This window comes from Podarcis muralis, chromosome 2 (genome assembly GCF_964188315.1).
Source record: "Podarcis muralis chromosome 2, rPodMur119.hap1.1, whole genome shotgun sequence".
NCBI classification, from domain to species: domain Eukaryota; kingdom Metazoa; phylum Chordata; class Lepidosauria; order Squamata; family Lacertidae; genus Podarcis; species Podarcis muralis.
The window spans coordinates 56,337,914-56,618,611 of NC_135656.1; the positions used below are offsets into that span (position 1 = coordinate 56,337,914).

At 40.9% G+C, this 280,698-nt stretch overlaps 1 protein-coding gene across 7 annotated transcripts; it reads left to right on the forward strand.

The window, feature by feature from the left end:
- Window positions 1–24,877: 24,877 nt before the first annotated feature.
- Window positions 24,878–164,865, forward strand: RAPGEF6 (Rap guanine nucleotide exchange factor 6). 7 transcript variants are annotated; one of them, XM_077924517.1, is made up of 31 exons: window positions 24,879–26,511; window positions 46,019–46,089; window positions 46,562–46,618; window positions 48,592–48,675; window positions 60,047–60,116; window positions 65,489–65,632; window positions 102,396–102,527; window positions 108,678–108,858; window positions 110,474–110,610; window positions 111,389–111,547; window positions 111,987–112,139; window positions 112,360–112,524; window positions 114,220–114,327; window positions 114,894–115,097; window positions 115,626–115,734; window positions 118,568–118,811; window positions 122,501–122,658; window positions 124,101–124,115; window positions 126,115–126,355; window positions 127,553–127,936; window positions 128,507–128,718; window positions 130,876–130,999; window positions 131,772–131,795; window positions 137,088–137,308; window positions 140,170–140,361; window positions 141,183–141,317; window positions 142,859–142,972; window positions 147,965–148,193; window positions 149,835–150,346; window positions 156,933–157,244; window positions 159,378–164,865. In XM_077924517.1, the coding sequence occupies exons 1-31, from the start codon at window positions 26,443–26,445 to the stop codon at window positions 159,401–159,403; spliced, it is 4,986 nt and encodes a 1,661-aa protein (XP_077780643.1). In that variant the 5' UTR covers window positions 24,879–26,442; the 3' UTR covers window positions 159,404–164,865. The 7 variants fall into 7 exon arrangements, with proteins under 7 accessions (XP_077780647.1, XP_077780643.1, XP_077780645.1 ...); XM_077924521.1 differs by lacking the exon at window positions 156,933–157,244 and having other exon boundaries at window positions 24,878–26,511; XM_077924519.1 differs by lacking the exon at window positions 131,772–131,795.
- Window positions 164,866–280,698: the final 115,833 nt, after the last annotated feature.

Here is a 280,698-nt window from a genome sequence, read left to right on the forward strand (position 1 = left end):
TGCCCCGGTTTGCCCCACCCCCACGGTGGCTGGCCCCGCCCCCGGGCACCATCCCAGGTGCCCGATCGGCTTGCCCCACCGCTGCTTCTCCTACCCGTATTACAAAACTCAGTGCAACTTCTCCGAAGTGATTGCCATAAAGCAGGGAGCACTGCTGTTGAAGCCCAAAGCACTTCTACCACCTGGGTTTGGTCATGCTTGTAGTTCTTTAAATTTTGTACTGTGGTGCCCATGTTGAACGTGAGGTACCTGCAGTGCTGTGCACATCCACCCAATTCACCCACCCTCTTCTCATGTGATGGTGTAGGTTCCCCATGCAATTTAGAACATAGATTGCACAAAGTTTAAAATCGCTTGGGGATTCTGCTAGCTTACAGCCAACTTCTGTCCTTCTGCTACAATGACTGAAAAGCAGGGTCTCTGGCTAGCAGGAGACATGACAGTGAGGGCAAGTGTGACTCTGTTGTCCCCCCCCCCCCATACAGTGGTAATGAGAAGAATGAGAGGAATAGTACTAAGGATTCGAGGCCCAGTCTGCTCCAGATGCTCCACCACCATGAACATACGTTTGCATCTTCCAATACAACGGAAGGATGGAATAGTTATTTTTACCACCTGCACAGTCATGACGTAGCTGTAACATGAATCTATCTGAATGGAGACATTCTTTCTTTTTGAAAATATGAGCATTAGTAAATGCTATCTTCTGCAATGAAACCTTGGGTGTATACTTTTGCCATTCAGTTTACAGTACCCTGGCTGCAGTCTCGAAAAAGTGCAGATGTGTGCTATTTTTGCCATTCAGGTTACAGTACCTGCTTCATGAGCTCAGGCACATGGGGTTGGGTGAGGTTGTTGCTGTTGGTTTTTTTACATCTTTATTTTAGATCTTGTGATTGATGAGGAAATTGTTTAGTTAGATTGTTTTTTTAATGTTTTTTATTGTTTATGACTTATGTTGTAGTTATGTGTTTTTTTTCTTGTGAGCTGCCTCGAGCGTGATTCAAACAGTGGGAAGGCGACATACAAATAAAATTATATTGGGGTGGGGGAATGAACGAATTCCTATGCCCCACAAATAACCCAGAGATGCATTTTAAATAAAAGCACACATTTCACTCATGTAAAACCACCAGGCAGACCCCACAAATGCATTTTTTTTAAAAAGGACACATTCTACTTATGTAAAAAGATGCTGATTCCTGGACCGTCCGCGGGCCAGATTTAGAAGGCAATTGGGCCGGATTCAGCCCCCAAGCCTTAGTTGGCCTACCCATGGTCTAACTGTTTCAGCAGTGCTGGCGGTGTTTTGTTTTTTCAGATTTCTATTGAAGGCCCTACTGGATACTTTCCCTGAAACTGTATTGAGGAAGCAGCTGCAAGCAGATAAAGCTGCCGACTTTTGACTGAACATGTTTCATTTTTGAGAAACGGTTGCTCATGGGTGCGACAGGTGCATTCTGAGCACTCAGAACTTTTCTGGAGCAAGGCAAGGCTGATAACCTAAGTGTCTGAATCTGCCACGAATCAGGTTTCTCTGCTTTCTCTCCCTCATCCCCCCCCCCCGATTGTTTTTTTCTGTGCAGCATTGCATTGCTTGTTCTTCAAGTAACACTCCCTTTTTCACTTGCTTTTTGTCCTCAGTCAGATCGTTGGCCCATCAAGCTCAGTACTATCTACACCAGGCATGGCCAAACTTGGCCCTCCAGCTGTTTTGGGACTACAACTCCCATCATCCCTAGCTAACAGGACCAGTGGTCAGGGATGATGGGAATTGTAGTCCCAAAACAGCTGGAGGGCCAAGTTTGGCCACGCCTGGTCTACACTGACTGGCAGCAGCTCTCTATAGAGTTTCAGATAGGTCATCTGAGTCCTTCCAGGAGATGCCAGAGATTGAATCCAGGAGCTTTGCATGCAATGGATTTGCTTGACCGCTGGACCATGGCCCTCCAGATGTTATTGGATTCAAACCATCAAGCAAAGCTGGATACTCAGTGGTCAGGAAAGATGGGAGTTGCAGTTGCACAGGTTCCTTCATCCTTGCGCCATAGGATGCTTGATTTTCTAACGGCCTTATAAAAAGGGATGGTTGCTAGGTATTCACAACCCTATATGTTTTGTTATTTGCATGGCATATTCATCTGATGAGCAGTGCCTGTGGCATAGAGTGGAGGCATTCCGGACTTGGTCAAGTCATTTGCAACATGTAAAAGTGGAGCAGGATTAGAATAGCAACTGCCCCATATCCCATCATGGAAACTATGGATGAGAAAGTGATGTCATCATCAAGTTTCTGAATGGCCTCATGTGAGCCACCTCCTGCTTGTTGCACAGTAAAGGTAAAGGTAAAGGTACCCCTGCCCGTACGGGCCAGTCTTGACAGACTCTGGGGTTGTGCGCCCATCTCACTCAAGAGGCCAGGGGCCAGCGCTGTCCGCAGACACTTCCGGGTCACGTGGCCAGCGTGACAAGCTGCATCTGGCGAGCCAGCGCAGCACACGGAACGCCGTTTACCTTCCCGCTGGTAAGCGGTCCCTATTTATCTACTTGCACCCGGGGGTGCTTTTGAACTGCTAGGTTGGCAGGCGCTGGGACCGAGCAGCGGGAGCGCACCCCGCCGCGGGGATTCGAACCGCCGACCTTTCGATCAGCAAGCCCTAGGTGCTGAGGCTTTTACCCACAGCGCCACCCGCGTCCCTTGTTGCACAGTAGCTGCTTTTAAATATATGTGTATATATTAAAATCACATTATTAAAGTATTTGATTTATGAATACAAAACAGCACATGTTAATCTTGCTCTGCAGAATGGAGATTTTCAACTTCAAAGCATTTCTCCCACCGTTCACTGTCCATCATGCTTGGAAGAGAAAGCTGAAGAAGTGGGGAGACTTTGAAGAATTAGAGGCTTTAAATAATCAGTGGTTAAAAAAATTATTTTTAAAAATTCCTTGTTTTTACATGCTGATAGCTAGAGTTTGTGCTTCATTCTCTACTACCTGAGAAGATTTGAGGTGGGTAGGATGATATCTGTTGCTTTACAATTGTTTTCTTTTGAATATCTCAAATTTATATTTGAATATTTCAAAATTATGAGGGAGACCTATATATATGAGATATTCTACCTTGCTTTCTTAATGGAAACAGTGTCACCACAGTCCAGGAAATTAGCCAGCTGAGCAGCTGTCTCCTGTTGGACATGTACAGGACTCCTTTCACTATGCATATTTTCCAGTAGCTTTTGTGGAAATAGCAATAGTTTCCCCAATATTGTGCACAGCGTTGCCCTGAAATCTTGTCCCGAACCCCTGGCCTATCCGGCGGCAAGTCAGTATGTCAAGTCCAATGTTCAAAGTCTGGGGGTCAGTCCACGTAAGCAAAGTCCAGGAAACACAGTCCAGAGTCAGTCCAAGCAAGCCAAGTCTGAAACCCTGCAGTCAGAATACAGTCCGGAGTCTGGAAAGCACAGCCCCATAGAGGTCCAAGGAACATCCAAGCCAAAGTCCATCGACATGGGCAGTTGAGCAGACACAGCACCTCAGCTCTGCTTCCCTTTTGTACTTTGCATGCTGATTGCAGCACCTGGGCTTGATGAGGCAAGTGAGCCTCACCTGTTCTGAGCCTACTCCAGCTGAGGAATCACATGCCTCCCCTCAGAGCTAGTGAGCCCCACCTGACCAGCTAGGGAGCTGGGCTGTGGGCCTTGCCTGCCTCAGCCTCCTGGAGTGTCCTGCCTGCTGCTCCCTACAGATCAAATTGGCCTGCTGTGTTTGCGGAGACAGGGGCCCCTCTGGCCCTGGAGATGGGTCCTGCTCCTCTGGTTCCTGTGCACTGACCACCATTCAGACGCCTCCTAAAAGTGCTGTGCAGTAGGCCAGCATGAGCTTATTGAAGAGAAGGGCCATAGCTCAGTGGCAGAGCCACCTGCTTTGTACGCCAAAGGTCCCAGGTTCAAATCTCAGCATCTTCAGGTAGGTCTGGGGGGGGGGGGAATCTGAAACTCTGTAATAGAGCCATTACCATTACCGAGCAAGGTGGACCAGTTATATAAGGGAGCTTCCTTCTATGTCAATCTATACTCCCATTAGGAGGATTCTCGGCCCTGCTCAAATGCTAAATCGGTTTTCTGAACTGGATTAACAAGTAAAACTGCTTCTTTAACTTTAACTTTAGAGTCGGGAGCAAATGATCACAGTAAGTTCTTCTGGACACTGAAGGGAAGTGCTTGGCTAATCGCTCCTGTGGCGCCTCTTTGGGGGTATGTGGCAAGAGTTTGTCTTGCTGGGAGGCCATTTAGCAAATGATTTTATGGCAGCAGCAGAAAGGCACACGTGTCTCTCATCAGCCCTTCCCTCAGCACCTCTGCAGGGATACAACTTTTTTATTTTATTTTCCCCTCCCTGGCCCCAAAGCCTTCTTTCTGAATGCTGAATGAGATACCCATAGGTATCATTTTTATAATTTCTACTTCTGGTCATTCAGAACACATCCAGCTCAATGTTACCTGCAGCAAATTAACAAGGGTTTGCCTGGTAATCTGCAAGCCCAGGCACCATTTAACATGGGAAAGCCTGACCACTTGCTGTGGCCCCTAAACTTTACACTCGTTAGACAATGTGGCAGGGGGGAAAATGGCACAGCACACTTTCATTAATAGAAATGACCAGGCAGAACCATGGCAGAAAAACTAGCAACCTGGAATTCTGTAATGGCCCATAGTCACCAAATGCACATATCATGCATCACCAGATTTGAAAGACCCATTAAACTGACATTTATATATTATGAGGCACCCTGCTTGAATTGAGTTTTCCCTTATAAATCAGTCACTAACGCTAGTGCATTTACAATGTTTCTGAATTGTAGTTCTCCAATCTGTAGTGCCCTTGTCCATTTTTTATTTTTTTGCACAGGTCTCAGCATTAAATAATGCGCAAGGTACGGCAAATTTCGGATTATGAGACAGCATGAAACTACATTAATTAAGCTTGCAGTTTGCCCTAGAATAGTGTACAGATTACTCAAGTCTTATTTACCATCAGGTTTGTTGGTAACAGGTTTGTTGTTGTTGCTAGTCGTTTAGTCGTGTCCGACTCTCCTTTCTTCCACTGCCTCCCGCAGTTTGGTCAAACTCATGCTGGTACCTTCGAGAACACTGTCCAACCATCTCGTCCTCTGCCGTCCCCTTCTCCTTGTGCCCTCCATCTTTCCCAACATCAGGGTCTTTTCCAGGGAGTATATATTAAATTTAAGGTAACAGGTTTACCTTAAATTTAATACACACAGTTCTTAGAGCCCTGGTGCCTGTTCTTCCAAGGGAATCCACAAACAGGTGCATTTACATAGGTGGGCAGCATAAGCTAACCTTAAGATGAGCATTTATTTTAGTGCATACCCCTACGTTGACACACCCGCAATTGTTTCAGAACTGTTTGCTTGCTTTTCATTAGGCTAAGGAAGCAATGATGGCTGGTGCCATTAGTTTGGACAGCTCCATCCCTGTAGAATTAACCTTGCTCCCCTTTGCTACAGGGATTGACTTACTGCTGTTATGCAAAGGGAATGGTAAGAAATGCATTTAAAAAGTCTCCTCTCCCCCCCCCCCCATTTTCCAACAGAAGGATCCACAATATGCAGCTTAGGGATTTGCATAGGTATTGAATGACAAACTGTGTGCAAGGCTTATGACAGAGAGCTGGAACTTCCTTCCGTACTGGATCTTCTCACGCTGATGGGGGTGCAGAACACGTGTGAAGTAGAACACATTAGGAAAGTGTAGCTTCCCGGGAGTGTGATCAAAAGGGGAACCAATATTGTTTTGTGGGTAGGGAAGGGCTGCTGTGTAAGACCTGGATATAAGAACATCAGAGCTCAGAACAGTCATTAAAGATCCTGACAACTAGAAATGGTATGGATAGAGGCATTTTCCTTCATCGGTGGTAGCTCATTTACTTTGCATAAAGACTGTCCAGGTTTAACCCTCAGCATCCTTAGGGAGAGCTGGGAGAGAACCCTATCTTTTTATTTATTTATTTAAGCATATTTTATTAAAGATTTCTTGGTTTACAAAAGTATGTGCAATGTCCCTTTTTTCAAGTTACATTTTCTGCAGATCAGTTTCATTTGTTGAGACATTAGTGTTACATTAGGAAGCAAAGGGGGAAGAGGTGGAGGGGGCCATGGTGAGTAGGGGTGGGGTGGGGTGGCGATATTTCTATTTTACTTAATCTATGTGTGGGGTTTTGTGTCAGCGTCGCTTGTGCAGGTTTACTTTGCTTTTCGCTTGTGTTCCTTTGGTGGTGTGAAAGGTTGGGGTTGTTCTAGGGTGTGGTTGTTTGTGATTGGTTGTGGTGAATTTTGTTTTCCTGTGTGAGGGGTGGGTGGGTGTTTTTGAATCAGCTTAGCCATATTGATTTGTATGCTGTTGGTGGATTCTTGTCGTTGTCTTGTTGGGCTGTGTATGTGATAAAGGGGAGACATACCGGGGTGAAGGCATCTTCTTCTATTTGTCCCTGTGTCAGTTTCAGTTTCTTGGTCAATTTTTCTAATAAGGCTGTTTCCCATACTATTTGGTACCATTGGTCCATGCTTACTCCTGACAGGTCTGGGAGAGAACCCTATCTGAGATCCTGGAGAGCTGCTGCCAGTCGGTTTAGAGCAGGGGTAGGCAACCTAAGGCCCAGGGGCCGGATGTGGCCCAATCGCCTTCTCAATCTGGCCCACAGACTGTCTGGGAATCAGTGTGTTTTTACATAAGTAGAATGTGTCCTTTTATTTAAAATGCATCTGCGGGTTATTTGTGGGGGCTGCCTGGTGTTTTTACATGAGTAGAATGTGTCCTTTTATTTAAAATGCATCTGCGGGTTATTTGTGGGGCATAGGAATTCGTTCATATTTTTTTCCAAAATATAGTCTGGCCCCCCACAAGGTCTGAGGAACAGTGGACTGGCCCACGGCTGAAAAAGGTTGCTGACCCCTGGTGTAGACAGTGGATGGACCAAAGGTCTGGCTCAGAAATTAAAAAACAGATTCTAGTGTTCCGAATGGCCCACACCATCTCTCGATGTGTGGTTCTGTGATGCCACATTTTTTGAAATCTATCAACTCTCTTAATAAGCATAAAATTTTAGGAAAGGTCAGTCAGGGTATTTATTTATGCAAAGGGATTCTTTGCATAAATAAAGGGGTTTTTTATTTCAGTTGTTTAAAAATGCGACCGCTGCAGCAGCAGCAAGATAACTCTACACTGCACTTCCACCTCCCTCCACCCCCACCCCCCAGCTGCTTGATCACTTCTGGCCAGTTGCACTACATTCCTCTGGGTTGGGTTGATATGCAGGGACATCAAATAGTATCACTTTCAAATAGATGGTGGAAAATACTTTGGCTTGCTGTACACTTGCCACTTTTTAAATGTGATCTCTCATTATCTGATGGCAGCCTTGCAATCCCTAAAAAAACGTAATGCAAGAAATTCAAGATTCATAGCAAAACCCAAACTAGAATAAATAGCAGTCAGGAGTAGATCTAAGCCCCAAAGGTGCTCAAAGAAGGAAGATGAAAGATAATTCTGCTTGTATCTGAAAAAGGTCGGGCAGGATAAAGCAATACTCAAAAGATGTGCTCTATGTCTATACGATGCAGTTTCATACTTTATATTTATAAGCCTGGTTATTACAAAATATGGTGGAGTGAACTGTGCTTCCTTCTTCCACATCCAGTTAAACAAAAACCCCTCTTGTGACTGTTCTTTGTACTTCCTTTAATACCCCCACTTCCCTAGAATGGTCACTTCTGTTTAATTCTCTTTGTTACAGTAACAATAAGCAGAAATTAATTGTAACCACCAGGGGTCAGAATCTGCATCTATGGTGAGCAATTGTGTTCTTAGCCAATCCAGGACTCGCTTGGTTATGCAATGTGATTTGTTTCCTCAATCTGAAGCCAGCTTTGTGCATGAGCAGACAGAATGACTGGCAAGCCTTTTGGTCTTTTTCTGAGCTCCGGAAACCATAGTAAATAAGGAACTTTAGATAACCACAGTCATATTTGTCCATTCTTCTCCTGCTCCCCGGTTTAAATTCATGTGGCCTGAGGCGGCTTGGCTGTTTGCAATGTGTTCCACGTTTCTGTTCTTTTAAAACTTTAGCTCCTCGTTCGCCGCCTAGGGCAATAGCTGAGCAAACTGCTAAGCTGTGCACTCCCATAAAAATGAAGTTTGCTACTTGGAAACATTTTAAGAACATAATACACTTAAGAGATCCAGCTGGATCAGGCCAAAGGTCCATCTAGTCCAGCATCCTGTTCTCACAGTGGCCAGCCAGAAGCCTGTGGGAAGCCTGCAAGCTGCACATCAACACAACAGCACTCTGTGATTCCCAACTGGTATTCAGAGGCAGCGCACAGACATCGTGATCTGTCTTATTTAGACTTATAGCCTTATTTGCCATGAATATGCATTACTGTCAGCACTCAAATGGCATAAAACACAATAAAACTATAATAAGAAAACTTAAAGGCATTTACAAGCAGATAACCAGCAAATAATGGAAGTTTCCAAGCACAATTCAAAGTGTTGGTGCTGACCTTTAAAGCCCTAAACAGCCTTGGCCCAGGAGGGTCTTTACCCCCATCATCCAGCCCGAATACTCAGGTCCAGCTCCAAGGTCCTTCTGGCAGTTTTGACACTGTGGGAAGTGAAGTTACAGGGAACCAGGCAGAGGACCTTCTTAGTAGGCCTCTGAAGTAGAGCTTCATGGCCGAGTGAGATTTGAACCCTGGTCTCTCAGGTCCTAGTCCAACACTCTAACCACAACACCACGCCAATTCCAGTGGAACTCTGCATACATTTAGATGTGAAGCACTGTAAAAGCTTGCTCCCATTTTTTTTTCAGTACTGCAGTCTTCTAGCTGGAACACTTCAATTTAAGCTGTTTTAGTTTAGACTAACTAGTTATTTCAGTTGACAGGGTGGATGAAGATAAAGGTAAAGGGACCCCTGACCATTAGGTCCAGTCGTGACTGACTCTGGGGTTGCGGCGCTCATCTCACTTTATTGTCTGAGGGAGCCGGCGCACAGCTTCCAGGTCATGTGGCCAGCATGACTAAGCCGCTTCTGGCGAACCAGAGCAGCGCACGGAAACGCCGTTTACCTTCCCGCCAGAGCGGTACCTATTTATCTACTTGCACTTTGACATGCTTTTGAACTGCTAGGTTGGCAGGAGCAGGGACCGAGCAACGGGAGCTCACCCCGTTGCGGGGATTCGACCTGCCGACCTTCTGATTGGCAAGTCCTAGGCTCTGTTACAAGACATTGGTTACAAATAATCCGGGGTTCCAGAGCATTGTAATTCTAGCTGCAATACTGTTGGACACAGTTCAGGATTGAGGTTTTTTGTTTTTAACTGTTCTTATCATCATCACCATTATTATTTAGCAGAGGAAAGGCTTGAGTGCGTCATAAGAACCCCTCATCTACTAGTACTACCCATTTATTTTAATGGAGGGAGCACATCTCTGCAAGCATTATTTGCACAATGGATGGAACAGATCTGTGCTCACATTACTTTGCACACGTGGATTTTTATCTGTACTGAAGTTAAAGGGGTACCCTGGGTACATTAAAAGGCATATACCATCCCAATTCATCTGCACCATGTGTGAGTAAAGTTGGCTAGCTGAATGATGGCCTAATATGAACATGGGTACTGTATGCTGGGGCTGAATTGTGCCTGTCATCCGATTGGGAAAGAGGGGCTGCATTCAGCTCCCCATGAACAGATGATCTCTGCTCCTCACAAACAGATGCTTGGCTATTGGCCATGGCTATATACATGAAGACTGGGATCATGGTGCCTGCTGTTGATATGACCAATTTATGTAAAAATAGCACCAAATGTTTTGTTTGCGGAGATTGCGTTCCCTTTCACAGCAATGCATCCAGTAATGTGTAAGCAAAACCTCTATTCTCTCAAAGTCACACTCGCCCATCGAGAAACAACAATATCCTTGAGAGAACATGAGACCCACTGAACCTTACAAAATTAACTAGCACATCTTGAAGCAGCAGGCTTATTAACAGCAGCTGAAGCTGGAAATCTTGCACAAGGCCAATCACTTGCAGATGAGCACAGCAGAGAAATAAATGCTCCTTTTCTGCATAGATTAAACATCTGACAGATGAATTTTTCAGGGACATGTTCAGAGGGAGCATGATAATTGCAGCTGTATAGCTTATGCAGCAATAATTAATGGCTGCGCTCCCTTCATTTCAATGTTCCATTTTTCTAAAATAGTGCAAATGGTTCAAACAAAGGTCTTAATCTTTGTCGTTTCAAATGGCATCGCTCTGAAAGTTAGTATTCTATAGAAAGTCAATGGACTGGAGGCAAACTATATTTTCAACATGGAATAAAAATGTGTTAATTGCTCCTGAAATTAGAGGTTAGTGAAGAGGAAGAACGTTTTTCTCATTTGCACAAATCTGATACTGCTTTGTAGGTCCTAAATATTTAAGACTTAACTGATCTGTTGCAAAGTGGAGCTGCTTTCCAATGATTGCTCTTTCCCTGTACCGTGTGAAGCACCAGCTCAATTGGCATAAAATGTTATGAAAAGGTTAGTATTTATGAAGCAGGACTTTGTGTAACTTAATCCTTTTAAGATCCCCGTGTGTATTTAGCGTGAGGCAATGGGGAATAATAATTTGCAGTAGGTAACCATCCCAAAATGATCATAATGAACATTGGACCGCACGGTCTAACTACTTTTGTGGCTTCATACCATCCTATGAGGGAGGCAGGTGGCGCTGTGTGTTAAACCACAGAGCCTAGGACTTGCCGATCAGAAGGTCAGTGGTTCAAATCCCCGTGACGGGGTGAGCTCCCGTTGCTCGGTCCCTGCTCCTGCCAACCTAGCAGTTCGAAAGCATGTCAAAGTGCAAGTAGATAAATAGGTACCGCTCTGGTGGGAAGGTAAACAGCCTGCGCTGCTCTGGTTCGCCAGAAGTGGTTTAGTCATGCTGGCCACATGACCTGGAAGCTGTCTGCAGACAAACGCCGGCTCCCTCAGACAATAAAGCGAGATGAGCGCCGCAACCCCAGAGTTGGCCACGACTAGACCTAATGGTCAGGGATCCCTTTACCTTTACCATCCTATGAAGTACTCACAATCTTATTTTATTCCCAGAAGTTAGCATTTTTTCTTCACATTTTTGCTGTGATGCTTAACCATGTTCTTGGCAGCAAACATTAATTTCATTGCTTTGCAAGGAGCTATGGGTGAGCTTAAGACGGCATGGGGAATTTTTTTCAGCCCAATTGTCACATTCTCTTATCGCGGCCAAATTTCCAGTGGTGGGTGTGGCCAATGCAAAGCAGATGGGCTAGACTTGGCACTGGATGGGGCAGCCCTCGAGGTGACTTTTCGTTTTTATTGGGGGGGGGGATAGATATGGCCCTGTGTCACCTCTAGTCTCATCCTCCTAGGAAGCTTGAGTTGTTCGCATTCCAAACTCTGAATAGCCCCCCCCAAAAAGTGCTCTTGTAGTTTAATAAAAATAATGTAGTTTAATAAAAATAAAAGTTACATATCACATCCAATCTCCAGAATTATCTTACATTTCTTTAAGTGGGAAGCTCTGTTTGTACAATAAACTATGTAAGCTACTTGAGATGAAGTGTGGCAAGGGGGAGAGAGAACTGAACGGAAACAGAATCAGGAGCAACTAGTTTTGCCTAGAGCACAATTTTTTATTATTAGAATGAGTAACTTTTGAAAATATATGTAGCCTTTATATGGCTCTGGTCTGTCTGGGTGGAGCACAGAACAATGCCTTTGATAGCTTGCATCAGAATGTGACTCATTTGGTCATATGATCTGCTTCCTATTTTTCTTTCTTTCTGCATGCACTTCCAGTGCTCTGCTCTATCTGTGGAAATGACTACATCGACTCCTCTCGTGATATTTTATATATGGCATGCACATAAAGGGCTGCTTCCTTTGGTCTAGGACTCTAGGAGGACCTACACGGCAGGCTGAATTGGTTTATTAGCACTGTGCATAAAATCTGAATCCTATGTCTTTTTACATTGGAATGGGCTCAGTTGAACTCAGTAGGAGTTAGGATGCAGGAATTCTAGGAGTAGTTCCCATTGCAGCTGAAATACCAGTTTAAGTGCTGTCCTGCACCTTTTCCTTCTGATTACCTTTCTGTGTGTGTTTTTGCATACAGAAGAACCCAATTTCAACTGCAAGCATCTCCAAGCAGGACTGGGAGAGACATTTGTCTGGAAACCTGTTAGCCATATATTTAAATATGATCCTAATGCTTGTCTATGCATCAGAATTGGCACTTGACTTCGCTGTCTATAAATGGTATTTTATTTAAGATATGTGTGTGTGTGTGTGTGTGTGTGTGTGTGTGTTTAAAAAGACTGTCAAAAAATTGGTGAATATTGACATCCACGGAATGGATGTTGACCATTGTGTAATTGCTCGTCAACAGACACCAGTATATTTACAAAATATGGGAGGAATATATGTGAGCATAAATGCTCACATTTTGGACATTTACTGTAATATTCATCCACACCTAGGTGAGTGTGGTATGTGCCCCCTTGTAAGTGTGTGGTACACAATTTGCAGGAAGTTTGTGCTGGGTATATGAGTGAAGGGCAGTCTCTGAGATCTGATTGGTTGCTTCACATCTACCACACGTTGCATTTAAAGCATTAAAGTGTTCAACTTTAATCCTGGGAACTGAAGTTCTCCCCTCGCAGAGCTGTAATTCACAGTGCCTTTATCAAACTGAAACTCCCAGGAATTTTTGGGAGAAGCAATGTGTGTTGGCAGTGCTTTAAAGCTATGGTGTGGATCTGCCCCAGCATCTGGAGGATTATAACACAAGCCAGAAGAGCAGTCAGCTGTATGTGTATTTTTAGAACTGAAAATAATAAGATTTTATGTACATGCTGAAAAGTAATTTGTTTTGTCATGCTACGGCTATCATGTGATTATCCGGTACGTTTCAGCACCTCGGGACTGGAACTCAGTCTCACAAAAACAGGAATCTTTGAAAACTCCCTGGGGTTGATATTTTAATAGTCTGACTGTTTCTTTTCTGATGCTAGTGCCGGGTAAAATAACTCTCCAGTAAATTGCGTTATTTCTGCAACAGCTCTAGGAAATGAAATATATAGGCACAGGGATTGCCATATAGAATAATGAGGCTGGGTGAAAGCAAAGGGAAGGAAAAACCTAACCAAACCTGAAAATCACTAACAATCCTAGGAGGGGTTCGGTGCATAGCTGTCAACTTTTCCCTTTTCTTGCGAGGAATCCTATTCAGAATAAGGGAATTCCCCTTAAAAAGGGGGAAACGTTGACAGCTGTGGTTCGGTTGGGTCCTGATGGAAGTACGAAGGGGCCCAGCATCAAAAATGACAGCTACCTGCAACTGATTGTAATCAGTGGAAGATGCAAATGTTAAGAACTTTATCACCAGTGTTTAACTCTCCACCCACCCCACCAAGTTAGAATCTGCTTTTGCAAATACTGCACATGGAATTGAGGTCCATTACTTAGATGACTGTATTTTTTTTTTGATTTTTTTTTTTAACAAAAGAAAAAGAAAAAACATTGGACTTCCCCGCACCTTCCAAATCTGCGTTCTTTGTAATAACAATATCAGCAATTTGTTACCTTATTTCAAACCTTGTTACCACTTTCAATTATTATGCCTCCGTATTCAATATATTGTATCTCAATTTTGATATCTTTAAAATAAACATAATATGTTTGGTTCACTTATCTTCTTTTCTCATTTGTCACTTATTTTACCATTTGCTTAATCATATTTGCTAAAGCATAACATTTCCAATAACATGCACTATCTTAAAATTCATACAACTTATAATATTTTTGCAAATAGTCTTTAAATTTTTTCCAGTCCCCCTCTACTGATTCTTCATCCAAATCTCGGATTCTGCCGGTCATTTCAGCTAGTTCCATGTAGTCCATCAACTGCGTCTGCCATTCCTCCAACGTGGGTAAATCTTGTGTCTTCCAGTTCTTTGCAATGAGTATTCTTGCTGCTGTGCTAGCATACATAAACAAAGTTCTATCTTTCTTTGACACTTTCTGGTCTACCATGCCCAGCAGGAAGGCCTCTGGTTTCTTAGGGAAGGTATACCTAAATACCTTTTTCAATTCATTATAAATCATTTCCCAGAAGGCCTTCACTTTTGGACAGGTCCACCAGAAATGAAAAAATGTCCCTTCTGCCTCCTTACATTTCCAGCATTTATTATCAGACAGGTGAAATATCTTAGCTAGCTTGACTGGGGTCATGTACCACCGGTATATCATTTTCATAATATTTTCTTTCAGGGCAGTACATGCCGTGAATTTTATTCCGGTGTTCCATAACCTTTCCCAGTCTTCAAACATAATGTTATGTCCCACATCTTGTGCCCATTTTATCATGGCAGATTTAACTGTCTCATCCTGTGTGTTCCACTTAAGCAGCAAGTTATACATTCTCGATAATATCTTAGTTTTTGGTTCTAGTAGTTCTGTCTCCAATTTCGATTTTTCCACTTGGAAACCAACTTTTTTATCCATCTTAAAAACCTCTTGAATTTGAGCATAATGTAACCAATCTCGCACCTTATTTTTTAGTTTGTCTTGGCTCTGCAGCTTCCAATTGTCTCCAATTTTTTCAATTATTTCCCAATATTTCGGCCATTGGGCCTCCATATTGGGCCTTTTTCGAGCCTTGGCCTCCATCGGTGATAGCCACCTCGGGGTTTTACTCTCTAATAAGTCTTTGTATTTCATCCAGACTGCAAAAATTGCTTTTCTCACAATATGGTTTTTAAACAATTTATGAACTTTAACCTTGTCGTACATCCAGTTTAAAAACAATCCAATGAGAGAGAGTAAACATAAAACAGTTCCCAGGCCTTTATATTTCCAAAATCCTCTAGGGGGAGTGCCACCAAATTTCAGAAAGAAGAAGGTAACTTTTCCGCCATTAAAGTCCCTGTTATGTTTAAAAAAAAAAAACAAAACACAATAGTCCCAGAACAGTAATAAAAAAAAAGGTCCTGCAGAGTGTTTTTAACTTTTAACAAAGTTTCAGAAAAGTGCCTGTAACTTGTATCCAATCCGACTTGTTTAAGCTCAAAAGTATCACTTACATCTCTAAAAGTTTGTAACAGTTCCGCAGTTAAACAGTTTCCCCTCCGGCAGCCCGACGATTTGGAATTTAACTTTCAATAGCCCCCAACCGAGGGGGGTCACTCCAATTTTTCTTTTAAAAGTTTACTCACAAGAAAGTCTGTCTTTGCTCTTTAGCAGTCACTTCTGAAAGTGCATGAAAGTCCCTCTTTAGCGCTTCCCTTTTCAGCTGCTTTCCGCTTCTCAGGTCCTTTGCTTTGATCTTATAAGCAGTACCGGAAGGCGGACTTCCTTTTTATCGTCTCCCGGTTTCAGCCAATTTAAAGAAAAATTTGTTCCCCACATTTAGTGTCCTTACTCACGGGTTTGTTGTTCCAGCCAGATCTTTTAAGGAAGAAAGGTCGACGCTCGTCTGTGACAGCCGCGCGGCTTCGCTTCCGCAGAAAGAGCGATGAACTCACAGCACCGCTACCCCTCCTTCACTCCGGAGCCCCTTACGGGGTTCCTTCCGTGATTTCGGGGTCGCTCCAGGTGCCCGCCGAGTCCCACGGCCACGGGCTCACTCTGCCCGTGGTTTTTCTTAGTGGGTCGTCGCTGTGCCGTAGCGAAACGACCCTTTCCTGCGGAGCCCCTCTTCAGAGATCGAAGAGGACCGCCATCACAGTTTCGCGCCGCCTCCGGAATCTGTACTTAGATGACTGTATTATCCAGCATGTCTATGAAGTTTAGTGACATGTTTCTGTGTCTGCAGGTAAACTGATGCTGATGCTAAATAGAGCTGTAAGAAAGTGAAACATACAAAGGTGATATGAAACACACATGCCCATTACAATATAATGTGTGCAGTACCTACCAGGATGCAGCCTGTGATCCTCGTGCACAGATCGGCTTTTGTTTGATCATCGTATCTGAGTTCCTGTTTTCTTTGTAATATAAGCGGGATGCAAAGAGGACTGACAAGAGTAGAACAGGGAATTATTACCCTGCATGTTATGAAAAATGCCCGGTTCCTTCCACTCTTCAATTTAATTTAAAAACAATTTAGGCTGCATTCCCAACCCTCTTACTTGGGATTAAGCCCCTTTGAATTAAACAGGACTTACTTCTGAGTGGACATGGTTAGGATTGCGCCATTAGACAGATTTCTGTTTCTAAAGTAGAAGTAGGACTGATGTTTGTTCATAAATAAAAACAGTAAGAGGTGATGGCACAATTAAATGGCACAATGTATTAATTTTGTAGCATATTTATGGCCAAAACAAAGGTATTCATTCAGTTAGCAACTCTGCAAATAGTTTTTAAGAAGCAAATTGCAGAAACAGGGAGCTTGATCTGGATCCAAAAGAAGCCAAAATGCAAAAAGCAACAGGTGTGAGGCCTCCAATTTGGATTGTGACTCAGCAGAGAGCAAAAGGCTAAAGACCCTGTAAGCACCATGCCAGGATTCCAGTCTGGATCAGACTCTGCATGCCTGCAATTTACATTTTTTTTTAAAGCCATTCAAAATTTTTTTCATTGTATCCAGCTTGCCTGTCCTTGACACAGGAGGGGAGAGAAAGTACAGTGGTGCCCCGCAAGACGAATGCCTCGCAAGACGGAAAACCCGCTAGACGAAAGGGTTTTCCGTTTTTGAGCTGCTTCGCAAGACGAATTTCCCTATGGGCTTGCTTTGCAAGACGAAAACGTCTTGCGAGTCTTGCGATTTTTTTCGCTCCCCCCCTTTTTCTAAGCCGCTAAGCCGCTAATAGCATTTTAGCCGCTAAGCCTTTAATAGCCGCTAAGCCGCTAAACCGCTAATAGCGCTAATCCGCTAAGCCGCTAATAGGGTTGCTTCGCAAGACGAAAAAACCGCTAGACGAAGAGACTCGCGGAACGGATTATTTTCGTCTTGCAAGGCACCACTGTAGCAGGTAAATGGTATCATGTCCAAAATGGTGTTACCTTAAGGTTACCAGATTTTTTTTCAATGTATCCGGGGACACTTTTCAACTTCCTACTAAATAGATGGATTTTGTCAGGGGACTGAATTGCAAATCCGGGGACTGTCCCCGGGAAACGGGGACGTCTGGTAACCTTATGTTACCTAGAGTTTGGCCATTATTAACACAGAGCAGGGAGGAAATGGAGAATGGTATGAGGGATGTCTTTTGATGCCCCTTCATGGCTGAGTGGGGATTTGAATCCTGGTCTCCCAGGCCCTAGTCTGCTTTTTGGTCCCAAGGGACCCCAAAGCAGTGTACAAGGAAAGAAAATGCACATTTAACAACACCAAGACAAAGTTAAGCACAAGACGACAAAAGAAAAACAAAAGCAACCACCTCGGGGCCAAAGAGCTACCTAGGAGGAGGGAGCAAATCAATTGGTATCCATCAGCCTTTCATCAACTTCCTCAAGTTCAGCAGGTGAGGGGCAAGAGAGGCCTCTCATGGGAGGGAATGCTGAAGCTAAGAAGGTTTGCATGCTCACTAACAGCACTGCAATTAGAGCCTTACAGAGATTAATGGATGGGCAAGATGGGGGGGGGGGAGATAGCTCTTAGGAATAATCAGTCAATTTCAGGCTATAGCAAGTTGCTAGGAGGAGGGAGGGATGCGGGTGGCGCTGTGGGTTAAACCACAGAGCCTAGGACTTGCCGATCGGAAGGTCGGCTGTTCGAATCCCCGCGACAGGGTGAACTCTCTGCTCCTGCCAACCTAGCAGTTCGAAAGCACATCAAAGTGCAAGTAGATAAATAGGTATTTTGGCGGGAAGGTAAACGGCATTTCCATGCGCTGCTCTGGTTCGCCAGAAGCGGCTTAGTCATGCTGGCCACATGACCCGGAAGCTGTACGCCGGCTCCCTCGGCCAATAAAGTGAGATGAGCGTTACAACCCCAGAGTCAGTCACGACTGGACCTAATGGTCAGAGGTCCCTTTACCTTTTTAGGAGGAAGGAGAAAGCTTACTGAAACCAGATCAGCCAAACCAGAACCAGGTTAGATGGGGAAGGAATGTAGCTTCACTTCCAAAAGGTCCCAAGTTCAACCTGGCATCTCCATGTAAGAAAGACTGTTGTTGTTGTTGTTTAGTCGTTTAGTCGTGTCCGACTCTTTGTGACCCCGTGGACCAGAGCACGCCAGGCACCTCTGTCCTCCACTACCTCCCGCAGTTTGGTCAAACTCATGCTGGTAACCTCAAAAACACTATCCAACCATCTCGTCCTCTGTCGCCCCTGGTATTTTCAGAAAGACTGTACCAGTGTTGAAAATACTGAGCTGGATGGACCAATGGTTTTAGACAGCTTTCTATATGTTCCTATTGGAAAAGTGGGTGTTCTGCTGACTTGGATGGCTACTCAGCTTCATATGATGATGGATGACAGGCATTTGACCATATGCCTGCTCTCAAAATGTCAAGAGAAAGGCAGCTGGAGCTTTGTAATGCTGCAGAGGAAACACAAACCGTTAGCTTGAAAGATCAAAACAGATGCAGGATGTCTTTCATAATGAGGAATGCTTGCAAGGCATAGTTAAGAATACGACATATCTTTCCATACCATTGATTGTAGAACAATGCAAGGAGAAGGAAGGAGGCCATCTGCAAGGCAACAATGGGATGCCTGCTCATAGAATGAAATGAGGAGAGGAATACATGAGGTCCAGTGCTATGATATGCTTACCATAACTGCAAATCTAGCCCTGGAAAGAAGGAGACATGCATAAACAGGGCTGTGCTATCTTACAACTGAATGCCTAGAATTTGTCTTGGGTGAGCAATTTAGTATACACAGGATCACAGCATACATTTATAGAGAGAAGTTTCTAGCCGTCAGGATTGTGAAGACTGACTTGAAACTAAAGCATGCTAGTAACACTTGGCAAATTCTCAGAAGTGGGAGGAAAGGAAAGAGGGAAGGAAGTGGTTGTGGGGGCCGCATAGCTCTTTCCATTTCCCCCAAATTAGCAAAAGCAAAGCATACTATATAAAATAAGTGAATGTGCTGATTTATAATTAATTAACACAGGCTCCAGAATCTAGCATTTCTTTATCAGGGATTTTTGTTAAGCCGGGGTATTTAGAGGCCTGCATTAGAAGCTTGAGTTTTGTGTCCAATCCACCCAGCCATTCCTCCTTCTGCAGAAGTGCTTCTATGGTCTCCATTATGAAATGGAGCTTCCTTGCTGAACTTTTTCTACATTCATCGGCATTTGCCATCCTGTCACTTGACAAGGTCGTGTAGAAGAGGGAAGCCTTGTCAGTTTTACTGACACCCGACCATCCTTTCCCCGCTCTGACAATGGTTAAAGATCAGCAACTTTTAATGCATCTGTGATATTGAGATGGCTCTTCCTTTTTCCTTTTTTTCTTTTTGTTTCACCAAAAAAACAAAACAAAAACCCCCTTAACCATTTCATTGGAGACTGAAGAGTAAAAATATGAAGGAAATGGTGGTGGAATGCAGGAAGGAAGGTTGCATGCTCTTAAACTGTCACCAACCACATCATGATGGGATTGCATCCAATAATACTTGCAGGGTATTATTGGCCAGCATCCAAAGTAACCAGGTGTGAGATTTACTCTCCAAACTTGAAGGTGTTTGGTGAAGCGGGAAAAGTGCAAGTTGCTAATGATAGTAATATATGTTAATGTGGGTGGGGGAAGATTCCCAAATGATAAATTTTATGTGCTTGGAATTGCACGTGCAGTTTTGAATTTAGTTAGGTCCCAGCTTCTGGGTGTGGCTTTTTATAGCTTGAAGTGTTCCTACACAGCACCCACTTGCTCACGTGCTTGTGGTTACTTGTCCAGTTGGGGCTATGCATGTTAAAGCCTGCTTTTGCAAATACATACTGCAGACTGGATTGAGGCGTATATGTTTTCAGTGTCTCCACCTGTCCACGAACCAGTTTGCCTTGCAGATACATCATAAACTACTTTGAATTGCAAATAGCTGGGCAGAAGTCGTGAAAACAATAGACACCTTTTGCCAGAAAAAAAATTAGTTCATTCGTTCTTTAAGTAAGTAGCTTGCAATTTGCAGCTCCCATTTACTTCAATGTAAATGCAGCCTTTTACATGTTTAACCCTCACTGTAGTCACTGAATGGTCAAACCTTAGGAGCCAGCACTTCAGAGACAATTCAGAATGGATGACAGAGAACAGCACCATTTCAAAAGTAAAATATAGTATCTGAATTGTCCTGTATTATTGTTTCAGAGTTAGAGTTACAGAGTTTAGGTCTGATGGTGTTTTTTTTTACAGGCAGTAGAGAATAGAAATGATCTGCTGATATTCTGAATAGCGGACACTTGGCAAAAAGAAAGGAAAAAAGTTATTTCTAGGTAAATCTGCATATAGTAACTGGGAGAAAAACACATTGAAATTCAGTGGCGCTTCCTTCTTAATTGACATGTATAGATTTCACAGAAAATGATTTATTTCCATTTATAAAAATGCACTGCAAAGTTATAATTTTAGTCAGAGAACCAAATATTATTTGTTACTATTATGGAACTAAAATAGTTGGAACATGCGTTCCTGGGGCTCCTTCAACATTCTTAGTCTCATTGCCATCTCTGTCAAGTTCTGGTTGATATGATAGTGATCAAACGTTTTGTGGAAATCTGTGCTTACAGCTTACAGTACTTCCTGACATGTCCAAATTGGCAAAATGTCTGGGAAAACCCAGATGTATGGTTGTATGGTTTCAAAAATAAAATAACAATTCAACATCTTGGGTGTGTTTCCTGAAAAATGCTCAGGAATGTTACTTTTTGAAATATGGCAACTGCAACAGCGTGACTATGTGCAGTGCAGTGTGCAGGCATTTCATGCAAGATTCATGCCCATATCTAGGATTTTCACCCTAAATTTTCCTAGTAATGTCATGTGAAATGCTAATGGGAGTTTGCTTCTATTCAGGACTGTAGCCTTCTTGTCATGTTTCAAGTTGCCCTAGTTGTTGCTCTTGTTGTGATTACTTTCTTAAATGATGAATCACATTTCATACGGTGTAGCACTATTTTACCATTCATGACCTTTCTGTCCATTAACAGTTGGTGAACATTCCAGAGTTGTCAATGGAACGCCACATCAGACCACCCAACAAAAACAAAGGGGGAAAGAGTTGAATCAGCTGCTGTCTGTAAATAGATTTGTAACAAAAGGAATGTTTAGTAATACAGGGATAGTTCTATGATACTCTTTCACCACCTTTTCATTCATCACTAAGAAATTTTGGCACTCCAACTTTGAAAGTGCAGCAAATTGATTTTATAAATAGTTATTCCAGTCATTGTCCAGACTTTCAGGGTTCTGTTCCAACTCTTATTTCCCCCAGAATTTCTGCCATTCATATAATTGTGCTCTAGGAAGAAGATAAGATAGGTAAGAAAATAAGGAAGATAGGTAAGAAAAAATTGCTTTTGGTTACACAACTGATAGCAGTTTCTGACTTGTACAGCTGGGTTACATATCCAGCTTTCTAGATTTTAGAGTTAAATCCCACAATTAAAAGTCATAAATTTCCATCATGTCACCCTCTTCCCAACTCAGTGTCAATTTGAAAGAAAGAAAAAACGTTTTATGTATCTTGCATTAGCAATTGGTCACTGAAAATAGTTGTATGAAATACGATGCCATGTTCTGGATCTTCATGTTTATGTGTATAAAAGACCTATAGCTCACTTGTATTAAGGAAAACACATGTATAATCTTATAGGCTACAATCCTATACCCTGTTCACACTTACCCGAGCTTAAGGCCCATCAAACTCAATATGACATACTTCTGAGTAGGCATTGCATTGTTATTCCTCAGAAATATTAGAGGGCATGACTGAAAGAGGCTTTTGTTGCTAGAACCCATACTACAGAGCTGCTGCTAATGAGGCTGATGTTAGAAAGATGGACCACTGACAAATAAATGCATCAGAAAGTATCAGTAAAAATATTTTACTGCCACTTATTTTTCTGTGATTGCAGAGCCCTCTCCATACATAGAGGCCATAGTTTATGCTATACTAGCTAGGGTCAGATCAGTGTTCTACCTATATCCCAAACAGCCCCCCCCCCCTTTAACAATGGCCCTGTCAGGGTGATTCAGAGGAAATATGCAGGAAGCAGAGGCATTAAGGAGTGATTCATTTACCTCCTGGTATTCACTCCCACATTCCAGTATTTTGTGAATTGTAGACACCCTGCTTATGAGGATGAGCAGTTTGTAAATGTATTGGCTAGAGACAATAATGCACCTTACATAAGCCTGGCAAATGTGTGTATGTGTGTACATCTGTGTGTTTTAATCTAAGTATAATACAGTGGTACCTCAGGTTACAGATGCTTCAGGTTACAGACACTTCAGGTTACAGACTCCGCTAACCCAGAAATAGTACCTGGGGCTAAGAACTTTGCTTCAGGATGAGAACAGAAATCGCACGGCGGCGGTGCAGTGGCAGCGGGAGGCCCCATTAGCTAAAGTGGTACCTCAGGTTAAGAATAGTTTCAGGTTAAGAACGGACCTCTAGAACGAATTAAGTTCTTAACCTGAGGTACACTGTATACTTATTCAAAAATATGTTTTACAGGTTAAGTGTCCTTAATATACAGTGGTATTTTGCTTTTCAAACATAATCCGTTCCGGAAGACAGTTCGAGTTCTGAAACGTTCAAAAACTGAAAACTCAATAGCTGACAGCTGGCCCTCAGGATCTTGCACTCAGCAGATGCCGCGTGGCATGCTTGACTTCTGAGGCGTGTTTGAAAACCGAAGCATTTACTTCCAGGTTTACAGCGTTCAAAAACTGAAATGTTTGTCAATGAAGATATACAACAACCGAGGTACCATTGTATTACAGAGGATGCTTACTTTTCAGTCTGTAAGAAATTATTCTGGTATGGTGTTCCTTAATTCCAGAATAAGCAAGTAGCACTCGTATTTCTTTTTATCAAGCAATCTTTCCCAAATGTCTTTTCTTTGCTTGGAACTACTTGTATAATGATATAACCTCTTAAAAACTCAGGAACTGAACTAATGTTCCTCAGCCGTGCTAACAACCTATTTTTAGGAGCCTGGTCAATCTATTACCAGCCTTCAAAAATACACTCCACACTGGTGAGTTGGCCAGTGTGGGCTGCTGATCATGATGCTACCATGTTCCATACGTGCAGGGCTCTTTTTCAGTCGGAACTCAGTTCCAGCATGTCTCAGGTGGGTGGGTGCCATTGCCATTATAAGAGAACCTAGACAGACTACAACAATAGTTTGACAACCAGATTTCGTCATTACTTTTAGCACCAATAGTTGCTCTGTAAATGCTTTCTGCTTCACAAGAAGAATAAGCTTTAAAATATCCTTGCCTTCTTGGAGATGGGCAAGCAGGGTGGTGGAGGCTGCGGCTGAGAGTAGTTTATGACAACAAACTTTCATTGTAGTCCACTGTTCATATTTCCACAACACTGTCATGCTATTATTCGAACATTTCAGAGGTTGAGGAGTAAGTTTATCACTGTTCACATCTCCACATCCCAGCAATGCCATTGTTCCTACGCTACGTTTTTGGGGTAGGGATGGTGCTGAAAAAAGGCTACTTACAAGAACCCTGCAATGTGTCCCCACATTTTGATAGTGGTTTGCAACAACTCTGCCGCACAGCCACTGTTAATAGCCCCATATTGCTGCTGTTGTTAGCATCCGTCTGTTTCGGGGGTGGGGGGAATGGAGGAGTGTGCCTTCAGGAGTGGTTGGAGAGTTACAGTGCTTTTTTCTGGGGGGACACAGGGGTACGCATACCCCTAAACATTTTGTGAATCTTTGTACTTTTGTCCATTTATTTATTTTCTCCAATTTGAACTATACAGTGGTTCATTTCTTGAGTAAAAATGAGAGTATCCCTAATTTTTTTTTTTTTAGAAAAAAAGCACTGGTTACAGTGCCTACTGTGGCTGTAGAGACCAATCTGTCTCCAGGCATTGCAATAATTTTTAAGGGATTCCCGTATTGCAGACAGGAGGACTAAGGGAGCAAGGTAGTGGCTTACAGCAACCCTGCTAGATAGCCTTAAGCAGGCATGGCTAAACTTGGCCCTCCAGCTGTTTTGGGACTACAGTTCCCATCATCCCTGACCACTGATCCTGTTAGCTAGGGATGATGGGAGTTGTAGTCCCAAAACAGCTGGCGGGCCAAGTTTGGCCACGCCTGCCTTAGGGGGTATCTCCATATTGCACTTTGAGGTGGGTGTTTTGTATTATGACGATATGCATTTTTAAAAAAAATACTACAACAACAACAACAATAATAATGGTATTTCAAGTGTACTAAATTCTGCCAACGGTGTTGCTATGAATGCGTTATCAACGCTCCGCAGCAAGAGTGATCCTGGTTAACTGTCACCGCCACCGCTCCCTCAGTCAAAAGCTGCGGTCAACCAAGTGCAGGCACGGCTGTGCTCCGCTCGCTTCCACGCAGACATATTACGCGGCTACCACATTCTAAATGGAACCGGAAGCCAGGGTGTGTGTGTGTGTGTGTGTGTGTGTAACGTCCCAACTCTATGGTGTTACTCTAGCCTTTCAGTTTCTATGATTCTCCATTCCACGAAGGAGCAATGGTTGTGGGCGGGGTCTAGATCATGCCCCGCCTTTCCCACCAGCCCATTCTGGAGTCGAAAGTCTTATACTCCTCCTCCTCCCCCTCCTCCCTCCGCTAATTGATACTCCGTGTAAGGCGCCCGCCTTCGCGGCTTCTGAAAAACTCCCTGGCTCGGGTGCGTTTTTTGTGGCGAGTGTGAGAAGGGATGCCTTTATCCCCAATTTTTATCTCGGCGAATGGCGGTGGGTTATCTCTCATTTTGTTTCTCTAGAAGGAGAAGCAGCGGAGGAAGTTTTGAGTCGCCGGTTGAACTTGTGCGCCTCATCCCCCGCCCGCGCGAAGGATGAGCAGTGTGTGAGAGGACGAGAACCGCGAAGCCAGCCACGTCCCTGCGAATGAGCGAGAGGCAGCGGGCGGGCCGAAGAAAGTCCGGAGACTTTGGCCGGTAACTTCTAACCCAGCAAGTATCCCGCCCGCTCCCGAGCCGAAGGAGGAGGAGGAGAACGAGGGAAAGGACGAGCGGACTCCCTCCGCCTGGGGAGGATGAAGCAGCCGCCGCCTGCGCCGCGCGCCCGTCGGGCAGCCGCGGGAGAAGCCTGGAGGAGCCCCGGGCGGGCACCGCGCCGCTGAGGGGAGGAAGGGAGCGAACAGGGACCCAGCCCGGGACCCCCCGGCCGGACGACGTGCCTGCGCGCCCCACGGAGAGCGGTTTGTGTCGCTTCAACGCCCTCAACGGACACTTTCTCTCCCCCCCCCCGTTGCCCTGCTGACACGGGAGTTCCTTGCTCCGCGTGACAGAATTACACACACACACGGGTCAGTCAGCCAGCGTCTCTCCTCCCCACATCTTTTTTTCTTCTCTCTCTCTCCCCCCCCCCCATTTCACTCTCCGCCCCAAATTAGCAAGCCGCAGCGAAGCTTCCGTTTCTACGAGCGGAGTCCCAGCCACAACCCCTTTTCCCCTCCTCCCATTCCTTCTCCTAAAATTTCACCATCGGATTTAACACCCCCCCCTTCATCCCCGCCCTCCATATTTCTGGAATCCGTTGGCTCGCCTTCCCCGCTCCGTCCCTCCCTCTTCCCCATGGCTGAGCCACCCCCTCCCCTCCCAACACCTGGATTCGGCCATGCCTCCCCCCCCCACTGACCCTCTCGCCAGGTTTCCCGAGCCCTCCATGTGCTTAATCTGACCCCCCCCCCCCGGCGGCTCTCCCTTGGCGCGGATTCTGGAGGAGAATTTGGCCACCCGACTTCCAAACATTTTTTTCCTTCCAGAAACCACAAACACTCCCCTCTTTCTCTTTTCCAAAACATTTTCCTCCTTTGAACCTTGTGGCGTTATGAGGTCTTTTCTTGGATCCCGCTCCCAAGATCCCTGCTGGAAGAGAAGAAGCGGTGTGGCTACTGTTTTCATTCCTTGATCGTGCTGTAAAAAGTTTCTAAACCTTGGAAGGAGATGAAACTCTGGATGTTTTCTTCCCTGCTGGACCTCTCTGGGGATGCGGAATATGTATTGGAGGTGCTGAGATCTTCGTGAAACCTTTCAGTTCCTCAGATTTGCCCGTTGTCTGGAATTACTTTAAAAAAGCCACCACAACCTCTTCAGACCAATATTGTTGTAACAAGGGGGTTTGGCTGGACTTGGGGGAGGGGGGAAACCTTTTGTGAACTAAGACAACTGGATAACAAGAGTAATAGGATGACATCTCTTGTGGATCCCAGGATTAAACAAGCACTGCGGAAAAAGCCATCAGAAAGAACTCAAGAGGTATGTTATTCTGTAAACTTTTCACTTGGTATCTTTATGCCTAAATGTTGGAGCTGCTTCACATAAGCACTCTTTTGCTTCCATCTAGGACTGCTCACTGACTTTGGGATTGTATCATCACAGGTGACAAAGCACGCATGTTTGTTTTGCAGTGTGGGATACACTGGTAGAAATGCCTATTGGTTGTTCTTTCATGAATTGTGACATAACTATGGGTGAAATACATGTCTATATGTACATTCCTAAGAAGTGACAAACAACATATTTCTTTCACATGAATACAGTTCATGTAGGAAATAGTTTTGTGTTAAATCATTCCTTATACATACAAATGCAGTGACACACTTTGGGTAATTTTGCAAGATTTGTAGAAAGGAGAGTTGAATACCCTCCTTTTCACTTTAAAGTCCTTCTGTAGCCTTTTGTGAACTTTAAAGAGTAACAGTGCTTAAGACCATAATCTCTTAGTCTCAGGAACACAGTAATTTAGGCTGCATGATGTTGATGTGTCTCAGTAAAAGTTGAATGATACCTATTTTTCAAATATAGTTCTTCAAGATTAAAATGGGTATCTAGACACCTAGTTTAAATTCCTTTTTGTATCCCCATATAAATTGTTCACAAAGCATGTGTGTAGAAATTAGCAAATCTAATGTGTAGTTGTACACATGTCTGCTCAGAAGTGTCCCATTGAGTTTAATGGGAGTTATTCCTAGGGTAGCGGATATTGGGTTGCAGTGTAGTTATGCTTTAGCACTGATGTGGTAATTAAAACTCTTAACCTGTAACCAGTAATACTTGGTTTAATGTAAATTATGTAAGGCCATTGTTGTTAGGCTGTTGTATTTTATTCTCAGCCTGGGAATGTTTTTGTTAAAAGTTCTGAATGGAGTCTTTTGAATCATACTTGCTGTGATTATATGTGGTTGAGAGAGGGGGGCACTATGGGAAGATAACCATGCTACAGTTGGCTCTTTTTGAGACAGGGAAGCATCTGTTCTCTGTTGCTACTTCGGTTAGCAAAGAATCCTGGAACAAGAACCTTCTAGAAAATGTGTTGAAATAGGACATAGAAAATAGTCGTTGCCAGTAATCTTAATCAATCTCATGTGCATTTCTCACTATTTTGTCTTTCTATAATACTTTGACATTCAGATCTAATAAACTAGGCTTCACACTACTTCATTTTATGTTTCCTGAACTGGCTTTTTTGGAGACCATACTTGGAAGAATCATTGATTGTAGGGTAGACTGGTTGTTGTTTTTTAAATTGTTCTGGTTTTTAATTTTGTCCTTATCCCTGGTTTGCCATCCTTCAGTTGTATCCACTTCCTGATAAATGCACTTGGATCCCAGTGGATATTTAACTAATTGATGGGAAATGCTTCTTTCCCAATTCAGTTGAAGGATAGTCAGGGTTGAGAAGAATAATCTTTAATTTCTATCCAGTATGTGTATATGAGGTTCTGAGCATGTTTCTTTACTGTTTCTTGTTACTTTTAAAGGGATGAGATGGAAATTGAGCTAACCATATTTGGATAGTAGCAACAGATGCAACTGGATTCTTATTAATCCAGTACTTCTGATGCTAGTGTTGTTTAGTTTCTTGCTGAATATTTGAGCATTCAGCAGTCAAGTTACAGAGATTGCCATTCAATCCCCAACTTCTTTTTTTTTTAAAAAAAGAAAGTTTATAACCAAAACAGAAAACCCAAAGGCTGTATCTGTCTAAAATGGTGTTAGCTAACTGAAGAGACCTGCTAGAAATCAAAAAGCTTGCACTGTTCCATAAAAGATAAGCAAAAGATGTTTGCAGATATCTGGGGGGTGAATATGAACCTTGGGGTCACTAACTACTTTTGGGTAGTTTGTGAAACACATGCATTGTTAAATCAAAACTTAGATCACTAAAACTCTGTATTTAAGTAAGTGGTAACTTGAAGCTAGAAACAGTTCAGGTACTTAAGTGCTAAAAGGTAGTGGTGGTATAAAATGATAAATCTATATATTCTTCCGTTCACGTCTGTGTTGGAATAATTAAAGTAATTCCAATGCAAAGTGATAACTTCACATATGTAAACTTGTTGGTGATAATCAAAATTCAGGCTTGACCATTTTTCAGTCATTTCTTCCTCCTTGCTGATTGACCTGAAAGGAATTTCAGGCTTGGTTTTATGTAGGTTGATAACAAGAACTGTTGTATTTGCTGCTTTTAGACAAATAAAACCAATGGTGTACTGCCAAATGTAGTCAAAAGATTTAATAAATAAAAGTTCCTTCAGCATCTTCTGTTCAAGTTTCCTTATTCAATATCTCCCTCAACTAGGCAATAAGCTACCACATACCTGTGAAAATGAAAATATGCTACATATATAGTAGTGACTCTTCTCTTATAGAGCTTTCCTTTTGTGAATATAGAAGTACACCAGTGGGGTGAGTATCAAAATAGTGAATATCTAAATAGAGCCTAACATCTGACAGAGAGAAATACTTGGTCTCTTATCTCTTCCAAAATGGTGCCATCCAGATGTTGTGGACTATAATTTGGTCCCAGCCAGTAGACAGAGATGATGGGATTGTAGTCGAACAATATCTGGAGGACACAATATTGACTCATGCTGGTTTAGGGGAACAAGCCAGGATTGTAAACCATGACTTGAAGTTGGCTTGCTCTATTATTGTGTTATATATACATATATATATGTGTGTATGTATGTGTGTGTAAATACAGCATGGTTTAGGTCAGGCATACCCAAACTTGGCCCTCCAGCTGTTTGGGACTGCAATTCCCAACATCGCTGACCACTGATCCTGTTAGCTAGGGATGATGGGAGTTGTAGTCCCAAAACAGCTGGAGGGCCGAGTTTGGGGATGCCTGGTTTAGGGTGTTTATAGTTTCTCCAGGTCCAGTCATAATAATTAACTTTCTTAAAATAGAAGCAAAAGTTTTCTATCTCATATTGCAGCAACAATTAAACAAGCTTTGAAAAGAAAGTGGAAGCAAAATCTTCTGAACTCCTCCTAGTTGAATGGGAAGGGTCTGGGGAATGTGTGAGCCCAAAGCTCACTGCAACTCCTCCTAGCTTGTTTGTGTTGCACTTGGTTTAGTGTGATGTGGAAATGATTTAGTGTTGGATGAATGAGCTTCTGGCTCATGGATTATGGTATTTCCTTTTTTCTCTCTGTTATGACTGCAGTGATGCAATGGGCAGCTTTTACTTCCATTTTAAACTTCTTGCAGTTACTTGTTACATCTAAACCCCAACAAGCCATAGTTGGTCTTAACCATGGCTTATTCAAACAAGCCAACTTTAAACTGTGTCCTATGATTCTGGTTGTTTCTGTAAACCATAGTTAAATATTAGCCACAGATACAGCAATAAACCACAGTTAATTGAAGACTGCAGCTACACTGAGGGAAGAGAAGGAAAACATACGTATTTAATGTTATGCAAAGGCCCATAAGCTTTTATTATATGGGCTACATATGAGTGGCTTAGTTCCAAATAAACACATAGGCAGTTTTCTACTCCTAAGAAGGTTTGGGCTTGTGTTTCTCAAATAGAAGTCCTCATGGAAAACCTCTTTTGAAACTGATGAAAAAAAGGAAATGGGAGTCTGCCATTCAAATAAAAAAAGGAAGATTCTTTGGGGTGTGCTCAGTTCCTTAGTTTGAAGTTTGGTCTTTGAATCTTGGCCAGTACACAGACCTTAGAGCTATCATGCAAAACGGAAGCAAATCATTTCTTTATTTTCTTTAGAAAATAAGCATTCTTACAGTAAGCATTCTTAGCAATAAAATTGGATATTTAGTTAAAACTATGACCTCTTTGATGATATATTGTAATTCTGTGTATAGTTTGCCTGGAGTAAGAGAACTGAATTGGTAGTGCATGCTTCTGAGGTCAAACTAACATTAATATTTGAAAGATGGTTAGCTGGCTTTCAACAGTTACATTTAACAAGATGGGTATGGCACTGCGCTTTGACATGTAACAAGCCTTTCTCCCAACTTTGAAGCTGTAAAGGTGGGTAAGGGTTGTCTTGACAGCTTTGTTGTGATCTGTGTCCCTTCACCAGCTCTGAGGTTGGGTGGAAGAGTGTGTTGATTTGGCAGCTATTTGGTCACTGGCCTGGCCCAGCATGGCTCTTCTCATGTTTCTCTTATGATTGGAGTTGGAGTCCAGCAACTTTGGGAGGACACTATGTGAGCTACCTCTGCCCTTCAGCATTATGTGGTTGATAGGTGGGAAACTGGCACATTAAAAAACAAACAAGCCAGATAAATAGGTAGATACCTTGGCAAGTTTTACCACTGTTTTAACTTCAAATAATAACAGATTGTGTATTAATAGGAATAATATCTGTGACATTTCAGTTATCCCTTTTGTAATTATGTAGTTAGGAATTTTATTTGTAATAACTGTCATAAAATCTATTGGGTAAATTAAACACATTCATGCATAGGTCTCTACCCAAATTAAGGTGATAATTATCAGTGATAGATGCATTACTAGTAGAAGCACTGCTGTTGGTATAAGTTAACCTTGCTTTAACCTATTAAAATAGAAACTATTATGATTGTTTAGTCTACTTTAGGGTTTAATGTGTGATACTAAAATTCATCTAGGTGTTACATATTATTATTTTTTCTTCAGGAGTAAGTTCTTGTTTTTCTGGTAGAGTTCCAATTCTTAACTGTGCAATATGCAAAACATATATGCTAACATGTTGGCTCATGTTTAAAGAGATGGAAAACTTCATGAATGTGTGTGAAATTACCGCAAGAGTGATATTTATCTGTAAAATATCATTGTAGCATTTTTGGGGGGATGGGGGTAATAGTAGATAAGTTCTTAAACTAATGAAGGCCTATATGTCCCTATACTGAAGTGCTTTGAAGTGCCTACCTTGTAATCTCGGCAAATTTTTGGGCTACTTAAGACAATGTTTTATTGCTTGAGGCCAATTTTGTAGAAAATCTTTTGAAATATTTTTATTCATAAAGTACACTGGCAGCATGGAAAGCAGGGCCTGAAATTACCTGCAACTTCACTGTATTTCACTAAAATATGAAAACAGGTCTAATGGCAGGTAACATTGGGGCTATTTTTGGCTCAGTTTTATTCAAATAATACACAGTTTAATATAATGATTGATAACATATTTTTTACAATACAAATATATTAACAGTATTCAAAATGCTGTAGGAGATTTATTTATTCTGTGAGGGCAGAGGATCAGGTTGTGATCCTCTACAAGCTTACCCTGGAGTTAGTCCTATTAAACTTAATATGGCTTATATCTGTGGATGAATAGACTTGTGCTGTAAGAGACATGGACAGCAATCCTAACTATGCTTATTAGGGAGTGAGTTCTGTATACCTCAGAGTAAATATGGCTAGTATTGCACTGTTAGATTCCCCTGTCTGCAGGGTACACCAAATGTAGATGTAGAGGAGAGGCTCTTTCATCACTGTTGGCATTGATAATGCTGATCATATAATACTAACTGTGAGGAAGAACTAGAATCTAGACCCCCTCCGTACACACAATCTGCATTTTACACTTTTTCATTAATTTGTATTACAGTAGAGTGCCTTCTACCCTTGTTGACAAGATATGTGCTACTACTTGAGCATGGTGAAGTTGTAAAAGTAGTACTTAATTTGGCACTGGGACTGATTGAATGAAAATTAACAAAAAATGCATGCACATTTACAATTAACTTTGGTGTATTATGACTAATGTTTATTAAGAAGGTGTCCAGAAAAAAATAGAATGTTAAGAAGTATTTATTGATCATCCTTATTTTCCTTCGCAACAGAAAAGCATCAGTGGGTATTCGCTTCTTCAATTTTGTAGTGATTAGTTCCGAGGTTTGGATTTTCTGATACAGAACTCTGGAAAAGTAATGGGATGCATTTCTCTTTATTTACAACAAACCAAATTGAAAACAAACACGGGGCTGTATTCAGCTAAACAGTTGTGCCAGCAGGAGCCAGTGCAACAAATCCTGCTAGTGCAATGAGGCTTCCTCCTGTGTGTTCCCCACACTTCCCAATTCAGATCTGAGGGGTTGGGACAGCCCCCCCCCAAATAACACGCAGGGGGAGGAGAGGGGAGATGGAGAGGACTATCCGAATAGTGCAACACTGAATTCTTCCCACTGTTTGCTACTTTTTTCTAAAATAATGCAATTTTATTTTACTATTTCAAATAATACTGTATACAGTAGATGATAATGGGAAACATAAATACATGTCAGCTAGGCTTTCTCTTTTAGTTGCACACTGTCTTTGAAATTACTTTTCTGTTGCAAAAAAGCAGAGTTACAGCTTTTCTGATTTTTTGGAAATTATTTTGTCGCATCCTGTTAAAATACCTTTTTGGTGGATTATTGCATGGTTCTTTCTTTTGAAGGACTAATCCCTCTTTCTGCCATTATTTAAAATCATGGAAGACTACTAACAAAGTTGCTCTGGTTGCAACTGTTGTTTTCTGTTTATGCCATTATTATGAATTCTCCTTTAATATACAAAGTGTACCACGCACCCAGATTCCCTAGTGATGAACACTGTAAAAAAGGCTGTAATAAAATTCTTGCTGACAGCATAACAAAAGGCCTGTTGTGCTGTTGCACAGCTGAGCCAAACAGAGGAAAACATCTGCTTCTTGTTTCCAGAAATAACTGGTATTTTGAAATAGAGGGTTTTTTTTTCATGGGTCCAATAACTTCCATGCTTAAATCTTTTAGGTGCACTAAGGAGTTAGTCTTAGCTAATTGTTTCCCTCCATGACCTATATTAATTAAGCAACTTTTATAATTTACTTTTAAAATAAATCATCTGTTATTTCCAGAAAAACCTATCTCCCCAAATAGTTTTGAGCATTTACAAATGTGTGATTAAAAATCAACGTGAAAATGTGTTCAGTTGAATTTTGGCTTCCTTTAATATAAAGGTTTTTTTCTTCTCAATTGTGAGGTAGGGATGATGGTATATTTTATCACTTGCATCCTGTTTTGTTTGTGACAAATCCTGTGTTAGGGCTTCCTGTTCTAGAGGTCATAAAAGTCAGCTGGCAAATTTGAGCCAGTGAGTCAGGATGTCCTGAATTATAGGGCACATCCCTTGGAAGACTTTCCTTTGCATAACTGTATGACGGATGTTTTGGGTTCTATATGTATTTGTACATTTCAGTAGCTATCGTGAACCTATTTTCTATATGGAATATGTGCTTATAATGGAGCTTTGCTATCCTTCATCCCATATGTCATGAAAAAGAAAGCTTTAAAATTAAAGATGCTTTAATGATTACACTTCCCTGTGTTATGAAGGTAATAGTCTTGATGGAGCTATTTGATACCTGTCTACATAGTTAAAGCAATCTTTAGGATGCATCATTGCTCAGTAGGTTAGCCAATGACTAATGGGGAGTGAGGTGTTGACCAGTTATAGCATAGCTTAGTGACAAACATTGTCATCGTATTATGACAATAAAAGGTAAAGGTAAAGGTACCCCTGCCCGTACGGGCCAGTCTTGACAGACTCTGGGGTTGTGCGCCCATCTCACTCAAGAGGCCGGGGGCCAGCGCTGTCCGGAGACACTTCCGGGTCACGTGGCCAGCGGGACAAAGCTGCATCTGGCAAGCCAGCGCAGCACATGGAACGCCGTTTACCTTCCCGTTGGTAAGCGGTCCCTATTTATCTACTTGCACCCGTGGGTGCTTTAGAACTGCTAGGTTGGCAGGCGCTGGGACCGAGCGACGGGAGCGCACCCCGCCGCGGGGATTCGAACCGCCAACCTTTCGATCGGCAAGTCCTAGGCGCTGAGGCTTTTACCCACAGCGCCACCCGCGTCCCCCATTATGACAATGTGATTGTTAAAGTAAGAGAAGCTTTGCTTCTGCCTATAATACTGTATATTGAATAACTGACTCAAAGGCACTGTATACTTCCCAGAGAAACAGGGACTTCATAACAAGTAGAACTGATTCTCACCCCACCCCGTACTGAAATAATTAGACTGTGGGCTGGTAGTTGTCTATAAGCACATAGTTTTGTGCTTAGTGTGGTGGGAACTGTCAGATGGTCCACTTCTGAAATTCTCAGCTTTTGGTTTAAAAGAAATATAACTTTGGTTTTGAAAGCACATTTTAGTCCTCATTATTGTGTTCAATTGTGTCTCCAATTTGGTAGTATTTACATAAGGGTTTGGTATTCAAGGCTGAAATTTGTTGACTTCTATTTATCCCTTCATTTGTGAAGAGTGCCCTGCTACATTATTGTAATAAATAAAAGCCATCATGTATAGATTTTTGGTCACTCTCTCTTTTGTGGGCAGATAGCTTTGAGTATACTATGTGTATGCTCACCCATGCCAACTGAGGGTGACTTCTTAGGATCAGAAGGAGGGGTTTCCTGGTGGCTCATTTTCTGCACATCACAGCATAGGACTGGACTTAGGCCTCCTTCTGACATTACTTTTGTGAGAGAACAGCAAAAGCTCTTTCAATTCAAAAGTAATTAGCAGGGTTTTCTTAGCTGTGGCAGTGGTACTGTAGAACGTTTACCCAAGCTGGTAGTCATTTATTCTGATAGCCCTGTGGGGATTGACGGTGTAATATGATTTTAGTTTTGTGATTGATTTTTTAAAAAATAATTTAGAATTCTAACGTTTACGATTTTACATTTATTTATTTTTACTAACTGTACTTGAATGAGCGCTTATTATCCATATCTGTAGGAAAGAGAGATAAAGATTAAATGTAGAAGATGTTGAACACTGCATTTGCCTTCTTACAGCACAGTTAAAAAAATACTTTAATTCCATATTTCTTAATATCCCACTGTCTTTTTCTCAGGCAATTTATTAAATTAGGTATCTCTTGCTATGAGGCTGATAGGTAGGGTAGGTTTGTAGTTCAGAGTCTTTAACTGGAAAAAGTAACTTGTGTTCCAGTCCAAACCTGATTAGTGGGAATTGAGTATCTTTAGAGAAGCTTTTAGAATTATCCATCAGGATTTTTTTTTAAGGATGTAAGGGATGAAAATAAAATCATTTTTCTTACTCTTTTATGGAAGGTTTTGTGAATCTGTGCTATAAACAAAATAGCTGTTTTCAAATATCTGTTGGTGAAGGTTAGGTGGTTTTTAATAAACAATATTCCACTTTTATATGTAGGGAACACAACACAGTACTACAACTGATAATTGGAGCTGGGCTCATTTTACGTATACATCCTTGTACCTAAAAACTAGTCACTTTTTGCAAGAACCAGCTTGTTAGGCTGGTTAGACCCATCAGCACTTCTGAAAAAGTCATGAGAGAGTTCTTATTACAGTGAAACAGCATTACCAGTTTAGAAAAAGAAATAATAGATTTTGGTGGTCTGTAGAAAATCACATATAAACTGGGATAGATTTTAGTCCTTTTATGAGGGAATCTGCCAGTTCTGTGCTAACCAGCTGCCTAAATCTAAGGTGGTACTGGGGAAACACTTGTGAGCTGCCCTGTCAAAGCTGTTTTGTCCTTAAAGTGAAAGTAGTAGTAGGCTGTTGAGAATGAAAATAGTTTAGGGCATCGGTAGGCAAACTAAGGCCCGGGGGCCGGATCTGGCCCAATCACCTTCTAAATCCAGCCTGCTGATGGTCCATGAATCAGTGTGTTTTTATATGAGTAGAATGTGTTCTTTTATTTAAAATGCCTCTCTGGGTTATTTGTGGGGCATAGGAATTCGTTCATTTTTCTTCACAAGGTTTGAGGGACAGTGGACCGGCCCCCTGCTGAAAAAGTTTGGTGAACCCTGGTTTAGGGTTTAATTCTACGGAACAGACTGGATTAATACCAGAATCTCAGCCAGAAAGTATACATGTGCCTCTCATCATAGGTTTCAGTTTAAAATTCTCTGGATAGGGTTCTGAACAAAATGCTTTCTTCCAATTAAGGTGATCAATTTAAAGCACTAAATCTGCTTAAGACATGCAAAATACTTGGAACTTCTGTAGTACATAACACATAATTAGTAAACGATTTAGCTTGTCTCAGACCTTTTCGGAAATCAAGAACAGGTTGTATGAAAAAACTGCCACCAGTGCCCCACTTTAAACATTTGTTGCCAAGTGGTTCTTCTGTTTGTTCTCAATGTTTGCATTGTAAAGATATTGTTTTTTATTGTTGTTACTATGGTTTGGTTAGATACCATAATTTTTGGTCCAAAGGTCCCAAAGAGATTCAGACCTCTTGTAGATTGCCATGTCAACATGACAAACTACACACACGTTACAAAAGTCATGAAGAAAATGTCACATTTGGTAATGGCCCGAACTCATATTGGGAAATTGGAGGCATTATGTTATGCCAAATTGATTAAAACAGAATTGGTAATAGGATGGATGGGCGAGGCCCACCAAGAGGTATTACTGTGACAACCGGTGAGACTGATTACTCTGCCGTGGCACCCTGCCTAAGGAACACCCCCCCCCCGAGATATATGAATGACATTGACTCAGAGTTTGGCATCAGTTGAAAACTCTCTTAGTCCAGCAGCCTTTTATTGGGACTTAATCACAGTAGTGTTTTTTTTTAATAAAAACATTACTGATGTGGCTTTTACCTGCATCCTGCATCCTGACTCCAAAAGATGGATGCAACTGCAGTAGATAAGGCCTAGTGCAATCCCAAGCTTATTGCTTAAAGGAAGCAAGTTTTCAGCATGTCTTTAGGTTTCTGTTTCTTGTTATCAACTACTGGGTTTTTTAAAAGCAAAATTAAAGCAGAATTTTGTGCCTGTTTTATATTCCTTAATAAATTGCTTGTCTAAATCTGATTTCTAAGTGAAAAACATTTTGCAGGTTTCTCTGGATGACTTTAATCATGTAATCAATGAATATTAAATATTTTGTACAACCAAGGGGCTTACTAGGAGCCCTTTGCAACTATGCAGAACTTGTGGTAGTACAAGAAGAGCAGTTTGCTTTCTTAGAGTAGTTATGACCAGGGTCCTGAAGTGCTGAAGTAAACTTATTTTCATAGCCTTCAATGTGTTTACTACATTTCCAGCAAAAAAAAATATTAAGAACTATTTTTAGAAGTGGGCCTCAGCAGGAAGTAAAGGAAATCAGATAGGTTCCAGCCTCTGCAAATTAAGCAAAGGGGAAGTAAACACTTAAAAACATTATATTCTTTCTGATTTTCCATACAGTCCAAAAATATTTTTTGCCTCTAAATCGTGTTGAATTGCTTTGGAACGTACATGCTCTTTTATCTAGTTGAAATGATACGTCAGCATCATTTAGATTGCTAATAGATTAGAGCCACACACCCCACCTTCTATAACCAGAAATTCCCTCTTCCTCCACCTGAGGACTGTAGTGCTGGCATCCTCCCAGTCTTGCTGATGCCAGTGTGCTAGTAAACATTGGAAACAGATGTCCTTCCACTTTTAACACCTGCAAATGGTCTTGGCAAGCAGCCTCTCCCTTCCAATCCTCTTCCTCTGGTTTACCTTTAGTTGAAGGTTTCCCACAGCTGCCTGGCTTGAGTGGAAGTTACCTCCAAAATGGGTTGAATGCCCTTTTGGAATCTTGTTTCCTTTCATTGTTTGTAGCCTAAGAGTATTTTGATAAAGGTTCCTTTTGGATATAACCTGGGTATATAGCATCTTCAAATTTTCTGAAGGACAGACTGGGTAAGTTATGTCCATTTTCGAGAATCACACTAGTTCTTCTGAGCCCAAAGGTCTATAATGACCAGGGACAATCAAAGCAGGGTCTTTAAGCCATATCAACCCTCCCAAGGCTTTTATTCTCGAAAAACCTTATCCTGGGCTTCTGTTCTTAAAAAATTATGCTAGGTAAATTCCCACACAGCACCATAGGCTGAAGGCCATGGACAAAACCTAGGGCTGGATATGCCCTATATTTTACACCTGGTATATAGTAGCAACAGCATGTAATTATACTGTACAGTATCTGTAAAACCTGCTAGTGGGAGATGCCAAAGGCTATACAGTACCGTGTTTCTGTAGGCATGTTTAGGATTAAATACTGTAAGATCTTAACAATTACTATTTTACAGTATATTTAAATGTTCAGTAGTTTGCTGAGAAGTTTTCTGTCATTAAGTTTTAGCTAAGACTCAAATCATCCTGTCAGAATAAGGGCTGCAATTAGTGAAAAGAGAGAGAATCTTCTCTTTGTGACGATTCAGATGCAGTATCAATTCATGGTGTGCAGTGTACGTGAACAAGTAGTGAGAAACATCTGATCTTTCCCTCTACCCTCCATTCCATATGATCTCGGTTGAGAAAAGACAACATTTTGTCATTTTGTCAAACCATGGTTTGCATACAACTGGAACAATTGCAAATGATAGAAGTAAATACTCAAAGGACTGCTTGGCGTTCTTCAGGAAGAAGCTGGGCAGTCGGTTTTTGTGGATATGCTAGCTCTGGATTTCCTGCATTGGAAGTGTCATTGCTTCCTCAGTCTTCATGCTTCTGTGAAAGGGGAGGAATTGTGGATGAAAGAAATGAGGAAGCATTTTAGCCTGAGGTTCCTCACTTGTTATATATGCATATATGTTTATGTATAATATGTGTGAATGCATTTTTATTGTGTACTACAATGTGCTTTCGTATGTTAAAACTAGTCATAGAAGTTGGCACTTACATATAGCTGAGATCCAAATGTGGAGATGCTCAGCAATTTGGAGGCTTTTGATTAATATTTATGTAAGAATCCATGTGTTGAATTTGTGTATAGTGAATTAACTAATTTATTCATTTTACCTTTTTGACTTTTCCCCTTCCCCCTGATCTCTTGGCTCAGGCAAAGTTCAGCATCCCTCATTAGTACACAAGAAAGATGAGTTTAACAAGCTCCAGTGTGGAGCCTTAATTCTTTTAAAATTCAGCAGACCATATTTGATTTCAGAGTGGGATATCTCATAACCCTTACAGAGCAATATAGAAGATTTGTCACCTATGAACTTTGAAACTGAAAACACAGCACATAACTGGGTAAGGTGGAAGGAGCTGTTGGAGCTTATCTTTACAAGATAAGAATGGGATGCATTATTACTATTAATAAAGTGTTATCAATGTTCATGATAAAAGTTTATCAATGTATCTGGCAAAAAATCAGGAGTATAGGCAGGGCATGGAATCTAGTGGCAAGTGTGCCTCCTGAAGCTGAATCCCAAGAAGATGGAAGTTCTGTGGGTTGGTGGTTCTAGGGTGTGAGAATTAAGCAGATGCCGTGTTGTGGATGGGGTTATACTTCCATTGAAAGAGCAGGTTCCTAAAATATATTATTGCAGAGGAAAACATCCCAGGCAATAAACTAGGAAGTACAGAATCCTCCTGCGATAAATCTCAAAAGAAATAAAGGAAAAACTCAATCTGCAGGACTGTGTAATACCATAAAGACTTCTAGTTATCTAGAACATATGAGATATCTCAAGAACTAATAGAAATGCTTGCTGCTAACTGTCAAAAATGTGGATATGATGCAACAAAGAGATAAGGATGCAGTTGAGAATTTTGCCACACAGACTGTACTAAAATATTCTGGAGGCTTGCAGATGTACACCGTAGCATGCAAAGGGAGAGCTGTGTCAGACGCCAGCAGTAGGAAAAATATGCATGAATTGCCACAAAGTAAATCAATTTTCATGAGCTTGCTGTCTAAATTGACAAAGGAGCAGAGGAAGTACAGTGAACATATGCAAGACAACAACAACAAAAAAGATTTCACAATAATGATACAAGAATGTTCTCAGCCTTCAATTCATGGGAAAGAATGGGGGCCTGTGTTACATAGGGACTTAAGGAAACACCAATAAAATTCATGATTGACATTGAAGCACAACTGCATCCATGAGAGAGAATACAGGAGTTACAGCTTAGGGCACAAACTGATATGTGAATCTACAAAAACTAGTACAGTAGAATGAAAGTGGGGGTGGGGATAGCACCCTTTTTGGAGTGCAGTGTTTAGTGCTGATAACAATGAAAAATGGCAAAATCCAGTTTTTAACATGGTAAAGTTCCAACAGTCACTAAACCTAATAATAACCACAATGACTGTACAATCTACAGGAACTCAAAAGGGAATCTTCAGCTAACTTGAGGGCATGGGATGTACACCAGGATGCTACAGGGTCAAGCTAGTTGCAAATGCTGTGCTCGTTGTGAATGTCACATACAACTGGTACCAAGCCAAAAGTCAGTATGAGCTTCTGTGTATGGAGATGGTTGAAGAATCTTCAGAATGAGTTTGTTTTGTGGTTGCAGTAGACCCTGCACCCTGCAGTACAAAATAGAAATCTTGAGATTCGAACAAATAATGCAAAAACAAACCTGCCTGTACTGCTCAATGGGTCGGATTCAGAGCTTGCTCTTGCTGGCAGTAGCATTCCTTTAGTGAAGTTCCAGTTAGCATGCCCCATTGACAGAAAGGTGGCAGGGGAGGTGATTTTATGCCAACTTTCCTATGCCTCTCAAACACCTGGAGGAGGGTGTTATAAGAAACTGCAGTGGAGGAGGGAAGACAAAACAGGATTCTTCTGCTGGATTATAAGGGGTCCTTCTGTTCATGTAAGGCAGAGTCTGGATCCAGTCCTATGCCAGTGGAAGCTTCAAAAGAAGTTGAAAGCTGTGTTGTAGAGAATGAGCTTTGTCCCTTCCATCTTTTCTTGCCTTCTAACACATTTCCCCCATTTCCCCCTCTGGCTCTTAATCCTTGTACTGAGAGCAGAACTAAGTATGGTTAGCCTGGATATGGTTGCCGTAATAAAGTACCTCAGAGCTACCCTCAGCAGCTTGAATCACTTAATTTTCTTTTCATTGTTTTACTTTTTTTTCCAGTATGGCTTTGAGATTAATGGGTGGTTCATGCAATATTCCCTCCTTCAGTATCATGTGACAGTTCCTGCACTGCTGTGGAAAAAAACACAAAACGTAAAAACGGCAATTTATTATTTTGTTTTGTTTGCAATAGTTTGTAAAGGAGTTCAGGGTGTTGTATATAGCATTATCTCAAACCCCATGAGGATTGTTAGACTGAGACAAAAAAATAGTGGTATGGTTCATACAAAGCGGGCCACAAAAGTACTATGATACAGAACTCATGGGCCGCACATTACCTTGTGTGTGTGGGTGGGGGGAAGCAAGGCCAAAATGTAATGCTCCCTTAGCCCTTGCTTCCTACCCAAAGCTGGCTAAGAAAGGGTTCAAGAGCCTCCCCCATTTCCTTTTCAAAGCTAGGAAAGTACTAACTAGGCTTTGGGAAGGAGGCAGAAGGACTCTAGGATTCTGTCAAAGCCCTCATGCCTCCTTCCCATAGCACTGGGCTTTGGAAAGGCGGCTGGGAAGGATGTCAAATGTTGAGGGCTGCCAAAAAAGGCATTGTGGGCTGCTTGTGGCTTTCAGGCCATGTGTTGGACCACCCTGGTTTAGACATTTACTGTATGACTGTGTTCTTTGCGACAATTGTATGTATGACCTGAATGGAACCTGGCAGAAAAGCCTTCAGTGATACTTACTCCAAAGTATGCATGCATAGGATTGCAGTCTCAACAAGACTTGCCCAAGACACAGAAAGCTTCATGGCCAGAGCGGCCATTTGAACAGATGTAATTTCCTGTGATCCACAGTGGTGGACTGGTAGGACTGAATGGTGACCAGCATGGATGGGGAGAAGGATTTATCAAAGGGGGGAAATCTGTACTGTATATTGTATGTGTTGATGCTCCTTTTTCAGTGGTTTTTATCCAACTCTCTCACAGTTCTTATTCCCAAGCATAACTGATTGACACCATTCTATTATGTTTAATGGAGGCATTCCCTTAAAAAGTGCTCTTTAAGGGTTTCATTTTGTCAAGTGTCAATGTTGAATGAAGTTGCTTGGTCTTCCCACTAGGTGGCTCACACAAGCTACAATTCATCTTGTACTTCAAATGTATAGAATTGTCATATTTTAGAACTAGTTTTTAAAACAATCTGAGAAATTATGGGCAACAGTCATCAGATCCTAAAGTGATGTAGAACAATACTGTGGTAATAAGCAGATGCTGCTTAAATAGCACAAAATTTAAAATTTGTTTGAAGCAGTACATTAATGTCTAATAAACTTGTGTATGGAGTACGAACAGCAGTTGCTGACCATGGCTTGTTAAGGAGAAGCAAGCTATGATCCAGGTTCAGATGTAATGCCAAGCAAAGCTTCGTGGCTTATTTATTGCTTCTGCTTGCAGTGATTAGAAGCAAAAAGCGACTGACTGGGCAGAGTGCCTGAGTCATCTGTTCATTCATTGGAAGCAACTAACTAACGATGACTTAGCATGATCTATAAACTAGAGCAGAGGTTTGATTCAAAGCATAGCTCAGTTTCTTAGCTGCTTTGCAACATCAACTCTTGTAGCATAACTATTTGCAGTACAGTTCCAGTGCATAAAATTTGGTGCCCTGGAATAGGGAACACTTTTTTGGGCTGATCCTAAACATGTTTAACTAGAATAGAATTCTTCTGAAACCAGTGATACTTGTTTGTATGTATATGAATTTGTTTTAGGTATACTATGCATTAACTAGGAAAGATGTTAGGAAATAACAGGTGTTAGGCGATCCCTCCCGCTTAGGCCTGGGTGGAAGTGCCTGCTGCTGAGCCACTGCCACCTGATTGGCTGAGCCTAGGCAGGTCAGTGTGTGACTGATTCTTCCTTCTCAAACTCTGGTCTTTCTTCTCTTTGTGCCCCATCCTATTCAGGCTTCCTTCTCTCAGTAGCAGGGGTGGGAGGGTGCTGAAGACTTTATTCCCTACCCCACCATAACCAAGTAAAGGAAGCCTGTGGGTTTGTCTGTGCCTCCCCTCCTCACCACTGGCACTGAGAGAAGGAAGCCCGTTCTCTTAGTGATGTCTAGGGGCATGAAGTGGGGCAAGACTTCTGGGTGGTGATGGCGCAGATGATGGTGAAGGGGAGAAAGCATTTCTGTCCTGCCCATACCTGTGGCAGCAGCAACAGGGGAAGTGTGGAGATGAAGAGGGTTATCTCAAGCCACGGGGCAGGGAGGTTGGGTGAGATCTGCCATCATGCTTTTCTCCTCTCTTCCATGCTGCACCCCTGCTTGCCACCCCCAATCTGCTGCTCAGGGCATGCGCCCTGTTAGATGCAGGGCTGCAGCAGACTGCAGAAGAGGAATGTGAGGTGAGGAGGGAAGGTTGAGCAAGAGGAAAAGGGCAGAGAGCATAGGGAGAGGAGACTAGATTTTAACCACAGCATGGGCCTGGGAGCTTGCAGAGACAGATTTTTCAGTTCTTAAGATGAGAAAGCTCTATAACAGGGGTCAGAACCTTTTTCAGCCATGGGCCGGTCTACCATCCCTCAGACCTTGGGGGGGGGGGCAGACTATATTTTGAAAGAAAAAAATGAACAAATTCCTTTGCCCCACAAATAACCCAGAGATGCATTTTAAATAAAAGCACACATTGTACTCATGTCAAAACACCAGGCAGGCCCCACAAATAACCCAGAGATGCATTTTAAAGAAAAGGACACATTCTACTCTTGTAAAAACACGCTGATTCCCGGACCGTCCGCGGGCTGGATTGAGAAGGCAATTGGGCCGCATCCGGCCTCTGGGCCTTAGGTTGTCTACCCCTGCTCTATAAGCTGTGTTTTGGGGTGAGGGAAATAATGCAATATGGATATAGGTAATGAGAAAAAAGTGTTGAAAGGAAGTGGGACCCACTGAGTGGTTTGAAAAGATGAGAAAAGTAGTAGATGCAGTGAAAGGAATACAAAGCGAAAGTTAGACTGGGTCCAAACTGCACACAGGACTTGTTGAGACAGTTAAGTCAGTGCATTGTTGGCAGGAGGAAGTGGCCAGGCAGTCTGGGGTTTCTGTATCTACAAAGCAGACAGTTCCAGGATTTTTGCAAGTTGTGGCTTCTGCTGTCACTGCAGTGTTGCTTCCTGGCAACACTAAGAGGATTGTGGTAGAATGAATTTCACTCTCAAATTTTGAATTAAGCATCCAGTACTTTGTCTGAGAAATTCTAGGATGGAAGATGTAACTAAGAAAAATGTCATTTAGAACATCAGGTCCCAAATGAAAAAATAAATAATTTTTTTTGCATATTTATAGATTGTGAGCTTGTGGCACTTGACAGTGGCACTGCTATGGGGGAAAAATGTTTCTGTTTACTGAAGTCAAATTTTATACCACATTTTCCACAAAAAGCATCCACAAAAAGTGAATAATCATCAATATTTTGAAAGACAAAACCAACAGATTGTCGGTCCATCAGACAGAGACAGTTTGGTAAATTATAATCAGAAATTTATACCAGGTAAATTAGAATTTAAACAGCTAAATGAAATACTTGTTAGAATGAAAAAGCATTGAGGAGTCCACAAAAATGTAATACGGAGTAATACGGAGGGCAGGCAGATCTATCGGGACAGTGAATTCAACAAACTGGGCCAATCTTAAAAGACAGACACATCGTATGGCAGGAGACAGTCCTTGGGTATCCTGGCCCTAAATTGCTGTCTGTCTTTTGGAGCTGGCCATATAAATTTTCATAGTTTCTATGACAGGGCATGGATGCTTACAATTTTGCTAGATTTGAAGTCCCAGGTTCCCATTAAAAGTGTGACAAATTATCTTCATGCACTAGTTGCAGAGAAGACTTGCTAATTGCAGTATATTTAAAAACATAAGTGAATAAATCTTTCTGTGACAGCAGTATTTCTAGGTAGGAAAAACAAGTTGACAAAGAGATTCTGAAAAGGACTAACCCGTGAGATTTAGGTGTTTAGCCATTCACCACTGGAGCTCTAAATCACATTTTGACTAATAAGCTCCCTGACAAGTTGCTAACACCAACAGAAGATAAATGGCATTTTAAGCAGTAACTTTTCCTTGGTGATCTGAGCATGACTTTGTTTTATGAGTGGTGAAGTATTCTTGTGTTTGTTACATCCTTTGTATTCCTGTCTGCCATGTACTGTAACTAAAAGTTATTAAGCCAATGTTGATGCCACTGAATACATTTTTAAATTTAAAAAAATGAATTATATCCTTTAGAAAAAATTATTATAAGGTGGTTTACAATAATATGTAAATTAAACAAATTTCTGATGATATACCATTATGGCTTATCAGTGGCACACCCTGCCCACATTTTAATCACCTTTTTCCATCATTTGTAAACTTATCTTTCCCTTCATTCCTATAAACAGAGCCCTGTAGTAGAAGAGACCTTCAGGTACACAAAAACACTAAAAAATTTAGTCCAATATGTTTTGAACAGAAGTCTTTCTCAAAGGCACTCTTGAACAACCAGTTTCAATCTGGTGTCTGCATACTGTTGATAAAATTTTAGGTTTTCCTTCCCTCTTTATCCCTAGACTGGCACCCTGTCCATTACACTGTACTAACTAATGTACTACTCAAAATTCTGTGGCTGAATATAACATTTTATTTTATTATTTTCAGGAATTAAATACTATCTACTACTATCTTCATGGAATGGACATACTGTCTCATCTCAGGGAGCATCAGTTAAGGTAAGAGCAGCTGGGCTAATGCAAAAGTGATTTTGGCTATGCTGGTGAGAGCATTCTTTGCATTCAGGCTTGCAATACTTGACTGTTTTGAGGTAAGATTAATCTTTCTGATTTTGTAAGTAAGAAAGCATGTATGCTCTGTTTTCTGCATGGAACCTTTTGTATGATGCATTATGAAATATAGTCTGACATGTTGTTAAAGTAAAAGACTACAAATCGTAATGTGAAAATGATAATCACAATTTGTCCAGGGGTTCTAAATATTGTATTCATTCTTGGGGGATCTGGGTTTAAATCTCAGCACACCGAATTCTCTTAGCTTTAATTCCTCAATGATAAAGCAGGAATATTAATTTATTACCTCCTTGAGCACTGGTATTGCATAGAGGAGAACTGTATACAATTAATAGTGCACAATTATCCAAAATATGATAAGCATGCTTCATAATGATACTGAATTTCTTTTTCTCAGAATTATGACTTCCAGTGCACGTTACAAAAGGTACGATGGAAATCAAGTTTTGTTTTGGTAAGTGCACTTCACCATTACCTAAACTGAAAATTTAATACATCTAGGACAGTTCAACATTTATTTAATTTCCTTAACACAGCTCATAAAACACATTCTTGTGCAATAGTCCCATATTTTTGCTGTGTACTCTATATGGTTTTGGCGTAAGTCATATGAAAACATTTCAGTACATCACATGTGCAGAGTTAGGGCATGAGATTTCAAGAGATTGCAATTGGCTCAATGGAGCCCTGTCTTTTCCTCTCCATTTATCTCTGACCATGGATGTGTACACAGACAAAGCCATTAAAGGAAAAAGGAGGTGTGAGAGCACCTTGCGTTTCGACTCTACTCCTTTCTGCTTCATGCTTAGATAAAAGCAAGGTGGGTAGAAATCTGTCTAGGGCTATGCTTCCTAGTAACACATACTTGCTAATAACACATATGTTCCCTTCTGCTGGTGCTGGTGGTGGGGTGGGATGTGGTAGGGAAAAACAGGAGTGTACTGAGTTTATGGAATTCTTCACACAGATGCTGTGCCTTCAGTCGACTGGACCATGTCCTATTTGATAGTCATTTAGTAAATTATAAATAGTAATACTCAACATTTATGTAGCACTTTCAAGTTTACATATACAGTGGTACAGTTGGCCTTGGTGAAGATTTGACATTTTCATCCCCAAAAAGTTTTTGATTTGAGTTTCCACTGAAATCGTAGAATCATAGAATCATAGAGTTGGAATAGTCCACAAGGGCCATCGAGTCCAACCCCCTGCCAAGCAGGAAACACCATCAGAGCACTCCTGACATATGGTTGTCAAGCCTCTGCTTAAAGACCTCCAAAGAAGGAGACTCCACCACACTCCTTGGCAGCAAATTCCACTGTCGAACAGCTCTTACTGTCAGGAAGTTCTTCCTAATGTTTAGGTGGAATCTTCTTTCTTGTAGTTTGGATCCATTGCTCCATGTCCGCTTCTCTGGAGCAGCAGAAAACAACCTTTCTCCCTCCTCTATAATGAGGCTGCATTTTAATGTTGTACTTTAATCTTGTTTCTAAGTTGTATTTTAATCAATTGTTTTTATACTTTTTGTTAGCCGCCCTGAGCCCGGTCTTGGCTGGGGAGGGCAGGGTATAAATAAAATTTATTATTATTATTACTATTATTATTATTACTATTATTACCTCAGGTTACAGACACTTTAGGTTACAAACTCTGCTAACCCAGAAATTGTACCTTGAGTTAAGAACTTTGCTTCAGGATGAGAACAGAAATCGCGTGGCAACGGTGTGGCAGCAGCGGGAGGCCCCATTAGCTAAAGTGGTGCTTCAGGTTAAGAACAGTTTCAGGTTAAGAACGGACCTCCAGAACGAATTAAGTTCTTAACCTGAGGTACCACTGTACTTTCAATGCATTATAATCCTTACAACAAACCTGTAAGCTAAATCAGAAGTGTTATCCCCCATATTTCAAATTCTGAGGCCTAGCGGCTTAGAGGGAGTGGCTTGTCTAATGCTGCCTATTGATTTTATAGCAGATACAACATCTGAACCAGACACTTCTGATTCATACTTGGTTTTGTAGCCACTTTGCTACACCACCTTTCTACCCTTTCTTTAAGAGCTGCCCGGAAGACCCAACTGTTACCTTAGCTGTCACCAGAAGGTTCAGAACCAAATCCTTTTTATTTGTATACTGTTTCTTTGGCTCAAGCAAGTTACGAATTCAAAGGAATTACACTACTCTCAAAATTATTTACCTTCTGTGACTTGTCCCCAAAAAGAAACTGACACCTTGGGACAGAGCTCCCCTGTTTAAAGAGCTTCACCACTTGGTATATATTTGAGAGGCTCTCCTTTTCATGTTTGAAATTTGCCCTGATAGGGCAGTGAATGGTGAAAGACATGCTTTTAAAGCTTTGATTATATGTTTTAGATATATAGTGCACTTCACACTGATAGGATGTAGCTAATACTTGTTCCTTTTCTTTAGCTCAGACACTATTGCAAGATGCTGGTATATTCTTCTTTCTGGATCTGTGCTTATGAAGGACTCCATGTTTTTGCCACCTTGCAGGTATGTAAGAAGTTAGCATCTTCTTTAGTACGGGGGGGAAAACCCATAAAACTGGATGCCTAGTTAAATACATACTTTATAACACTAGATTTTCAAGTATGTAGTACCTAATTTTGATAAGCTATATGGTAAATCTTTCATTCTCCTGTTCAGATATTGTTTCTGAACTTGGATAATTGGCATAAACTCTATATTTTCCTCCAGTTTCTCTTCCTGCTTGGTCCATCCATCTTTAAATTTTCCCCAAGGATAACTGCCAAGAGTACTCATTGTTAACTCCTTTTCTGCCTTTAAAGTCAGACATGGGGAGTCTGAATGGGAGCTAGTGTTTGTTACCAGCAAGCTCTGTGCATGGCTCCCTGTTTCCTTTGTGTTAAAGGTAAGCATAAATCCCTTGCATAGTTTGACATGTTAGCCGCCATTCATGCCTTTTTCTCTTGAGCAGTGTATATGGCACTTACTCTGCCTGAGTAGAAAATGTAAAGCAGGGCTCCTAGTTTATAGCCCACCCACCCCCCAGTCCTATAATGTCTTAGACAAGATGAATGAATACACATTCAAAATAATTGATTTAGGTTTCCTTGATAGCATTAATCTTTGGAAGTGATAATTGTGTTTGCTTATGAACATTCAAGTAAATGATTATTAAAGGTAAAGGTAAAGGTACCCCTGCCCGTACGGGCCAGTCGTGTCCGACTCTGGGGTTGCGCGCCCATCTCGCTTAAGAGGCCGGGGGCCAGCGCTGTCGGAGGCGCTGTCCGAAGACACTTCCGGGTCACGTGGCCAGCGTGACAAGCTGCATCTGGCGAGCCAGCGCAGCACACGGAAACGCCGTTTACCTTCCCGCTAGTAAGCAGCGGTCCCTATTTATCTACTTGCACCTGGGGGTGCTTTCGAACTGCTAGGTTGGCAGGCACTGGGACCGAGCAATGGGAGCGCACCCCGCCGTGGGGATTCGAACCGCTGACCTGACGATTGGCAAGTCCTAGGTGCTGAGGTTTTACCCACAGCGCCACCCGCATCCTAAATGATTATTAGCTTCTGCCTATTAGGGAATATGAATTTATCTTGTCTATATAGCATGAATTGCACCACATTTTTTATCCTTTATCACAAGGCAGATAGTAGTAGAGCTGTTCTGATGCAGTAGCACCCAGGCTGTGTTGAACTGTCCACAAGAGTTTTTCAGGTAGCTGCTTTTTGTAGCAATTAAATTATTGCATAAAAATTCATTGAGTCAGCAAACCAGGTTGCATCATCTTAAAATTCTAAATAGAGTGAACAAAAACACAGTATAGCATGTGCCTCAAACTGGGTTATACCTCCCAGTTTGCGGCTGCCTTTTTGCTCCCCAGCTGTTCTAGATGGGGCATTACAAAAAGAGGTGCCCCTTCAGGTAACAGTTTCCCAAGCTCTTTAAGGCTTTATATTAAACTAACACCTTGAAATTTGGCTCAGTGATGTACTGACAGATCTTTAAAAGCTAGTGGCACATGATTGTGTGCACAAAAGCCTATCAACACTCTGGTTGCTGCATTTTGTCCCTGGTGCACTTTTTGAACAGTCTTCAAGAGCAGACCCAGGCAGAGTGAATTGCAGTAGTCTAGCCATGAGATTATTAGAGCACGGATAACCATGACTTGGCTTGGTCCAGGAATGGTGGTAGATAGCAAACCATCTGTTGCTGAAAAAAGGCTCTCCACATCATCCATGCCACTTTGGCCTTAAGTGACAGTAGAATACAGTACCACATTCTGTATACTTTGACCCACTGTCTCTCAGAAACTAGCCCTGTAGATAGGAGTGAAACCACCAAAATCACGCCCTCAACCCCTAAACCACAGGGCCTGCCCATATCATAGCTGATGAAATGAAAAGCTGCCAAGGAAGCAAGGAGAAGCAAAAGGGTTGCACATAGGTAAATGAAAGCAATTACAGTACTAAAATAAGGCCTGAAGCCCAATTCAAACGGGTCAAGATAATCAGCTTCCACCAAGCACTCTTAATTGCATGGCCACCACTCTCTGAAGTTCTCTGTAATTATTATTCTCTGTAATAATTGTGAGGGTCCTCTTACTGGCCAGTCTTCTGGGTCCAGCATGTCCTTCAATGTAGCTGATACCACTTCCTCCCACAGTGAAGAATTAACTCTCCCTGGACTCACCCAGTCAGTCTTCTGCTAGATGCACAAACCAAGAAGGGCAAGGGGTTGAGATCACAGGTGAACGCTTTCAGGCATTTTGTCTACATTTTGGTGCCTCTGCTCACCCAAAAGAGGCCAGATAAGAACATAAGAACAGTCTGCTGGATCAGGCCAGTGGCTCATCCAGTTCAGCATCCTGTTCTCACAGTGGCCAACCCTCCAGACTGAGCAGGATTCAATGCAGAGCTGCGGTTCAATGCAGAGCTGCGGTTGGAAAGGAAAATGAGAAAAACTCACTGTACCGTAAGTTATTTCCAGTTTTATATAGGGCTCTTTGGATCCTGGCATTTGCTTCTGTAGCAAATAATAGATATTGCGGCTCCTAGACCTAGAGTGAAACTTGCCTTACATTTAATGGGTGACTGTACTGAGGAAGGTTATTCTTTGAAGAAACCCAGTAAAGATACCTAACAGATGGTTCTTGGAATTGCGGTGTGAAAAGGAAGTGGGTCGGTTCATTTTCAACCAGACTGTACTTGAACATAATAGTTTTAAGGAGCTATCCTGGCAAGGGCAGCACTGTATACTCAAACAAAGGTTGTTCATTGATACCTAAAATTCTTAGTATCCTGGATTTGTTGAATTTGTTCTGTGGTGTTTGTATTGTTCTTTCTTTTGACACATCTATCTGAACATAAAATAAGTGTGTTCATACAAACCTAGCTTGTGGTGGAATAGTGTTTACTTTTAACACTTCAGTATACTGTGTGGCAAGCATTGAAGAATTTATTCATAGTATGTTCATGTAAGCCCATTTTCTACTTTATTATGCTAAATAGCCAACACTACCAACACTGCTGCTGTTGCCATTTGTTGCCAGCATGACAGCTTCACCCATAATTGTGGGAGCATTTCAGATATATCCTATGTATTCTTTTCTGCACTCGTTCTTTTCCTGTAAAGGAGTTGCATAAGTATCTTCCCACTTTATCTGGAAGCTTTTAGTGAAGCATAATTTCCCCCCACGTGTGTAGGTGTTCACTTTCAGGCAAATGTACCTTAGAGCCTGGATTTTTGCTAAAGTGGAGGATACCCATTTTCTTGTGTTCTTTTCTTTAATAGCACTTTCCCCCATTTCATTTTGAATATTGTTTACAGACTTTCTAGTTCTGTAAATAATGTGATGCTTTTATCTCACTGATTGTCACTAAATGTGGAGAAATAAAAGTTTTTATATTTCACTCCAGGGACACCACATGTGAAGTATGCCGCTAACCTATGGATTATGTGGTTCTGATATCCCTTTATAATTCCACTATCACTATAAAACTTAAATAAAACTTTTCTCTTGATGTTCTAGTAGAGTAGCAGGGCAGGATATTGGGCTTCAGGCATTGGATAAACAGGCAGATCCATATTTAAAAGATAAAAAACAAATTTATTAATATTAGATTTGATATATGGCTATGTTCCAACAGTTAGTTTACATTAAATGTGTACTGTAACTTTAAGGATGTTAGGTCCATAACTAAGGCTGCAGTCCAAAACCTTGGCCAGCAATGATGGCATTTGCAGCAAACAGGGTGTGGGGTGCAGAGGGGAAAAAATGGTCTTTGCTGTAGGCAGGGACAGAGTTCTCTGCAATATTCACTGGACAGCTTAGAAGATTTCAGACAGGTTTAGTCCAGTGCCATAGCATGGGGGGCTTGGGGAGCCATGGCCCATGGCACGTATTTTTGAGGGGGTGTGATCAGGTGCCCCTACAATGGGCTCACTCATCGGAGCCTGGTCCTGGCGTACAAGGGAGCTGCAGGGACAATTTTCTCATGCAACAGTCCAACGCCACCAGCTGCAGCTCCACTCCCAGGTCAAGCCTGACCCAGGGGCAGAGAGAGGCTGCGGAGCACGAGGCACCTGGCTGTGGCAGCCCCATCCTTCTTGAGGGTGTGCCCCATGCACCCGCCTTGGGCACCGCTAGCTTACTCCCTGCCACCGGTTCAGACTCGATGAAGGCTTGGCAATTCCCTAAGGAGGATTTGGAGCACCTTTCCTCCCCAATGCTGTCCCTAGCTATTTTAGTTAAGGTCACTCGTAAGTGGTGCAACACCCTCCTCCAGTGGATCAGAGCCTACCCCCGAGTTGGGAGCTCTGTTATTTGATCCTCGGATCTGCACTTTTTTAACCAGGATAAAATAGTGCTTAGAACTGATGCATCATTCTTGCTCAAGGTAAACTTGGTTTTTTGCAAAAGGAGGTATGTGTGCACAAATGGAGGGCACTCCATATTTTTATTTGGATAGGGTTGTGTCTGTAAGGAATTTGGATGCTTGCTTTATATGATTTTGGGAGAAGATCTTTAGTGAGAAGGTGACAGCATCTACACTGTTTTAGTGGTTGAGGCGGTATGTAGTTCTTGTGTATCAGTCTCTTGAAAATCTCCTTGGGCCCATTTGGGGGTAGCATTGGTTTTTATATACAAAGGTCTTGGAATGTTCTCTGGGAGCCACAGGAAAAAGGGATGTTCCAATCGGCAGGCGTGAAAAAGCCATTGCACACAGTTGCTTTTCAACTTCAATTTCTCTCTGTCTTATAATGAGTTTCCTTATTGGTCCAAAAATTCTGAGGTAGTAATTCTTTCCATGTGTGTTTGTTCTTCAAATAGAACAGAGATGCTTGGTTTTTTTTCTTGTGAATCTCTCTTTCAGTAGTAAATTAAATATTTAGTATTTCATATTTACTATAAATAGTCACGTCTTCTTCTTCTTCTTCTTCTTCTTCTTCTTCTTCTTCTTCTTCTTCTTCTTCTTCTTTTACACACCCAGCCGCCTCACAAATGGTAATTGTTGAAATGAGGGAGCAAGGAATTATTAGTTGGAAATGTCTGGTTTGCTTGAAGAGTGCGTTTTCATTTTTTGAGGAAAGTTATGATATCTAATGTATATCTTGTGGATTTCACATTTTCATATGGGAATGCAGGCATTAGTCTGGGAGTTAGGAAATCATATGCAGGAATGCTTCCTTGTGGCATTCACAGTCCTACTGAAAATACTGCACCCAGCAGAATCACATTCATAAGGGAAAGCTGAATGTGGGAAAATGTAGGATTAGCAGTCTGAGACCTGCCAAAGGTGCTTATCAGTTTTATTTCCCAATCCATTAATCAGCTAAGTTAGAATGCTGTGTTCTGAATTTATTTGCTTATTCCAGTTTATACGGTTTGTGAAATTGGCTGGGAATCGTTTCTATTGTATATTGTTTTACTATTGGAGTAGCAGATTATAAATGAAAAATGATGTGGTTTTATTAAATTATGTAGTTCAGAAGGACTTCCTGATCGTTTTCTATTGTAGCTTGGCATTTTTTTAAAAAAAACAACCTTGAGTTTTGTAATTCTGGCATCAGTACTTGTATTCTGGGATATACAAATATAGAAGGAATAGCTGTTGCATAACAATGCATGGCAGGAACTGGAGTTTTAGTGAGAAGATGGATGTAATCTGAGTAATAAACATTTTGTGAATTCCTTCTCAATGATTTAACTGCATGTGGTGCATTCAATTGTTCTCTGGTGCTTTTTTCTTGTTTTTATCTGTTATTTAAAGCAAATTTAATGTTGTTTAATTGAAATAAATTACAGCTTTTATTATTTTGTTCCAGGCAACCGCTAAGTCAAAAGATAAAACTTTAGTTGTTAATAGAATTGCTGAGCATTACTCTGTGCTCGTAGCTTAGAAGTCCACAGAACTCCCAACCTGCTGTTTGAGACCTTCTAAGTTCACAGAGATTGTGATGAAGCACAGACCAGTTTTTCCCTTTAAAAATGAGTCCTACAGACAAAAGTTTCTTTTTATATACTGTACTGGTTTGAATTGTCCGGCCATGCCATTGGATTCAGGTATCTTGTAGTATTTTAAGAGTCCAATATAATCCTTCTGTGCTGGTTGTGACAAGAAATATGCTTTTGAAAACCAATCTTGTCAAAAGAACTGGAGTGCCTCTTTTGTTTGTTAATATTATTTATACTGTATAGCAACAACAAAAAACCGATTGGCTCTCTAAGTCAAAATAAACAAAATTAAAAACATACAAACAACAAAAACTGCCATAAGATGAAATGCGTCATTAAAACAGAATAATATAAGATCAGGAATGAACAGAGAATCTAAAATTAAGAATTGATGAAACTAAAGCAGTTATGTTTAGCAATATTTTAAAGGCTGCTTCAGACTGTTCAGTCTCTGTAGAGCCTCACCACATGTTTCATGCTCCACACTCAACTTGTAGCTGCTTGACTTCATGGAGGCTCACTGAGAGTGGACTGCTTCAGCTAAGTTCCTTCCCTTGCCTCTTTTACCCTCGCATTGAGATACATTGTCATTTTTTGCCACCATTTACCACACTTCCTGGGACGCGGGTGGCGCTGTGGGTAAAAGCCTCAGTGCCTAGGACTTGCCGATCGAAAGGTCGGCGGTTCGAATCCCCTCGGCAGGGTGCGTTCCCGTTGCTTGGTCCCAGCGCCCGCCAACCTAGCAGTTCGAAAGCACCCCTGGGTGCAAGTAGATAAATAGGGACAGCTTACTGGCGGGAAGGTAAACGGCGTTTCCGTGTGCTGCGCTGGCTCGCCAGATGCAGCTTGTCATGCTGGCTATGTGACCCGGAAGTGTCTCCGGACAGCGCTGGCCCCCGGCCTCTTAAGTGCGATGGGCGCACAACCCTAGAGTCTGTTAAGACTGGCCCGTACGGGCAGGGGTACCTTTACCTTTACCTTACCACACTTCCTAAGACTACCTTCCTGTGAAAGGTAGTTCAGGCACAGAAAGCTGCCTTATATAGTGAAGACAGATGCAAATAATTCATTTTCTGCAATCTCGTTTTGACTTCCTTGCCATCCAGTGGTCCTGTTGACTCTCTTAGTTGATTTCCCAAACCTAGATCTACATGGAAATGTAGGATGTGATCTACTAAGTGCTGATTTTATGGAACTTCCTTATGGGCATTACTTGTAGATCTCCTATAGTTGTCACTTATGTGAAGCCTAAGCCTTTTGAAGGCGTAAATAATGGAATATGGAGGCTTTTGTCTTTTGCTTCTTGTGGGAACTGTAAAATGTTTGCGCTATAGATACTGCAGTTTTTCTTCAAGGTCATAAAAATTATAATAACTCTCAGGTATGAAACCTTTTCTGCAATCTAATAATGAAAGGCCTAAAAAAAGAGAGATTTCTTAAGATGTATGTAGCACCACAGAGACTGGGGATAAGAAAAAGATTTCCTCAAGCACAAGAAAAGGAACTTTTAAGTTGGCAGGGCATGGAGGGCAGCAGGGAAAGAAAAAATGTTTAAGCTGAACAAATACATCCTGCTTAGTGTGTCAGCATGCATGCAATATTTTTTCTTCCACATACATATGCGTGAGCATTTCTCTTGAAGTAGAAGAAAGGTTAAAGCGTCAGGGGAACAGAGCACAATAATGCACTGAAGCAAGAGCATGTACTAATTGAAAAAGGTTCTATGATAATAGAAAGCTTTGCTCATGTTAGTATAGTAACTTTTTGATGCCTTAGCAGATTGCTCCCAATGATCATTTTTTTAATTGCAAACACCAGACTGAGCTGTAATATTCAAACAAGAAGGCACTGGTATTTTTTTGAAGGTTGAAGTTGTTCAGTAGAGCTGAGGATGCTGTCTCTGGGTCAGTATTGTCTACACTGACTGACAGGGACCTTCAGTGGGTTCAGTTGAGGTTTTTGTCATCCATACTGCAGTTAGATGATTGTTGGAGTATTTCCAATGAAATTAATGGACTCAAGTTACTTGTCCACTGATGTCATTGGGTCTACTCAGAGTATGACTATCATTGAACATTCTATATGTACCAGCCCTCGTTGCAACACTTTTAATGCAAACCCCTCACAAGTAGATGATAAAATGTTTTAATAACCGTTAATGTCATATATATTACTATTTCTGATAATTTCAGAAAATATGCTTCTAGAATATATATCCTATTATTTGATTCATTAAATCTGTACATTATCCAATTTGAAACATATTTCTTGTTTAGTCCAGTATGATACAAAGCTTTAACAAGGCTGCCTTTTCAGTGGTAGCCCCTGAGCTATGGCACCCCCCCCCCCCCCGCAATATTATATAGGTTTTAACAGCAAGTCAAGACTCTTTGCACTGGTTTTTGGTGAGATGGGGCATTTTTACTTATCCCACTTGTTGCTGCTTATGTGTGCTGCTGCTTTGCTATATTTTACTGTGGTTTTTAAGTATTGCATTTTATATACTGCAAAATTTTTGCAAACCTGAATTGTTCAGTAGAAGCTTGTTAATGGAAGTTTTGCAATACATGTTTCGTTAGAAGTAAGTTTCAGAGTTCAGAGTAGCTTGATCCCAAGAATTGCCAGGTGGGGGATGCTGAACTTTTTCCATTCCTGCCTGCTCCGTTCTGTAACCCTTGCCTTGGCAACAAGAGTAGTGTATGGTACAGTATAACCTGGGTACTGCCTACTTGTCTCTGTAATCCACATCCTTGCCACCCAAGCTGGTTTTCTACTTCTATCTCCTAGCCAGACACCAACACTAGAAGAAATCTGGAAAAACAGGGTGGAGTTATCCTTCTGCAGAGATTAATTTGTGTTTGTAAAAAGGATTAAGTACACTACTGCCCCTGCATATGAGTAATCCAGAAGGCATTGAGTTTTGCTAGTATAAAATGTAGTTCTGTGTCCTGTCACCATTTCAGCTTTTGGAGATCCCCACTCTGACCCGCTTATTTCAATATAAATCTCACTTCCTGTGCTTTGTTACAAAGAGGTGCATTTAGTCATATTTATAAGTTTCGTACAGTTAACACATTTGAGGGCTCTGTGTTCTGTGATAGATTATTAAAAAGAGATTTGACAGTTCTAATTACGATGCTCTTGCCTCCTACTGATCATGATCATAATTCTTTATCACTATGACTCTTAGTATTAAAACTTATCATTTTGAAAGAACTGAGGCATTCTTAGAATAACTTCAGGAAACATCTGTTCTTGATGAATCACATCTGTATTTTCTGGCAATTTTTTAAAATAAAAAATTATTCTGGAGTTTAAACTGTTTCCCTGCATGGAGACTTGATCACACCCATTTTCATACTATCTGAGTATATATGTTGTGTGTTGGCTACACAACACCATTTTAAAGAAAAAAGGCCTGAATAAGAGATCTTAGTTGAAATATTTAGGAACTAATAAGATTTTCTTAATAACTCACAAAGTTCTGTAATACGCATAATAATCAAACAATTATGCATTCTCACTACCGTAATATTGAAACGTCAAATGATTAATTGGGTATTTTCAATTAAATAAATAATGAAAATTTCAAGAAAAGGAAGGGAATTACAGCAAACAAAATATTGAAATCTTCGCTGTTTAACTTAGGTCTCTGACGCTTACCTGGTTTCCTTGTGCTGTATTTCACACATTTTTGGACATGTGGTTAAATGTTTGCTCTCAATTTCATCATCAATAAGGAGACCAAATCTAGTTCCATGTGATTCAAGCGATCACACAGAGCAAGCTGTTGATTGTGGTATTTTGATTATTGTAGATGAAAGCCAGTTTGACAAATCCATGCAAATAATTACTTGTGTTTTATGAGAAGAAAATAAACATTGTATCAGCAGGGATCATAAAGAGAAACATAATATGCCAGGAAACCTTCATACATTCAAATGTAGCTTTAAGTCTTTCACACCTCCCTCATCTGGGGGATAACTAACAAAATTTCCTAAGGACACTTCTGTTTTTTCTGTCCAACTAGAGAATTTCCCCTTGCTCTAAGATGTTCTGCTGTGTTTAGTAGTGACCACAGGGTTTATCATACCATATAGGCAGTTATTCCAGTTCTTTGGCTCCTTGCATGCACTGGAGCTGTACTCCATAAACAGCTTGTTGTTGTTGTTGTTGTCACAGTCGTGTCGTGTCTTGTGTGGGTTTTAGGTTCTAGTGGTGATGATGGGGAGCAGTTAGTGCATAAAGCCAAAATTGTGTCAAAAACCACTCCAAGGAACAGCTACTGTGCGAACAATCTTACTTTTTGGCACAAGGGTTTCCCAGAACAGTAAGCAAGGCAGAGAGCTAAAAAGTGTTTTCCGTTGCAGGAAAACCTGGTGTGCAAAGAACTGTTTAGCTCTCTGCCTTGCATTTGTGTGATATCAGCTGGTTTGCCACCAAGCGCAGAAAGCTGTGACCCTACAAGTTAAATGCGCAGCAGCTGCGATCCTACTGTGTTTCCATGTACAGTGGTACCTCGGGTTAAGTACTTAATTTGTTCCGGAGGTCCGTTCTTAACCTGAGACTGTTCTTAACCCAAAGCACCACTTTAGCTAATGGGGCCCCCTCTGCTGCTGCGCTGCCGGAGTATGATTTCTGTTCTCATCCTGAAGCAAAGTTCTTAACCCGAGGTACTATTTCTGGGTTAGCGGAGTCTGTAACCTGAAGCGTATGTAACCTGAAGTATATGTAACCCGAGGTACCATTGTATGGACCACTTGGTAGCTTTAGATCTTGAAGTGGGTTACAGTAGCTACACTTGCATAATATATACCCACAATAAGAGCAATAAAAACAATGTAAAATTATTTACATTAAAAATACATGAACAGTATCCATAATAACCATATCAGGAAAGTTGCAAAGCATTACAAGGCAGAAAAATGTAGACTCCCTAACCAACATAAAACACACTGTTCATGTAGCCACTCATCCAACCACACTCTCACTATCTGTTCCCATAACCACTATGACCATTCACTCCTTCATATGGTACCTCTAGCAAGCAGCCACTCATGGGCAAACCACTCCCTCTCAACATAATTACAACCCACATACCAAGGATTGCTGCCAAGCATATACATATAAGAGTGTCTTTCCATCACTGAAGAACTAATGGACTTATGCCCCACAGGATCATCAATACTCTTCTCACATCTTTCACTTGGGAGTGGCTCAGTTCTATGCCACAACAATCTCTGATGGTTGAACAAGCTGCATAATGTGATGGTGCATCAAAAACACATATTGCCCCTTTAATAGGCATGTGAAATACAATCAAAGGCACTGTTTCACAGTGTGCTGTTACTAGTATTCCTATAATTCATCCCTACTCTGTTTGATTTTGTGGTTTACTATTAATGTGTAATAATACTTTCCTTCTTCTTTTTTCTTCTCAGCTTTGGCAAGCAGTCTGGAGGAAAACGAGGTTGCGAGTGTATTGTATTGGAGCCTTCTGAAATGATTGTGGTAAGGATAGACTTTTAAAAACCAGTGTGCATAGTCCCCCTTGAAATAGTCATGTTCACTTTGGCTGCAGTTCTAGAGAATTCTATCACAAATCTTACCATGGCTACCATCAATGAGTGGTGTGCTAGTGCATATTGCTGAAGCACTCCTGTCTTGCTCTGCATTTTCCGGAAACAGGAGCAACAAACCCGGAAACAGGAGCAACAAACCCATGAGTCTTGACTTACTCTGTGGGGTGTTCCTCTCCTGACTATGGTAATAAACCAAGGTTTGTTCTTGGCTTACTGGTGGCAGCTTGTTTGGCAGAAACAAACTAGGAGTGCTAGTTTGTTGCTGCCAGCACCAAGAAGGAGAAAGTGAAATGGGAGTAATTTAATAGTGTGCACTTAGCACACTGCTCATTCATGGTAACCCAAGATTTATGGCTTACTGTGACGTATGATCTGAGTGACTGTTATCTTCTTAATGAATGCTTCCCTATCATTATGGATACCATGCTCAATATGTCTCAGCTAAACTGTTTGTGTGTTTGCTGCAATATGGCACTACTGGCCCACAATCCTGTTATGTTCTACAGGTATTCTGATATCTTTTCTCCTTTCTCTAAACCATGGGTAGGCAAACTAAGGCCCAGGGGGCAGATTAGGCCCAATCACCTTCTAAATCCGGCCCGCGGACGGTTCAGGAATCAGCATGTTTTTTTCATTAGAATGTGTCCTTTTATTTAAAATGCATCTCTGGGTTATTTGTGGGGCCTGCCTGGTGTTTTTACATGAATAGAGTGTATGCTTTTATTTAAAATGCATCTCTGGGTTATTTGTGGGGCCTGCCTGGTGTTTTTACATGAATAGAGTGTATGCTTTTATTTAAAATGCATCTCTGGGTTATTTGTGAGGCCATAGGAATTTGTTCAAACCGCCCCCCCCCCAAGGTCTGAAGGACAGTGGACTGGCCCCTGGCTGAAAACGTTTGCTGACCCCTGCGAGTCTAAACAGATAACTAATGTTCCTCTGCTTTAGCTAACTTCTGATGTTATTTAATTTTATTCTGTTTTTGTTATTCATTAGTACATGTATGTTAGCCGCCCCGAAACTGATGCCCTCCAGCCAGAGTCAGCATGGTTAATGGTCAGAGATGACCTCAAGGTCAAGGGTACCAGGCTGGTGGAGGCTGACACACCTAGCGCTTCATAACTTCTATTTGCTTTGGAACTTGTAAAATGTCATATATCTTTGTGTAGCCTGAGAGATGTGTGTGCTTATGTATGCATGCGTACACTTGGGAATTGAAGCAAGACATCTTGACCACTTTGAAATATTTAAAAAGATACTGAAATGGAATTCTACAGCACATTCACTGAGTGTGGGCAGGAACTTCCCATCTGCAGTACTGTATAGAAAAATGGATTAAGCTGCTAAACTGTAAGAGCAGTTCAGAAATAAAATACCCTCCTTTCTCTGGATCTTAACCTCTATTTTATAAAGAGCTTTGCTTAAAAAAAAAAAAAGCCTTTCATTTTTAAAAACCTAAGATATGGCTTATGAAACCTGAGCTTTTGAAGTTGTTCTAATGCTTACTGCCCAGTGCTGATGCTTTGATATATACCTATGACCTATTATTTTCTTTTTTTTTTTGTCTCCTTTTGTGTATTGCCAGAAAGTTTAGGTTAAAGCTGGATCATGTAAGATGTTACTGAAAATATCAACCGCCTTATTTTTTCTGTGGCTGTATTGTTAGCGACATTTACATGGAATATTGCCTTTGTATGGGTCACTTTAAGCCATTGCTTCCTTGAACTCAAATCTGTTACAGCAGTCACCATATTTTTTTGGTCGTTTGTGGGGTTTTTTTGGTATTACTCTTTGATCCAGCCTTTTGATTCTTGGATATGTTTCTTGTCTGCATCTGTAACGGAGAGGAATGAGCCCATAAATTTTGATGTTGTCTCTTGGAAATGTGCTCCTTTTTGTTCTGAAAGTAATTGTGCACAGTGGGAAGATAGGAGGCATTTCTTATATTGGGTTTTTATTTCTATCACTTTTTAATACCAACATATTAAAAGTCATGGTGGCTTTCCTTTGGCAACCTGGCGTTCTGATTACTCCTCGCAGATGGCTTCTGCTACCGTCATACGCAAACACTTCTTTGTTTCTTTGGAGGAGCGACTTGTAGTTGCTCTGTTTGCAGCACTGAAGGATGCAAAATGCAGACTGCTATCCTCCTGACCCCCCAGCCCTCAGAAGGCAGGGAAAGTAGCACAGAAGGTGGCCCTAACTGTTGTGCTCAGGGAACAGTATTCATGTCTTGGTTTAATTGATTGTATTGCAAGCCAGTCTGAGAGCCTTTTTTGGCTGAAGTATGGGGTACAAATGCACTAAACAAATAAAATATTTCTTTTGCTCTCTGTATGCATTCTGGCCTTAAAAGTAAGAGGAATGGGAAGTAATACTGGGTGACACATTGGGCTCACTACTGTCCTATCAGACTGAATGCATGGCTCTTTCAGACTTTGATTCAAGCAGGGTGGGGTTGGAGAGGGGAACTTTTTTCTCTCAAGGACTGCATTTAGGCTGGGTGGCAGGGTTCCATGCCATTGGTGGGCAGGGCCCAAGCCAAGTTGTTTTCTTTTCTCCCTGCCACCTCTCCCCTCCTTTTTTTTTACTTGCTTGTCACCTGCATGAAATTAGACCTAGCACCACAGGCTGCCCACCCTTGGCTTAAACAATGGAGCTTTGCCATCTAGGCTTACAACTTTGCATAGCACATTTTGCCACCTGGATGCCTATTGAGGCAACTAGTGCAATTGAATACATTTACCCTTGATTTTGGTTGCCATTGCTAATGGCCCATTTTTAGAATTGTTGCGGCTACTGCTATGTCCTTTGCTGTCTTTGTTTTTAGAAATGTTATACTGTTGCTTTATTCTGCTGTATGATTTCAGCTTTCTTGTATGGAATGTTTTATTGGTTAGTTTTTGTTAAATTTGGAAGTTACTCTGCCTAAGAAGCATTGTAGTATAGAAAGCAAGAGAAATTGTCAACAAAAGCTGTTTTTTATAGAGATTTCTCAGTTCCTTTGACTGTATTTTTCAACTGCATAGTACTGGCAATATCTGAAGGAAGCAGGTGGGCGTAGTTACTATAGTTCCTGCTAGCAGTTCATTGTATTTGCCTTTTGGGTAACAAACATACTTAACCTTTTGCTTTCATAGTATTCAGCCTGTGTTGTGTATAAAAAAAAACCTTGTTTCAACTGGAAAACTGCTTTGCATAGGTCCATAATTTCCTAAAAAACTATGATATATTTCCACTTGTGAACAGAATAATAGTGCTTGATTGTGAAGGTACTGAGAGTCCACAGTTCTCACTGAAAAACCTATGAGCTTAAGATATTTTTAGTCTTTCAAAGGGTTTGGGCTACATGGCAATGACATTTTCTATTCAGATAGTAAAGTACTAGAAGTGGTTTTGGGGATTCTAGATTTGGTGAACTACAGAGTGAGCTTGGAGAAAATGTTTTGATATATATTGGTGGTTGCCAAGCTTTTTAGCTGTCAGGGACATATGCAAATAAGAGACGCTGTCTTGGGCACATCCACCCCCAAATAACCTACCATACACCACAGCCTATTATTTTAGCTACAATAGAATTCTTCTCTCAAGCCTATTTTCAGCAGGGGATTAAGAACCTGCAGGTGCCAGGGAAGGCCTCTGTAGCACCTCTACTATATACAAACAATGAACTCATTTCACAAGTGCCAGTCTTTGTGCTTTATATCGCATCATAAGCACAAAAAAGGAACATACCAGCAGGCTTGAAGAATAATAGACTTGAAAAAGTGTGTGTGTGTTGTAATGTGTATGATCCATGAAGTGTAGTAACCTGTACTTTGTAATCTCTTACATACTTAAAAAAAAACTTTGTACTCAGTCGTCACTACCAGAACAGCTTCTGGCATGAGATAATGACATCATCATACTGCGCAAAATCACATCTAAAGTATTTATAAATATGAAGACAGTCAAGTGCCTTTGCTTACTCGGTGCACAAACGGCTGAAAAAGATAAGAATCAGAAGAAAACAAATAAGAATCATGTCAGTGACTAGGGATGAATATAATTTTTGTAATCATTTTCTACATTCCATGTAGAAATATTCTCATAACTACATAAACACATCTAAAACAACAATAATTTTATTATTTATACCCCACCCATCTGGCTGGGTTTCCCTAGCCACTCTGGGCGGCTACATTTCTTCAGATATATTGTTCCTCAAATAACTATTATAAATATTTTTTGGTACAGCCTACCCATACTTTAAGGTCCATTGATTTCAGTGAGAGAAATTTAAGTAGCTGCTTTAATCTCCTTTGAAATCCATTGAAATTTATTGTGCACAACCTTGATAGGCTTCTACCCTTGCTGAATGATCTAATTCTTTCAAATATTGATACCTGTATGAGTTGTGTGTTTTTCAGTGCAGTGGATCACTTGCGTTGGTAGACGAGGATCGTAAGACCTTTTTCCAGTTTGAAAATGAACCTTCTATAAGTGTTTTAAGTGCAAATGTCCCTCGCTAATTTCTCAGTTCTTTTTACATGCCAGCCAGTTGCAGTGATAAACTAATTCCTTCCCTTGGTACACACTTACATGTAATATACAGTTGAAATACTGAATAGACACTGTTGCCACTTGTTTCTTGTATATATGTGTCTGTCTGTGTTGTTTCCTGCTGAGATTTCAAAAGGAAATGTGAAGATAGGACTTGCTTTTTATAGACTAAATGATCATGAAGGGCAGTAAGCTTTCAGCCTGAACTACTGTAATATGGTTCAAAATGTTGTTTCAAAAAGTTAGCCTTGTCACATTATAGCTGCAGCTAAGGTTTTAACAATCTGATCCATGGAGCATCAGGACTTTTTTAAAAAAAGTGTTTTGCTGCATGCTTTTGAGGCATTGGGACATTGGTGAGTGGAAGAGAGCAAATTGTGTATGTTGAGGTTGTAGTTTAATATGTAACTATCAAACTGACAACTTTTACCCTGTGACTATGCAACTGTTTTAATTTTAAAAAGTCTGAGTTCAATGAATAGTTTTTTTATTGCTGGTAAGGTAGTCTTGCTTAGTTTAGAGGGGGGGGGGGAGCTCTTTCCGGGAAGGAAATTGTGGCCTTCCAACTCATTGTAATAACACTGCTGAAGACGTGTAGCTCTAGTTTCAGGATCTTGCAGTAGGCTGCCTTCAGATAAACTTCCCCAGACGTTACTAGCTCACGTTGAGCTTTTTCTCATGAGTTTTTTAAGATTACACAGACTTTCAATGATATGGAAGAATTGGATGTTTAATCAGGATCCTGAACATGTGTTCCAGGTGGATAACTCGAAAGAGAATGAAGACAACATCCTGCAAAGGGAAGTGCCCCTCCGACAATCTCGACGGAGGTTTAGGAAGATTAACCAGAGGGGAGAACGTCAGACCATCACAGATAACGTGGATGTTAGCAGCTATCTTTCGGTGAGTGTACTTATTTCCATGTTCCAACCTGTTTGGCTGAGGCTTGCTCTTTCTGTGGGAAATATTGATGAAGTCAGAGATGAAGAAGTCGATAAAATTTACAAAGGTGATTTTGTTGGACTTAGAGTTGTAGATGGCTATTTAGGAGTTGACTGTAATGCAGCTGTAGCCTTTACAGAATCATGCTAATGTACTATCCATTGGTGAAGACTACTCCAGACCAAATCACTCTGTGGTCGCATTTAGTAAGTTTAGACTGAGACTGAGTTGTGTTCAGATGCATTTTCTGGTAGCCCAGCTGCTACCAAAACTCCAGATATTTAGTATGATTAATTATTTGTTGGACTCTATTATGCATCATCTCAGTTTTTTCTAGGTGTTTAGCAATCTCCATTACAAAAGGTTTAGGGCTGCTAACCAAAGCACACGCATGTATAAACTTTGATTTAAAGTATAATTTGATTAGGTTCTCATCCACTTTTTGTCAGCCTAACTCTGAATACCAAAAGATTGATCACAGACAACTGTTCAGAAAGTTTAAGCTTCAATTTTGGATTTATTTATTTTTTAAAAGAAGACATGGACATATTTGCATCCTCTTCCCTATTTCGTTCAGGCTGTAAATGAAGGGGATCTGTAGGGAACAAGCCTCAGGCTGCTGCTTGGTGTGCCTATAGGGTAGAATCAGCCCAAATCAGGAAGAGCTGTCTTGTGCAAGTGGATGCCTCCCTTGGGGATTCCTTGCCTCACACTGTAGCCTCACTGTTACAGAGCAATCCTAAACTCTGGACAGTGTTTTGGGGCTGAGTACAGGACAGAGAAGGGAGAGAACACTATTGGTTGATACCATTTGCTTGAAACCACAGGAGGGGAGAGTTCTCCTGACCAAGGGACCTGCTTGCAAGCTTACCACAGGCATTGGTTGGCCACTGTGAGAACAGGATGCTGGATTTAGATGGTCCATTTGCCTGATCCAGCAGGCTCTTCTTATATTCATGTGCTGTGTTCTGCTCGGACAACCATGGGAAAAAAGCATGCACACCCATAATAATTGATCCCACCTTTAGGCAGAGTTTTATCTTTGTTACAATTCTGATAAGGGTAAGATCAAAAATGTTCTCAGAGTGCAATCCTATTCTTTCTGGGAGTAAATTCCATGGAACTCTTATGAGTAGACATATAGAGATTTACTCCATACTTGCATGCTGACATAAAATTATTTGATATCAGTGGTAAAAATTATTACAATAAGTAATTGTAATTATTAAAGTAAGTAACTCAGATGATAACATAATGAATTGTGACTGGTAGGGAGAATTTGTTGCTTGTTTTGAGAGTTCCAGGGCAAGACTTTTTTGTTTAAAATGTATAATCCTTGAAAAAGATTGGTGTAGTGAATACAGTACTGTGGTAATTTTAAATGAATTGAAGTGCATATTTCAGGCATATTTTCACTGAAAAAGGAAAAAAAGGTTTTCATATTTGCCTTTAATATAAAATATATAGTAATTAACTTCAGAATATTGGCCGTATGCTCTTGTACAAGAGTTACTGTAAAAGCAGGAAAAGATGATAATTGTGATACTAATTAGGAATTGTCTGCGATACTTGCATTATTTTTGATAGTGAATGTATGAATATCCTTAAACACATCCTTCAATCAGATTGATATGTTCTTGCACTTGGGATGTATTTAATGTTTACAGGCTGTGTATTCATTTTCCCAGTATGTAAAGTAATAGCTGTTTCAGATCTTTTCCCTCTTTTATTTATCAGTCAGTCTTGTATTGTATCTTTCTATCAAGGGGCACAGGATAATTTACCTGTTTGTTTAAAAAAATGTCAGCATAAGAAGTCAGTGAAGCATAAGGCTATGGGAATTTGAATTTTGGATTAATGTAATCAAGGCAGAAAGATGAGATTTCCCTTTTTGCAGTAATTGAGGGTATATTGCAGTTTTGGTCAAGTTGAGGCTCTTCTGTATATTCTACCTGAGACTATTCCATTTTATGTTGGGCAGTTATTTAGCCCAGTGGTGATGGGGAAAGATTCCCCCTTCCCGGTAAATAGCTCCCCACTGTTGCAGACATCTGAGAGACCAAACAACCAGCAGATGATTCTTTTCCTGTTACTAAGGAACTAACTCTAGTTTTGTGTGGGATGCATTTAACCAGGATGTGAATTTTTCTTTTATTAATTTAAAATTGATTTAGCAAGGACTTGCTATTGGAAAATGCTAATCATTCCACAACAAGGACTTATCTGGTTTCAGTTCCCATATTAAATACATTGTAAATTGTCCTGCTGGGAAGCCAGCAAGATGTCCTTTATGCTCAAGTACTGTTTAGACCAGTAGCTTTTATATACCAGAATTTTAATTTCTCGTAAGTTTACTTCCATCTTTTTAATGCATTCATCTCCTATTAAATTGATATATTATTGTGAGCTTCACCCAACCCTAACAAAATATATCCAAGAATAGGATAGGGAATCTCAGACTCAGGGGTCTAATGGCTGGCTCTCAAGCACCAGTCACTGCAATTTTTAGTCTTACATCTCCCATTGACCCCACTCCTCAAATGGTTTGACTTGGCTGGAATGGTACTGTGAAAAAGCCTCTTGCTTGCCTAGATGGTTTCTCTTGCTGAAAGGCAGCCTACAATGCAAAACATATTTTGCCTTTGGTTGCACCCACTAGTTGAAAGGTTCCCCATGAGGGAATGCAGACCCAATGAAAAAAAAAAAAGGTTTTCCCCACTCCTACTGTGAACCATACCTTCAAGTAGTTTGTTATGATATCATGAAATACTGTAGTAATTCAGTAACTGCTCTCTGATTTTCCCATCCCTGAAGTTTCGGACAGTTTGTTTCAATCTGCCTAGAATGTCTTGCTCTCAGTTTAACCGCTTGAAAAGAGCTGGTATCTCACTTCTCATCTGTGTGAGATGAAGACTTGGGTAAAGCAAAATAGCTCTTCGTCTCCTTTTTAAAGGAGCTCTCCAAAGTCCCTTTCATCCATCTTACTCTTTGTTATCTGATGTTCTTTGCTCATGAATGTACCTGGGCTCAAACATGTAATCAGAAAGGACTTCAGTGGATACTGGTTAGTTCAGCAGTCAATCTTCCGTTCTTATTTTGTTTTTTTGGTAGGGGAGCTAAGCAAATATGTCTGACAGTTGTTTGGTCTCTTATTTTGTGGTTTGTATTAATGCTTCAGTCAGATGATTGTTAACCTTGTTAGCAGAAAGAAGCTGTGACTGTGGTGAATTAATTTCCTGAATAGTCTAGATACAGTAGTAAGCTACTTCTGTATGCCATCTATGAACATGTAATTTACTGCTTCATTTGCTACCTTGGTACTTGCAGGAAAAAGATGTTTGTCTGGAGCTTATACAGAGAATTGCAATGTATTATACAGGAATGCTGCAAAATTCTGTGATGGGGTTTTTTTTTTGGTGGGGGAATTCCTTGAACTTTAGTCAGGCTCATTTAGCAAGATGTGTGGAAGACTGATAGTCATATCTGTCATAGAGTGCTGTTAAGCGATGTTGTCAACTGTTACAGGAAGCTGCTTCTCTGGCTGAATGCCTGGTTAGTAACTCAAAGGGAGCATAACAGGCTTAAGATGGCATCCAAAAGAACAGCATGAAGAACCAGGCAAACTAAACTCCCTGGTGAGGTGACAAGGAATTGTCTCTTCTGATTTGTTCTAGTTTTATATCTAAAGGAAGCAAGCATCATCAAATTATTTTGATGCAGCTTTGATTTATTATGATCTTTCATTTCTGTCTCTAAAGTATCATAGTGCACACCTTTTCCTCTTAGAAACTAACATGATATTTTCAATTTTAAAATGTGGCTAATGTTACTCAATGTATATTCTTAATTTAGTGGGCCACTTGGCATGAAATGCTAAGATAGACTATAGCTTAGCATGATCAAACACATGTGGGTTTCTGGAGAGAAGATAGTTGTGTTGCTGCTGTTGTGCTCCTTATTGTTTAGCTCAGTGTTGTCTCTGAACACAGCCTTGTGATTTGTCTTCCCCAGCTCTTGGTTTCAGCTCATGGAATGAGACAAACCATGATCTGAGCTCTGACTAACACTAAGTCAAACCATGGCTTAGCCCAGGTAGTGTAATGGCAACAGTACTAAGGGAGTTATGCAGTGGCTGAAATTTTAAATGAGTGTTCTGTTGTATATAGTAAACAAAACACTGAACTTTGGGGTATTATGCATATATTTATTGGCTTATCTAAAAATTTGAAAAATATAGCAACTAAGTTGCTCCCAGGAAGAATGTCAGTATATTACACTTTGTACTGTTCTAGCCAGTGCAGTTGAACTTTTAATGGTAATTTAGAAAATGTAGGAATGTAGAAAATGGCTCAGTTCTCATGAATATATGGGTTCCTGAAGAGACTATCTCTGTGTTGTCAATGCTAGTTGGGCTTCGTAGAGCATTACTAGTGATGCTGTAATAAATATATTAAATAATTAAAATGTCCTGTGAGACTCTGGACGTGCTTCCTTCCAGTCAGCCTCCTACAAGGGCATCCGATTCTACTGTGTCTTTTCATTTAGGAGTGACTGATCTCCCATGACAGAGAAGTGTCAGAATTCTGTGGCCTCAGAGAAGGTCATCTGCTGCATCTGGGCATAAGTGTTAGAGTGAAATGCTTCTTAATTTTTAATTTAGAAAAAGTATGTGGCTTGGTTATTGGAGACATTGTAAGAGAATGTTAGAATAGGGAAATTATGGCCCGTCTTTTAAAAAAGTATTAAACAGATACTGCTGGAGCCCGTCCATTCTATTAAGTGGCTGTGTCTAGTTTTTGCCATCTCTTTTGTTGTTTGGTCTCTACACACTGCTTACATTACTTGTGGAGAAAGGAAGATGGAAGGACCAGTCCATGATTGTCTGCTCCTGAAATGTGATCAATAGTTGCAAATCATTCAACTTCTTAAGAGCAAGCATGCCAGGACTGCATATTGAGTGCAGAGTACTGCTTCTATAACTAATTGGAACAAAAGATTTATTTGATTCCGGCCAAAGTATGTATCACAATTGGAATGCAGCCAGAATTCTTGGTTTAATGTTCATCCATTCTCAGCACAGAAAGAGTTAGCAATATATTTGTTTTTAAAAATATCTTCTTTGGTGATTGTCTTCACAAGCATCCTAATGCTTATAGCCATTTCGCTACCTATTTTGAAAATATTTGTATTATAAGTTTATATTGTTAACGCTTGACTTTGGAAACACTGTGGCGTTCAGTTGCTTTGTAACCCTTATTCAAATCCAGTTGGATCCTAGGTTCCATGAGCACGAGCGGAATATATTGCCATCTGTATATGGTGTATGCAAATTTCCCTTTTGGCTGCATTTTTAGCACTTAAAATTTCAGAAGGCAAGTGCAATTTGTAGGAAGAAATGCTCATTTATTGTATGACCGTTTTGTGCATCCAGCTGCTCCTGGAAACCAGCAGGTTTGTAGCTCTTATAAGTGTTGAGATGAGCCTATAAGAATGGAGTCAATGGAAATTGTGGCTGGACAGGTAAAGATGCAGGTACTGGCTGATGGATGTCAGCATCATGGCTTTGATTGTATGAGACCCCTGATTAAGAGCCTCGATGTAAGAATCTGCTCTTAGCATCAGTGTTCAGGGGCCAAGAGCAGGGCTGAACAACTGAAAAAGTAATTCCTTGGTTATTACATAAGGTCCAGGAAGCCAGGTTCTAGTTGTCTCTTGGTCTATTTTTCTCAGATTGTCTTCTGTCAAGTGTTCCCACTGGGCAATGTTTTTAAATCAACAGTACTTGTATCAACTTACAATCATATCTTGGTTTAATAAGTTGAGATAGGAACAAGTGTTTTGGCCATGTGTGCAGCCCCTTTGCTGCTCCTTTCCTGGCAGAAGCAAACAAGCTAGGGTGTCTTCCAATACACTGTCTTCTTCTGAACTGGGAAATTCTGGTTAGCAGGTTTGGAAAAACCAGAATACAGTATATAAGTCAGCTTCAAACAATGGCTTAGCAGCTTCAGAACATGCATGAATATTAACTGCTTTCCTGGTTGGGACAAACTGGGAAAGTAATGTTAATAGAAGACTTCCTTGTTTGCTTGCACAAAGGAAAGCATGAGAGGGTTTTGTGCACACCCAACATCTCCATTCATCTTGGCTTATGAACATGACTGCTGTGAAGTTCCACCAACTGAAATGCTCTTGCCTTAGGTGTTTGAAATGGTATGCTGATTGGTTCACTTACTTGAGCCATCTCTAAAATGATTTACTGAATAATTTTATCAAGGCACTTTTGGTGTAATTTATTTCTGAACCTTTTAAAGAGGTTTATCACAGGCATGAAATTCAACACAGATTCTTCATGTTAGGAAAAGCTTTCTCTACTCGATTTGTGTCATGAAAGTCTTTCCGTCTCCATAAGATAGATCCACTTTTACAAGACAGGCCAGGAAAGCTTTTTGTTCCCTATATAGAATATAGAAACTGTAATTTAAATATATCTATATCTATATCTATATCACACAGATGAAACAGAATAGTTTGCCTCGAATAAACACATCTCAGTTTAACTAGCAGAGATGTAAATGGACCTTTTGCCCACACATGTGAGCTGTTATTAAAGTAGGAAATATCTAATAAACTATAGTGTTCTGTTTCATCCAAACTGGGAATCCATGGCTATTGGCAATGGAAAAAGTCAGAATCTTAAACCATCTTCAAACTGTAGCTTAAGATCCTGACTTGTATGCAGCCTGGTAACCATAGTTTTCTGGTACTGATGAAATGGAAAACTATGATTAATTGGAGACTGTCTGGTTTAATCACTGCTTGTATGAAGGGAAAAGTGAAGGCACTGCTTATGCAGGAAACATTTGTTGTTGTTGTTTAGTTGTTTAGTCGTGTCCGACTCTTCGTGACCCCATGGACCAGAGCACGCCAGGCACTCCTGTCTTCCACTGCCTCCCGCATTTTGGTCAAACTCATGCTGGTAGCTTCGAGAACATTGTTCAACCATCTTGTCCTCTGTCGTCCCCTTCTCCTTGTGCCCTCCATCTTTCCCAACATCAGGGTCTTTTCCAGGGAGTCTTCTCTTCTCATGAGGTGGCCAAAGTATTGGAGCCTCAGCTTCACGATCTGTCCTTCAAGTGAGCACTCAGGGCTGATTTCCTTCAGAATGGATAGGATGCAGGAAACATTAATACTTTGGCTTGTTAAACAAAGATACGATTGTCTGAAGTTTAAATATCTGTTTTCAAGCTGATATTGTTTTCTGAAGCTGATAGAATTACATCTGAAAAGTAGGACATGTTCAGACCAGACATCCTGTGATCTCCCTGTGTGTAACAGGTTAAGGTCTTCCATATTGATGCTTTACACACTCCTGGTGTTCAGGGACGCCAGCATTTCATAGGGACCTGTGTTTGGTGGAAGTTTAACTCCAATCTCTAATTTTGTGGTGCTCCAGTATGTATGCAGAAGTTAGCATTAGCAAATAAATGTGGTGCAATAAATGTGGACGCCTATGTTTTTGCAGAGCTCTGTTTGTGTGCATGCCCGGACACCTGCATCATCAGAGTAGCTGTGCTTTGATGGATTGCACTTGGTCATACTAGTCTAGCTGCTACAGCATCCTTACAGAATTTCTTAATATAGGTGTACAATCCTTTTAAGAAAAATGAATTGTGTTTCCCAAGCAGTAGTGCTTGGGGAATTATGTCTGCTATGATTTGAGAAAACTTATTCCTCCTAATAGCAGCAGTTGTAATAACCATGTTTGAAGAGAACTGTTTATGCAGGCACATGAAGTTTGTGTATGCCAGTCTAGTCAGTGTGACTGCCTAAGGATGCACCAAAAGGCATTGGCCGATCTATATGTAACCTTTATCATGCAGAGACTGCTTGAATTAACTTCTGCATATGTCTGCTTCCCATCATCAGTATAACATAGTATTGCTGATTATGTCAGTTTTCCATATCACATGGACAGGTAGCTGCTGAAATGGAAAGCAGTACAATAGAAACTCTACACTTGAAGGTAGTAACAACATCACAAGGAGGCAGTTTGAAATGATTGCCTATGCATTGCAAAATAATGTGTATGTCTGCCTATAGATTCACTTGTGGTTTGTTTCCTAAGCCAAACATTTGAGACAGCATCTCTGATTTTGTGAAAGAGATAGAGCTTTGGATTGAGAAAATGTGATTTGGGTCTATGCTATCAGTCACCCCTCTACCAATTCCCCAAATAATAACTGATTCCCTTTATGCAGTTCACACGCCATGCCTAATAGTTCTCTTGCTTGTGTTGCATTCTGTTGAGGCAGTCCTTCCGCACTGAGATTTAATATTTTAACATTAATTAACAGATTGATTGTAATCGTCAATGAAACTCTAAATACAAATATGTGTGTTGTCTTTGCAGAGTTACACAGGGATGGACTTGTCATGTTGATCATGTATACACATGGGTACAGTTAACATTTGAAATAGACATGAAACAACAATTAAGCCATTCATATAAATTTCTTATTAGTTTTATTAAAAATATAAATGTCAAAGCTCTAAATGGGAGATGACCTTTTCATGTATATCACATTATCTTAGAGAAGAAAAGTAGCTACAAAGCCTATAGGGAAATTGAATCTGTGGTGCCTTTTTATTGTTCCCTCTGTATCGCTGATTCTAATTTTAGAAGCTTACATCATTTTAGTTCTAGTGACAGCCTCTCTCTTACATTCTCTCCCCCTCCCCTCCCCTCTCCTCTGCTTTCCCCCCTCCCTCCTAGGATGGCTTACATTTTCATACTGCTGTTGAATCTTTCTGTGCCTTTTGATAGGATTTTAGCTGCAATGAAAACTATTGTACACTTGCTGTTTAATGTCAGAGCATAATGTCACTATGGAAGAGGAAATGTGGGGAGTTCATAGGGGCTGTTTTTAATGTCTCACCTGTGCAAAGACTGAAGAATAAAATCATCTTTAAAAATCAAAGTATAGATCTAACCTTGCTTGAAAATATTTATGAAAGATTTTAAGTGCAGTGTGTGTGTGTGTGTGTGTGTGTGTGTGTGTGTGTGTGTGTGTGTGTGATCTGCCAGCAGTATAAAGTCACTCAAGGCTTGCTAGTGCAGCATGAAGATTCTCTCAGATTCTTTTCCATCTGCCAATATTCATTTCCATCATTGGTCCTTTCTGTTTTGGAACACTAAAATGTTGGGAGGACCCATCACTATTCATTCATATTCTCTCCCTCCCTCTTTCTCCATGTATAATATAGGTTAAAATACTGCTGATTAACATTGCCTTTTGCTGCCAATTACCAAGGTATTTTCAAGTTATCAACTCCTGAGTGCAGTGGGTTACCGAAGCCGGGCTACTACTTTACACTGCATTGGAAATAACCTGCTAGCTACTGTCCTGGCATTTCCCCTATCACTTGCTTTTTCATGTAGAGGTGCACCGGGGAATTAATTCAAACATTCATCTTCAGGGCACAAATAATGAATTAGGAGAGTTGACATTTTTTGGACATCTGGAATGAAAAGTAGCTGCTTGGCTAGAAGTCCTGTGATGGGCATACATTCACTTGATGGTGGGTTTGCATAATTATTGATTAAAATATATCTTCTAAAAAAAGAACAGGCCTCTAGTCCTGTTGAAAAAATGTCCAAAAATAAAACTCCAAACAGTATTCAGATTACAAAAATACAGTGTTCTTTCCATCATATTCACATCACCCTGTTGGGTTTTCTCTCCTACTTCAGTATGTAGATGGATTATTTTAAAGTGTTTAATAAAAGAAAAAAGTCACTTTATTTCATTTATAGCCCTTTTTTAAAAAAATGAAATAAATAATTTACAGACAAATACATATTTAATATAGCCTTAGCTCTGATTGCATTCATTTTAAAATCCTACTTGGTTATTTTCCTCTGTTGCAGATAATGAATTTTGATCATTTGACATTTGTCTTCAACAGATAATTTATTAAGGAATTTATGTAAGAGTGGCATAAAGACACTTCGTTTTTTAAAAGGGTGCCAGCGTAGAATTAGGTCAGTTTTTCACCCTGCACATAGCTGTTAGGCTGGCAGGATTGCATGTAGGGGCTGAGATACATTCCCCAGGGTGTTGCAGTAGCTGCAGTCTGATTCGTAGGAAAAGGAAAAGGATGATGTCATCTTCACTTAAAGGGGAAACTAGAAAGGAAGGGGAGAAAATCCCCTTATTAAGCTTATGTTTACAGTAGTTGTGAAATATTGCACTCACTTAAAAATCTTTGGTGGAGTAAATTCATGCACAATGCAGCAATTTCAAAAGGCAGTTCTGAAACTAACACACATAGTTCAACTGAACAACAGAATATGTTTGTTGTTAATCAGGCATCTTTTCTTAAAATAAAAATAAACTGCATGTCTCTTAATATGATACAGCCTGTTTTAGTATAGTTACATGGCATCACTGAACAATTATTTTTAAGTTGAACTCTTTGGAAACCTAGTTTCTTACTTGGGGTTTATACATGTTCACTTTTGAGCAGTATTAACATGAATCATTTAAAAAGATGTAGGTACAGTAGTGGGGCTGCTCATCTGCTGCCTTATTGTGAACAAAAAAAAATGTTTAAATGCTGAATACTTTCTCATTTTTCAAGCAGTACTGAATATATATTCAAAATAAATAAACATACAAAAAGGAAAATTATTTCAATAAAGCATACTCTAGGTACACATCAGTTTTATCCAGTGCTGTTCTTCTGTTCATGGAAGGCTCTTTGAGACCCAGAGGAGGCTTTGTAGAGCAAAAGGAAGGCAATTTCCTCTTTCTCCTCCCGTGCCCTTATTCTACGCTGTGCTGGTGGGTTCCCTAATACTCTGGATTAAATCTGGGATCCAGTTAAAGGGGCTACAGAGGGCAAGATGATTAGTGAAAAATCACCTCCTCTCTCCTCCCATATAGGGAAGCCTCCACTGGATCAAACAGGGTCTCCTGTGAATGGAAGGATGCTGATGGATACAACCCTATGTTTTAAAAGTTATTTTCAAGTTGCTGCCTTTGAATATAGAATTCAGTTTCTACATAAGATCTCAATTGCATGTATATCTTTCTGTTTCTCCATTTCTGGCCAGTTCAAGCTTTGATGAGTTCTGCTCTTAACTAATATATTTTGGGAAGATACAAATCAAATGTAACTTGCAGGTTAATGTAAACTTGTGGGTGAATGACACCCATTTTCAACCACAAAGTGTTTCGCTTTGGTCATAAAAGCAAATTTGGTCTGCCTTTTGTAGTATACCTACTGTAAGATGGTCACCCTGACTAGTGATTAAAATTATCTTTCAACATTATGGGAGAAAGTTTAGTCTCTTCAATAAAATTCCTTGCTATGAGAGGGTGTGGATAGGCAGAATCTGTAGGGAGATAATAAGCAGCAGGTCATAATGAAGGAATTGTCAGTGCCAAATTTTATCACAATGATAAGAAATATGCTTTGTCCATAATGCTACTTAGAAAAAAATGTGAGCTGATACACACATTTCAAGAGTAAGTGCTAAAAAAAAACACCACCCAAAGGAATTGTGTGCACAGTCAGATCAGCAGAGTGATATGAAATGTAACATAGAGTATGTTTTGCTGAATTGTTGTTGTACAGAGGTGTGTTTATACTAGGTCAATAAAGATGCTCTGGCTGCATCTGCAGATACAGTAGCCAATTGATCTAATGCAGTTTCTAAAGGCTTTCTATACAGGTGATGTCATCCTTTTAGCTCCATTCCCCTCCCACTCTCTCCCCTCCTTATTAGATATTTCATCTTGCTGCGGAGCATCCAATCGATGAGAGCTTCTCCTGAGGGAGCTGCTGAGAAACGAGCAAAGATAGTAGGAATTAGGACTCGAGCGTTCAGTCTTGCTGTGGATGTTGCCTTTTGCAATGTATTAGAAATGTTTTAATTGGTAAATGCTGGGTTTGGATTAACCATGTATCTGGCTGTGCATTAGAATTCTAAGCTATACTGCAGCATTTTTAAACTCTGCATTGGAGGGGGTTGGGAGGGAAATGGCTTTGATCGCAGAGGCTTTGAGCAATTCTGTAGTGCAAACCTGTTAAGAGTACTGTATATATTTATATATCTGGAAGATGCTAGCTGAGAATTTACTCTTGTCATGGTGGGCAAGAGTATAAAGAAGGAACTTTAATATGAAGGATTCCACAGTCATCCAAGATCTGCTTTAACAAGAATCTTTGCAAAACTATACCTGCATTATAAAATGTGAAGATGAGGAAATGGGACTCTGAAGACTAACCAGCTTTAACCTGTGCCTTGCAATGGGAAAATACTTAAAAGGATTTCAGCTTTCAGCTTTCCAGAGACTGTTGCATTTAACTTGTAAACCTTTCTAGAATTTATTCTAGCTGTTTCAGGTATATTTCCTGCCTGGGGAAATCTATTGACCTTTGTATTTGAATAAGAAGCAGCACTGAAAATTTTGAATGTGCAGTTATGTACTTGTCGAAATTGGACTGTTTTTGCAGTAATTTTTGCAACACTGAAAGCCACTGAGATACAGTAGGAATTTAATTTTTAATTAATCACTGTGAAATTAAAGTCTACTTGATTTTGTGCCTGAAAATCCATTTCTTTGGCTTATGGTTTCTAAACTTCTAAGGATCTTAATTTCTTGTTGGTGAGTGGAAACTTTCCCTTCAACCCAGGAAATGGCTTTTCTTGTTCGTTGTTACGCCAACTGCCTGCAGCCTTGGGCCTCTAAAGTAAGTAAGAATTCATATGTAGGTTTTTCTCAAGCTGAACATAATTTGAAAATAGCTATTACTTAAGAACTTTTTAAAGTTTAAACATACAATCAGTTTGTTTTCTAGTTTTGAAACTCTCTAATACTCTTGTAATCTTAGGATGTTTCAGTTTGGTGTAAGAGAAATCTTTAAATCTAACAAGATATATATTAATGCTTGAGCTCTTTGGCCTCCTTAACAGTCACCTAAAGTCGCAGAAAGCTGTGGTTATGGTTTCCTCATTTTGCTTGTAATTAGGAAATGATCGTGTCTTCAAAGTAACACCATTATGTATGTGAAGATAGTCAGTTTGCAATACAACTGTTTATGGCTGTATTTCTCGCAACATATATGACATTGCAAGAGGAAGCAATTATCTTTAAAGCTACATATTTTGGATATCCTTACTCTTTCTTTTTAAACAAAAGTTATACCTCCATGAAAGTTTCACTGCTTCTTCACAACAGCAAACTTTAGTGTCCTAGAAGCTATTTTCTGGTTGTTAAGGCTGAAGTGAAGTAATTGACTTGTGGGTGGAAAGTTCATAGAGCTCCTGAGCTTGAAAGTTCATCTAGTATTCTCCCTCTTAATATTATTATGATAATGGAACATAGTAATAATAAATATGTACAGTACACAAAATTTGTTGATGTTTTGAAAATGAAGAACTAAAAATCAACTAAAAATTGTGTCAGCCCCATTTGTCTCTACAATTTCAACGTGCTGTGTGCTAGAAATAGGTAGCATCCCTCTTTAGTATTGTTCTTGGTAAGGATTTAAGATAGCAAATGTTTGTTTAAAAGTTGGTGGCTGTTTCATGTGACCAGCAGCTTTTATATTCAGGGCATCTTTATTTATCTCTTCATCGTTTTGAGGTCAAATTTTTGAACCTATTTTTCTTACCAGCCCTGCAAATAAGTGATTTGAAAAGGTGAATATCCACTTTGGTCTTGTATTGTTGTCAGGCTGGAGGCTCTGTTCTTAGAATTCTCCTGTATCCATCTTCTGTTTCCTGTCTTTCCCCCTACCCTGAATAACTATCACAACACTGTATTTCTTCAGCTATGAAAGGCAGCTGTGCTGTGGCAGTGCCCAATATCAACCTACATGCTCAGGTGTGCACCACCCCCACCCCCAATATGAGACTGAAAAAGGAGAGAAGACATACAGCCAGCATAGTGAAATTGACACCCATGACAGGAACTAGTTTCTTTTCTAATATGCTTGCTTAGGAAAACATTTCTGCCCCTGCTCTTTGTTTCCTGGGATTCAAAGTTCAGTGACCCTGTGACACTAGAAGACTAGAGTGCTGCTTTCTTAGCACTTTGTGTTTTCTAGCTTAGAGAAGTAATGTAGCATACTAAATCCTGACAAGATGGAGTCTCTGGTTAGGTGGCTATTATGGTGGAGAAGTGGGGATATGACCAGTTCTGGATAGGGTTGTGCTGTTTCAGAAGGATCTTGTGGGTGTTTGTTGATCCATCATTGCCCTGGAGGCCTAGATGGCTGAAGTGGCTAAGTTTCAGTTCCAGCAGATTTGCAAGCTATGGCTTTACCTGTTGTGATCAGTGACTGATTTGGGACAATGTTTAAAAAGAGTGTTTCTTTTCACTGGGTATGTGTTATGGACTGGCTGGATTCAGAGGAGTGGACCAGCTGGAGAACCCCCGAGGGAAGAAGACTCAGAGCCCCAGGAGGTTGGTGGTAGGATGATGATGAGTGCTCAGAGGGAGCAGACTGGGAGGAGGAGGTGTTTGAAGCTGAAGGGTTAACCGAGTTTGGTGAGCAAGAAGAGGCTGTGACGGGGAGCAGTTCAGAATCGGAGGCAAAAGAGGAGGCTAGTGAGGAGGGGGGCCAAGAAGCAGAGTGGAAGCAGGCTGCTGAAGAAGCCAGGGAGTTTCCCTGTCCTGCTGTGACCATCTCCCCTCCTCCCTGGTCTCCCAGAACATGAAGAGGAATGAAGAGGGTGGAGCAAAGAGAGACAAGACGAAGGAGCCTCAGTTTGCTGGGAAGGACCAAGGGGAGGAGGAGCCTTAGAGAGCAGTGGGAAGGCAGGAACCTTCAGTCCTCACAACTGCCTCCTTGGGGCAAGACCTACTGGAAGACTTGCTGTGATCACTTTTTGTTGTTGTTTAGTCATTTAGTCGTGTCCGACTCTTCGTGACCCCATGGACCAGAGCACGCCAGGCACCTCTGTCATCCACTGCTTCCCGCAGTTTGGTCAGACTCATCCTGGTAACCTCGAAAACACTATCCAACCATCTCGTCCTCTGTCGCCCCCTTCTCCTTGTGCCCTCCATCTTTCCCAACATCAGTGTCTTCTCCAGGGAGTCTTCTCTTCTCATGAGGTGGCCAAAGTACTGGAGCCTCAACTTCACAATCTGTCCTTCCAGTGAGCACTCAAGTCTGATTTCCTTAAGAATGGATGCGTTTGATCTTCTTGCAGTCCATGGGACTCTCAAGAGTCTCCTCCAGCACCATAATTCAAAAGCATCAATTCTTCGACGATCAGCCTTCTTTATGGTCCAGCTCTCACTTCCATACATCACTACTGGGAAAACCATAGCTTTAACTATACGGACCTTTGTTGGCAAGGTGACGTCTCTACTTCTCAAGATGCTGTCTAGGCCTGTCATTGCCCTTCTCCCAAGAAGCAGGCGTCTTTTAATTTCGTGGCTACTGTCACCATCTGCAGTGATCATGGAGCCCAAGAAAGTAAAATCTCTCACTGCCTCCATTTCTTCCCCTTCTATTTGCCAGGAGGTGATGGGACCAGTGGCCATGATCTTCGTTTTTTTGATGTTGAGCTTCAGACCATATTTTGCGCTCTCCTCTTTCATCCTCATTAAAAGGTTCTTTAATTCCTCCTCACTTTCTGCCATCAAGGTTGTGTCATCTGCATATCTGAGGTTGTTGATATTTCTTCCGGCAATCTTAATTCCGGCTTGGGATTCATCCAGCCCAGCCTTTCGCATGATGAATTCTTCATATAAATTAAATAAGCAGGGAGACAAAATACAGCCTTGTCGTACTCCTTTCCCAATTTTGAACCAATCAGTTGTTCCATATCCAGTTCTAACTGTAGCTTCTTGTCCCACATAGAGATTTCTCAGGAGACAGATGAGGTGATCAGGCACTCCCATTTCTTTAAGAACTTGCCATAGTTTGCTGTGGTCGACACAGTCAAAGGCTTTTGCATAGTCAATGAAGCAGAAGTAGATGTCTTTCTGGAACTCTCTAGCTTTCTCCATAATCCAGCGCATGTTTGCAATTTGGTCTCTGGTTCCTCTGCCTCTTCTAAATCCAGCTTGCACTTCTGGGAGTTCTCGATCCACATGCTGCTTGAGCCTACCTTGTAGAATTTTAAGCATAACCTTGCTAGCGTGTGAAATGAGTGCAATTGTGCGGTAGTTGGAGCATTCTTTGGCACTGCCCTTCTTTGGGACTGGGATGTAGACTGATCTTCTCCAATCTTCTGGCCACTGCTGAGTTTTCCAAATTTGCTGGCATATTGAGTGTAGCACCTTAACAGCATCATCTTTTAAAATTTTAAATAGTTCAGCTGGAATACCATCACTTCCACTGGCCTTGTTATTTGCAGTGCTTTCTAAGGCCCATTTGACTTCACTCTCCAGGATGTCTGGCTCAAGGTCAGCAACCACACTACCTGGGGTGTACGAGACATCCATATCTTTCTGGTATAATTCCTCTGTGTATTCTTGCCACCTCTTCCTGATGTCTTCTGCTTCTGTTAGGTCCTTACCACTTTTGTCCTTTATTATGGTAATCTTTGTACGAAATGTTCCTTTCATATCTCCAATTTTCTTGAACAGATCTCTGGTTCTTCCCATTCTGTTGTTTTCCTCTATTTGTTTGCATTGCTCGTTTAAGAAGGCCTTCTTGTCTCTCCTTGCTATTCTTTGGAAATCTGCATTCAGTTTCCTGTATCTTTCACTATCTCCCTCGCATTTTGCTTGTCTTCTCTCCTCCGCTATTTGTAAGGCCTCATTGGACAGCCACTTTGCTTTCTTGCATTTCCTTTTCATTGGGATGGTTTTCGTTGCTGCCTCCTGTACAATGTTACGAGCCTCCATCCATAGTTCTTCAGGCACTCTGTCCACCAAATCTAAATCCTTAAACCTGTTCCTCACTTCCACTGTGTATTCATAAGGGATTTGACTTAGATTGTATCTTACCGGCCCAGTGGTTTTTCCTACTTTCTTCAGTTTAAGCTTGAATTTTGCTATAAGAAGCTGATGATCTGAGCCACAGTCAGCTCCAGGTCTTGTTTTTGCTGACTGTATAGAGCTTCTCCATCTTTGGCTGCAGAGAATATAATCAATCTGATTTCGGTGCTGCCCATCTGGTGATGTCCATGTGTAGAGTCGTCTCTTGTGTTGTTGGGAAAGCGTGTTTGTGATGACCAGCTTGTTCTCTTGACAGAACTCTATTAGCCTTTGCCCTGCTTCGTTTTGATCTCCAAGGCCAAACTTGCCAGTTGTTCCTTTTATCTCTTGCCTCCCTACTTTAGCATTCCAATCCCCTATAATGAGAAGAACATCCTTCTTTGGTGTCACTTCTATAAGGTGTTGTAAGTCTTCATAGAATTGGTCAATTTCATTTTCTTCAGCACCAGTAGTTGGTGCATAAACTTGGATTACTGTGATGTTAAAAGGTCTGCCTTGGATTCGTATCGAGATCATTCTATCATTTTTGAGATTGCATCCCAGTACAGCTTTCACCACTCTTTTGTTGACTATGAGGGCCACTCCATTTCTTTTACGGGTTTCTTGCCCACAGTAGTAGATGTGATGGTCATCCGAACTGAATTCGCCCATTCCCGTCCATTTTAGTTCACTGATGCCCAGGATGTCAATATTTATTCTTGCCATCTCATTTTTGACCACCTCCAACTTACCCAGGTTCATGGTTCTTACATTCCAGGTTCCTATGCAATATTTTTCTTTACAGCATTGGACTTTCCTTTCGCTTCCAGGCATATCCGCAACTGAGCATCCTTTCGGCTTTGGCCCAGCCGCTTCATCAGCTCTGGATCTACTTGTACTTGCCCTCCGCTCTTCCCCAGTAGCATGTTGGACGCCTTCCGACCTGAGGGGCTCATCTTCCAGCGTCATAACTTTTATATGCCTGTTGTCTTTGTCCATGGAGTTTTCTTGGCAAAGATACTGGAGTGGCTTGCCGGTTCCTCCTCCAGGTGGATCACGTTTGGTCGAAACTCTCCACTATGACCTGTTCATCTTGTGTGCCGTGCTCGGCGTAGTTCATAGCTTCTCTGAGTTCTTCAAGCCCCTTCGCCACGGCAAGGCAGTGATCCATGAAGGGGTGTGATCACTAGGCCTGAGCTATTTTGTTTCTTTGAATAAAGAGTTAACTTCACGGACACCCTGTGAGTTATTGCTGGCTTGCTCCCAACTCCTGCCTTGATAGTATGTTGGGGATCACGTGGGCAGTCACATTTCACTATTTTGTTCACAGTTATGTCACTTTACTTTAAAAAATGATATTTTAGACTGGGAAAGATGCAAAAAAGAAAAAAAGAAGAAAAAGGGCAACCAAATGGAGCCAAGGGCTGGAACAACTCCACAATGGGGAAAGATTACAACTTGGGAATTTTTAATTTAGAAAAAATGTGAACAAGGGGAATGATAGAGCATAGTGTGATGAAAGTGAATAGAGAAGTCCCCCCCCCCCATTGAAATAATAGAACTTGTGTCTTCCTGTAAAGCTGAATGTTAGAAGACAAAAGGAAGTACTTCTACACACAGTGGACAGTTAGAAATATAGAATTTGCTCTTATAAGATGTAGTGGTGGCCACCAATATGGCTTTAAAAGAGAATTAGATGGATTCAGGGCTATGTTTTACCTTTACTGTCAGAGACAAAATGTGACAGTGAATACCAGTTGCTGGGAATCACAGGTGGAGTGGGTGTTGTTGCATTCTGGTCCTGCTTGGCCACTGTAAGGAGATAATGCTGGACTAGGTGGACCATTGGCCTGATCCAGTAGGATCTTCTTTATGTTCTTGCATAATGATGATGTGAATGAGTCAGAATGGCAGCAATACATCCTGTCCTCACTCTTGAGTGGACAGATACTTTTGCCACATTGTATAGCACTCCATCACCAAAATGTTTTACAGAGTGGTCAAAGATTTTTGTGAAACACTACAACCGTATTCCCATTTGTGCCCCAGGCCTACTAGATGCTGCTTTATTCAAGGGAAAGGGAAAGGGAAAGGGACCCCTGACAGTTCAGTCCAGTCGCGAACAACTCTGGGGTTGTGGCGCTCATCTCACTTTACTGGCCGAGGGAGCCAGGTAAACATACCTTATTGCCTGAAACCAAGAATAAAAGTTTGTGTTAATTAGGAATCTTAAACTATGTGTTGTACTTCATTACTTTTCTTTGGTTGTGCTGTTTTCTCCTTTCTTCTCTTAGTCAAGCTTTTCTAAATGTATCATGTAGTAAATATGAGTTTGACTGTATACCTCTGGCCATTTCCCATCATACATTCTAAAATACTTCCAGGTTCATTCTTGGGTTGTTTGTGTATGGCATTCAAAATTCCTTATCACCTCTTATCAATGTTAAGAAATATTACTGCTTACATGATCACTTTTTTATTGGCATGTAGGATTTTATTTAATTTAAGAAATTTTGCTTTTCAGACGGACCTCACAAAGCAGTTTACATAAGTTGTGACTGATGGACCACCAAATATTTTTTTTAACCTATATTTCAAGCCATTTAATGTCTGTTTCATCCCTGGAATGTTAAACCCCACCCCATAAGTTTGAAATAGGAATGGATTGTCCCAACTTAAATAATCTATTTAATTATACATTACCTTCCAAAGCCTTGACTGTGTGAAGCAAATTAAAGTATAGTATAGTATATAATGTTTAAATATTCAGTTGTGCTTCTTACTTGGAAACTGTATATTTTCTAAGGGCTTAGACCTAATTGAGATAATGTAAATACAACTTGTAAGGGTATCTTGATCTCTGCAGAAGTGTTGATGGAATGAATAGTGCAGGTATTATAATAATGTAAGTATAGTGAGTACAGCACTGCTTTTATGTTTTTAATCTGTTAAAATCAAATGTTTCACGTGTTACTGAAGTATCACTGTGAGACATTGAAGGGATTTGGTCTGTCTGAAACAATTTATCCTAAGAGTTTCCCAGGATAAAACTCTTTAAGTCATAAAACATTTTGGGTCCATGAGCACATTTGCAAAATGAGAAACTATTGAGAAACTGCCATGTGTGCACAAGGAACTCTGGTGGCATGAAGGTAGCACTCTATAGGCACGTGTGACCCTGTGGATGTCATATTGGAGATCCCTGAGTTATGTCAACTAGTCCATCCTTGCAAGGGTGTAATTTCTTGACCTGGTCGTGATGGGATCCACTTTCCCATACATTTTAAGAATACCAATAAGAAATAGCATTGATGTGGGAACATAAATCTACATAAATAAAAGTTTATTTTAATAATAAAAATAAAATCTCTTTGCTTTTTATAATACCATTTGTAGTAAGTCTCTTTTTAGAAAGAACTTACTTGAAGACGAACCTTTAATTTAATGCAGAGATCTTAATAATGTAATCATGACATCCTAACAAGCTGATTGAGTTAAAAGATCTACTTCTTGTACATGGGAAAGCAATTGTGAAGTAAGATATTTTACTCTTGAGGTTAAATATTATAAATAATACAGTAGGCCTGACTCATACCTAATAGTCAATCTGTTGTTGGTTTTCTATTGGAAAAGTGTACTCTCTTCTCCTGATCTCCTCCTCCTTCCATCCCTCTTTGGGACAAACTGTAGTTTTCCTTTCTGATCAAAATGGGCAAAAAGCAACTTGCCTCCAAACTTAAATGAAAAATCCATTTCAAGCTCTAATTTCTAGGCAAATTGTGGTTTGTGCAAATCAACGGCAGCCAAGATAGTGCGCTCCAGATGTTGTTGGATTCGAACTGATTCAATTTGAATCAAATTAGGTGGAACCATTGTTCAGTGGTAAAATCCATGTTCTACACACAGGAGGTCCCAGCTTCAACCCCTGGCGCCTCCGGGTAGAAAAGGCTCTTGACTCAGATCCTGGAGAGCCACTTCCAGTCAGTGTAGACAATATTGTTCTAAATGGACCGATGGTCTGACTTGTGTGTAAAGCATATTGTCCTATGGTCAAAAAGCAGCCTCTGTCATAAAAATTACATTTAGAATGCTTACATTCAGAATTGTTACTAATTAATAGTATTTGACATTGACTTCTTGTGATATTACTATGTTAAAATATTATTTGACCACATAGATAATGTACAAGTTGCCTATTTAAATCTGACTGCTATAGATGAAAGTGCAATCCTGTGCATGTCTACCTGGAAAAAGGTTGTATTAATTTCAGGGGACTATATTCCGTGGTGAGTTTAATGGTGGTTGCAAAACTCCCACCCTCCTGGACCACTTGAACATAGCTGAGGATCTTGGTGAACCACTTCATGATTTTTCCAGACTGTTATAGCAGTTTTAATGTACTGTGCTAGATGCTGTATGATTTTTAATTGTATTCTTATTGCTGCTTTTATTTCTTACGTATTATTGTATCACAATCTGAATTCCATAAAATTCAAATTTGTAATACAATAAGATACAATGTAAGAAATAGAATATAAGAAGCAGTAATATTACAATTAAAAATCAATGTATATTTTTAATACGATGGGTGTGCTGTCTTCACCCATAAATCCACAGACATAACAGAGACCGCCTGAATGGTTTGCAGGCCACAGTTTGGGAATCCCTTGGGTATAGGATTACAATCTTAATCTATACTGCTTCAGTTGGTTCCTTGTTGGGATTCTTAATGGAAGCACCCCACCTTCCAAGACAACCATGTACCTTCTACTTGTCTGTTGTTGCTTTTGCTTTCCTTCTGTTCAACACACTGTATAACATTCAGAAAGATGATTTGGTGCCCACAGACCATTGATGTCACCAGTTTTAGTTGAATACAAATTTCATTTCCTTGTTTAAAACAAGAGTTCCTAGTAACTTGAAATAAATCACTCTGTTTTTATTGCTTTTGATTTTCTTTGCATTGTTTAAAGTGGTTTAAAATAGGTAAAAATGCTTGGGCACTTACTGGAACAAATTTTCACAGCTCTTACCGTAAGGTTGCTATAATCAAAGACAGATGTAGAAAATTATGTAGCATAAATGCTTTTATATTCTCTGGCATTTTCGCTCTTCTTAATTCTGAAATGGTACATTGCATTTTTGTCCTTCAAGGCTTAATAATAGGAACTTAGCCAGCTTGATCAGATAACTAATTTTATCCTTCTGTAGTTTTTAAGGAAAAAATATTGGTAATGTTTTTATTGCTTGTGAATGTTTAACTTCTGTTTTCTTTTATATGTTGCTCATTGTCAGATGTGTGTGTTGATTTATATAAAATGCTTTGTACCATGAAAGACTTTGAAGGCTTCTTTGTGACAGAGGATACAGTCGTACCTTGGTTTTGAAACAGCTTAGTTCTTGAACGTTTTGACTCCCGAACGCCACAAACCTGGAAATGACTGTTCTGGTTTGCAAACTATTTTTGGGATCCAAACATCTGACTGGACTTCCATGGCTTCCGATTGGCTGCAAGAGCTTCCTGCAGCCAATCAGGAGCCGTGCTTTGTTTCTGAACATTTTGAAAGTTGAACGAACTTCCAGAACGGATTCTGTTCAACTTCTAAGGTACGACTGTACTGAGGAATAAAACAATGAAAACAATCACTTCGTAAATCTCTCACTTTGTGTTTACACATATGACTAGATTGATAGTTTGGACACTTGGACATTGGACAATCACTGATTATTGTCACATTAAGACTTGCATAACTTGAAAGAGACCTGAAAGATCATCTCACCCCTTATACACCTCCTGCAAATACGATATAATAAATTTTGAAAATTTTCAGGTCAAATTTGTTTTAAAATTTGTTGTTGGCATAAATCATTGTTGTCAATTTAGTCTCCAATAAACCTTTGTTGCTAATTTTTAAAAGAAAAGTATTTTCACACAGTTTGAGAGTGATGGTTGGGAGTGTCAGCCGCAAGCCTTTAATTGACATGCCATCTCAGCTGTGAATTCCCTAGGTGATAATAGGCTATCCACTAATATGACGGCCAACGTATTGAAAATTAACAAAGATAAGGTTGTGCTTATGATGTTAACTTCATGAATGAATTATTTCACTGCTGCTTATGTGGAGGTGTCTTTAAGTTGGGACCAGAAACCACAGCTAGACTTGTGTGTGAAGCAGACCTAAGGAATTGTACTGGTTGCCAGTATGCTACTTAGCCACGCTCAAGGTTTTAAAGTTGGTACATAAGGCCCTATATAGCTCAGAACTAGGCTACCTGCAAGAACATCTCTGCCCCCTACAACCCTGTCCAACCACTATGGTGTGCTGAAGAGGCTCTGTTGACAGTACCTTGTGTTTCGGTTGCTTGGATTGTCTGTACATGAAACAGGTCCTTCAATTTGGTGGCACTGGTTCATGGGAACTCCATCCCTCTTTAAGTACACCAAGCATCTATGATCTTGGGCTTTCACTTATGCTTTACAAATTTGTAGAGGTATTATTAGTTTGTGTGCAACAAGCTCTACAATAATGCTGACACTTTTAATACAGTGGTACCTCGGGTTACAGACGCTTCAGGTTACATACGCTTCAGGTTACAGACTCCGCTAACCCAGAAATAGTACCTCGGGTTAAGAACGTTGCTTCGGGATGAGAACAGAAATCATGCTCCGGCAGCACGGTGGCAGCGGGAGGCCCCACTAGCTAAAGTGGTGCTTCACGTTAAGAACAGTTTCAGGTTAAGAAAAAACCTCTGGAATGAATCAAGTACTTAACCCGAGGTACCACTGTAATGTCTAGGGACGCGGGTGGCGCTGTGGGTAAAAGCCTCAGCGCCTAGGGCTTGCCGATCGAAAGGTCGGCGGTTCGAATCCCCGCGGCGGGGTGCGCTCCCCTTGCTCGGTCCCAGCACCTGCCAACCTAGCAGTTCGAAAGCACCCCCGGGTGCAAGTAGATAAATAGGGACCACTTACTGGCGGGAAGGTAAACGGCGTTTCCGTGTGCTGCGCTGGCTTGCCAGATGCAGCTTTGTCATGCTGGCCACGTGACCCGGAAGTGTCTCCGGACAGCGCTGGCCCCTGGCCTCTTAAGTGAGATGGGCGCACAACCCTAGAGTCTGTCAAGACTGGCCCGTACGGGCAGGGGTACCTTTACCTTTACCACTGTAATACATATTGCCTTCTCATTAAAACCAGATATTTTAATGTTAAGTGGTGGTCATCTAGCATTTTCCTGACGTGGTTACAACAAAACTGAAGTTCTTCTTTTTGGTCTGTAAATATAGATGGAGAAAATAGGTGGTCAGCAAGCAGAGAGCTGCATCAAATTGCAGTGTTCACGTTTGGGGCTGGGGAGGTGGCAGGAATAATCACTCTGTGGTTCTTGTGCTGGTAGGAAGCTTGAGGTTGCCTGAGCCTGGCTTATCTCTTTCAGTGCCATGTGTGGCATGTAACATTGCAACTGTATTATTATCAAGGTATGGCAATCATAATGGTAGTATAATAACTATCAACTATGACACTAAGAGCCAGTTATTAGGAGTAATTATTATAGTGTTAAAATAGTTATTTTATGGCTCTTATATTGAAGAAATTCAAATTTCAAGTTGCAGTTCACTACCAACAATAACATTAGATAAACACATATATTTAATAATATTAGTTGTCCTCTTCTTCTTCTGTTTAAATGGTATGAAAGGTGCCTTTTAAATCATGCAGTTCAACATACGAAATATTGAAATTTTAGAAGGGAGAAACTACCTGCTTAAATATCTCCCAAGGACTAATTTGGTAAAGCTAATCATGAAAGTTAGGAAACCGATATATAACAATCTGTCAAAACTAATAAGCATTCAGTGTATGCACAATTTATTTTTAAAAAAATGCAAGTTGCCTTCATGAGCGTAATCTCAATATTAAAATTTATTGCTCATTTGAAAACAACTAAAGCCATTCTATACATATATGTATAACTTGTCCCTCTTTCATCAGTAGGTAACAAGGAACATTGCAGTTACATTTCCTTTCAAAAATTGAAAGCTGACTTAATTAGCAGTCAGCTACTTAATGTTCATTTCCCAACTGAATGGGTGTACGCTCATGGGTGTAGCTTCTTATTCATGATCAGGGATATTTATGTAAATAAGTTTACAGTGCCCATATTAAGAAACATCTTTCATATAAGTAAATAGTACAATACTGTTTCTAGCTACTGAAATACGAATGCTAAGCAAGTGGACCTGTACACAAAATTCATTTATTAATAGTGACCATAAAGATACAGAACTAATAAGCACCACAGAAAAATAATAATAAACATGTAATTCTTTGATACTCTCCGAAAGGTTAAAAAAATCTATATACAAAATGGAATTTATTGAAAACTTTATAACTGAACCTTTTTTTAAAAAATGGATGCTAACTACTAGCCAGAGTGCTGAAAAGAAAGGCGCAAACCCATATGGGTGCTGCCCCCATTGCTTTTGCTGCTTCCCAGGGAAATAGTGAGGGTGTTTTGGAGAGGTGATGGCAGCAGGAGGACTGGTGGTGAGGTAGGGTAGTTTACTTTTACTTTGAGGTGGGCTTTCATGGGCCTCCCAAGTTGTTTCTTAAGTATAAGCTCCAATCGGTTTGTGGAATCCCTAGTTTTATGTCAGCAACCTATGAGAGCGAACTTTTGGGATATATTGCATTTGTACTGGTGATTTGTGATATATAACTACAGAGAAGTAATTGAATGAATGAAGCTAGTTTGCTACCAAGTTATAGATAAACGTGAGCCTGCCCTTACTATTTTTATAGCCAATTGGCAGCTGCTCTCTAGCAATTTGGGAGAAGAGGGGGATGTACCCATACAAGCACCTAACAAGAGGGGATCGGACAAGTCTATTAGCATGAGGGGGTGGAGTTTAGTTGTGCCTGTTTCTTGCTTTAGTTTTTGTCTCTGGAGTAGAATGGTACCCAGAAAAAGCTTTGATTGGCTCAGAGGTCCTGATACTGAAAAAGAGTTCATGTGTCTTTTCTGTAAATGGTGTTATATCCTGAGCACCCATTCAGAATGCTAGACTTTTGACTCACAAAATGTACACATTAGGACTGCTGCCCAATTAAAGATATCTTAATTGATTAATGCAAGTGGGTAAAATATAAAGCAAGAATCATACTTGCTTGGTTTTTATGTTGAAAACATAAGATGAGCTCCGCTGGGCCAGGCCAAAGACCCACCTAGAGCAGCATCATGATTTCACAGTTGCCAGTGTGAAGCCCACAAGCAGGGGCAGAGTGCAACAGCACTGTCCTCTCCTTGGCACTTGTGAGCAACTGGTATTCAGAGGGATACTGCCTCAGACACTGAAGGTAGAGCATAGCTATTGTGACCAGCAGCAATGGATAGCCTTATTCACCATGAATTGGTCTAATTGTCTTGTAAGCCATCAAAATGAGTGGCCGTTATTTCATCTTGTGGGAGTAAATTTCATAGTTTATTTTGAAGAAGTATATGTGCATGTCATGTAGCAGGCAGCTTGGAAAGAGGTATTTCCTTCTTTCAAAGAGAAAAGGGAAAATGTCTCTTTTAAAATGGTGTTCGCAACTTTTACAAATGCTGTTGTTGATATGCTGTCAAAAATATGGAATTTGTCACTATATTCTGCATCTGCATCTTTACTGAACATTTGTCAATGTAGTAGCAAGATAGATAGATAGATGGAGTTGGAAAGAGGACCCAGGAAATTACAGACTCATCATTTTTAAATTCTGTCCTACATAAAGTGGTGGGAAACTGCTATGGAGAGTTTTCTGACCCTCTTGAGCCAGTGGGGCGGCAGAAGTTATGGTAATGTGCCATTTTTACTGCATGTTAAAGGCACTTTTTCAGAAGTCCACACTGAAGAATGCTATCCAATATGCAATACAAATTCTTCTGCAAAGTATGCAGCTTTAGTCTTTGAAAGCGCAATGCATCTGTTTCGGGATTATGACCCCATATCAGAAAACTAACTGCTTGAGTTATTGAAAGTTTTATTTAATCAGTTATTCACTGAATTGTTCAAATGAGGGGTAGCGAAATTGTGGCCTCCAGACGTTTCTGACCTATAGTACTCATCATTCCTGATAACTGGAAATGTTGACTGGGGTTGATGGTAGTTGGAGTACAACAACTTATGGAGAGCCATAGGTTAGCTGCTCTAGTGGAGAAGTTTTGTTGTTTTTGTTATTAATATCTGGTGTTAAGATATTTTAGAATTGTATATTAAGAACAGCCTACGTTAGTAACAATTCTGTAGCAGATAGTTTTGAAAAAGTAAATTTGTATAGAGGAAAGAGCTAGGGGAAAATATATCCCATAAGCTTGAATTGTTTGCGTTTTGTATATAAGGGAAACTAGTTTTAAATTGTAATTTTGGGGTAGAATATAAACATTTAAGCTACTGAAAACATGTCTTGAAAAGAGTTATTCTCATAACAAATCCTCAGTATGAAGTAGGTTACTTGTGGGTCTTCAAAAAGGCCTCCTTGTTCTTGGTCACATAGGTGGCATAATGCATTCAGTGTATTAAATGTTAAGAAAAACATGCTGAAAACATGGAACAAAGCAATACAACATAAATTATAATGATAGGTATATTTTAAATGGTCGTGTTTTGTCATGTTTCTTGGCTAATAAAAAATAAAGAAGCTTCAAAATGGTGAAAGATAGAAAATCAAGTGGGGATTACAGTCTCTCCAATCAATTCCTTAAAGCAGGCTTCCTCAAACTTGGCCCTCTAGATGTTTTTGGCCTACAACTCCGATGATCCCTAGCTCGCGGGACCAGTGGTCAGGAATGATGGGAACTGTAGTTTCAAAACATCTGGAGGGCCGAGTTTGAGGAACCCTGCCTTAAAGAGAGATTGGTGAAGCAGCCCATGTTTTGTGGGGGAAGGGGCACAGTCCAGTGGTAAAAGAAATTGGTTTGCATGCAGTAGGTCCCACTTTCAATCCCAGTGTCTCTTGGTAGGCCCAGGATAGATTCCTGTCTGAAACCCTAGAGAGTAGTTGCAGAGACAGTACTGAGCTAGATGGTACCAGTGGTTAAACAATGGAATTATTTCAACTCCCATATGTCCTAGCCAGCCCGGCCCAGTAGTCAGGGATGATGGGAATCGTACATCAATAAAATCTGGAAGATCACGGATTCCTTATATCTGATCTAAATATTACATTCAACTACCTGAGTATATAATCCTCACCACCACCATCATCATCCAGGTTGAATTACTGAAATATGTTTTACAAGGGACTGTGTTTGAAAACAGCCCAGAAGCTTCAATTACAGTGGCACCTCTGGTTAAGAACTTAATTCATTCTGGAGGTCCGTTCTTAACCTGAAACTGTTCTTAACTTGAGACACCACTTTAGCTAATGGGGCCTCCCGTTGCCACCACCACACGATTTCTGTTCTCATCCTGAAGCAAAGTTCTTAACCCGAGGTACTATTTCTGGGTTAGCAGAGTCTGTAACCTGAAGCGTCTGTAACCCGAGGTACCACTGTAGTGCAGAATGTGATTGCCAGACTGTTGACTGTTGAAGGCAAACTGATCTTGTAACACCAATTCTGTTCCATCTGCACTGGCTTCTGAGGTCACTTCAAGGGACTGATTTTCACCCTTAGATATTTATTCCCTTGTTGAAACTTTTCATAAGTTAAATCAGTCTATACAGTGGTACCTCAGGTTAAGAACTTAATTCGTTTTGAAGGTCCGTTCTTAACCTGAAACCTTTCTTAAACTGAGGTACCACTTTAGCTAATGGGGCCTCCTGTTGTTGCCACGCCGCCGGAGCACCATTTCTGTTCTTATCCTGAAGCAAAGTTCTTAACCTGAAGCACTATTTCTGGGTTAGCGGAGTCTGTAACCTGAAGTGTATGTAACCTGAAGCGTATGTAACCCGAGGTACCAGTGTACAATTTTATCATTTGAATCACATATGTTTGCTTTTTTATAATTCTGAAATGAATTATAATTCATGTTCTCTGCTTGTCTCTTTTCCTAGTTTCCCTACCCCATGCCTCAGCTGTCAACCTAGAACACGGGCTACAATGACAGCTTTCCTGTCCTAAGGGCCATGTGTGCCACCCTTAGAAAAATAAATTTCCAGACTGCTGTCAGACAGCTAATATTCTAGGTCTGTGTCACAAACCAAAGGTCCTGTGCCATCAGGACAGACTTTCTAAGAATAGATGTATTTTTAGCTAGCACATATGGATATATAGCTTGCTGGTATTCTATAGGTTAGTTAATATAGCTTGCTGGTATTCTATAGGTTAGTTAATGAAGTATTTGTGTGTGATAGGAAACGCTATCTAGGCTAGAGAATATAATTAGGTGGCTGTGGGAGCAACGTCATTGAATGCCTTGACTCTTAATGCATTCAGGCACTCAGCACATTAGCACACTTTCATGGTCTCTTGCATTTTAATTTCCTCTTGTTAAAAAGGTCAGTAGTGGTGATTCAAGGCTGAAATGAAATGAAAGAATGTGGTTTTTGTATGTGAAACCTGTCACCTTAACACTGTCAGTTGTCTGATTCTAATCTGCCTTTTCATTAAATAAACAGTCCATATTTTTGTATGACTATTTTATTAGTTACATGGATATAAGCCTGCCATCTTCCAGTTCATTTCACACAGTTGACAAAGTAGGATAGTCAGTGAATGTCCATGTGCAATAAGAACAGTTATTTATTAATCATCTTCCACATATGCCCCAAAGAATGCACAAAATATAACAAAAACAGTTGCAAAACAACACAAAAAAACAGCAGAAGATTAGTTATGAACAATACCTGTGTCAGCGATCTATTCACCCAGATGAAAAGGCTTAAATGTAAATAGCTAGATGGGAGAATACTGTATTTTTCCATGTATAAGATGATGCTTTTTGTTAAAGAAAATTAGGAAAAAATTGAGTGTCATCTTATACATGGATAGTGAATGCAGAGGGGGGATGTGCAACTAAGGGCAGCAACAAGCAGGAGATTGGCAGCAGCGATTGAGTGGGTGATTGGTGGCTGCGGCAAGGCCTGCTGGCAATTGGCTGTGGCTGCAGCAATTGGGCAGGCGTTTGGCGGCTATGGCAAGGCAGGCAGGCGATTGGCGGCTGCGGCAAGTGGGCGGGTGGGCTGTTGGTGGCTGTGAGCAGGCAGACAATTGGTGGCTGTGGCAAGTTGTACGAGCAGCAGTGACAGGCAGGCGGGTGAGTGATTGGCGGAAGTGACTCCCCCCCCCCCCATCTAAACAACTTAGTTTCTTAATTTTGGATTAAAAGAAATAGAGGCCATCTTATACATGGGGGCATCTTATACATGGAAAAATATGGTATCTAGGAAACATATGCATTACAGAATTTGTTGTTGTTTAGTTGTGTCCGACTCTTCGTGACCCTGTGGACCAGAGCACGCCAGGCACTCCTGTCTTCCACTGCCTCCCGCAGTTTGGTCAACTTATGTTGGTAGCTTCGAGAACACTATCCAACCATCTCGTCCTCTGCCGTTCCCTTCTCCTTGTGTCTTTCCCAGCATCAGGGTCTTTTCAAGGGAGTCTTCTCTTCTCATGAGGTGGCCAAAGTATTGGAGTCTCAGCTTCAGGATCTGTCCTTCCAGTGAGCACTCAGGGCTGATTTCCTATAGAATGGATAGGTTTGATCTTCTTGCAGTCCATGGGACTCTCAAGAGTCTCCTCCAGCACCACAATTCAAAAGCATCTATTCTTCAGCAATCAGCCTTCTTTATGGTCCAGCTCTCACTTCCATACATCACTATTGGGAAAACCATAGCTTTAACTTGACGGACCTTTGTTGGCAAGGTGATGTCTCTGCTTTTTTAAGATGCAGTCTAGGTTTGTCATTGCTTTTCTCTCAAGAAGCAGGCATCTTTTAATTTCATGACTGCTGTCACCATCTGCAGTGATGATGGAACTCAAGAAGGTAAAATCTCTCACTGCCTCCATTTCTTCCCCTTCTGTTTGCCAGGAGGTGATGGGACCAGTGGCCATGATCTTAGTTTTTTTGATGTTGAGCTTCAGACCATATTTTGCACTCTCCACTTTCACCCTCATTAAAAGGTTCTTTAATTCCTCCTCACTTTCTGCCATCAAGGTTGTGTCATCTGCGTATCTGAGGTTGTTGATATTTCTTCCGGCAATCTTAATTCCGGCTTGGGATTCATCCAGCCCAGCCTTTCGCATGATGAATTCTGCATATAAGTTAAATAAACAGGGAGACAATATACAGCCTTGTCGTACTCTTGTTCCATACCCAGTTCTAGCTGTAGCTTCTTGTCCCACATAGAGATTTCTCAGGAGACAGATGAGGTGATCAGGCACTCCCATTTCTTTAAGAACTTGCCATAGTTTGCTGTGGTTGACACATTCAAAGGCTGTTGCATAGTCAATGAAGCAGAAGCAGAAGTTTTTTTGGAACTCTAGCTTTCTCCATAATCCAGCGCATGTTTGCAATTTGGTCTCTGGTTCCTTTGCCCCTTTGAAATCCAGCTTGCACTTCTGGGAGTTTTGGTCAACATACTGCTTAAGCCTGCCTTGCAGAATTTTAAGCATAACCTTGCTAGCGTGTGAAATGAGTGCAAATGTGCGGTAGTTGGAGCATTCTTTGGCACTGCCCTTCTTTGGGATTGGGATGTAGACTGATCTTCTCCAATCCTCTGGCCACTGCTGAGTTTTCCAAACTTGCTGGCATATTGAGTGTAGCACCTTAACAGCATCATCTTTTAAAATTTTAAATAGTTCAGCTGGAATATCATCACTTCCACTGGCCTTGTTATTAGTAGTGCTTTCTAAGGCCCATTTGACTTCACTCTCCAGGATGTCTGGCTCAAGGTCAGCAACCACACTACCTGGGGTGTACGAGCCATCCATATCTTTCTGGTATAATTCCTCTGTGTATTCTTGCCACCTCTTCTTGATGTCATCTGCTTCTGTTAGGTCCTTACCACTTTTGTCCTTTATTATGGTAATCTTTGTACGAAATGTTCCTTTCATATCTCCAATTTTCTTGAACAGATCTCTGGTTTTTCCCATTCTATTGTTTTCCTATATTTCTTTGCATTGCTCGTTTAAGAAGGCCCTCTTGTCTCTCCTTGCTATTTTTTCGGAAATCTGCATTCAATTTCCTTGCTTGAATAACTCATAGAAGCTATGAGCTATGCCATGCAGGGCCACCCAAGACAGACAGGTCATAGTGGAGAGTTTTGACCAAACGTGATCCACCTGGAGTAGGAACCGGCAAGCCACTCCAGTATCCCTGCCAAGAAAACTCTATGGACAAAGACAACAGGCATTACAGAACAGTGAAAACATAATACAGTGGTACCTCGGTTTACGAACTTAATCCATTCCAGAAGTCCGTTCTTAAACCAAAACCACTCTTAAACTGAGGCATGCTTTCTTTAATGAGGCCTCCTGCCACCGTTGCCCTTCCACCATTTGGATTTCATTCTTAGACCAAGGTAATGTTAAGAAACCGGGACACTACTTCCAGTTTTGCGGAGTTCGTAAACAGGACTGTTCTTAAATCAAGATACCACTGTAGTTTTATTTTAGTATTTTTTCATTTCCATTAGTGCATAATAGTATTAGGCAATATGTATCAACTTTATTTGCATGATGAGCGTGTGAGCTAGGGCAATTATACAGTAGGGCGCAGAGGCTGAAGTAGGGGTTGCCCAGCATCACCTGGTGAGTTAATGGGACTTGAACTGTCACTGAATGCAGCTCTATCACTGTTCACTGGGCTACATTGACATTGGCAGCAAGATGTGTGGGAACTACCTATTTGTGTTTTGGTCCTGTCCCCTGTTAAGTATACTTGGTGTCTATGGAGCAATTGTCCCCATGTAAACCCACAGTTATAAGGTGCAAATAAATATTCTTGAAAAGATTAGTCTGTTTGATGCAGGAAGTCTGGAGCCTATAAAACAAAAAGTGACTGTATTCCAAAGAAATGTGGTTGGCAAGTAGCCCAGTGCAGAGCTAATTTAGTGATCTAAGAGTTGGCTTGGTATTCTTGAGTAATTTCAGGATTTGTTTCTTATACTGATTAGGGCAGGAAAGCTAGAGGAAAATAGGTAGGGAAGACAGTCTTTCAGACTGAGCAACAAGTAGTAGAGATATAGGCAACATGAGAAGTTGTTTAAATGAGGTCCATTTGGATGTGCCATAGAACCAAGAAGAGTAGAGTAGCCAGAATGAGTACAATAGCCAGAATATATAAAGAAAATCACTAATCCTTGAGTTGTAACCTGCTATGCATGCAGTATTAGGAAAAAGAAGTACCTTTCCTGCAATAAATACAGCTTTAGGGAAGGCAATGGACAGTAGGATCTGCAAGGTTTCTAGTGGTAGGGATGGCAGTAGAACAATATTTCGTTGTTCAGGCAGCTGAACAAATAATTGTATGTTTGCAGCATTATTATAAGAATTCTTGATGCAGGTAATGATCTGGCTGGAGAGGGCAAATTGCTCCTGGAAAACATGTCTTTGGTTTATACAATCTCTCATTTGAAACATTCACAGTTGAATAAATATGTTATATTATACTGAATAAACATGGCTCAAACCTTATCCTACATTTCATTTTCACAACTGCTACCATCATGTTACAAATTCATCATATCAGTGTGGTTCAACATAGTGAGGTATGTAAGGCAGCTCAATATGTGTGGATAATAAATGTGATGTATATAAAATAGAGGCAGAGATTTATGTTAAAAATGGCAGGCAGTACAAAGGTTGCTTGTCTCAAATAGGTATTTTGTGCATTCATGCACCTCATTTCAGCTTTGGAGATTTATTAGTCTGTTTTCTTAAAAATAATTCACATTAGCTCATTCAGTCTCTTTCACCCACTATACAAATTCTGTTTGGTACCACACGGTTCAGCATGGATGTTGCCAACTACTGATTTATAAAGAGGAGGGACCAATATGCTTCTAGCAGAATCTATTACAATCTGAATTCTTTTAGTTTATAAAGAGAAGAGGAGTAATTTTGAATTCACTTGTCAACTGAACATAAAATACTGATTCTATCTTGAGGGAAATGTAGCTCTGCTTATAGTGATAACTACTCATTCGCTCAGTCAGAAATATAAAGCCAACTTTTAAAAATGATATCCAATAAATGTATACTGCATCTGAATTTTCTTTTCTTTAAAATAGCAAAAACTTCTAGATTTCACTGTAATAGCATCCAGAGAGATGGTGCTAGTGTTAGTATGTGGTACAGTTGACCATGCAAATGAGATTCAGCCACTTCTTAAATGAATTTGCAGTCCACTGAAGAATCCAGTCCACTACTTTAACTTTTAACTTTTAATAAAGGCTTGCTAATGGATGCCCAAATAACATCCATGGCAATTTTCACCAACTTCAATAGGTACTGCAGCTTTAGCTCTTCTTGAAGAAACATGATCTTGCTTTGGTGAATCATGCCATGATAACATTTTACATGGGGTTGTCTTTGGAAACTGGTAGCTGGTTGAAAATATAGTTGCTACCATATTTATCTGGTGATTTAAGCATCTGTACTGGTTTTTGGTTTGTTTAGGGGCATAATTAAACCCCTAAATCAGGGATGAGAAACCAGCTCTCTAGATGTTGCTGAACTCCCTACTGTCATCAGTCCCAACCAGCATGGACAGTGGTCAGGGATGATAGGAGTTGTAGTCCAACGGGATCTGGAAGACCAAAGGTTTCTCACTGCTTCCCTAAATGGTCTGGGATATTGGTATTGTCTGCTTCCAATGAACCTCCAAATAGTTAGGATCTTTGGAGCCTCTGCTTTGAACATCACTGCCTTCAAAGATGAAGGGTGTGGCTATCTAGGACAATTCTTTCTCTGGGTGGTGCCCTAACTGTGAAACCCCCTCCCCAAAATAATTGGCCATGCATTCATGCACTAGATTAAAAGTTTGTGTCCCCCCCTTAATAACTTTAATTTTTTTGCATCTCAGTTAATGGCCAGTGCATAATTGTTGATGTGATATTTGATTTAATGTTTTATTTTGTAACTTGTTATGGAAATCTTACAGGCAGAATATAAGATAAAATATAGGCAGATATGTCATGGATATATTTATTTGAAGATTAGTCGACTATGTGATGATGTTGGCTAATGGGCATTTATGTCTGCTCACCTTCAATGTTCTAGAATGGCAGACATGCAGGTGCTACTGAATTTAGTATTCCCCCTCCACACACACACACACCAAATAGAATACCTAGGACTTAGTAAATGTAGGTTGTCTTGCTTCAGAGCTGCCTTTGTGATTACATAAAGAGGTCATGCAAGTATATGCCAGGATCTCATCTAATGTGCTGACAGAAAGCCAATTAATTCTCAGCCAGGGGATTTATTCCCCCCCCCCCCCTTTGCTTTCTTTCTTTAATATAAGCAGCCTGACATTCGGGCCAATCTGTTAGTTGCTTTTGAAACTACTATTCAAATCTGGAAACTTCCTAATGTCCTTGGAACATGTTCACTGTTTCGCATCTGCTGTTCTTTAGCAGGTGTTCAGAAAAATACTACTTGCAGATTCTCAATCTGAGCACATTGCTTCTGTTCACAGTTATGATTTTCTCTTTTAAAAAAGAAATACAGTTTTAAGTAGGTTGTTTTGAAATGTGCTAAAATTGAGTTAACTCAAGGTGTGCTTTAAATCTTTCCACTGAAGAGTCTCTTCTTTCTATTTTTAGGAACAGTATTACAACATTTGGAGCACAGGCTCAAATGAACACAATGTCTTAATAGCTGTCATTCTGCTTCTGAACTAAATATTTTATTATTGTAATTAAATACAGATAATCATTTCAGGTAGTCGTTCCTCCCTTATATTTATTGTGTTAACACTTTTGTATTATGCCAAACACACTGTACTAATAATTGTTGCATAATGTGATAGCAACAGATGTTTGCAGAATGCATTTGCAAAGAAGCATGTGGCAGCAGAGGCTATTGAAGTATTATTGTTTCCCAGCACTGGAAAATGGAGATGCTTAGGTTAGAATGTGGAACCACTTGCATACAAAACATTTATTATTATTCGATCCAATTTATGAAACACTTCCCATAAAACATCTTAAAGCAATTTCACAGTAAAAACATAACCAATGAAAACAATTCCATTGTATAAAAGCAATTAAGCAATTTCATATGTAAAATTCATTTCCTATTCAATACAGGTATAGCCTAGGATATTGATCTCCTTTTGAAAGGCTTCGTTTTTAAAAAGGAAGGTCTTTAATTGGCACCAAAAAGGCAATAGAGACTGTGCCTGTTTGATGTATAACCGGAACGAGTTTCAAAGGTTAGGCGCCACCACACTGAAGATCAGATCTCTATATATTATAGAACAGATCTCTTGATCTGCAGGAAACCCTCATCTGTAGAAAGCAGTGACCAATTGGGTACGTAGAGGGTAGGATGCTCTTTTAGCCTTTGTGGTCCCAAGAGGTGTAGGACTTTGTACACCAGAACCAACACCTTGAACTTAGCAAATTGGCAGCCAGTGCAATTTTTACACGCACAAGTTTTCACTGTAAGTTGTTTTCCTAAACTCAATGAGGCTTAATCTGTAGTTGGTAACTGACAATATTTCAACCAAATAAAAAATAAAACCAACGTATATTGCATTTTCTCAGTCAGCATTAAATTATATCTAGTTAAACATAGCATGAATTGCTTGAAATTGAAAGCCTATTTAACTTCCCTTACATTGCACTTTGCTTCCAGCTTCCTGCAGACCTGACCAAGATGCATCTCACAGATGGTCAACATCCACAGGTGACACATGTCCCTTCAAGTCAGTCTGGTTGCAGCATTGCTAGTGATTCTGGGAGTAGCAGTTTATCTGACATCTACCAAGTAAGTCCAAAATTTGTTTTAACATTCTCTTTTCATAAAAAGAGGGAGGACCTAAATGGTTGAATCCCTGTATGCTAGCAGAAGCATAAGATTGCTATCATATACTTTTAAAGTTTGACAGCACAATGAACAAAATACAGTGGTACCTCAGGTTAAGTACTTAATTTGTTCCGGAGGTCCGTACTAAACCTGAAACTGTTCTTAACCTGAAGCACCACTTTAGCTAATGGGGCCTCCTGCTGCTGCTGTGCCTCCGTAGCACAATTTCTGTTCTCATCCTGAAGCAAAGTTCTTAACCCGAGGTAATATTTCTGGGTTAGTAGAGTCTGTAACTGAAGCGTATGTAACCTGAAGCGTATGTAACCCGAGGTACCACTGTAATATGTTGGGTTCAGTAAGACCAGAGGAATATTAAGTTTTGATTTGGAAGATAATGATGTTATTTGTTTCAAGTTAAAATCTTACTGAAATAATAATAAAATCAGTGTTTGTGATAATAGGTAGTTATTCAAGTGATACCTGGCTATTGTAACCAATGGAGGTTTCCCCCCCATGATGCCTAAAGAAGCAATGTATCAACTGAGATTTAGGATGCAATCAGAGGTGTTTTGGTGTCCTGAGTCCCAAGCCACTGAACAATCACTAGGCTCAGCAGCAACTGAAAAGGAGGGCAGTGCTCTTAATGATATGTGTGTGTGTTGAAGTCAAGTTTGGCTTAATTAATTAATTAATTATTGTCAACTGTTTGACAATAATAGATTGGGTAAAAGCTGGGTTGCTTCCAACATTAGGCCTATTCAGAGTAGACTCCCTGGAATAAATTAATATGGGTAACTTAAATGATCTAGGTTCAATTCTTCTACACTAACTTTGTTGGATACAACCCTTTATATTTTACATTAGTCTCATTAAATGTGCATATAGAGCTGTTTGCGAAATAGGAAGGAAACAGTGCTTAAACAATATAAATAGACGTAAGTATGTGTTTCTAGTTTGATGTAGGCACACTTTGTATCATTGGGTTATTGAGAGTTTTTTATACAGAGCTTCAGGCTTCTGCATTGCTAGGGGAACAAATGACATGAACCCTGCTAAACTCTTCAGCCTCCTTTTCTTCTTCTTCCGGTTGGCCGGGGGGGCGTGGCTTTTGGCTATTTGAACCCATGTGTTTTTATTCAACTTAGGGGGGGAGGCCTTGAGGGTCTTGACACGCAACTTAAGGCTGCCTTATAATGAAACTTGTGTCTCACTAAAGAGCTTGTAGTACAAAAAAAAAAGAAGATTTGGATCAAAATTCCTATGACTACAGGGAAGATTATTTGAATTCAAGAATCAGACAACAATATATAGTAGGACAGCTATATCTCAGTGGTAGAGCAATTGCTTTGTATGACAAAAGCCCCATATTCAACCTGCCGCATCTCCAAGTTCACCTGGAAAACATCCCTGTTTTAAACCCTGGAAAGGTTTAAAACAGTGCTGAGACAGTGCTGAGCTGGATAGACTAGCGGTTTTACTCTTTGTAAGGCAGATTCCTATTTTCCTGTATCTGTTCCTGCTTAATTCTTCTGTGGATTCAGACAACTGCTTAAAAGTGAACTATGTGGTGGCTCCAAATATATAGAAAGCCAGGCATCTATACCTTACGGCCATGCAGTAAGCCCAGAATAATTAGTCTCCTGCCTGGACCATCAGCTTCTAGACATTCATGGTGAGAAAGACTGTAGAAGAGTCTATGTATGTGAGCTTTAAAAAAAAAGACAAAAGGGAAAAAAAAAAGATTGCACAGCTGGGTTAAACATGTCAGATTCATGCATTTCTAAGTCATGGAATAGCTTGGGATATGTCCTGGAATATTTCCAGCCCCATGTTTCAGGCCCCATTCATGTAGTGGTGGATAGAAAATGACCAGAGTTTCCTACCAGAGTTTTCACAAGGCCAGCTGATGAGCAACAAATTGCCTTCCATTTGTGTTTCTCCTGAGGCCTTTTGGATGTGCTGTATTATTATTATTTTTATATAATAAAGTAGTTGTCAAAGTTAAGAGGCCTGATTAAGGCTGAAGTCCTATGCATACTTATCTAGCAGCAAGTCTACTATAATTGGTTGGATTTAAACAAGCATAGAACTAGGTGGTAAGGCAATATCCAGCAGATCACGATTCTTTCATAAATTACAGGGTAATTTCTCTATTAGTCTGAACACAATCCAGCCAAGGTTTAAGGAAAAGTGGTGGGCAGGAAAAGCAATAGATGTGGGAAAGATATGTTATTCCTCCTTGCTACTTCTTGCTCCTAATCACTTGTTCCTGTTTGGTTCTTGTTACGCACATGTGCATTTAACATTTAGCTCCACCCTTCTTCCAAATTAATATTGTGGAGTAAGTCACACAACTTCTTTGATATATGCTGGATTCTATAAAAAGCAACTTAATTATTTCACTTCTGTTTAGTCTGTATCTAAATACATCTTGGAGGTTATATTCATCATTGATCCACTATAGGTTAATAATTAATGTTCCCTAAAGTACATTAAGTGACAGTGGATGACCTTGGCATAATTGATATGCTTTAATTGTTTTGTCGTCATCTACTACTTCTACTGTAGATTTTTCTTAAGCAGTGCACAATGATAGACTGAGTTTTAAAAAGTAATGTTAAATGAGGCTTATTCCATCCAAAGGTACATAAAATCAATTAACAGAGTGTTTCAGAATATCAAGAAGTCCATCTGCAGTCTCTAAAGATTGTGTGCTAACATTCCAAAGTCTACATATGCAGGATGCATATATTCACATCGATTATTATAACTTTTATCTGATATCCTTGATAATGTATGTATTGAAGCTGACACTTTATGTAATCTCTGTGTGGTTGGGGGATCAGCTGTTAAAGTAGTGGTTCTGTCACCTTACATGAGCTGCTGTTAAGGCTGACTGTGAAAGAAGTCCGTGAATGTAACCACATATCTCTCTTTTGAATAGATCCAGGACCTCAGTTTTAAAGTCCAAGGTGTAACATCTCTTGGGTCTATGATTTACTTACAGATGTGAAAAAACTGACCTATGCGCTGCTTCCTTGAACTGAATGTGGCACAGAGTGAATGTTTTTACATACACAATAAATTATGTGTAGGGTTGAGATCTTTTACAAATGTTAATTTGACAGCATAATCCTTGCAGCAAACATTTTAAATAAATATTATCAGTACTGTTTCAGAAAACGTTCTTACTTTCTTAGCTCATAATCAGTGTGTCTTCCTTCTATTTCATATTTACAACAGCAGAATTGGAATGTTTTTATTGCTTTCCATCTGCTGTATAGGTTGATAATCATGTAACTGAATCTCTTTCTGTTGTCATGTAGTAAGCACATTTGTTTCCATATTTATTTGCCCTCTTTAAATTGCTTAGGGCATTTGCCCTATAACCATATGTTAACAAAATTGATCTGCAACTGGATTTCATCATAGCTAATGGAACAAATACAGTATTTGTTCTGTCCATGCTGATCACTGCAGCTACTGCTTTGTGTGAATTTGAGACTCTGATCCTTTGATCATTTTTTCTGCATCAAAATTATCTATCATGAAATTACTAGACGAAAATATGTAAGTTTCGTGGAACACTGAAAGAGGATGTGGTGTAAATAGGTGTAAATAGATTCCTTTGTGTATCTTCTCCCACAGATATTAAAATAAATATTGTACTTGGGACTCCAAGTGATCTCTCAGTTGCCTCCATCTTCTTTGGTTCAATACTACTAATGCTCTAAGACTGGATCCCTGAATATCCATTTATATTTTCTGAATGTTTCTTCTTTCCCTGAAGAAGAGACTATTCCTTTAATATATAGATCAGGGATGGGGAATTAGATCCAGCTGTACAGTTGAATCCAGAAGTAGCCAACCTGCTGTAGACCACTTTGACAGGTGGGCGGAGGGCACCTTTCAATCACCAGAGAACATATAACATCAGATTACTTAAACTTTAAACTATATCTGTAAGAAATTTGAAGTTCAGTGTGCTTAGTCAGCAGCTTTTGAAAGTGGTCAGATACACATGAGAGCAAACAGGAGCTCCCAAGGGTATTTTGTTCTATCACTCCTGAAAGTGGTGTGGCAGGGTAATATTCCTTTGCAGTTGTGGCTTGAATTCAGCACAGTTTGAAATGATGTCTTTACCTGTCTTGTTCCTGATGTCATATGATGGACTGGTGGGCATGGCTTGGAATAAGCAGCCAAGTGGGCCAAATGGGGGAGCCTAATGGGGCCAAATTGGAGAAGACCTCTTTGTTCAAGAGGTTAATAAACTACCTAAGTAATTAAAATAAATTCTGTGGGTCTTATTCATTGTGGGTCTGCTAGAAGCCAGTATAAGAAATTATCACTAGCATAACACAACTTCCTCCCTCTCTTCCCCCTACCCAGTGTTTCCCTGCACCATCCCCAAATCTGCTTTGGAGAGTCAGGACATCATGCAGAGGAGAGGGCTGATGGTTTCCTTGGGCAAGCAGAAATATTTGTGCTGACAGAGCTATCTCTGCAGATACATTGAATACAGCTTTTAACTAATTAGGCCCATGGGCCAGAAGTTCGCTACAACTGATCTAGATATACAGAAATCATGAGTTGAGTTCCTTCTCCCAGAAATGTTGACTGTCCTTCACGAAGGCCATGCTTGGCAGTGAACTAAACCCTTTCCCCCACGCAACCCACATGGTTTGTTCATCTAGACCTTGAGTAGCTCCCCGCACCTTCAGTGGATGAGCATGCTGAAAATTGGCCAACCTCCTGAGGGCTGCATATTGGTGATGGCTGTGGTCAAAGTGGCAAACACATGTTTTGCTGTGTAAACATACATACATACATACTCTCCAGAACACACATACAGACCCTCACACGCACTATACATTCTGACAGATGCAGAAACAGACACTGAGAAACACCAAAAATGCAAGTTCATATTCAGCAGTGCTCTCTCACTGTGTGTGTGTCTCCATGGAGTTGGAAAAAGCCCTCTTCTTACCCTACCAATCCACTCTTCTTCTTCTGGTGTGGTGCCATCAGAAGGAGGTCCTTTTCTTGAGGCTTTTTGCAAGACCATCTTGCAATAGTTCCAGAGGGAAAATAGAGGCTTTTCCAAAGTAAGAAGAGATGCCAAGTTTTGAAGAGGGGCTAGTGGGCTGACAGAGACCTTATTCAGATGATCTTTAATGTTACCTGAATTTACCTTTCAACTTTTGGTTGCTTTTACTGTTTCTGATTTAGTGTTCCATAAGTTAAATTGTATCTTTATTACAATATTATTTTAAAAATACAAGCTATAAACGGTGATTCTGCTTGACAAAACCATTTGTCAAAAGAAATGCTGCTGCATCGTATAAAGTGCTAGATTGTACAAATGCTAAATCTTTCTATTTTTAAACTGCCACTTGACCTTACTTGCCAGGAGTTTTCTATATATGTTAGCCATATAGGAATCAAATGAGCTGCTGCTTTGATAGACTGTTGAGAGTCTCTTGAAGGGCTGAGTTTTATGTTCCCCACATATTCAAAGAAACTCTGAACCTTTTAGAGAACAAGCTGGATCTGCTGAGGTTAGCTGACCTTGCCTAGCTTGAGTTTAAATTTACCGGCATCATATGACATGGCCTAGTTGCAGATAATAAATGCTTAAATCATTCTGTTTAAATGTACAGTCACTCTTTTAGCCATCTTAACAATTTTTCCCTTTAGGATATAATATTATTGTTTATGTCAAATTGGTTATAGGGCAGAACTTGTCAGTTTTGTTCTGACTTACTTTCTGCTGCAGACAGCACCAGCTTTATGGTCCTGAAAATCTGTTAATTTCTGTGTTTGTTATTGATGGAATTTAACATTTGGATTTCACAAATACCTATGCAAGTGGAATATTCTAGTCCTGCTCTACTGATTATCACCAATACCATTCCCCCCCAAAATCACAAGGGTCCATTAGTGACGAGTATAACTTGTTTGCCCACAGGGCAGCTGGAGGCTATCCACAGAGCTCTTCCAGGCTGTTCATTTGGCTGGTAGTTGATATTACCAGAACAAAGTGGATTTGTGTCAAAATTTATGTGCTTAATTTTCAGCAACTTAAAGAACTTGCATTGATTTTATGTACAGGCTACCGAAAGTGAGATGGGAGATGTAGATCTAACTGGTCTCCCAGAAGCACCAGTTGATTCTGAAGACGATGAAGAAGAAGATGAAGACATTGACAGAACTTCAGATCCACTGCTGGGGAGAGATGTTGTACGGGAATGCCTTGAAAAGGAACCTGCTGACAAAACAGATGATGACATTGGTGAGACGTAAAAAGAAAGAAAGTACTTCTACATAGTTTCAACAGATTATCCCTAATAATCTAGTAATTTGAAAGTTAATGACAAACTGATATAGTAGCGTATTTTACAGACACATGCCAATCCTTATGTAGCCAAAGTGGCACCATTGACATATATGAGAGAGATAGTAGCAGGCTTGGGAGAACCCTAAGGTTTGCAGAGGTACATTTCAAAACAAAACAAAAGAATAACCCCCTCCCACAAAAGAGCCCTAGCCGTTTTGGTTGACATTTGGAGAGGGAGAGAATGGAACTGAGAATCCTTGAAGAGAGCGTGTCTGTCTGGCTAAAACTCTGAACTGAAGCAGTTCACAATGCAACATTTTGTTGCAGGTCTCACTTACCGTATTTTTCGCCTGATAGGACGCACCGGCCCATAGGACGCACCTAGTGTTTTTTTTTGGGGGGGGGGAATAAAGGGGGAAAAAATTATTCTCCCCCCCACGTGCGGGGCTGGGGCGGGGGAAGCCCGAGCTTCCCCTGACCCCAGCCCCCAGAACAGGCTGCTATCCACAAGCCGTGGGAGAGCTGCGCGAAGTTGCGCAGCTCTCCCACGGCTAGCGGAGCGCTCCGCGAAGCCCGAAGCTTGGGGAGTGCTGAGCTCAGCGCGCCCCAAGCTTCTGGGTGCCGGCAAGCTCTCTGCTAGCCGTGGGAGAGCTGCCTGACTTCGCGCGGCTCTCCCACGGCTAGCGGAGCGCTGCACGAAGCCCGAAGCTTGGGGCGTGCTGAGCTCAGCGCGCCCCAAGCTTCTGGGTGCAGGCAAGCTCTCCGCTAGCTGTCGGAGAGCTGCGTCTCCCACGGCTAGTGGATAGCTTCCTGAAGCCTGGAGAGCGAGAGGGGTCGGTGTGCACCGACCCCCCTCGCTCTCCAGGCTTCAGCGAAAGCCTGCATTTGCCCCATAGGACGCACACACATTTCCCCTTCATATTTGGAGGGGGAAAAGTGCGTCCTATAGGAAGAAAAATACGGTATCTATTTACACACATTCCCTTTGTCTTTATCTATAGCTAACCTCATATATTGCATAAAATATATAGATTGTGTGTGAATGTATAGGCAGGGGAAGCAACCACCCACTAAATGTTATCAATTCCTATGCATATAGGACCCAAACATCTTGCTGCACTTCCAAGTGTGCAGATTGGGCCATTCTAACACTGGACTGGTATTTCTTACTTTCCTCCTTGTGTACTATTAACATGGGGTTGGATCCAAATAACTATGAGTAATAGAACAATAGTTGTTGGCATAGTTTTGCAAAGTCTTTCAGAAGAGTTTGCATAATGCTAAAATAGCTCTATAGCAGTTCTCATGCTTCTGCTTTCATAATATGTTTCACTTTTTCTCATTCAAAAGTCCCATTTTTTAGTAGAAGATGCCTTTGCATGCTGAAGGTCCTCTTTGATTCCAACTCATTGTAACCACTCTTATTAACTAACATAAACTGATGAGTGACACAAATACAGATTGAAATCCATTTTTGATATATTAAATACTACCAACCTGCATGGTAGTGAAACCTAAGTAAATGTTGCCTTGCTTTGTTTCTAACATATATTTATTTTTGTTCTTATAGAACAATTACTGGAATTCATGCACCAGCTTCCAGCATTTGCAAACATGACTATGTCTGTAAGGAGAGAACTCTGCTCAGTGATGATATTTGAAGTTGTAGAACAAGCAGGAGCCATCATTCTTAATGATGGGCAAGAAGTAAGTACTGAATAATGCATGCCATGATCATGTTGCTATGTGATCATCAAACACCTATAATATATATTTTTTACCATGGAGATAAGGGTGAAATGTTTTCAGTTTTACAGCATATGTAGCAGTGCATAACTCCCCAGTGTCACTGCATATTATCAAAAGCTCCAAAAACATTTCACAGGGGTTTTTTATGACCTACTGCTAGCTTATTTCAAATGTCAAACCATGTTTCTATCCCTTAGATATAGGCCTGGTTTGTACATCATGGTAACGCAAACTATGGCTTAGTGAAACTTTGCAAACGTGGGCTCCCAGAGAGGTGATTGCAGCTGTTTTGTTCCTCCCTGGACTTTTTTATTCCTGGATCACAATTATTTGGATCTGGGCTCATGGTTAAGTTTTCTTCTCACTGGCCATGAGTTTGTAACTAAGATGTGCCATGCGAACCAAGCCATAGTTTCTCAAATGCACCTGATGAATGTTTTGAACTCAAGCAACAATACCACATCCTGAATCTTGCATTAGAATGACAATCCTAATTAAGGATTTCTGTCCGAATATCTCATTCATCTCTGTGTTTCTTCCTGATCTGGTCATGGAAGATGGGTACCGGTTGTTAACATTACTACTAAATTAATCATTTTTATTGTTACCCCAATGGTTATATTGCTGTTGCAGAGGCATACATACTAAGCATCCAGTGAGCCTTCTGTTTAGCTTATTGTTGATACAGTTGGATGCTTAAGATAATTGAAATGCTTTTATTGGGTTTTCTTTCTAGCTTGATTCTTGGTATGTTATTTTAAATGGCACTGTGGAAATCAGCCATCGAGATGGGAAAACGGAAAGTCTCTGTATGGGAAATAGTTTTGGAATTACTCCCTCTCTGGAAAAGCAATATATGAATGGTGTAGTTCGGACCAAAGTAGATGACTGCCAGGTAAGATAACTTCATAGTAAAACATTCTTCCATTTTCTCATTAAAAATTCTATTTAATTAATCATCCCAGAAATAAAATAGTGCAATTTTGGCAAAAGGTAACCACTTACAGCTTTCTTGCTCACAGCATAGGTTATTCAGCAAACAAGAACTACTGCTTTCCCTACTTATATATCAAAGTCTGCCGAAACGGGCTCAGGACAATTTTACTTTTTGAATTCAAGTTCTCATCTAGACTTCTTATCTATATGTATCAGTTGTAGTAATCTCTGAAGGTATTACAAAAATAAATAAATTATGAGGTTGAACAAGATGGAAACAGATTGATTTCTAATTACATTTTGTAATTATGTTATATGTGTCTAGGCTTGACTGATGCATTTAAAAAAACCCAAAAGTGTTTGCTTGTGTATTTATACCCCTCTGTTATTTTGGATAGTTTGTATGTATAGCCCAGCAGGATTATTGGAGAATTCTGAACCATGTTGAAAAAAATACACACAAGGTTGAAGAAGAAGGAGAAATTGTTATGGTGAAAGAGCACAGAGAGCTGGACCGCAGTGGAACCAGGAAAGGACACATTGTCATTAAGGTGATCAAAAACATAACCTTACAAAGAAGTTGATTTATTATATAGCATTTTTCAGTTTCATAACAAAGTGATCTTGTTTCTCATCTTCATAGAAGTTCTCTTGTTATGCAGTCAAATGGCTATATATTGTGGAAATAATATATGGCTGGGTGGTGATATTACAAAATGGTATGTTGTTTTTGTGGAATTATTTTATTAACTGTCATCTCTTGTTTTTAAGGCAACACCTGAACGCCTGATTACACATTTAATAGAAGAACATTCTATTGTGGATCCAACATACATTGAAGACTTTCTCTTAACATACAGAACATTTTTGGCAAGCCCCCTGGAAGTTGGGGATAAACTGTTGGAATGGTTTCAAGTAGACAGTCTCCGGGACAAGGTTAGTTTCTAGATGAGAGAGAACCAAACCCTGATTGGTAATTTTCTTGTACTGGAAGATAGGTCAGTGGCCTATCCAGGCCAGCACCAAGTTCTCACAGTGGCCAACTGGATGCTTGTGTGTAGCCCACACAACTGGCATTCAGATGCAGAACATAGCTCTTACGGCTAGTATCCATTGATAGACTCCTCCTCCTCCTTGAATTTGTCCAGTCCTCTTTAAAGCCCCCAAGTTGGTGGTTATTACTGCCTCACCCCCGTGGGGGTGAGTTCCATATTTTAACTATGTTCAATACCCTGAATCTTTCAACATTCAGGTTCAGGTGTTATGGCAGAGGGAGAAAAGCTTCTCTATCCACTTTCTTCATGCTGTGCATGATTTTATAAACATCTATTGTATTACCTCTTGCTTGCCTTTTTTTCTATTTTAAGAAGTCCCAAATGCTGTAACCATAAGGGAGCTGCCCCATCTCCTTGATCATTTTGGTTAACTATTTCTGAACTTTCCGCCCTAACTGTACAATATCCTTTTTGAGGTGAGGCAGCCAGAACTGTACCTAATATTCCAAATGTGGTCTCAACAAAGATTTGTGTAATGGCATTGTGACATTGACAGTTTTATTTTTGGTTCCTTTCCTAAGGATCCATGTCATAGAATTTGCCGTCTTCACAGCTGCCTCACAGTGGGTCACTCTTCTTTATGAAGTCTTATCTGAACTTCTTGGTGTGGTGACTTACAGTACTGTGAAACACAGAGAACTTAGAAATCATCTGAAAGATAATGTATTCACTATATAAAAATTGTAGTAATAATAAAGCATGTACAATGTTTTAAATTCGGAGAATGCTGAGAACAGGCAATATTCCTAAATATTTTTGGGCTTGCAGTTGGTAGAAGTTTCTATTGCCTAATAAAAGTCTCTGCCATCATATACCAGACCTGGGGGATGGGGAAAACATGCGAGAAATAAACTCATTTATGATTCAGATATTTATGCTGTATTTTGAACTTTTATTCTTGCTTCATATTTATGCCTAGGTATTTCAATTCACACCCATGAACCAGTCACTGTTTTCAGCTAAGAGATATCCCAAGTAAAATGATTATCACTAAAAAAAAATATAGTCATAATTAGTATGACCTCAGAAGTTGTGTATCATTATACGTTTACACATATAAAGGCATTGCCCTCAGAACAGGAAGTAACATTTTATGCGGTTAGAGAACTTGGATAGATCTCTTTGAAAAACATTTTTGTTTTAAACTGACAAGGTATCTGATAGACTGCCAGTTGTGCAGTAATTTTATAGCCCAATTGGCTACTTTGTCAAAAAAATGAAGATGGAAATTCTAGCTTTATTAGTGTAAGTTTCATAGAAGCAGCCGTTGCAAATGACAAATATTTTGCAAGGGCAGCAACTTTGAAATATTGATTCATAAGAAAACCATGGAAGAGAGATAGTACTCCAGGTGTTGAGTTGTAGGCCTGTTCTCTATGGTAACAAAGATAGTCATATTATTTTTTAAAAAAATGTATAAAAGCATAGACAAATTGGCTCATAGTGTGGAAAGGTATATAGTTGGTACAAAAGCTACTTGACTGGTTGTTAGTGTCAAAACTATATTAAGAATAGCAACCTAATTTCCTCTTACAAACGAAACTTGTATTAACTTCACATATGTACTTGTTTTTAGGTTACCCGAGTTGTACTATTGTGGGTGAACAACCATTTTAATGATTTTGAGGGAGATCCAGCCATGACACGTTTTTTGGAAGAATTTGAAAAAAACTTGGAAAATGCGGTAGGAACCTAAATAAATTGAGTTTTGTGCTGCATCATGCATTTTTAAAAGCAGCTCTTACTATAGCAAAAACATTTGTAGAAGGTTTTTTATATTTATTTATTTATTAGATTTTTATTGATACAGCAAGAAAAGAAAAAAGTGTAAACACAAATACCGAATTACACAAACAAACAATAAAACATAAATTGGTCTTAACACTAAAGACCCAACCTCCCATCTATTCCTTATTTCAATTTCCTATTACTTATTGCCAATACACACTTTTATCATAATTTAGCTTTTTCTTAATATATCTTAATTCTTATATCTACATTGCAACTATTACTGAAGTTCCTCAAATGCTGCAACCATTTTTAGAAGGTTTTAACTGAGCACTGCAAATTTCTTTCAAAGGGCTTTTTATTATAGACATAATACAGGTAATGCTGTTTCATGGCACAGTTATGGCAAATAATGGGTTGGTGTGATTAGGTGGTGAGGTAGTTCTGTGTAATTTTACCATTACATGATTTGGTGTCACCTAATTCTAGATGGGAGATATTCATGTCTTTTACAATTTACAGAAAATGAAGGGGCACCTCAGATTACTAAACATCGCCTGTGCAGCCAAGGCAAAATGGAGACAAATCACATTGCAGAAGCCTTCTAGAGACTCCCCACTTTTCTTCAGCCTCCTTGGAGGAAGTGAAAAATGTTTTGGTATTTTTGTGGAGACAGTAGAACCAGGAAGCAAAGCAGCAGAAGCTGGGCTTAAACGCGGTGATCAGGTAAAGTAAAACCCGGTGTTTCATTTACAATCATATATCTGCTTTGGTTAAGTGAAGTATATTCAACCAAAGAAATTGACTTCAGATATTTGTTGTGTTGGGCTGGTTTAGAGATCTCGGCTAAAACCACACTTTTCATACCACATCCCTCTCATGTTCCTTGGTTTGTTTAATGATGGTTTGACCTGTTTTCTAAATTAATAGTTTTGCCTCCATAACGTGATGAGAAATTTATATTGTGAAAAAACAAATTATTCTCAGGATTGGTTATGGTAGTCAAATGGAAATGTAACATTTGAAAGTGAGAGACAAACATATGTAAACAGTCTAAGCAGGAGAGCAATTCTTTCTGCCATGATGTTTTGTAAAAATGCTGCTTTTGTAACTTCTGAGGCATTAAATAAGGCTGGTTTCAAAACATATTTTTAGAACTGAGCTGAATTTCAAAAAAAGTGGATTAAGATTCCATGTTGGTAATACTCCATCTTTCTTTATAACAAAATTCTCTTTTCCTGCATTATTTTAAAGGTAATGGAAGTAAATGGCCAAAACTTTGAGAATATTACATTTGCAAAAGCCACTGAAATCTTGAGAAACAATACTCATCTTTCCATCACTGTAAAAACAAATATTTTTGGTGAGTACCGTTGTATAAGCCATATAAATGATATCGCTTAGAGACATTGGCCAAAGAACTACTTTGAAAGTTTTCGTGAGTTCATGAGGTTTTTGAAAGTTATTTCCTTTAAAATCTAAGAACTGCATGCATACACACCCATTACATTCCCAAGCTGCTTTTGAAGCTCCCACCCACCCAGTTTTAAATTTCTTTTATACACCAAAGGGATGGTGGAGGAAGGTGCTGGTTAAGAAATACAGTAAGCCTGCCACTTACATGCATTTAACTTGTGTGCATCCAGTAGGCGTGTGGCAAAAAAAGAAGGAAAGGAAAGGAAAGGAAAGGAAAGAAAAGAAAAGAAAAGAAAAGGGGGGCAGAGCTCTGCAAAAAACAGCTTTAGCAGCCCCATTTGCCATTGAAACTAATGTGCTTTGGCTGTACTCAATTTTGGCTTTATGTGCAACCCCCACAACATAACTCTTGCATAAATTGCAGGCTTACTGTATGCTCAAATCACTCTTGGTGCACAGGACTAGTTACAGTTTTAGGACACTGTCCTTATCTTAAAGGTCTATACAAAATCCTGAATTTTGTCTACTGTAGCACTTCAAAAGTGATGACCTACATCTAGAAGTGACAGGCCATACAGTAAAGCTTCACATTTTAGTCCAACAGAAAATTTCCTAAGGGTGTTTGAACTTCTCTCTATAGGTGGTAACTATTACTTCCGCTTCTTTTGGACCTGATTCTCCCTTCTCTCCCCTTCTATTTTGTCACAATCTTTATCCAAGTACAGTGGTACCTCAGGTTAAGAACTTAATTCGTTCTGGAGGTCCATTCTTAACCTGAAACTGTTCTTAACCTGAGGTACCACTTTAGCTAATGGGGCCTCCCGCTGCTGCCGTGCCGCCAGCATGCGATTTCTATTCTCATCCTGAGGTAAAGTTCTTAACCCGAGGTACTATTTCTGGGTTAGCGGAGTCTGTAACCTGAAGCGTATGTAGCCCGAGGTACCACTGTATGCTTTTCATATGTTTGATATCAACATAGAAGTCAAAATGTGTCACGTGTGCAAGCCACCTTCAAGGGAAAAAATTGTAATAGCGAAATATAGTTGACGTGATCATTGTGTCCTTCCTGCCCCCTCTGTTGCAGCCTTTGGAAAGCCTACTCCTGTAAGTTAGGGTATCCTTCGCAGTAGCATGGGATATGGTGTTGGAAATTGCTCTCGGAAGGACTAATCAGTGAAATATTGACACCCCCTGAATGAGTAGAAACCATAGTGAGATGAGATATATGAGATGTTTCTACAAAATGAATTGGTCTAAGTTTATTTTTTCAATTGTGCAGCTATGTAGATAGACAGATCCATCTATTGATGGATTCCAAGTTTCTTTTGTCGGCTTCAAGGTGCTTGCCTTGTTTGTTGCTTATGAAAATTCATGAATGTCTGCTGAAGTCCTTGGCAGGAGTTTTATTTGCTGATTTAATGGATTTGTGTTTAACTCTTTCCCCCATATTCCATATTATCCAAAGCACCACCCAGACCCTACTGCTATATTTTAATCTCTTATTCAAATCTACACATATGTCATATAGCACAACTTGATTTTACATAGCTTGAGCTGTCCAAGAAGCAAAAACGTGAACGATCAGTACTTAATTGCTTGTAGCATTTGCAGCAGGGAAAAAACATTTGAACTATAAATTATATGGTAAATGTAGTCTTAACTCTGCAACCTCAGATGCACAATAGAGGGAGCCTCTTAGATAGGTTAAGCCACATCTTTCATATTACTGTAGTCTGCTCTTACTCTGGTTTTCACACTAAAATAATTTTTAGGAGATAATGGCTGGGATCCAAGGGATCTTTTGCATCACATTCTTGCACACTCTTTGAAACATCATCCCTGAAGGTTGAGGATATTTTAGAGCCGCATTCTGTGAGGTGCAATAGACTGCAAATCAGAATGGAAAGTTCAGCCTTTGCTTTTTTCTCAAACCTCTTTGGATCCTGGCCAGTATTTGATTACTAGTTATAAGTGATATATTTGAAGAAAGATATTGGATTAGGGCTGTATTGAAAAGTCTTTTAGGATAAAATGTTGTTGTCATGTATGAGAATTCATTGTGAAAACTATGTTGAAGCAACCAAAACCAGCAACAAACCTTGCTACTTAAGTCGGGGGAATAGACAAGGAAGGGTGAAGAGCAGAGGAACTAAGGTCAGGTTCTGTCTAAATATGATAGGCTGCCTTAGTGGTCAACAGAATTACAAACCAGGTTTACCTGGGGATATTTGCTCTTCTTCAGATTGGCCTAGATTTTAGCATGGCACCACATGCAGCCTGGCTCCCAGGTGGTTCAGCTTAGAGATGGCTATTCATTGATTTGTTATACATCATACATACCTCAAACTGACATTGACCAATCTACATCTAAAAGCTTCGTCTAAAACACATTTTCCTTTTCTTTTGACTTTTCTCCACCTTTTCTCCACTTCATTTTTCTACTAAAATAATATTTCTCTATTGAAAATTTATGTTGTCAATAAAACAACTTTAAAAACAAAACAAAAAACTGACTTTGACCCATACCAAAGCTTCTATAGAGTTTTGAATCCTAATGTTCTGTTTCATTTTTGTGCATCTTAAGCTGTGCTCTCTCAAGGTAATATATATGCTTTAGGGTTTTGGCCATTTGCTGCAGGTTTGGATCCTTAAAAGCAAAATTATGATAAAATGGAACACATTTTTAAATGTTCCTTTTTAGGATTTAGCATAATCCTAATAATAAAAAATAATAATACTGGGTGAATGAATGTGTAACATTTTGACTTTCTTTTCTACAGTGTTCAAAGAGCTGCTTAGCAGGATAGGGCAGGAGAAGAATGGAGTTCCTCATATTCCAAAAATTGCAGAAAAGAAGAATAATCGCTATTCCATCCCAGATATTCCTGGAGATGTGGAACAGATGTTTCCACGCGAGAAAGGAAACAAGAAAATAAAAGCAAACACTGTGTCTGGTGGAAGAAACAGAATAAAGAAAATTTTAGACAAGACGCGATTCAGCATCTTACCTCCGAAATTGTTCAGGTATGATAAAATACTTTCTCATAAACTAGGATTTTTCTACAACCCTTTCTATAACTAGACAAGAAAAGACTATATTTCCTTCTTTCAGTTTCCTTCCTTTAAAGCTGCAGGCTGTGACAATCCCTCTCTTTTCCTTGCGGTGCACTAGGGAAGGCAAGTGGTATATGCCTTGATCTATGCTGCCTAATCCAAAGCTCCACAACTAAAAGTCTTTTCTGTTCATTTCAGCACCAAAGGCACTTCGACACAAGGGCTGTTTCCTTCTCTGTGCCCTATTCCTAGGCTAAGTTTTTGAGTACATCCCAATAGCCTTTTGCGGGAAGGCTCTTCCACTATTAGTGAATGGAGAATATCTGTTGGTTGGATTTGAGTATATTTATAATTTAAAAACTGCCCCAGAGCTTCCAGTTCCTTCTCACTCTCTGATTTCAAGCCACTCTCCTTTATGAAAAGCAAAAGCAAAGTAAAGTAAAGGTAAAGGTAAAGGTAAAGGTACCCCTGCCCGTACGGGCCAGTCTTGACAGACTCTAGGGTTGTGCGCCCATCTCACTCAAGAGGCCGGGGGCCAGCGCTGTCTGCAGACACTTCCGGGTCACGTGGCCAGCGTGACGAAGCTGCTCTGGCGAGCCAGCACCAGCGCAGCACACGGAAACGCTGTTTACCTTCCTGCTAGAAAGCTATTTATCTACTTGCACTTTGACGTGCTTTTGAACTGCTAGGTTGGCAGGCGCTGGGACCGAGCAACGGGAGCACACCCTGCCGCGGGGATTCGAACCGCCGACCTTTTGATCGGCAAGTCCTAGGCTCTGAGGCTTTTACCCACAGCGCCACCCGCGTCCCCAAAAAGCAAAGTAGTCATTGCTTATTTCTCTCTTGTTGTTTAATCTCCCTTTATTTGCATACAGTCTTTTTTTTTTTTTTTTGCTAACTATAAATTGTATAAATTTGCACATATGCAAATTTGGGGGCGCGGGCTCCCACGGCTTGCGGAGATCTGCGCGAAGCCTGGAGAGCTAGAGGGGTCGGTGTGCACCAACCCCTCTCGCTCTCCAGGCTTCAGCGAAAGCCTGCATTCGCCCCATAGGACACACACACATTTCCCCTTCATTTTTGGAGGGGAAAAAGTGCGTCCTAAGGGGCAAAAAATACGGTATGTCCATTATTTGGCCTCTTTGGCTGTGCCTCCAAGGGGTGTGTCCACAGCAAATCAAACCTAGTGTTTCTTCATCTAAAGTGACCAACGGCTTAGTCAGCTAACCTGTCCTCTAGCACACCCAGGAATAGTTGGAGTTTAGATTGCTAGACATGTTGAAATCCCACTAACAATAATATTAAGAAGATTGCTGATTTGTGAACTAGATTGTGCATCCCTTCATCATTCTCCCTTTTCTCTTTTTTGTCTAGGACAATTCCCAACCATTACTTGCATTATTCCTTGTTATTTTTTGTTAGTATCTGGAACATTTTGTAAACCAAGTTAAATAAGCATTCTGTGTTTCAGAAGAAGTAGTCTATTACTAGAGAGTCAGATAGAGCTTCTAGAGAAAGTTCCATCAGTTACAGACAGTGCTGAGACCTACAGTTTTTCTCACAGCAGTCATTCTCTATAGCTTTTTGCACATCAGTCTGTGAATAGCTACTCTCTGTGGCTTGGTGTTTCTTGACCTCAGTTATTTCCATTGCTCTATTAATGGATTGTGACTGACAGAATAATAATAATAATAAAACCACAGGCAGAAATAGGATGAACGACTCACTTGTCCCTACTGGAAACATACTTTTATTACCTGGTAGCACAACCCATGTATTGACCTTGGTTTTGGCACCTTTTTGAATCAAAAAAAGTAAGTCTAAAACCACAGTTGTATTATTGTGAAGTTTAATTATGAGATAGTTTTCTCTCTTGTGCCTCTGTGTAGTCACACATATGGGAATATGCATATACTTCCCCTTATGCATAGCCATGTTGACTTTTGTTATGGTCTTTCAGTTTTTATTTATTTAATCAATTTAGTCAATATATGTCACATTCTTCCTCCCAAAGGAGCCCAAGTCACCAAACACATTACTTACAATATCATTAAAAACATCTTAGCTGAAACTGGACCTTTCAGAATTTGATTACTGGGACTAAACTCTGCTGAACACAACTTATCTTTTACTTTTGTACTCACTGCTCTCATGTTGCTACTGTTACCGTGTTGTTATTATGGTTCATTGTTTTTTAATTTACAAAAACTAAAGATAAAATTTAAAAATAATGAAAATAATAATGAGGGGGACAGATGCACCTCATCAGAGAGGGCATTCTGCAAATGGGTGGAAACCACTGCGGAGGACTTGTCATGGGTCACTGCCAACTGGGCAGTCCCCAATGGCAGCACCAACAAAGTCTCACCTGCTGATGGTACAGTCTGAGGTGGGTGATATAGGAGAAGATGCTCTTTTAGGAACCTGGGTTCTAATCCACTTAGGGTTTTGTATGCTAATACTTATACATTGAATTAGGCCCAGTAGCTCACTGGCAAGCCAGCAGCTTCAGGACTCAAGACCTATGGTCCCATCAGGCTGCCCCACTTACCAGCTTAGCAATTTCATTCTGTACTAGTTGCAGCCTCTGAACCATTATTATTATTATTATCTTCAAGGATAGCCCCATATATATCACATTATAGTAGCACAGAAGGCAGATCATGGACAACTATATCAATCCCAGGATGGTCATAGCTGATAAATCAGCCTAAACTCAGCATAAGCAATCCTAACCAAAGAAACAACTTGAGACTCTAGTGAGATCTCTAACGAGTCCAGAAGTATTCCCAGGTTATGAACCTGGTTTGAGAGTGCAGTCCCTCTCAGAACAGGCCTTGCATCTTTTTCAAAGACACAGGAACCACTCACTCACAGCACATCCATCTTATCAGGATTCAGCCTCAGTTTATTGTTCCCCATTCAGTCCATCACTAAGGAAGACTAAAGTAAGCCAGTCTCTCAGCAGAACTGGTGGAATAGGCGCCATATTGCAAAATTCTGACATTCACTCTGAAGTCTATTGATTCTCCAGAGCCTTGTGAAGGCAGTGAAGAACTTACGAGAGAATCTGTCCTCCGTCAGTGAATTTCCTTATTATGGAAATGAGCCAAATAGAACACAGTGGGCCAAAAGGCACCCTCCCCTTTTACAAGGAGTTCCTTGTGAGATGAGAGGACTTCAGATATTATTCTCTTCCTGAAAAAGCAAAACAGGAGGCCAGTAAAGGACAGACCAAGGCCTTGAAGCTCATCAGTCTGCATAGGAGAAACACAAACCAACAGTATAGCCATCTTCTTGACCTTCATGAGGTAATATGCATCAGATAATCAGATGCTGCAGAGAAAGAGAAGTGTTAGCAGGCTAGAAGGGGCACTAGTACAAGTGTTGTAACTGCTTCCAAGATACAGAACCTTCTGCATTAGCACTCTTAAATCTATGGATGTGCAGTGCATACTCTGAAAGGAGGTTTCGGTAAGCAGTTCAGTTTTACCTTGAGCCTTTGACACAGCAGCCTGTAAACAACAAGAGCAGGTTATTATTTAAGATCTCATGCTTCCATTGTTAGTGAAAATTATACCTTGTTTTGCTTCATTTGTGTAGAATAACTATGCTTTTGTTTCATTTAAACACTGACACCTTCTAAAACTTCCTTGCAGTGATGGTAGTGTAAGCCAGTCACAGGACGACAGCATTGTGGGGACAAGGCAATGCAGACACAGTTTGGCAATTATGCCTATTCCTGGCACACTCTCGTCCAGCAGTCCTGATCTCTTGCAGCCTACAACCAGCATGTTGGATTTTTCTAACCCTTCAGGTAAAAAGACCCTCAGTTGTTATTCACTACGTTTCCCACCATGTTTTTGTAAATCAGCATTGACAATCCAATACGTGGTTGGCTACTTATGGAGGCAAGTTAAATGCAGTTGCCAGAATTTGTGACTCTGATGCACACCTCAGGAGCTGCTGGGTTAGTATTTTGGAGCCAGCCTTCTGAAAGCTGTGTTGCTGCTGCTTCTTACCAGTATGGGTTGGGGTGGAACAGCAGTAAGGGCAGGGCAGCAGGGAGGGTTCTGTGGGTGCACAAAATCCAGCATTCCCATCTAAACACCTACGTAGCCCCAACCTCATCACTACCCTGCCCCTCCTCTACACTGTTCCTGTAAGCAGCAGAAGCAATGCCACTGTCGGGACGATGGCTCCACCACACAGCCCTGCTATGCCATCCTGACACATCTATACAATTTGGGTTTGCCAGATTATTCTAGATACGTGTCTAGCAGTGTTAAAAGAATAAACGAAAAGAACAAAGAAGAAAACAATAGGTTTCTATATTCACAGAGGCCTCCTGTGCTCATTAGTGCTTTACACAGTACAGATTTGTTTCTAATGGGGCAAGTTAATGCATTTATCATCATGCTTTCATAGCTACTACATTTTTAGCCATATACCGTTTGAAGTGTTTAAAGAAAATGGAAGACTACACCCCCAAACCTTTTATGCTGCCAGCAAGTATATCATCCCAGAGATACCTTTTCTGACACAAATGAGCCACCAAATTTGCCTTTTGTAAAAGTCCACAAACTGGATTATAGGAGTGCTTCCCAAAAGTTTTGTCCTGCCTTCAACTACCAGGGGGAGATGTTGCCCAGCCTGATGACCTTGTAGTGCCAGTGGGAAACCGCTCTTCAGATAGGTACCAATAGTAATTTCTATCAGTGGAGAAATACCAGCTGGATTCCACCTACCAAAGTTAATTAATTGGCAGTGTGCATATCCAGACGCTATTGACCCATGATCATTGCTGACCTAAACACCTCTTCGTTCCTTACTGTGTCAATCTCTTTACAAAACTTAGTGTGCGTCTTCTACTGTCACATCTTTTCACTGCAGTAATCTAAATCACACCTAGGCCTCTTAGAAACAAAACAAGAAAAGCTTTCCTTTGTTTTTATACCCAGATCACATTTTTAGCTTAATTATGCACTCTGACAACACATTGTGGCATAACTTTATGTTTATGTAACAGTTTATGTAGCAACTTCTGTTTACACTTGAAGAGATTTCTTTTCAATTATGTTAGCTGTGATTAGCTAATATTTCTCAGATGTAACAAGGAATCAGATTATTGGTATACAGTTTTTAATAAGAGGAAAATCAAAGTAACTTGTTTTCATATCCACACATATACAGTGTGTGACTAATGATGTCAGTGTAAAGTCTGGATCCTGACTTTCCCTCCTTCTTTTTATCCTGCAGCGGTTGGTTTTTACTGTAAGTATTCCAATCACTGGCAACCTGATGATTTTATAATGTGTTATTTTTTAAAAAAATGTATTTTTGAAATTCTACTTTAAATAGTAACATTTTTTAAACAGTCAAAGTGGTGAAGCCATTTTTCAGAAGTATAGCTGAACCTGTTTTGTTTCAGTGTCTATAATCCTTCAGTGTCTAATCTTTCAACATATGTGTGAGTCAGACTATGTAATAATTCTTTGATCGCTGTGCAAGTATTAGCTTGCAACATACTCTAAGTTATTGCTCCTTTGAGGGTTAGAGATGGCTGACTTTTGTTCCTAAAGTTTCTCATAAATATAATGGCACTTTCCTATAAAATACCTACCTTGTCATGACAGTCAGGTTTTGAGAAATGCATCTATGCAGGACAGAGATTAATTCAGTGGAGTACCAAAAGTACATGAAGTACGTGGCCTACATGGAGGTGCAAAAATTGTGCGGAGGAAGGGTGACTGTTGCAGATTTTTTGAAAATAGTTCTCCATGCCTGTCCATGCTATCTTTGCTGTTAGGATTGATAGAAATAACTCCATTAGAGCCATTGTGACTTAGTGGTAAGATTGCCGGACTAGGACCGAGGAGACCCAAAATTACACCTTCTAAGGTATCTTTGGAATGAAGAAGGTGTAGCAGTTATACTCCTGTTCTTCAGCCTTGGTGTTTTGTTTTGTTGTTTTGGAGGGGGGCAGTTGCAAAAGGTTACAGGACTTGCTATCTTATAGTTTTAGGTAGTTTTAGGGTGGTGAAAGTACAATTATAGCACAATCCTATACATGCCTTCTTGGATGTAAATACTACTGAGTTCAAATCATTAGAATGATTCAGAAATGCTGCTTTTGTTGAACACTTCAAACAGGAGAGAGAAAGAGGATGAATTTATAGGGCTTGTGCTTTTATAGCAAATTTGAATGCCAGCTGTTCGGAACTAATTACTTGTGTAACTGTCTGATTCAGACATGCAGCCAAAACATGTGGTTGAGTCTTTCCCATACTGTACCATTTCAGATTGCAGGTGGAAGATAGCAGATTTCAATGTTGCCCTATGCCAACCTTTGCCAGCCTGTTGTCCTCCAGATTTTGTGGACTACAACTCCTATCATCCCTAGTTGATAGGAGTTGTAGTCTAAAACAGTTGAAGGGTACCAGGTTGACGACAGCTTGTCCTATGTAATAATAATAATAATAATAATAATAATAATAATAATAATAATAATAATAATAATAATAATAATAGTAATATAAAAAACTTTTTGCTCTTGGAAAGAGAAGAGAGTTGTCCTTGTCTTCTCTTGCTATGCTATTTTTGTTTTTCCAAGGACAGGGATTCTACATATGTGGTTCTCTACCACCACCTGCACCACGAGCCATGTTTTATCTGCATGTTAAAATCAGATCTGTCTGACATTGAGTCACATCTGGCTCTGTTCTGAAAAGCCCATTTTATAAGTTTGTTAATTGACTTTGGTGATACAGGGCAACATGAAGAAAAGAAGCACGTGGTCATTTAAATTATATAGCACTCTGCACCCTATCAGCTGAATTTTCCAAACCAATTCAGCTTCACAAAGAGTAAATTGTCTATAAGAAAAATGAATCAATAAACTAAACTTGAAGCTTAGAGCCTCATTGATTTATGATACACTTACTACTTGTCATAATCCACATCAATCGTCAAGTGCAGTTATTTTCTATGTAACGCTGAAGGTCCAGAACAAAGAGCTACCTATTTGGTCAGTGGGCACAGGGAGAATCAAAACCTTAAAAATAAATTTGTGGCTGTAGAAAGAAATAATATATTTTTTAAAGATACATGCAGTGTAAATTTTCACTGCTTTTGCTGAGCAAACAATAGTACACATATGCTTACATGAATCAGTCATTTATTGTTACAAAAAACAAAGCTATATATATATATTTTAAAAAACTAAACACCATTTTAAGGGAATAACTGTATACTTCTAATTTTTTTAACCTAGACATTCCAGATCAGGTTATAAGAGTTTTCAAAGCCGATCAACAGAGCTGTTACATTATCATAAGCAAAGACACTACAGCAAAAGAAGTCGTAAGCCATGCAGTCCACGAATTCAATTTGACAGGAGGCTCAGAGACCTATTCTCTCTGTGAGGTTTCTGTGAGTCCCGAAGGAGTTATCAAACAGAGAAGGCTTCCTGATCAGTTCTCAAAGTTAGCCGATCGGATTCAGCTGAATGGAAGGTAGGTATGCTTGCATCTTTAAGTAAAGCACAGAAGTAAGAAAATGATAGAAAAATAAAATAAAAAGAGGACTCTCTTCCAATGAGCATAACAGTACATTTACTTTCTCTAATGTTAGAAGAGCCAACTGCTAGGTTGGCAGGAGCAGGGACCAAGCAACGGGAGCTCACCCCATTGCGGGGATTCGAACTGCCGACCTTCTGATTGGCAAGTCCTGGGCTCTGTGGTTTAACCCACAGTGCCACCCGCGTCCCGTACAGATAGTTTTCAGATAAATTGCAGGCAGCTTGTCTCCTTTGTTTGTTCTCTCCCTCCTCCCTCCTAACCAATAAGAAATGACAATAAGCCCTCACACAAACCAGCAAACTCTTTAAGTGGAAATATATTGGTGAAACTGAAAGAGCTTGCTGGTTTGTGTGAAGGCTTATTGTCTTCTTACCAGTTCAACTACTTATGCAGAGCCTACTAACAATTCAGGATGAACCTCACACAGCTAGAAAATCAAAGATCCAGCGGCAAAGTAAACAAAGAACACAAAGAAATAGAAAGCACTTCTTTCTTCCCTCACACTCACCCCTGCCAGGGAAAAAATGGGGGAAAGAGTTTTTGTTTTTATTTTCTGGTGGTGTTTATGTTTGTTGGTTTACCCTAAATAGCTTTCATCCATATTAAAAAGGAAGGTTTTTTTATTATTATTTCAAGGAGACTATCTTTTTGCTTGCTTGCCCTCCCTCCTTCACTTTGATAAAAAGGGAACGATTGCTAGGATGAGGGCTTTTGGGGGGCCCTTCTCTCTGTGTATGTGTGTGTGGGGGGGTAATGGAGGGGAGAAGATTTAGCTGGCTACCTTTATGCTGAAATGGGAGTTTGGGTACTATGTGGGAACGATGGGGAGGGTGTTTTTTGGTAAGCAGTGCAAGTGAATGCGTGTCTACTCACAAGCAAGCCCTACTGAATTCCTTATATTTTAAGGCCCTCCACCGCCGCGGGGAGCCTTGTCAAGGCCCTCTGCTGCTGCGGGGAAGCGTGGCACACCCTCCACCATGGCGGGGAGATAGGGTGGCACACTCTGTTGCCGCAGGGAGGTGCAAGAAGGCCCTCTGCTACTGCAGGGAAGCTATGTTTAGCTATGTCGTTCCTTTTCTGAATTTGTATTAAAAGACATTTAATGTTTGTTTCTCTAACAATGCTTTTTAGGTATTACTTGAAAAATAATATGGAAACTGAGACTCTATGCTCAGATGAAGATGCTCAAGAATTGCTTAGAGAGAGCCAGATTTCCCTTTTACAGCTGAGCACCATTGAGGTAGCTACCCAGCTATCAATGAGAGACTTTGACTTATTTCGGAACATTGAACCTACTGAATATATTGATGAACTATATAAACTTGAATCTAAAACGGGGAATGCTAATCTAAAGCAGTTTGAGGATGTTATGAATCAAGAGACATTTTGGGTTGCCACAGAAATTTTATCAGAGCCAAACCAGCTTAAAAGGATGAAGATCGTAAAACATTTCATAAAAATTGCTCTCCATTGTCGAGAGTGCAAGAATTTCAACTCTATGTTTGCTGTTATAAGGTAGGTTATTCTCTTTTGATAGATAGCAGAGAAGTCGAAAACTAGAATTAAAATGAAGTGCCTGATCATAGCCTTAATATCAGAACTTGAATAGTTATTGGCAGATCTGGGATGTGCTTGGTAACTTAATAGATATGTCATAACATACTGATAGAAGTTTACTGAAAAAGAATGTACTTATGACTTTTTGGGGTTATTAGGTGGAAATGTGTTGTTTATAGACATGGACTCTTCATACATTTTAGTTAAATGTACAATAACATCTTTAATTGCAGGAATATAATATTATTGATAAAATTTATTAACCGGGTTCCAGATAATCAGGCAACTAATTTTTCATGTGGACAAGCTAGCATACTTTGTACCCAACCTCATGGAAACCTTCACTTCAGAAAGCATTCTTCTATCCACACTATTTCACTTGTATCACAATATTTTTGTTTATGGTTTGGAGGAGGCTCCCTTCTATAGCCTGGGATATTAATGTGGGTCAGGAGCATCCTCTTTTGAATAGGGTGTATGAATTTGTTTTTATTTGATAACTGGTAATGTGAGAGTTATTTCTTGCAGTGGTCTTAATCTGGCACCAGTAGCCCGACTTAGGGGTACATGGGAAAAGTTACCAAGCAAGTATGAAAAGCACCTACGAGATCTTCAAGACCTTTTTGATCCATCTAGAAACATGGCAAAGTATCGCAACATCCTTAGCAGTCAGAGCATGCAGCCTCCAATTATTCCACTTTTTCCTGTTGTCAAGAAGGATATTACATTTATGCATGAAGGTAATGCCACAGAGAAGTAATGAGCCAGCTTATTAAATTGCATATTAATACTTCATTGGTTTGCGCCAAGGGATCTGAGGTTTGCTGCCAAAGAGGACATGATTAGGGCTAAGATAAAATATACTATGGTGCACATAGAAAACTGTAAGCAGAGGGAGAGCATTTTACAAATGGGGAACCACTGCAGAAAAGTCCCATTCTCATGTTGCCACCCTTGGACTTCTCTTGGAGGAGGCAAATGAAGAAGGGCCTCAGATGATGATCTTGATGATCTCAGAGTCTAGGTAGGTTTATTATTATAGAGCCTCATGAGACACAATGCCTGCAATTCCTTATTTTTTATTGGCTTATAATGCTGATTATTTCTAGTAGCAAGCATCCAACAGAATCTGTCCTCTAGGAGTCACTGAAACCTTGGCCAAGTGAACATAACACCGATTGACAGCATGTTATTAATGTGAGAGATGTCAGGTTCTTGGTCATGACAATTTAAAACCAGATGGTAGCAAAGTAAATACAGAGAATGGTGGTGGGTAGATGCGTTTGATTGAATTCAGGGGTGGGAAACCTTCAGTTTGTGGGTCAATATTTGCCCATAATGCCCTTTTGCTTAAACCATGCCCATGTGTCAAACAGCTGACATCACTCATGTCAGCTGGTGAGCAGCAAGTTCAGTCCTGCTGGGTCCTTTGCGACGGCGCAATGGCACTTTCCCCCCTGGTGCCGTCGGGCCTGCCCTCACTTAAATATAATGCACCCACCTCACAGAACACTAATTCCACCAATTCCTACAAACTACCCCAGATTATCTTGTGGGGGACTTGTGTGAGGAAAAAATTAATAATTTGGAGTGTCAGGCAGGATTTGATCAAATAAACAAGAGAGCTTTTATTTAACAAAGGAAGTTTATGACACAAAATGGGTAAAACATAGGATACTTCAGATTATAATGCTATTTCACTCAGTTCTTTCTCAGTTGTTGCACAGCTGTTGCCGCTTAATACTTTGGTTCTTAAACAAGGTGGTGTTTTCTGTCATTTACACACCCCTTTGACAACCCTACTCCTGAGGTACTCCAAGTAACAGACCCAAAGGATCACCACACCCCTCTTAACTGGTTTGGGAATATTCTCTTTTTGTAGAAGAATCTCTCCCCTCCTGACTGGAATGAGTCCTAAGTAGTCTGTATTCTCACGGCTTCTGCTTCTTCTGGCTCAGCCTCAGCCTCCCAGTTAATTCCTGGCCTAATTACTCTTACAGGACACCATACACTGTCCTTCACACTAAGCTCAGAGACTCCTTTCTCTAGCTTTTGATATATTCCTTAGAGTGGATGTTTCTACCCAGAACCAACTTTCTCTCCTGTCACTCCCTCTCTCCCACCCTATTCTCCCAACCTCTATCCCAACCTACCAAACTGTCCAGCAAAACAAACTTTTCCGTCACATCCTGCTTCACCAGCACATTCTGTGTGGGAAACACATTAGCAAACTGGACCCCTCCCTCACCCACATATTAACCTTGACAGTCACCTGATGTCATTATAACATCAGATGTTTGACTATGCAGTGAAGAAGGAAATTCAGCAGGTACAACATCACCCCGATCAACAAGCTACACATGTCAAAATCCCCACTTTATATAGCTATTGCAGTATAGGGGCCCTGCCTCCCTACATCTGCCACCCTAACTCTCAAAAAAGCTGAGAAAAATGAAAATTAACAGTAAAAAATTAACAGTATGTACCCATATTTGGCTTAGCATTGGCTCCTGTGTCTGAAAGAACTGAAAACTGTTGAAGATGAGTTCTTTCCACCCTAAATTAAGAGGTAGAACCAATTTTTAAAGGGCAATAACCTTGTTGCCATCAGTTTCCCGACCCTTTTATCATTGGAAAATCAAAGCGAACACAGTCCAATTGTAACATTTTCTTTCTGCTGACAGCTGCCACTATAAAAACAACTGAGTGAGGGTAAAGTTAGCATTTTGACTGGCATCCATACTCTACCTTACATCTTCTTGTGGTTTTAACGACACTTGAATTTGAGACCTTTGACATCTGATGGTGGCTTGTGATATATGAGAGAAATAACATGTCAGTCTCTGAAGTGTTGTGAACCCTCTTAAGGTTTTCTTGCACATATTTTAATTGTATAGGAAATGATTCAAGGGTGGATGGCTTGGTAAATTTCGAGAAGCTCAGAATGATTGCCAAAGAGATTCGTCAAGTCATCAGAATGACTTCTGCTAATATGGATCCTGCAGTAATGTTCAGACAAAGGTATGGCATTTAAAATGGAAATTTGGGTGCAGGGAGGCGTTCTTGTGTGGAGGAAACAATATGTGTATGTTCACATGTTTGTTTTTTGTTTAATTTCATTGTTTGTTAACATTTATCATGGGAAAGTGAATATGAAACAAATGTAGATTAATGCTGATTGCAATGCTTAAGTGAAGGTTTACAAAAGTTTTTAAATAACATTTGGCGTACAGTATTTCAATATATGAAGTTTTTAGCTTAGGGCTCTTTCCATCTCACCCAGGATAAAGTATCATAATAGGAAAAACACAGGAATATCTTAAGTCAAAGAGGTTAGGCAATTCAGAGTAATCATTGGCATTGAAAATGTAACCCAGTAAAATGGAACTTCTTATTAAAAATTCAGTTGTAATATGATCAGTGCCAGGATACAATAGATCATTAATTTGTACTGTCCTTGAGATCAGGTTGTAGGTTTGAAAGGGAGTGAGTGATGTGTGAAAAACAGCACATGCCAACCTAAGTGAAGGTTTCCTTCAAAATCCATTGTCTTTTAAACTCCCAACCCTTTGGTTCTCTGTGCTTGTGTATTCACTGCACATAGCAACAAATTCTGTCTCTATTCCACTGAAAAATGTGTGTCACTATTTTGAGAATTGTTTTACTTAATTGAAATTTTCATTTCTCTCTTTTCCTGTCTACATCCTCTTCCTTTCTGACTCTCAACTGTGATTTTCCCCCTTTGCTTTTCTTTTTAAATACATGCTTCATTGTATATGGCTCTTGCTTACAGGAAGAAGAGGTGGAGGAGTTTGGGGTAAGTGTAGAGATTAATGCAACTAAGACTCAAAAAAAGTTATGCCAATTTTAACATGCTGCATCCTCATTAATGCATGCATCTGAACAATAGCATGCATTTTATTAACTCTGCAACAGTTGTTTCTAACTATTCCCAAAATTAAGGAAAAACAGGCCCACGACGATAACATGGATTCTTAACAAACCTGAATGCACTCATGGGTGGGGAGGGCTTTTCTATTGTTCTTACAAAACAAAATCATAGTGAGCTTATCCTTTTCACTTGAGGTTAACATAACTTTAAAACTTTGGCATTAAACGTCTATTAAAGAATGTCCAACTTCCCCTGCCCCTACCATGGAGGCATTCCATGGTTCTAAATCATAGATTTACTTAGAAAATCCAGCTATGCGCTTGAAAATGTCACTACCTTGGGGTGTAAAAGAAGGGGAAACAGCTTGATAGCCACTTGTATGAAGGATCCTGGAAGCCACAAAGTTCTGTCATCAGCACCTAGAGACATCCATGCAGTCTGCGTACCAGGAATGGATCTCCAGTGAAGAGTCCTTTGACAGAGGGCTCAGTCCCCAAAACTCTGGACACAATCTCTCTGGAAGTCATGCATCCTGATATTACTCAGTGCTCATTGGCACTAGAGACCTTTGTGTCAGAAAGGTTAACTTGAGTTCCTCCAGATATTGTTGGACTCCAACTTCTATCAGCTCCAACCAGTATGACCAAAGGTTAGGGGTCATGGTAGCTGTCGTCTGTTAATATCTGGAGGGCCACAGTTTAACCACCCCAATGTAGGCTGAATTGCCAACCAGTCCAGCCATCATAACTGCAGAAGAGGACCTGCTGACACCCACAGGAATTCCAGCAAGTCTTCTGGAAGTCCTGTTCTAAATTCATATGACTAGAACACAGCAACCAAATCCCCATTTTGATGGAACAATCTTACAAACACCAAATCCTTGAGATGAGTAATCCACTTAATGGTTTCTCCTTTCTACTTCTTGTCTGCATGGATTTGGTTAAACAGAAGAGCTTCAGTTTGTTTGTCTTTTCAATAAGTAACACAGCTTACTTGCTATATCCCCACATGTTTACTGTGTCCAATTGGACCCTAAATTCATGCTTTGACAATCTCAAATCTTGATTACTGCAATGCTTTCTATGTGGGGCTACCCTTGGATCTGGTCCAGAGGTTCCAGCTATTCCAGGATACTATGGCTAGACTGATAATGATACCACCAGGCCACATTCAAGGTTCTTGTATTAACTTACAAGGCCCTTAGCAACTTGAGACTGGGAAGCCGCAGGGTCTGCTGGACCCCTTCCATGTCTGCTGGAGGTCTTTGGGGGAGTCACTGTTACTGGTTTCCCATTGCTCAAATTGCATGGCTCAGATCCCCAAGAAGTATGCATTCAGTACTGTGGGCCCAATTTCATAAAGCCTGTTTCATAAACCCTCTGCTAGTTGAGGTCAGACAAGCCCACTACCTACCTATTGAACTTCTGGCACCCACAAAAGACTTTTTAAAAAATTCAAGCATACTTTTTAATTGAAATCTGATTTTATCATTTTAATTCATTTTTAGTCTTACTGTATTGGGTCTCCTGTACACCACTTAGAGATGACTGTGATTAAGTGGTTTTCATTTCAAATTGTTGGAATAAAATAAATAATATAGAGTATATTATGGCCTGTTTGCTACCGTAACACAATAGTGTTCTCTTGCGTCTTGGCAACACATGGCTCCCATTCTGGATGGAGGACCTTGAATCACTGCAAAATTTATAAGCCCCTGCTTCATAATTATAGTGTCTTTTCTTTTCACATTTTATTGGAAGTGCTGGTCATTCCTTGAATGTATGCAAGGGACCAAGATGATCACTATAATGCAGCCTAAAATTTCAGCCAGCATGTATAAGCTACTTAGGTGTGCACACATGCATAGGCTCATGCTATTGGGCAGTTAGACCTAATTGCTCCAGTCCAAAGTTTTGCATGCATTTTGATATTGGGGTTTCATGGGGTCCATGTTAATTTAAATCCAGAGGACCAATCTATTCACACAGAGTATCACACATTTAATGACTGCTTCTGTTTAAATGAATATGAAGTCATTCCAAGTAGTTAAGCTATATATGGGTATATTGGCACTTCTGTGCCCAGACCATAGCACTGGATCAGAGTGATTATGTGTGTATGGTTTTCTATGCTGTCTTGATAGTAATTTTGCATTGTCTGATTACTAAAGAGGGGGAAACTTAACAGTAACTAAATGTGATCATATTCCTGAGATATGGAATCTGCAGAGAAGAACTTGAAATTATTCCCCTTTTATAACATTCCAAAAACTCAGTTTTGATTTCTGGGATGGACAAGATTGAGATTTCAATTGTTAATATTGGGGGAAGGGCAAAGAATAGATATTTTTTCTAGATCAGTGGTGGGAAACCCCTGACCCTCCAGATATTGTTGGACTTCAGCTCCCATCAGCCGTAGCCAATACTGTCTATAGTCAGGGATCATGGGAGTCAGGGATCAGGGTTCTGCAGCAGTAGCTGGTGGGCCAAAGTTTAGCCAACACTCTTCTTGATTCTCCATATTCAGATGACAGTAAAGAACAAAAATACATTTCCTTCTTGTATAGCTTGCATTTAAACTTGGGAAAATTAAAGGAACATGAGTTAATATGATGCTTTAATAAAAAGGATACTTAAATGTTTAAGTTAGTAAGATTTAAAAACACACCAAAAGCAATGGTGTATAACAAACCAAAGTCACCAGGTTACATAACTTGTATTTCCATCTTGTGGTTTGTGAATGTTTATAGTTACGAAACTTTCCCATGTTAAATCTGTACAACGTTCTGAGCCTGTTGCTGCTCTGATGTCAACAAATCAGTGATCAGTCTTCATTCTGTTGTGAATATGTGTTATCTAAACCTGTTGTTTCTTTATATGTATTATTTGACTCAGTGTGTCCCATGTCCTTTCAATATCATTTCTACTTCTCAGAACTCATATTCTAATGTTTATTGCTGTTTGAAATCTTGCTGCTTCTGTTGTTAAGCTTATGTATTTCAAAGCATTTTCTGTTTGGCTGTGTCCCCTGTTGAAATATTGAGCTAATTTGTTTAACAGTTTAAAATTTGTTTCATAAAAAATTGGTGGTCCACCTTGTTTTGCTATAGCAGTACTTTTGTACCAAATGTCATTCAGTCAGAATATGTATATACAATTAGCCTGCAGTTCAAAGTACTTTCTGAGACATATACTGGAATTAGATCATCCTTGAAACTGAAACATACTCACAAAGTTAAACTGCAAAATCCCTGACAGGGAAGAAGCCTGAATATACATGGAATTTTTAGTAGCTTCCATTGGAAAAACAGGTTCTTTCTTACTTGATATACTAGATTATACTTGTCAGAAGCTTTCCCAAGATAAAACCAGAAATTTCACAAGTTCTTTCCCTCACCATCCATTTCCTCATTGTCTTCACAGCTTCTCCCTGCTTTGTTTACTAGAAATCCTCCATCACTTCCTTTCCCCTTCCTGTTCCTGTTGCGGTGTGAGACAGAGGCCCTAAATCTTTCTCCTTTTCTATTATTCAGTCTAGGGATCTCTGGAAATTTACCCAAACACTCACTTAAGTTCTCTCATTTTCCATTTTGTTCTCCCGGTTTTTGCTTTACTGACTCAACAGTAAAGCCAAAGAACGTTAGATCTGCGTATCTTCTTCAGAAGATCTCTGGGCCTCACGAATATGGAGTTTTTATATCTGTGTCAGCTTGTAAATATGTCTCTACTTTCTTTCTGATTACTTCCTATTTGGTATTATAGAACATGCTGCTTTTATTGACGCATAATTTTTCAAATGCAGACTCTTTCATGGCAATAATTAAAAAACAACAACAGGTCCCTCCAACTGAGGTATCTTACTTGCTTCTTCCCCAGCAGCAATAGTTCTCTGTACTGAATTGGAAGGTATTTGTCTAGTTCTCCAGATCATTGTGACTGCTTGTTAGATGGCTCAGGGACAGATTATGGAAGGAATCGGAGCTCTCACAGTTTAAGTGCATAATGCCTAGAATTGTTTAAATGCCCACAAACAAATTTTCGTTTCTGACTCACAATAAAACAGGAGAAAATTGCAAGTTTGGAAGGCACACACTTTTAAAGACATTCAGTCTTATTTTCCATTTAACTATTAAGGCACTTTGTTCAATGAGAGTAAAGCTTGTTTCTGTCCAAAGGTAGTAATTTTGTTACAGGTGTGATGAGAAGGATTTTGTAATAGTTGTTGTTGTTGAAGACTGCATGTCTTCACGGGAGATAATCATCTTTAGAATCCCAGGTTCCAATTCTCCAAGCGCTGATCACTATTCAAAGAGTCCACCTTATGCATGCAGCTGGGTGACATTGTTTCCACGTCCTGTCCAGCAGTTTCCCCCTGCACTGAACTGCTGTGCTTCAAAATGCAGTTTGCTATTCAGAGAGTGACTGTTGGAATAAAAACATAAAGAAAAACATCTAGCAGTGTGCCTGGGTCTTCCACACACAAATCTCTTGATCACAGCCGTTGTTGTTGCTCCCATTTCAGAAGCAGAATAGTAAATTATAGCAGCTCCCAGCAAAGTCTTACATTAATCTCTCTTGGCAGACTCACCTTGTTTATCAGAGAACATATTGCTGTCTTCTGATAAATACAAGGTGATATTCCAGTTTTTGGAATATGGTAAAAATAATGAAGCTCACCTACCCCTATGCAAAGTATTGCTACCAGAAGTTATTAATACAATAGAACTATGTTTTTTGTTTTACTGCAAACATTTCCCCTCCAATTTTGCAAGCTTTTGAACAGGTCAGAGAGAGAGAAGAGAGGGCTATTTCAACCATCATTTTGCTCATGCTCTAATCTTCTGAGACCAAATTGCGTTAACACCGAATTCAGAACTGTTAAGAAATTTATCTTCTGTCCCAAACACAGTATTGGGGTTTTCGGTGTAAGTCTGAAGAGCCTTAGTTACATCTGTTAGGAGGAGCTTTCATAGAAATTTTCCTGGCTCCTGATCATTGCACACTTTTTGTTTTATAATTCTCTTCTGGACATATTAACTCTGTAGTCTTGCAAATCGCTTTAGAACAAATGTTGTGTTAACACTATTCATCTCCTTTTTTAAAACTTGACATCAGCATGCGCTTTTAATGGAAGAGTATTTGTGCTTCGGTGTCTGTTGCTTTGGTTCCTCACTACTAAAGCGGCTGCAGCTTAACTACCTGTTGTCTTCTCTTGCAGATCACTAAGTCAGGGCAGCACAAACTCAAACATGTTGGACGTTCAAGGAGGCGCACACAAAAAACGTGCCCGGCGCAGCTCCCTTCTAAATGCCAAAAAATTGTATGAGGACGCTCAGATGGCCAGGAAAGTCAAACAGTACCTCTCCAATCTGAATGTGGAAACGGATGAAGAAAAGTTCCAGATAATGTCACTTCAGTGTGAACCTGCGTATAGCACTTGTAAGTAAAGCAAACTTTTAGGAAAGCAATTGAGCTTGAACAGTCTGTGGTGTTAGTTAGGAAGAATGTTTATGTCATTCTTTAGACTCAATTTTCTATGGTTACATAATTATGTGCATTTCTATGGGCTTTCTCTTAAGCATAGTTTTAATGCAGGCTAAATATATATTTAAAAGCAGATACTGCAAAAGCACAACAACCTCAAAACCCTTGATGAATATTTGGCATCTTGTCAATTTGAGTTTTGACTGAGTTTGCACAAACTTGAAATTATAGGTCTTACCATTGACCTTCAGTTGTTAATCTATGCACCCATCACTAGCCTGCCAAAAAATCCCATACTATGTTGCAATTTTTTTTTTTTGCCAAGTTAGCACTTTACAGAATTAAGAAATGGTATTGGTAAGCCTAGTGTAAGTGATAAGAAAATGAAAGGATAAAATATTATCACAGACAAATAGTTAGAAAGACATAAGTAAAGAAATTATTTCATTGGGAAATGAGAAAATAGTAGAGAGGAGAGTGATATACCATGATGGTCTTGACACTTTTTGAATGCCTTGGCTATTAACAGAGGTTGTTGCAGAGGAAGAGTTTATAAACAGACCTCTGACCTGTGCTATTCAGGAAATAACGAACGTCTTAAGACAGACTCCAAAATATAATGCACTATTAAGGTTATTTAAATTTTGGCAAGCAATCGTAATTAATAGTCAACATCTGGAGGGCACCAGGTTGGGGAAGACAATCCTCAGCCTGTTTGCATTATTTTTGTGTCTGTGTGTTTGTGTGCCTTTTTGTTCTTACCATTTGGGAAGACTTTTGTTTTCTGAATGGAGCCTTTTTGCACCTGATTGTGCTCATTAACCACACTAACGTTCTCATGAAATTTTCTGGCACCTTTTGTGATCTGCAGTAAATATATCTAAGCTTCCATTATTGTGGTTTTTAATAACCTCCAAGTTTTCTGGAGATATTTGACTCTTCTGACATTCCCTCACAACTTCCTTTTCGCTAGGCTTCCCAGTTTGGAAAAGTTCCCTAGGTGACCTTGGGCAAGTTTCTCTTCATCAGCCTTGGCCCCAAATTGTCAGTAGGGGGATGACAAACTGTTCTGCCTGGCACAGTGGTTATAAAAATTGCAACCGCCTTTGGCAGTTTCTCGGGTGGTAACCAGGAAAGTGCTTTTTCAGTGATGGCACACTGTTTATGGAATTCTCCTAGTACTGAATTTTACATTTTCTAACATCCCAAGACCTTGTTTTTCCCAGTACTTTTAGTTCCATTCCTATGCTGCTGATCTTCCTAGACTCTGCTACTTTTTCAATTATTAGTTGTTCAATTGTTTTATTTTTGTTTTTAACTGTAAGCAGTCCTGGAAATTTCAATATTGTGTAGTAATCTTCATCATCACTGTAACTAAACTTATTTGTGCTGTAAGACAGAGTTGTTCCGCCTGGCCTTTGGTTTGGAACCAATTTGATTCCCTCCCTCTCTTTCTTTTTTCCTTTCCTTCTCCTCCTGCGATGAGGCTACATTTTAATATTTTAATATTTCAATATTTTAATGTTGTATTTTAATTTTGTTTTTAAGTTGTAATCATTCAACTTGTTTTTATTATTGCTTGTAAGCCGCTCTGAGCCCGGCCTTGGCTGGGGAGGGCGGGGTATAAATAAAAATAATTATTATTAGTAGTAGTAGTAGTAGTAGTAGTAGTGCTGCAAGTGGCTCGAGTATTCACAGCAGCTCCCAGTCAGAGAGGTGCAGACTACAAAACATGCAGCACTGGACCAGGAGCTATTGTGACTGCTCACAGGTGTGCCAGGGATGTACCAGATCTGAGAGAGCTAAAAGTGCAGCAGAGTTGTGGACAGTGTCCTTGGGAGAGCAAGTGGGTCCAGCCAACATTGGCTCCCAACCTTTTCTCTCTACTTCCTATTTTTGCTGGGATTTAGCTTACTGAATTAAAGTTTCTTAGTGCCAGTTTTTTGCCTTCTTGGCCGTTGAGAGTTTTCTGATCTGGAGTGCTCTGAATTTTTGGATGGGTAGTCTGAGATATAGGTATACAAATGCTTCTGTGCTTCATCTCAAAATGGTGTATCCTCTCTGACAGTAAATTAACAGAAATGTAAAGATATAGTTTGAATGCGCTGTTTGCTTTTTATCTTCAGACGTGATTTAATTGTGCGCAGATGGTAAAAGGCAAGCACCATGAAGTTATTTTCCAATAGAGGTTTTCAGCTGTATATCCTGTCGGAGAGTACCAAATGCACATATTTCATTGAACTTAACGGAAGCATGTTTCCCTCATTGAAACAGAAGCTTACTTTCCTCATGAAATCAGGAACAGGGTTTCATATATAAACAGTTATTTTAGCTGTTTAGAAAACCTGCCCTCTGGAAATGCATAACACTTAGCTACCAAAAATATTTAGTGCTGATTTATAAAGCAGATTCTCTCCATTTTTAAGGGTTTTTTTTTGGGGGGGGGGTGGAGATAGTCACAAATCCTGCATGATTTCACCTTGCAAAACAGGTCAGAGCTGTAATGTGTTGCACCATTTTTGTGCTGGGCGCAGGAGTAGCAGCAGATGAAGCTACAACATAGATGAGCATCTTCAGGTAATGAAATTGAAGTAGCATAGCTTATTCTGTGAGTTAAGTTTGCCACCTAGTGGAACACTGGGGTTACCTTTCTGAAGAACAAGTGGATAAGAATCCTTACAGATATTGCTATGGATACAAAAATACCAGCTTGCCATCTAGTGTTTCAATACACATTCCATTTTAATTGCGGTTTTTATTAACATTGCAACAGATTATAGAAAAAAAATATTGACTTCTCTTTTTCACCATGTCAGTGACAAAAAATCTAAGTGAAAGACGAGGTGGAAAAGCTGTAGAAATGTCTCCCATGCCACTGAGATCTGTTGGCCAAACTACAAAGGTTCATCTACATCAGCAAAACAGAATGAGTCAAGTCCTTCAGGTTCCAGCTGTTAACTTGTACCCCATTAGGAAAAAAGCACCAGCGAAGGACCATGTGACTTTTAGTGAGTATTTATCTACAGGATTCACTTCTTAAATCAAATTACTATATAAAATGAGCAGATAGAAGGTTTTGCAAGGCTAATGTTAAGCTATACTTGTCTGTTTCATTTCCATTTTGATATAGTCCTATCCTAGCATATATTTCACTATACTAGATTATAAAACACTACAGTTTCAGCAGCTGATGGGTTCTGTTTAAATTATTCAAACAAAATCCTTAATTTTAGCCTGATTTTGATAATGTTATATTATCCAGGACTAGTATTACTAAGTTTTGAAATATTGTTAAGATATATTTTTATGGTTTTAAAATGTATTTTATTGTATGGTTGATAAGTAGTTTGTATATTCCTTTGAGAATATTACTTCTTGAAAAATATATTAAATAACATTTGTATAGAGATTTGAGAAGTCAAATTTTCCATAAAGACAAATTAAGCCATACCAAATGTTTCCAAATCTCCTACATTTCATGGAAAGGGACACTGAGAATGTGAATTGTTTCTGCTAAATGTCTTGCAACTTTTATCAAATTCATGTAAACATGAATGGGGTGATTCAAAATTCTGTTTTGAGGTTTGGGGACAGTATAAGTCAGTGTGTTTTATATATATATGAACATCTCCCAACATAACTTGAGGCCTTGCTGAACATGGCTGGCTTTTAAAAGTTGTCTTCCAACAAAGTAACCTTCACAAAGGAGTCCAGGAATAATTTTGGTCATAGTTCAGTTGCCTTTGGACCATAAAAGATGCTTTTGTAGGAACCTTCAGTTTGAACTGTGCGTATAAGCATTTGTCTTGTTTTGTGATTGCTCTCATAGGTGCAGGTTCTCCTCAGAAGTCAATGAGTTTGTCTGAGGAAACAAACAGTAAAAAACAAGCAGAAGACAATATATCTATGGCATCTTCTTTGCATTCCAGTCCTCCTGCTTCTCCTCAGGACTCCCCACGCAAAGGTAGGAGCAGACACAAGTTTAGTCTTAACATGTCTCAGCTTAACTATATTTTAGTTTTCTTCTCAGGATCTGTCTTTCCTTTCCTCAGTAAACTCAAAAGATGGACTTTGGGTATTCACAAAAGGCATAACTTATTCACTGGGGAAAAGAAAATAAACTTCATGTGTTCATGGAAAAGACCATTGTGCCTGAAACCTTTCAGGAAAGTTTTTAACACTGGATATTATTATATTTTATTTATTGAAAGGCATTTATAAACCACTTAATATTTTACAGGGACGCGGGTGGCGCTGTGGGTAAAAGCCTCAGCGCCTAGGGCTTGCCGATCGAAAGGTTGGCGGTTCGAATCCCCGCGGCGGGGTGCGCTCCCGTTGCTCGGTCCCAGCGCCTGCCAACCTAGCAGTTCGAAAGCACCTCCGGGTGCAAGTAGATAAATAGGTACCGCTTACTAGCGGGAAGGTAAACAGCGTTTCCGTGTGCTGCGCTGGCTCGCCAGATGCAGCTTTGTCACGCTGGCCACGTGACCCGGAAGTGTCTGCGGACAGCGCTGGCCCCCGGCTTCTTAAGTGAGATGGGCGCACAACCCTAGAGTCTGTCAAGACTGGCCCGTACGGGCAGGGGTACCTTTACCTTTACCTAATATTTTACAAATCTCTTAATTGATATAAAATATAGAAATAATGTAATTATAAATGCAACCTAAAACAAGTAGAACAGCTGTATGAAAACATGTAAAAGTGTATAAAATAAATAAAACAAAAATTCAGGGGATCACGCACATAAGGGTCTGATCTTGTGGCTCAGGAAAAGCTCAGGGAGGGGGGGAGATATGTAACCGCTATAAGTAGGATGATGTATTTTTATGAGAAGAGGAATATTTCTGCCTGGTGCCTAAAGTTATGTAACAAAGGCGCCAGGTGAGCCTCCCTTGTGAGAGCATTCCACAAGCGGGGAGCCACCACAGAAAAGGCCCATTCTCAGTGTCGCCACCCTCCACACCACTTGTGGAGGGGGCAAACGAAGAGGGGCCTCAGATGATGATCACAAGGCCCCAGTCTGGGTTGCAGGGTCCAGGCTGGTTCATATACAGTAATTCAAAGAACGATGTGTGTCATTTTTTATTTTGGCTATTTGACTATTCTTGTTGGATTGCCAAAAGTTACTCCTGCTAGAATTCTTCTACATAAGCATGCAACTTTCATTAACTTTCATGTGACTCCATGAGGATTGCTTTGTCTCCTTTGATTTCAGTTGTTGGATACGCATTCAGGGGTTGTTGTTTTCTTTAAGAACAACCTTGTTTTGATAAAAGTGGCCTCTGCCCTGTTTGGTATTTGTTAACATCTCATTGCAGAGCTAAAATTAGATTACTTGTTCTCTAACTAATTAAACAGGCACATCATTTTCCCTCTTTACTTAACTGCAGCTTATGTTTCCTTTTGTGCTGCATCCAAGTGTAACATTACGTAGATTAAAAAACAAGAAGCGTGTTTCTTTTACTGCCAGTGTGTTATTTACTTTGCGTGTTCCTTTCTTTGTAGCTGGTAATCCCCAGAGGTCTGATCACTGCAGCCAGATCAACCTCTCTGGCTCGTCCTCATCTCTTGCAAGCGAAGCAAGCAACAAGAACAGTGGACAGCGCAGCTACGGAATAGGTGGGGCTTATTTGCAAAGGAAAATCCAGCAGATGACTAGCAGGACAGCAGAAATATCAGTCAGTGCTGAAAAGAGGCAAAGTGAGGATGTCAGAGACAAGACAGAGCTTCAGTATAAGCCCAGGAAAAGAATGGTCTCTCCCTTTGCAAGATTCAGGGAAAGGAGTATCTCCAGGGAAAGATCAGCTGCTGCCCGTGACATGGACGCAAAGTGCATGCAGGAGGAAAGGGATAGAGCTAAGAAACAAAAGGACATAGACAGTAATGTGTTGCATACAGCCAGTAGCCATGGAAACAGTAGCTCTCTAATGTGGTTATGTCCACAGCTGAGGCACAAGAGAAGGAAGACTATGTGACATGCCGTTCTGCCTGTGTCAGGCTTAAATCTGTATTTATACTGTAAATATTTATTCAGATATGTTAAGTATGTGTGACACCGTTTTGAGTTTTTTCAGACATGGAAGCCGATATTAGCAAGAGATTCATTTTTATTTGTACATTTTCAGTATTAAAGCTGGAAGGACCACACTCCCTTTAGGAGCTTCTTAGAAGACCACCCAACCTCTTCTGTTGGTGATGGTTGAGAAATGACTAGAAATAGACTTGTATCTCAGCTTAATAGCGGATTAAGCCTTGTTCTGCAGGCTTTGTACAGAGGATGAGAATACAGCGAGTGACTAACGGGTCATGCTTTCTGGAGCAAAATACTTTTAAAAATATGCTTTATTATCTTGCTTTCTAGCCCCCTGCCACATACATGGCGACATGCAATTTCCAGTTGGGCTGCTGCGTGATATGCAATTACATACATGCGGTTTTACATGGCAAGCAAATTGTGTGAAGCAGCTCTGTGTGCACTTCCTACTATTCATACAGTTCATATAGTGGTGTGGATGAGATAAACAGAACCGTAGTGGAGTAATTGCTTCACACAAAAGCCTTCCCATGTGGCCAAGCACATGACTTGCATATAGGAATCAGCCCTTGTAGCTTGACCCCTATACATAAGGACCATGGCGCTTACTTTCAAGAAAGTGTGCCTAAGCTTGTATGTACCTTTTTCATTTTTCTTTTGGAGAGACCTCAGCCTGTTTGAAATATACAATAGTTCTCAGTATTTGCCCTCTTGTAGGGATAGCCTTTGAACTGTGTAGCCACAATCTACAATTATCATTCATATCACATCATTGTGCACTACTATTCAGTTATGTGTAATTTGTACCCTTTTGGGATTTACAGTTTCATTTTACTTAAATAATAATAATAATACAGGTGTGAGTGTTTTATGTAATCAAAGGTTTTAACTTCACTTCCCAACTGCTTTCATGATAAAGAGGTTTCTGCTTTTACTATAAACTTAAAATGTTTCACAAATTTTCCCTAACATGTTGTGAGTAGATGCATTTTGAATTGTTATTTTTAGGCAAAATGTATCTGTTTACATTTAAGCTATTAGATCTATCATCTCATAAAATATCACACATGGTTACTTCCCGCTAATGAAAATATTTATAAATTTGTGCATACCTCAAAGTTTCTGGATTTTATATCCCAAAATGCCAGCTTGCTTATTAATTGGGATTATTTCCATGTGTTTTGTATAAATTCATAGAGGTAAACACAGTTTTTTTTTCATGGGAAGCAGTTCAAAGAGTGTCTCCTTTCAAAATAAATGCATTAATAAATCTTGGCCATGTATCACAGAGGCATATGCACATACACAAGGAATGTTTCTTTCTCTTAGTAGCAGTTTATAATGGACCCCCAAACTGTTACTCAAACTCTCTTCCCCCAATTTAAAAAGGGCACAGATAACATACATATTATTCTGGGAATTTCCCTTTCAAATAAGCAAGACAGCAAGCTAGTTTTTAAATTTGGGTGTTCTATATATGACCACCAACAGCAAGAGAAGCTTAGCGCTTATTTTTCCTGGATCATAAGCAATATATTGAGACCAATTTCCTACTTTCTTTTTACCAGTAAATTACTTTAAAAGCCCATATCCGATGAAGATAAGGGAGAAAAATAGAAACATGAAAAGTGCTAAGGCATTGCAGGAACATACTTAAAAAAAAAGAAAAGACCTGTCAAGGATTGGGAGCAGTGAGAAACCATGTTACCATGTGTTCTGAACCATTGAATAAGTGATGATGGAGAGTTGCCTGCAGACAAGTTTGCTTGCTTGTTTTTTTAGTTGACAAATGGAAAATTGCATGTCTGATTGGCCCATCAGATTCTACAGCTTCACTCTGGAAGTCTCCTGGTTTACTTAATGGAGGTATTTTCAGAACTGCCAGTACTTACTACAATTAGCTGAAGCAAACGAAATGTGATAGATAGATAAAGGTAAAAGGTAAAGGTACCCCTGCCCATACGGGCCAGTCTTGACAGACTCTAGGGTTGTGCGCTCATCTCACTTAAGAGGCCGGGAGCCAGCGCTGTCTGGAGACACTTCCGGGTCACGTGGCCAGCGTGACGAAGCTGCTCTGGCGAACCGGCACCAGAGCAGCACATGGAAACGCCGTTTACCTTCCCGCTATAAAGCGGTACCTATTTATCTACTTGCACTTAAGGGTGCTTTCGAACTGCTAGGTGGGCAGGAGCTGGGACCGAACTAAGGGAGCTCACCCCGCCGCGGGGATTCGAACCGCCGACCATGCGATCGGCAAGTCCTAGGCACTGAGGTTTTACCCACAGCGCCACCCGCGTCCCTTCCGATAGATAGATAGATGCCCTTAAAGTTCTTTTCTGCAGTATTAAGATAAAGGTTTTACTTGTCACTATTTTTGATATACTTACTGAGTGCCATAGCACTTAAGTTGTGGACCAGGGCTTACAGTTTCAGTAAGAGTTGAACATCAGCAAGATATTACACAGCCTAGGAAGTTCACAGGTATAAAATGTGTATTGGTTTTTGTTTTGCTGGCATCCATCTGTCTCGGGAGACAATGGAGGACTGCACCTTTGGGGTTGAGGTCAAGTTGTTGGACAGTTGCAGCTCCTGCTGTGGCTGTAGAGACAGATGCAGAAAAGACATGTTTTGTTGCAGCTGGGGCAGATAAAGGCTGCTGCAGATCCACCATCGTGTTTTTTCTCTCTACGCTCCTCCCAGTGGTCATTTCTCCTCTGGTCACTGCTATGAATGCTTGACAGCTTGTCTCCAGGCTCTGTGGTCGTCTGCAAGGGATTCCCACATGGCAGGGTTAATGTTGCCAGCCTTTATGTTACATTTGCAGACATCTTTGTATTGAAGCTCGTGTTATCTCGTATTATGTTAAATCTGAATCTTATCTTTAAAAAATCCATTTGAAATGTAATGCACCTTAAATTGAACATACGGGAGTAGACAGTGCAACACAGTAAGGCTTAGCAAGAATATTGGTATAAAAATTCTACTTGAAGCTCATATTTGACTGGTTCACCACCAAAGTTAAACCACAGTTTAAAGCAAACTATGGCCTAAATGGGATGCTGCTCAGTTGTGCCTGATATCCTCTGCTTCTGCCCTTACTTCACTGGAGAGGCAAAAAACCACAGGCTTTAGAATTAATTTGTGAACCCATTGCTTCTAGGGGTTTTTATTGCCTCTCAGCCCAGCAAAGACCGGAACAGGTACTTGTTTTGTTCAGATTGCCAGATAAGAAAATTACCAGCACGCTCACCTTCTAAGGATTTGCCACAGTTGCCTGGGGTGAATGAGGTTTTAGCGATCCTAGCCAGCTTACTCTCAGCTGCAGTCCTAGAAAAGCAGTTCTTTCCGCACTGGGAAAACCCTGCGCAAAAAGAGCTTTTAAGCTCTCTGCCTTCCATGCTTATAATTTGTGTGATTTCAACCAGCTGGCCTTCAACTGTGTAAAGTTGAAATCACACATGTTAAGCAGCTGGAGAGAAAAATCAAGCTGTACCATATGATGGCCACTCTCAAATACCTGTCACATGGAAGATGGGGCCAGCTTGTTTTCTGCTGCTCTGGAGGGGACAACCTCAACTGATGGGTTCAAGTTGCAAGGAAGGAGAGTCTGACTAAACATCAGGAAGAGCTTTCTGGTAGTAAGAGCTATTTGATGGTAGAATAGGCTCCCTTGGAAGGTGGTGGACTCTCCTTCATTGGAAGTTTTTAATCAGAGGTTGGATGGCCGTCTGTCAGGGATGCTTTAGCTGTGATTCCTGCATTCCAGGGGACTAGACGGCCCTTTGGTATACCTTCCAACTTCACAATTCTGTTAGTTACCTGTATCAATTTTTTCAGAACAGCAGGTAGAACAAAAATTGGAACTGTCATTCTAATGAATACTTTTCCTACGTAACCTAACTGGAGTAAATTAAAGCCAAACTGTCAACACACTATCTATAGCCTATTTCAATCTAGATTTATGAACAGCTTAGATTTCATTAATGGCAGTGGGGAATGTTAGTGCAAATGAACATAAAATTACTTTAAACTGTTTGCGGGTGTATCTTGGGTGAAATCGTTGCAGATTCTTGATCGCTGTTGACTGGCAAATTACTTTCCCTATGCTTAGCTTCAGAATCAGAAGAATCTTTATTTGCATCAGCTACTAGCCATAGCGATAAAATAAAATACAATGTACAGAAGAGAGAGGTAAAAACTTAACTATACAAAATACATTCTGGTTTATGTTTGGCTTTCAAAGAAGCCTTATCTGCAAATCCCACGTGTTGTTGTTTTTTTGCTCTGTTTTCATTGTATATTATAGCCGTTTGAAGGAAAGCATGCAAATTGTATCCGTGTGACAAATGTTCAAAGTAATTAGTGAAGAGTTGCTCCACTCTACAGTTGATTTTATTCTCTTCTTTTGAATGAAAAGGAAGCTCAGTAACATAAAATGAACAATTAAAAAGCCATACAAGGGAGGAGAGAGAAGTGGTGGAAAGCATCTTTGTCTTTAAAATACTATAACAGTGTCATAAATTAGCTGTCTGAACTCTTTAAAAAAGTTGAATCCTTTCTTCCCCTGTCCTCCTTAGGCTATGCCCTGATACCATCTGCAAAATCCGATAATTTTTCAGATTCCAGCCACAGCGAGATCTCTTCACGGTCCAGCATTGTGAGCAACTGCTCTGCTGACTCCATGTCTGCAGCCCTTCAGGATGAAAGATGTCTGGCTCAGGCTGTCGCAGTTGTGGATTCAGTAGGAGCAGTTGAAAGGAAGGAGCACCCTCATCCGTCCTCTGAATACAGCCAGCCTTGCCCTGGGTAAGAAGTGATTGACACGTGAGAGAGTAGCGAAAGGATTTTCTGTTCAAGCCATTTACTGCCTATGCTGTAATCATGCTTACAGGTGCTATTAGCCTGCTGAAAACCACTTTTAGAAAGAGCAAAGTATGCTCCCTGCTCGGGAAATCTCAAGTTAGAATTTTAAACAGGCTATGATTTTCCCTATATTGGTAGGCCTTTAAATTGGTGTATTAATGTACATCCTAGAAAATGCATTAAAGCTGCAGGATTTAAATAAATTGCCTCTGGTATAGCACCAGGCACTGAATGTTCAAAGATGTTATCCTGGAAAGCCCTGAAAAGATTTGCCATTTAAAATGTGTTCGTGTTCAAATGTACAGCGTGACCCTGGTGTTTCGTGACAGTGCTTTAACAGCTCTGCTAAGCAAGTGGGAAATGTGCTTCCAGGCTTATGCCTAAGGCATAATGGTCAGAAACCTGGTTGCCGCTCTCAGAAGAGAAGATGGATTCTGCCAGTGGAAGGCTGGACAGTACCAATTATAACTAAGGCCTCCAGGGTCTGTAGAACTTTTACCAACATTTATTTCTTTTGTAAAAAAATTTAAAATAAAATCTTCCCATGTAGATTCAATTAATGTTGCTGTTCACTAATCAATATTCAGTTAATCACTGATTCATTTAATAACTGTTTTTTGAAATGCAATAGCACTTGGTGCTCAGTACATGATTTGCCACGTCAGCATAGGTTAAAAGAAATCGCATAAAGATTGAAAATATAAGTTGTTGAAATTATTTCCTACGAGCAGGTAAAATTGTAGCATTTAGATGTGTAATGGCCTGATGCTTGTCTTGAAGAAAACAAATAAAGTAGATCATAGGGTTGTATTTAACTAACTTTCCTCATAGTAGACACACTAATATTAATGATCATGACTAACTTAGGTACGTTAATTTCAATTAGCTGACTACCACCCATAGAAATCAACATTTGCGGTTGGCAGAGCCTGTCGGAAGACTTGGCTAGTGGAAAGACATTGTAATGCAGTTGTAGATAATGTGGTTCCCTACAAATGTTATTAGACTATAGTTCCCATCAGCCTTGTCCAGTACCCATGTTGGCTGGGGCTGTTGGGAGTTGGGAGTCCAACAATATTTGTAAGGCACCACATTGGATAACCCTACCATAGCATTGTAGTAGATATAATAAGACATAGATAAGTCTTCAGTAAAGTAGTACCTTGGTTCTCGAACAGAATGTGTTCCGAGAGTTGCTTTGACTCCCGGAACCATTTGAAAAGCAAGGCGTGGCTTCTGATTGGCTTGAAAGCCACGCTGGACGTTTGGCTTCCGAAATAGTTCGAAAACCGGAACACTCACTTCCGGGTTTTGATCATTTGGGAGCCAAGGCATTTGAGATCCAAGGTACAACTGTATAGACACAACCAATGGTTAAGGCAAAAGCAGTCATATTTTGAACCAACTGGACTCTAAACTTAATTTCATACCTTGAAAATTTCCAAGAGTTCTGCTCAACGTGCTCAGATGCAAAGAGGTGAGCAAGCATTTTACAGACTGTCTTCAACCCTGGATGTTGTTGCCATTTGATGCCATTGAATTGCTTGCATGCTGCCTTTATAATGCTGTGGTCTTCGATTTCAGTTGGCCACTGTCCAGACCTCCAGTGATCCGAGGCCTGCCTGTCCCATCTTCCATGAGCACGGAGGAGATTTCCCACGAACACATCACGATAGAAGCAGCAGATAGTGGTCGTGGGAGCTGGACCTCCTGCTCCAGTAGTTCTCATGATAACTTCCAAAATATCCAGAACCAGAAAGGCTGGGACCTCTTAAACTCTTACCGCCACGCTCACTTAGAAAGGGCCATTGCTGAAGTAGAACCATCAAGCAGCTGCCCTGAAGAGATTCACTTGCAGCCCCACGCCCACTCAAACAGCAGCCGGCAATCCAAAACGGGCATGGACTTTGACCAATCCCGGCAGAGCTGGGCTTCATCGAGTTCTCTGTCAGACGCATATGAAGCAAACTGTGGGACAGTGAAGCGGCGAGGACTTGACAGCTTAGCAGTAGAGCAGGCTGAAGTTTTGGACTCCAAAGCAGGTGGCGATACAACATACAAAACTGTCACTTCCAGTACCGAGAGAGGCCTCATAGGTAAGCCGCCCAAAGGCTGTGGAAGCTCCCACAGCTGCACTGTATTATGTTATTAAGCTGTTAAGAAATGACATCAGCAGATTGCATGTTAAAATCCAGTTTGTACACATGTTTCCAATCAAATAAATCCACGGCCCAAAGTGTTTCCAGACCTCCTTGGGAGTAGGGGTGGGATTTAAAGTAACAGAACAGCAAACTTTTTATTGCCTTACAGGGAAGGGAGCAGGCTTATGCAACAAGCAGAGGAAATCTTCCCTGTGACCTTTTCCAAAAAAACCTTTCTGAGATATCTTTTTTGCAGTTTTCCAATAAGAATTTGGGCTGTCCTTTCTTGAGCCCTCTCATGCATTACACTGGAGATGACCAAGTTGGTGCAGAAATTGTCCACGTTGCAATGCTTTTTCCAGCCATTCAGCCCTGCCTACCTGCTCCCCTTTGCCCTTAAGGCAGAAAGAAAATATTCCCCAGGTGTCATTTTGCATTGCCATCAGCTTGGCCATCCTCCAAATGCTGAGTATCCCAGGAAGCATTTTGTGCCAAAACCAAATAGATTTCATACCAAAATGACATATCAGGTCCTATTATTGAAGTTGGGAAATATGGCATAAAAATATAATTGTACACAGATTGTAAACCAGTTAAGAGAATGCATAAATCGTGGTGATTCTTTTATTGAAAAATATATATACAGTGGTACCTCGGGTTAAGTACTTAATTCGTTCCGGAGGTCTGTACTTAACCTGAAACTGTTCTTAACCTGAAGCACCACTTTAGCCAATGGGGCCTCCTGCTGCCGCAGCGCCGCCAGAGCATGATTTCTGTTCTCATCCTGAAGCAAAGTTCTTAACCCGAGGTACTATTTCTGGGTTAACGGAGTCTGTAACCTGAAGCGTATGTAACCTGAAGCGTATGTAACCCGAGGTACCACTGTATCCCACATTGTTTTAGATATGAAAGCTGCTTCCAGCATTGAAGAAAAGGATATGGATACATTTTCTCAGGGGACTTCTCTCTCTTGCCTGCCCTTTCCAATGTGCAATGATCTCTGCTCCTAGATGCTATACTTGCCCTATACCTCTTTCCTCCCTTTAACTCATCCTCAGCTGTACCATGTTACTTCATATCTCACACCCACATCAGTGTCCAACCCAGGCATCTTGTGAAAGAGGGTGAGATATGCATCCTCTTCCACCTGATAGATTGCCTTACATGCTCAGCTGCTGGTAGCAGTGCACATTCATGTACTGCTACCAGTACCTTCCTACTAATGTCCTTAGTCAGGTATGAAATACAGGACCGTACGGGGGAAAGGTTGTGTTTTGTGACATTGGACATTTTGGCGTGGTGTTGGCTGCATGTCTGGAATATGCTTTTTGGAATCCTTAGCTGACTGTTTTTAAAAAAAAACATTTGAAAGGCCTGCAAGGGAAGTTGTTGTAGTGAGTTTGAGGGTATTGTTGCAGTTTTTATTTTTGTGCAACCACTGTGCATTGATCAGCTGTTTGTGATATTTGGGGATAAAGTGGGGACATCCTGGCTTGGACCCTTGGTTGCTCTTCCGTCAATGTGAGGGACTCCAATCCAACAGAGGCTTCTGCTGGTGGAAGGAAGGAAGGAAAGAAATTTTTGCCAGTTCCTCTTTACATATACAGCTCCCAGTGACACCTCCAGAGGGTCTCCTAATCACTTGGAGTATATTATCTTAGGGCACTGGGGAATAATAATAATAATAATAATAATAATAATAATAATAATAATAATAATAATTATTATTATTATTATTTTCTACCCTGCCCATTTGGCTGGGCTTTCCCAACCACTCTGGGCAGCTTCCAACAAAAGATTAAAAATACATTGAAACATCAGTCATTAAAAACTTCCCTAAACAGGTGGAATTGTGAAAATTACCTTCCCCTTTCCCCCAGTAGGGGGATCCAAGTCTTTGAACACAGTCTCCTTTTCCTCAAAGTGCATTTGAAGCGTATTTCACTGTAGGAACAATTAAATTCATGTCACTGGCAGCTTTTAGCCATTTTGATAAATCAAAATGGAATTAATGTCAACAAGGGGGAGCTGCTGCAAAATATTACAACTGTGCGGAGTCTTGCTGTTCAGTATGCCAACCAGCTGTGCATTCTTTTGGGATTCATAATTTCATTTTTCCACCCAGCCAGTTTCTTATTCAGCTCTCCCCCCGCAAAAAACAGTCACCATTATGTAGTCTTGTTTAGTTTGTATCTGTCTGTCCATCTATCCATCCATACACACATTTCTGCAGGACTTGAGGTTCCCATATGCCTGCTAGCACATGGGTAGGCAAACTAAGGCCCAGGGGCCAGATCTGGCCCAATCGCCTTCTAAATCCGGCCTGAGGACGGTCCAGAAATCAGTGTGTTTTTACATGAGTAGAATGTGTGCTTTTATTTAAAATGCATCTCTGGGTTATTTGTGGGGCATAGGAATTCGTTCTCTCCCCACTCCAAAAATATAGTCCAGCCCCACACAAGGTCTGAGGGACAGTGGACCGGCCCCCTGCTGAAAAAGGTTGCTGACCCCTGGGCTAGCACCTTCCTCTTGTGTGTGCATGGTCCTCTTTTGGCTTACATAGGGCTCCACACTCACCTCTGAACATTGGAAACAAAGGGAATGAGACTATTTGTGAAAGGTTTGTGACATGGCGCAAGCTGGAAGAGGAGAAGGAAAGAAAATGGCACGTCTGTAGACCAAAGAAAGGGAATTCACAATTTTCAAACTGAGAACCACCTCTCTAGTAGCTGGCCCATTTTGTCCTTTTGCCCCACGCCATTACAGTTTTAATTCACATTCTTATTAGTGCCAGTGTAAACAGGATTTCCACAGTTCAAAATTAAAGGAAAACTAACAAGATCAAAGCAGGAATAAACAGTTTTGCAAAGAGGAATTGCCAGGAAGTTAAATGCCAGTGAAATTTAATTAATAAACCTTTTCCTAAGGGCATAGCTTTTTCATCAGAGGGTAATTGCGTCTCCTCAGATCACCCCCCCAAAAATTTGGGCTTGCATTACATTTCATCCTCTGCCTAGCTCCAAGGCAAAACCAACATTGCCGAATGAATGTTTGGGTGGGGCAGGGGTTACACACCCAGTCTATGTAACCCTAGCATTCTCTACTCTGAGAAACGTCCTCTCATTGGTCCTGTCTGTTCTTGCTACCTTGATCAGTCTTGGCATTTTGCCAGCTGTCTGCTTTTCCACAGACCTGACATGCAAACACCGCAGAATCACAGAATTGTAGGGCTGGAAGGGATCCTGGGGATCATCTAGTCCAACCCCCTGCAATACAGGAATTTCTTGCCCAACCTGAGGCTCCGACTCACAACCCTGAGATTAAGAGTCTCATGCTCTACCGACTGAGCTATTCAGCTTAGACCATCTTTATCTTTTATCAAAGGATATCCCCAATGCCTGCTCCTTGTTTGATTTTGCCATTTATTTGTTAGCAACTAAAAAGGCATCACAACAATTGTCTGTAAATGATATTAGTTTATCAGTATATAATCTAGTTTTCACTTTTGCACTTGATTTATAGAAGCCAGCTGTTTTGGAATAGAAACTTAGAGGGGGGAAAACCTGTTGCAAATTGTGTTCCTTGGCACTGTAAATAAACTTAATGTTGAAATTTGGCATAGTTTAGAACTGTCAGATGAGACTGGAAATGCATGACTTCAGCTGCCCTTTTTTGTTCCTTTCCAGTGCTTACATTGCCACTACTTCAAGGTTTCACACTAGCAAGTGGTAGGACTACAGCTCTGTACCAATCTGTCGATGGAGTGTAGTGAGCTAACCATTTAGAGTGGTCTAACAGTGGTAAACTATTGGAATATACCTTAGGAAATCTATGTAAGAGCTGTAGGTTTTGAATTGCAGAAAGGGCCTTCCAGTGGTATTACAGAACGAATGTAACACATAAAATTGCAATTTAAGAGTGTGTTGAATTGATACATGCAGCTTCTTAACTGGCAGAGTCCCTCTTAAAAATATAAAGAGGTATAGAAATGAATTGAATAATAATAATAATATGTAACTTATTTGGATAACATTGACATTCCCGTGTTAACACCATTTGTCTGGCTTAGACTACCTTGGTTACCTCCTTTAGGATAAAGAAAAGTCATATTTGAAGATGAGAATGGGGTAGTCTTAAGACAAGAGACAAAAGCTTCACAAACTAAAACTTACATAATTCTAGCAAAGGCAAGTGTCAAGGTGAATTGTAGGTATTTTAATTACATTTATTGCCAAAAATGCTGGCAGTATGACATATACAATAATTGAAATTAATGCTGTAGAATTCTCATATATATCTGTGGGTGCTGGAATATAAAAGGTTTTGAAAGTTATCGATCAGGAAATTTCACTCACATAGGAACAATGAAGTAAATTCTCAGTTTTGGAAATGTCAAGAATGTTTGTACTACAGATAAGTTACGTGTGTGTGTGTGTGTGTGTGTGTGTGTGTGTATAGTGCTTTGTCTAGTACAGTGGTACCTCGGTTTTTGAACATAATCCATTCCGGAAGACCGTTCAACTCCTGAAATGTTTGAAAACTGAGGCTCCAAGGGCTGGCTGCAATTGCAATGGAGAAAATTGGGGAGGGGGGGGGACACCTCAGCGGAAGACGTTCGACTTCTGAGACACATTCGAAAATGGAAGCATTTCCTTCCAGGTTTTTGGCATTCGGCTTCTGAAACATTCGACTTCTGAGACATTCGAAAACCGAGATACCACAGATTTCAGATTGTTGTAATCAACTAGCCTAGGATTACAAAAAAATAAATAAAATAAATACCCTGTCTGTAATCCAGTAGCGGACCATGAATTTGAGGTGTCGAAAGATTGGGGTGTTGTTGGTTTTTTTGGTTCTTTACAAAAAGATCTGCATATTTAAATATTCTGCACAGTTTATAATTAGTTACATTTTTATAAGTGAATAATTATGTGTATTTAGAACACTTGTGTACTTCTACACCAAAAGCTATTGGGCCAAGAACCAAGGCAACCTTTGTTTCCTGAAGCCAATATAGCAGCTACCTCTGCCCTGTTAATGGATCCTATTATTACAAAGAATGCATTTAGGAATGTGATGCCTAAATAAAGAGGTTATACTCTTATCTTAATTGCTAGGAGTGTAATATAAACCTTTTTGAAAGAGGATTGGGCAGTATCCAACTAACTTGTTCCATCAGCACAAGGAATTTTGCTTTTGCAACAGATCTCCCTCCCTCCCCACTTTCTTCTCCCCATGTGCCCTCTAAATCTGTTCTGGGTTTTTCTCTCCAGAGCGGATTTGGGGAGGATGTGGGACTATTAGAGAGGGTAAGTTTTGTTGCATAAGGAAAAATCCTAGTACTGATAGAAGAAGCTTGTTGGATACTGCCCATTGTCTCCAAACCAGATTTTCACAACTGAAATAAATTATTCCACCTAAAATAAATAGAATTAAGAATGGCACCAGAGCTCATGAATAGCATAGGTGTAAGGTCACGCAGGGGTCAGCAAACTTTTTCAGCAGGAGGCCAGTCCACTGTCCCCCAGACCTTGTGGGGGGCTGGACTATATTTTGAAGAAGAAGAAAAAAGAACAAATTCCTATGCCCCACAAATAACCCAGAGATGCATTTTAAATAAAAGGGCACATTCTGCTCATGTGAAAACACGCTGATTCCCGGACTGTCTGGGGGCTGGATTTAGAAGGCGATTGGGCCGGCTCTGGCTCCCAGGCCTTAGTTTGCCTACCCATGGGTTAGGGAATTTTTAAAGAATAGCCCCAATGCAAAGGGTTTGGTGGATGGCACCTTGTCATTATTTTAGAGGAACATTTCCAAGGATATAGCTGGGGGAAAAATCAGGAATGTGAGAGTCTTCCAAATTAATTTTACATGTTTTAGCTAGAGAGTTGGTCCAACTGCTGTCAAAAGATGTTCTAGCAAAGTAGATTTGGAAAGCTGGGGACATTGTATACTATGGTCAAAGAAGGCAAATTTGTTAGAGATAACTTCCAGAAGCAACTAAACAGACTTATTTCGTGCAAACATCTTATCAAAACCTCTATTTTCACATATCACTTTATATAAATGCTTTGCTGGTCCTGCTAAAATTCTTTGGACTTGGTTTTTTCTTTTTTCTTTCTGTTTTCAAAATGCAGCTATTCCCCGCCCCCTCCACCCCATTTTAGGGATATTTGATTTTCGCACTTGAGTTTGTGGAGGCTACAAGATAAAATGTATTAATTGAAGTGCAGGTTTATAACAGTGCCTATTTGCTGTCTGCCTGTTTGCCAACCGTTGAGATCAGGGAGCCTTTAAGGACCGCTTCAGCTCCTTGAATCTAGGAATCTTGCCTCTCTATACTGTGACTTTTTTCAGTACGTAATGTTTAAAATCCTGCCGGTGGCCTTTTATAACAATCAATTCTTTCATTTACTTTTTTTTTGTTATCAGTTTTCAGTTTAGCCATTGTAACATTTCACTGTTTTTTTTTAAAGAAATGCTTTTCCCCTTCTCATTTGTTTTCTCCATTAACATTTCCATTGCTTATTTCTTGTGCCAGTGTACTGTGTCACCTCACCTAAGGAAGACAATAGGTATAGGGAGCCACCGCCCACCCCGCCAGGATATATGGGGATTTCCTTAGCGGACTTAAAGGAAGGATCACCTCACCACCCACACCTAAAACCTCCAGACTATAGTGTGGCGGTGCAGAGGTCAAAGATGCTGCATAGCAAGCTCTCTAGGCTCTCCTCCGCTCCTCTGAGTAGCGAACCAGTGGCTTGTTTTCCAAAGAAGATGCCTCAGTTGCATGGCCGACAGCCGTCCCATCCTAAGCTAGCAGATATGACTGACGCAAATAGTGAAGAGGATGGTATGTTGAAGATCTAATTTGACAGCTATTGAGTAAATTGGTGTGTGATTTGTAAGTGTGGCCAATGCACGAATTGTCTGACCTCACAAGGATCACCTTGAGTGTGCTTCAGTGATTTCCCCCCTCCGCTTCTAAATCAATTGCACACGCTTTACAAGTGCACACTGTGAAATGAACGACTCTTTAAAAAATCCAGCACATTAATCACTATGTTCATAATTAACCAGCATGTGTCCAACAAATGCAATTATAAAGCCAGGTGCACAGAGTGGTCCACAGTTCTTGTCCCCGAAAGGCAGATGAAACACTCCCAAAGAGCCTATAATATTTATTTTTGTGTATGTAACAGAAAGATGTTTCAGAATGAAATAAACCAAACTAGGTCTATGAAACTGCTAGTGCATACAAGCAACTTCTGTCTTGGTTAGGGGGGAAACAGATGGGCCCCTGCCACATGGTGGCCATCTGTAAGCTCCTGTCATGTAGTAAGCTGGGCATTTCCTCCTGTACAGCTCTGTGGGGGTATAAGGCTCAATGTCCCACATATCCAGAATCAAGATATTACTGGCTGCCCAAGCAGCTGGAGCTGCAACGAAGTGCAGTTTAAAGTCGTGGCAGCACATTAAATGGCCATTAGTTTCCACCCTTACGTTTTTGAAGGGGATGCTATCAGACTGAAAACAGCTGAGACTTTAAATTGTAGTTTCAATTATTTACAAGCAAGAGTTGCAAACCTCACGAAATTGCTTAGTGGGCACAATTGAGCCCAAAGGGACCCACTAATTGGACCACACTGGTACTTTGCACTTGACCCCTTTCCCAACCTTTTTACACCTCAACAATCATCTCCTAAAGGGCTTAATTCCCCAAATCATGAAGATTTAAAAGGGGTCTAAAGTGAAGGTTTTGCTTGCTTCCCCTCCCCCCCCCCCCACTTTACCTAATGAAAACAGGCAACTTTGATTTTGCAATTTATTCCATTTGTTGTCCACTTTCTGTTCTCCACCACTCTTGGTTGTTTGGCACAATCCTCCCCCCAATTTTTAATTGAATGCATGAATTGAAATTCCTCTTTGAGTGTGCTTTTACAAAATTAGAAATTTGGCACAAATTTGGCCTGACATGCTCCCTTGAGTTGAGAAAGCTCTTAGTTGTGCTACATGCACAGTGCTGTGTTTCAGAAGAAGGGGAATGTTGGAGGGTGAAAGGAAGGAAATGTATGTGTATATACATAGCAGTGTGGGATCATGTCCCTAATCTCTCAGATACTAAAGCACTCTAAAAATAGCACATTAGGATGCATTCCCTGGCTTCAAATTCAAAATAATCCATTATTTTATTGTTGTATTATAATTTTATCCCGCCCATATAGTTCTTTCCCCATCCAGGTGAGCCAGATGAGGCTCAGAGTGAGTGTGCATCAGTGACTGATGGGAAATTTGGATCCAGTCATCTCTGCACCATGCTGTGCCTCATTAAATGAGTCCCAGTCAAACTATGGCTGAGATCAAAATGCCTATGTTAGATGTACCCATGACTTGGGCATACGCAATGGGATTTTTAACTTTATGTTGAAACTCCCCATATTGGTCATTGTTTCCCCCATATGAGGTGCCCAGTCTCCAGACGTCTTTTGAATTTGTATTATGATTGAAAGCATCCATGCACACATTCTGTTGCTTGAGCACACACACAAAGCAGAGTTTTGTGTGTGTGCTCAAGCAGTAGCATGTGTGCCTTGTAGCTTATCTGAAGAGTATATAGTAAAGGAAGCTACTGGGGGGAAGAAGGCTGATAAGCAGTGATGTTTCCATAGGTCTGGCATACGCAGCTTCCCAAATCCTTTTAGAAAAAGAAAAAGAAATCACTGCATGACAGAAAGGACATGTAATATTTTGCTTAAGCTGACAGCATGTTTCTTTTCATTTTTGTTCACATGATCAAAAGAATTAAGGATGGCTGCAAGGGAGGATTTTGAATGCTTTGGAAATGCATGCCACTCATTTGATTTTGAGTCTGGGAAACCCGGTGGGGAGCAGCTTTCACGTTCAGAGTGGGTGTGGTCAGTGTATTGACTAAATGTGTTGCATGTTTATGGAACAGATGGTTTACTGTGTTTCTCTTGCTTCACAGAAGATGAACAAGTTTCAGCAGTCTAGCCTTTGCGCTGCCTGTGAAAATTGCCCCAAGTCACAGTAACATTGGAAGAAGGAATTGTACAATATTGTTAGCTGTAGCTGACAGCTTGCTGCTATTGACTTCAAATGTTGCATTTGCTTGTCTTCTGAATAATATGACGGACCTAATCTGGATCCTCATTTTGAACTTCTTTTGCTTCACTGCAATCAGCTTCACAGCCTAAGAAAACTATTTATATCTTGAGAGAGACAGACAACAATTTCTAAGGAATACTGACCCTGAATTGCAGAAAGCAGAATCCAGAAGGACCTCCCTTTTAACGAAGTGGGGCCAACTTGGAAACATTCTTCTGCAGGAAACCTGTAGACGCTTTTGGTAGACTTTGCTCAGATATTTTCTTTGTGACCATTACGGCTCTCAATTGAAGAATGTTATTTTACGTGCTTACGGAACTGCCACACTTCAGCGAAACCAAGGATACATCTGCAGCAATCTGAAGAGTAATTTATTAATTTGGAGTTTATAATAAGGCTTTGGTTTGTTTGTTTGTTTATATGTGTATTAGAATGCTCTGGTTGGCTAATGTGAATGCTTTTACAAAGAAAATAAGGTAACAAATTATCTTGGTGTTAATGACATGTTTTATGCTAGCAAAACACCGTGGATTTCTGAGGAACTGGATGTCATGAGTGCAGCTAGAGGTTTACACACATTGCCACATAAACCTCTCTTGTAAAATGCCAAGCCCCGACGTGTGTATTGAGTGTGCTTTAATGTGCATAGTGTAGTGGAACACTGCCATCTGTTGGTCCTGTATTTTAAAACCGGTGAAGTACATGTGACCGCCGCCCTTTCAGCTATCAAATGAACAAGGAAGTACCTGTACCTGCAGTTCTTTTCTTTCCCACATTCCATTTTTTGCCCTTCCGTCAAATTCTATCATGCTGTGTGTGTTACGTTGTATTTACAGCGCAATCTCCTGTGAACCCGTCCAGTGCAAGTCCCCTTGCAACAAATGGAAGAGGCTGCCAGGTCCTGAACTTTTGAGCTGCATCCAGTTCGCACTGGAGATGTGCCCGTCAAGTGATGCTCAGCTTGAGGTGTTCAAACAAGGAGAACCTTGGAAATTGAAACGAAACGTTAGGTTTTTGTTCTTCTCCTTAAAAAAACAAAGCTATATATGCACAATGCTGTGCTTGATTCTCAGGCCTCAGATTTACCTGGAAGCATCCCCCCCCCCCAGCACACTCTCCACTAGACTGAACTCATATGATCCTGGCTGAGCCTTCATATCTGGAAACGACTTTGAGGCTAAACCCCAGTGAGGCTTGCCGCCGGTTAAGCTCTGCACTTGAACTGTCAGCTTCCTTGCAACCACAATGTCTTAGAGAAAAACACAAAAGAGGGAAGGTGTTTAGAATTTCAGTCTTCGGGAACAAAAACTCATCACAAAATGTGTGGCCATCAATAACTTTGAATATTTGCACTGCAGACTACTGTATGCTTATCTTTCTGTCTTTTTGGCCAGGACTAAATTTAGTGTGCTTCAGCGTCCAGATTATTCCATATTCTACATCCTCACCCCCCAAAACCATTTTGAATACTTGAGGTATAGGGTCTTTACAAACGAGATAACCCACTCTTAGAGCGAACCTGTAAAGTGTAGCCTGTAATTTATTACCATCCATGGGAGTCCATAAATACTGCTCACTAATCTCCAATGCTGAGCACATTTGTGGTTAGTTTAGAATGAGAAACAGCTGGGGACTCGTGCCTTCAGTTGCTCTGGGATATGGAGGCACTTGGAAGCAGCTAGACTCTTTAACTCTCTCTCAAGTGTCTCAGAAACCTACTGTGACTGCAGGATCAAGCCCTTCCCCTTGTCCAAGGCTTCGGTGCAGGGCTACAAAGATGCTCAGTGACTTTGAAGCACTTCTGAAACCCAGGGCAACTGCAGGCACATCATCCCATCCTTTTATGGACCCTGAAAGTAGTTCTATTGTTGTGCTTTGGAGGTGCTCTCATGACCCAAGTTAGGGGAGGGGCAGTGTTGTTTGTGACCAAATCTTTGGAATTCTTATCAAGGCACCATCCTCCAAAACATGCAGACATCTGGCTGTATTAAATATAGTCTGCATATGTGTGTGTGTGTGTGTGTGTAGAAAGATAGATATATCTATCTAAGTACATGCATATGTAGAACACACACACACACAAGCTAAGGAACAAAGTAAGTCACTGTTTACAGTTAGGCTAAGCTGAGGTTGCAGCTTTGCTTTACTTAGCCAACCAGAGTACATGGAGAAGAACTGGAGTTCCCTGCATTTATTTTCTTCCTCTAGCAATTACCCAGTCAAACATTATAAATGGATGTATATTTCAGGTTTACCTGTAAATCCTAGTACCTTAAATGTTTACAATCTAAGCTAGAAGGAAGATGTTTGTCAATTTTAAAGGTGCCTCAGAGTAACTTATTTTTTTACTGTTCAAGTTGTAATGAGCTTTCACATTTTCTTTTGAGTCTGAGGCAGATGCAGAATCCAAACACATGTACCAAAAAACAAAATGTAACTCCCTAAGCCTTCTATATGCATGATCCATATTGACTTAGGGCAGTGCTAGTGAACCGGAGGGTGTTTGGACAAACCTATGCCATTTCTGGCAGCCCGCTGAGGTATTCCGTTGATGCCTTGTAACATGGAATTACAAACCAGAAAATAATAGAAGGAGATGGAGAGGCTCTTTGATTCATCATTTAGTTGGCTAATCACATGTTAATACTCTAGCCTTAAGTATCTGAGAAAAGTAGCTGCGCAATCAGTCTGCTCTCTTTTCTTTGCCTCCAGGGCCTTAATGGGAGCGATCAACTTGTATGGGCCTTAATGAAATAATATCAAAACCTGACTCAAGTTGGCAGCCGTGATTTCTGCATATACGGCCATGTTGACGCAGGCACAGACCAACCCACAGTGACATTTTCTAGCACAAACCCCACTAGGAATTCCACATTATTGCAACTTCATCTGTTGAGTGAGACTTGTTTAAGATACCGTCTTGGTGGAAAGTGTACATTGGCCACAATCCATGAGTGCCATAGCAGAGGCGGGGAATAAGCACCTGCGCAGCTAAATAACGGCGTTGGATCCAGATTAAGCCATTCTTTAGTCCTGCGGTGGGGAGCCTTATAGCTCTCCTGATAATGAACTGCAGTTCCCACCAACCTCAGCCAGCATGGCTTGTGGTCATAGGAGTTGCATTCTAGTGACTTTGGGAGGACCATAGCTTTCCCCAAGCCTGCTTAAGTCCCCTTAGGCATGATTAACTTAGTCTGGATCCAACCCACGGTGAAGTTTTTACGGTGAGTTTCACCCCCTAGAATGAGCAAGCTGCTATTCTGTTTAAGACTTCTGGTTTCCTGTTCAGCCAGCTGACCGCAGTGAAGAACCTCAATGCCTCTAGCTCCGCATAACATGCATAAAGTGCTAAGGATGCAACTATACTTGCCATTAAAAAGTTTGCAGACCTCAAGCCTTAGCTTCAGTTTTCATCTTAAGTATCAAGTGGTGCATAAGTGCTAACATAACTGCAAAAGTAATAGGGAATACTGATGTTTTGGGGCCAATAATATAATTTCTCAGTAACCTCAAATACTGTTTTAGCTTGCAGGAACAAAACTAAAGGATTAAGGCCTTCTCGCTTGAGGGTAATCCTCCATTTGATAATCCTGATACTCCTTTCATTTACATTATTGACAAATCTCAAGGTCTGCTCACCTTGTCTGAAGATCATCGAACCAGCCATTTGATAACAATCACCCTCTTAAATTTGGTTTTTCCATATCTACAGCATCAGTAATACTCTTAAAAAAAAAAAAGTATATTGGTGTTCAAGCCACTGCACATCTTGTTAATCATGTTGTCCTATAGAGCCAATATAGTGTAAATATGCTCTGGGTAAATGAACTCTTTTGACTGCTTCCGATTTGCACAGTGTGAATTGCCTCAGTCTGTCCTTGCTCTGATCTTCATTTGTTTGTTTGCTTCCCGCCCCCCTTTTAATCAGCTGGTCACATTGATCAGGGACACTAGCCAAAATGGGTGGATACAAAGAGACAGAATCACCTTTTTTTAACCAGTTCACATGAAAACTTTTCTTAATCCTATTCTATGCTGTTTACATGACTTTAATTCTTAATGTTTATGAGTACATTGTTGGCATGTTCTGTGCTTTTGTCCCTTGCTATATAATTTCTAAGATCATGTGTTTGAAATGGCTGCCTCTTCTCTGCACATAACCTTTATTATTGTTTTTTTACAATATATATTGTGAGGAAACGTGTCTCAAACCAAACAGGATATGTCCTTTAAAGCAGGAAAGTTTGGAAATCTGAAACATGGAACCAATGTCAACTTTTGCCTCCATGTTGACATGGGTAAGAAGGAGGGGGAAAGTCCTCCTCACATGTAAGTAGACCAGTGAACTGTACATCATTTTAAGCTTGCCTGTTGAGTGCTATTTGATGCTGGGCTTATAATGTTGATGAACTACATTGTGGAAATGTGCATAATATTGGGGTAGAAAAAGTGTACTAGATGTACTGATGTTTTCCAGTTTTGTAATTTTGAAGGTGCCCATGTATTTATATGCACTCTGCTTACCCTGAGACACAGTGTCAACCTAAGGTAAACTAAAACATTGTGTTCTCACCTGAAGAGTCATTCTTTCTATGCTAAAGATGAGAGGACTTTGCACAGACACTAGTAGAGGTGGTGTTTACTTAGGCTTTTGAAATCACTTCTTAGGGCCTGATCCTACTGTGATTTGAAGTAAGAGGTGAGCTGCTCCTCTTTATTAGCTTGTCTGAGGAGGTAAAACCAGGACAAAAAGAAACCTGGCCCATTCAGCCATTCACTTATCAGCAACAGCACAGTTATAAGTCCCCTTTTAATTGGCATTACATTAAATGTAATTTTAAAGAGGATATTACTTGCCTTCAAAGCTGATCGGGAAAATAGGGGTGATCCCTTGTTGACGAAAGCTTTTTAAATGCCAACAGTTTAAAAATCGAGTAGGAAACAAATTTGGCTCTGGTTCACCTCTCTTTTTTGTCATTGTCTTGTCTTTTAATTTTTATATATATATACATGGAATGCAGTTTAGCTTGGTATTAATGACTTTTTGCATATGTGAGCATATGGGCAAAAACTGCACAGTTGTAATGGTATTCTGATAGCAATTGTAAAACTGCACAAGTCAGTGATTGTAAAGTATTCTGTAACAAGCAATGTTTGTCTTCTATTTTTTGATACCTCTTACACTTATGTCTTTTAGAAAGACAGTGCCTCTGTATGCTTTTTTTGTATTTTTACCAAGTGATTGTAAATATTTGTTATATTTTTGGTTAAGAGAATGTTTAAAAGTACTGTTTAATATCCAATCTACTAATGTTGTTGGAATCAATAAACGACTTACTTAATATGGATTATTGTGAATGGTTTCCTTCTATCTTCATATTCGCACTCACCCCAGGACTTATCCACTCACTTGGGAAACTGTGTCCAGCCTACTTCTGATACTGATTATCAATGCTGGGGTGTTTATAGAGGAAATCTCTCTTTTTGTTGTTTTTGCAGGCACTTAATACAGTGGGTGGAGAACTTCCAGATGTTGCTGCAGTACAGTTCCAACTTGACCATTGGCCAAACTGGCTGGGGCTGATGGGATTTGGAGCCCGTCATCATCTGGAGGGCCATGGGTTCCCTACCCTTAATATGTGCAATTGCTTCCTCTAGTCCAGACGGTCTTGGGCATATTTAATTTCATTGCAAGCAATAACTTGGGTGCAAAGGTAGTGGAAAACACTATGTACAGAAGGGCTATCTTTTTCTTTCCCTAGCAGAGGTGTGCCACATGAGAAAAGTGACCCTGGATCTAGAGAAGGCTTTTCACAAGCTCCTTATTCAAAACCTTTTCATAGTCCATTTGAGCTTGTATTCTACAGCTTTTCTGGCATGTTTCTCAAACTGTATCATAACCCCCCCCCCCCCAATATCATGCAGCGGTAGGAGAAGTATTCTGGGTAAGAGTTCACAGAACAGCACTAATATATTTTCTCCTTCCACCCTGTTGGTTTGGACCAGAGCAATGAGTTTAAGCTGGCGCACCTGTGTCAAATTGTGATTATAGAGAGCAACCCTGTGCATCTTTACTGGCACTGAAGTCCCACTGCATTCAGTAGAGCGTAGTCAGGTAAGTGTGTTGAATCACAGCCTTCTTTAAAGTTGGCCTACTTTAATATTAACAAACAAATAAGGATATTTTGATCATTCAACACCATCAGCCTGAAGCAATTACTTTAACCACAAGTAGTCACTTATCTGTGCAATATTTACTTCAAGCTACTGTTGTTTTGGGTGCTTGTTGACTCATTAACTTTTTTATTTTTATTTTTAAAAAATATTTCTATCATTTTGTTTGTAATCTGAAGTTTCCAGATTTGGCATGTTGAAATGGAAGATTTGGACTAGAAAACATTTACTACAACCTTCTGTGGTTAAAACCGATAACAAAGAGCGCACAATGTGTGCCAACTTATAAAATCTAAGATACAAAATTATTTGCTGCTGCAATATTCATACGCCACCAGAGGGCAGCATGGCACGTCATTTTCTCCACTCACTAATCAAGGCTGTAGCAAGAATGGCAGTAGCATGAACGGTCAATATGTTTTAGACAAGTACTTGTCAAAACATAACCTTATCCCTGAACTAGCTACAAGAATACACTGCAGCCTTCTGCATCTGACAAGATTCCTAGCCTTAGCCCCTGATTCAATAGGCAAGAATTTGGAGCATCTGTTGTACATAACAAAACAAGGAATAGGCCTGAGCTAAAATGGCCCCACATTTTGCCACCCTATTAGCGGGTGGAGATTTTGACAGGGTTCAGGGCGTGGTGAGGGAACTTATTCCTGGCAGTGGAAGCGCTGCTTTTAGCGATCAGTGGGCAGCTGGCATTTCATTAAATTTGGTTTAAAATTACCCCCATAGCAGCTGCCATTTCTGTCCCAGATGCCCTGGATTAATTCTATGTCTGAGCCTGAGGTAGAGAACTCAAGGCCCTGGAGATGTTGCTGGACTACAACTCCCATCGCCACTGACCATTTTGATTGGGGTTGATGGGAGTTGGAGTCTATCATCATCTAGAGGGCTGCAGACTCCCCAGCCATATACTTAGGGATTCTCACAAGCAGAGCGCAAATGCTACAGCCATTCCCAGTTTGTCTCCAGCACCTGGAGTTCCAAAGTATCTTGCCATATACCTAGGGGACTTGTTATCAGATAGCTGCCTAAAACAGTGCCAAGCTAGTAGCCGCTTGAGCCCAGATGTTGCGATTGAACCTTTGGGATAATGTGTCTTGCTCTCACAATGTGAGTTTGCGCTGGCTGAAGAAAAATGTCCTGGAGGTGTAATTTGATGGTGAAATGTGCACTGTATTTGGCAAACCAAAAGCATAGTCCTATCAGCCCAGGGAATGGACCATTGTCCTCATGTCCTCCTCTGAGCTTCCCAGAGGCATTTATTTGACCGCTGCGGGAAGGAGGTTAGACTTGGTAGGTTCTTGTCCTGACAAGCCAGCTTGGTGTAGTGGTTAAGAGTGGTAGACTCGTAATCTGGTGAACCGGGTTCGATTTCCCGCTCCTCCATATGCAGCTGCTGGGTGACCTTGGGCTAGTCACACTTCTCTGAAGCCTCTCAGCCCCACTCATCTCACAGAGTGTTTGTTGTGGGGGAGGAAGGGAAAGGAGAATGTTAGCCGCTTTGAGACTCCTTCGGGTAGTGATAAAGCGGGATATCAAATCCAAACTCTTCTTCTTCTTCTTCTGACCCCGCATAACTCTTCTTATATTAAAGTACTAACATCCATGTACATTTCTCTATATCATGATTTGCTGATCCCATGTTAAGAGATCATCTTCCACTAAGTACTTTTGTGTCTTGTAGGGCTCAAAGAAAAGAGGGGGAACTTTTGGCAAAACTTGTTCAGGAGTACCAGAAAGCACCCCCCCTTTGCTTTTTGTTTTCATGTATTTATAGCTGCAGTGACGGGACATCTGCATTTGCCCAATACTGATTCAGGATGTGTTGTCTCTCCTTCAACTGCCCTTGTGCTGTGAAATTTTGTTAATACATAGTTAGCAGGTGGCGCTTATGGGACTAGACCCAGAGGGGAATTTGCATGGAAGCAGCAGCTCTGAGGTGAAACATTGGCATCCTCCTAATTTAGGATTGTTCTGGAACCACTTTGGGCTCCTTTCGCTGAAAACCAAAGCATTAAATATTGGCTTGTATGTTGGTGCAGTGTTCCATTAGTGCAAGGTCGTCTTCCCTGTAACAGGCCTTTTCTCTCCTTCCCATCTCATGCCCCAATGCTTCTGGCAGTTGCCCCACCCCTACAAAGCACATCTGTGGGGACTCTCATGGAGAAGAGAGAGAGGAAGTCTCATTGTGCATGTGGAAGTCCTACGCGCTAATAAGATGGTACAACTATGTTGAATCCGGCCCATTTGTTGAACTCCGGTGTAGCTTTCGGTGGTGGACAGGCCTAATACGAGGCCTAAGATCTGCACTTTTAGTTCTTCAACAGAGCCAGATTGGGCAGCTGCTCAGAGTTTCCTAAATCATTCTCTTTCCGACCGATTCAATATGCAGATGGACTGTTGCTAAAGTAGCTGCCATTTAGTCAATAACCTCAAGCGTTGTATAACAGTTTTTCCTCTCTACAGTTCACAGGGAAGGAACAATTTAATGGCTCATTGGGATTACTTTGTCAACTAATGGCTCAGGCAGCATCTTTCATGTCCTGATTTTGGCTAATGGTGAACTAATTCGCTGAACTTCTCTTGATCTAAAAAGTCTAATCAACCAAGGCGGGGCGTAAATTCTCTTTTCATCTTGTTTGGCCTCATAGTGCTTCCTCGCCCCCTCCCTTTGAAAGCAGAGATGTTGTCTTACATGAAAGTCTCTGTGTTTATATGCCCTGAATTCTCAGCCTGAGAACAAAATACATTCTCTGGAGTGGAGCGGTGGAGAAAGGGGCAGTTGAGATGATCAAGGGGCTGGAGTAACTCCTCTGTGAGAAACAATTGGGGCTTTGGCCTAGTTTAGAACAGGGGTCAGCAAAATTTTTCAGCAGGGGGCCGGTCCACTGTCCATCAGACCTTGTGGGGGGCCGGACTATATTTTGGAAAAATATATTTCCCCACACAAATAACCCAGAGAAGCATTTAAAATAAAAGGACACATTCTAGTCCTGTAAAAACACCAGGCAGGCCCCACAAATAAATAATATCATCTGTATGCTACTGTTTTAGGCATACCCACCCAGAGTGGATCACAGCACCATAAAAGAGTATATTTATATAGGGCTTTTTATGGGGGGATGCAGGGGGACGTACCCCTAAACATTTCGTTAATCTTTGTACCTTTGTCCATTTACTGTATTTATTTCCCCCGATTTTAACTATAAAAAGGTGTTTTTCTTGAGTCAAAATGAGAGTACCCCTAAACACACACACACACACACACACACACACACACACGAGAGAGAGAGAGAGAGATAACTTATATATGAGATATAACAAAACAACAACAGCAGTTTAAACAATATTTTAAAAGCTTGGGCCAGGTAACCCAGTTTACAAATGTCAATATAAATTACCACCCAAACCAACTGTACTAAAACAACCAATTCAGAGAGAATAACCATTAAGAGGAAATGTCCAAATGAGACACGTTTTAAGGCCAGCTTAAACACTGACCCTGTTGGACCATATGCACCTCTGTCGGGAGGGAGTTCTGGGGGCCACCAAAGTAAAGACCCTGTCTCTCATGCCTGCTAACTGAATTCACCTGCTGAAATATATTTATTTATGAGACGAAAGGCTATTCAGGCAGCTTATAGTCAGTGAAAAGCAATTATAAAAAAAGATAAAACACCCTGCTAGACACATATAATGAGGTACTATCAATTGGGAAGTTATTCTGAACCAATGCTTTTGCAGTGTGTGGCAGCTCACTGAACCCACTGCTTTTGTCTGCTTGGGTAGGGACATCCAAGTCAAAAATACACATCATTTTTATTGGTTGTGAACCATGCTTATATATATAGCTGCCCTAAGTAGAAAAATACATGAATGGGAAAGGACTTCTGTTTATTTTGCCAAGAAAATTGATTTAAACATGTGTGCGTTGCACTGAGTGCGATCAGCAGGTCCATTTATATTCCACTGGAAGGTGTGCATTAATGAGCATTATATTGAACAAAATCAAATTAACAAGGAACAATTTCATTAGAAGAGATTTCTGCTTAATGAGTTGTTTTGGTACTAGCATCTTCTTCCACTGTTGTTGTTTTTTAAAAGTCTGAAGAGTCCTAGATTATTTAACCAATGTTGCTTTGAGTGGATAATTGGGATAAAACATATTTTTAAAGTGATATACCATAGTAAAAAAATGGCTTCAAAATGTTGGCACACTGTGCTTGAAACCCCAAAGTTTCTCCCCTTCTTGCCTTCTTTAAAAGCTTCATATAAATGCGACAAAATGGGACAATTTACCTTCCCGAGCTATCCCCCTCATTGATGAATTCTCATTATACATATTGTCTTTTCCCCACAAATCTCATTATTTCCATTTTATTGCTATGCACTTGCCCCTGAAGCACTGGCTTATTAAACTCAGGTTGCAGGCAACAGTTATTTATGCTATTAAATCACAGCCATAACATTTTAAAGCCCTCCCGTTGTTTAGATTTACCCCCCTTTAAAAAATTAAAAAAAATGTGCTCACTTTTGTAAATGGGGGGAAATGGCTACTCCTACCAGATCAACCAAATCCATACATTTCTCTTTGTAGACATTCTCCAGGAGGTGGGCATGGGGACCACACAAAATGGAAGCAGAAGCAAAGGCAGGTGTTTTCGGTAGCAGTGGCGTGTGATGAAATTTTTCATAGGGCAACAGTTGGGGCCAGAGGCGCCAGCTTGCGAGACCAATTGCAGGGGTGGTGAGGACATATCACGATGTCCTGATGTCGTGTGCGTAAGCATCGCGCCTCCCTCCCTAAGCTGGGGAGAAGCTTTCTGGGCTTTTGGAAGGAGGCCTCAGGCCTCTGACAGGATGCCGGAGCCCTCCCGCCTCTTTCCCAAAGCTGTGAGGGATTTGGGAAGGTGGCGGAAGGGCTCTTGGACCCGTCGGAGCATCAAGCAGAAGCTTGGCCCTGGGAGAGAGGGGTCCAGTATGAAGAGAACGTGGCAGAAGTTTTCTCCAGTGACACCTGTGTAGAACTTAATGAGGTTGCAGAAGTTTCCTCTCATAGCAAGACAGAGTTCTGTAGTAACATTGGCATTTTTTGACATGGTCGTGTGTCGGTCATTTTACTTCTCTACCACCATCAGTCTCCTAAATTTACTTTGGCTTTTTCACTAGAATTTGGGGGAATATTTGTCTCCGATACAAGTTCTGCCCTCAGGTGGTTTTCACCATATACCATAGGGAGTGAACAGCTCACACGCAATCCATCATGGTCGCCATGACAGAATCACACGGTCAAGCAGAACAGAAAGTCAACACACTCCATTATGCATTTCGCATGAAGCGGTCTCCCCCTCCCCTGCTATGTCCTATTTTCCTTATACCTTTGGGGAGCTCGTTCAATTTGCTGTCAGCCAGTAATTTATTTATCGTGATGCATAGCTTTAGGTTACCCCTTAGAGTGGAGAAGGGGCTAGGAAAAGAATTCAGTTACATGGAGGATGTGTGTTTTATGTAATAGATACCTGTGGGGATTTTGTTTGTTTGCTTGTTTGTCCTAAGGAGAGGACTTTTCTTCTTCTTTGTGAAAATGGGTTTTTCATATATGAATGTGCGAGGCAAGATCTGAAGTCTTGTAACGAACTACTCTTATTTTATTTTCATTTTCTTGAGATGCAGCTGACTACTTGTCCTGCACTTGGTATCCGAGTTGCATTTGTGGAGCTTCAAGCGAAGGAAACTGCACCAAGAAAATAAGTTGCTCATGTCAAATTTTAAAATTGACATTTTTTAATGCATTGGCAGCTAAACCAGGTTTCGCTTCATTTTCTTGATGGAGCAAATTCTTTAGTAGTGTGGTGGCTAATTGTTGCCTAAAATACTTGTTCCTCAGTTGTTGTTTTTATCAAAAGAAAACAATGATTTCAGTTGATTGAATGTTGCCAGATGTACAATGGTACCTCGGGTTACATACGCTTCAGGTTACATACACTTCAGGTTACACACTCAGCTAACCCAGAAATAGTGCTTCAGGTTAAGAACTTTGCTTCAGCATAAGAACAGAAATCGGGCTCCGGCGGCGCAGTGGCAGCAGGAGGCCCCATTAGCTAAAGCGGTGCTTCAGGTCAAGAACAGTTTCAGGTTAAGAACAGACCTCCAGAACGAATTAAGTACTTAACCCGAGGTGCCACTATATGGGGGTGCCTGGGTTGGGTGGGGAGTGAGGAATCCATATAGCTATTGCCTTCGCACAGGGATGGAGGATGCTGCGATTGGGGCTGCAACACAGGAGGCTGCCTCATACTGAGCCAATCTTGTTCATACCAGCTGGCAGCAGCTCCCCAGAGTTCCTGGTAGGGGCTCTCTCCAAGCCTCACCTAAAGATGCCAAGGGTTAGTCCTGGGATCAAAATGCACGTCAGGATAAATGTTAAGGCTGAGACTTGTGACAGACTTCAGACACCATCTGTACATAATTGTGCACTTGTACTATGTACAATACTCCTTAATGTGGTTGCTGCAGTGCAATGGATGGGGAAAGGTGGCTCCAAAACCCTCTTCAGCTTTGCAGCTCAATAAGTGTTATTTTGGGCCAGTCACAATCTTTCAGGCTAACAGGAGTGCCAAATATATTTAATGGTTATTTTATTAAAACAAAACAAAACAAATCTACGGCCTCTTAGGATCAGATGCATGGAATGTTTCCCACAAACACATGGACATTAAAATCTACTCCTTCATGTAAAGGGTGATGTAGTCTCATCTCCCTTCGCTTCTAAAAATCTAAGGTTCTGATCAGCTGAAGTCCCAAAAGCTTGACAACAGTGTATAATTATTCACTGAAACTTGAGAAGAACTGGAGGGTTACCAAACCAGCTGGATTTGCAGGTGGCTGGAGTCCTGCCGTACAGTTTTGCAAGCAAATTACTCGCAAGGCGGCCTCCCGCATCGCCCTCTGCTGGTACATCTTCTATGCTAGAAAAAGGTAGAGTGCACAGATGCCTCACAAATCCACCTGTCTATCTCTCCTAGCGTTAAAGGGGACAGTACACCTTTGACATGGAGGGGAGGGCACATTGAGTGACGTGTGCGGCCTCCATTCCCAGCAAGGCCCTTGATCTGGCACACATCATGAATGAAGAGCCAGACACTTAGGCTGGGCGCCCACTAGACCAAACGAGGCTACAAATGAGTCACTGTGTATGTGTGGTACATACATGGTCACTGAGCAGCCACTAAGGTGTATGTGGCTATGCACCCACTCATCTAGTATTAAAAGTCTAATGTTTATTAAACAATTGAGAGCAGAGAGAAAGGATGTCCTATTCTCGGTCTCTGTGCTGTATTATGCACAACTGCATGCATAGCTTTACCACTGGAGCATAGGATGACCAGTTTAGAGTCTTTTATTTAAAGGCATTCTCAGGAGATGCTTGTTCCATCCAAATATAAAGAATGGTAAGAACAAAGGCTTCAAAGTTGTCTATTGATATTTATTCAATTAACACACACAAACTTTCAGTTTAATACATTATATTAAGGGCTTTTTGTGTCCACTCAAGCTCCAAAATGCTGGGAAATTGAAGCTGATACGGGCCATGCCGTGTCCTTAACAGATGCATCATTCAGGGGCAGCTTGTCACGTGAGTGCTTGCCCAGGAGTATTTGCTGCTTGCCTCCAAAGAGTGCCAAACTGCAAGGTTGTTCATCTGTTTAGGGCTGTGTATGGCTCCACTGATCTGGTTCAGGGCCCATTTCCATACAGGTGAGAGTCTCTGCCTGCATCTCCTTCTCCCCACAACTACAACTGATGAAACATATGATTTCCTTACCATTTCCTTTTCAGCAGCTCCAGATTGCTCCAGGTAGGACCCAACCCAGAATAATCCAGGGCTGCCTCAACTCGCTCTGGGCAAAACCTGAATCAGACTGTCCAGGTCTGGGATTTGTCCAAAAGCTGCAGAAAAGCTCTCCTCCTAGTGATTGTTCTGGGCTGTGGATTCTTTCTTCTTGCTGTTTCTGTTCCCAATGTGTTGCAAAAGTCAAAACATTTCATCTTCCCAGTAGTAATCTGGAGCCATTCAGGCCTTTTCTCCTGGAGCTATTTTCCCCGTCTGGTTCTAAACTTGGAATTGATTGCTTTTCCTTAGCTGTTTTGAGCAAAGGGTACTTTGTTAATTGCATAGCTGCTGTTTTATCTTGCACAGTCGCCCCCCCCCCCCAAGTTCCTGACAAACATCAACAGTACAAATGGGCTGTTAGCCTAAGCTTGAGTTTCATTCACTGGAAGCAGTCAACCAAAATATTTTCTAATTTTCAACAGGGAAGTGAGCTTCAATCAATTTTCTTTCTTTCTTTCTTTCTGTTTAGTAGGAAGAATTAGCAACCACTTATGCACTGGAAGAATATTACGGTTTTATGTGATCCCAGAAAAGTTGAGAATTACCTCTCCAGAAGTAAATCTGTGATGGGAGATCATCCCCTTTTTAAGCCACAAAATAAATATAGCAGATGTTGTCAGCTGGAGGAGTCTATTACTTGACAAAGAGGATGGGATATTAAGAAAATCTCCAGTGGGTCACTCATTACAAATTCCCTTTCTAGGTGTCCATTCTTTTGTGCCATTTATCAAGCGGGGATTGTGCAACGTGTATTGCTTCCAAGAAATCAAACTGGTGGTGAGGGTAAGAAGCAGTCCAATTCATAATCACACTTCCAAGGGTGAGTCTATCATTCGTTTATTATTATATTGCTTTCCTGCTTTCCCACAAGATTCTGCCCAATGTTTACATGAAATGATCAGTACAATTCAGAATGGAACACAATAAAAATCATTACAAAAAGCAATCATAATGCCTTTGTCTGCATGTCACCCTACACCATGGTTTATGTAAGTCATGGTTTGATTTACAAACTGTAAACAAAAGATGGGCTGTTCCAAAGATGATGAAACAAATTGTGGCTTGTTTTGTTAAAAATTGGGTTTGTTCCCCCAGAAATATCATTGTATAATGTCCATTTAATTGTGGTGCTTTCCTATCCACCCCAGTTTACGCTGTTGAGCAGCGGTTTGTAGGATAAAACCAATCATGTTAAGCTAAACAAACCATGGCTTAGCATGATGTGCAAACCAGGCCAGTGTCGACTAAAGCAACCATACTATAAAATAACTATGCTGTCAACCTTCAATTCTCTCTTACACACAACCTCTCTCAGCCAGCTCTTAACCCATCCTCTCTCAGCCAGCTACACCTTCCAGCATTGTTTTCAAGGCAGCAGCATCAGTAACAGCTGTTATCAGGCTTCAGAGCAGGTTGGGAGAGGAGAAAATGGCTGCCTGTGGATGTCATTCTTCCCATCACACATCCCTTCCAACAATCCCAACATCAAATGTGGGCATTTTGATTTTCTTCAACTTAAATTGTATACAATCTAAGGAGGATCAAAGTCTGAACTAAGGTTTCTAAGAGCCTTGGGCAAGATTAATTTTGAAAATTATCCCTGCCTCCCACCGCCTGCCCAAAGGCTTGATGTATCGCACAATACCCTGGATTAAAGGAGTTCCTTTGCCTTCTTTTGCTTTCCTGTCAAATGTGCATTAGTGTGAAGTGGAGAGCACTGACATACCTTGAAGTGTGGTTAATGCTTTAACTGCAAGCAGGCGGAGGTAATTCTTTTGTTAATTCTGTGGTATAGAACACATTCACGAATAAACTGACAACCTTGGGTTGTGTGGTTTGAAAAAAGTGATCGCTGAAACAGACATTGATTTTTTTAAAGTGTTACAGTATTTTTGTTTTGCGCACTGCTGTGATATTTTGGTACCCCCCCAATGTAGAGTATAGTTTCATCAGTAGGTATTTGTTAGAGGTGTGCATAAGCCCTGTGAGTACCCCAAATAATGAGGGAATATGGGTAGTTTGTGGTTGTCTTTCATGTTATTGAGTCAGTTCACATTGTTAATAAGGTCTTGTTAATGTGGGTCATGGAGCACCCAACCTTCTGAGTGGACTTATTGCCTTGTCTTTTCCATGAAGTATAACCACCGCCATGCACCCCCCTTTTCTGTTCTGAGGCACAAACCAAGCTGGTTGAGGAAATGGCCAGAACTCGAGTTTCCAACATTTCTATCATTTGGTTGATTGTGTCTTTATATCTCCAGACTTGTAGCTATAACCACATTCACCACAAAACTGTGCACCCTACTTTTGTAGGCATTGCTGAGGCCTGGTGAATGTATGAGCTTTGAGACATTGAGGAGCAATCCCACAACCAGAGTTGGCCCATGCATCAGGCAATGTGAGGCAACTGTCTCAGGTGGCAGGATCCACAGGTCAGCAGATCCGGCCTACAAGGAAGGCATGGTCCTCTGCTGTTGCCATGGTGACAGTGACAGCTGTGGCACGTTCCTTGGAGGCTGAATCTGCCACCTCCTCAGCAGCAGCATCCCCCATGACTAGGAGGCACTACTGGGTAGAATCTAGACACATATTTAAAAAAAAGTGAAAATGCTTTTTAAAAAACGTTTTGAAAAATATATTGAATTTGCCATAGCTCACATCACCATCTAGTGTCACATTTGTATAATGCACTTTACAACACACTTAAAACATTTTATTAGCAGATGTATAGCTGAGTCCCTGGTCTCCTTCTACCTTCATTCCCATTGTAGATCTTTATTCCTCCCTCATTCCTGATCTTCACTCACCCTTTCTTCCTTAGTGATGGGGGTGGGGCCATTTTGTGGTTTGCCTCAGGTGTCAAATTGACTTGTGCTGGCTGGCCCTGCCCACAACTACTATGTAAGGATCCATTTGCAAGAATCTACCCAGGCTACAGTTCTCACGTCTTTCTGTTAAAGCACCTCTTTATGTAAGTATATTTCTTTCCCATGATTCACAGCTCTGCATTCCTCTCTTGCCAAGCAAACTGTTGTCTTGTTACGCAGAGGCATTTTTTTTGGTCATGCTTGTATTTTGACATACATGTATACAGACATACAAACAGTACATGTACACATATGGTTACACATGCCAGCACTCCTGTAGGTTGCATGCTAATTTCTGTAGAGCAAATGCCTTATGGGCAGAATTGTCACAACCTGTGAAATGACCATTAATGATGAGAAGAAGATATAGCAGCATCTGTTATTAGGTAGAATTGGGGTGCCCCCAAACTTTCAGACAGTTTGAGGAAAGTACTTTGTGCTTCTGACAATTGGCCATTCCTTCCTGAGGGATATTTGCCTCACATTTTGAGACTAATTGCTGATAGCATATTTATTTATGCCTCTTTCTCCCCCTAATTTTTCCTCAGACTGCAGATGCAGATATTTTCTGTTTCCTTGGTTGCCATAGTGTGTGATATAGGTCTTTCCCCCCCACTCCTGCTGCCACCCACCTTGGTCTAAGAGGAATGTTAATCAGGTTTAACAAATGTTTCTGTTCATATCTGTATATTCATCAGGGGAGTAATTACCAGGATGACAACTTCATAAGTCCGTTTGGGCTTCAGCGATACGAGAATAAATGAGAATAAATGAATTTCAAACGTAGACCGAGTTGCATTTAACATTTATGAGCAGCAGTAAAAGTGAAGGCTGTAATTGTATCTGCAGTTTGCAACTACAGGACATACTTTTACATACTCAAGCATCTGTCTTTGGATCGTTGTCGAGTGTGTGAGATAATTGACTTATCAGTTAGGCGTCATCAAGTTTATTATATATTCAAGCTCGTTTATTAGAAAGCAATGCTTGTGTTGAGCAATGGTGCCATGTGGCAATCTTGGAAACTGTGCAAAGGCATTCACATCAAGACAGTGGAGGCATGTTTGTAATATGAGATGCAAGGCAGAATGAAATCTATATTTGTACACTGGCAGAGCTAGGGGCGGGGAAGAAGGGGGAATGTAAAGCATAAGGCTGGAAGTCAAAACTTATGAGGAATGGCTGAGGGAGTTGGGTAGGTTTAGCCTAGAAAAGAGGAGACTGAAAGGAGAGAGGATAGCCACCTTCAAATATCTAAAGGGTTGTCACATGCAAGATGACTCTCAGGGTCCTTTCCAACTCTACAGTTCTATGATTCTACAATTCTATGGACTGCCTGATTATATAGGGTCAATCCAGGTCTTGTGATACCAAGAGGTCTAGGCAGAGGCTACAACAGTGGCTGACCATGTGGAGCAGCCACACAGAAACCCTGATGGTTGGATCTAAATCCCTTTCAGCCATAGAGGCTCCTGAGTGACCTTGGGCAAGTAAATGTCTATCAGCTTAACTGACCTCACAGGACTGAGAGCCTTAGGGTGAAGTGAAAAATGCACCCAATCAATTCACTCCCTTTCCCATAGTACCATAGCGTCCACCAGGATAGGGGAGGCTGTGGCTCTCTCAATGGAGGACTGAGTACTGACCATGCCAGCTGGGGCTGAGGGGAATTGAAGTCCAGTGACACCTGGAAGCTTCCAGGCTCCATGTTCCTTCTTCCACATTCCCTGCCGCTTTTCTGTGTCCCTCATCTCCTTCCCTGTTTCCTTCAATGCCTCCCCCCTCCCCCTCCTACTCCCAGTGTTTATTCAACAGCACTTTTGTCCTTCACCTTTGGTACTGTCAGTGGAAGAAACTAATTAAATGTAGTTACACGTCCCAAACAATTTACAGCAGCCGCAAAACATAATTACATGTAATTGGAAGAAGTAGCTTCTAAACAAGGATGCATGTTATTGAAGGAACTTCTTTAAAAACAAAAAAAAAAACAGAAGAGGGCACAAACAATTAACCGACAACATGGCAGGGAGAGGGGATGAAAGGGATGGAAGGTATCATTTTGGCTTCTCTCCTTTGTCCTTGATTTCTGGTCGTTGTCCTCCTACCCCCCCCCCCACCCCCATTGCAGGATACCTTTGGTCTAACTGGCAAAAAGGCAAAATTACAACAGCGGCATGGTGTAAAGGTAGGAGAATCTGTGGATATGAGCATAAATCGGCTGTGCTGTAGACAATGGCAAAGCCAGAAGCTGAGAAAGTGGAAGTAGGAGGGCTTATATTTCCCCACTTCTGCCCCTCCCTCCCAAAGCAGAATATTTCACTGCAATTGGCTATGTAAAAAAATGCCTTGACAAGTAATTCTTTTAGATTGTAGACAAGGGATAATGTTGCTGCTCTTTCTGGGCTACTGTGAAAAAGCCATCACGATGGAGCCATGGGTTTGGGGCCCTGCTCTCCCCCTGCCCCATCATAACTTGGGGACCAACTGCAGTGATTTAATCTGACAACTGGCTTTTTTGTTTTTGAATCTCCCTGTGTATTATGTAGCTGGAAAAGCTGGTCAGTTAGAAATGAGCCAATTCAAATGATTAAGAATGGTACCATCTTCTGTCTTTAAATTAAAAATACTCCCCAGACCTAGGAAACAGCATTCTGGAATTGCCACTCAGCCTAATAATGTGCTTTCCCATGATGCAGAAATGATAATTGATGCTCAAGAGAAGCAGGTATCTTCTACAATGAAAGAAAAAGGAGCTTCCCCTGCCTTGAAATAGCTGTAGATAATGAACAGGAAGGATAGCTACTATGCCCAATACACATTTCTGAGGCTTTTGCACCAGAATTGTAGAATCATAGAATTCAACCAGTAGATCTCTTGGGCCTCTTCCCTGGTAGTGTGGGCACAAAGTCACTGGGAGGTCAGTTGCCATGTCACTGAGGAGGGCCATTTTTTTGGGGGGGGGGGCATTTCTACCACTCCCTTAATTTGAACAGCCCTAGTGAAAAGGGTGCAAAAGGACACACTCCTTTTGCCAGATTTCTGGTTGAGAATATTATTTTCAGGGGTTGTTACACTTGTAGTTGATGTTTGTGTTGTGTTGCTATTATGATACTGGTTTGTCTTTAAATAGCTTTTTTTAAAATTAAAAAATCAGTCTTTAAATTACGAACTGGTGAATTGTGAACTGATATTCTCATCTCTTTTTAAATGTCTGACGGATGGACTCTCCCTTTTGTGTTGAATTTGGATGCTTTTTCTGTGTTCTTAGCTGGTTTGTTTGAAAAATGGGATACAGGTCCCATCGGCACAATACATTTAAAACAATATCACACCACTTTAAGTAGTCATGGCTTTCCCCCAAGAATCCTTGGGACTCTAGTTTGTTAAGGGTGCTGAGAGCTGCTTGTTGTTGTTTAGTCGTTTAGTCGTGTCTGACTCTTCGTGACCCCCTGGACCAGAGCACGCCAGGCACTCCTGTCTTCCACTGCCTCCCGCAGCTTGGTCAGACTCATGTTTGTAGCTTCGAGAACACTGTCCAACCATCTCGTCCTCTGTCGTCCCCTTCTCCTTGTGCCCTCCATCTTTCCCAACATCAGGGTCTTTTCCAGGGACTGAGAGCTGCTAGGAGACTACAATTCCCAGAGTTCCCTGGGAAGATGGCTCAATTGGTAAACAACTCTGAGAGTTGTAGCTCTGTTAAGGGCACAGGAGTCTCATAGCAGCTCTCAGCACGCTTAACAAACTACCATTCCTAGGATTCTTGGGGGGAAGCCATTACTGTTTAAAGTTGCCTGATACTGTTTTAAACATATAGACATAGGGAGCAGTGGGAGGGGAACTTTAGGAGGCTGAGGCAGGCAACACAGCTCCCTAGCTGGCCAGGTGGGGCTCGCTAGCTCTGATTCCTTAGCTGGAGTAGACTTGCAACAGGTGAGGGTCAGAGGCTTCATCAAGCCCAGATGCTGCAATCAGCATGCAGAGTACACAAGGGCAGCAGAGCTGAGATGCTGCTCAACTGCCCATGTTGAGTGATCTCCTCATGGATGCTGCAGGATCTTTACAGGATTGCTTCAGTTTGGACACATGGATTAACCCTGGACTGGGGACTCGACATGTTGTCTTGCTAACAGGTAGGCCAGGGGTTCATGGCACTCATATTTTGATTTTTCTCACAGCTTAGACTCAAGTAATGCATGGAAGTTACAGTGCAAGTAGGTACTGCTATGGCGGGAAGGTAAATGGTGTTTCCGTGCGCTTTTGGTTTGGGGCTGCTTGTTCTTTTTAGCAAGCAATATAGACCACCCTGCCATATAGCTTTGTAGTCCACTATTAAACCAAGAGCGTGACTGAGCAGTTGAGACAACTACCATGGATACCATCCCTCCATATGCAGACTGCTGCTCAACAGCCATTCACTTTGCTATTTGCACACACCATTTCTCCTGCTGTGTGTGCTCATCAAGATTGTGTGCCAAGTTGGCACACAGATGCAAGCATATGCCAGTTGGATTGCTGATAAACATTCTGGAGAAGGTCTTGCTTTGGAAAGACAAAAATGTATCTCTGCAGGTTGTTGCAGAATAATTCAGCAGTGACACAAGGCTGTTCTGACAGACCTTCAAGTTTGTGCTTTGAGCTTGGTGAGCACCGTCTTAATGCTGAATGCAAATAGACTTTCACATTTTGTTTGTTAGTCTGGAATGAAGTTGGTTAAGATCCTGGCTTGTTCTGAAAGGGGCAGCCATAGTTTCCTGGTTTTGAAAGGGTTTTCCATTATGATTGATTGATTAATTTGTATCCTACACACATTCCAAGGAACTCAGAGCTGTGGCCAGCAAGAGGTGATTCAGAGTACAGTGGTACCTCGGGTTAAGCACTTAATTCATTCTGGAGGTCCGTTCTTAATTTGAAACTGTTCTTAACCTGAATCACCACTTTAGCTAATGGGGCCTCCTGCTGGAGCACTGCTTCGCTGGAGCACGATTTCTGTTCTCATCCTGAAGCAAAGTTCTTAACCCGAGGTAATATTTCTGGGTTAGCAGAGTCTGTAACCTGAAGCGTATGTAACCTGAAGCGTATGTAACCTGAGGTACCACTGTATCATGTTGTTCAGGTTTTCAGAGTGGCTCCTTCACCCTAGTGCCAGAGGAACATTATACTCAAGGAAGAGAAGGACAAAACAACTGTTTAGCTCATTGTGCATAGGGTAGGATTTTAGCTGCCTCAGTACAGGATGCTTTGAAGTCTTCAAACACCCACCTCATCTATTTAGGAAATATGTAGGTCACGCTTGCAGGTAACCACATCCCCATCAGCTGCATGTTTGGCAGAACTGCAAAGGGGCCCTGAGCGCGAACAGATATAGCTGTCAGCATTCCCATTTGTGTACACGATGCCTATGTATTCACATCTAGGTATGTGGCCACTTCCACTGACTGCATGGCCAGTGGGGTGTGTGACAAAAAGGCGTGAGAGTTATTTGAAATTCTGTATGTCTTTCATGCGAGGAATGGGTGAGCAGCCACTTGCTCAATCCAAAAACCAGTTGGGCGGCTTGTGTGTTTGACTTGAATACTCAATCAGTCAATTTCCCCTTTGTGCAAGTCTCCACTGACCCCACATCACCCCTCCTATCCCCCTTAAAAAAAGATACATTGGAGAAGCAGCGGGAGAAGTAAGAGGCAGCAGCCTGCACATGTTCTTCGTAGAACCGCTCTTCTGGCAAGAGGGAGTCTGCAGTTTTTATCCCCCTGCTTCAAATACTTGTCTCAAACTTGTTATTGTTCCATGGTGTTCTCAGAGTGTCCTAAAACAGCAAATCTTGCAGTACATTTCCCCATACCAATCAAGCCTCCTCCTTTCTTTTAAATGTATTTAAAATACATAATAGAATATGTATATTATAAATATTTATAATATACATGAAGTCTTCATCACTTGAGTTATTCACTGAATAAAAAAGACAATTTTAAAGAATTCATGTTTAAGCAGCTTTTGATCAGAATTCCATCAGGGAGGTTCAGATGCCCCTGCCAATGTATTTTACAAAACACACACAAGGGGACCTGAGAGGCCATGCGGATGAGCCCCACATATGTCCTGATGCATGCGAAGGTCCTGCCCTTTGGCTGGTGAGTGAAGGGGTTTTTGCCAGATCAATGAACCTAAGTTAGTTATGTCTATTAACTTCAATGGGTCTACTCTAAGGAGGATTAGCACTGAATACTATCCATTTATACAAGAATGCATGTGCCTTGGTCACGACGTTTTAACTGTTCCTGCTTGTTTCTCTATTTTCTATAATGCTGTTTTACTGTTTTTATTGTAGTGTTTTATTAATCTTATTTTTGTATATCTCAGAGATTTTAAAATATTGAGTGACTTAGAAATGGTTTTGAATGAATGAATGAATGAAAAAATACCCGTGACATGGCAAACAGCACGCAATATGCAAAAAAAGAACTCTGAGTCTAGCAAAAGAATTGTACTCGGCCTCTTACGGAGCCTGGTGTAATCTCTCACTGTAGCCTACAGGGTAAGGATAAGCTATGGATGGGTAGGGCTAGCATTAGATATCTCCATGTCTGCTTCCTCTTCTGAGCACCCTTGTACAGGGACACCTGGCACCATCTGTGCCCTCATTCTGCCCCAGAGTGTGGGAGGGGCAAATCCATCCCCACCAAAATACTGGAGGGACAATACTGCAGTGTAAAAAAGGGAATGCAGCCATGCTTTGCACCGTACTCAAATGAAACTTCATTCCCTTTGTGCATTTTGTGTCTGCAACATACCACACCCTTTCTTTTCCTAGGGAGAGTACCTGCATCCTTTAGTAAAGCTGTCTGTGCTGACTAATCAAGAAGTGGCTTTGTCTCATTCCTGTAGCTGGAGGGTATATCTGCAGCGTTGCAGGGACTGTTCCTTTGTACTTTGTCATCCGGTCAGATGCTTTGCTGAGATTTAATGTGCCAGTGCAATGTCAAATACATATTGCCTACAGGAGCAGTTAATAGACTTCCCGATGTCAAATCTAAAGTCAATAATTCAGCTTCTTAATTGTCTGGGATGCTCTATCACCTATGATTTGTTCTAGGTGATAAACAACTCATCATGCTTTTTGGAACCAAGCTTGAAGCTTTTTGGAAAGGTTCTGCAAGGCAATCATTAAAAGTCACTGCCTGCATTCTCTGATGAGCTAGAAAGAAACTGTGAATAGCCAGCTGAAACGAATGGCAATAATCCTAGTAGGGATGTGAAATAGGCATGGGCATGTTAGCAGATTTCTGGGCTGTCAACAGACACACATCAGTGGAGCAGGACATGGGTTGGGGTCTAGAGGCTTATGAGCCTACTAAACAGCATTTTGTCATTATTGCTTTGCATGGGGGGGAGGCTAGGGAAGGTAGCTCAAGTCTATCTTGTGATTCTTTCACCATTCCAGGATCTCTACCACAAAGAAAGACACCCTTGTTTCCTGCAAGTGCTCTGTGTTAAGTAAAACTGATTTAATTCACACAGAAATGCAAAATGTATGTGTATTAATGAAGGTTTAAAATGGAAAATGGCTAAATGTGTATTGCTGAAGGGTTGCTGTCATTGGGGTTTTTCCAATGTTGTTTTCTAAAGGAGAGCACTCTTGAGCTCTTGCTAAGTTGATGACTAAATAACTGATTGTTATTCTGTGGTAGCTAACACCTGAGTGTTGTAACCTTAGATCATGTGATGAGTGGTTTTGGGTTGCAGATCTCCATTTTCAAGGGAGTTGACTTTGAGTCTTTTCCTCCCAAACTCCATGGAGTAAAGATGTAAATGAAGCTCTCCTGAAGGGACAGCAAATAGCTTAAGCCAATGGAGGCTGGAATGCAGGCTGTTAAAGAGAGAGAAAGAGACCTTTGCTTATAGGTCTGCTAGGATTATTTCATATTTTCTAAGAAGCTGAGCCTGTGCTGGACAGCAAAATACATTGTATGGACATGTTGGTTGTATCTTTGATTATTCTGTTTTGAAGAGTTCTGCCAGTAAAAGTTTGAATGATACTTTTATGGGCCTGGACAATGATATCCTCCAAAAGAAGTCACTTCTTAATGCTTCCAGTCACTTCAAACTGCACAGTATTAATAATTGCAACACTCTTGTTCTGTGCAAAGGATTCTGGGAAAGAACAGTTTGTGATCATGGTTGATAGATCCAGCTCTGAACCATCTAGCCTAGTGAGAAGTTTGTCCATCTATCTGTCTGCCTGTTTGTTTCTTTAAAGCACTTTAAACTTGCTCTTCTGCTGAAGAGGCTCCCAAAACCCCTGCCAAGATTTATAGGCTAAAAGATGTGACACAAAAGGCAAAAAGGATTGGTAGGGAAGCAGAGTTGGTCACCAGTTTTGAAGAAAAGTAGGGGATCTTATAATTATCAGCTGATGTGGAAGCAGTTGAGAGATGGGAGCAGCCTGTTAGAGTTGGTCTTTCAGCAGAGCTGATGGAATGGCGTTGCTACCGGACTCTCCCAGTTAGGCAGCCTGCTGTAATGGCTGTTACCAGATGACAGAAAACTCAGGTCCAGGATCCAAACCCAATTTACACTGGGCTCCAATAGCTCCTTGGAGTGCAGGAAGACCAGCTCTAGCAACGAGAGCTTGTGCATCTATTTAATTTTTTAATTTTTTTTTTTACTGTTAACTTTGATCATGCTTTTATAATTGCTTTGTATTGGTTAAGTGCGATTGTATCTTTTCTTTATAATTGACTTTACGCTACGGTGTGTTTATTGACTTTGCCTTATTTGAATTTGTCGATTTGTAATGCATTATTTTTCAATATTTCTCTGAATTTTGATGTTTATTGTGAGCTGCTTTGGGGATGGTTTGCTGTAGAAAAGAAACATATCACTCATTTCAATATACCTCTCAATCTGGTGCATGTTTCTGCAAAAATGCAGAATGTACTTTAAATGTGCTTTAGCCAAATACATGGTCTGCTAATACAACAATTTCAGGGGATCGCTGCAGTCTTGGTGATATTATGAACGGGCCCTGACTTTTGGCAGTTTCTCATTGGGGAACAAAGTCTGCATGGGGTGGGTTGATAGTCGGATATTGTCATGGTGCTAGACCAAGACTTCTCAGATGCAGAGCCTTCCTGCAACAGTAGCCCTAAGAAGGATACGGCTCCACTTTGCAGTCCTTTCAATGTGGATTTGCTGGCACTTCTGGACCTGCATTTCTCTCTAGGTTGACCTTTGATTAAATGAAGGCAACTTTAGTTTATAATCTTCCCTACTTGTGCTATCTCAGTGGCCTTCTGCATTTAACATTTGATCAACCTGTGAATTCTTCATGGAACATTCTAGCTAAGATAGTTCCATTCAGTTTTGTGCCCGCTGACGCTTTCACACTAATTTCAACACAAGGATTTATTTGGGATGTTCAGTCTGTTTTCTTCAGCAGCACAGCAAGGTTAAAAAAAGAAAAGAAAAGGTGAAGCGAAATGACAAAGCAAGAATTGATCCAAAACACATAGGAGTATAAAGCATAGACACAGGAATGCATTTAAAGTGGAGGGATGACACCTTATTGATCTTAATATTAAAGAAGTGAGGGACTTGGCCTAAATAATAATAAAAAAGAAATAAAACCACAAGCTTTTCGCTGACAAGGCAGTAATGTTTGTTTTTTCTAGTTTCGTTTTTACCTTGGTGAAAAATGCTTAGACTTTCTGAGATAAGAGAAAATGAATGCCTGCCTTTGTACATAAGAAGCCCTTGGTGCCTTAGGCTGCAATTCTGGACTCTGGGAGTAAGCCTCATTGCATTCAATGGGTCTTACCTCTGCATATAGGATTGCACTGTAAAGATGTGTGCTGAGCCCCAGGGTCTACGTGCAAGAAGGTTGTCCAGGAACATGCGCAACAAAAGCCTGGTGGTTTAAGAAAATGCAGCTTTGCAAGGGGGAATTGAAGCAGAAAAGCAGCTAGGGGTTGCTTAACTCTTCTTCTTGCAGCTGCTTCTTTGCTCCTAATCCCATTCTGCAAGGTGCTTCCCTCCCTGCCCCCAATTCCAAACACATTTAGTCCTCTAGACATGAGGTTTGAGCGGCATGCCTGGAGGGACAATGTGGAGCAGAGAAGCAACACACAAGAAAAGCAAAATCAACACTCTCCCACTGTGTTTCCACTCAAAAATTTTCCTCCCAAGCTTACGTTTTTTCTTAGGCAAAGCATCTGCTACACTTGTCTGCATGTTTTTAAAATATATTCTCTAGTCTCCTTTGGGTGGCCATATGATTGCCCATGGTTGACATTTTGGACAACCTTTCCCCTTTTAATATTTGCATTAAATGGAACTTATTTTTTTGCTATTCTCTTAATAGTTTAAGGAATAGCCAAATGGATTGCAGGGATTCAATTTGGACCCCTTTTTCCTTTCAGAAACAGAGGAACCAGGGCTCCCCCCCCCCCAGCTGGAACTCACTGGAGCTCAGTTCCAGCCCCTTTGAGGTGGACCCCATTGCCATTAAAAGAAAACAAGGGAAGCGTTCATAGTGAGTTCCATCACCTCTTTTCCTAGAAAAAATTGCACTGAGTGGAACCATTGAATGTTAGCTTTTCAACACACACTGTCTGCATGCAGTCCCAACTCTTGGATTGGATCTGCAGCATAAACTGGTTTGGGCATGCAATTCCTCATCCCCACCCTAGGGGACGCACAAATGCTGGATTCCATGGTTCTAGTATCTACTTGCATTTGGGGCAGCCTTCTTTTCAATACAGCAGCTACCACTGCCTGTCAGGGAATATCAGCTTCTGGAACAGCAAGTGAGAGACTACTGGTGTAGGAATTCCACTGCGGTGGCTGAGCAGGTTGGACGGGTCAGTGTGCGCAAACAGTGGCTCCTCCTCCTGCCCCTTTCGTCTTTTACTTCTCTGAAATCATGGTGGATAAGGCAACAATATGGTCCCTTTGGGCATTACAGCAGCAACATGGAAATGCTGTGCTGTGGGTTCATCCTACACCACTTCTTGCAGTTTAAATGCAGCATGTGGACTGGGATGATTGTGCCGTTGTTGTTTGGTTTGCATTTGGGTGATCCATGCGATCCATGATAGGCGGCCTTGAAACATTAAAGCAAAGAAATAAAAAAACACAACAGAGGTCCAATGCTACAGCCACCACATATCTTCTGTGCCCGCTGATGGTCTTGTCCGCTGGTGGAAGGAAACTTCTTCTCTTTCTCAAAGCTCTAAAGAAGTAGTGAAAGAGGTCCAATCCAGGTGCTCCTTTGAAGGCTCATAAATCTAGTTTTGGTGGGTAATACTAAAAGTGGCTTTGTATCCCCTCCCCACTAAAATGCAATAGCTGCTAGTTTTGCCCTTTGGACTGGTCTCTGACAGCTTTTCAGAGCTGCTATACATGAAAGCATATTATAGTGTTGGCATATGTTAAGATACCGTCAGGTTGTTTTTTTTTGGGTGTGTGTGTAGCAACCACCACATTGCGTACAACTGAAGATGTGCAAAATTGCTTTAATTCCACAGCCGTTTGTTTGCAGCAAGAGAGAAAGCAATTAATTGTTCGTATCCGGCTATGCACAGCTTAAAATCCTCTTGTTATGCCAAAAGATGGCACTGTGTTTCTATTCCTCTCTCAGCGTGAGGAATCTCACAATCTTCTTTTATGTTGACTATCCAGCATCTCTCAATTTGTTGTTTTCTCAAGGCTTTTCATAAAGTAAACTCCATTATTAGCAAAGACCAAATGACTTCTTCTGCTTGTACCCCTTTTGACTAAGAAAAGAAAGTATATATAGCTACAAAATAACAACATCACTTTCTTGAAAAATAGCACACAAAAGAAACAGTCCTCACTAATTAATGGCTGGTGGTTTGAGTACATTTAGTTGACAGGCTTCAGACTGCCTAGAGCGCATCTGCAATCCACGTTATAAAGCAAAGTTCAGATACATTCATATAGATATTAAAGTTATTATTAATAAAATAAATCATCCCCCCTTCATATACAAAGCTATATTCCCATTGTCTTCTCCCCTCCTTCGCTTTTCAAGAAATGTCTCTCTGTTCTGAGAATTACCACCAGATCAGTGGTTGTCAAACTCCACACCCCCTCTGAACCACTTGAAAATGGCTGAGGGTCTTATTCCCATTCATTGTGATCAGTCTTGACGCAGCTGCATTTCACCTTGCCCGCAGCTCATACGAAGGTCCACATATTCAAAACAGTGGAATATTCTGACATTAGTGTGTCAGTCTCAGTGGTTGCTAATGCAAAATGTTACATTTGCAAAAGCATATGAAAGGTCAGCCGCTTGCTGGAGTGGCCGAAAACTAGCAAACCTGCGTAGCTTTCTTGAAACCAGCTGCTGTGATATTCCAGAGTTCCTCAGTAATAACCAGACTGGTCTTTAGGAGGTGTAACACATTCTTTCTCCGGGGAGCTCAGTAGGATAGTGGATGGCAATAATTCAGTCTCAATATAATGTCTGTGAGTGTAACTGCCTGTGGCGTTCTTAAGAAATGGAAATTTAAACCTACAGTATTTTTTTTTTAAAGGCAAGCCAAGTGATCTATTCCCCCTGGTGAATTTATTGCGTAATTAAAGGTGATAATGGAAGTTTTCCTTTTTCCTTTTTAACCTGGCAACTTTCTATACTATTTCTTAGGGAGCTTCCCTTGACAGCACTAAGCAGCACCTTCCAAAGAAGAAATAAAAATATAAGACAAGCAGGCCAATGGCCCATCTAGTATAGCATCCTGCTCTCACAGTAGCCTACCAGATGCCCAGTCTGCTTTTCAGCCAGAAATCGACAGAATTCAGTTCTGGCACCTTTCAGGTGGGCGCCATTGCCATTCTAAGAGAATGATGGTTCATGGTGACTTCTGGAATCCCTTTTTCTAGAAAAATAGCACTGCAGATGCCCATGGGAAAATGGCAACCAGGACCCAAGCACAAGAATTCTCTTCTCTATTGTGGCTTCCAGGAATTGGTTATTCAGAAGCACTCCTGCCTCTGAACATGGAGGTGGAGCATATAGCCATCATGGCAAGTAGCTATTGATAGCATTATCCTCCTTGAATTAACCCAATCCTCTTTGGAGAGCCAGTGTGGTGTAGTGGTTAAGAGCGATAGACCTGTAATCTGGGGAACTGGGTTCGTGTCTCCACTCCTCCACATGCAGCTGCTGGGTGACCTTGGGCTAGTCACACTTCTTTGAAGTCTCTCAGCCCCACTCACCTCACAGAGTGTTTGTTGTGGGGGAGGAAGGGAAAGGAGAATGTTAGCCGCTTTGAGACTCCTGAAGGGGAGTGATAAAGCGGGATATCAAATCCAAACTCCCTCCTCCTCCTCCTCCTCCTCCTCCTCCTCCTCCTCCTCCTCCTCCTTCTTCCAAGCTGATGGCCATTGGTGTAGCGAGGATTCGATTAAAATGTTGTTTCACTGAGGCCAGATCGACAGATGTAGAGGCCCTATGTTCGCTATACTTGGCATTTGCAAATCTCTGACCCAACACTTATTTCAGGGAACGCACATGCAGGTGTGTTACATTTCCCTGCTATGTGATAATGCAGTCTGAGATACAGAGTACTTTAAAGTAGCTTAATACAAACAGCAGCCAAAGTATCTGCCAGCCTTTGAAAAAGGCAGCGAAAGGATTTTACCATAAAGTCTTCACCCACTACCTGACCCATAATCAATCCAACCTGGATATCTCGGCATCTGCCCTTGTAATGTGTCAAACACAGAAGCAATATGAGGCTTTGGTGCTGCTATAATTTAAGATCAAATCCCAGCCTTCTTCAGGCTTTGTACAGCAGTCTGTGTTGATCTCAGCAGCTCAGGTTTTACAAGCCTTATTTTGATTAGCTGACAGAGGAGCTGCTGTCTTTCTAAGTGCTTCGCTTTTACCTAGCAAGCTTTGCTTGCGGGGATCCTACCTTCCTTTCCATTGCTTAGTGCCTGAAGGGTGAAACTGGAAGAAGGTCCAAGTGATGGATCGGATTCCGAAGCTGGATGGAGGGAGACCAGCCTTCAAATTCTGCGCTGAGGTAGAGAGTTGGGCAAGGCTACCAGACCAGATTCAATGTTCTTGTCTTGTAAGAATTTGAGTCAAGGACTGCCTAGTCCCTTATACCCCTGCCTGTCCACTGAAGTCTTTGGGGGAGTCACTGTCGATGGTCCCCCATGGCCCAGATACATGGCTCATGCCCACCAGGAACTGTAAATAAATTTCGGAGTGCCTGGAGAATTACATTAGAGTAGTCAGCCCAGTTTGACAATAACTTAATCCAAAAATTAAAATTGTACATCTACCCACATGTCCAGTTAAAAGGCAAGAGCACTGTGGATCATGGTGTATGGCTTCAATTATGCACAGTATGTGTGATAATTCTAACTTGTAAACCCAAGCCTGTGCAATATGCAACAGACCAACCCTAATGCAGCACACTAGGCATATATTATGACCTGCTAGGTGCCTTACAACCCCCTGCTTTTTGCAGGCTTAGGTATGTAGTAGACATCATTGGTTTATTGCATCGTTGGCTGGTGGGCTGACTTCAGCTTGAAACATGCTAGAAACATGGCAGAAAAGGAAGTCTGGATGAGCCCTAACTTTGGTTCATTTATATCAAAGGCTCTACTCTGAATTTAGCTGGATATAACCCACCGGGTTTCCACCGTTCTGTCTTTATTTAAAGCCAAGAGCTGCACACTGAACTTCCAAAGCATGTATTTTTGTTGACAGTATTGCAGATAACGGGTGGCTTTTTTAAAGTCCTAATTTGCAGTGGTACCTCGTGCATCACTTAGAAGTATGTGCACATATTGATTTTATTAATGAAAATTAAGCATGTTGAAATCTGCCTCAGCAGAGGATGTAGGCTACAGAAGTTGAAAACTAATCACATTTAGCATTTGCTGTTTCCGCCTTCAGAATTCTTTACGACTCCTCTGTGTCAATCCTCTGATTAGGACACTGGAGTTCCCTGCTGCCAGCCAGTGCTTGGCTTATGCCTGCCGATGGTGACATGCACACCCTGAGCAAAAAAATAAAATGGAAATGTTAAGTGTCAGAAATAATGTTCTGAAAGCTGTCTTAGAATTTCCACCTGCGTTTTGAGTGGACCGGTACAGGCTGAGAATATATATAGCAAGAGAAATACTGGGGTTGGTGCAAGTTTAAATTTTTATCCATGCCTACCTTCCTCTGCCAGGATAAAAGCTAATTGCCAAAGTTGGTGCTCATTTGCCTTGGGATGCAAACCTCTCCAGCCTGCAGTGCTCACATGTGTTGCAAGCTGAGCATCCTTTATCCCAAATGCCCTTCTTGAATTCAGATCATAATACGGGCTGGTGCACTTCTTCCCTTCGCAGGAGCCCTGACAAATGTTATTTTGTCAAGGAGCCTTAGTCCTTAGTATGGATGTCAGCTGTCCTGGAAAAAAACATGTCCCACAGCAACTTGTTCCTGGGATGCTGTCAGAATTTAGATGACCAGTTCCTTTGGGGAAATGACCTGCATGTTTCTGCTTCTATTATTCTGCAAATTGCTATGTTCCTGGATGGAGCTATATATAATGATTAATAAAATGTGCAAACAAGGATGAGCCTCTAATATGTACACAAGGAAGGAATCCAGTATGTAACATGGAGACCTAATTGGCTACAGCAGCAGCAGGCGGCCTTCAGGTTTCACTAAAAAGCAAAACATTACACACGGTTACTATATATACAATTGGATGGGAAGTGGAGGGTACGACCAAATTCAACATTCAAGACATTTCATATAGCCTAGGTTTTTGCCTCTAGATCTGTCAACATTATAATCGTCCCTGATAGTTGATAGAACCTGCAACAAAATGTTGCAGTTTACCTTCCTCTGTTTAGGGTTCCAAACACCCACCCACACTTTGCTTCAGGATACTGTAGGTTGTTAGGCAGGGTCAGATAAAGGCATGCTGAGGCCTTAGGCTATGTAAAGTCTAAGAGGCCACATAACATTTCTCTAAAAACAAGCAGCTCCTTGGGGGGGAAAGACCTGCCTGTTTCTGCTTCTATTACACTTCTATTAAAGGTAAAGGGACCCCTGACCATTAGGTCCAGTCGCGGACGACTCTGGGGTTGTGGCGCTCATCTCGCTTTATTGGCCAAGGGAGCCGGCGTTTGTCCACAGACAGCTTCTGGGTCATGTGGCCAGCATGGCAAACCAGAGCAGCGCATGGAAACGCCGTTTACCTTCCCACCGGAGTGGTACCCATTTATCTACTTGCACTTTGACGTGCTTTCGAACTGCTAGGTTGGCAGGAGCAGGGACCAAGCAACGGGAGCTCACCCCGTTGCGGGGATTCAAACCGCCGACCTTCTGATCAGCAAGTCCTAAGCTCTGTGGTTTAACCCACAGCGCCACCCGCATCCCACACTTCTATTACTATATTGCTATAACCAGAATAGACAGGAGATATTATATTGCAGCAGACTTCCCCAACCTGGTGTCTTCAAGATATTTTCAGCTACGGTTCCTCTCATCCTTGATAACTGGATATGCTGGTTAGGGTTGGCATGAGCTGCAGTTCAAAACGTCTGGATGGCATCAGGTAGGGGAAGGCCGTATAACCCTGAAAGAACTGCAATTTCCATTGATTACGATATTTCTCCTGTGCTCTGCAGTGTCCTCAGAAGTTTGTGCTTCCAGATCTGAAAAAGCTCCATGGATGGAGTTACCTCAAGTTGCCTCCTCTTGAGAGGTAACTGAAGCTCATGAAGCTGGCCAGTGAGTGAGTGCCCGAGATGAGTGTGGTCACTGATTTTGTTTTCAGTGGAAGTGCTTCCTTTTGCAGTCTTTCCACATTGATTTCTTTGACTTCACTGAAAAGAATCCCAAACCAATGAACAGTGCACCCAGTAGGCACTCTCCTTACCTTTCAATGTTTACATAAAAGTCCAGATGAGGGTGTTGTGCGGTTGTTTTGTTTGGAAATGCAGGCAGCCAGGTATCCTGCAGAGTGTAGACCATGGGAAAGATCATTTGTAGAATGAAAGCAGAGATCCAAGCAAACACACCTTGGCCACCTTGAAAGTAAGGCAAGAAACAGCAAACACTCTGTATCCAGCCCATGAGAATTTCACTGGCATTTACTCCCTCAGTCCAAAATTTTTGAACATAAGCTATTTTCTTATAAATCGATGGAGAACGGTTGAGGAAAGAAACAAAGCAGGAGACGTTCATGGCATAGCACTCTCCCCAACTGTTTATAGCTGACTCTGTCTGAATTTTGATGTATTTATTTGTTTAATTGATTTGGTCCTTGTAATTTATTTTGTATTTTATCCTGTCCTGGTATCGATGAACAATGGGCTATAAATCTTTTAAATAAACAAACACTAATATCATAATGGAGCTTGTTGCAAGGAAGCTAGAGATTGTTGGGAGGTTCAGTTGAGTTCAAGGAATCCCGGTGTCTGAAGGGCACCAGCAGGAGCTGCCACAAGCCACCAGGCTACTGTAAGACACAGATGGGACGACGTGACAACCAAGTGAGGAAATGTTTGCACCCAGTGTTCTTGAGTCAGAAGGTGGGGAAATCAGTTCCCATAGATCTGCTGATCTTACACTTTTGCCTTTTTCATTTGCAATGAAGTGAGAACTCAGAGGGGTTTGCTTGAGCAACAATACATGAGAATAGCCTTGATTAGACTGTTCCATAGTTTCTTATCAAATGAGATCTATCTATCATCTATCTATCTATCATCTATCTATATCTATCTATCATCTATCTATCTATCTATCATCTACTATCTATGTATCATCTATCTATATCAACTATCTATCATCTCTATCTATCATCTATCTATCTATCTATCTATCTATCTATCTATCTATCATCTATCTATCTATCTATCTATCTATCATCTATCATCTATCTATCTATCTATCATCTATCTATCTATCATCTACTATCTATGTATCATCTATCTATATCATCTATCTATCTATCTATCTATCTATCTATCTATCTCTATCTATCTATCTATCTATCTATCTATCTATCTATCTATCATCTATCTATCTATCATCTATCTATCTATCTATCTATCTATCTATCTATCTATCTATCATCATCTATCTATCTATCTATCACTTGATAAGGCTGTTACTCCTTGTATTGGTTTTAGTGGTGATTTGCTGTTCTGTTACATAAAGGCATCTGTGTCTGAGGAAGAAAACCTCTATTGAGAGAAAGTGGAGAGGGTTTATGCAATCCTGCATATAAATGACTTATTTATTTTGGTAAGATTTCCCCCCTCTGTTGAATTCCCGAAAGAATGAGGTTTCAGATACGGAGAGCGGTGAAATTCCTATGAATATGAAATAATGGACATGCAGATGTTCTGATGATCAACACCTGGATAGGGGAGGGGAGATATTCCACCTGGCACCAGTCCATTGATCACACCTTCCGCACAGAGACTCATGTGCGTGAGCCAGAACCATACAGTCTGTACACTGTGACGTTGGCTCAAATACGTCATGCGACTCCACACTACATGTGTTCAGATGGACATACATATGTCTGGTAACTGTTGCCGGAATGATGCGCTTCCATTCGCCTGACCTCCTTCCACTGGCATTGCTGTAGCTTCCTGGGTGGGAGAGGGGAAGGTGGTGGTGAGGTCACAACAGTGCACCAGTGAGAGCACTGATCACATAGATGCTGGCACCCTGCCACACCAAATTTGTACCTAGGCAGACATTATGATCAATGTAGAAATCTCATGGAATCTCATGGAGTTGGAAGGGGTCCCGGGGATCATCTAGTCCAACCCCCCTGCAATGCAGGAATATGCACTTGTTCCGTACAGGGATCGAATCTGTGACCTTGGTATTATCAGCACCATGCTCTAGCTAACTGAACTATGTGCATGTGTGGGTGTCAGATGCATTGAGGAGGCAAAGGAAACACTGATAAACTTACTCCCATCTAAGTGTGCCCAGGATCGCAACCTCTGTCTTTACCCTACTGAAACTATGTCCATACAAAGGGCATTTGCTCATATATAAATTCCCTTGTTGCCCATCTCCCCACCCCTTTTGCTCCTTATTCTTCCTCATCTGCCGCAATGGTGAGATTTAGACTGCAGTTTCCGTGGGGCAAGAGTTTCTGCCATCATCACGTACAGGGATGTCAGTACATCCATTACTATGGCGATGCATGTGTGCTTCAAATTGCTTCCATGTGAGGAGAAAAATGAAATAGATCACTATTGAGAACAGTAAGATAGTTGAAGTAGTCATGTTATGCAGTGCTGCACCATAGGCATTACTTCAGATTATTCTCAGTCAGCTTGCATTAGTGACCTAGGAATAATGGGGAAAGAGTAATTTATGATCATTTATTGACTTAGAACTTACTGTGTGATGCTCTAAGGAGTAAAAATGTCAGTCTGAAAAGTGCAGACAAGTGTATAAAACTTTAATAACAGGCTCGACAGCACAATCCCATACATACCTTCTCAGGTGTGAGACTCATTGAGTTCAGTGAGGTTTGCTCCCAGGTGGGTGGAGATAGGATTGCAGCTTAAGGGTAAAACCCTGTCCACAACTGTCTGGGACTAAGCCCCATTCAGCACAATAATAACCACCTCCCACAAACACATTTAAAAGGGTGAAAATCAGCCAAAGGCCTGGTTGAAAAGGGACGTTTTCTCCTGGAGCCTAAAGGTGCATAATGAAGGCGCCAGCCAAATCTTCATTGGGAAAGCATTCCACAAACGGGGGGCCACTGCAGAAAAGGCCTGTTCTCGTGTTGCCACCCTCTGAACCTCTCATGGAGGAGGCACACAAAGAATGTGGCCCTCAGGCATAGGCCAACTTTGAAAAGAGCTTAATATCTCAGGCTCACAACATCATTTCCCCCAGGAAGCCTATTAAGAATGTGACAGCATATAATTTCTGCAGCTAAGAGGATTCAAATACCTAAGGTGGTCTCATTTATTGGGCCCCGTCTAAAATGCACAGCAAGCTGCAACCCAGCACAAATGATCTGAAAGGCATTCTAGTCTCCTGAGCCGTCATGGCTGCAAGAGGTGCAATGTTAACACAGAGCGATACGTGTTGGGAGAGTTAAAGGTTGCATCTCTGTGTTGTACTCTGGAGATTTCTTTTTTTATAAAAAAATAATGGTTTAAAAAGGTAATTTTTAAAAAATGGTTAAAAAGGAGCAAGCCCCATTTAGCTCAGTAGCACTTGCTCAGATAAGTGTGTGTGTGTGTGTGTGTGTGTGTATTTATTTAATCCAACCTTACAGTGCATTCCTATAGAAGTTAATGGAGACGGAAGTCCTGCTGAGTTCAGTGGGGATTGCTTCATTGTGACTGCAGCCTTACTCCTGTTGCTTTAAAATGGGACTTTCTCATAGGACAGTACTGTACAAATGGCTGATAAAGTTATATTTCTGGACGTGCAGTTCTGTTGCAGAACACGGGAACCCATTCGAACGATCTGCTCTTTGGTGTGTAATTGAGCGCCACTTGCAGGCTGCATCTCCTATTCTGTGAACAAGCAAGATCAATGGCCACACTGAAAAAGAATTAAACTTGGAAATGAAGCATCATTTCCTCTCCCGTTGTGTGTACAATGGAAGGAGCATTTGATTGCCATGGGCGAACTGTTTACTGCTCTGTTTTGTTTCCATCTTAGGATAATGCTGTTTGCACATTTGTTGCTGGTACATATAGGATGTCTTTGTGAGTGTGTGCCTTAAATGGGCTGTTTTAGGCTCTTGTCAGCTCTGTGCTGTGCAATCAAGAAGCCATTACCCAAGATTCAAAACTGCATTGCTGCAGTCATTACAAATCTCGTGGTTTTGCTTCCACGTACAGCAACGGTAGTGTTTAAGAAGCTGTCTGCAGTAGGTATTTCATGCTCACGGAAAGATCTTGATTTATTTCCCAGCTTGTAAACACTTTCTATATTACAAAAAACACACACACCCTGCATTCTTGGGCAGGAGAATGGTGTGGGAAGGGGAACGAAGTTAGCACTGATTTTAAGAAATTAATATGCCAGCAATGATCCAGAAAGCTTTGTGGTCAAACTCTGCTGTTGCATAGCTGTCAACTTTTGTAGTGTCCTGAAGTGCATTTTATTTATTTAATGTGAGGATGGAGAAACTCGGGCTGGAAAGAGGCATAATGTAGCTTCCCAAGCTTCTCTGTTCAGTCCCTTGGACTATATTCAGACCACAACCCCTCTCCCCAGGCATCTCCTCTCATTAGTCCTAGCTCTATACCTGCCACCTTGGAAACACCATAATTTCTGAACACATTGATTTCAACTGGAAAGTACATCACCGAGGTTTGAAAATGCTTCATTTTGGTTGGATTGTTCCCATTCAGCAGTAAACAAATCTCTGTTAAACATATTCTATGAAGGTGCAATAAATGTAGTATAGATGCACACTTTTGTATAGAAGAAAGGACAGACTTGGTATTTGGTAAAGTTTTGCTTTGAGTAGAACCGTTGAAAGGGAAGGTTGTAACTTAACCATGGCCATTAAGTTCAGTGGGTCAGTGGCGTAGCGTGGGGGGTGCAGGGGGTGCCGGCCGCACCGGGCGCAACATCTGGGGTTAGGGCAAATCCACGGGTTAGGGGGCGCAAATCCACAGGTTAGGGGGCGCAAATCCATGGGTTAGGGGGCGCAAATTACTTGCCTTGCCCCGGGTGCTGACAACCCACGCTACGCCGCTGCAGTGGGTCTACTCTGAGTAAAACTTAGTTGACTAGCACCCTTGGATCCTAGTTCCCACTAGTGGGACCTGTGGCAAAATGTTGCCATGTGGAGTTCTTCTGTTCATGGTTCCAGCCAGGTCCCATGCCTTTTTCTAGGATACTGCATTCCACCCATCATTCCACCCCAACAGACAGACAGACAGACAGACAGACAGACAGACAGACAGCATTCCATGTCCCCTGAGCATGTTTATGTGGCTATTTTTTGGGACGGTTTGTCTCCAAAAAATTTTATTAAGTTTTTTTTAAAAAAACAACAACACACCAAAAACAAACATTTGCAGACCTTGCTGCTTCCCCAGCCATGCTGATATTTATCCGTTTTGGATTTGTAAGTTTTGACAGAGTGAGTTAATAAAGAGGACAACTCCTGAGTAATTTCCTGAATAGTTCTGTTGTTAGTGGGTGTCTATACGTTTCTGTGTAAGGTGGCCATGGAAAAAGGAAGAGATTTAGCACTGATCGCTGACCTCTTTAATAGCTACAGATTGAGGTCAGACCACAGTGACTCTGCTGCTGCATGTATCTGCAGCTTTAAGACGAGTCACCTGCAGTGACTGCTGGCTTAGCATGCAGAATTTGGAGGAGAGGACTATATAATGGCAAACAGCTGCTGTTTATTCTTTAAAGCTTTCCCGTGCGAAATTTCCGGCTCCGTGAAAGCCCTTTTCTTATATGTTGCTCCAAACAATGTGGTATAATGTTGTGACTTTCAGTGACACCTGATTTCTCCCCTTACTCTAAGCCTCTCCACCCTCACAAAGAGACAAGAGACGCTCTGCATGCCTTAGCTTAAATCTTTGACTACCTTCTCCATAGAAAGCGCCTTGTTACCTAAGATGTGTAGTCACATTTCTGTAGCAATAGGGTGATCTCTTCTTAAAGACCAGCTCTATCAGTAATCATCTTGCTGTGCTTTTCCAAGAGATTATACCAGATCTTCTTTTCAATAAAGCAGCAAATCATTATAGCAGCTTATTTGTAACTTCGGCATTAAAACTGCATGGCAATTATCCTTTGCTCTTCAGAGTGTCAAGGCAAATCAAACTTTAGGTTGTACAATAGTGCGGCATTCTGACTCCAGCACTCCCCTTTGTCATGCAAAGACTGTCTTTTGATTTCTAATCTCTGAATACTTAGCAGCTGAAATTATTTTTGCTCAGTTATTGTTTTGATGGGTTGCAGAGACAACAGCACAGGGCTTAGTGATTTCTATGCCGGCAGTGTAGCTCCTGGCAACTGCGTGCAAACTGTCATTTTTGTGCCAAACCATGACTGCGGGAAACTTCAGAAAAGGAGCACAAAGGAAACACTACTGTGTGAAAATCTTTTTTGCCAAACCAGCTGTCTATAAACCTACATCTAGGTGAAATCACAGCATACAGCAGGGCACATATTTGCATGGATGCTATGCAACCCTTCTTTCAGCTTCCAAATAAGGGAGAAACGTGCTAAGAGGAAGGCATGTTTGGCAAACCCTCACCATGATCAGCTCCCACCCGGAAAACTGTGTCCCCACTGTGGAAGGTTGTGCGGATCCAGAACTGGCCTCCACAGTCACTTACAGACACACCTCTAAGACCATGTTCATGTAAGACAATCTTAGTCAACTATGGGTAATCACCAAAGAAAAAGAATAATCATGGGATTTACAGTAAGCCACAGACTTTGTGTGTTTGTGTACAATTGACAAACCATGGACTTATTGTATGGGTTTAAGGGTTTGTTTATCTGCCACAGGCTTCCTGTCTTCTTCTTTCTATCCTTTCTCTAGACTCTGGAAACAGTCTTTGAAAAAAATCTAGGGATTGGCTCTCAAAAACATAGAATCATAAAGTTTTAGAGTTGGAAGGGACCCTGAGGGTCATCTAGTCCAACCTCTGAAATCAGGAATCTCAAGTAAAGCATTCACTACAGATGATCATTCAACCTCTGCTTAAAATCCTACAAGGAAGGAGAGTCCACAGCCTCCTGAAGGCAGTCTCTTCCACTGTTGAACTGCTCTTGTTGTCAGAAAGTTCTTCCTTCTGTTCTGTTTCTTCTGTCAGAAAGTTCTTCCTTCTGTTTTGTCAGATTCTCCTTTCTGGTAACTTGAATCCATTGGTTCAAGTCCTAACCTCCAGAGCATGAGGCAACAAGCTTGCTCCATCTTGACAGCCCTTAAGATATATGAAGATGTATAATACTTCCTCTCAGTCTCCTATTTTCCAGGCTAAACAGACCCAGATCCCTCAACCTTTCCTCATACTGCTTGGTTTCCAGATCCTTGGTCATCTTGGTTGCCCTCTTGTACAATGTAGCTCACTTTAGAATTTAATCATTGCAGTACTGTTATGTACTGAGATGAATAGGATCCAAAATGCAGCAGTCCTAGAACAATAGGATTCAGAATGCAGCAGTCTGATTGGTCCTAGAACAATGCAGCAGTATGATTGGTCTGCAGGGGCCACCCAATCCAGCTCCAGATGGAAGTGATCCGCAACCTGATTGGCCTACAGGAGAACCCCGGAATTAGCCAACCACATGTGGCCCATTATGTAAATAATGTATATAAAGCAGATATTTTGGGGGAACTTCCATTTCTCCTCACCACTATGAGCTGAAAAAAGAGCATGAAATCCACTCTCGACTCTGAGTATATTTCAAGTACATAACCCATGGGATGCAGTGGGTAAGTTGCTGGCTCTGTCTGTCATTAGGGCTTTGTCTACTGCGTTTGGCCTCCTGATCTGTAGGAAGACGCAGCTGAATTTGGAGAATTGTTTTCCCCTCTGTGTGGTGCTGCAGTTGCTTCGTGGTAGTAATCGGGCAGAATTGAGGCAACACACATCTATTGATATTATAATGTGGAGGGGGTGGTGGTAAACATGTCTTCATGGTTAGACATTACTAATACCCGAAGAGGTCTTATTGTGGTCAAGTTTCTTTGAAGAGCTCCAGTATCAATCTTAGATATTGTTCTCTGCTGTTGCCTTGGGTCAACAATATTATATCCATAACACCTCTCTCAGTAGAAGATGGACAGGGGCCAGGCCACCCTAACCCCTGGTTGGGGAGCAACTGTTGCATCCAGAACCATGGTGGCTTGTGCTAGCCAGGGCAGAAGATGGGGATGATTTCCTCCTTGTTGAACTGTGCTGGTTCTAGGATCTTCAGGGGCTTTGAACTGAAAGCCACTAGTGCCCTGCCTCAGAACACAATAGCTTTTAGCATTCCACAGCTGATGACAGGACTGCCGGCAGTGGTCTTCTTTCTGCGTAGGTGGGTGTGGGGGGAGAAGAAGAAGATCCAGAGCAGTGGACACACACACACACACACACACACACACAGATACACGCCTGTCAGTAGAGGGTCACCACCAACATATTTTAACCCTCTCCAGCAACAAAGACCCAGGGGCTTGAGAGTGCATCATTGCCACAATTTCTGGGAGGAAAATACAGTGTAAAATATTAATGCTATTACATGTCTCATATTTCTTCTCAGTGAGAATAGGCCTTTCTTGTTTCACTTAGAATAAAATTGGATGAGTTCCCATTTTCATTATTTACTTATTCTCCAGCTTAAACACTGATATTTAGATAGAAATCTGCCTTAATGATGGCATGCCTATTTACTAGCTGAGGTTCTAATCTGTTCTTTGTGGTTTTTTCCTGTGGTAGGAAATGTGAAACCATTTATATTAGGCACTGCATAATAAAGCTCGAGTCCTAAACAGATCTCATTAACTTCAATGGAATGTACTCTTGAGGAAGTGTTTTGAAGAGGGTAACCAATTTCTCTCACTAAAATTACACCAATAGTTTCTACAAATGTACTTTAAGGTTATTTTTTAAACAAATATATATCATTATTAATACCTGGGACCTGTAGAATAAGGATGTAGTGCTCTTATGTTAATCAGCTGCACTGATAATGAGTTCTTGAGGAGCAGAAATTTGTAATGATTCACTCCTAAAATTATCATGCTCCATTAATGTTTTACATTATTTAAGGATGCTGATTGTTCTGCTAGGGTTCACTCTCTAAATAAATTGCAGGTGCCAAGATAATAACTAAGCTGTACACATAGGACCCAGAATGGTTCAGATGACACAATTTTTATGTTAATGGGTCAAGCCAGTAGGCTTTCAAGTAGCACAAAAGCCTTCAGGCAGGAATGGCAAGGTGGTGGTGGGGATAAACTGGCAATATACACTGCCACAAATATATCTAAGAAGCAGGGAAGGTATGTGCAAAAGGAGACAGGGATCTTGTGCATTTAACAGTTGGGATAGCTTGTCATGAAAACCTCACTCGCTGAAATTCCCCCTTTGGCCCTCCTTACAGAGAAAGGAAGTCACTAGAACTGGAGCTAGATCTACAATGATCTGGAAAACACTATTAAAACATAGTTCCCAATGTAATTTCCCTTTGGCGATAGATTGCTGCTCTACAGTGCCCTCTTGGTGTCACATTTTTATAACACATTTCTAACGTTACAACTCACCAGTGTAGATTAGTCCTCTGGATGGAGAGGCCGACTGTTGTCCTCCAGGCCTCCTGACCCTTGGGAATCCTGCCTTCATTTCCTCTCCCCCAGACCATGTTCCTTACTGGAACTGCTTCACACACCCTTGAGTGTTTTCACCTGGCTGGAAGGGTCCTTGAACTCCGATAATGCTTCTTCCTTGCCTGGATGGAGGGTGGAGAGGGAGATGGGGGTAGAAATTAGCTTACTGTACAAGGGTAAATTTTAATTGCTCTGCCCACTTTTGCCTTGGCTTCACCCACCCACTGGCATATGGCCCCTAGAAGGCTTTCTAGAAGGAAATGTGGCCCTTGATCTGAAAAAGCTTCTCCAGTCTCGAACTATTACAGGTGAAGTGAATTCCCAAACAAAATAAGAGAGGACAGGGGCATCACAGGAGGGGAGGAGAAGAGTCATTTCCCCAGCATGCTGCTTGTCATGCAATAATTCCTCGGGATTATCTCTGTCTCTCTGGCTATTTTGAGATATAAAAGTAGCCATAACAAATGCTCTTAAAATAAGCTGCATTTTACAGTTTAATGTTTAATACACCCATGAGCAATGTAAGTTCCCTTCTACCAAAACCTGAAAGAGTTGCCCCCAGAAGTGGCTACACGGCAGAATCAGTAGCAGCAGTGTCGGAACTAAGCAGGGGATACAATGATGTTTCTTATTATGTGGGATCGGGAGGCGTGTCCAAAATCATAAGAACATAAATAAAGCCGTTGGATCAGGCCAAGGACACCTCTAGTCCAGCATCCTGTTCTCACAGTGGGCATCCAGATGTCTGTGGGAAACCTGAAAGCAGGACCTGAGCACAACAACACTCTCAAGTCATTCACCGCCAAAAAAGCCTGAGTTGGAAGTCCCAAGGCATTAACACTGTAGCACAGGCATAGGCAAACTCGGCCCTCCAGATGTTTTGAGACTACAGTTCTCATCATCCCTGACCAATGGACCTGTTAGCTAGGGATGATGGGACTTGTAGTCCCAAAACATCTGGAAGGCTGAGTTTGCCTATGCCTGCTGTAGCATCAACGTTGTTCCAACTACAATGAAGCCCAGAACATGGCTTAACGAGGATAGTTACAGATCACTGGCTTCTTACTCTACTCAGTCATTGCCCATCCACAGTAAGTTATGACTAATTTTGGTGGGTAGAATGCTTTTGTGTGCACGCCTCCCACTATGTTCTGTACCCATTAGTGGGCACAATGTACAGGGCTGGCACAAGCCATTCTGCTGAGGCAGAACTGCTGCCACTCCACGTACCACCTGTATACACCAACCTTCTGCCTCCTCTTGTTTTCTTCCACATCAGCAATGGCAGTGTGAGCTCTCCAGGGTCTTCCTCCTCACAATGGACTGCCAAGGCAGTCTTCTTCAGCCTGGGCCCTCCAGATGGTGTCAGAGTACGGCTCCCATTGTCCCTGTCCATCTCAAGACTGAAGAATACTGTCTAAGGGAATGAAGGGTCCTTCCAGAAGTGGTGGCCTCAAAGAGCAGCTGCACAAATAGTATTCAAAAAGTTATTTATCAGTGCATCTTATCATCTTATATTTATTATTTTGAGCTTACTGTTTTATCATTTTAATTTGTAAACTACCTTGAGATGGACTTTTATATATGTTACATGAGTACTTTTATATGAGGTTTAAGAGTAGGAAACTGTTGAACTTTCAACAGTTTTCTGCTTTCAGTAATATTTAAAGCTTTTAACAATATTTATTTACTGTAGCAAAAGGCTGGAAAGCCACTAGAAAGCCCTGCAAGAGCACTGCTTTAGTGGCAAAGTAGTGACAGTCCCACAAGAGAATTAAGTGATGGTGGGTGGGTGGTTGAGACCACACAAATCTGCTTCTCCTTTCCTTTGCACAGCCTGCATACAATAATGTTGTATTGCTTATAGGATTTGCACTGGCTGCCAATCTGCTACCTGGCCAATTTCAGTGTGTTGGTACTAACATATAAGGCTCTAAACAGTTCAGGATTAGGTTACTTTAGAGATTGTCTTACCCCTTATATACCCAGAAGATAACTCCAGTCTGCAGGAGAGTTACTCTGGGTAGTTCCAAAGATCTTAGGACCCTGCTCTGCAGTATCTTGGAGCAGGGCTCTCGGTGTGGTTGCCCCTGTTCTGTGAAACAGCATCCTTGTTGAGATACAACAGGCACTCACTATCTGCACTTTCTGGTAGCAGTTTTGTTTTGAATACCTTTTCGTTCTGATAAGCTTTCTCAGCTACATGAGCAGGTCTCTGCCATGGGTGTCCTTTCTGCTTTTTGCCTTTTTTTGGAAACTCATCTTCTGAGGTTGTGTGTGTGTGTGTGTGTGTGTGTGTGTGTGTACTGTTGTATAATTAGTTCTTAAGCTATTTTTGTTACGTTTTCTACATCACCTTGGAATATAGGTTGGAGGCTATAATTGCTATCTACATATATCCCAAGGCAATATACAAAATATACTAAAACATTTTTTTAAAAAAGACGAAAAGCCTTTTTAGTAGAAATTTAAAAACATGTAATACACTGCTAAATGGTGCTGAGGAGAAAGGTAATAGTGCAGATGTACTGGAGTGGAGAGGACTCAATTGCCTGATACATCGCTGCACATGCTAAATCTATACTTATTGCTAAGGTGATTTGCACCTGCAAATATTGCATTACCATTCTGCTCCTTCTTGGGGGAAAAAAAGCTGGATTTTTTTTGGTGAACTCTCAAAAGAACAGGGAACGACCAAGAGGAAAAACAACTTGAATATGAATCAGGAGCAGCTGGCTGGCTGGCTTGGCACTGCAGAGCCAGTGCCCTAAACCAGCCTTCATCCAGCCCTCTCTGGCTCCTGGCACAATCCCCATAGCTTGGTTAGTCATTCTATAATCCAGTCCATTATAAGTGAGCAGGAATGGATGCTGCTGTTCCCACTGCAAATGAGTGATGGGGACACAACAATTGATTGCCTGCTGCTACAAGAGAAGATAAGGCTGGCACAAGAAGATGGGTGGTTGTTCCACAGCCAGTGCTCTGTGTGGGGTGGGAAGAAGTGGTGAGCGGCTAGATCAGCAAGGTGCACATGTGTGAGGGTTGTTGGTGAAGCAGTGCAGCTAGGCCCAGAAAAAGATAACATAAGGAAAGCCTTGTTACACCAGGCCAAAGGCCCGTCATGCCCAGCATCTTGTTCTCATAGTGATCAACCAGATCATAGAATCATAGCATTGTAGAGTTGGAAGGGGTCATCTAGACCAAGCCGCTGCAATGCAGTATCTGAGTGTGCTTGTGGATCAGCCCACCTGGGACTCCCGGCAACTGGTATTCAGAGGCATTATCACTCTGACGGCTGAGGCAGAACAGAGCCGTTGTGGCTGGTAGGCACTGATCACCTAGACTAGGGGTCTGCAACCTTTAAGACAAAAAGAGCCACTTGGACCCGTTTCCGAAGAAAAAACAACATGGGAGCCGCAACATTGCGACATTTAAAGCATGCGCGCCGCTGCCCTCCGATCTGACAGCGGGTGGGAAGGTGACGTCGGGACGGTGTGTGACTAACGCACACACTGCCCCCATGCGACGTCACAGCCAGTACAGCGCCCGCCACAGTGGGGAGTGTCGGGGCGCACAATGTGCCTCCTCCCCTCGCTAGTATCCGCCCCGGAGCCGCGGCAAAGGTGTAAAAGAGCCACATGCGGCTCCGGAGCTGCGGGTTGCAGACCCCTGACCTAGACCTTCACAGAAGGGTCTCTCTGGGTGTGAAAACATGGCGAGGCGTTCTTCTCAGTGTGGGATGTCAGGGGCAAAGTTGTGACAGGAAGCACAAATGACTGGTTGCATGTAAAGCTGTGTGAAGAAGTATTCCATTTGCAGTCTTTAGCATGCCATCAACACTGTTCCTAAAACAGCACCCACTGATTTTCTCTAGTGCCTATAGATGCCCCTCTCTGTCATAGCATTTCACTCCAGGTTTAAATTAATTGCTACTGGAAGTTTTAAAACACACACACACACACACACACACACACACACGTATGTACCCAACATCTGCCCTCCACCTGTGTACTATTTCATACTGGCCCGAAAACTTGCCTTTTGAGTCGAAGTGCCTAGAAAAGTGTGTGTGTGTGAGTGAGAGAGAGAGAGAGCAAGAGAGCAAGCAGTAATTGCTCGGAATTATGAATGCATTGCCCTATTGCTGTTTGGAATTCCCTTTCCCCAACTCCCTCAGAAGGTCTGGTAGACACTCCCTCATTGTAGGTTTTTAAGCAGAGGTTGGATGGTCATGAGTGTCTTAGTTTTGATTTCTGCATTGCAGGCTGCTGGATTAGATAGCACTTGGGGTTCCTTCCAGCTCTACAGTTCTATGATTCTGTGATTCAACAAGCTGCTTCTAAAACAAATAGTGCAATGGTCTCTTCTTCCAGATTGCTGACATAGTCTCCCCCCCCCCCGGCCTTTATTCTCACAACAAACCTATTAAGATTGGTTACCTGAGCTGAAGAACACCTAGTAAGCTTTATGACTGAGCAGGAATTTGAATGTGTAGGGCCAGATTTACATTAAGTCACACGGACTCTTCTGCCTGCCAGGTACCTTCAGAGGAAACCTTGCTTAAGTCTTAATTCACTGATCAGATTTGCAGAATCAGGTTAATAGGATTTTCCTTAAAGAGTGTGAAAAGCACACCAGCACTACTCTTGGTTCTTGAGGGAGCTGTTTGAAGATTCATTGTTAGAAGTAAGATCAAATTTTGTTTGCAAGGAGGGAACTGTTTCAGGACATGACAAGGAGCTAATAGACTACTTTTGCTAGTGTCAAGATAGTTGTCTTTCTTCTTCCAGTTGTACCCATGTTGTGTTTCATGCATCAATTCCTTAGGGAACAAGAGGAATTCCCATGCACCACAGGTTTGTGCATAAGGAATTGGTTACCAGCAGGGGTGTTGTCCCAGTCTTCTGCTCCAACCACTCCCTGTGGTTAAGAAAATATATTTCTGTGGAGTTAACAGAAAATGCAGTCAAAACTGCAAAAGGCTATTACATCTTTCAAAATAAGTCTGCACACTTATTTTACTGTATGCATACACAAGTGTGGAGCAAATCAAGGCAGTGGAATTTTTTCAAGTAAATCATTTATCACATAGTAATGTTGTTATACCTTTTGCTGTCAACATCATCTTATTGCCAATCACAGTTCAATGTGGGGGAAGGGAACTTTTCAGCCACTTCATCCAAATAAGCTGATCAGAGGTTTCAGAGTCCAAAGCTATTCTTAGCTAATGGGTGTCATTCATCAGTACATATATATGCTATATTTGGATTATTTGCTATCAACTTCCTCCGAGAATGATGTAAGAAAATATTCTGGCTGAAAAACAAGTGGAAAATGTGAGAAAGAAAATGGACCTTTTGCATTTGATTTCTTTTGAATCAGACCTTTCCCTTCCTGAACACCAACTTTTATAACTTTCTGCATGATGATCTTAATTCTGTTTCACATCATTATGCAAATGCAATAATTTGCAATAAAATCAATTAATGTGCCATCAAGCCTCATAAAAATATGTAATCACCACCTTACTGCTGAGACAGTACTTTTGTTATGCTTGTGGTTGGAGAAGAACTGTGGGCGGTATATCTGCTGAATTAACATGGAGGAAAGGGTTGTTTGTGGCTTTTTCTCATTTGCTGTGTGGCTATAACATGACCCAGAATTTCCAGCTACTCATAAAGTTAAGCCCTTAAAGTGAAGTCGTGGACTTGCAGAAGGATGATTAGTTTTTTGCTAATTCCAAGGGATTCTTCAGCAGCTTCTTCATCTTTTACCACAGCCCCACATCTTAGAGGCCATTTAATTTTTTTGTTTGCAAAACTGCAGAGGCGAAAAATACAGTGAATGAGTTGGTTGGTTTCTAGTACTGAGAGGCCATAGGAATATGCTGAGTTTTGAAATGGCTGTTACATGGATGGCTCTCCACATATTGTTGGACTCAAAGTCCCATCAAGCCAAGTCAGTATGACCAATGGTCAAGAATAATAGGAATGGTGGTCCAGCAACAGTTCGAGAGCCAAGCCTTCATAACTCCCTAGTGCCGCAAAAACATGTCTGCGATCAAAAGGAATGCTTTTGTGCTTTCCTTCCAATTGGGCTGAGGGCATTGTTTGGAACCCAAGGGCAGAAAAACGCACACCCAGATATTTAAAACATAGCCAAAATTGGAGCCCACCAGGAGGGGCTGAATTTCAGGGGGAAGCATATCTTTCCTTGGGAGTCAGGATATGAATTTTGTTAAATAGACCAAGCATTAATTATGTGCCCTGGCAGATTGCTAATTCTCTTGTTAGGATGCTTCTTTCACTTGAAGTGTAAGCAAAGGGAAGGGGGTGCTTTGTGGGATGGGATAGGGACTGGAGGACTTTTAGAGACTGGCAGGGAACTGTGGGGAGAAGCCAGGAGTTCTTCTCTGGTTCAGATTTTAATCCAAGATGGCGAATAATGTCAGGGCTTTCAAATCTTGCCCTTCATTTAAGGTGAGCTTTGAAGAGAGCCCAAAACTTTCAAGGCTGACCTCAGAGACTTCACAGCCATTCCTAATTTCTAATATATAAAAAAATTGTCCAGTAGCACCTCAGAGACCAACTACGTTTGTTCTTGGTATAAGCTTTCGTGTGCATGCATACTTCTTCAGATACACAGAATTGTGCATGCACACGGAAGCTTATACCAAGAACAAACTTAGTTGGTCTCTAAGGTGCTACTGGACAATTTTTAAATTTTTTTATATATTTCTACTGCGTCAGACCGACACGGCTACCTACCTGATTCCTAATTTCTGTACATTTCACCTGTAAATCGTGATTGATTCAAAGATAGTTCATACAGCATTGGACCATGGCATGCCAGCTGCTTCAGCTCTCTACGCCTTTGTCCCTCCCTGCTCCCAGATTCCTTCCTTCAGAAGGCTACATAAATGCCATTCATTTCCCCAAGACTCAAATTACTGTTCTGCTCAGCATGACTCTGACAGTAGCCTGTCATAGGAGATCCAGGCGAAGCCATAGAGAGGCCTGGCTGCTGTAAATGTTTCTTAAGTATCTCCATTAATACATACATCTTTGACCTTAGAGAAGTTACTGGAAATGACCAATACCTGACCTGGCTTAAGGCAGTTCAGGGGAAAGTGCAATGGGGCAATAAAAAACCTCACCTCATTGCCAGGGCTACCTTTCAGTGTAGCCCTTTAATACGCCATAAACTCAAATGTACCATGCTATTTCACACTGTTTCAAACGGCTCTCACAGGGACTGGAAATGGAATAGCAGCAACAGACCATATGCTGTGGAGACCAAGGTGGAGGTGAAATCACTCTGGAGGCAACATGAGCAGAAGCGTGTGGAATCCACCCCCCTCCACTATTTAAAAGGCTGTAAAGCTTACATAGTAAAATATAGCTCATTTCCCATCAGTGGATTTATTATGTGTGTGTCCAGAAAGCTTTAATGTGGCAGATCAAATTTAGGAGGCCTTGCATTCTTGGGCATTTGAGCTTAGCATTCTTACCATCAGAATAGCCTTTTGGGGCCTATGAACTTGCTTGGCAGTCTTTTCCAGGCTTTTTTTTTTGGTGGTTGTTCAGAAAACCCAGGGCATACAATAGGTCACTCAGGGTCTGAGGAGGAATAGGCTGTCTGCAGCTGCAATCCTAAACTTAGAGAGTAATCCCCACGGAATACAGTGGGAGAAACTTCCTTGTAAAATATGCATAGGGTTGTATCTCTCATGGTTTTTTGCTTGTTGGCTTGCTTGCCAGCCAATCCTAAGGATATTTATTTTTTGAAAATATTGAAAACTTAGTGAAAAAAATTACTGTATTTTTCTGTCTATAAGACAGATTCCGATTTGGAGATTCTGATTTTAAAAAATAGGGAGAGATCTATCAGTGGATAAGACACCCCCAAATTTTGGACATTATTTTTTAGGAAAAAAACCTAGTGTTATACAAGGAAAAATATGGTAAATCTCACTACATCAGGATGCTTCCAACAACCTAAATATATGGTAAAAACATATGGTAAAAATATGAAAGTCACAACAAAATTCCTGTAGGAATCTCCCCTGAATGATTGTGTTAAAACTTACTGGAACATTCACCATTATGTGGTGTGTGTTTTTACCTCAGATACGATTGTATTTTCACTTCTGATGCCGGGCAAATTATTATTTATTTTCCTAGTCTACTAATCACAGATATGCTTTTTATTTCTGTTGTACCTTTATAATGTTTCCTTTCATTGTTGTTTCATGGTTTATTCCATTTTTTTGGTAATTTTGTTGTAAACCTTCCTAAAAATATTTAATTGAAGGGTAGCATTCTATGATAGCATCAAAGCATTCTGAATTAATTAATTAATTAATTAATTAATTAATTAATTCCTGCCCTTCACCCTAAGGTCCCAGGGTACATCACAACAATAAAACACAACATTAGAAACAGTTTAAAACAACTTACAAACATAAAAACAAGGTGGGTCCTAAAAATATACACCTCAGGTGTCAAAAGCTGGGTTAAAGGTATGTCTTCAGCATTCTCCAGAAGCTGTATAATGAGAGTGCCAGACACATGCCAGACACAGCTTGGAGCTGCCATAGGGAATGCCCTCTTCCAGGTCTCCAGCCCCCTGAGCAGGTGGAGAAGCTACCAAGATGGCCCCCCTGCCGATCTTAGCACTTGAGATGGTCTGTCAGTAAGGAGGCACTCTTTCACAATAATTGTTTATTTCTTGCTTAATTTTGTTTTTTGAAACGGTACATTATTCTCAGGAATTACATTGCAGTTTGGTGCAATGTACAGTGTAATCCAATACTTGTCTGTTCTGAATTAAGGCCCCCATTGCTTTCAATGGAGCTTCCTCCCAGGTTAGTATGTATAGGATTGCAGCCTTAAAAGTTACAGAGTAATCAAGACAGTTGCTACCAAGAATTGACCAAACAGTGAAGCATTCCACCGATCTATTACACTAATGAAGCAGTGATTTTTTTAAAAAAGAATCCTTTTACAAGCCATCACCAGTACTCTAAAAATGTAACACCTGCCATTACTCAGTATTACCTGGGATCTGAACATGGTAATGTTTTATGTATTAGTTTTATCATTTCCCCATCCATGCAGCTTTTAATTTTGTGCTCCACAGACTTCCGTGGAAATGCTTTGCTCTGTCCTGCTTAGTATAAATGAGAAGGGACCCGGCAGACTTTTTACAGTGTTGGCCACCTGCAAAAGTCATCTCGAACTATTCCAACTATGTCTCTGTTATAAAACATGCAGTCTTTTAAGGCTATTGTCCCAACTAGCACAAGAGAAATCCCCCAGTCTGCATTGTACATAGTCCTCCATTAAGCAGAACAAAATTGGCCCATTTATAATTCATTTTAGGATCTCTAAATCTCCGGATGATGTTGAAATGGCTATAGCTACCTGGAAGGCAGCCAGGATTTGTTCTCTCCTTTTCTTGTTCTTATGAAGGAAATTTATTTTCAGCACAAAAATTCAATTAGGACAGCAAAAGTGAACTTGGCACCACAGGGAGCCCAAGCCTTTTCCCGGCCATGACCTCCTTTCAAGAGCTCTTCAAACAAAAGGTGAGTTTGGGTTCTGGCATGTCGGACTTTGCTGACAAATGGATACTTCAATGCCGGGTGTCCCGTGACACGGTGCCACCTGAGCCCATTATACACCATGCCCTTCATTTGTTTAGTTTTGATAAAGTTTCTTTCCCTGCCTGCTGGAGTGATTGATGAACACAAAAAATAGTAGACTTTGTGTCCACTCTGACAAATTTCCAGATTAAGGCTTCCCTCCAACAACTAGGACTATTTAGGGTAATCACCATTCTACCTGCAGGTATTTGTTAGTGAATGTTTATAGCTCCTTTAGGCCATGCAAGTTTGAAACATCTATGTGACAGTATTTCTCAATTGCTGAAAAATTAGCACTTCTATAGAAAAAAGACTTCTTTTGGAGTCTGCTAACTATTTAAAGTCTACAATTATATTTGACAGAATTATAACAGTGTTGCACACCACCCCAATCTCTGAGCGGTGCGAAATTCCCGGTGTTCCAGGCGTTTATCCAGGTTTCATGTTTCCTTTTGGAATGAGGCACAGCGGAGATTTTGGTGTCTTTATGATTTATGGTTTATTTACACAACCTGAGCCTGTGATGGAGGGGTTCACAGCATTAACACCCCAAAAGGGTCTTGTTTCTCCCATAGCTGCAGAAATCAAACATTGCTCTCAAACATTGCTCTGGCTCTCTCCAGCTTGCTGCTTTACTTCTGGGTCACATCACTCTGAAACTTTACCGAAAGTCTGGCTCTGTCTGTTAAGGGTGCCCCCCCATTTGCCATCTCACACTGAGCCCCTTAATTCTCCATCACCTCACCAAGAAGTTATTTTGGCTATTCCAGGTATTAGAAGGCTCAATTAGCTTTTAACACTTGCTGGATCCAGGGATTAGAGGGGTCTAGCATATTAACACCCCAAACTCATAGCAATAGTTTTATCCTATCAAAGAATGGAAAGGTCAATCTCTGTGGAAACAGTAAATTGCAAGGAATTAAGGGGGGGGGGGAGGCACCTGAAAGGCTCAGTTTACATGTAACGCTAAAATAGACCATGGCTTAAAGCAAATGCATGTGGGCTCTGGGAGACAACATCATCTCAATTTTGACCTTCCTTTGGTCTTTTTGTTGTTGGTTTAGCATGTTTGACCTAGCTCAACTCTGTGTGGCAGCAGGACTGGAGTAGGAGCAAAATAGGCACAATCTCCTCTCTGGAAACCCATGTATAGTAAACCCCACGATTTGGCTTAGTATTATACCTTAACTGGGTCAGTGACAAAAAATATATTCTTCAGACACCTCATAGAATTACTTTGCCTGCATTTGACAACAATTTCAATGATGAAAATAATAGGTTCTCATGAATGTCAATACAGCAGAAGGGCAACTGCTTGGGATACATAGCAAATTCCCAGCTGCTTGAATTAAACATTTTAATATCTCCACATCAGCTTTTTTTATCATTTGCAGGAGAGACATTGCCAGATGTAGCTGATGCACAAATTGATGCCAGCCTGGTCTGGAGATAGCTATTTATCTAAAGGAACAAAGTTGGCAGGGTGAACTTGCTGAGCAAAGCAGAAATTGGGATATTTGTTCAGAAATCCTGCCTTTCACAGTTTCTTACTTCTGTCAACAAAAGAAAATAAAAGGGCTTATTTTGTAGTGGCAAACAGATTGTGTCTGTCAAGGCCTGCATTTCCTCAGAGGTAGCCTATGGGAAGCCACATGCTGGTACATTGGAAGACAAGTGGGCAGGATCCCCCCTTTTCTCTCTCTGCCCCCTTCCCAGCTTAGCAGGCCATTGAATCACTTTCACCAGGGGTCAAAACTGATTGCTACATTTTGAAAGGGCTATTGAAAGTTGCGCATATTATCTTTGTATCTTCTATTGCATGATTTCTTCCTTTCTAGGTGGCTACTGCAAAGTGTGTGTGTGTGTGTGTGTGTGTGTGAGAGAGAGAGAGAGAGAGAGAGAGAGTGAGTGTGTGTACAACAAAAAATAAAACACAGATTTTCTGATTTCTGAAATCAGGTAACAAAATATTTCTAAACTAGGAGCAATGAAAAAGTCTGCTTTCTTGCCTGCATAATTACAGTCCATCTCTGGTAATGTCACCTTGATCTCAGGTTTTTAAGAAGCATACTCACATTTCTAATTCATTGTACACATCTAGCTTAGCAGTGCTTGGGATGAAGGGAGGGAAAAGAAAGAATTTTGCTGAACTCTGGACTCCCTTGATCAGCATGAAAAGACTGTGAAAATTATTTATCATAACGCTCTTTTTCATTGCTTGGAGGATATACCATTTAGTAAGCATTTGTGGCAGCTGAGTTTGACAGGCAAGTTAATATCCAAGAAGTTAGCAAACAATTGGTTACAATAACCTGCAGAAGACATTGCAAAAGCCAGCAGCACAACAATTTCAGCCTTTGGTAGGAACGCACAGGTCACAGTCTGGAGCGAGTCCTAAATGATTCTGTGACAATTTTACTGCCTGATAAATATGATTCCTACGGGAGAGCTTAGAATCAAATAGGACTCCAAGGTTATGGGCCATGGGCATAGGATAAATACGATTATCATCAAGGGAAACAAACAGGAAGGTCTGATAAATGTTTCTTATTCCCTTTCCCCATCTATATATTATTCCTCTCATTGTCGTCTCTTTAGATGCCTCCATCATTTCACATGATTTCTTGTTCTTTATTTATGAGAAATTCTGCTTATTATTTATCTTAATGTTTTTGCTGGCCTTATTTACAGTTTCCACTTTTACTCATCTTATCTTTTATTGCACTCCCTGAACTTCATTTGTCCTTTGTGGGTGATGTTTCACAGCTCACACATCTGTCATTAAAGCCTGTATTCCTTTCACAAAACATTTTTACCTTTACTTGTTTCCTTCTGTTAGCCTTGATGTTGTAATGGAAGCTGGAGCTGAGGGCACATTTGAGACAGGTTGCAAATAAAGCTGAAGCTGTCAGCCTTGCATTCTGATACCAATTTTGGCCATAACACTTTTATCTTTGGTTGCTTCCAGAGAGGCTGATCTTAGTGCTCCCCAATCATTGCTCCTCTCTTGTAAACTACAAGTAGAATTGCAATAGACTTTCCACACTAGCAAGAATATTGCACTTTTTCTGTGTGTACATCCTGCTATGTTCCATCCATGTCAGCTGGTGTGTGGCATACCTGCTGTGGATGGAGAAGTTCACCTGAGTGGCATTTGAAGGTACACATCCACTATAACTTTCATGGCAGATGGCATTTTTATCACCATCTTTTAATTGGAGCAAAAATGCATTTACACACACATGTAGTGAGCTGCTATAATACTACTTTTACACAAGGGAGTAACTATCTGAAATCATAGCTGCTGCCACTCAATGTAGTAGTGAGTACTGAGGACTGAGCTTTAAGAACCGATGGTCTGATTAAATCTAAGGCAGGTTCCAATACACTGACTACAGTATTTCTTCAGGAGAAAAGGAAAACTTTTATAATCCTTCTGTGCTATGCAAGCTCCAGCTAGCTTCCAGTTATTTATTTGTTGATATGAATTGCAATTGTAGTCACTTTAATGTTGACGCCTGCTATAAAATATACCAGAAGAAACAATTCTTTTGGTATTAGTTTTGTTTAGTAAATTACAATGTAGTGATTAGGTTTCTGTATTCAGGGTTATTTCTTCCTCTCAGTTGGGTAATATAATCAATATGATTGACTGCATCCTTCTCTTTTAAGAGGATGTGGATAAATAAACTCCCTGATTTGTTATTATAATGAATTTCCCTAAATGTGGACTTTCATTCTCATGCCCTTCCTCTCCCCTCACTAAACAAATATGTATTATTCGTACCAGCAGAAGCATATTGATGTTCCCGGTCCCTTATCATAATGTTTCACAAGTAGGAATAATTGACCTTAACTCAAGACTAGCCTATCATCAAGCGCTGGCGGACAGTCACCCTTTTATGCAGCATCCTATGGACCTATTGGTCACAGAAAGTCAATTAATTCCTAAGCAGAAAAAAGTCTGAGTTGGAACAGGCCCAAGTTCTTCCTCACCTTCAGAAGTCGTATTGCTACAGTATCTGTGAAATCAAAGGCAGTCCCTTTTGCTGCCACAGCTAATACAAGCTATGCAAATTCTCAAAGGGATGAAAGTTGAGGAGTGACACTTGGGCCCCCATGAGGAAAACCCAGCTTTTGGGGAACCTACAATGAATTCTTTGGGTGTGGAATAACTTTGGAGTCTTCTTGACCATGCATGAGGGGACTCCATAGAGGCCAGTGATACACCGTCAGAAGCCCTCAGGAGACAATGAAAGCCTCACCATAGTTGCCCAGAGATTCCCTAGATTAAGTGCTTGTTTTGCTTGAGCCAAGGTGATAATCCTTTGATTCCAGGGCTTGTGCCTGCCTGCAGGCCATCTTCTTTCTCTTCTGCTGTTTTCTAGTAGCATGCTGGAAGAGGCCATGTGCAACCCTTGTTTGAGGGATAGGTAGATGTTATTTCAACCTCCTGTTTTTTTAAAGCAATAGTAAGAAGTCTCTTCCATTAGAAGAGACCCCCTCCTATATTGTCGGACATTTCCAGTGAATAATACAGTTAATAATAGCACCAATGATAGCACAAATGACACCAATATTTGTAATCACCTGGTTCAATATATGAACTTGTACAGCCTCATAATACTTGGCTGCATTATAAAACAAACACTCGCCACTGCCACCGCCACCTAAGTTCTTCTCTGGCTTGGAATGTTACTTAGATCTGTGTATGAACTAGCAATGTTGAGTGGATCAGACAGCCAAAGCCAATCACATTGTGGATGTATGAACTGAAGTTATTCAACATGAATCCTTTTGATGAAACTCTTGTCAAGGGAATGAACTATGTGCCCAGACTTTACTAACAAGTGTGACTTAGTAGCAGGGCAGGGCGGCTATGGTTGATATTACAATAGATCTAGAACTGGTAGGTAGGTGTCAGACAGGAGAAAACCAGACTGCAGTCCCAGGGCATATGTGTAGCACCATCAACCAATGATGCAAACCTGGAGAGAACTATCAGAAAGCAGACAAGGCTTTTCTGAACACACAACAAAAGTCTTGTAAATCCTGAGCCAGTTCTGAATTGAGCTAAAGGGAGATCCCTTATCACAAATGAATAATGGAGAACCTTCAGAAACAAGAAGCCATACTATACACACTCCTTATTTACTATCTTGAAGCAAAAAGGTAGCTTATCTCCCCCCAACTCCCTTGAGGAAAAGTATGAAAATACACAACTGAATAAAAGAGGGAGTTAAAAAAAATTGGCTGGATGAAGAGTTAAGGTGTAGCTTGATGCTATAAATTCTGTCAGCATGAAGCAAAAGCAGGAGAGTCAACGATACAGAATCTTACTCCACCAGAAGAACTACCGTATTTTTTGCTCTATAAGACTCACTTTTTCCCTCATAAAAAGTAAGGGGAAATGTGTGTGCGTCTTATGGGGCGAATGCAGGCTGCACAGCTATCCCAGAAGCCAGAACAGTGCAGCTTTCACTGCGCAGCGATCCCTCTTGCTGTTCTGGCTTCTGAGATTCAGAATATTTCTTGTTTTCCTCCTCCAAAAACTAGGTGCGTCTTCTGGCCTGGTGCGTCTTATAGAGCGAAAAATACGGTAATTGTGAATTTAGAAGCAAAGGACAGAAATGTTCCAAGGTCAGATTGCCGAGAAAGCAACTATGTATTGCATGAGACAGCTCCTCCTTTTCCTGAATTCGGATCTTACATCTGAGAAATCCATACCGATTGATACATTAATTGAGCTGGCAGTTAGAGAAGTAAAAAAATTAATGATCCTGGGTGCAGAAAACACAGTTCAAGTTGTGGCTCTGCTGCACAGAGGATACTTCAAGGGGGAAAGTATATAAAGAGTCTCTCCCTCCCCACATCCTTTCAGGCAGCCACATAATGATTTACACAAGGTGATCATCCCCTCAAACACTCAGAGAAATGCAGAGCTGTTCCGTTTTGGGGAAAACAGTCTAAGGACAACTATGCATCACTTTCCCCCTCATTGTGAAGAAGTACAGCACTTAAGAGAGTTGTATTTTTCCATGCCAGCCTTTAAAAGATTTCTTACTATGAACACTTGGGCTTACATGATGATCCTGGCATCACACACTAACAAGGCTCTGTTTATTGCCCCAGATAAACATTAATATCTTTTATTATTAGCATAGAAAGGAAGACAAATGGGAGAACCCTTTCAAGGGAGAAAAAAAGAATTCATAATAGGAAACTCTAGTCTATTCAATCAATGCAAACTTATCTTTTTTTGGCAGCATTAAAGACAGAGAGTCTTCTCATTAACTGGGTCTCCAGGAAAGAGATTTTAATTGATAATGGAATGATATTCTTCTCCAGCACATCAGGGTGAATTAAATTAGAACCTATCCTTTATTACCATATTTCATTTTTCTCTTTTTAGATTTATTTACACCCCATCTTCAAAAGCAGGCATCTGTTTCTCCTCACACAAGAAGTCATGATGGGGTGTCTTTTTGTCAGTTTCCCTTGTGCAGCAGCAACCACTGCAAAGAAAACTACAACCAAAAACCCTCCTATGAATGAGTTCAGTGTGCGCGAAGAGCGTAGGAATGATCACTTTTCACAATTTCGCTAAGATTTCACTGGCCTTATCATGGTCTCCGATCCTTGAGACCATGGAGACAACTCTGATGAAGATAAGGATCAGATCTTTTTCTCAAAGGCGAGAACCGCCAGTAGTTTATTCAGGGCATTCTTTGGTAGAGGACAAAGGCACAACCTTTTAACAACCCACTACTGTGGTTATCACACTGCAGGTCTTGTTAGCGTACATAGGGCTTAAATTGGTTTCAGTTTCCTTCTGGCAAACAGCTTTCTTGGTAGGATAGCACTTTAATCAGCAGGGCTCAAATGGAGCTATCCAAGATCCTGTTTGGTCTGCCTTCTGTGTAAAATACCCTTTGGCCATACATTTCTTGATCTCACTTTACGTGCTGTGACTTGACTTCCCCTTCCTTACCCAGCCTTAATCTGCCTGTTTTTCTGGTGAACCATTAAGCAGCCATTAAGCAGGGTAGGCATTGTAGCAGATGCTAAAAGCCTGCAGCAGTTTAAACAAAGCCTCTACTTCTATTATTTTTTAAAAAGATTCTACCCACCTTTAATTTATACAAAATGCTTCTAGCTCTCATTATCTCATGTTAAACACTTACCTTTTTAACATACACATACACCAGAGATGAAAGCTTTGTTTAATTTTAAGAATTTTAGAGCTAAAACAGACAAATGACAATTTTATACTGAATTGAAAGTAATATGAATGACAGAGTCTCTATTGTGGTATGCACACTCATCCCAACATTAACATTGTTTGCAAGGCTTTGTGGCACTTCTCTTTGATCACAGATGACATGAAATTAGTGTACTTACTCCAGAAAATGATGCCCTCCTACCACACTCCCTCACTTCTTAGAGCTGTATGATCACCAGAGCTGGCAGTTAATTATTACTTATATTTCCTGTTTCCCCCCCACCAGAAAATTGGAGGCCTGAGTTTGTTGTCAAAATCTGGAGCCAGTCATGTACAAAGGTATATTTGAAACTTGGAATATTGTGATCTCCTTGCCAAAATTACAACACAGAAGGCTCATTTGCATGATGCTAAAGCATAGTTTATGGGATGTGGGTGGTGCTGTGGTCTAAACCACTGAGCCTAGGGCTTGCTGATTGGAAGGTCGGTGGTTTGAATCCCCGTGATGGGGTGAGCTCCCATTGCTCGGTCCCGCCAACCTAGCAGTTCGAAAGCACATCAAAGTGCAAGTAGATAAATAGGTACCACTCCAGCAGGGAAGGTAAATGCCATTTTCGTGCGCTACTCTGGTTTCGCCAGAAGCGGCTTAGTCATGCTGACCACATGACCCAGAAAACTGTCTGCGGACAAACATCGGCTCCCTCAGCTAGTAAAGCGAGATGAGCACCGCAACCCCAGAGTTGTTCGCGACTGGAGTTAACTGCTAGAGGTCCTTTACATTTATTTTAAAGCATAGTTTAGCATTGTGCTCAAACAAGGTCACGGAGTAGCAAGAGACAATGACCATTGTCTTTTTTTTATATAAAATTTTTTATTAAGGTTTTTACATTACAAAATAGAAAAAGAAAAAAGAAAAAATACAAAATAAAAATAGTTAAAAACAATCAATCCTTTAATCACATTATTTTTCATTTACCGTACTTGTTTCCCGGACCTCCTCGTACCTCCCTTTTTTGTATTCCAGTTCAATTTATTAGCTCAGCAGTTTCTTTCCCTCTTTATTCTACCCAGATCTTGAATCTTAAATTATTATAACATTAAATTTTTACTTATAAAAAACCATTTTTTCATATTCTTTTATACCATTAGCTAGACACCATTTAATTTCAATCCAACATCATTCTAACATTCATTAATTTTACAGTATCTCTGTAAATAGTCTTTAATTTTTTTCCAGTCTTCTTCCACTGACTCTTCTCCCTGGTCTCGGATTCTACCAGTCATTTCCGCCAACTCCATGTAGTCCATCACCTTCATCTGCCATTCTTCCAGAGTGGGTAAATCTTGTGTCTGAGACAATGACCATTGTCAGGTCTTCTCTGCAGGGAAGCCTTCTGAGTTTCTGTATAAGCATCTATGTAAATTTATCATAATTATGTAAGCTTTTCCCTTCTCCATTAATTGATTATTTTAAAAAAGAAATAATATATCAAATAATGTAAACACTACAGATGAGCAATAAGATTTAATGTTAATTCTCAAAATGGGGATTTTTTCACCTGGCTGTATGCATCTTTGGACATGTCCATCAAGTTTTAAAGTCCCCTCTCTCTGTTTCATCACATCAAGTGAAGGAGAATGAAAATGTCCCTTTCTCATGCTTGCTTATACACCTGAAGGAATGCCTTTCCTTGACTGTCATGCTTTGGCTCAGTTTGCCATAAAAATCTTGCTAAGGTACATGTGACCAACAAGAGAATCCCTCTGGCCAATGGGCAATATTGTTAGATTACATGCAACTCACTTTGAAGGAATCCGTAAAAGGGATGCCTTCACTTAGTACTGGGCCAGCTCTTTCAATGATCATCATGCCACTGGTCACAATTTTTACTTGAATGACATTATCTTTTAAAGTAGGATCAGAATGTGAATTTGTAATGGCAAGTCCATCTTCAAAGCTGCAAAGCATTTAGCACCCTCCTTGCCTTTTGCTTACTATCCCTGTAACTGAATCTCGTTTGATTCTTCTGACTGCTCAGATGCATAAAATAGCTTCTTTGAACTTTTTGCCTTTTTTCATTTTCAAATCCTTCTTGACTGTAATGAAGTTCACAGCAATTCTTCATCAAGGGAATTAATTATATCTGGGTGAGTCATTGAGGAGGGTGCCTGCTCCTGGTCATTTCAATAGAAGTTTCATGTCTGAGTTATTCTTCAGTATAATATAGTAGGCCATTCAGCTTGCTAATGACAATTTCCCCACTTTTTATCTTTAAAGATGCTCAGAGTATCTGATAGCTTGGCTAGGGAGAGGCCCAGCATGGCTGTCTCAGGAATCTGGAAATTAAGATGTAGTCAGGAGATCAGAACTCAAATTACTTGATCAGGTCAGAATTTTGTTTGGGGGAAAAAACACACACACACACACCCCTGGAGACTATCGGTGATATCATCTAGAAAAGAATGGATAGAAAAAATGTCAGCGTTTGCTTCAGTGGCTCAGTTAACACAGTATATCCGTTCCAAAGAAATACGATGACAAAAGAGATTCATAATAAGCTGAATCACTTTTATTGAATACAATAAGAACTCGATGTTACTTAATATCTGCAACTGTTTAACAATGTCAACCACTGAACTTTTGGCCCTTTCTCATTATTTATATTGTTCTGTTTATAGATTTATTTATTAACCCTCGCTGTAAGGGCAGGTTACAACAATGTAATATAGAATTATAAAACTAGATAAAACCATTACAATTATAAAACACATAAAACCATTCCAAATGCCACAGAACACTATAAATAATGAGAAAGGTCCAAAAGTTCAATGGTTTCAAATCATTGTTAAACAATTACATATATTAGGTAACATAAACTAACTAGCTAACCATTGAAATTTGTTTTACAGTGGTACCTTGGTTTAAGAACAGCTTAGTTTATGAACAACTTGGATTAAGAACGCTGCAAACCCAGAAGTAGGTGTTTTGGTTTGTGAACTTTGCCTTGGAATAAGAACATGTTTCACTTCCTGTTGAGTGTGTTCCATTTGTAAATTGAGTCCCCCGCTGCTATAGGAAAGCATGCCTTGGTTAAGGATGCTTTGGTTTAAGAACGGACTTCCAGAACGGATTAAGTTCGTAAACCAAGGTGCCACTGTATTAGTTAGACAGTTGTAGAACTTAAATCACTCCACCTCATTTATTACTCAAGGCATTCTACAATGATATACCTCTGGATATTTGCAAGACTATGGCTGCCCACCCTACCATAATCCTTTTAAAACAGATTTCAGTTTGCACTGAAGCTATGAAGTTACATGACTTAGAAGAGGAGGGGTTGGCACATGGCACAATCACTGATTGCCTGTTTGGTGTGGCTCTTCCCTGGCTTGCCCCTCCCCCTCCCCTGTACCTTCCCTTGCCCAGAACCACTGCAATTGGGGTCATTTTTATAAATGAAGCACATTTTTACAATAAATGCACAAATAAGAGCAAAATTAAATTACCGGTATAATGAATTCGAAAATGCATCTAAGTGTTCAGCTTCCAGATGTTGTTGGACTTCAACTCCCATCAGCCTCAGCCCACAGGAGTAATGGCCCAGAATGATAGGAGCTGTAGTCCAGCAACATATGGGGAGGTGCACTAGTTCTCCACCTGAGCCTTAAAGAAACACAGAGCCAGAGCTTTCTGATATTTGTTTGCACTGTGGTGTAGCCTCCTCGCTTTTCCCAGCACTTTAACACCATCCTATCGGCCAGCTTTACTGATATTTGTGTTTTTAGGTTTACTCCCCCTCCCAAATATTGGCTGTTCATAAGGGCAGGAGAGTTTATTTTTATGTCTACATTTCCCCTCATTTCTTTGGTTTCATTTCCTGCTTTAGTCTCCAGAGGAACATCAAATCTATAGCGTCAGTTCTTTGACTGAACTTTTGAACTTCCTAGTCAGAACAGCTGTGCAGTAAAAAAAGAAAGGAGAAGGGGCTAAGGTAATCCCTTTCTACCAACTATAAGTTTACGTGGGGCGGTAGTGAGTGTCAGGATTCTCAGCCGCAGTCAGAGGTAACTGGCCTCACACCAGGCATTCGGCTCGAGATCCTTGATGACCTTCCCGGCTGCGTCTCCCGGCAGGTTACAGGCAAGGTCACAAATCGGCGATCCCACTCAACGTGAGAGGGACACACCCTCCTCCCTCTTCCCTCAGGGAGGGGAAAAGAGACAGACAGAAATCTATTTACATCTCTTTATTTCTGTCATTCCAGCAGTACAGAGAAACATGTCTGTACCCTCCAGTCTCCAGCAGAAGACCACACTGACTCCACCTCTGTACTTCCAGTACAGGTCAGATGACACTCTGAGCTAACATCCGGTGCTCAGTACATTGAATAGACTGCCCCCTTTTTCCAATAGTACAGTCCCAGACATCAACATTGTGTTTTGCATTCCAGACACCTGCAGCTTGCTTTTGCATTGCTGCTTTTTCCTGACAGTGAGAAGCAGGAGTAGTGGTGGAGCAATTCAGTTGGGGAGGAACAGAGGCTGAAAATCGACTTCTGCAGCTATAGCAGCGACCAGAGGAGGAATGACCACTGGGAGGAGCACAGAGAGAAGAAACACCATGATGCAGCACCAGAAGAACTGGTTGCCTTTATCTGCCCCAGCTGCAACAAGACCTGTCTCTCCACAGCAGGCGTTGTAACCTTCCAACAGTTTGCACCGCCAAAGGCATACTCCTCCATTGTCTCCTGAGACAGAAGAATGCCAGCCAACAATAAAACGGGTTGATCAGCTTAAAGTGCTCAAAAGGATGCCCCACTGAGTTCACCGGGGCTTCTTCCCTAGCAAGTGATTTTAGGATTGCTACTGTAGTATAACTTGAGAGGTTAATAATCTTTTTGCAATTGCAACAGAGTGGATGACAGAATATATATAGTATATTCCAGGGGAAATGGGGTGCTTTCGGATAGATTCTGCTCAGAAATGCATAAGCTTTCAATTCCTATGGCGCCTTTGACCGCTTTCGGCCTTTTCTTAATTCTTTCATAATCTTTTCATTAGTTTTTGCCAAATAGCTCTGATTGCTATAGCAACTGTAATGAAATCACTTTCCTTAAATAGCCACCCCTATTTCACTAGGTCAAAATCTGCCTTTTCCATCTAAGTCTCTACCTTTTGTGGGATTCCCACCCCCTTCTCTTCTCCAAGTAGAAAATGTGCTATAATGGATATACCAGAATTATTAATCCATTTCCCCTTTGCCTTTGTCTTAAACAGTATTTTACCATCAGTGAATTAAACCGTACATATGCAGGGGAAATTTTAAACACCCTCTTGAGATGTAATCATCCAGTTTCATGGCATGCTATCATTGGCAGCACTGTATATATTTCACAATGAAATAAATGAAAAATTCATCATAACAAGCACACAAAATGATATAGTGGAGACACTTTAAAATAAAGCTATGCAGAGATTTCTTCTCTCTATAAAGTATAGATAAGAATGACTCTGTGGACACAACAAGCTTCCTGTTGGTAGTTGATGAAAAATGAAACTCCTGTGATGAATACAAAAAGCTAACGTCCAGATGTACACTAGTGTCTATTAATCAAATTGCAAGGCAGCAGGCATGCTAAATGGGTAGAATGAAGTGACTGCCTCAGGCAGCTGGCTTTGGGTGTCATGAAAAGGCATTTGACCTGCAGGCTGGAGACTACCCATCCCTGCCCTAATGGTTTAAGACTTAAACACTTAAGAAAGTGCACACCCCAGTACTAACCAGTTCATAGTCTGAGACTGGCCAGGGAGGGCCTGCTGATTATTCTGCTAATAGGCTTGCAGTGCAGTGACTTGGGATAGGACCTTTTTAGGGACGGCATCCCCATTGTGGAATTTTCTTCTTGGGGAACTACCATCATGGCACTTTGCCCCACCAAGAGATTATAAAATATGGGGCTGCCTACTCCAGTTGTGGCCTTATTGACAGGAGTATCAATAAATGAACTTAAACATGTGCCTACTGATGAGAAGATTCTTCACCTTGAAACAGAGAGGGGCTCACCAGGTCGCTCTGAATATGAGAGACATGCTGGAGCTATAAAAGCACTGGGGGCCTACAAGGAAGTAAGGCTTAGCTTATCCTTGCTTAGCTCCCAACAACAGTAGCAGGACTCATGCAGGAGCAAAGCAGCAGCAATCTCTCTGGGAGCCCGAACCATGCTAAGCCATGGTTTGTTATTGTGTTACATGTGAACTGGGTCCATGAGTAGATGCTACCAGAAAAAGGTGGAAGAAATTAGTGGTAGCCCCATGTCTGCCTGGATATTGTCTAGCTCCCTCTCCTGACTGCTGAAAGGAAAATTACATCTGGGGACTCATCTCCCTTGGGAATTCGATAGTTGATTAATTCTTGAAATGAATTATTGCTCACAAACCAGTTTTATGATCAATCTGGCCATCTTTAATTTTCTTTTTGGGAATGTGTCGGATATATTTTTTGTTGTACTGATACACACAGGCATACAGCTCTCTAAGGATTGGACTAAAACTCAATAAATCATTAAACCCAAGTGGCTGAATCATCATTCCTATTTTTTGATACTTGTATTTGAAACTGTCAAACATGCATATAACATTAACAGCCATCTCAAGGCATGCATTCGTCTTTTTATTTCAAACCTGGAAACAGAATGTTTCCTCTTGAAGATAAGTGGGGTCTCTGTGTGTGGGTGATAGAATGTTTTGCCATTTTGGCTTCAAGAATTAAATCTTTTGACTCAAAGAGAAATCCCCTACTAGCACCTTCTGTTGAAAGACTTTGCAGACTGGGTACTTTCTTTTAAAACTTTTAATTTTCTGGGATGTAAGGCATACGATGAAAGTAAGAGATCAGGGCTACATAATTCTACATTTGGATTGGCTGACTGCACAGGAGTAATTTATAAATTCCATAAATGTACAAGACTGAACTGTTCCTGAAACTAAATTATTCTCTTCTGCCTGACAAATGATTATTTTTTTTTTTTGGTCAAATGAATAGCCTTAGTTGGGCCTATAAATGACAGTGCTCTAATCATAAAAAAGCCACATTTCACAGGTTATAACCAATAGTCAAAGGAAACTTGAAGCAGAGAAAGTCTAGCTAATGTGTACTAGGATGCTATGAAAGGGGCATTGTGAAACTTCCATTATATCCTCTTACATTTTACATGAAATAAATCTTTGTTGCCGAATCCTCTTGTGTTCTTCTTCCATCCTTGGGAGCCATGTACAGCATTTCCCCCCAGGCTATAGACTTTGGGTAGGTAAATAGTTTGGCAGCTTATAGGTCTCAAATAAAAGGCTTGCTTTATCAGCATACTACCATGTAGCTAGATTTAAATTAACCCTATTGGCCTCACTTTTATTCATGATGACTAAAATACTAACAGCCAGAATGTGGGTTTCATTAGCCTTTGGGTTCTTGAAAGTGCCAAAGAAAGTTAGATGCTCAGAATGTTTTAGGCACCCAATTCGATTAAACTCATATGGAAATGTTAGTAATTAAGTCAAAGGGTCCTAGGTATCTCAGTTAATTTGCAACGTTTACCATTTTAAAATATAGACTTATACACCTAATGATATCTGCACGTTCACTTTCATAGTAGGGTGTTTTACTTCCATCCTAGCAAAAGAAAAAGGGAAAGACAGGCATCACATTACCATCCAAAATCCTGTAGAAGTTTTCTGGACATTACTAGGGGTTCCTAGGCTTTCTTATTTATATGCCATATATGTTGAACCAGAATTGACTTACTGAAGTTAACATTTGCAGATGTGGGAGGTCTGTGCGATTTCCCAACTTGCAGAAATGGAACGTGAATTCCTAAATATACAGAACTAGAGCAGGAGCAGGGAATTTTAGGTCTGGCCGGTAAACACAGCTCTCTGTGCCCCATCCCTGATTCTTGGGACTCTTCCCAGGCTAACTTCAGGCCACATTCTTCTTGAGTGTTTTTTGTCTGGTCAGAATTTGTCCCTGAGTTGAGATAATGCTTCCTTCTTGCCTGGATGGAGAGCTGAATGTGTATGTATGCGTGTAGAATCTTTTGACTCTAGTGGAACTTGAATGTACAAAGGCTTGACACACACACACACCCTGTCATTTTGCCTCTGGCCACATCCATCACTGGAGCTTAGAATGTGGCTCTTGGACTGAAAAAGATTCCCCACCTCTCATCGAGAGCCATAACTACAGGGTGAGTCCTTTAAAAGAGGCCCCGTGGATACAGAGTACACATGTTCCATGGGGCCTCTTTTAAAAGACTCACCCTGTATAAGAACATAAGCAGAAGGAAGTTGTTCTACACTCAGATTTAGCTCCCTTGGCCTATCCTGAAATCTTTTGTATGCAAGGCAGGGCCAGAGTAAAAAGCCACTTCAGAGAAGTCAAATCAGCACCTTTAAAAGAGATGCTTCCATAGGATGTCCAAGCCATTTGATTTGAGGCTTTCAGATAGTATTGTGAGACTTGGCAATGGACACAGTGAAGCAGGCATTTATAAAATGATAAATCTGTTCTTTATGACATTAGTATCTATCCAGCAGCTGTCTTCCATAATTTAGACTTTGAAATTACATTTCAGCATTGTGTACCCATATGTGTCCCATATTTCAATGCCTACCCTAAAATGGAAGTAGTGTCCTCATTGACAGTTGTGCTAAAATGTGTCTCCTATATAGGGAGTGAGTGCATCTTTGGGACTTTTTAAAAAATATCACAATAAAGCTGGTATTCAATAACCTAGGTACATGATTTAGGTACATAATCTTGGTTGGGCTGATTTTTTTGTCTGTCTCCTTGATTCAAAATGGTGCCTGGCACCCAAATATTGACATAGGTTCCCATTCCTACCTCTGAAATCCCCATGCCAAATTTGGTGATGATATCTCAAGAGGCGTCCAAATGTATAGAGAACAAACAGACAAACAAGCCACTTTTCAAAATATATAGTAGATTTATTTAAGTACCACTAAAAGCAACAGCTGTTGAAGTGTTTTCCCCCCAGTCAGTTTTTCTTCCAAAATAGATTTATGAATTCCATTTATATAACCCAACATTGAAAATAGTTTTATTAAATGGTTCTGTAATTTCCCTCTGTCACTAAGTACAATCTTTTAACACGATACCAACGTTTAACTTATTAGGTTATACTAAATTTTTGAAAACTTTTATTGACATTCTTGCTTTCTGTGCTGTCCATGAGTGGATTGCACACAGTATAAATGTTAATATGACTTTTTAAAGAGTTTAATTATTCTGAATTAGCATATCATTCTTTTATGTTGGCTAGCTATTGCTAATCATGTCTAAAACTAGCATAAATGAACTTGCAATCATATGCACATTAACCTGGGAGTAATCCCCACTGAACTCAAGAGAACTTGTTTCTGAGTAAGCATGCACAGGCTTTAATTTCAGTTTGCACTACATGTACAGAAATCTCATCAAATTAGTCTGTGATACTCTGGAAAAACAGATTAAGGCCAAAATTCATTCCTCATTAACCAAATGAAGACTGAACATTCTACTTAGAGTGCACTTCCATATTTAGTAACCTTTCTTTGTGGGGATTCACATACTTGGCAGTGTGGTGCAGAAAAGTAATTAATTCTATTATTCTCAGAAAGACAGACCTGTTAGTTTGTTGCAGTGGAAACAACAAAGAATCTTGTGGCACCTGAAAGACTAACACAATTATTGTGGTAAAAGCATTTGTGAACTACCATCTACTTCATGAATAATTATCCTGTATCACCAATGCACATCATTTGGGGTGGGGAGTTTGTAAACAATGAGGTCAGAGAGAAATGAAATGCAAAAATTATAGTGAAAGGGATATTTGCCTGATTAACAATTGTTGATAAAAGCAGTCAATACATTGATAGTGTGATACAGTTGTGCCATTGGACACCAGCAGTTTATAATTGCAGAGTTGCTTTGAAATGCCTTTGTTCCAGCATGGCCACCTTAAGGTAAATTACAGAGTGTCCTCAGAGGCTGAAATATTCACCCACTGGGTGTGTGTGTGTATATATATATATATATATATATATATATATATATATGCCATTTCTGAAAACATTCTTTGGTGTAGAGGTGAGCATGTTTATCCTATGTAGAATGCAGAATGGCACTGTTGGAAGATTAAGTCCTGTATCACCTTGGAAGATGTGCTGGTGAATTAATTCTGGATGTTGCAGATGACATTATTAGGCCCTGTAATAGCTCCAGCATTTATTTTTGTCTCCTACAAACATGTTGTTTGCAATACCATACTGGCGGTGCAAATTCTGTATCATTTCTTTACCTTTGCCTTAAATAAATCCCACATTTAAGATGTTAGGCCATTTTGCACATTATGTGAAGGCAAACATGGGCTTGTTATCAACTCTACAAGGAGTTTCAGGAAATCATATGCTCCTGATAAGTTATCCAACTAAGTAATACTCAGAACAGACCCTCTACTCTGAATGTGACTAACACTGGATGTCACCTAATGCAACAGGGTACAGTCAGGCTCACTTAAATTCATGAGAGCAATGGGTTTAGGTGCACTTAATTCTGCACAGGTTTGGCCTGAAAATGTACAGTGAATCAGAGAAACAGCACAATCTTATGCATGCCTGGGGCTTACGTCCAGATAAGTATGTATAGAACTGCAGCCCAGATCTGTCCTGTGGGGATTTTACTACCTCCTCCCTTCCTCATTTTGCATTAAAATATAACAACTATAAGAGTAAGTCAAGCATTCCTATCGGTATAGTTTTACACTGAAATTAATGCATTGTTTTCCAAGAGCATCTCAATAGGGCTTTCATTTCAGCTCTCAGGTCTAATTTATATGGAAAGCTCACATTACGGTGAGGTAGATAGTGATTATATATATATATATTCACCATGATCACTGCAAAACAAACAAAAGGATTCAGTGAAAATTTTACTCCCTGCTCTCTTTAATTCAAGCTAGGGACACGCTCCTTCCTGCCCACCTAGTACCTTATGCCCAGTCTTTCAGGATACTTCTGTTTAGTGTCTTCTAAAAAAAGAAAAGAAAAAAAGAATTAACTGATCACAGATGTCTGAACTGGTAGTAATTAGGAACCCAATTAACCTTGATAATGAATGCATTCTCTTTTGTGAATTGACAGATTATTCTGATCATAAACTCTGTAGCCACTCAACCCTATCAAATGCCCTTGCAACACTGCTATGGGAATGCAGGTAGGATAGTGAAAAAGTATTTAATATCTATACATCAACACAAACAGAATTTAGCTAATCTAATCTAATCTAATCCACTCATTCTATGTTTAAGAACAGCTGTGCAAAATTCCAACAGCCCTGTCACCTCTGTTGATTGTTTAATGAGGTATGGCAACTATGGAAAGGACACAAGTTTCTTTGTTCCCTAAGGCATACTGAAGAAACACCATTCTCCATTGGTTAACAGCAGAAGTTATATTTAAATTTATTATATTTATTTGTTGCTTGTGATACACACAAGAGTGCCCCAAAGTGACTTATGGCATAAGACATAAAGACTCCTTATAAAACAACCATAAAACACAATACTTAAACGTGCTCACCAAGGAATGTTTATAACCCCCCCGCCCCCCGCAAAAGATGAGAACTAAAAGGCCAGAAAATGTAAGTCACTACCCTCCCAATAAAAGTCCTGGGTAACAGAAATGTTTTAGCTTTATACTGAAAAACAAAAACTGATGGCGCCAGGTGTAATTCCCTGGGTAAAACATTCTATAAATAAAGCCTGTTATTGTTTTGCCAGTTTCTTCACCTCCATCAGAGACATTTTGAGCAGATAGATCCATGGCATTGGAAGAGAGGACATGTAAGTTTTTCCCAATGAGATTTTTTTCTGGTCTAACACACAGTAGCTGTACCCCCTTGATTTCCAGCTGCACATTTACCTCAGGTAATAAATCTGGGCTCCCACAGTGAAAATCTATCATGTGTACTCAGAAGTAACATTGATTTCAATCAGAAAGGCTATTCCACCCTTTGGAAGCTTAGAGCAGTATAGACTATAATTAAATCATCACCATAATATAAATAAAACCAATGACATAGAATTAAATTTCTAACATCAATCAACTAAAATCAAGAAGCATCCTTATAACACCAGAGTTCCATTCGTCCCTATAAACAACTGCAGTGCTTGATTGCACAGAAGATGAGAAGGGCCTTTCTGCTGGATGGATGGAAAGTGGAGTATAGTTTTGTTCTATTAAGTTCTTTTCCCCATAGCAAACTAGATTTTCCACACTTACCTGTTATCCCTCCCGTGCCCTGCCAAACCTCCTGGCAAGCACAGTTTCTAGACAAAAAAGCAACCATTCTGAAAGTGAAAACACACACACACACAAAATAGCTTCTGTTACATTTTCTATATCACAAGGAATGAAAGATTATTGTGACCTCCAATGGTGACAACATGGTTATTATTCTCAGGATTGAAGTTATCAAGAAAAATAGTGATAGCAAATCAAAATCAAATACTGACTACTGATAGTTAAGGGTTTTTTTGGGCATTTTTTTGAGGTTTAGGGGAAACTGCACAAAACATTCAATTAATTTTAAGGCATTCTGACCTATAAACCTGTACACAATTACTTGGAAGTAAATTCTACTAGATAAGTGGGAAATTACGTCTCAGTATGTATGCACAGAATTGAAGCCCCAACCTATTTGCTTAAATGGGAGTATTTTTGTCCCTGTGCAGCCACTCAGCTTTGTGGATCCCAGCCTTCTTCAATTGTCATTAACTTTTTGTTGTTAATTTTAAATAGTGCTTCAATGAAAGCAAAATAAAGGTGAAGCTCTTTCACTAGTTTGATTAAAATACAAGAAGTGCAAATTACAATCAAAGGAAACTGTTTTCTACATCTACTATTGGAAGTGAAGGCAAAGTCTGCAGGTGTACAAGTGTACATTCCCAAATGGTTGGCTATAAACCCTGATCTACAGCACAGCGAAAAAGCCATTGATTTACATATATTTCAGATGTTTGATTTAAGCAGCAACCCTAGCTACACTTACTTGAAAATAAATCTCATCAAATTCAATAGAATTTACTTCGGAGCAGACATACATTGGATTGCACTATTAGTTTATATTTTTGGCTGTTTACTGTAGTTACACTCACACCAATTTAACCTCATGAGCGACAGCACTGCCATTCAACACAGACATAAGCATACTTGAGCACTGAAATAAATAGGGGTGCCTTGCATGTTACATTCAATGAGTGTGCAATCTCTGTACTGTACATAAATAATAATTGAGCTATACACTTGCACAGTTATTCACATATAACTTTCAATGAGTGTCCAGTCTGTTTACACATTAGTTGAGCTGTACAAATCAGCATGCATACAAAACTGCTGAACACACACAGGAGCAGCATAATGTGGGAACATTGGACTGAATTTTGGGCCACATTGTAAAGCCACGGGATTATAAAAGTGCGATATAATGTCCAGGTCTTTCCCAACGTCTTTTAATCACCTTATATGGTATGTCTGGAAAGGGATTTGGAGTAATCTGACAGGCTTTTGAACCACTGGCTGCCCATTGAAAAGCAGTTCAAACTTAACACCTGTCAGATTACGGGAAGGGACTTCTGCTCTTTCATTTGTATTGCTGAAGATTCTCTCCTATCATCTCTCTTTCATATTGAATGTGAATACTGTTTTCATTTCCTGTTTGGCTAGATCACATAAGGGATGATCTAGGTAGCACAAATGTATGCATCGTTCTGGGAGAATGGAAAAAAAAGCAGGAATTTCTGCTAGGGAAAAAATATTACTGAAAGCCATGCCCCCAGATCCTCCACGCAGGCTTTCTTAGAAGCCTTCTGAACTACTTCAGATCACATGATGAATAACTTGAGCAGAATCCTGCTGCATCAGCCCAAGGGCCTATCTAGTTTACCATCCTGTTTTCAAAGTGGCCAACCAAGTAAGAACAAAGGAAGAGCTTGCTGGATCAGTCCAATGGCCCATCTAGTCCAACATCCTGTTCTGACATTGGCCAAGCAGATGCCTATGGGAAGCCAGCAAGCAGGGTCTGATCACAACAGCCCTCTTCCCACTTGATTCCTAGCAGCTGGTGTTCAGAGGTTAACTGCCTCCAACAGTGGAGGCAGAATATAGCCCGCATGACTAGAAGCCATTGACAGCCTTGCCCCTCCATGTTCCACAGTAACAGGTATTTAGAGAGATGTACTGGAAAAAACCACCACCAAGTGTTAAGTGCCTAACTAAAATAATTAATCTTTGCCCCCCTCTAGTACAATCCTTATTTCTTTAAATCATGAGCCCCTTGGAGACAGATTTGAAAAACTGCTGTAAACTGCTCTGAACTCACAAGATAAAGCCGGACATTATATAATTAAACTAGCTTCCAATTTGTTATTGTCCAAGATACAACACACACACACAGAGAGATTTCTGCAGTATCCTTCAAAATCATCCCATCATCTTGCAAGAACAGATCATTTAAACAAGGTACTTCTGAGAAAATTAACATACAAAAATCAGTTGAAAGGTATTCCCTTACTGACTACTTTACCTTCATTAAGAACCAAAAGTTATCTGAGAAATTGTGTTTTCAAGCAAAATGTGTCATGTGAATGGTGAACTGGAAAGTTTCAGCTTAATTAGTCATAAGCCTATGGTGTCTATTCAATTAACTATTGCTGCTTAGGGATTTGAGTCTAATAGTCCTCTTAGCCTAGGATTTATGAAACACACATATAATTTATGTTCCATCTTTTTGGAAATAATGTAGAATATCACACCCTCTAATTATACCTCAGGATGTCTCTAGGTGAGAGCCAACTTAGAATTTCTATAATACAGTTTGAATTAAAACATGACTTCTCTTCCTGCACATGGGAAGCTTGCTGCTTGTGATTTAGTGGAATGGTTTGCACATAACAAAAAAGTATGATTTATCACTGGGATTTGGAATCTGTGGCTCTCCAGATGTGAAACTACCACTCCCTTCTCAAACTGTAATAATACTCAAAAGGTACTTAAAAGTGAGATACTCTCTCTCTCTCAGCTCTTTTACTCATTCTTCACTGTGGGGCAATATTAACCTATAGTACAGATTGGCTTCAGGATTACAAAACAAGCCCAAACTCAATGTTAACATATCATACCATATCCCTATTTCCAAATAATTCATCTGTTATGCACATGGTCATTAAAAGCTGCAATTTTCCAGCATTATGGAGCTTGAGTGAACATAGAAAGCCCTTAAAGCAACATGTTAACTTAAGAAGTTGATTGTTAATTGAATATATACCTCTCACAGAGTTTACTGCTTCTGTTGAAGAGGAATCTTGCTTAAGGAACTACAAAGCATTTTGCAATCTGAATAAGCACATAGTGGTGGGAGGTGAGGTGGCTGGGATCCTTTCGGTTTTCAATATCTAATGTATATTTTAAAATTAAGGCATTTATATAAGGGGAGAGTATAGCACAGGATCAAATGTGTTTTTTATGGTAGCAGTGAAAGTGAGGAAATCTTTCATTCTTTCATTAGAGTTGTGGAGACAGGAAGTCTGGAATATAACACTTTTAGAGAAGCTGTCAGTGGAAGTAGAAAAGGCCTAAAGGATAAGCAAACACTGAAGAATTTGAAGAGACTTGGTATAACTTTATTACGTTTGTAACAGAGAACAGAGCAGTTGGAATCCTCCAGAGACCTATGGATTGTTGTGGCAGGACACATTTTGAGACTGCAGGCAGGTCATGCAACAAAGTGTATATGCAGGAGGGAACAAACAATTTTCATCTTTTTGGAGCAAAAAAAGAGAGAGAGGAAAGTATGCTAAAGTATTTCATGTCAATATTGCTTTCTGTGCATTTGATGGTATGTTTACTTTGCATTTGAAAACTCAATTAAAATGATTTATTTTTTAAAAAAGAAGAAGCTAAGAGTGTACAGTTAACAAAGATCTTAATTACAGTTGGCACAGTGTTCAGATATTTCCTGAACTGAAAATATATCAATTTCTGACTTCAAGTGAGTCTTGGCAGTTAAAATCATTAACAGGTGGAGAGTAGTCCTTTTATAAGCCAGTGTGCTAATTCGGGCATTCATTTATTTTAGCATCTTGCACACAGTGTATGTAAAGATGCTTGAGTCAGGGGATTAGATTATAACAACTGCTGATTCGTTGGGGACTAAGTAGACAGAGGTGTATGGATAAGAGACTACAGAACAAAGGTGACGTAGTTTGCTGTGTTGAGTTCATCATGGTAGACTTCCCAGAAAATCGCAGTGATTTTGTAGTGGGATTTAAAAAACATTGCTGTTAACTACATTATGACAGTAATTTAGTTTGTTCTGGCTGTAAGATATATCTTCTGGGAACAGTGTCACTTATTAATTGCAATGTTTATTTAAAAATCATTTCCCAGAGTTCCCTGTGATGAGGACTTGTTCGTTAAACCACTCTGGAAATTGTAGCTCTGTGAGGGAAATAGGGGACTTCTAATGACAACTCTCAGCATCTTTAACAAGCTAAAGCTCCCATGACTGTTCAGAGTAGCATAATAGTCCTTTAAACTCCCTGTGACTCTAGTCAGGGAGGGTAAGCATGTAGAAATCGGTGTATCTGGATGTGAATGGGGATTTTCATATGGGTTTGGATACTGCCTGTATGTTTCTTCAGCTGAAGAATACAGTTCCAGTACAGCTCCACCTGGCAACCAGTGACAGTGCTGATCTGTTCTTTTGAGAGAGCTGTGTGCACCAGGCTTGGGTTCTTCCCCTTGCCTCTCTTTCCAAGCAGGATGACTGGTGCAATTGCTTCTTATCTGACAGGACTTCAGAGCACAGTAAGATAAATAAATAGGTATTTTATTTATTAAATTTTGGGAATGAATAAGAAAATCACTTATATTAAAAGAAATACTTTGATTAATGTGCCTGGCTTCCTTAGACTTCTATAAGAAGAGAATTTCTTCAAACAATAAGTAATTATGGAGTGATGAGCATCTTTGTGTTTGTTGTCATGGTTTATAATTATAAGCTCTGATCACAGCTTGCTTGGTTGCTCACAGTTCCTGTAACCTTATGCCTCACCAACACCTACTGTAGTCTTATATCAGCTTATGCATTTGACAGAAAGGAATATTTGGTCATAACAGGGGGAAAAAATCACATGTTCATCCAGGGTTGAGCATGTAAAATGCATGGTGAGATTGATTGGCCCTGTCTATCTAATCGTACCATCCACAGCCAACGATTTTTTCCCTCAGTTTTAGATTTTTTTAAAAAATGCTTTGCCATTTGTATTATCAACACAGTTCAAATAGGTCACAGAAAAGTTGAAGCAAAATAATACAGATCTTAAAAAGAATAGCAAATGTTGGAATTCTATATGAAACACATTTTGGGTGCTCCAAACATTTTGGACATTACCTCAGTGATCTTTACAACATTCCTCTGCAGTAGGCTTGTGTTATCATCTTCATAACACAAATTATACAAATCCAAATACATGGGGTGGAATTCAACATTAAGTGGATGGAATGAGGTCTCCTCATGCAACAAGACTTTTGGCCCTCTTCCCCTGTGCACACTCTAAACCTGTTATGGGGGTTCCCCCAATCTGCCAGAGAAGATTTAGGGTTCATGGGAGGAGAGAAGGAAATCCTGTTGCACAAGCAGACCTCATTCTGTGCACACAACAATTAGCTGAATCCTCCCATGGCCAAGATGTGATAGAAAATTCCCTGTTTCCCCTCTCTCTTCCACCTCCTTGTTTGCCAAATCCCTTGCACTGTTCCTCATGCTATGCAGTGGCTGTCAGTGAACAGTCATGCAGCAGTGCCACTCAGAGCAGCTGACCTGCATTTTGGAGCAAAGGAATAAGTTTTTTCTTTGCAGAGCTGTGCATCACCATTGCATCTCTTTTTTCCCTCTCTGCAGCTGTATGATGAGCAGAGGTTCATTCAGTTACAGCACTCTTAGTTCATGTATCCTTTTAGCAAGGAAATATTATGGCTACTTGACTAATAGCTTTTTCCATGTAACCAGCAGCTGTGCTTGTTCATTAGTTCCAAATGTTCCTCTCTCTCTCTCTCTCTCTCTCTCTCTCTCTCTCTCTCTCAATCTGCAGTTCTACAGCATGTAAAGGAAGTTTTCATTAGATGGATGTTGCTATGCTAACATTCACTGTCTGTTTTACAATGCCAGAATTTAAGATGAATTCATAAGCATACACATACCTGTCAGAGAACAGCATGGGGTAGAATGCTTCGATATGATCAAGACTATGTCCCCAAAGTGAAGCTGTACTTACTGAAAAGTGTTGTGGAAATGGAAGATTGTCTTACATTTCCCTTAAGGAGAAATACATTCAGTATATCTTTTTGAAGTCCTGTTTGTTCACAGTGACATTATACCATCAATATGCTACCACCTACTGATATTCTAACAGAAAAACAGACAAGTTGCTGAATATTGTACAAATACCCAAATATTTTTATATCAAATCTTTGGATTATTTGTAGCATGCTAGGCACCTCAACCTCGAATGTAACAGGAAAAAACTTAACATCAGAGGTATATAACACATTTCTCACTAAATAAATACATACCTATATGATACCTTTCTCCTTGCCAATCTTGTAAGACTAACAAATGTACTTGTAAGTTGTTCCACTGAATGTAATGGGGCTGATCTAATATTGATGAACATGCATGGTAAAAGGGAACTTGTTGTAAACATAGATACTTGGCTGCCAGAGAGCTCTGCAAGTGTTAAACTACTTGAATTATCTTACATTCCATAAAACTAAGCTTGCACATCTATCTATTGGGTGTATTTTAACTGATGTGGTTTGTACCACTGAGACCTGGATGGGGGAACTAGATACTAGTTTACATTGGGCTTTCTCCCTGTAATTGTTTCATTATTTAGAAGATCATAATCTGCTTGATCAACAAACTCTTCAAGCTGCATACAAATAAAATGATAAAATCCACAAACCAGTTAAAAACTCCAGCTATACGCAAAACCATCATTATTACAACACAGATAAAATAAACCCTTAAAAAACAGCTAGCTAAATTATAGGTCTGACTGATGTTGATGGCAGATGGAATGATTTTTATTGTTCTTCAGTTCATCAAAGTTCTGACAAACGTCACTGTTTTAAATAATAGCTTGTTGTTCCTAGCAGATTTGTTAGAGGTCCAGCTGTTGTCTTTGCTTCTGACTCCCTGAGCCAGCTTTGCAAAGGTTTGAACTCTGGCTCATCGAGCCTTTATAACCTGCTTCGCTATAAAAATTCATGGGGGACAATGCATTATCAAGTTGGATCAATTTGCTGCTCTTAGCGCATTATCACCTATGGGAAAGGAATAAGGCTGCATTTGAAAAGGGCAGGGAAGCGATAAGATCCCAATTTTATAATAGTACAAGGTGAGCAAACAATAATGGTGCAGCCAGTCTGACTAAAATCAATGAGACAGACAAGAAGAGAATAATGGCGCTCCAAGATCTGCTGCTAAAATGGATATTTACCCACTCATAACAGGCATTTAGAGCCAAAGGGAAGCTGTGTAACACTGGAGTGGCAGCAAGGTTAAGGTGTTTTGCTCAGGAGCAGCTCTGTGGGCATCAGGGAAGGGTGCGGTGGGGCGGGAAGAAGCCTTCATTTTATATTTATCAGACTTTCCACAATGTAGCCTGAGAAGAATAAGCACCTAGCAGTATCTTTCAGTATTCTTAACTCTGAATAGCAACTGGAGGTAGTAAAAGGCATTGATAATTTGAGCAGGGGTTGCAGGGAGTTAAGGACTTGAAGAAAATATGGGAAGTCTCTGTATTGAAGTCAGCTAAAATCCATGCGGACGCGGGTGGCGCTGTGGGTAAAACCTCAGCGACTAGGACTTGCCGATCGCATGGTCGGCGGTTCGAATCCCCGCGGCGGGGTGCGCTCCCGTTGTTCGGTCCCAGCGCCTGCCAACCTAGCAGTTCGAAGCACCCCTAAGTGCAAGTAGATAAATAGGGACCGCTTACCAGCGGGAAGGTAAACGGCGTTCCGTGTGCTGCGCTGGCTCGCCAGAGCAGCTTCGTCACGCTGGCCACGTGACCCGGAAGTGTCTTCGGACAGCGCTGGCTCTCGGCCTCTAGAGTGAGATGAGCGCACAACCCTAGAGTCTGTCAAGACTGGCCCGTACCGGCAGGGGTACCTTTACTTTACCTTAAAATCCATGCAGTTACTCCAGTTGGCATTTCCCCATTGCTTATATAACTAGATAAGCAATCCTATATTTTCATTTTGCTGGGCCTGGAGATCTACTGGTTGTGTGCCAGCAAATCCGGTGTATGCTCAGCCCAGGAAGGGAGGGGAATAGCACATAACAAGAATATTCAAATCCACCAGGGAAACAACAGACACACCCACAGCATTCCTGGGAATGCCACCCATACCCACCGATAAGGGTCTATGAATTTTGGATTCTAAGGCAGTAATATTGGTCTGTAATCGTCTACTGATTAATACATCCTGCCATTTGAAATTGGCCTTGATGCCTTTGCACCATGAATAGGAACACAAAACATTTTAGTTTCCTTCTGCTGGAAGTCAGGGTAGGGGAATGGAAGAAGTGTTTTTGGTGTACGCTTTGTTATAAGTAGAGTGGTAACTTTGGATATGAACGGGATCCGATCTGGATCCCCGTTCACATCCTGAAGTGAACGTAACCCGCGCCTGCGCGGGCCGCGATTTGCCACTTCAGCGCATGCGCATGACATCATTTTGACTGCGCATGCATGAGTGACGAAACCCAGAAGTAATGTGTTCCGTTACTTCTGGGTCGCCGCGGAGCACAACCCGAAAGTGTTCAACCTGAAGCATATTTAACCTGAGGTATGACTGTATACCACTCTGTACACCAATACCTCAATCCTGCTAAAGTCAAGAGCTCTTTGAGGCCCATTAAAATTGTAAGTTAGTAATGACTAACTTGTCACTTTGGGACTTCAGGGCAAATATTTTTCTCAGGATTAGTGCCAGAAGCTATATCTTAGGGAGATGAAGCTCAATATTACGGAGCTTTTGCCCATATATGTACTTCTAAGCAAATCAGTGCTGATTTCAGCTTTGAGGAGGGGGCTTGAGCAAGATGTCCCTTGAGGGGGCAAATTTCCCTAAATGGGTCTACCTCCTGGTAATTCACTTGCCCTCTGTCTCTGGGCCTAATTTGCATCATCATCTCTCAGTGGAACCAGACAAGGAAGGGGGAGGAGAAAAGCTGTGGCTCAGTGGCAGATCATCTGTGAAATTGCCCAAGTTCAATCCTCCATGTAGGACTCAGAGAGAACCCTGTCTGAAATTTTTGGAGAGCCACCACCAGATGATGTAAATACTGAGCTAGATGGACTCAGTATAAGGCAGCTTCCTATGAGGCTACTTCTCATTGCTCTTCTCACTGCTTGCATGCTCACAGTGGCCAGTCAACAGGGCCATGGTAGCAAGGAAGAGAAGCAAGAGAAACAAGGTTCCAGGAGTTGGTGTTGGACCCCTGTTGAGTGAAGATTGGTAGGCACCCAGCGATGCTGAGCCCTGATGCCATCCCCAATGTAAGGTAAAAGATAGAAATTCAGAGTGCAAAATTTCTCATGCTGCTCTGAATTTGCTCTAAGGCATCTAGCCAAATAAAATCAAACGAAACCATAGTTTTGTTGAGAAGGCAATGGTCCTTTTGGAATCTCAGACTAAGTGCTGGGTAAGAAAGAGGTCAGAGAAGCAGGAATCAGAATGCTTACCAATGAAGCAATCATTTTTTAAAAAAGCTTCTCTGGTTCCTCTTCACAGCAGTGAGATGAACAAAATCCCAAAGCTATCCCTTCCCAAACAAAGCATGTTTAATTCAGTCACTCTCTAGCCTTGACTTGTATAGATTTGAAATGCAGGAGTCGAGGAGCACTCGGCAGGGAAACCGCCACTCATGGAGCCCATTTGCAAAGGAGCCAGACAGACTGACAGGAGGGGAAGTCTGAGTCATAGAAGAGGATGATACAGAAATAAGTCAGTGCCATTAGAATTAGTAGTTCAGCAGGTCTCTTAGGAGGAAGAGAGGGTGTTGAGACACTGCATACAAATAAACAAAATGCTTTGCTCTGTGGAGATAAAGACCAGTGAATGAGAAGACGAAAGCAATAATATAATAAACCACAATAAAAGTGATGCTTCAACATTTGCTGTTCTGGTGCATTCCTCTTCTACTCCCAACATGTTTCATGAGGGAGCTGTATTGTTCCCCAGTTAGCCCCAGTTTCCTGGTCTTGGGTGGGAAGAGATGTGCAAGCCCTGAGCTAGGACTAGCAGTGGGCAAATCTGTCATTTTCGGTTCCTTGCAGTGTCTCTGGTCTCTCATTGATTCTCCACATTTCTGCATCAGTTAGCTTTTAAAAATGAAGTGTATGTATAGTGGTATATGTTGGTGTTAGCCTAGTGAATATAATTCTGCTAAATGAATGTCTTCTGTGGTGAACTTAACTGCTTGACTGAGCTTCCGTGGCACATACACCCAACACATCAACATATATATACCCCCCTAAATAAAGAAAAATAATAAAACTTGGATTAGGCTAGAATCTTCTATTCCCTGGGCTCATAGGATACAGGGAACCTCCTGTTCTGCAGGAAGAGAGGAAGGTTTGCCTTCAAGTGTCTTCTCAGCATGGTGGCAGAAAGCTCTGCCACCATCATACCAGTGCCATCAGCATTCTGTTGATGGTTTGAACCTCCAACAGAGGCATTCTGGGAATGTGTCGGGGTAAATCAGGAGAGGTGTTGATTCTGCCAGATCCAAAGCCCGCACCCACATCTCTGGACACTCAGTGTAAGTTTCAGGCCTGTTTGGTTTGTTGCTTTTGATACTGCATTCTTGTTGGTCCCTTTAGACATCCTCTTTTTTTTGGAGGAAAAATGAGGTACAAACACAAAATGAAATGTCTCTAGATCAGGGAACAGGGGCCTTCTTGTGTTTGGCTGAGATAATATACACTGAAGCTGCATGGTAGACACGCTTTATATCTTTCTACTTGCACCTATTATTCAACAGTGGGGAGGGAAGCGCATTGTGCAAATATATCAGAAAAGGTAGTACAGCAGAGGGGGAAGACTAAAGCTTATTTGTGTGAAATGAAGCTCCTGGATTGGGGTGCATACTATTAAAATTGAGTACTGATGTGATTCGCCATATTTGCAATTAGTTTTATGTTAGAAAATATTTCTCAAAATACCTTTTTTAAAAATAAAAAGGAGAATGCTGTGGTATTCATTTTGTTCCAGTTTTGCTGAGTTTGGAATCTGTAGCATTCATTATCCAAATGTTATATTTGCTTTTTAGAGAAAACAAGCCATTAAAGAAAGTTATTATATGGAAGTAGCCAGGCTCTTTATCTTAAAACGCATGCACGCATGCAAACCCCCCTGAGCCTCTGAGGACCATCTGCTGTATATAATGGATGAGGAAATGTTACAATGTGAACTGCATTCTCTTTGATTTAAAGCTTTTGTGCTGGCAAGCAAATATGTTTGATATATATTTTTAATATTGTATTTGAACGTAAGCTACCAAAGGGAGGAGTGAATTAACGTACGGTTTAGGGTGTCTCCACTCCAAAATGTTCATCTTGCACAAGAACCACAGAAGCCCAAAGATAATTCCTTTATTTATTTCCACCCATACTGCAACTTGACATGGTTGCAAGGCAATTAAGAGCAATTTTCATATCTATTCAATTCAATGGAATATGACACTGGAACATAATACTGCCTCCCCTGACTAGTGGCGACTCTACAGTGTCTAAGAAAGGAGATAGTCCCAACCTTACATGGACATGCTGAGGGCTAAACCTGGGACCTTCTGTATGCAAAGCAGATTTTCTACCATCAAGCTTTGGCCTTTCCCCCTATTAATCATATGCTCAGGGTGACATTTGGTTCATTTGTGAGATCAGAGAGGTTGAATGGATATGACATAACTCCATGTGTGGTCAAAATAAATGCCTCTCAGCTTGTTACCTAAGTCCAGTAGGATGTTGCTTTCTGTGAATAGCTCCATACCATGTAGTCAGCATACAGTCGCTGGTGGCTCCGGTGTTGTGAAATTCCGTCCTTGCTGACGTACCAGAGACCCCTTCTATACTGATGTTCCACAACTTTTGAAGACATGCCTATATCCATAGGCATTCTCTTGATTTCTTGAGCTGGATCTCCTCTTTTACCCATTGTGTTATTTTAATGGGATTGTTTTACTGTGCATTTTAAGCATGGTGTATTTTCATGGTGTATTTTTATTGCATGTTTAACAATGCTGTGTAATTGATTTTTATATTTTGTTAACTGCTTGGAAGCTGATTTTGACAGTTAGTGGTATATAAATTTAGCAGCAACAACAATGCACTCTTACTTATCTCTACTGAAGTCCAGGAACCTAAAACTACAAGCACCCCCCTAGATATTTTGTAATCTTATAGTCTTATAGCTTATAGTCTAGTTTTGGTTATTGGTAAATTACATGTTTGGACATCTAGGCATTAGGTGGCAATGTGCAAATGCACAGCTTCTGACTTATCAGGATCTGATGTAGCATTCTGTTACACTGACACTTTAAAATCTCTTCCAGTGAAATCACCACATTGCTAAAATTGTGTGTTGTGGAAGGCGCATGATGCAGCAACTTTGCTGAAACTAAGCCGGTCTGGGTCAGATCAGTGCCTGGACTGGGGTGAGTGGACCACTTAGGAACTCTGATCGTACTACCTTGGGATCTGTCATGGAAGAAAGGTGGAATATAAAGGCAATAAAATGAATAGAATCCAAGCCTTTGTTTGTTTTTTTCTGTCAGTTATCTGTAGGAAATGATGCATCCTAGTGTTGAATAAACCAGCAGAATTGTGTTGCATTCCTTGACAATGCCCTAAAGTTCAGGGTAGCCATAACTGACTGACTGCCTTGATGTTGTTGTTTTTGATGTTGGTGTTGGTTAGGGACTTGGGGGGGAAACCTGAGAGAACCTGCCTAATAAGCAAACTTTCTTATGTTACAAACTACTCTAGAATGTGACTAGGTGGGTGCATCTGGTTGATTAATGGACTTTGAGAAACTGCTGCTTTCTGTATTTTGCTCTCATTCCCATCTCTAATTATACCACTAATATATCACTGACTCTTGTCCCCTACCCAAACATGCACTCAGCATAAAATGATCCCTCTCCAACTCAGGTTTACCATAGTGACAAATTTTAGGAACAAGCCTGCGTGGAAAAACAAACTCCTCCAATTTGGTACACTCTGGTTTGGATGGGCCAGAATGTAGCAACCGAGTGTTGCAGCACTAACAACACCATTTACGTGACTCCATTTCATTGTTTGCTGAAAACTCCCTTCCCACCAAATGTACTTAAAATAGATGTTGCAACATATCTTACATTCAAAGGCAAAGGGTTATGCAGAGTGTTTTCCATAATAAGAAAAAGTCCTCTTGGGACTAATAAGGGTCATGCTGGATTTATACTAGATGCAAGAAAGGTACTTGTTATAATGCAATTGGGAGGGGCAGACAGTCTTCAAAACCTTCAGATGCCCTAATCGCTGCGTAATGTTTAGGCACTGAAATATGATGGGGTCTTGCTTTATAATTCCTGAGGATGGCATTTTTGTGTGTGTAGTCAGATTGTTGCACTTGACTTTCTGCTTTCAGGCTAGGCTCCCTGTTTTGCGTGAAGCTGCTTGGGCTTGTGAGATGAGAGGGAGATGTTGGGAAGGGGTCTGGCAGTGGAGCCACGTGCCTACCACATAGTAGACCCTGTGTTTCTCTCTTTGGCTGGATGGCCTATTACTAGTTAGCCGTGGAGGAAGCAGGGCTTGGAGTTGACCACAGCGAAGGCTTCCTCCATCTGGCCAGCTACTGGGCTATTTATTGGGTCTCTGCCCAGCCTCATTGGAAATTGAAATGGTCAGTGGCGGTGGGAGGGAAAGGTAGGCTGACCCAGCTGACATAGGTGCCCTTTAGAATGCAAGCAAAGGATGCCAGCAAGAGAGAGAAGGTGGCCTCAGTGGCCTACTCTTTTGCTGTCCACAGGAGCCAGGAGGGATGGTTTCTGCCAACAGTAACCAAAGGCTGGAGAAGCCTGGACACTGAGGCATGCTTGGTGTAGGTACAGTGGGTTAAGAACTTAATTCATTCTGGAGGTCCATTCTTAACCTGAAACTGTTCTTAACCTGAGGTACCACTTTAGCTAATGGGGCCTCCCGCTGCCACTCGATTTCTGTTCTCATCCTGAAGCAAAGTTCTTAACCCGAGGTACTATTTCTGAGTTAGCAGAGTCTGTAACCTGAAGCGTCTGTAACCTGAAGTGTCTGTAACCCGAGGTACCACTGTGTTTTATTTTCAGGATAAACAGGACTCTGTTTTTGCACCCACCCACCATTTTTTATTGTTCTCTAAGGTGTGGAGGGAAGGGAAAACTGGGACATTCTGGGATCAAATCGAAAACTGGAACAGCTTCTGTAATTCCGGGACTGTCCCTGGAAAATAGGGACACTTGGAGGGTATGACAGGATGGTGTTTCTCTTAACTCTCTGAGTGGTGCTTGTTTGAGATTTTAGCAATCCTAACTCTGCCCCCCAGCTTAATGGCCGCTTGAGGGCATTCCACTATTTATCTACCAGCAGTACTTCTGTCTGCACATTAGTGGGGAGGAAGGAGGTGCTGCACACCAGTTGAGTGATGCTGGCATTACTCTGCAGTTAGTAGCCAGTGAGAGACTGGCAGGACTGAGCAGAGGGATGTCTCCATTCAGTTCAGCACAAGGCTTTTGGATTGTTCTCTTAGTCATCTCTAGCCAGCTTTTCAACAGCTGTATCAGATAGGGATGCAGGAAAAATTTTTTCCTTCCACTTTTAAAGCAAACAGACCTAATGTGCTGGCCCTCAACTTAGTTGCATTCCCATCTACGTAAATCAATCAGATTATGCACTTCAGTAAATTTTGCAATGCAGCAATATCATTTTAACAAGAGAGAGCATTTTACATAAAAATATATATATACCAGTAATGTTGCCTGCATACACAGCTGCCAGAATGGATGATATATTTATAATTGTTTCATGGCTTCATGGTGCTTGATTGCCTTTTTAAAATATAATTTTATATTGTACACCTCTTTTGATATTTTAAAAAAGATATAAAATGGGATATAAGTATTACTAGATAAAAATAATCATTACAAATATATGTATATTTTAGAGCAGAATGCTTTGAAAAGCATACAAAATGCAAATTTTAGGAGAAGAATGCATATAAAATGTGCACAATTTAAATGCAAATTTTCTGTACTTAATTTTTTTTTACAAAACATGGGATGGAACAGACTTGAGTGCATGCAAAATGGACAAAGAAGGAGAATGGGATGATGCATCTGTCCTTAGTCTCAGAGGATGGGGCTGCCTTAGCACAAGGAACAGCATTGCCTTCCAGTCACAAAGAAGTAGAGAGGCATATTTGGTAGAATATTCAAGTACGCTTATTATGACCCAGTACATGATTTACATGCACTACAGAGGGAATATATTGGAGTTTAGACACCCGCAGGTCACTGGAGCCAGAACAACCCCTATGAGATGAATAATTCTCTTGGCTTTTTCTGTAAGATTTGCAAGCACTGTTGTCAAACAGGCAGAACTGGCAATGAACTGGGACTAGCAATGGGATCCTCTGTCTAGGTGGATATACAAGCGACCTTTTTCTTGATACAGTTGGCCTGAAACCACTTGATGATGTAGCACCTGTACCATCCATCCACACATGGGGAGAATGTGCCACTTCTATGCTTCCCTAGATAGCTCATGAGGTGCAGGTTTGTGGCAAAAATGGTCTCGATGCCTGAATTTACAGTGGAGATTATCTGTTCCCTCCTTGCTAATAGACTCACATTCATGTTTTGGATTGACTTCTGGAAGCAGATGACATTTAAATCAAGGACTAAACGATTGCTCTGCTTCCCAGTATATGAAAAAAATCCTGTAATCAGCATTTTCCTCACCCTTAACGCTGGAAACACTCTCCTCTACTAGGTATATAAAAACTTCTTATTCTGTCAAACATTTAATAGATGGATATTTGTTATCTTTACACTGCAGTGTAATGATCACTGCTAAAGCTGAGAGGGTTACTGGCTACTGACAAAAGGTAAGAGGATAAGACACTGACAAACAGAAAGTGTTGCTTAAGCTTGATGGCTCTCAGTCTCTTCAGCTCAGCTGTAAATTTGCTTTCAAAGAGAACAAGCACAAACAGAGATACCCTGGATAAAGAAGCCAGGCTCAGTAAGAGGCTTTTGAAAATTGGTGCAGATGCTTACATGAAACATGTGACATCCAGTTGTTTGTGGTTCTTTGAGGGAAGAGAAGAAAAATGTTGAATAGGCTCATGGGCGTAGCCAAGCAGGGGGCAGGGGGCAGCTCCCCCCAAATCAAGTAAAACAATAGAAATAACTAACTAACCAATTACATTGGTTCTGCCCCGCCCACAAAAGTCCTGCCCCCCCCCAACCCAAGTCCTGCCCCTCCTAAGAAAAATCCGGCTATGCCCATGAGTAGGCTGCAAGAAGAAGAAGGGGTTATAGTGGCAAACCTCATTATGTCTCTGCTGAAACTTCGTTGCCAAGTCAACATATGATGTATGAACATGTGTTTCAAGGTGTGCAGATTATAACAAGGCCACACATGCTTTTCCTCAGACAAGGTTAAAATCTGCTTGTCTTCTTCTTGTTTCTGATGATTGCATTCTTTCAAGATAGCCACTGCTCCCTTCTTCTCTCTCCATTCTGTATCGGCCAGCCCTAGGCATAAAGGGAGTGGTGGGCAATGGGTGGAGTTGTGACCTGTAAAGCACAAGAAAAGAATTATTTAGTGCATGGACCTCCCACCTTTTCCTCCAAGGAGCACAGAGCAGCATCGCAGGTTAATTCTGTGTCCAGGGTGGCTGTCTACCAGCTCCATCTGGTACGCAGGCTGAGACCCTACCTGCCTGCGGACTCGTTTGCAGAGTGGTGCATGCTCTAGGTATCTCCCGCTTGGACTACTGCAATGCGCTCCACGTGGGGCTACCTTTGAAGGTGACCCGGAAACTGCAATTAATCCAGAATGCGGCAGCCAGACTGGTGACTGGGAGTGGCCGCTGGGACCACATAACACCGGTCCTGAGAGATCTGCATTGGCTCCCAGTACGTTTCCGAGCACGATTCAAAGTGTTGGTGCTGACCTTTAAAGCCCCAAATGGCCTCGGTCCAGTATACCTGAAGGAGCGTCTCCACCCCCATCGTTCAGCCCGGACACTGAGATCCAGCGCCGAGGGCCTTCTGGCGGTTCCCTCATTGCGAGAAGTGAGGTTACAGGGAAGCAGACAGAGGGCCTTCTCGGTAGTGGCGCCCGGCCTGTGGAACGCCCTCCCTTCAGATGTGAAGGAAATAAGCAGCTATCTTCTTTTTAAAGACATCTGAAGGCAGCCCTGTTTAGGGAAGTTTTTAATATTTAATGCTGTATTGTTTTTAATACTTTATTGGAAGCTGCCCAGAGTGGCTGGGGAAACTCAGCCAGATGGGCGGGGTATAAATAAATAACTAAATAAATAAATAAATAGTAGTAGTAGTAGTAGTAGTAGTAGTAGTAGTAGTAATATTATTATTATTATTATTATTATTATTATTATTATTATTATTCATGGTTTTCTACCTTATTTAATCCCCACATCAATCCTGCAAGGTAAGTTAGGCTGAGAGGCAGTGACTGGCCCAGGGTTCAAGTCCCCTTCTGGCCATTTCAAATTACAAATTTCTCCCACCTTGCCCTTTCCAAATCTGTTCCAGAGAGAAAGGTGGTGCATGAGGAGAGGGGAGAACATTCTGCTACACCAGGAGAAGTTATTGCACTGATGGAGCAAGAGACTTAGCACTGCTTTGAATTCCACCCATAATCTTGGATATTTTCAAATAAATACAATTTTTTATTCACAAATAAATCTAAAGAAGATACGCTACACACTGGGACATGAACAGTGTACAGTATGCATCATTTCATTGCAATATTTATGGATTGTTTTCCCCACTTCTATCATCCATGTTAGGTGGTTCCTCATAACTCTTACTCACCAACAACGAGGAATAGCAATAATTGCCCAGAATCATCAAACTGCATTCGTACATATGTCTACCTAGTGATGTTAAATTCTCGAGAATAATCTTTTGGAGAATATTCTCAATTAATGAGAATATTAGAGAATTTTCTTACTTACTTGGAAAGTAAAACTCCCAGGTGGTTGTCACCAATGGAAGCTAAAGAGGTGAAAAAACTTAATATGGAGTCTAAATGGCCAAAATATTGTGAAATTGTAGAACAAGATGGTGAAAAAGTTAAATTACAGAGTTATGAGAAATTAAAGTCCAAGGTACGAGACTGGTTGCATTACCTTCAGATAAATGAGATATTTAAACAGGACAGGAAAATAGGCTTCCAGATGGAGAGGTCAAAATTAGAAACAGAACTGTTAGAACCCAATACTAAGAACTTGTCTAGAATGTATAATTTGCTGTTGAAATGGAATACACAGGATGAAACGGTGAAATCAGCTATGATCAAATGGGCACAAGATATCGGTCATGACATTATGTTTGCTGACTGGGAACAGTTATGGACCACCGGTGTTAAGTTTACGGCATGTAATGCCTTAAGAGAAAACATTATGAAAATGATCTATAGGTGGTACATGACCCCAGTCAAGCTTGCAAAAATTTACCATTCGCTCAACAATAAATGCTGGAAATGTAATGAGACTGAAGGTACTTTTTATCACCTTTGGTGGACCTGCCCGAAGATTAAAGCCTTTTGGGAAATGATCTATAATGAAATTAAGAAAGTCCTTAAGTGGACCTTTCCTAAGAAACCTGAGGCTTTTCTCTTGGGCATGGTTGGCCAATTGGTGTTAAAGAAGGATACAAATAAATCTAAAGAAGATACGCTACACACTGGGACATGAACAGTGTACAGTATGCATCATTTCATTGCAATATTTATGGATTGTTTCCCCCCACTTCTATCATCCATGTTAGGTGGTTCCTCATAACTCTTACTCACCAACAACGAGGAATAGCAATAATTGCCCAGAATCATCAAACTGCATTCGTACATATGTCTACCTAGTGATGTTAAATTCTCGAGAATAATCTTTTGGAGAATATTCTCAATTAATGAGAATATTAGAGAATTTTCATTTAAAATAGGAGAATATTCATTTTAATGCATTGAAAATAATATGATTTTAATGCACTAAAAATGATATAATTAGTTAATATACATGTTTATTCATGGGTAAACTTGTTCAGATGGCAACCAAAAACTGTACAGATACTTTAATTCAATGGGGCAATGCAGTGAATTCATATTCTTTGATTTTTTGCACCAAACTTGAAAACATGTTTTATAGTTAAAGTTAAACCATTTTAAAGTTAAAAGGTGATGGCACCAGTAATTGTCATGTTAAGGTTTGGTATAAGGAAACTCAGTAGTTAAATCATATTTTATTCTTCCATTTGAATATGTACATGTTATAGGACAAGTCAAAAAAATACAATTGGCATGTTAAGGTTTGATACAAGTAAATTCAGTAATAGGCTATCTTGTGCTTCTAATAGCTCTAACACTTAATAACAGTTTTGGTGACTAAAACGCAGCTTGATAAACAAAACTATATGGATACATATAAAAAAGAAGCCATTAACATTAAATATACCTGTATTATCACTATATGATAATGTATTTCAGTATGTCAGTCTCTGGTGAATGGCACCTTGTACCATGGAGTGGCATTGCAAAAACCAGTTACTGGCACTAATTAAAAATATAGAAACATCAACTGTTTAAATTAAGGGCACCTCACATGCTGTTACACATAATTGTTGAGGACTAGGTACTTTATAAAGCATTAAAGCTGCTTTCTGTAAAAAATAAATAAATCACACTGTATGGCCAAGGGTGTAGAATTGCTAAGAATAAGGCCACAGCAAAATAGAAAAAAGGCTATTACATATAGTTGAAATACATACAAATTCAAATATTCATCAAATTAAATGAATAGCATTTTTAAAACAAAAAACAAAAAATAAAATAAATGTTTTCTGTAGCTCACATTTCAGAACTGCCAATGGTGAATGACACAATGCCCAGTAATGTAACTGGATAAAAAAAAAATCATTATTCATTACTTACACTGGCAATATCACAGCTTGACTTATTATTTACTAGATTTTTAAAATGTGGGTTGTAAAAGTGGTTCTTACATTAGCGTTTACTGTTTGTGGAGAATATTCTCTGGAGAATTTTCTAGCAGAGAATATTCTCATTCTCTAGAATATTCTCACCTCACCTCAATACGTCTACCTAATGAATTCCGCCCTTGAAACAACTATACTACTACTACTACTACTACTACTTCTTTTTTTCAGGTGTAGTGCTGGAGAATTTTGTGAGGTTTTTTTTATTTTATATTAAGAAAATCACTTTGCTGCACAAACCTAATTGCTTCCCATAAGGATAGGAAATGAGCACTTGTGTGAGATGAGCTCCTTCTGTAGAGGGATGAAGTTAAATCTGTGCATTCCTAAATGGCAACCATTGGCTGTTATGCTTTTCTGCTCCAGCAAAGCCTAAAGGGTCACATTTCTCCAAGACGTAGAAGCCAAAATACGTGGGGCTTGTTTGCATCAAACTGAGAGGATTGAAGGCAAGCCTGTCGCTCCAAACAGAATACTAAATAGCAGTGCATACCAATACCAAGTTCAGAGGGAAGAGCAGAGATGAAAACTACATTCTAGACTGCAGTTTTCATGCAGTTTGCAGTTTCCATACATTAAAAGAACCTTCTTTTCCTTTTTCCTTTTTTATTGACAAACATTAATCAATGACTGGTATTGACCATTCCAGTGAAGGTGTCAGGTCCACACTAGTTCAATGAAGTTTGCTTGTAAGGCTAGATTGCAAATGACTGAACTATAGAGTATCATGAGATGTTGTCTTTCTTTCTTTCTTTCTTTCTTTCTTTCTTTCTTTCTTTCTTTCTTTCTTTCACTAATGCACATGGTTAACTGGCAGCAATGGCATCAGTGTTAGATCTTGATTTCCAATTCTAGAGAAAGTAACAGATGCTAGGTTTATAAAGGCTTCTGACCCCAAAGAACGAACACTTTCAATTAAGGAATCTGCATGTTTTGCTTACTGAAACAACAAAATGCTATTTGGGCTACAATAATTTCCTCGAACCATGGTCACTACGTCTTTGTTCATAAGATATATGAATATTAACACAAGCTGTATCAGGGCACCTCATGTTTCTGCTTGCCTGCATATTAAAATAATATGCATTCTGTCTTTAGGAGAAGTATACTTTGTATGCACAAAATAGGGCAGGATATCGCAAATGTGTTCCCCTGTTGTTGAAGGAATTGCACTGGCTACCAATCAGCTGCTGGGCTAAGTTCAAGGTGCTGCTTTTGGTGCATAAAACCCTATGCAGCCTGGGACCAGGATACATGAAATATCATATGACTCCCTATATACCCAGCTGATTACTGCGCTCTGCAGGTGAGGTCCTCCTGCAAATGCAATCTTATCAAGAGGTCCGTTCCACACAGTGTAGGACTTGGGCCTTTAGTGTGGTGGCACCTCCCCTTTGGAACTCTCTTTCCGTTCTTTGCTGTCAGTCGCTGGAGCTTCCCCCTTCACTTCTGTGTCAGAGAGGGCTCTGTGAAGGTCAAAATAATGGTGGTAGAAGCAACCACATTTAGTGCTCTTTCAGGGACAATTTGAAGTGGAAACATTCTCTCAGGTCACAGGCTGGGTAGGATGCAAGCTGGCCCATGGGCAGAAACCTGCAGTCCTTCATGTGTTACTGGACTACAACTCCTGTCATCCTTGAAGATTGGCCATCCTTCATTGGCTGGTGGGAATTGGATTCCAGCAATGCCTGTGGAGCCAGATGTTCCCTGTTCCTGCCTTAGGAGCTACAGTGTGATGGCAGAACATGAAAGGCCTATACTGAGCCACATACACTCAGACTATCATGCTTGCTGCAGCCTTTCAGCAGACTTTGTAGATGAAAATGCTCTGAGAACGTATTTTTCTTCAAACAAGATTATCCCAATGTCGTATCCTTTGAAATACGTTTCCATTTCACCGATTTGCGTCCATAAAGAATAAATATGTAGAAGCAGCCGCCATCTGTCTGACAACATTATCTTAGGTTATTGGTTTGGGGCCTGAATGCATTTTGTGTTCAGAAGATCAGACAAGCTGTCAATTTAATTGGACTTTTTATCAAACCTGTTTCTTTCCTTTCTCTTCCCCCCCTCTCTCTCTTGGCAATAGCATGACTGAAAAGCCCAGTTTTATGACTCCCCTCTGTGGAGTTCTTCACCACAATGGTTTGTGCACATGGTGATTCATGGCTGTGTTATTGTTAATATTGAGCTTTGCTTCTTTCCCTTCTGAAGTGATTTGTTGAAAGTGTAGGAAGACTGAAAGACACCTGGGCAGGATGCTTTCTTGCTTTTTATTAGAAGCACAATGGGGGGGGGGGACAGAATTGTGTTTTGGGGCACATGGGACACACTTTCACAACAAGCACAGATATTATGCATAGCAAGTTAAACACTTCTCCTTTTTTGGTGATCACTCGTAGCTGAGTAAGATTGTTTTCTATGACATGGTCTTAACAGTGAGTCCGTAAGTTACTGTGGAGGCCAATTCTGGATCTACACATCCTTCCACAGTGGGAACATAGGTTTCCGGGTAGAAGTTGATCACAGTCAGGGTTTGCCAAATGTGCCTTTCTCTTAGCATGTTTCTCCCTTTCGTCCTGAGTTTGAGCGTCTTCAAAGTCCATGACACCTTTGGTAAAGGCTGTTCTCCAGTTGGAGCGCTTGCAGCCCAGTGTTTCCCAATTGTCAGTGTTTATACTACATTTTTAAAGATTTGCCTTCAGAAAGTCCTTAAACCTCTTTTGTTTAAGGCATTACGTTTTCCATCTTTCAGTTCGGAATAGAGTAGTTGCTTTGGAAGATGATAATCAGGCATCCAAACAACATGACCAGTCCAATGAAGTTGATGTTGAAGAATAATTGCTTTGACACTGGTGATCTTTGCTTCTTCTATTACACTAGCATTAGTTCACCTGTCTTCCCAAGTGATGTGTAAATTTTTTCGGAGACACTGTTGTTGGAGTTGGAGATGGCATTTATTAGTGGTCCATGTTTCACAAGCATACAGTAAGGTTGGTAGTACAATAGCTTTGTAAACAAGCATTTGGGTTTCCCTGCAAATGTCCCAGTCCTCAAACACTCTGCACTTCAATCGGGAGAAAGTTGCACTTGCAGAGCTCAGGCGATGCTGGATTTTGGCATCAAAGTCGGCCCTTGTGGAAAGATAACTGCCCAGGTAGGAGAAGTGACCAATACTTTCCAATGTTACACCATCGAGTTGGATTTGTGGCACTGCAGAGGGGTTATTTTGTGCTTGTTGGTGCAGTGCTTTTTTTTTTGATGTTGAGCGATACGCCAAGCTTTTTGTAAGGTTCTGCAAAGATATTTAGGATGGTTTGGAGATCATCCTCTGAGTGTGCACGCACTACGTTGTCATCAGCATATTGAAGCTCTATGATGGAAGTTATGGTAACCTTACTCTTTGCTTTCCGCCCACGCAGATTAAAGAGCTTTCCATCTGTTTGATATATAATTTCTCCTCCGGTGGGGAGTTTCCCTTCGATAAAATGTAGGATCATGGCAATGAAAATAATAAATAGAGTTGGGGTGATAACATAACCCTGTTTAACACCTGATCCCACTGTGAATGGTTGACTTGAGAGCCATTGTTATCTGCGACTATTGCTGTCATATTATCCTGGAGAAGCCGAATGATGTTCACAAATTTATCTGGGCATCTGATTTTACGATTTACAGTGTCAAAGGCCTTAGTCAGTTCAATAAACACCATATACAAGGGTTGGTTGTGCTCTCTGCATTTTTCTTGAAGCTGTCGAGTGGTGAAAATCATGTCAAAAGTTAAATAACACAGTGATTAAAATATTAAAATGCACATCAGAAAATGTGAATAGGATACAGAGGAGAATGGAGCTGAATTTCCCTGACCATGCAGACTGAGGCCATTAGAGAGAGAGTATCAGGTAGTAAATGCTGTGGGGCAGCAGTGTCAGTCTTCTCTCTTTGTCCTTCTCTCAGCACTTTCTTCTCCATGGCTGCTCCATTTCCCCCCATCCTTATCTCCAAGCTTTCCCTGCTTTTCCTCTTATTCGCCACTTTCCTTTTCTATCCGCTTGGTTGTTCTGGTTTGTGTTCAACTTCTCAGGAGCTGATTCGAGCTGTGAAATGCACACCGAAGTGAAAGAAGAAGTGGAAAAGAGCTCTCCCGACCTGCCCTCCCATTTGTTGTATTCCATATAAAGCCATCAACAACTCTGGACTAGGTTACCTGAAAATCTCTCTCCACCCCCCCCCCCCACTGCCCTGTGTTAAGATCAGCAAACGGAACCTACTTCATTTTGCTAGGACCTGATGATGATCAGTTTGTGGTAACACAGAGGTGGGATTCTTCACTGAGGGCACCAGTGTTGTGGAATACCCTCATTGCTAAAAACAGAGATGTGTCAGTGGTACTGACATCCTGCCAGCTCCTGAAGATTTACCCATTTAAGCAAGCTTTCCTCTGAACTTGAACTTCCTCGGCCTGACGCCACCTCTCTGCCTCCTCATTTACAACCAGTCCAGGGGAGGCCACTGACAGTCAGCTTCCTTCTCCTCCTTAGTTTTGGTCTTGCCTTTGTAGATCTCTGCAGGGAGAGTGATGGGGACCTGACTTCCCTGACTTCTGCCCTACCAGTCCCAATGAGGACCCACCTCCACCAGTTCCAGGGAAAGTCCTCAAGGGAGCCACTGTGTGATGGGTGCCACATTTGTGACCCCAAGGTTAAGTTATATTTGTTTGTGTTGCACTAGCAATTGGAAACTTCCCCTTTAAACCATTGCAGCTGCTTAACATATTGATTGCTGGTGCTGCTGTTTTTAGATTGATAAATTGTGTCTTAATGGTTGAATCATTGTTGATTTTATGCTTGTTCCTTATTTGTAAGCGGCTTTGAACTGAGGAAAGCAGGGTGGAATTTTCAACAAACAATTATATGTAGGGTGATTTCTTTGGCTTTAATTTGTTCTGTGGAAGTGGGATAATGCTGTAGAAATTCTTCCCTTGGGTCAGGGGATGGAATGGGCGACTCTTTGATCCACTTCTATTTTTATAATTGATACATTGTAAGCTGCCCAATTTCTGCTGTCCTTCTAGTCTCAGCATATTCCGCAAACCAGAATAGAAGTCCCATGTCTTCTAGCATCACTTTGATGCTGTATTTCCATGTAATTAGAAGGGGAAGTGTTTCTGTGATGTGTATGTATTGGTCTTTTTTTATTTTATTGATTCAGACAAGCTAAAACAGAATTGACAAAAGCCTCTCTTCTCAGGAGTTGTTCTAAAAGGAGAGTAGCTGGTTCAGTAACCTGTTGTGACATTCTTACTTCAAACTACAGCCTTTCAATTTAACAGGAATTTATCAGGCCTCTGGAAACTATAAAGCTAAAAGACATATTTCTGCTGAGCTAAAGGTCAGAATTAGGGCTAAAGGTATAAGCTCTGCAAAATTAATGGCAAGTGAATGTAGTACTAAGAGCAGAGGGAACTGAATCATTTCATTAAAAGGAGGTTGGATAAAACACTGTCAGAACACTAAAGGAGCAAAGACATGGAATACGCAGACTCTTATCTTAGATAAATGTAAAGCCATGCTTCTGAGTCACAGTAATATAGACACACACACTCATATAGGGATGGGTAAATCCATTTTAATTTCTCTCAGGTTATATTTTTGTCTTACGTTTTATTCTTTGCATCTCCATGTCAGCTTTACCACCCTCCATCTGAGGATCACAGGGCTCTTTACAATATAAAAACACAAGAAAACATACCATAGCAACAAACAAAAGTAATACCCTCCCAGTTTAAAAGGTTATAGATTGTTTACTTAGCCAAAGGCCTTGGAGAAGAGGAATGAAGATGTAAGGCAAGCCTCCCTGAGGAGAGCATTCCACAAACAGGGAGCCACCACAGAAAAAGCCTGTTCTTTTGTTGCCGCCCTCCAGGCCTCTCATGGAGGAGGCACACAAAGAAGGACCTTGGGTGATGATTGCAGAGGCCAGGTCAGTTCATGAAAATTTATCAGTATTTTTGTGCACATTTTTCCTGATATACACATCTGCATGCAATGTTACCTAATATATACATATTTTTTCAAAGCAATCCCCCCTAATATATGTATGCACACTTTACCCTAGACTATGCAATTTTGTATACGTTACTGGGCTGGAGAACGACACTGCCAAATTTAGATAAATGCTGTGATTCAGTACTCATATTGTTTCAGAAAGTGCAAATTAGATAAATTCATCTGTAAACGCAAACTGAATTGGGAGCCTGAATCTAGCATAATCAGCCAGGAATATATGATCCTATTGTTTGTCTTAAAATTTGCTTGGAAATTACAAGGAACCCTGAATCCACTTCAAAATGTTCTCTCTTTCTTCTAATTTGTTCTATTCTATATTATTTTGTGTATGTGTATTTTCTTACGGCTGCTTGGCAATTGGGGTGGGGGAAAGGCAGTTTCCCAGGCAACCAAACAGGGGATTCTTAGTGGCTGCACCAATATCGTGGAACAACTTACCCCATGAAAAACAGATGACCCCCCCCTCACTTGTCTTTTACTAAAGACATTTTTTATTTTGGCAGTCTCTTTGCCTGATCTGTATCTGCTATCAATGCCATAGTTTATTTGTGGACTCTGTTTTTCTTGTTTATTTAATGTTATTTTATGACATTGTTATCTTAAATTGCTATAATCTGCCCCGAGTGAAGTACAGGCATTGCAAGGACAGAGGAGAAGCCCTAAATAAATAAGTAGTAGTGCAAGCACACTATTACTCTTGCTTTCTTCCAGTTGCACCTTAGAGACCAACAACTAAGTTTGTTATTGGTATGAGCAATATCCAGTAGCTGGGGAAAATGTTCCCACAATGTTTGGGAATGGATGTAACATTCATAAAACCTTCAGGAGTCAATTTTTGTTATTGTTTCCAAAGAGTCAAGAAACAAGTATAAAACGCCTTTCATGCATTTCTGAACCATCTGCATCTGCTTTTGTGAAGGTTGCCGCATTAACATGGCACAGATACATGCCACCACTTTGGGACATCATGGCTTCCTCAGGCTTCCATGTGGTGGAAGAAATTGGGCCAAGAGTTGCCTTGCCTTATGAATGCCAGCCACAACAGTATCAAAAGCAGGAAATTGACTCCAGACTCCAGTTTAAGTAATTTTGGGCATTTAATAATTTAAATGTCTTTTTATGCTATAAATGCGGAACACTTGGGGAGGAAATAACATAATGGGGACAATAACGAGCTTCTCCTGATTTTTCTGCAGCTCTGAAAAGCCCCTTACCTGAGTCCTTGTAGTGATGAGCCCCATTAATGCATTTAATATTCATTTCTCTCCTCTCCTCTATTCCTCATTAATTTCAACATTATTCACTTTGGTCCTGTATCTGATCAGGAGCATCTCACTGTAAGCTGGTTTTATTGGAAAAGTGAAACTCTTCAGCAGGAAAGATATAAGTAATGCTTCATATTCCTTTCTCTGATTGCTTAGCAACAGTGATTGAGTGTCCTTGGCAACATTGCTGCCTACCAAAGCCTCATAACAGCATCTCCACATTTAGCTTTCTAACTTTCCTTATCAATGTTAGACTGACTTACCTTTTTTTGAGAAAAACAATAATGAAAGCTAAGAGTCTGGGTGTCCTGTTGACCTGGGGCCCAGTACAAGTATATCCTCCTGTCAAGCCTGACAGGGAATGCAGGAAAAACCAGGAAGTGAGCAGCAACTTCTTAAGCACCTCCAGTGAGAGTGAGCTGGTTGGGGAGATATGACTGCTGTTGACATTTATGAGATTTTGGTAGCAGTTAAAGAACTAGATTTTGGCTCCAGGCCTTCACTGGAGCTTATTGACAAATTTCCACTGCCCTGCCTCCAGCACCTTAGGCTGCCACACTCTGCTTAAATCTTGACCTGACCTGGTCTTTCCCCCTCCTATCAAGTTCTCTGGCATGGCAATGTGGTCTCCCTGATTGCTACTTTACTCTAGATCAGGCTTCCTCAAACTTGGCCCTCCAAATGTTTTGAGACTACAATTCCCATCATCCCTGACCACTGGTCCTGCTAGATAGGGATCATCAGAGCTGTAGGCCAAAAACATCTGGAGGGCCAAGGTTGAGGAAGCCTGCTCTAGACCTTCAACTTGTGTCCTTTTGATATACATTTCAGGATAAAGGGGACTTCTAAAGCTAATTTTAAGGAAGGCAAAAGGGATGTAGCTCAGTGATTTTACATGCAAATAGTCCTAGGTTCAATTTCTTACAACTCTAGCTGGGAAAGATGTCTGTCTGAAGCTTTTGATAGCTGCAGCCAGTCAGTTAGTTAAAGCAGTTGTCTTAACAGATTATAAGGAAGCTACATATGTACTATCTGTAGCAACGGGTACCAATGAATAGATAGTCTAAGAAAGGTGTGTGATTCCCCCCCTCGAAAAGGGCTGCATAAACATCTGGAGAGAATGTTTAATCCTACTTGAGGGTGGGTGTTTGAAATATAAAGTTCTTGTGAACATCTTGTGATCCTTGACATTTCTGTGATCTCCAGGCTTCACAAATGAATGCAGTTTATTTTGCTTCACTTTTCCGGAAAGCAGATCAGAGTCACCAAAATTGTTATCTTTTACAAATAGGATAATTGTCTTGAATGAAGTTCCCAGTGGCTTACTGCTTTTGATCACACAACTCTGTCTAATACTTAGGTGTCTTGAGGGAGTAATCTTGCCCTCTGGTAATTTGTATGCATCGCTGCATAATTTTGTTAATTAATTACTGTGTGTCTAGCTGCTGCTCCCCCACCCCGGCGTGTGGGGAAATGGAAACACCAAAAGAGAGATATAATAAATAGGGATCTGGATGGGACCTTAGAAAAGTTATTTGTAGAACATGATTAGTATACCTTTTTTCTTCTTAGACTGCATGGAATTTATCAAGATAAAATCTAACAGTGATACCTAATTGTGCTCATTCACTAGCAGATCAAAGGCGGGGAAGGGAAAAGAATCCACTTGTAGAATGTTACACCTCATCCTAAATATATTCACACTGTGCATGGGGACTCAAAAGTCATATTAGGACATGATACAAGCCCTGCCCCTGCATGGCTCCAGTGTTCAGCAGGTAAGCTGCAGTAGGAATGGTGGTGCTGGGAGGACAGTTCCACAACCTTGTCTGACAATTCCAGCCACTACAGTGGTACCTCGGGTTACAGATGCTTCAGGTTACATACGCTTCAGGTTACAGACTCCGCTAACCCAGAAATAGTACCTTGGGTTAAAAACTTTGCTTCAGGATGAGAACAGAAATTGCGTGGCGGTGGTGCGGCAGCAGCGGGAGGTCCCATTAGCTAAAGTGGTACCTCAGGTTAAGAACAGTTTCAGGTTAAGAACGGACCTCTGGAATGAATTAAGTTCTTAACCCGAGGTACCACTGTACCATGGAGTCTGCAGCAATGCTCTCCAGAGATAAGTTACATAAATTGGAATGGATTTAGGAAGTCACAACCAACAGCAACCTTAAGATGAACAGAACTGGTTTTTCCCCTCCAGCATTTTGCTCTGCTTGCTTGATTTAAGGAGTTTGAAGGCTGGCTCCAAGTGTATTAGAACCTTGAAACTTTTAATTGAAGTGAGAATGGAGGCAAAACAGGATAGTATCACAGGGTCTCTGAAGCTAATAGTTATCCTTGAGTTCAGATAAGGACACAGCATTCCCATGGTTGGGACGAACACAGGATGTCTTGCATGCCTTATTTCAAAAGGGTGTGTGTGTGTGTGTGTGTGTGTGTGTGTGTGTGTGTGTGTGTGCTAGAGAGAAATAATGGTAAGATAATACAACGCTGCAGGCAAACAGAAGGTTAATGTATTTTCTTGGCAAAAGTCTGCTGTAAAAACTGTGGATGGACAAACCTCAATTTCTGCAGTCTCTGTGGTGCCTCTTAACTCACTGAATGTCCTCTCTGCCTTACATGACCACTTTGCATTTAGATTTAGAAACGCCCTTCAAACTTTCACTGTATGCTATCCATCTTTCAGCAACTTGCACTACCCCTCATGGACCAATAGCAGGAAGCAACAGAAGGCAGTAGGTTTGATTGTCCTGTTTCTCCAGCCCTTCAAAAGGAAGTTTTTATACACCCCTCTTTTTTTGAAAGGAGGGGGAAAATTGTTAGGGATAGCAACTAAAAGCTACTATGGCTCCAATATCAAGAGAGCTGGCTAGATCACATGGCAGCTATCACAAGTACTTGTTGATCACCTGTGTGCCAATCCCAGCTACTGCCGTTCTGTAGGACAGTTCAGAAGCATGTGCACTGCTATTTGCATAATCAGTTATGTGGGCAGTGCTGAGAAACCAATAGCAGGTCACTTGGGGAGATCACATGGGGAGAGCATAAGACTCTGCTTCTGCATTGCTTGTTGGCTTGGTCCCCAGGCTATCTGTGAGTCAGGGGCTTGTCAGTAAAGGGGAGGTCTGCAGGGGAGTAAAGGGGTCAGTAAAGGGGAGGTCTGTATGTGTGGAACTGCTTGCTCCTCGTGGTTGATCTGAACATGAACAAACATCAAAATACAATTAGTATTCCCCACCCCACAATGTTTCACAATCAAATTCTGAATTTATATCACAAGAACAACATTCCTTCTATGTTGTGATATATTGACTTGGTTGAATATTCATTGCCGGCTTTTATTTTTATTACTTACAGAGATAGGGATAGAGCTAGACAGAGAGAGGGAGGGAGAGATAGAGGAGAAAACACTAATTCAAATGTCTAAAGTGGCAGCTAACATGACTGACCTGCTTTAGTTTTCAAATGGGGTGCTGTACTCCATCACAAAATCTACTACCTTTGAGAGAAGTCAAGTTTTCAAGCTCCCCCCACCCCCAGGCCAGTACGTTTTGATAACAGGTTGTGACTATCATAAACTATTGTTATTATTAGATAATGTATTGTATATAAATGGTAAAATGAATATGATAAATAATAACATTTTATTTTATTTCATTCATGAATTGTTTCTTTCCTATAAAAAACATAGAAGCAATTTAAGAATGAAAACACCGATAATATAAACCTATATAAAACAATTTCATTGTGAAACTGTTCCAGATCCAACACAGATTTTTGACTTCTTAAGTTATTTATTACATGAGGTATTCATTAAGAGCAAGTCTTAGACCTGAGGTAGTTCAGACATGGGGGGGGGGGCAGAGAGAGAGAGAGAGATAGAGAGAGAGAGAGAGAGATGTTAATGACTAAAGCTTGTAAGCATTTGAATTACTCCTTAGTTTAAATGGGTGAAATGGAAGGTGGAGATGCATCTAGCAAGGGGGTAGACTTTCTATTTGCATTTTGTTCCCTTCCAGTTGTCTTCCTACATGAGTGGAGTGGGGCTAGGATAGATTATGTAGCTGGATGAGTGATGCACATAATCAACAAGGACACAACCTTATTGATCAAAATGTTTCTGTCTAGCCAAGCACAAAAGATTTACTCTTTGTGATTTTAAACTCATCTGTCTATAGACTTGAGCGAATCATTCCCCACCCCCTTTGCGTGTTATCAAGCAGGATTAGTTTCATGTTGAAACTAATGAGTGGAGTTTCTGCTTTAGAAAATTAACTCTAAGTTGTGATGAAGGTTTTGTTTAATCACGCTGCTCATTTAAATGAGCTTTTGGTGGGGTTTTTTTTGGTCATAAGGCTGAATTTCATGAGAACATGTATTTTATGTGCATGATAATTGTGTTTTGGTTACAAGGCAACATGATGAAAAGCCATATTTTTTCATAATGATCATCTCTGGAGCAGGTATTAATTAGAAAAAGACTTTGGGAAAAACAACCTACACTAGTGGCATGGGGGAGAAGTGTAAACTTGACAATAATCACCAGGATCCTTTTCAACAGGGTCATTGTTACTTGGCTGGAGAAGTATATAGAAAAAAATAGAAATGTCTGGATATCAAAGGATGATTGCATTTCAGTTCATGTATTGTTTCAGAAAGTGCAAATTAGGTAGTTGCCTTAAAATGTGAACTAAACTGAATTTCTCTCCCATCCCTACTGTTGAATTACTGAAGCTGTTGAGACCAGGAGGAACCTATGCCAATGTTTCATAAGTTACTTTGCCATTACAGAAAAAAATGCAAATAACATGGTAAGCGAGCGATCTTGCTATCTCTTTATCATTTCTGCATATATTTCCCATTCAAATTTTAGTGCCTATGAAATACTAAAGAAACTCAGCTTGTGCCATTAACTGCAAAGGATACAATCAACTGGGTGGCCTGAGAGAAATGTTGGGACAGCCTCTGTGGGGTTACTTGCATAGGCATCCACAATATTTTTTTTGGGGGGTGGGGGCAGTAAATACTCCATATATCTACAAATCAATATACCGTATATGCATACATATACAAGGAATTGTGAACAGGTATAAGATTTTGAATAGATCAGGTAACTGAGCAGTGAGGAGGCCTTGTTGGTGCAATATATATAGAGAGAGGGGGGGGAGAGAATTCTTGGGTGCCTGGGTGTGATGGCAATATACCATTTGTTTGCTTTTGCATTTAAAATTTTTTAAATCACGATGGCTGCTTTGTTGTGTGCAGATGTATCAGATGGATACATACCACTTTAAACATCAAATCACAATGTTTTAAAAGTTGCTAATAAAATGCCAACTCATGTAAACTCAAGCAGTGCGGATAAATGGTCTCCAGATCCAAAGACAATACCTAAAGAGTTGGTAGTTGATAGATAGATAGATAGATAGATAGATAGATAGATAGATAGATAGATAGATAGATGATAGATAGATAGATAGATGATAGATAGATAGATATAGATATAGTTATATAATTTTTATTAAATTTTCTGCTTTACATTTTTGAATATTCATTTAAAGGTAAAGGGACCCCTGACCATTAGGTCCAGTTGTGGCTGGCTCTGGGTTGGCGCTCATCTCGCTTTATTGGCCGAAGGAGCCGGCGTACAGCTTCTGGGTCATGTGGCCAGCATGACTAAGCCGCTTCTGGCAAACCAGAGCAGCGCACGGAAACGCCATTTACCTTCCCACCGGAGTGGTACCTATTTATCTACTTGCACTTGACGTGCTTTTGAACTGCTAGGTTGGCAGGAGCAGGGACCGAGCAACGGGAGCTCACCCTGTCGCAGGGATTCGAACCACCAATCTTCTGATCGGCAAGTCCTAGGCTCTGTGGTTTAACCCACAGCGCCACCCACGTCCCGAATATTCATTTAGACAACCTTAAAATACCAGTGACTTCCCTTCTTCTCTTTCCATCGTTCATTTTGCATGTAAATTCCCTGCATATTTTACATAAACTAAACCAATCAGTATTCCATTATTACATCCATCAAAACTTATTTACACTGTTGAATTTATCTTAATGCTGCCAATGTTTTCAGGTGTACACAATTCCCCCCATATATTCAATAAATATTTTCCAATCTTCTTTAAACATATGTTCTTCATGTTCTCTTATTCTATATGTTAGGTCCGCAAGCTGCGCATATTCCATCAGTTTAAGTTGCCATTCTTCTTTAGATGGGACCTCGCTCGTTTTCCATTTTTGGGCTAACAAAATACGGGGCGTGGTAGTGGTATACATAGATAACTTTTTTTGACACCTGGGAATTTCCGTCTGAATCATCCCCAACAAAAAGGACTCTGTGTTGTTGTTTTTTTGAAAAATACTTTAAAACATTTATTTCAATTCATTATGAATCATTTCCCAGTGCTCTGTTACCCTTTTGTAGGCCCACCACATATGAAAGAACGTACCCTCAAGAGCTGATAGTTCCTGGTACAGAATTTCTTGGACATAGAACAATAAGAATTTCCAGGTTGAGGTGGGAAAATCTTTAATGCAAAGTTCCTTCTCTCTCCTCCATCCCCTGCCTGAGTATGGACTTGCACAAATAGTTTCAAGTCCCTGTGGGCTGCAGTTGAAGCGGCAGTACATAATTCTGTGGGTCTGTGCAGGATTGGAATAGGGAAAGGACACAATTAACAGGGCTAATTAAGAGTCTTGATTTATACCTGACAATTAGAAGAGAATTTTGCCCCCGCCCCCCAGTGGGAGAGTAGTTGAGGGAGAAAGGCCTTATGATGATTTGCAATAATATTAAATATGGGACAAAATATTGAGCCTTGGCTGGGCCAATGTACAAATTGTTTATTTCCAGCTGAGTCTGATAATTTCTCCAAGGATCCAAAATAATTAAAACATACTTGTACCATGAATGAGATGACAAGACCATCAGTTTGCGCTTCACAGCACTTTCCTATCCTCTTGTCCCAATTCAGGGTCTGAACATATTTCAGAATAACAATGTTTACATACAAACTAGGGGAGAGAGGGCTTTGGCGCCGGAAGCAGCAGCAGGGACCCACTCCATTTCCTCACTGCATGGCGTGTGCACAGCATTTCAGTATTGTTTTCCTCTCTCCAAAGTGATCATATTTTCCACACTGGTGTATTGGACTTTAAATTCTCATACAGCAAAGGGGGCAATTCACATAAACCATTGTGTGGAAGTGGTGGGTGACTGTGTTTGTGATGAATGGTGTATCTGCAGAAAATCAGTTTTCTGTTTGCTTAGCCACCACCACGGAAAGCAGGTCACTATACCAATGATAAATGTACTTTGGGCAGTTTTGCAGTGGTGCAGTGACCTGCTTTGTGTGCTCATGTGCGTGTGGCAAAACAACCAACCACAGATCCAGGCAGGGTTCAGTAAACAAGGTAACCCACGACATTGCACTGCGGAGAAGAAAAACTCAGGGAGTGTAGGATATGGCTGAATTTCAATCTTGAAATTATTGCATGATCTCAAGAAGCGAAACTTTTGGGGGAATAACAGCACTTGGTAAATTCTATACAAAACACCATATTAATTAAGACCATTTGAAAATAGCAACTTATTAAGACTCACAGTATTCATTATAGATATCGCCAAGCTTGCCCATGCTCACCTTGGGCTGATTCTGGAAAAAACTGAGTTTCCCCCCAAAATGAATTGGGGATAGCTTAGTCTATCTCCCAAGTCAGTCTGGGGTTTCTGAAAATAAACATTCTGTGGACCCTGTAAACCCAAGTTTTCCCCACGGAGATGAGTGAGTTTTTAGCCCCACACTAAAATTCTCAAAATGGTTCTTCAAAATGGCCCCATCTGCATTTGAATGTCCAATACAAGACACATTCTGATGTGCATTATTAGATTTAGAGCCACAGTCTTTGATTATGCAAGAGGTATGCACACGAAAAGCTACTTCCATGCACGGATCTCTTTAGCCAAATGGGGCCACTAATGCCACATGCTTGATCTAATCAGTGCTCTGAAAATTCACTGGCATCACTAAGTTTCACTTGCAATACATTCTTACACCACTAAGTGCAGACTTGCATCCCATCCCAAAAGTGGGGTGGCCTATCAGATGATCTGTGAGATTTCCAAGCAGTACTATAGTGTCTGGATGGTTCTGTTTTGGTGGGTACCTTGAGGCACATGAGTCCACTGCCATGTCCTGAAGCTCACAGGGTGATAATTGATGTCAATTCTTCAGTAATATCAGGGACATTGTTGACTGGAACCCTGTGAAATCTATTATTCTGATTATTATTACTATATTTATTTATCTATACTCCACCTTTCCCCCTGATGGGACTTTAGGCAGCTTCCAGATAAAAACATGTATGTGTGTGATTCATTGCAGTCTTTTAAAGCTTCAAAGAATGGAAAGAATTTGTGGTGATTCATCTTCTGAGTGCTGTTGAGTATTCCTTTTAAGGGAAGTGGGTGGCGCTGTGGTCTAAACTACTGAGCCTTGGGCTTGCCAATCAAAGGGTCGGTGGTTCAAATCCCCACAACGGGGTGAGCTCCTGTTGCTCGGTCCATGCTCCTGCCAACCTAGCAGTTCAAAAGCATGCCAAAAGTGCAAGTAGATTAATAGGTACTGCTCCGGCAGGAAGATAAACGGCATTTCTGTGCACTGCTCTGGTGTCAGTGTTCCGTTGTGCCAGAAGTGGCTTAGTCATGCTGGCCGCAGGACCCAGAAAAACTGTCTGCGGACAAACGGCAGCTCTCTTGGCCTGTAAAGCGAGATGAGCGCCACGACCCCAGAGTCGTCTGTGAGTGAACTTAAATGTCAGGGGTCCCTTTACCTTTTACATGGGTCCTTCTGAAGGCATCAGTGCCAGGGCACAGTCCAGTGCAATCAGCCTTGCCCATGCAGTTGGGTTATTTAGATGCAGCTCCCTAAACATGATCATAAATAAGCACTCTCATATACTACGCTACATTTAAAAGAAACCTTTGGGTGAATTTACTACACTCATGGAGGAGGTGATATATCTGGGTTTGGAATCAGAGGCTTGAATGCAGAGAAAGTTAGACATGACTAAAGTCCCATTGATTTCAATGGAATTATGGCGCAACTGGTGGGTTTCCTGTTTTTATGCTGCCTAGCGACAAAATATGCCCTCATTGAAGAAGCATCTATTTTGCTTCAAAAACACTCATTCCTTCCACCCCCTTTCTACGGTGTGTGAGAGGGGTAGGAGAGGCAAACCATTCCCTGGGAGAGGAGGAGAATGAATATATTTTACACAGCCAAGCAGCCACAAGCGAGAACAGCACAGCCCCATTGGTGAACAGTCCCAGAATAACAATTACTCTATATGAATAAGAAAAGGTTTCACATCCACTAGGCTTCTTTCATTACTAACAGCCAAAATTCTAGACGGAATAAAAGTTACTTATAGTAAATGCAAAATGTGTTACATTTTACAGTTAGGAAGATGAACCCCATGTTCACACTGGGGTTTTTTTAAACAGGCTTTAAGAAAACTTGTGTTTTATGTAGTTGGTTTCTTTGAACAGCACCTCTAAACTCCTGTCAGAGAAGCTTGAATGAGAGGAAATACCCCTCTTTGGAATGGCTTGTTTTCTAAGCTATCTTTTTGTGTATGTGAAGCCCAAGAGATCCAATTGTATGGCTTCTTTCTATCCATTCCTGTATGGCTTTTCTTTATCTGATGCACATAAAAATCTACTTCTGTTAAAAAAGAAAAAAAAGTACTGCAACATACCTGATGTCAATAATGTTAGACACCAGGAGCCTGAGCTAACTTTCAGACAAAGCTTTCCCATTTGTAAAAAAAAGCTTTGGCAGTGTGAATCACAGTTGGTTTTCATGGAAATCAAGCTTTTCGGGAGGATTTGCAAGTGTGCTTCAAAGAGGTATCCCTCCTGCTTTTCGTCCCAACAGGCTTTTCTGCCGCTGTTTTTGGGTTTGCCCAGAAGTGTTGAAAATGCATCTGGCAGCACTGAGTGACTATAAAAGTGCATCTTATTAATATCAGAGAGCGATGCCTGGTGGCATCTCTTTTGTTCAGTCTAGTAGCCTACAGGATATTTGCTAATATGAAATTGCCTTGCGAATGAGGCAAACCTAATAAAAATAGTGCCTGATCGCTCAAGTTCAACAGATGCCACTAAATAATTGAGATGGAATATTGACCAATTGCCAGCTTACGTATGTACCTATTGGTATGAGCTTCCTTCTCTGTGTAGTTATATGTTTGCACCTTGCCTACAATACAGTGGTACCTCGGGTTACACACGCTTCAGGTTACAGACTCCGCTAACCCAGAAATAGTACCTTGGCTTAAGAACTTTGCTTCAGGATGAGAACAGAAATCGCGTGGCGGCAGTGGCGGGAGGCCCCATTAGCTAAAGTGGTGCTTCAGGTTAAGAACAGTTTCAGGTTAAGAACGGGCCTCCGGAACAAATTAAGTATGTAACCAGAGGTACCACTGTACAACATGTGGTGGAGGCAGTATTCATGGCTATATATACACCTTTCCTGCTCCCTTTTTCAGTGGGGATGATCTTGCAAATTATTCACATGGCAGGTCCTTGACACCAGTTAGCTTGTAAGCACGGCCTGGGCAGATGGATTGTTCATATAATCCAAAATATGCATGAAAGCTTCCAACTACCATGGCGGCGGGGGGGGGGGGGGGGGGAGGAATGCAATTTCACTAAGTGTGACTTAGTCACAGGTGTGGCTTAGCCACAGATATGGCCAAATTTGCACCATGCATTTAACACACTGTTATACCACTTTAATAGTCATAGCTTTCCCCACCCAAAAGAACCATCTATTTTGGTGACTTGCTACAGATCTGCTCATGCAATATGACCCACCCTGTGCCCACAGGTGCACAACATATAAGTATCTGAAGACCAAATACTGTACTGATTGATTCAAGCAAGTGAGCCAAGCCAAGCTCCACACAACAGACCCAAGAAATTTGAAGCAACAGACCCAAGAAATTTGAGAGGAGATAGTATCACTTCACACCGCTAACTAAACTTTGCACTAAAGAACAATCTCGTCCAGCAAACTGAATTTTGCACTTACAAACCTGAATGTCAAGACCCACATATTTTTGCAAAATGAGCAGAAGTGCATGATTTCTCTAATTTTGCATAATCAATGGCTCAATTCCTTTTAATATTTGCATAATTTATCCCCCCCCCCGTAACAATAACAAGAAGCTATGCAAGCCATAGAATGCCCTCCCACCTTTCTGGCTTCTGAGATTTCAACACGTATTGATTTACAAGCATCTCTTCAAAACCACAAGGACTAGAAATTTGTTTCTGTTCTTAATGAAAGCAGAGAGTTTGCAGAATTCTGCATCTGTTACAGGATTATATGTGTCCTGACAGAGAATCACAGCAAATCACTGTTCTCCCAGTACAGTGGTACCTTGGGTTAAGTACTTAATTCATTCCGGAGATCCGTACTTAACCTGAAACTGTTCTTAACCTGAAGCACCACTTTAGCTAATGGGGCCTCCTGCTGCCGCTGTGCCACCGGAGCACGATTTCTGTTCTCATCCTGAAGCAAAGTTCTTAACCCGAGGTACTATTTCTGGGTTAGCGGAGTCTGTAACCTGAAGCGTATGTAACCTGAAGCGTAAGTAACCCGAGGTACCACTGTACTGTTTGCTTAGTTTTTGCAACTTCCAGAAGGGTAACCATGATGGTTTATCAGTTAAGCACAGCAAAAGACTTAATGGGGTCAGATAGCAGTATTAAATACAAGCAGTGGCATGCATGTGACAATTCAATGTGGCAAAACAATTAAATGAAGGAAGGAAGGTACCAATAAGAGAAAGAGGGCAGGAGGAGGTGAAATCTCAAGGGTGCATGCAAAAAAGCTGCTATTGGCTCAGCGTATTTCGAAGAACATTTATTCAAGTGCACTACAAATAAGAAATAACATATATAATACTTTTTTAAAAAAATATCTACAGTATAGGAGGGGGAAGCAATTGTTTAAATTGCCAATGAAAAAGGAGAACAAGATCTATTTAAAACTTTGATAATAGGAAAAATAATATCCACATTAGTATGATGGGCTGATCTGTCAGTCTTGGTTCTTCTCTGTTTCTCATTTTCCCAATCTTAACTTCAGTTCTCCAGTCTTAAATTCAGTGCTCACAAGGGTGATGTTCATGTGAGAAGGAAGACTTGATCAATGTAGACTGTGAGGTCAAGAATGAATATAGGAATCATTCTGGTCTGTCACTAATATGTACTTCACACATTGCATAATTAAACTATGGAAAAGACAAATTCATGGATGGTCAATCTATTAATGGCCATTAACCCCAATGTTTATGTTCTACCTTGATGGCTGGAGGCATTATGTCTCTGAACACCACAGGAATCACAGGTGGGGAAAGTGTTAAAGCACTCAGGTCCTGTTGTGGGGCTTCCCAAGGGCATCTGGTTGTCCACTGTGAGAACAGTGAGCGTGCTGGACTAGATGAGCAGATGGGTTCTTCTAATGTTCCTGTCTGATATTTTAGTCCATTTACACCATGCATTACACAATATTAAAAGGTTTTGCCTCATCTCTATATACTTTCTGTATGTGGTCCTCTGCAAGGACTAGCTGACATGATGAAAAGTCCAAAGACAGATATGGCTACTGTGTGCAGTTTTCCTCCCTGAAGGAGAATGTTGCTGTCCTAATGCTGAACCTTCATTTTTGCTGGTTCTATAAAATGAGTTGAGACTATAGAATCCTTTGGATACCCTCTAGCAAGAAAATGCTTTTGTAGCCATGACACCTCAAATTTATAATTCTATATATCAGAACAATCATGTCTGAAATGTGAAAATTGCCTGAGTCGAATTCTGTCCTTTATGACAACAATAAATTAAATAAAATAGCTGTGCATATCTGTGATTTCTAAATACATTTGTTCAAAAATGATATTATTATTTGATTACCTATACATACAAACATATGGAGTTAATCTATGTAAAAAACCCCAATACTTTAATGAATCTGTAGCTCCTTGCCATATAATAATAATGATTTTAAAACATCAATGCAGTAGCACCATCAAAAAAGCAGCTATAGTAGAAATGAACTGACTAGGAAAGGAGACGTTGAGACTCAAAATCCCCCATATAGAGGTTGACTCCTTGTTGATACCAGTGTTATGTCCTGTGATCAGACTATTGTCATGTTAGTTTCTGCATGATGCTCAGTTCAAGAGGTATGTCAGTGAGCCTATTTTGTCTTTCAATATATTGCAGCCACCAAATATTAACACAGGGCAATTCAGGGACATTTTTTTCTCTTTCCATCTGCAGGTAGTTTGGTGCATAAGGTTGAATGACTTTGTTAGGGTCACATTATCAGAGGTTGTCAAAAATCAAAATGAATCATAAGTGAAAGACTGAGTGGAAAAACTGTAACACTCCAGAGAGGATGACCATTGAAAGCACTTTTGTATGCATTTAAAGAGGTGGTTTCTAATAGTTAAATTGTCATTTTCCCAAAATGCAAAGAAAAACAGAGCCTGCTAAAATATCCTAGTGTATTCAGCATAGGAAGATTTGATGGACCGTAATTTCCGCTTCCACCCCATACCACATCCCAATGTGCCAAGTTTAAATATAATCATCAACTGATAAATGAAAGCACTTTTGTTTAGAGTTATATTAGACACAGTGCACATTATGCCATTGCAAAACCAGAAAGCGTCATGCAATGCTGCTCACTTAAATCGGTGCCAGTCCTGACAGAGTAAGAAGCTTGCGAAAACAATACTTCTGCTGAGATGAATGCCCACCATTCTCCCTGGGTTATGTATAACACATTCTCAGATCCTCTGCAATGAGTGTTTCAGGAGAGAATAAGCACACAAAATAGCTTTACGTGTCAAACAGTGGCATATGGTAATTGCTAGGTGATGTTTATGGCTAAATCTGAACAGGAGAAGAATTTGGTGCATCAGTCAGTCATTTTGCTACTTCCCTTGATGCTTTTTTGAGGTGACTTGAAACAGGAACAGAAAAGCACACCTGATTTTATATGGATTGCAACCAAATCACAAACAAGTTCAATGACAAATGACTTCATTTCAAGTGAAGATGAGTCCTCCGCAGACATTCAAAAGAGGAGATAATGAGTGCATGGAGGTCTATATATGGCATCCTTATGACTGTAGCTCAGTGGTCAAGCATCTACTTTGCATACAGAAGGTTCTAGGTTCCCAGACAGGGCTGGGAATGTCACCTGACTGAACCCCTGGAGAGCTGTGTCAGTCAATGTAGACATTACTGTGCTAGATAGACCACTGTGGCACTCCACTTTGGTTTTTAAATTTTTTTTAATTCAAAATTAAAACAAAACATATTATCCAGAAACATATCATCCTTATTCTCCCCCCATTTTTCCTCCACCCTCCCACACAACCCCCCACCCCCGACTTCCCTCAGTTCCATTCTTTGATTTCTCTGAGAATGCTGATTTCTGCATGTTACAAAGTTGTATAGATCCTCAAACTATTTAGCTGATTATTATCAATAAAAAGTTTGTGAATGTTTATTCAAAGCCAGCCAAGGAGTCCAGTTTGCTTTGTTGCATCTTCAAATACTTTGACTCCTCAGCTAGCACCTCTAGCTGGTGTCTAGGTTCTTTTCCTCCACTCGAAAAATTTAATAGGTTCATTCTGCCTGACAAACCCCCTAAGCACACCTAGCTATTTTTATAGCCAGGCCCTCTCTGCCAGTTAAACTGCCAAATTCCCTTTACTGTCTCACTTTCTCCCAATTAGCAGTCGTCCCCCCCCCCGCCATGATTAGCTAAGGATCTCCATGGTGAAGACCCAATGGTCTGTCCATCACAAGGAGAAGGTAACCTGGTACTCACAATATTATATGAAGATGCAAACACTGTCCCTTTAAAATAACACACACACACACACACACACACACACACACACACACACACACTTGCAGCTGAGAAACAGAAGTAGATAGACAGTGCTATGGAGTCATGCAAAATATCCTCTGTGTAAGAAACCAAGACGGAGCTTAGAGCTAAGATCTATGCAATGAGGTGTGCTTATTGCTTGTCTGGCAGCCTGCCTGCACAATGTGCACCTTAGTCATTTCAGCAACCCCTGGTTTTCATGATAACCAAATTAGCATATTTTTCAAGAGGAACAAATGGAACAAATGTCTAGGAAAATACCAAAGCAGGGCATTAATTCAATTCCCATCTGTTTGTAATCTTTAGATAGCACATGTTTCCATTAGTGAATAGTGATAGGCCCAAGTACACCTGACTTTGCTGGTGGAAAGGGCCCTATTCTAGTCCCAGTTGTTTTTGCTACAGCCTTTTTTTAACTGTCACACATTTAGAAAATTCCAGATTCCCTCTTCCTCCTCCCCTTTCTCTGGTTCTGTTTCAGAACATCATTTTGCTGACAAGAAAAAACCTATTATTCATTGTGAGTGAGTGGTTTGTAATTGCTTTATATTTATTTTCAGTTCCTTAAATAAGGGGGAGAAACACTCTCATTTGCTGGTAGGAACAGATGTTAAAAGCAGGGTTCTTGTCAAGTTGTTGGTGATACACACAGCGTTTTAAAATTAGAAGGCTGGCTGAATTTTAAATACACTGATCCCAGAGGCTGGATCCAGAATTACTGACATGGCAAACAGTGCCTGCAAGAAGGAGGATTATATAATGGATGGCTTCTCTTTTTTAAAAGCCATGAATCCATTAGGAAGGGCTTTTTATGTGCTGATTAATTAGCTGGTGTTTTTTTTAAAAAAAAATGGAATGTGTATCCTGCCCTATCTTGAATGCTCATGTTTAAATCCAGATTAAGAAATAAATCCAGATTAAGAAATAAAATTGGGAGATCTCACAGCAATAGCTAGAAATTTGCTCTAGTGCCTGCTTAGCTGCCATGACCACCTTCTTCCTCTACTAGCCACCATGTGCAATGATTAAAATATTGCTCAGAGAATATCTCCACATGTACTAAAGAGACATCTATCACAGCCCAGCCCAGAATTAGATGCTCTCATCCCACGGTACCCAAGAGGTGACCAGTTAATGACAAAACAGTTTGCAATGTGATAAACACATTTGGTGGAATACAACCCAGTGCTAAATTGGGTGGGAGTGTTGTTGTTGTTTTACAAGGTGCTAGATGTGGGAACCTATTCCCAGTCAGCTCAGCTCCCTACAGGAATAGAGATGTCATGGATCTGTACCACTGACTATGTTTGTTTGCCCTGCCATTTAAGAGAACAGCTGCTGCCAAGGAAGTGGTGCCCATAGAAGGTCCCATCTGCTCTTCTAAGCAGGCTGACCATGTTATCAGAAGCGGGTGTTAGGTAGGCTTCCTATAGCAACTCTCTGCTTCTACTGCTCGCGTATAGCTTCTATTCTCTTCCCACTGCATTCTGAGTGTACTTTTCAATCAGTCCAGTCATTCCGTAATGTAACAAGCAATTTACTTTGGAATGCTTTGTACCTCAGGGAAGCTTTGTGGAAAACAAAGATCTATGTAAATCCAAATGCTCATGCCAGAGATCTTTCTATTGGAATTGCCAGTGAAAAATGAGGTTTTCCCTATGGAAGGACAAAACAGCACCTATTAGTCCAAGTTTTGTTTTGTTTTGTTTTGTTTGTTTGTTTATAAACAATGTATTCCAAAGAAAATATCTAAGCAGTTTACAAAAATTATACATAAACAACTTAATTTATTTTAGGTCTTAACATACCTAAAAGGAAAGAAAAAAGGGTTTTCTACTTACAGCTCTAGGGACGTGGGTGGCCCTGTGGGTAGACCACAGAGCCTAGGACTTGCCAATCAGAAGGTTGGTGGTTTGAATCCCCTTGATGGGGTGAGCTCCCGTTGCTCGGTCCCTGCTCCTGCCAACCTAGCAGTTCGAAAGCACATCAAAGTGCAAGTAGACAAATAGGTACCGCTCCAGCAGGAAGATAAACGGCGTTTCCGTGCACTGCTCTGGTTCACTAGAAACAGCTTAGTCATGCTGGCCACATGACCCGGAAGCTGTACGCCGGCTCCCTCAGCCAATAAAGCGAGATGAGTGACGCAACCCCAGAGTCGGTCATGACTGGACCTAATGGTCAGCGGTCCCTTTACCTTTACTTACAGCTCTATCTCTTTAACTACAAATCATCAAACCCACAACACATTTTATTATATTGTGGTCACCAGACCTTGTTAACAAAAATGCAAATCATAGAATCATAGAATCATAGAATCATAGAATCATAGAATCATAGAATCATAGAATCATAGAGTTGGAAGAGACCACAAGGGCCATCGAGTCCAACCCCCTGCCAAGCAGGAAACACCATCAGAGCACTCCTGACATATGGTTGTCAAGCCTCTGCTTAAAGACCTCCAAAGAAGGAGACTCCACCACACTCCTTGGCAGCAAATTCCACTGTCGAACAGCTCTTACTGTCAGGAAGTTCTTCCTAATGTTTAGGTGGAATCTTCTTTCTTGTAGTTTGGATCCATTGCTCCGTGTTCGCTTCTCTGGAGCAGCAGAAAACAGCCTTTCTCCCTCCTCTATGTGACATCCTTTTATATATTTGAACATGGCTATCATATCACCCCTTAACCTCCTCTTCTCCAGGCTAAACATGCCCAGCTCCCTTAGCCGTTCCTCATAAGGCATCATTTCCAGGCCTTTGACCATTTTGGTTGCCCTCCTCTGGACACGTTCCAGTTTGTCAGTGTCCTTCTTGAACTGTGGTGCCCAGAACTGGACACAGTACTCCAGGTGAGGTCTGACCAGAGCAGAATACAGTGGCACTATTACTTCCCTTGATCTAGATGCTATACTCCTATTGATGAGGCCCAGAATTGCATTGGCTTTTTTAGCTGCCGCGTCACACTGTTGGCTCATGTCAAGTTTGTGGTCAACCAAGACTCCTAGATCCTTTTCACATGTACTGCTCTCAAGCCAGGTGTCACCCATCTTGTATTTGTGCCTCTCATTTTTTTTGCCCAAGTGCAATACTTTACATTTCTCCCTGTTAAAATTCATCTTGTTTGTTTTGGCCCAGTTCTCTAATCTGTCAAGGTCGTTTTGAAGTGTGATCCTGTCCTCTGGGGTGTTAGCCACCCCTCCCAGTTTGGTGTCATCTGCAAATTTGATCAGGATGCCCTTGAGTCCATCATCCAAGTCGTTGATAAAGATGTTGAATAAGACCGGGCCCAAGACAGAACCCTGTGGCACCCCACTAGTCACTCTTCTCCAGGATGAAGAGGAACCATTGATGAGCACCCTTTGGGTTCGGTCAGTCAGCCAGTTACAAATCCACTGAGTGGTAGCATAGTCAAGACCGCATTTTACCAGCTTCTTTACAAGAATATCATGGGGCACCTTGTCAAATGCCTTGCTGAAATCAAGGTAGACTACATCCACTGCGTTCCCTTCATCTACCAGGCTTGTAATTCTGTCAAAAAACGAGATCAGGTTAGTCTGACATGACTTATTTTTCAGAAATCCATGCTGACTATTGGTGATCACAGCATTCCTTTCTAGGTGCTCACAGACTGTTTGCTTAATGATCTGCTCCAGAATCTTCCCTGGTATTGATGTCAGACTGACTGGGCGGTAATTATTTGGGTCCTCTCTTTTCCCCTTTTTGAAAATAGGGACAACATTTGCCCTCCTCCAGTCTGCCGGGACTTCGCCTGTTCTCCAGGAATTCTCAAAGATGACTGCCAGTGGTTCTGAAATCACATCTGCCAGTTCTTTTAATACTCTTGGATGCAGTTCATCTGGCCCTGGAGACTTGAATACATCTAGACTAGCCAAGTATTCTTGTACTATCTCCTTAGTTATTCTGGGCTGTGTTTCCTCTGCTGAATCATTTGCTCCAAATTCTTCAGGTCGGGCATTGTTTTCTTTATCGGAGAAGACTGAGGCAAAGAAGGCATTGAGGAGTTCAGCCCTTTCTGTGTCCCCTGTTTGCATTTCACCATCTTCTCCTCTGAGTGACCCCACTGTTTCTTTGTTCTTCCTTTTGCTACGAACATACCCATAAAAGCCTTTTTTGTTGCTTTTAACCTCTCTAGCAAGCCTGAGTTCATTTTGTGCTTTAGCTTTTCTGACTTTGTGTCTACACGTGCTGGCTATTTGTTTGAATTCCTCTTTGGTGGTTTCCCCCCTTTTCCATTTTTTGTACACATCCTTTTTTAATCTTAACTCAGTTAAAAGTTCTTTAGATAGCCACCCTGGCTTCTTTAGGCACCTTCCATGTTTCCGTCTCATTGGTATTGCCTGAAGTTGTGCTTTTACTATCTCCCTCTTAACAAACTCCCAGCCATCTTGAACTCCCTTTCCTTTTAGTATTACTGTCCATGGGATCTCACCCAGCACTTCCCTAAGCTTTATGAAGTCGGCTTTCTTAAAGTCGAGAAATTGAGTCCTAGTATGCTTGGCTGCTCCTTTCCGCTGTATAGTAAACTTCAGAAGAGCATGATCACTCGCTCCTAATGATCCTTCCACTTCTACCCCACTAACCAGGTCATCAACATTGGTTAGGACCAGATCTAAAATGGCTGTTCCTCTTGTTGCTTCTCCCACTTTCTGGACAATGAAGTTGTCTGCAAGGGCAGTGAGGAATCTGTTTGACCTTATGCTCTTGGCTGAGTTTGACATCCAACAAATATCCGGGTAATTGAAGTCCCCCATTACTACTATCTCCCTTCCTTTTGCATGCTTGGCCATCTGTTCCAGGAAGGCATCATCTATGTCCTCCGTTTGGCTTGGGGATCTATAGTAAACTCCCACAATGAGGTCACTGTTATTCTTCTCTCCCTTAATTTTGACCCAAATGCTCTCACTTTGGCTTTGAGGTTCTAAATCTTGGATCTCTTCACAGGTATACACATCCCTGACATATAACGCCACTCCTCCTCCTTTCTTGTCTGGTCTGTTTCTTTGAAATAGATTGTATCCCTCCATTATTACATTCCAATCGTGGGATTTATCCCACCAGGTTTCAGTGATTCCTATTATGTCATATTTAGTTTGCTGTACCAGGAGCTCAAGCTCATCTTGTTTATTTCCCATGCTTTGCGCATTAGTGTACAGACATTGAAGTCCATTAATCATTCCCCCGTGTCTCTTATTTAAGGATTTTCTCCTCCCACCACTAGGTCTGCATGCTCTTTGCTCCATTCGGTCTATGACATTTGGATGATCATCTTCATCAATTGATAGACTCCTACCTTCAGGAGCACTGTCTCCCTCCCCCACATTAGTCAGTTTAAAGCCCTCCTGATGAGGTTTCTGAGATTTTTTGCAAAAACATTCCTCCCAACCGTTGTGAGGTGCAGCCCATCGCTTGCCAGAAGTCCATCTTCAAGAAACTGCATTCCGTGATCTAAGAATCCAAACCGTTCCTGTTTGCACCATTTGCGAAGCCAGTTGTTCACTTCCACTATTTTTCCCTCTCTCCCTGGGCCACGTCGTTCAACTGGGAGGACAGATGAGATGACAATTTGTGCATTTAATTGCTTCAATTTCCTGCCCAGAGCCTCGTAATCTCTTTTGATCTTCTGGAGGCTATTGCTTGCAGTGTCATTGGTTCCCACATGAACCAAGAGGAAGGGGTATTTGTCAGTGGGTTTTATGATTCCTTGCAGTCGTTCAGTTACATCTTGGATCTTAGCCCCGGGGAGACAGCACACTTCCCGAGACATCTTGTCAGGCCCACAGATCACTGCTTCTGTTCCCCTCAGTAGGGAATCCCCTATCACCACTACACGCCTCCTCTTAGGTCTGGTCGGGGTTCTTCTGTGAGCTGTCGGTTCCAAGGTCGCCTGGACATTCCCAGAGGACTGCCTTTGCTCCTCGTCTTCATATACCTGATCGACTGTAATGAGGGAGAGATCCTCAAATGGAGTCTGCTCTTCGTCTTCCATGCTAGGGGAAAGGACCTCAAAGCGATTGCATATTTCTAAACAATCAGAGCGAACCCTGGGCCTCCTACTTCTTTGAGTCACGTTTCTCCATATATCTGACTCCTGTGTTGGTGAACTAGCCACCTTCTCAGGGGAGTCCCCTGTCTCTTCCTTGGTGGAGACGGTGTGCTCTGTTGCTTCCAAGAAGAGTTCCAGCTCTCTAATTCTTTGGAGCGTAGCTACACGTTCCTCCAGTTGCTGGACTTTGTCTTTTA

Bases quoted from the DNA above. Each gene is read 5' to 3' on its own strand.
- RAPGEF6 (XM_077924517.1), top strand. From the start codon at position 26,443: ATGACATCTCTTGTGGATCCCAGGATTAAACAAGCACTGCGGAAAAAG. The intron at 131,796-137,087 runs GTAAGTGTAGAG...CTTCTCTTGCAG, and splicing joins AAGAGGTGGAGGAGTTTGGG to ATCACTAAGTCAGGGCAGCA. The intron at 141,318-142,858 runs GTAGGAGCAGAC...CTTTCTTTGTAG, and splicing joins TCAGGACTCCCCACGCAAAG to CTGGTAATCCCCAGAGGTCT.